The sequence below is a fragment of the Chamaea fasciata genome, unplaced genomic scaffold (genome assembly GCF_029207755.1).
Source record: "Chamaea fasciata isolate MVZ Bird 193981 ecotype frontalis unplaced genomic scaffold, bChaFas1.0.hap1 SCAF_4, whole genome shotgun sequence".
NCBI classification, from domain to species: domain Eukaryota; kingdom Metazoa; phylum Chordata; class Aves; order Passeriformes; family Sylviidae; genus Chamaea; species Chamaea fasciata.
In genome coordinates this window covers 51958982-52247339 of record NW_027094089.1, presented here as the reverse complement: position 1 = coordinate 52247339, position 288358 = coordinate 51958982, and the positions used below count along the sequence as shown (strand labels likewise).

At 42.1% G+C, this 288358-nt stretch overlaps 2 protein-coding genes across 6 annotated transcripts; one reads left to right on the top strand and one right to left on the bottom strand.

Annotated features, from left to right (window-relative positions):
• Positions 1 to 55352: 55352 nt before the first annotated feature.
• On the top strand, positions 55353 to 209512 carry TRABD2A (TraB domain containing 2A). Of its 5 annotated transcripts, none has more exons than XR_010720513.1 (8): positions 55353 to 55838; positions 72268 to 73101; positions 80767 to 81327; positions 123786 to 123932; positions 126087 to 126261; positions 140410 to 140500; positions 142123 to 142251; positions 142382 to 142542. XR_010720513.1 is itself a non-coding variant. In XM_066181556.1 (8 exons), the coding sequence occupies exons 2-8, from the start codon at positions 72985 to 72987 to the stop codon at positions 209357 to 209359; spliced, it is 1443 nt and encodes a 480-aa protein (XP_066037653.1). In that variant the 5' UTR covers positions 55355 to 55838; positions 72268 to 72984; the 3' UTR covers positions 209360 to 209512. The 5 variants fall into 5 exon arrangements, 4 of the variants coding, with proteins under 4 accessions (XP_066037654.1, XP_066037653.1, XP_066037651.1 ...); XM_066181556.1 differs by lacking the exons at positions 142123 to 142251; positions 142382 to 142542 and adding exons at positions 148115 to 148366; positions 209260 to 209512 and having other exon boundaries at positions 55355 to 55838; XM_066181554.1 differs by lacking the exons at positions 142123 to 142251; positions 142382 to 142542 and adding exons at positions 148115 to 148366; positions 157812 to 159320 and having other exon boundaries at positions 55355 to 55838.
• An 11675-nt stretch (positions 209513 to 221187) lies between these two features.
• On the bottom strand, positions 221188 to 279288 carry LOC136288921 (neuronal acetylcholine receptor subunit alpha-7-like). The gene is made up of 10 exons (XM_066182403.1): positions 279210 to 279288; positions 263360 to 263499; positions 250077 to 250121; positions 248296 to 248405; positions 245889 to 245968; positions 244550 to 244717; positions 242627 to 242821; positions 241248 to 241334; positions 227504 to 227613; positions 221188 to 222069 (listed from the first exon to the last, which is right to left on the bottom strand). Exons 1-10 carry the CDS (start codon positions 279286 to 279288, stop codon positions 221548 to 221550), a joined length of 1536 nt encoding a protein of 511 aa, XP_066038500.1. The 3' UTR covers positions 221188 to 221547.
• Positions 279289 to 288358: the final 9070 nt, after the last annotated feature.

Here is a 288358-nt window from a genome sequence, read left to right as displayed (position 1 = left end):
GCACTGGTTACAGCTTAGCAAAACACTGTAACTTTACAGCAAGAAGACAGTTTTTAAGAATTAGAACCAGATAGTTATCATAGTCCTGACAGGCAATTACAATGATGATCTCTGGTCTGGGTGGCAGTGATTGTCTCCAGGCTCTGGCATGGATTTTGACCTCATGCGAAAAGTCACAGAAGGGCAGGAAAAAAGTGCCTTTCACTGCCACTAGCAAATGCCTTGACTCTCCCAGAGCTGCAATGCTGAAGATATGTGAACTAGCCATCAGTAAAGAAAATCTGATGGCTGAGATACTGCCTCTCTATCATGTTAAATAGCCAATGGCAAGACACAAGCCAGGTGAGCTGGGAATTTATCAGTTTGCACACAGGTTATAATCAAGTGGAAGAAGCACTTTTGTTGTTTCATCTTTGAGGGTGAGTCCCTTGTAACCTCTGCTCTCCCTATAAAAAAAGTAAAGGAATTCCTGTGAGAATGACAAATATAATGTAGGAAGACAATATCTTGGCTGATTATGGTTATTTGTGCTTCTTTTTTTCCCCTTCCAGCCTGCAGTGTTATTTTGAGTAGCAGAGTTCAAGATAAACATTATATTGGAAAGTTTTAACATGGAATTCTTTGTTCTCAGCTTAGAGGGCCTTAGAGCCTTCATTTGCTTTCTCTTGCTCCAAATGAACAACAGTAAAAATACATGGTAGTTTGTTTCCCATTTGTTATTTAACATCCCCAGATGGAGGGTGTACTCTGGCATGGCAGCAACTCAGCTGGTTGAGATACTGACTCAGAAGGAGGACTCTGCCCCCATCATCTGACAGAGGTCACAGCTCCACTCCCTGGAGATCCCCAGCATTGTGTTACATGACAAATACAACAGAAAAAATACATACTTACCTCATCTTTTTCCTGCTTGCAAAGCAAGCTGTATTTAAAGCAAAAGAAAACAGAAGTGGTTAACATGGACAGGTATATTCAATTTCTGTTTTGATTCTGGAACTTGGCTCACATTGAGTGGTTTAATTCTTTTCTAGGAACACTGGTATTGTTGTTAGAAAGAACCTAAATCATCTGATGGTCAATTTATTAGTGATGTCTTCTCTTGGACTGAGCAGAAGAGGACCCATCCCAGATGTGGCACCTTCAGGAAGGATTTGACTAGTGAAAAGGAAGGAGGGGTATGTATGACATGGCTTCTTAGGTTTGGGTCTGAAAACTAAAAGAGGGATTCATATGGAGGAAGGCCAAGTAGCTATATCTCCTTGGAAGAATACACACACAGTCTAAACCTATTTGGCATATGTGATCTTGAATGGTACTCCTCAAAATGGAACAGCAGTCAAGATGAACATTTGTTGTCAAATTTTGCCAAATTCTGCCAGCAAGTTATACCTCAATCATGCTGATTTTCTAATAAAAAACTAGATTAATTTAACTACCAGTGCTACAAAACTAATCCCTTATCCAAAAAGAAAACTTTTCTAATGTGCTCCACACATAATCACCAACCATACCTGTTTTGGAGGAAGAGTTGTTATACCACCAATGACTGCAGCATCATCGCACCAAGGGGAGAAATGACAAGTGTGACTGCTGATCCCAAATAGGGGCCACTGCAACTAAAAAATGCCCAGCAGAACTTTCAAATCTGTAGTCTTCAGATACTTCCCCTAATTTCCATTCAGTTTCAAGAAACATTGGACCACACCATCTTCCTTTGCTGCTGGTGGAAGGACTGTAGGTGGCTGAAGACCTGCACTTCTTCATCAGTCTTTTAAGCAGAAAAGATTGCTGACGTTGAAGGACTATGTATCTTGCTCAGCATATCCTCAGCTCTTGCAGGCAGCACTGCTGAGGTCAGCAAGATGGCCTGTGTGACCAGCAATAGCAGAAAAGAGCAGAAATGGATCTCGGAGTATCCCCAGAGTAAGGCTTGTCTGAAGAGCCTTGCAGTGTGTGCCGTACTGTCCATCTGCAGACAGGCCTGTTCCGGAGCAGCAACCCTACTGTCCCTTAAGGCATGAGAATGTTGCTACAATGCAAATTCTCCCTGTATTACCTCTGGAAAATATCTCCTTTTCTTGCTAGCCTTTCACCCATTTGGAAGCATTCAAAGTCCTTTTCTGTTGTGTTTTGTTTTGTTTTGTTTTGTTTTGTTTCATTTTGGTTTGCTTTGATTCCTTCTGTGTGTGACACTCTGAGCAAGGAAGAGGTTTATAAAAACTTGAGCCTAAGATGCATTTTGTATGCTGCATTCATACCTTAAAGGGATTTAACTTGCATATTAGAGCTAGATCCTTGCTGTAGCTGAGCATTTTGCACAAGGTCATTGCAAAAGGAATTGCTTCATTTGTTTCTTAGCAAATGTATGCTGCTATCCTCAAATAAAATGTTCAAGAGAAAGGCATAGCAATTCTGTATTTAGACAGTATACAAATAATACAGTCATGATATACTGTACTTCTCTGCTCCCTGCTCATAAGTGACTTAATTTTTAAAAAGAGCTATAAAAGATAAATAGGTGAGGAGTTTTTTCTCAGCACCACCACAGTGAAGCAATTTTCCTTTTTCCTTCTCCTTTGGTCCATAACTGGATCAGTTATACAATGTAACTTTAATTATCTGAATACAAAATTTATTTCAGATTCTCATGACTCAGATAAACATGAACCTTCTGAGTCTGCAAATGCTACAAGGAAAACTCATATAGACTTAGAACTGCAGGGAAAACAGTTTTGCCTTGTTTGCTAGCATTTTTTTTTGTTTGGTTTGGTTTGTCTTTTTTTGTTTTTTGGAAGCATTACTATTGCTGTTGCCACTGTCATCACCATCATCATCATCATCATCATCATCATCATCATCATCATCATCATCATCATCATCATCATCGTCAGATTTCTCATCAGCCTGGGAGATGCAGTTAGCCAGGATTTGGATAACCAAGGTTTTCAAGTACACAGCAACTGGGAGACGGTATTTTTATTGTAGAGGATACAGCACTCTGCCTCACTTGCTCCTGCTGTAGCAGCTCTACAGAAATTTTCCACTGTGTTTAAAGGGTAACTGCCTCACATAAAAGATTTTTTTTAATGAAACTGTTTATTATTGGGTCCTCAGCCAGAATCAGCTGTGTAAGTAAAAAGTGCAAGCAGTTTTGTGCCTGGAAAACAGATAGGCTTTTACTTGTGTTCACCCATGCAGCCGTTTTTGTGCTACAGCCCAAAGCATTCAGCACCAGCAAGTGGCAAAATTTACTTTGCCCTGCTGCCTCTAAGAAAGTCCTTCCCAAAGGTTGCACTTTAGGATCAGAGGATACAAGGGCAGTTTATTCCAACATTTCTGAGGAAATTAAACACATACAGTTGATACTTCTGTTTTTACTGATGCTTACTTCATGAAATGAGACACAAAGTCAAGGTACTCTAGAAAGGCTTTGTATGAATATGTAGGAGTATCAAAGCCGAAGTTTCAAAGCCCTGTACCAGTCAGTCTGCCATAAGAAGCCTGGGAGACCTCCTGCTCAGAAACACTGTCCTTAAATTGCAGGGGTGTTGCAGGCAAGTGGTGTTACCTTCATCAGAAAAAGCCCACGCAAGTATAGATGCAGTTTTCAACTTAGTAGATACTACCTGTTTTATGCTTTTATTGTCCATAGAGCTATTACTGCCTCTGTGACTTAAAAGAAGTCCTTGCTTTGAAAAGTGTGGATGGAGGTGTTATATCGTCTTTGATTCTCTTTTCTGCAGGGCCCTTTTATTTTTATTTTAGTGTCTCAACCCTGTCCTAGTGTAACTTCTCCCACAGAGATGGATAGATTATGCTTACTGTCTAAAGAATTATTTGGCTCATGGATGAATTATCCAAGATTATGAGGAAATTTCCTGTTGTTTTTGCATTAATTTGCTTACAGCTGGCTTTGCAATATTCCTTAAAAACCACCCGTTGGCATGCACTTAATCTTGACCTTGTAATATGTAATGCTTGAATTTGAATGAATGATGAACAACAGTTTTCCTCCACAATAAAAAAGGGAAATAAAATTAAGGGTTCTGAATTAACTAACTTGGAAATATATTATTTAATTAATATTAAATTTTAATTAACAATATTTTGAAGTGTTGTAATTCAACACTTCAAAATATTAAACAACCATTTTTTCAGTTTTTTTAGTACAAGAAGAGGTACTTATCACAAATAAAGATATTTGGGAGAAAAACCTTATTAGTGAATCTTTTGATGATGTCAAAAACGATGATGATGATGATGATGATGATGATGATGATGATGATGATGATGATGATGAAGAAGCAGCATTATTGTCATTCTAGTTCCATTAAAGTGACTAGGAAACATAACTTAATACCACTTCAGAATGTCACGTACGTGTTTCACAGTAGAGCAATAATGTTGGTCTGTCATTTGCAATGACGAAGTCTTAGTAATTGCTTCTGAATATAGAATCTTAGTGTACATTTGAGACTGTTGATTACATCTCACTGCAATGCAGGACAAACAGATATAGACATGAGCATCCAGTACTTTGTAAGAAATGCATTAATGTTATTTAATATGTAATATATTAATGTCTTATCCCTCTCCTCTCTACCTAGTGAACAAATGAGTACCAGTGTTGTCCTTAAAACCAGTAATCACACCTTCCTTGGTTTATGTCAAGGTTAATGTTACACTCACACAGAATACAGTGATTTGAGGTGCATAAACACTCACATTATAGGTAGACTGTAACTAATAAAAATCCTGAAGTCGAAGTCATACGGTTCACTGATAATATCTGTTAATTTTTAGATAGCTTTCAGATTCTGTAATACTACAGCTTTTGCCAAGTGTGTTACGAGACTGTAAAGTGCTTGAGCCTGTTGAGCTTCCCTCTGAATTACCTTGTGGCTATTTAGTGCAGCAAGTATATGCCATGTTCTTCCAAACACAAGATGATGTGAAGCTGGGAAAGCAAACACCAAACTGCTTTATTCCCAATCACAGGGCAGAGAAAAATAGCTATTTACTATCTTCGATCTGAGTGATGGTTTCAAGCATTTTGTGATATATATGGTTGCCTTCTTACTGTGCAGACAACTAAACTGTTAATATTCAAAAATATTTACAGACACAAAGCATGTTCTTCCTTCACAGGAAGAATATATTCCTGTGGCTGTATTTCTTTGAGCACATAAAACATCCCTCCATTTCTTCCATGATAATATTTGGGCTGGAATTTGTCACTGTAAAGTCTGAGCTGAAGGGAAGGAATGGATAGCCAGCAAGGCACCCACTCCAACATCAAGCCCCAAACTGTGTAACATCAGGCCTCCGTCACTGCAACTGGGAATTGTCCTCAGCAAAGGTGCAGTGGGTCTGCTGTGGTGTTTGGTGTCATAGAGAGACAGAGTGAATGACAGTTGGTAATGGATCTGGATGCCAGGGTTTATTTAAAAACCACAAAGATTAGAGCTTTTACCCTTCTTTATGTCTTACATAGACATTATTTGCTCATTGGTATTACATTTGTGAGGTCTCAACTGCTCTTCCTGAAGTGAGATTTGTGCTAGTGCAGGATACTTGGGTAGAAAGTTGTGATGCTTTGTGCTGTCCCACTACCTAACCTAGAGCTACCTAACTTTGGCATCAGCAGCCGAGGACCATGTCATTTAACTTCATTTTTCTCCAACTGTCTCTCTTATCACTAGAGTCCTCCACCAGTTGCAGGATCTTTCCTCCAGCTAGGCGGTTCACTTTCCTCCTTTCTCATCCCGTTTTCTTTCCAAAACCAACTCTTTAAGGGAGTATTTCTCTTTTGGCAACAGGTCTCCTTTTTGGAGACTCTAGCACCTGATTTTCACAATTCAAGTTGTCTACCTGCAGAAACACAATGTATGATAAGCCTCCTAACTGGTGGTGCTGTCCAATGGCTCTCTGCTCATTGGGTGATTTGAAATGTGCCTTATTTCTTTAGTCCAGCCAAGTTTACAACCAGTCTGTCCTGATGGTGGGTAGTAACACTCAGGCTTCTGCCTGTGTGTTCAGGAGACCAATTAAAGTCTGTCTTGCAGACCCTTGCACATACTCAATTATTTGCCATCTGATACCATGATACTGCCTGTTCACTTCTCACCACAATGCAGCACAATGTATGACACTAGAATATTGGGCCACCATCTCCTCAAATGGCTTGCTATTGCTGTGGATGTGAAAAGGCTCTGTCGACCTCTGCTACTACCAGCTATCAGCATGCAATTAGATTCCAGCATCATCTGGACACCTCTCAAGGCACCACAGCCTCATTGCAGGGCTCCTTGGAGACAAATGCTGCTTTGCCACTTGCTACCTTCATGGAAATCCTGCTGAGGTGGAATTGCAGGTCATACACAGAAGAGCACTGTAGCACAGCAAGTATGAGAACAGCACAGTGCCACGTAACTCTGGCAGGTTTATGCTTTCTGTCATGAGACAACATGTGAAACAAGGTGGTACATTTTGTTTCCTCACACTGCCATGGTAATCATAACACTATTCTCTGGAGAGACATGGGGGTGAGTAGTGAGCAATAGCCAAAAAGATATTCCTTGGAGCTGAACCAAAGCCAAGTGCCTTTTCATGCTGTAGAACTAGAGGACTGGATGGGCCCTGAGAAGTTGCCTGGATTGCACCATGCAACACGTCAGGACAAATGCAGTTATATTTATACTGAAAAAAAGTGAGGATTCAAGTGTTCTCAAGGACCCTACATCGATTCCTATTAAGAATATTTTTTTCTATGGTCCAGTAAAAGTTCTGCTGAATTATTAAACCTGTGCCTTTTTGTTCTACCCAGCAAGGATAAGAACTCCTTTTCCTCTTTCACTTTGCAAATTACTCTTACGCTTCTTATGTGGCTTGCAGGTTGTTTCTGTTCCACTCTCTGCAGGGGTTGTCCAGTCCTACATTTATGCTGTTGAAGTTGCCATGAGTCACAGCGACATCCTGAAAATTTTACTGGTGTGAAGATTTTTGTTTCAATGCTTTTTCCAGGTAGTCATTTCTTTAGAAAACTATGCAAGAGATTAACTGTGCTATTTTCACAGAACTTACATTTTGGATAAATGTTAATATTAAGCTTGCATTGTCATTGTTCTTCAAAGCAATAAGTCTGTGCAATTCCTTTCAGGTATTTCAATCCCTCTACAACAATTGCTGAATATACCTTACTATAGCACAGTAATTCCCTGTAAAGACTCTGCTATTCCAGACAAAGGGCTTGGCTTTTCAGTAGGTGGAAACTGTTTTGCAGCAGGGTCTCCAATCCATTTCCTCCTGTGGTTGTTGTTTGTGCACAGGAAGTGCAGCTTTATCTTAGAGAGTTTGAAATTGAGATAGGTAGATAGATAGATAGATAGATAGATAGATAGATAGATAGATAGATATAGATAGATAGATAGATAGATAGATAGATAGATAGATAGATAGATAGATAGATGATAGATAACCCACTTTAAGAGAAGTATTAGGGATTTATGTTTCTGTAGGTCACCAAAGGTTTGCAACTTTATGTTTCTAAGCATCAACTTCTGCATGGAGGCAGCTCTGAAGATTAGTTTCTTCAGATTCAGATTAACTAACTTCTCAATATCTCCTTAAAAAAAAGTATAGGTAGTACCTGTTCAACAGTGGGCTTTCTTCTGCATTGCAGTTGAGTTTTGTCCCTGAGCCATTTCTTCTTATAAACCTCAGTTCAAATATTCAGTTTTCCCGCTGGTCTGAAAATAATTAAAGGAAGAAATCAAGTGTTGGATCTCTTTCTAGTTCAGAAATTGGAATTACATGTCAATGAAGTAACATGCAGGCTCACAGACCAATTTTTCACCATCCCTGAAAACTGCTACTAAGTTCTCAATGACTCTCAATCTTGGAAGTAACTAGGAAAGAACAAGGTATATCTCATGGTTAACCAAAGCATTAAATTTCTATAATGACATGACATCTGTGTAGCTCCATCAGTACTAGAACAACTGACCCTGATTTAGGAATTCTTGTTATTGTGCAAAATATGGTACTTGTTGCCATGCTAAGTAACACTTCATTCACCATTTGGCTATCTTAATTTCTAGGAAACAGATGAAAGGGGAAGTGTTACTCTGCAACAGCAGTACAAATATATTTCGGCTGCAGACTCTGATGGAGAATTCTAGTGCATTGGATGTGTCATCTAGCAAATAATTTGTCATGTGGTTGGTAATCCTCTAAAGATTTGTTACCATTTTGAATGTGTAGCTCTTCCAGGCCTCCGAAGAGAATGTGTAGCTCTCCTCTATTTGGTTTGAACAATCTCAGCTAAGATAACTTGGGAAGGAGTGAAATCATTACCCATCAGCAGAAGGACATTCACTTCTTGTTAAGTTACTCGGTAATGATTAGCTGAGAGCTGAGTGGGGTGGGGTGATCGATGGAGGAGTCTCTGCCTTCAAGGCAGAGGCAAGTGCATGGCAAGGACACGTTTCCTATGTCTAGGGCTGAGCTGCTTTCACAGGGTGGAGAGTCTTTCTCTCAGTACTTTGCTTTTATACATTCCTAATAGCAGCACTGTGATACAAAGGAGGACCAGTGTTTCCACAAATAGATAACCTCTGGGTCTTAGGCAGGACTATAGACAGGTCTTTAAGCATTACACACAGAAAAAAAATACACAGCAAGCAAATGTTCTTGAAGTAGTAACAAGCTCCTTGGCTAGTAATATTAGATGGATTATTGTGCATAATACAGAGGAGGCAGAATTGTCCTTTCTACTCAGTTTTAGCTGGATTATAATTTCTGTACATAGAATCTTAGAATAATAGAATGGCTTAAGTTGGAAGTGGCCTTAAAGATCATCTCATTCCAACTTCCCTGCCATGGGCAGGGACACCTTCCACCAGACTAGAATTCTCATAGCCCCATCTAACAAGGCCTTGAACACTTCCAGGGATGGAGTATCCACAGCTTCTCTAGGTAATCAATTTGAGTGCCTTACCATCCTCACAGCAAAGAACTTTAACCTCATATATAATCTAAAAATGCTCTTTTAAAAAGTCCCCATCTGTCTTTGCTGTAGGCTCCCTTCAGGTACCAAGAGGCCACAGGTAGGTCACCTCAAAGCTTTCTCTTCTCTAGGCTAAACAATCCCAATTGTCTCAGACTTTCTTTATATGAGAGGTGCTCCATCCCCCTGGTCATCCTGGTGTCCCTCCTCTGGACTCACTCCAGCAGTTCCATGTCCTCCCTGTGCTGGGGCCCCAGCGCTGGATGCAGGGCTCCAGCTGGGGCCTCACCAGAGCACAGCAGAGGGGCAGAATCCCCTCCCTCCCCTGCTGCCCACGGTGCTTTGGATGCAGCCCAGGACACGTTTGGCTTTCCGGCCTGGGAGTGCCCATGGCTGGGTCATGTCCAGCCTCTTACCCACCAGCACTGCCAAGTCCTTCTCACAGGGCTGCTCTCCAACCATTCATCTCCCAACCTGTGCACATTCTGGGGGTTGGCATAATGAAAGATAAATAATTGAGTCTACAGAAGAGGTACCAGGGAGATAAGTGATACATAAAACACAAGGGATTTGGGATTTTTAGTTTTGATGTGAGGCAAGTAAAACTTAAATTTAAAAAAAAAAAAAAAAAGAAAAAAAAAAGAAAAATCAATATCCATGAGGTTTCTAAAAAGGGGTTAGACAAATACATGTTGAAGTTGAATTGATATTCCCAGGATATGAATTATATTACCTCCAGAGAGATCCTCAAGCCTTAGATTCCTGCAGCACACTTTCGTTGAAAGTTCCATCCTTGAAGAGACTGTGTGGGAGCAGGTTACCTGGTTCAACATTAAAATTCAACTCCCAAAACCAGGCAGTACTGCCCCTGCACCCGCCTCTCCTCCTCATCACAGAAGGACAAACAGATTGAATGACAAAAGCTAATCTTCACATTGTCAACATCAAGGACACTGCTTTAATGAAAGCAAAAGATAAATACTAGATTTTGCTCTTATCCAGGTCTATGTCCTTCTCTGTATCTGCTTTCCTGCAGGCACAACAGTTGCTGCAACTGACAGTCCATCCAAACTCCTTGTTCAGGCAGAACTTTGGCCTGGGTGAGTGAGGCCATGCATCATAATCCCAAAGAGTCAGGTGGTACTGGGTCATGCATCCCCAACACAGGCATACTACACCTGCATCCGGGTACAGAGCACAGATCCCTCTGTAGAGGATGTGTTTGTGGTCAGGTAGTGAGGTATGGAGAGTTTTCTCCTTGTGTTGTCTCTTTCAGGAGTGTGTTTAGATGCTATTTTTCACTTGCCCAAATATCTCTTCTGAAAGGTTTCCTGAACAGGATGGTGCATCAGGAAGGTGCCAGAGATGTCACTCTAAATGTTGTGACTCCACAACATGAAAGCAGTGCTTTATGACAAGCACATGCCTTTCCCTTTGATCTTCATTGTGACTTCCATTTCAAAGCCTCAAGTCAAAAAGATAATTGAAATAGTAATTAAAAAGCAAGACCTGGTCCTTCTCATGTTCACAGCTGTGCAAATCTGGTGGAATTCTGGTGCAATTATTCCTATTTAGTTGCTGTGTAAATGAACTAAGAATTAAGTCTACTGTATCTATACCTTTTTACATTTTCAAAGAAAGAGTCTAACACTTTTAGAGGTTTTTACGGCTCTATGAAGTCTTTAACAAAACTACAAAATCGCAGAAAATGGAGACTGTGAACCCCACAGCAAAGTTTCAGAAACAGGAAACATGGCAAAAACGTCCAGTGATTCAATTGTAGTCTTCAAATGGCTTATAAAGGTGCCACCAATGTTTAAAATGGGAAGACCTGGAACCACTGCATATGTATTTTTATACACATACAAAGCCAGTCTTAAGCAAGTTTTGAGGTATAGGAGGGATAAGTAATTTTGCATTTCTGCATCAGATTTGCTCAAATTTCTAGGGTTTTAGTCTAATCATTTCTCAGGAGAAAACCTTTTTTGATTATTTGGCAATAGCAGCACATTTCTTCCATGTTTATTTTTTACCTTTCTGTCTGTACAGTGGCATGTACAAGCATTTCAAATTTTGCATTTCTGTGCAAGGAAAGATACACAGTTTCTACTATAAATAGACAATGACTGTGTTTATCCCTTGTGCAGAGGTGATAGTTCATAAACATACAGGTGTGCTATATTTGAACTGTGCAATAAGATTGTACAAGCACTTAAAAATGAGCAAATACTTCAGTTTTGGATTTTTTTCAATTCAGATTTTAACAACTACTACTACATTTAATCTCTAAGCATGGATTAAAAAGAAAAAAAAAACACAGGGGAAATAGAATGCTTTTGAAATATTTTCATTGACATTTAAATTCTGTTCACTTAAGCTAGAGATCAGTATTTTGAAAGGAAAATCCAACCAGCCTGTCTCCAAAGATACAGCAGTATCTGGGGATTGCAATGAAAGTAAGCAGCTAGGAAACAAGAAAAACAACATGAGTAAGAATGTTTAAAAAAATTAGATGTGTCACTGTCAACATCTTTGTGATCTTCTAAGAGTTTAATGTAGAATCATGGCACTTAGGGACATGGTATAGTGGTGAAGTTGGCAGGGTTGTGTTAATAGTTGAACTTGATGATCTGAAAGTTCTTCTCCAGTCTGAATGATCCCATGATTTTAGGATTTTATGGTCATGTTGAAGTTACATCAGCCTTTCAGCCAGATTGCTTGTGTGCTATATCCAAGCAAGAAAACAGTAAAGGTCTTCAGAATAACCATCAGTGATTTAATTCAAGGAAAATCTACTTTGTGCTTCAGTGGAAGGCTGGCATAAGGAGAAGGTCAAGGACTTCCCTCCTTTGGTTTCCTAACATTCAGTCATAGTAAGCTCTCATCAGCTCTGGTAAGTGTTGAAATTCAGACTGTAGTTCTGAAGTGCAGAGAAAACACAGTTTTCAAGAAAACTAGTGCATGAGGATGCCAAGAGCTCCCCAAGGCTGGAAGAGTGCCCCAGGGTCAGGATAAGCAAAGCTCCTATTCAACCATATTTGTTCACTTTGCTAACACACACATATTAAAGGTGACACACTTTCAATTTTCAAACAGAAGTTCTGAATCTGATCAACAGTACAATTCTTTGTACTGAAAGAGAAACCTCTAATGTGAGCTAAATACTAGATGTTAATGAATTATGAAAATAAAATGTTGTCATTTCAATCAACAGTCACAACAGACACAGCAATAGGTTTTCATGGTGATTTAAATGGTTTGCTTCAAAGAGGTGTTTGTGCATTTTAAGAGTAGGTAGGTCAGACCTACAGAGAGCAAGGGAATTGTAATCCTGAGTCAGAAATGGCTTTTCTTGAGAAGGAAGATTGATTTAAAGTCAAAGTAAATGCTGAAGAGAATCTAAATAATTGTGGCAACTTGGCTTATTCATCAGGAAAACTATAAAAAAAGAAAAGTCCTGGAACTTGCTAGAGCACATTGTACCTGACTGGGAGTTATTTGCCTGCAAACTTGCCATGGAACAGTTCCTACATAAACAAAAGCTCTCCTGTCAACGTGCATGTAGCAAAACCCATACCTATTAAGCAAATAACGTATGTTTCTAACTAGGTGTTGGTACTTGAAAGTAAAAACAAAGCTTACATATTTCTACAAGATTTCCATCAAGACACTCTTTTAAGCTGAAAGATACATCACAATTTATACTACATCTGCATTCACACAGGCATAAGAAAAGTTGGTGAGCATTGCAAGTAGTTACAGGACTTGGCATTCTGGTTGACTGACACATAGGAGTTATGTCTTTGGCTCTTACAAAGATACTATTTTGTTAAGTGATTACAGTTATTTCAAATGCCTCTCCAAATCTTTGATGCCTGTTGTGCCCATTACATATTTATACTCCACGCTGTTGAAAGACATGAAGAACATCATCCACTAACTACACATTCTCCCTGCTGACTGGATGATCTTCAGTGGCAGGTAGTTCAAGAAGGAGCTTGGTGCTTTGTGTGTTTACAGCCTTTCAATACACCCATGAATTAAGTTACATTATTTCAACCAGTTCAGCTAAGTGCACTGAATTGCCAGTTGTAGTCAAAGCTTTCCAAGAAATGCGAAGTACAGTTGCTAGTCCATTCAAATTCTTGATTTTGTAAAATGCTTTGAGGTGTGAGGATGGCAGACAAAGTGGTGCTCCTGCTGTTAATGAAATACCACCTGCAGAAAGCAGTAGTTCTCACACTCAGGAAGAACTTTTGGGCAGTTAGTTCTTTACCAGCTCTTAAAAAAACGAAACAGCTTTGATTAAGACAAAACTGGAGCAAAATACCTTAAGTAAGGTCTCATCCCAACTGAGAAATTTAAAATGGAAAGATGGAGTCAGAGGTCCACAAACTGCTTGTCGCAGTGCCTGCATTCACTGCCCGGGGCCTGCTAAATAAACATAATATACTTCACATACATGGGCAGCATTCTTGTTCAGGATCTCTCACAGACTGAGACATTTAGAGGAGGAGGGGATAGCATTTGTTCACCCTTCCTTATAAATAGTGTGCTGTCTCAGGACACAGCACAAATCATCTTTCTCTCCTTCTAAGAAAGGAAAGACACAAACACCCCCGTGACCCTTGTATCCTGCCCCCACTCTCCCCAAAAGGGAGGTACCACTCGACTTTTTTTGGAAAGACTAAGTAGTAGGGAGGCAACTTTCTGTCTGAGGGGGCAGTTGTTTAGGGAGGGGAAAATGCAGCAAAACTCTATCCTTAAGGTTGTGTGATCTAGTCCATGTCAAGGGATGCAGAAAAGTCAGTGAGTGTCAACACCATCCATGCCCAAATTGACCCTGCATGCAAATAACATAAGGTTATTGCCTTAAAACATCAACACCCCTTTGTCCAAGGTTTCATTCTCAAAGGACTCCAGGAGGTTGGTCCAACTTCCTGAAGGCCAGCACTTTCCAAGGTATAATAAAGGCTTTGCTTAAGGGGTAGGCAATCCTTCCAGGGATCAGAGATAGCAGCTGAGTGAAGCAGTGGGAGCTGGATGTCAACCCACCATGCAGAGAGCAAAACACAAAGTATTTTTGCTGGACCCAACTTTCCTACAGTTGTACACCACTGGTGAACAGGCATTATTCCTTTTCTATTTCTGCAACGTAGGCACCTCTGGGGCTTCCTGGAAGGGCTTCAGGCCCCTTGATAGGATGTGTCATCAGTTCTTGTTGCTGCTGGCGTTCCAGTGTAAGCATGGAGGTGTCCAGGAACCACCCCCGCTAATACCAGGTGACAGAATTTAAGGATGGTGCCTGTCTGAAATTACATGAATCACAATGTCTCTGCCTGGTGTTTGTTGCCATAGATGTCTGTTAGTTCAGAGATATTCCTACATTGTGATCTAGTATTTAACTGATGTCCCAATGTGGGCATTTCCCTGTGCCAGTCAGAGGGCAAAGACTGAGATCCCAAATTAACTCACAGCTCTTCTTCTATATAAGCAGGTGAAACGAATGAGGCAGTTTATTTTCTTTCATTTATATGCACTTACAAATTCCTGCAGGAAAACAAAGATGCATTTTTCTGAGGCCAGCACATTAGTTTTGTCTGGAAATACACTCTTTCTGCCTTGCTTTGCTGTTGTTAGCAGACTGATTTCAGGAAACAGCAGGAGTTCAACATGGGTCAGCTCTGGACATTACACTTCAAGTACTCACTGCAAACTATTCTTTCTAGGTCTCTTCAGTTTTTGAAATTCCTATGTAAGTAAGGGATAGACCAGCATTTTATCATATGGTAATAACTGGCTTATCCCAAGGGGGAGACCAAAAATCATATAGATGATGTAATGCATGATGGCACAAGAACACATAAGAATTATTTACCATCTTTTCCCTATCCATACTTCAGCTTTAGAGGATTCATCCTAATTATTTCACATATTCATAGGTTTTTCTAAATGAATATTTGGTAGTATTTCTGACTGATGAATGCTAAAAAAATCACTTTGAATGTGGGTGCAACGAGTCTATGAACTTCTGTAATTATATTAAACCAACTTGCTTATACTAGAAATAGTCCATTATGGGTGGGTATCTTTTTATGTGCACAGCTGGGAAAAAAATGGAAGGCTGATGTTTACAGAAGCGAAAGTTCAGCATTCACATATTCAAACTGAGTTTGGCATATCATTTCAAACCAGTTAAAATGGTGAGGGGCAGGAATTAAGATCGCATACAGTATCCCATGCAATTCCTTAAACTTCCTGCCTTGTTTTCAGAAGGGAATCTAGTGAATGGTTTGAATGACAGAAGACAAAAGGCTGGTCTCTCCAGAGGGCTACTTGGGTAAGCCACCCACGTGTGTTCCCCATGCAGATGGAAGCAGAAATCCAAAGGGACTTATGCCTGGGAACAGCAAGACATGCCCATCATACCCACAGCTTACCTTAGGATATGATAATTCATTCTGTGGGGAGACTGAATGTGCCATGGTGCACTCACAGGGTAGGGAAAACTGTGTTCTTCTTCCATTTGCACACACAGTGGCTTCAAAAGCTGCAGTTACGGGTGTGGCAGATGGCTGCTTTCTCAGCACTTTGTGCTGTGTACTGAGGAACAGTCATGTAACAGTGCTGCAGCTCACTGTCAGGGATCTGGAAAGCAAAAATTTCCAAGCTTACTGTCGACAGACAGTCCAGCTTGCCTTGGATTTTCATTGTGACAGTTGTCACTGCTATAAGATGTGAAGAAGAGTGTAGAGCTTTGCACTGTGACATTCTTGGATAGCCTGCCTAGCACAAGGTTCATCCTAGCCATTTGCAGTGAGATGGGTTTAAGTATAAAATCGTGGCATTTAGTATCCCTCTGCTCTCACCACTCATCACAGTCACTAGCTTCAACAACTACAGTAGATGATACTGTCACTGCTCAGGACCAGTAATGACATCTTCATGCTGTTACTCATTCAAATATTTTGAAATGTGCTATACATCACTGCTTTATAGAAATTTATCATTCAGAAATGAGTTTTTATGGTACAACTTTGTCTGCAGGTAGAGGAATGAATGCTCTGCAAACGTCTTCAAAAGAAAGCATTAAGCATTAAGTGTAAAGAAATCATCTTTAAATAGGTGACAAATGACGTTATGTATTTCAAATTATTCTTTCTTCACATTTTCCTAATATTTTATCATCCCAGATATATAGCTCACTACCTCGATACAGTACCAAATATCCTTGGGAGACTTTTCTGGAGGGTCTGCAGGACATTCAGGGTTCAGGGTGAGATACAAATCTTCCATCAATAGACAACTGTATTCAATTTGAAGATTTCTTTCTCATAGTGTTTGGCATGCACTTCTGAACAGGCAAAATGTGTCTTAATATTATTTAGGAAGCTGCTTTGCTCTATGGGGTTTGGTACTTACTGGTCTAGAGCAATGGCCGAGGATAACTACACGTAATCATCTAATCCATGCCAAAAAAAAAAAAAAAAAAAGGAAAAGAAAAAGAAAAATCACATCCTCAGGAGCTGACTGTTAATCAGAAGCTGTGCAAGATGACCTGGACATCTTCCTCTTTTTCTCCATGTCTCACATGAACTTATGTAATTGGAGCTGCCATTCACTGCATCATGTTTTTGAGCTATGATTCATTTCTCTGTATCCAGTGGTGGCTTTAATGTTGATCCAAACAAAATTGTCCATATCCGAAAGCTTTAGACTTTGGATATCTGGTATGAGGAACATTAAGTCAAGAACACCATTGGACATCTGTCTTTCCCTCTAGCTAAGAAAATTCAGAAGACATTGTACTCAATAGTCACAAAAGATTTTTAAAATACTGAAGACCAATTCTGTACCTCTTTGAGGAATGTTGGGGCAGAATGTTAACTGTCAGGTTAACAATGTTACTGCAGAGATAATACAGTAAAAGTGAAATAGCCTTCATGGCATTGACATTGAATTTAAAAAAAAAAATAAGAGTATAAAGAACATCAAAAACATCTTAGAAAACTCCTGAGGCATTTGACTTGTGGGATGGCTCCAAAGACAGGTGCAACAGCTGACCATTAATACTGCAGCCAGAAATCAAAATAGACTTAGTAAAAAGCTTTCTTTCTACTCAAGAAAATTCTAGAATTAAGTCATTCACCTGCAATGAAGAAGACTGCCATATGGTACAGGTAGCTCTGGCAAATCCTGGGAAGTTAATTCTCTGTGTGGAAAGGCCTGCTCCCAATGAGAGCCCCAGACAAGGGAGTTTTCACAGCACTGAGAATGTGACCACCAGTCAGTCTGTTGATAGCATAGCCATAGGTCAGCCCAGTTGGTTGGTTACCAGTGAAACAGCTAAGAAACACTGTCTGAAAGGACACATCAGTACAGCAACTAAAATCCTACTGCCAGCTGAGAAGTCAGAAGTCCCACAAGGGATATGATGAACAGTGCATGCCAGTAGGTTGTTGAAGCTGTTTGGACTGTAAAATCTATGAGTTCCAGAAAAGGTAAGTATAGGGTGGAGGCAAACTTCGGAAAAAGCCTTGGAAGGTCTGGCCTAGAGGAATCACAGGTAGCAAATGGTTTCCTCCTTGCAAGAGGGAAAGTGAAATTGCCATGACCAAGGAGTGAGGATGTAAAGTACCAACCATTAAGCAAAGAAGGGAGAAACACGGTCCTTTTTTCCTAGTCCCCACTCTGTGAGGCTGGAGAAGGGAGAAGAAATGCAATTTATCCTGTCTGGAGACAGATGACAGAGACTTGTCTGACAGGCTGAGTATCCTGACTCTGATTTAAATACAATTGTACGCCTCGTGCATGCTAAGCACAGCTCTCTCCTATTGCTAAAGTCCCACCACCCCCTACAGACACTAAGCACAAGCAACCGCTGCTGGGGAGGACGCAATCAGCAGCACAGATGGGAGATGGAGTCTGGATCCACATGAGAGGCTGGCATTTGCAAGCTGTCATTGAGCCCTGCTGTGAAACTGAAGTCTGCATCTCATTGAGCAGGTATGGCTCCCAGTGTGCATTTCTGAGAGCACAACTAAGATATCGTGCCAGCACAACGTTCAGCAGCAGTAGTCGCAGCAGCAGCAGCAGCAGGATGTTCTGGGGTAACCAGAACTCAGACTGTGAGCATCACAGTATCTCACTGGACTGTCTCTCCTGTTATGTAGCAGATAGTTATGCTATTACTGTGTACCGGTTCATTTTCTAATCCCATTCTCTGGAAATCTTAGACTTTCTGTGACTCTATGCCTGAAACAAGAGCATGATAAAGTTATGCGTCTTTTTCTTCCCAATCTGGACTGCCCCTGCAAGCTGCCTAAAGTGCTTATGGCTTGGAAAATCCTGGCCTATGGGTATGAAGAAGGAGGAGGCATTAAATGCAGAAAGGTTCAGAAGCATTTATCTCAGGTGACTTAAAGCAGAAATGTTGCAAATCTACCCTAATTTAGCCCATTCAGTTTGCTGTATTTGAGACCCACCCCCACAAGGTTTTTGTGGACATTGTCTATTTGTTGGAAATTGCTGAAAATGGTGATGTGGGATTCCTGAAAAAGAACTGCTTCTTTTTGCTAAGAAGACAGTATAGTAATGTTACACGGTGTTTTGCACAGTTACACAGTGTCAAGGTTTACTGCTTGAATGCCTCTCACTTCTGCTTAATCAGTAGTGACATTCACCAAGGACCTCTAGAAATTCATGCTGAGTCCAAACTTCAGTAATGTTAGTCAAATTGATAACACACTTCGGGTGTGATCCCATGGTCTTCATGTGGAATTTGAGACCACATCAGTTTGAGTTCAGCTCCTGGTCAGGTCTTATAAGATGAATGTGGGTGAAATCGTATTTTAACAGATGTATTATTTTTTAAAATTTTATCTGTCTCTCTGTTTAACCACACACAAATATGTGCTTACATCCCCAGATGAGGTACAGACTGGCAGAGACAATAAACTGTCTGACAAGGCTCTTTGCACTTCAGGGAGTTTCCTTAAGCAGTAAGCCATGCCCTCAGCTACTATTAATCAGTGCCAATCCCCTGAAGTCTAGCTGAGCAGCTCTGGAGAAAGAACAGGTTAAACCCTGCTTGAACCTAGTCCCAGACCCGTGATGGTGGTGCTGGGAGTGGACAGGACAGGACAGCTCTGCTGGAGAAGGTGTGTCAGTTTACACCAGGTGCTGGTGTAAACTGACACACCTTCTCCAGCAGGGCACACAGCCCAGGGCCTTCTCTCTTCATTGCCCGGGGAAACGCATCTCAGTGTGGAGATAAGCCAGAGACCAGGGGGCTTGTGACATGCAGAATACACTCTCAACATGAGAGTGTATCCTCTCCCTTTACTCTTTGAGGTAAAAAGCTGATAGCTGAAAAGCTTTGTTACTTTGCTACGAGTTCAGCATCCTCCTCTGCTCATCAGTGTCCCTTTAGGAGCAAGGGGAGTATCCAAAACTGTTTCTGTCTCTGGGAAGCACACAGAATTCATTTGATTTTTTTCTCTGCCATCTCCCTAATTGTGCTCCCACTGAAGCAGTCTGTCAGACTCTCTGTGCACAGAAGTGGGCAGGACTGCATCTGCTGAGGTGGTCCATCCACTGTATGCAGACAGTGGGAGAGTAACCTCACCATGCACCACACACTGTTTTGGGGGTCAAAAAGTGAGTGTTGCTTGCAAGCTGGTGGCATGATTTGTTCAAGGTCTCCATACTCTCACAATAAGATAGCAAATGTGTCTGGAGTTGAAAAGAGGAGTGCCTGGTCTAATCCAGCCCAGCAGAGCTCTTGTGCCCCTGGCTCTGAAGCATCTAAGACTGACAGACAATCAGAACTGCATCCCTGCTCTGACTGTGAAGCTGATTTTGAGCATCACATCGCTCAAAATGTACGGGAAGATCTTAGCCATGTAGAAGATGTTCCCTCTTCACTTGATTTCTTTTCTCTCTGTCTTTGTTTCTCTCTTTAACAAAAGACATGATCAATATTTAATTTTTCTCCTTATTATACTCTGCACTGCAGGTCAGGCTTTCCTACCAGTGTTATTCTCTGTTACACTTGGCCAAAAGTTAAGGGATATTTTACAAAAGGCATTTTTCAAAATATGCTTTCCTGTTTTCCACTTTTCCTTCCATGAATGTTTTAAAAAGCTCCTGCTCTTCCATTATAATCCTCTTCCCTGTACCTCAGTGAGATGAGCTGTTTTTTCTTGCAGCAAAGCCCAAACAATGAATACACAATGGTGAGAACTGGCTGAACAAAAACACTGATTTCAGTTTGTGTCAATTGCAGATAGAGTCTGATAAAAAGAAGGTGCTTCCCAGGGGAGGGGAGCAGGATGTAGAAACGTATGTTTGACATAAGCCAGGCAGCTATCTGCACGTTGAGCTAATCATCTGGGTTACTGCATGATGATCATTATTTATAAAAACAGCACAATACTGTGAAAAGAGAGGAGTCTGTCATAGTTTGTACATTTCCATGCGGCCTGCTGACTGTCAGGCTCTGCTTTCTGTTCTGGCAAAGTGTCCTGCTGCCTAAAGATAGTGCTGACTCACTTTTTTTCTTCTCTAAGTAACACAGGTGAGAGGTGAAGCTTTTTTCCCCCACCCACTTCTTTTGACCTCTCTGGCTCTTGCTATAGACCGTTTCTTGAGTTATGCTCTGCATATACATCTTCATAAATATGTGTAAAGCATATGCTTTCACTCCAGCATACACAGGTTATTTGCATACTGGGATTTCAGGGACTTCCACCTGCCAAGTGTTTTCCCATGGCTTACATTGGGATGAAATGAGCTATGGGAGATGAATAGTTTATTTTGATATAGCTTAAAAGAGTTCAGTTAATCTTCCTGTAGAGTTTTAAAAGCATTTTTGAATCAATGTAGTGATTTAACTATGCAGCTAATCCCCATGTAATTCTTTGTCAGTTCTGAAACGTATAAACTTCCTTTATTTAATACAGAAAAATTATATTAGCAATATGGGATAATGGATAAGGTATTTTGGTCTGCACGAAGTACAAATCAGAAAGCAGACTGATTTCCACCATCTAAATTACTTGCTCCATTGACTGAATCTTGGTAATAGGCTGAGCTGAAGGACTCAAGAAGCACAAACTGATGAAACTCAGAAAACAATAAGAAAATGGGAATGCAAAACCTGACTGGAGAGAAAAGGTTTAGGAAAAAATGGTTCTGGGACATTGAGAAAGATCTAAAGTAGAGAGAGTGTCACTATTTTCCAAGCAGCACAAAAGGGGTTGGAGGCAATGGTGATGACAGGACACAGGGCTAGTAGAGGAAATTACTGCAGCAGGGACCTGCAGACCACACCAGTGTCCTGGTTCTGGCCAGGATAGGGCTAATTTTTTGCAGTAGCTGGGAGGAGGCATGTCTGGGACATTGAGGCTATTCTGTACCACCTCACATAATTGCTGGCGTGAAAGGACTCTCTTCTGGGGAGAAGTGGTTCTGTCTGGAGGAGAAAATGTGGTGAAGAGAGCTGTCTGGATTTGTCTATTGTCAGGGGTTTTTTGTATATTTCCTTATACCTTTTGTTATTGATATTGTTGCTGTCACTGCTTGTTTTCTTATGTCATTACTATTTTCAGTAAATAGTTCTTATCTCAACATGGTCTTTAGTGGTATTACTAAATTGGAGCATACCATTCCTAAACTACAACGAATTGCGTACAAAGTTTTGTCTCAGCTCTCTCATGTTGCCCATGTGGACTTCACTTCCTAGTGCACTGCAAACAGAGAAAAGAAATGGGCGACAGACCTTTCCTTCTCCCTTGCTCCATGCAATATGGCCATGAAGAATGGGAAGAAAATTGTGAAATGTGTGATAGAAATATTTCAAAGGTGTGGGACAAACAGAGAAGATGTAAACACAAACTCCTTTGCCACCTTTCTCAGCAGTAAACCTCCTCTTAGCTTCTGCTCTCCATAGTTTTGGCATCATCTTCTAGTTGTCTCCCTTCTGGCAAAGATATCTCTCTTCACTTGTTTCAGGCTTATTAGTCACCCATTTTATTTTGTTGGACTCATTTGTCAGTTTATTCCTAAGTCTGCCTCAGTATATATTTATTTCTGTTGGAGTGAAATGTCAAAATCCTTTAAGTCACTTTTCTTCTTTTCCCTTTTGTTTCATTGGGCTCTCGCTTTCCAGTGAAAGTTAGCATTTTTTTAAACTTTCACATATTTCAACAAATTTATAGCGAACTTCAATCTCTTGATATATAAATTCCCAGTAATTATTCTGAATTTAAAATGTCTGATATTTTAGGATTTGGTTTGTCACTTCCAAAAAAATGGCTGATTGGTCTTCTGAAATTCCGAGTTGCCTTACAGATAGTTTCAGTCGCAGGTTGTCTCCAGGATCCAGAACAGGATTCTCCATTGAGATACTGCGGCTGAAAGTTAACATTCAGAGAAGCATGTGTGAATTATGAATTCAAGATTGAATCCTCCATCACTGGATCACTGAAACAATTGTTCAGCTGTCAGTTTGGAGCCAGAATTGTCATCTCCACTAATGGTTTTCATAGGTAGCCATTCCTGTTGCTTATTTCAGGAAAGTGCTTGTGAAGGTGACATTTGAGTTCTGACAGGCACCCCTTTATTTTTCTTGTTGCAAGCTTCAGGATCTGACAGCTCATTTTCAGCCATTAACTGGTCCTGGGCTTCCAGTGTGTCCAGATCTTTTATTACCTGAGAATCAGAGTTAGAGGGTGTTGAGGAAAGCCTCAGTTTTGACATGTTTGCTGGAAGCTGTTATGTTCATTCCAGACCATTAAGTAAGGCATGGTAAACCTAGGGAAAGAAATTTGTTCTGCACCTGCATTTCCAGGTGACACACAGTTTTTAGTGTCTGAGAAAACAAAACCAAGCTAAACCAAGTGACCCTGCTCAAAAACATTGTGATGGCAGTTGAGGAAAAAGGTAATTTCCCTGTTCCTCAGTAGGAATAAGCTCTCTTGGTTGCTCCATTTTTAATTGTCAAAAATATATGTGTCTACACTTGGTGTGCTTTAATTAAGTCATTAATTTACAAGGAATGTCTAAACAGTAAATCTTAATCATTTCTGCCTACAAGTACTACCAACATATTGAAGCCTTCTCTAAATCACTTCCTAATGAGCTTTGGAGCATTTTTCCCAGTTACACTAGCTGTGCAAATCTTGAACTGATTTGTATTGCCTTCCTGAAGGAAGCAATGCATTGAATATATAATAATTTGAATACCTTCTATTTTTTTCAATTCCAAAACGTGTGTTAGGTGAAGCTTTGTGAGTATTTTTTTTTTCTTTCAGTGTTACTGTTATTGTGATTCTCATTGCAGGAAGCAAAAGAATTTTGGCAGCTGGTGGAGGTTTTGCAGCCTTAGTAATTCTGTTGACTGCTCTGTAAGATGTTAGGGCTAGCATTCACATCATAAATGAATGGATGACTTTCACAATTGTGATTTACATATCAAACTTTAAAAGTTTTGTCTTTGAAGCAAGAGTTGTTTGATTTGGGATGGCAGGAAAGATTGGTTTCACTGATCTGTTGGTTATGCCTTTTTAACAAAACACAGGATGAGATGACTGGTGACACAGTTCCAGTGAACTGTTCTGTATGCCACACATGTTGTGCCTTTTTGCTTTCCTTTGAATTTGTGTACCACGGACCCAAGGACATTCTTTTGACACATGCAGCTGCTAACTGTAAATTCAAGTAATTTTTCTGACCTATTTTGAGATTGCTAAACCTCATAATCAACTGAACCCGAAACACCTCACAGTTACAAGTTCTAGCATCGTGCTCCTGCTTTTAGAAATCCTTGCACTAGATTGTAAACACTAGGAACACAGGGAGAAAAAGTAATTTAAAGACAAATTTGTTTTGAACAAGGGTGGATTGTGACTGGGATTACTTTAGAAAATGAGGAGGCCACTACAACAGCACAGCAGCAGTAATGTGGTATGAACTGCCAGACAGTCAGTGGTGGTGGCCAGGAAAGTCTGGGATGGCTTTGAATGTCCAACTCTGTTTCTGCACTTTGTACCTGCAAAGACCAGGAAAATGTTCCTGTTAGACAAGGTGGAAAGACAACCAAAGGAGGGGAAGAAGATGTAGCTACCTTAATGATGCTGGTTTTCGCTATAATGCTACCATTTGAGCACTTTTGCCTTCATGAGGGAGTACTTTGAATAGCAGAGATATTCAGGAGTGTGGGGTGCCATGAGACTTGTAAGTGTCAGACAAGGTTTCTATTAAAATAGGCATGAGGGCTTCCATGTACTTTGAGCAGCAAACATATGGATATGAGACACAGAATCTCCTGCAATTTGGGTTTTGTTACAAAGTTCGGCTTCTGGTTTCTGCTGGTTTTCCATGTTCTTCTAAAAATCCCCTGTGTTCTACAGCCTACGGCAGAATAAAGCTTCCATGTGGGTGAAGAACGTATTGCCTAAATTCTGTCTTTACTGCTCTGTGTCAGCAGAGGTGCACCTAGAGCAGCTTAGGCCTAGCCTTGATGCTGTAGACCAGAAGTTTTCTGATGGGATGGCTACCCTGCACAGGCTTTTCTGTGAAGAGTGCTGACTGCCATGGTTGACCCAGTGTTGGTATGGATTGGCTATGGGTTTCAAAGGTCTGAACTCATCTGCAATCTCTTCTTCCTCTTGCAAGAGCTTTCCAAATATCAGTGCCTTCTGCTACAGAGCGTGAGAATACTACTAACTGTCTCATGTTCCCATCTCTGTGGCTGACACCACGGCCCCTTCTCCATGTCCTATGGCCAGGTTATGCACATATTCACTGCTGTGCTTTGTGGAGTTTTTCAGGTACCTCTGACCTATTCAGTGATCTCAGCTTTTCCTTCCTCCTACCTCAGACTTCCTTTACATGTCTGTGTTTATCCACAAGCCTTTGCCCTCTCCAGCAGAGAACAGTGCAGTACTTCCATGTACATTATATTACCTAGCCAGCTGAGATACAAGTGCCTCTGCAATAGCAAAGCTGCGGATGAAATCTGTGTTTCTGCTAAAAGCAGGGTAGTTCATGTTTCCAGACGTCCACACAGTCCACTACAAAGGTTTCTACCTTTTTACTTCTAGATTTTTCTCCACTATATAATAGCACTGCCACCCTGAAAAGTTAGTTACCTTAGTACTGCAAATATGCTACAGATGTGTTTTAAATCTCACTACAGATTCATGGGGTATTTGTGTTCCTGTACCTGTTTTGGCATGGAAAAATGTGATCTTCACCCTATGGGAAACTCTCAGCAGAAGGGACTATAGTCATCCATAGACAACTGGGACAGGACAGAGGAGAAGCTCTGCTCTTACGCATGGATTTTCCAGGTTTGGGTTGGGCTGAATCCTTGGGGGAGCAGCCTGAGGATCCTTGCATTGCTAGAGCCTTTGCTGTTTCACTACTAATGAATAAAGACTTTTATCCCTTGAGTCTGCAATTTTTCCCCTGACCCAGTAACAGCAAGTGGGATTTCAAAAGTACAGGAAATTGTTTTACCCTCCTGCCACTGAAATCACTGAGTGTTTCACCCTTGGGATGAGTAGGAGGAGAATTAGGCCCATACTGAGCTCTTGTGAAAATCTTCTGAAAATCCCATTTTTTAATGAAAGATGTTGACAGCTGTGTTCTAAAACCTCTTCATGAAGACAGAATTTTAAAAGCAAGGACGAGAGCTGCAATTGCCTGTGTGACCTGCTATTTCATCCGCAGATGATAGTTTTTCCTTTGTGAATGATACTTTTAATAGCTTGTGAGATACTATGCCTCATCTAGTGAACACTAATGTGACAGAGCAGAGACTGTGGAAAAACTGGTAATCTACAGTAACAGAATTTGGCTATTCTGAAGTTGACTTTGTGTTGCAGCATGATAACAGAGGAAAAAGTAGGCTTATTTTATGACTAGCACTGAGACAGAATAATTGCCCTTTTTTTTTCCCTGTGTGGTCCAGTGAGCAGTCGTAGTTCCCATAACAACAGAAAACAATTTTGAAAGAGCATATGTTTCCTCTTAAAATATTCTCTAATGAAGTACATGTTATACATTAATTGAGAAAACATCTGTCTAGGTGAAACTATTTGGCTTCACTCTGCAGAAATATAGGCTAAGCAATTATACAAGTTGAAAAATTGATGTCCTATTCTTCTGTTATGACATGGAACAAAAGGAGTAATAATATAATAACGGAACAAAATGTATGACATCCAACCTTTGAGAACCCAGTACTCAAGACAGTCAAGGATAATACAACCTCCACACCCTGAAGTTTTGCTGAGAGTATCTGCAGACTGAAAGATACAAAGTCTCAAGTTTACACCAGTTCATTATTGTTTTGGGATCCTTCCTTCATGCTGAGTTGGAATTTTGCTCTTCTCCGCCTACCTAAGTGGACCTTTGCTCAGTATTGCAGCCACTTGTAGTTTTGTTCAGACTGCATCTCCCTTCTTCCCTCATCATCTTTGTTATCAGTACTGCACACTTTCTTCTGCAGACTGATCTGGATGTCAGAGCTCTGTAACACATGACTTAAGCACCAAGGCTGCATCTGGCACAAGTACAACCCCTCCAGTGGTTGTTTGATCACCTTTTATCATTTCCAACTAAAAAGCAATGAGAAGGAAGTTCCATCTCCATGGAGATAACCGCGAACTTCGTGGTATCTACACTATAGCATTCACTCTCAGTGAATAAAGAAAGAATTAAGAAAATCCTGTGCCTGACTTCTGATTCTTTTTCAGACAGGTGAGCAGCTGCCCTGGAGAAAGATTCATTAATGCTGGTAACGTTGAAACAATACTCCAAGTCTTAAGTACTCACCTTGGCCGATCGCTGCCTGATCCTGGACTCTATTTGGTAGAAGACAGCATGTGAATCATCTCTGCCTTCCAGCTGTGCTTTGAATGCATTATGGGTCAAGGCCAGCTCATTAATTTTTCCTGCATGTTCTACCTTACTCTTAGCCTGAGCTGTCATATGTCCCTCTCTTTTTGCTTGAAGACAACCAACTAAATCCCCACTGCACAGATATACAAATGCATGAGAGCTGTACAGTGTGGTTAAGATTCAGTATTTAAAAAAAAAAAAAAAAAGAAAAAAGAAAAAAAAGTATATAGAAACTTACATGGACTCCAACAATTTCTACTTAGCTCTCTTTAACTCTGCTGTGCCATACTGTCATTGCAAGCCAACATCAAAACAAAGAAACATTTTAACATTTTAAAATGCCTGGTCAGGGTGGTGTCTGCTTACCTCAAAGCGACAGACAATCCACCTTATGTGTAAACTCTGATGCCAGCCACCGGGAAGGCCAAGGCTTCTTCTGGGCTGAGTAAAATAAATATAGGCAGGAAGTAAAGTCTGTGACCATTTGTTTCTACATAGACATAGTATTGCAAAAACTTTGACCTCTGGGAAGAGACCACTGTGGTGGCAAGTTTTGACCAACACAAAATTAGCTTGTGAAGCACAGCCCTTCCCTTCCCTTCCCTTCCCTTCCCTTCCCTTCCCTTCCCTTCCCTTCCCTTCCCTTCCCTTCCCTTCCCTTCCCTTCCCTTCCCTTCCCTTCCCTTCCCTTCCCTTCCCTTCCCTTCCCTTCCCTTCCCTTCCCTTCCCTTCCCTTCCCTTCCCTTCCCTTCCCTTCCCTTCCCTTCCCTTCCCTTCCCTTCCCTTCCCTTCCCTTCCCTTCCCTTCCCTTCCCTTCCCTTCCCTTCCCTTCCCTTCCCTTCCCTGAACTTCCCTGAACTTCCTGAACTTCCCTGAACTTCCCTGAACTTCCCTGAACTTCCCTTCCCTGAACTTCCCTGAACTTCCCTGAACTTCCCTTCCCTGAACTTCCCTTCCCTGAACTTCCCTTCCCTGAACTTCCCTGAACTTCCCTTCCCTGAACTTCCCTGAACTTCCCTTCCCTGAACTTCCCTGAACTTCCCTTCCCTGAACTTCCCTGAACTTCCCTTCCCAGGGAGCCCCAGGTGGCACAAACGGCGCTGTCAGTGAGCTGTGGTTTTTCCCTCCCAGCACTCGAGGGCAGTGTTGGTTTATTTTTGCAGCAGCCGCGGTCCCCACACGCTTGCAAGCCCTTCTCTCCAAATCCCACCGGCAAGACCCCAGTCCACCCTAGGACGTGCAGTTTTTGATCTTTTCCAGAAAAGTCCCATTGCTGTGCTACTCGAGTCTGCCTCTTCAGTCTTGTCTCTTGACCCGTGTGGAGGTAAATGCGGAGATTGCATCAGGACGAACAAAAACTTCTCCATGTGTGGTGGGATGTCTTTGAGGACTTTATATGTTGGAAGGTTTGAAGAAGCTAGATTTGCACCATAACAAAGGCTATACTGTGGAGATCACTGCTGCAGGAGCAACAGTAGATTTTGAAAACAACGAAGTTTGTGTTGAACAGAGCAAACACTTAGGAGCAATTACTACACGTTTGGACAACTTAAACTAATTTAAACAGTCTTACTACATTTCCCTGGCTACCATATAATAAGGTAGACTATGTGCATCAGAATATGACAGCCTTAAAATCTTACAGGTCCTTGAAAAGACAGTCAGGACCTACGGGCACCCTGGATGTCTTCAGGAGCATACTGTGTTTTGTCTTAAACTTACCTCAGCACCTTAACAAGGTGTTAACTGCTGCAGACTCCCAACACTAGAAAGTGCCTGTTGCCCTCATTTCTTCTGGACCAGCCACTCTACAACCCTTCAGTCTGGCATGAGACATACATAGGCACAACCGGCCAGTGTTCTCCAGTTAGTACTGCACCATTTAGTGGGGTCTGAAGGAAAGCTGTGATACCAAATCTACCTTCACCTGTCAGAAGGCTAATTGAGATGCTGAATCACGCAGTTTTTTGGCTGAAATAGGAAGTCTCCAGGCAGATGTGCGCAATCTGACTTTACCCTCCTATCCATACCCTGTCACTTTCTCTGTGCTTGGATATTTGTGTCTATTCATGCACAGATGCAGGTGGTGATCTTAGCACTAAGTGGCAAAAACCATTATCTGGAACATGTTTGCTAGGCATCGGGGACTAGACAATTATTTCAGCCCTTTTCACTTTTCATGAGCCCTGATTTGTGTTTGAAACCATCCATGTAGCCTTATGTCATCACACCATATTGCTTAGTTTTATTCTTGGAGATGGAACAAAATATTTCCAACAGTCAAGGAGGCCTCCAACAAAAGTGGTAACTGGTGTATTTATTGATGACTTACGGGCAGAACCACAGGATCAGATATATGCATCTCTGCTACAGCTAAACTAGGCTAAATGGTCTAAGAGATGCCTGATCAGTCAGATGTTTACAGCATCAGATGAACAGCAACACAGACGTCAGATGAACAGCAACACACTAACAACTTAGCAGTATCAACAGCACTTTACACTGCACTCCTTTCTGAAGCTGTATTGAAAAATATGTAAAACTCCTAAAATTAAAGTGGAACTGGATGTCAAAATAAAAATTATAAGGTCAAGTGGACCTGCTGTGTTTTAAATCTCAAAGGGTGAATTTCCAGACATCCTAAAAGCTTGGGAATTTTCAACAGTGGGAAAAGAGTTAGGAATTATTTACTTTAGGTGCAAGTAGAAGCTCTGCTACCTTTTTAGGCAAAGACTAAACTTTTTTTTTTCTTTGAATAAATCAAATCCTCAGTCTTGACCATTTCTAAAACTAGATATGGACAATACCATCTCTTAGTCATGGGAAATGGAAGTGTGTTACTCTAGTGGCACCAGTAAAACAAAGCATGAATCCAAAATCTAGTGGTTTTTCACAAGTATACAGGAGCAAACAAGTATTTTTTTCTTCAAAAGAAATCAGGGCTCTGCTTTTTTGAACTTCTCAGAAGATTTTGGTTCAGACCTTGTGTATCTTACAGCCAATAGACTGACTCCTCGTGACTGCAAAGGTAGGGACAGGGAATGATTTTGTTGTCCTGCTTATCAAAGTCTTTTTGATTAGTCCTCAGCTGTGGGAATAGCACACAGTTTGGACTTGCTGGCACTTTTGAAGGAGCAGGGAGCTGAAGCAGCTTTGGCTGGTGCCTGGCTCAGTGAATAAGCCTTCCCCTGAGTGTCCATCACTTCATGCAGCCCACTCTGTGCAATGGTATCATTCCTCCTTTGAGGCACAAAGTCTTTTTGCACAAGTTCATGAGACTTTTACTGATAATATGACATTGCTTTTCAGACACTGGAATTAATATTATCAGCACTAAGCTATTCCATGGGCTGAAATGAGTAGCAATCTCCATCAGTTCCTAGTATCACAACACTCAGACTGAGTCCTCACTGTGAGTTTTCCTTCTTCCTCATTTTTGGGGAGCTTTGTCAGGCACTCTTTGTCTTCCAGGGGTTTGGGAAGATATGGTAGATTCAATGCCACTGAAGTCAGATGTACCTACGGGTAAGGGGTAGGAGGTCAGGGGTAGGGTAGGGGGAAGGAATAGCCTGATTTGTCTTTAGGGCTCTGGTCATGCTACAGCACAGAAAAACTTGCCTAATATCAGCTGAGGATGTAAAATATGGAGGTTAAGGTCTCCTAGGAGACATGACTCAGTAGACAATACCATGGAAACAGAAAAGCTTATCAACTCTCATATTTTTATGTCATGTGTGTCAGTATCCTCAATAACTCTGCTCAGTGTATTGTCCACCAGTAAAGCAACCTCCAGGCATCCAGTAGGAATACATATACTTTCATACACTGACAGGTGAAGCACTTTGCAGAAAAGTATATATAACTGTCAACATTTGGAAAAGTTGACTTTTCCTGCAGCAGTTTTTTGGAAGTATCTATCAAGGAATGCTTGGCTTGCCTTACCCACCAAAATGAAAGTGGGTTTCACAGTACACTTGCTGGGAAATATGCAGAGGAGAAAGTGCTGTTCAACCCAAATGACATAGGACAGTAAAAAATGTGTATATCATCCTAGGATAGAAAAACGGTGACACTGGAAAGGCTTCTGGTCTCAGATGAAAGAATGTAGTTGCAGGAGGGAGGATGAGACATTTCTGCACTGTTAAGATGGGACTTCATCCCTCCATAAGAAAGCATGCCACATGTCAGTCTGCAAAACAAGGTGCTGGAGTTCTATCCTAGATGTCCTGCTAATCTCCTTTCCTGTGCTGACCAAGTGATTCAGCACATGGAATGTCCTTGTTGTGCACAAGAATAGTGCCTGGAGCACTGAAAGCAATGAAAATCTACGGCTTGTCCAGTATGAGTAGCTTGAAGACACTTCTGCAGTCCATAGACCTGTGCAAATTTCCTGATGCAAACGTTATTTCATATCTCAAAAAAACTATCAAGTAGTGCTCAAGTGGCTTTGCAGCAGTGTGAAATATGGGGTGTTTTTTGTGAAAATCATTTTGTTACAGTGAAAATTGGAAAATTTCACTGGGCAGACCCAGTGCACTGATAGACTGTCAAATCTGTGATATCACTCAGCCTAGCTGGCTAAGACTGCTAAGGATCACAGAATCACACCAGGTTGCTCATCAGATTGCTGGTCCAGCTGTGTCCTGCAGACATGCACAGCACTCCTTCCCTCCACCTCTGCTCATGTGACTGAGAGCAGCTGATTCTCTGAGGGCAGGCCTACGACCTAATGCAGTCCATCAAGTACACCACAAGTCACACCTCCACAAGCACATACATACATCAGACATATCAGAAGATTCAGGTCTTCTAGGCCAAATACCTCATTTTCACACTCAAGTTTAAGTATGCATGTCTGGCCAACCCATAGTGATTTAAGTCTTGTCCTATGCCCTTCTGGAGTTTCCACTCTGCCTGAGGATATTTTGGTCCATTTCTTCTTCATTTATTAAGTCAATTTATCATGGCATACTGAGATGCAAGATATGCCTGAGAAAGTCTATGGACTGCTTCCATGGAAATGTCAACATTCTTCATGTTAGTTTGTGTGGTTTTTTGTCTTTCTGAATGGTGATGGCTGTATGTCACACAGTACATAGTGACAATACTCTGGAAATGAGAAAGACAACCCTGAGGACAAACAAGAAGCCTGGAGCCATCTCTCTTTGTTCTTTTTCCCTAGTCTTTGTAGCAGGTGCATTACAAAACTAATACACCACAGGAAAAGATCTTTCAGTAGGTCACTACAGGACTGCTGCAATCACTTCCTAAAACTCTGTTTCTGAATATCAGTCTGTTCTAGACAATTTGTCCCAAGCTGAACAGGGCTGGCCTGCAAGTTCACAAAACTGCAGAGAGTTCATGGACTTCGGAAGATGTCCTTGGACATCTGCTTCCCCACATTCTGAATTCCTGCTGGTAACACTGACTGGGGATACCTCCTTGCCTTTTCATCTTAGACTTTACCTTACATTATAGGTGAAAGGTCTTCAACAGACCTGTCTGCTCTACCTGAAAATTCCACTTCATCAGAACTAAGCAATTCTAATGAAGTTCACTGGGGAGAAAGGGAAGGCAAAAGAGATAAATTAAAAAAAAAACAAAAGTTAAAAATGTGATCTAGTGAAATGTTTCAAGAGGAAATCCGTATGCTCTAAAATTACTTTCCGTGCATCAAGGTTCATTAGGTATGTCTGTATAAGATTGGTTCTTCCAGAAACCGACATTCGAGAAACTACTTTCCCAGAGTTTAACTGAAAAACATAACCACTGTTACACTGTTACTTTCACCTGCAACTAAATAAGCAGTGTAAACCCAGTTCAATGTAAGGAGGGAAAAGTTAGCATTACTAGGAACCCCAGTGTTATCAGGGAACACTTGAACTGAAAAATTGTGGTCAGAATAGCAGCTTTACATCTCTAGTCTTATGGAAGAAAAAGAGCTGCAAATATATTTTCTCTTTTTTCACTCAGCAGTGAAAAGAGGTCACTTGGGGTTTTTTGCCATTCCAGGCCTTAGTATTTACCTGACTTCATTCCTGCCTGCAGTTCAGTATCTTTGCTTAAATAAGAACACACACTTTTCTGGGCCTTCTTAATGATGGTGATATCTGTTCTCTGTTGAAACTGCACCACATTTCTGGTTCAAATTTATCTCAATTCAGTTTTCACTGCCCAAGAGACCCCTATGTCTATGCTACTGCCAGCTCAGAGACCCGGTTATGATCAACTTTCCCATGGATGCATTTTGAGCCATTTGATCAATCTCTCCCTTCCTTTAAGAGACTCCCCAGGAGTCTCTTACGTTAACACTTCTCAATTTCTAATCGTTCCGAGATTTCTCACTAGAAGTCTCTGCAGCTAAATGCCATTCTTCTGGAAATGGTGCTTCCTGAATTTGTTCCCGTACTCTTTTCACTTGTACCCTTTTGCGTTTCTTAAGAGAGACTACAGGTTCTTCTTGCACAAGACTGGAAAAAAAAAAAATGAATATTATAATTGTTTCCCTGGGGAAGACTGCTTCTGGAAATCAAGATCTCTTCTTTTTTTAGCTACACTGCTAATTTTTTTTTTTTTTTTTGGGGGGGGGGCAGGCAGAGGAACACCTTTGGCAAATCTTATTTTATCTCTTCCTTTGACAGATGGGAAATAATCTTTCCCTCACAGCAGAGATTATACTGCATACACAAGTATTTCTTTTTCATTTAATCCCCCCTAAATGTGCAGACAAAGTAATATTTTCTAATCTGCAATTTCACTACAATGCACCTGTCATTGAGGATGGTGAAAACATCTGACTTGTAGTCATGTCTCCTTAGCAAAAATCATGCCTGTAGCTGTGGACCCGATATTTTCTGAGCCTGAGAATTGCTAGCCCTTCCCAAGGGAAACTTTTCAACAGTTTTTTCTTTCCCAAAACAACCTTGTGTAAACAATATTCCTTTCCCATAACAACAGGTGTTGTTTGCTATTTCTGTTACTTAGCCAATGGGAGAGGTGTCAGTCCTATGGACCAATAATGTGCCTTTCAGTGCAGCATGTTATGAAAGGGCTGAATGAATTGTAAATAAAGCCTTCTGATTTCTATTGCCTTCTGACTGGAGTCAAGCATTTTTATTTTGTGTCCTATTGCGACATGTAGTTGTAACTTTAATGGAAGTGCTTTCTCTTGGGACAGAAGTTGGAATAAATTCCAGAAGTTCGCAACTCCTACTTGTTGAATAACATTGGCTGAGTCTATGTGCCTCGAATTTGTAAGCTACACTACTCAGATTTGAGGATAAAATGTTTTTTACATCCCAGTCTTTTCCATGCAGCAGGTAACGTTTTTAGAGCATCCATGAACTATCAACTTTTTTTGACATGACTGATATTATAGAGAGTCACAGAGAAGTTGTGGATGTCCCATGTGGATGTCAGAATTCTTTGTCAGAGGCCAGATTGGGTGAGTCTTTGAGCAACCTGGTTTAGTGTAGGGTGTCTGTCTTGGTTTGGGAAGACAGGTATCTGCCAGGTAATTAAAAAAAAAAAAACAACTGCAGTTTCCTTTGGGATGGAGAGTGTAACCCCCCCCCCTCCTTTTTTTTCTTTTTCAATTATAAATTACAATCAGAGGCTCTTAGGAAAAGATTTGGGAAATAGGAATAGCAGTTCTTTACTAGTATGTATTACAAAGCAAACAAACACAAAAAAAACACCACCAAACAACTACAGCATTAATAACAAACAAAAACAGTACCAAGAACCTTGAGGGCTTTGTTTCACAAAACCCAGGGCAGTTAGGTTTCAGTGTCCCTGCAGGATCGTCAGAGCACCAAGCTGGAACAGTGGAAAAGTCCCGGGCTGGTAGCTGGGATCGCAGGGTATCCCAGCAGGCAGGGGCAGGATGTTCCGGCAGCGCAGGAGGTGCAGGGTCACACTGTAGCAAGAGGAGCAGCACCGAAGAAGCCGAAGGCGAGGCAGAACCGGCCCAGCTCCCGCGGGTGGCAGAGAAAACTCAGGATTCAGGCCGAACCGGTGATAGTAGATTTCCCAGGACTGGATCCCTTTGGCCACAGTGAAACTCTTCCAGCCAGCAACAGCCACTCTCTCTCTCCCTGAACACCGGAAAAAGAAGAGAAAAGAAGAGACCACAGCTGCCTCAAGCTCTGTCTTTTACCTGCATTATCTCCCCCTTCCACCTTTGTCCACCTCTTTGTTTCGGTTAAGTACTCTCAAGTATCCAACACTTGGTCTCCTTGGTAACTTGTGGGGAAAAAATTCTTTAGAGAAAGAAGGAACAAACCTAACCCCCAACAGTGTCCCTGCCCATGGTGGGGAAGATTGAATACTTCATATTGAGATGATCTTCATAATGTCTCTACCAAGCCAAGCTGTTCTATGATTCTGTGAAAATTCACTCTCTGCACCACAAAGGGAGTGAGTTGTCCCAGTTATTTGGAGCTCTACTCTTTCCTGCCTCAGGGCTATGCCTCTCATACCTGGCCCTTGTGACAAGCTGCCTTCACAAATAAACCTTTTTTCTGTCACTAGTTTCATGAACAAAATGGTTGTTTTGCAGATTAATTCCCAGCTTCAGAGTCCTTGCATATCTTGTACTTCTCTTTGTGCCAAGCCCTCTCACTGCATTACTGACACCAACAGAAACATACACACAGAAGTATTCAGCCACTCTGCTGTGGTGCCCAGTGACAGGACAAGAGACAACACTGAAACATGGGAGGTTCCTTATGAACATCAGGAAACCCTTTTCCACTGTGAGGGTGACCAAGCACTGCACAGGTTGCTCAGATAGGTGGTGGAGTTTCCCTCCTTGCAGGTAATCAAAAGCTGTCTAGACATTGTCCTGGGCAAGCTGCTCTTGACGGTCATGCTAGAGCAGAGGTATTGGACTGAATACCCTCCAGAGATCCCTTCAAATTCCAGCTGGACTGTGATTCTGGATGATTTAGTGTCACTGAAATCAGTGTTTCTCTTCTGGAAATATTTACCTTTTTGATAACTATGTTACAATTATGTTATGGCAAAATCCTACCTGAAAGGTTCAGACCGCTGTATTATGAGCACGCCACACATGTAACATATATATATTGCTTTGAAGTACATGCTGAATGTCATACCAAGTAGGGGACAGCACAGAAACCACTTTTGGTATTTCATGTTGTAAATATATTAACAAAGCAATACTGCTGTCCTGAAAACAGATAAAAAAGAACCCCCAGCCATTGCCAATGTCTCTCAAAAGTTATCTTTAGCAAAAAGTTACAATTTTCTAGTGTTAAATATATATAGGTAAATGGGAATACCAGTACTGCCCATCACGAAGACAGCCTTGAAAGAAGTTATTTGAGATGGCAAATCTATATGACACAACTCAGAAAAATGAAATAACTAAATGAAGTGAAGCACATTTAAAAGTGTAGACAGTTTACTGCAGTGTGTAACGGAGCTGTCAGGCAGACTAGATCCCTCACTTTTTGTTACTGTTGCTTCACTGCATTTTCATATGACAAGACTCTGCTTTCTCTAAGGAGACTGACTGCTGTTCTCTGACTGTGTCGGATTCTGTAGCAAACATCCTTCCCCCAACGCAAGAAACAGCTGGGTAGTGGCAGGAATAGTCTGCATCTCAGTTAACTTGAGAGACCTGACAGAAATGGATGCAGCTGTTTAAATGATCCTGTCAGTGTAAGTAGTCTCATCTACTGCAACAAGATGATGGAGCAGGCTCCTGGTGCAAATTGCAGGTTGAGCTCTTATTTCTTAAACGTGTGTCTTCAGGGTGTGGTGAGCTGTTGAGCTTTTTTAGCTGTCTAGGGCTGTTGGAATGGCTCAGCCATGATGCACAGAACATGAGATGTCAGTCACCAAATACCATCCAAATCACCATTTCTCCTTGTAGCCATTTGGGGCTAACCTACAAAGACTCCAGGACCACAGGGCATGGGAGAAGCAGAGATTCAGGCCAGGCAGCAGCTGTTGTAAATTAAATCAGTAAACTGTTGGGTTAGTAACCAAATTAAAGAGCCACAGTGGGCAGCCTTTCACAGTGCATAGACTTTGCTGGTTCTGCAGGACCTCATGATGGTACTGCTATCCCTTCTGGAGATTCATCTATCAGGATTAAGCACATGGAAGCAAAGTGTACTCCTGTAACAATGCCATTTTTCACTGTTGATAGATCTTGTCACAGAATGGACTATCTTGTCCAACTTTCTTGCAGTTGGATAAAATGGGGCTAAGCATAGTGTAAATGCCAAGACAGATTACAGCAAAACAGAAAATTCAGAAAGGGCTGGACCTTGGCCAGGCACTGCACAGCTGTGATAGGAAGCAGTGGGTGAGACCCATAGCTCCTGACTCTTTTCCCACTCATCAGTTCCCCAGGGTAGGGTGCAGCCAGCTAAGTGCACCCCGACCCAATGGAATTGCTGTGATTTGCTTTGCAGTGGTCTTCCACACCAGTGTACTGGCCCTGCTCCCCAGGGGCAATATTGCATGTAGCTTGTTGAGCTTTTCCCACACAATTCAGCATGGAGCCAAGCATTCCGCCCTGTCTCAGCAGAAACTGCCTGACAGTTGATGCAGGGAGCAAGGCAGCAGTCAGATTTTTCATTTCATTAAGAATTCACACTTTCTTCCCCTGTCTTGCTGTTGTTGTCTCTAAACATGACAGACAATAATCAGAAAACAAAAGCATTTACATTCTCTCCACTGGCAAAGCAGCACATTCACAACCAACATTAAAGGTGGGCTTAGCGATCATTAGTGCAATACCGCACTTCAACATGATCAAAGTAATCAGTGCCCAAACACAATAAAGAAAATAGAGCTCTGATTCAGCTCTTCCATAACAGGCAATGATAAAGTGATCTGGGGAGAAGGTGAAAGCACAGTAAGTACATGAGGGCATGCAGCTGAGATATTCTTTTACATCAAAACAATTTCTCATTTCATATCCAATTATACCTCTGAGCTGTTCAGACAAACATTTCTGTCATCTCTGGCTTTCAACTGACACTGCAAATTGAGGAATAGAGAATACTACAGAAAAGTCTGTCTCAGTTGAAATTCCTCCCTAGGTATGTCACTGCAGATGCATAACTGCTTGAGAGCTGGGATACTTGTGCTTGCCCTACTGATGCTGCCACCTAGCTTCCATCACGTTTTTGTGAGGAGCCTTGAAGTGGCAGGGGAACCCCGATAATGAAGGGAAGTCAGCAAAGCAAACACAGATACAACCAATATGATCAGGTTCTCCTTTCTTGTGTGAAAGATGGTAGATTTTATACACTCTACATAGTTTACAGTTACAGGTGAATTCTTATTGGCATACACAGCAGGGAAGAATGCAAACGCTCATTGTTTACCAACCCTTTAAGGTAGCTACTGCGTCCACAAAAATTACTATACTTGCTAACTACTATAAAACCTTCTGACCCTTGCTAACACCTGAAGTTATAATTCTAACTGCAACACACTCCTGGCACTGAATTTCTATCTGCACCACAACTCCTACAGGCCTCAATGCTGACGCCTAAAGGCCTCAGCAATGTGGCTCAGTCTGGATGATTCAACCGCAGCCTATATCTCCTACAAATCCCCCTTTTTCTTTCTGAATCAGCCAGACTGATATTACAGTGTAACTTAACTATCATTTACACGCTACAGTCCAAATAGAAATCATGCCCACCTTTTCTAAGAAATTCTGCTACAAATCCTTTTTCTTTTTGAACCATCCAAACTGAGGCAAAGGCACGACTTACTATTTTTTGTACACATGCTAACAAGCAAAGCACTATTATAAAAAGAACTATAATAACAACAAAAAGAAGAATACTAAAATGAATTAAATCTTTGATCCACGCAGTGAAACCCCACGAAGTGAGCCATTTATCAAAAGGGGTACTAACAATTACAGGTTCTCCCATATTGCTTTTGAGCTGTGCAAGCTGCTTGTAGATTGACTGAGAGTGGTCAGACAAGTTCATGCAACACATGCCTTCAAACTCTTCACATCCATGTCCTTGTGCAAGGAGAATGAAGTCGATGGCAGCTCTGTTTTGGAGAACAGTGTGGCAGATGTCTTTAATATCTGTGGCAAGTTCACTTAGTATATTAGATGTTATATTAATTTGCTTTGCTGTCCAGCAAGCTAGGGTTCTCAATTGTGTGAGAGCTTGCACTGAAGCAACTCCTGGGGCAAAAATTGAAGATACTATTACAGTTGGACGCCCCCATAATGACACTGAATCTTTGCAATTGGGGTCTAATTCAATAGCACTACATTTTGATCATCAGGGCGTTTGAGGTAATGTAGAAATTTGAAGAATGGTGGGAGCAAGCAGGGTTAATTTTCCAAAATAACATGGACCTCTTGCAGCTCTTTGAGGCATTGCAGACCAGGCTTGATTCCCACAGATGAGGAAGATTCTTGGTGGCAATTTTCTCAGAGTAGTTTTTGATGGTGTTATCAAATGAGTCCAATTGCTGCAGTATTCTGAATAATTATAATACAATGGGGATTTGGGAGACACCCAAGTATCGCCAGTCCTGGGTTGTTTCACATTTCCGAACATTAAACAATAATTTCCTGGTACTGAACCAAAGAGGTCAAATTCTTGTGGCTCAGTACTGATAACTAAGATTTTGTGCAACAGCAACACCTTGTGCTCCTAAACCATTTTCTGATATTTTGTGAGCTTCACACCAATTGTCAAACCCAGTGCTGGAGGCCTTGGTGGGCTTATTGCACCACACATTCCAGGCTTCAGTCAAATTGGTACATGTTTTGGCGTGAGCCCGGTTTTTGAACTCTGTCATGGACTGCAATGCGACTCCAATCAGACATGTACAAAAAGGACTGGATGGTGTAGCTAAAGACAGGCAAAATGAATCTTGTCCTGTTTGGTTGGCCCAAGTGACCCACATGTTTTGTCTCTTCTCAATGTCAAGCATTCCAGCTACTGTTGTCAGTAAAGTACTACTTAAAACAAACATTTCAATCCACAACATTTTTTCCCTAGCTACAAACGTTCAACCTTATAATACTTTAAAATAATAACTATAAAAACTATTTTTTTGTCCTGATGCCTCAGGCGAGTCACCGCCATCGGCTTCTGTACCACTGTCAGAAGACACCCTTGACTGTCAGACACACACAGGTGATTCAGCTTGGCACTCAAGCAGGACCGTTCTTTGAAACTTCTTTGTCCTGAGAAAGAATAAACCTCTTGAAAAAACCTAAAACAATGTAAAACCTCGACCAATTAAAACACCTTCATAAATCTTAACCTTAAATTCAACTTATACTTAACAATATCTAAACTTAAATCACACAAAAATTAGTCTTAATATTAACATAACACTAAAACTCAACCTAAAACACAACCCAACTTGGATCCAAGTACATAAAATCAAACATTCACTCATTCACTCCTGTTCCATGACACTAGATCTTTCTCCCATGATATGATGGGCTTCACTTTGCTTGTGTGTTTCATTCAGAGGAATCTGAAATCATCGGTGCATTCAGAGGAGTCTGAACTTGTTGGGTCTTGCATCTTGCTCTTGCATCTTGATGGAATGTTTCATGGCTTGGTGTGGAATCATGCTATCAAGCTTCTAGCCGATCCTGGCTCTCCCCCTTTTTCTTTTGCAATGGAAAAAACAACGAGAAAAAGAGAGCATTCTTGCTGGGTTTGTTTGTTTGTTTGTTTTGTTGGGTTTTTTTTAATAATAAAACAGTTGTGAATTGTCATTGGTGATTCTTACAATGGTGCAAACTCATTGCAAATGTCCAAATAGTTTTTGAGCATCATACAAGGTGATCTTCTGAGGGTAACTTTCTGAGGTTGAATTTGTGCATTTGGGATCAGCCAATTCCGATATTTTCAGATGGAAGAGGGCATCCCACTGCCGTTGTGGTGGGTCGCGCCTGCACTGCTGTGCTCAGCGGGGACAGCTCCCTCCGCTAAGCCGTCTACCCCCACGCCACCGGCTCCCCCCGTGCGGGTGAGAGATGGGAGGCAGGAGAGAGAGTGGGCTGCTCCACATCACTGCCATCTCCATCCTCAGCTCCGCCTCGGTGTTCTGCCCCTTGGCTCTGCTCTGTCCTGCCTTTGGCTCCGCCTGAGCTCATGTCATTCACCACGCCCCCCACAGGGGACCACGGAGTCCCTTCCTGTTCACGCGCAGTTGGTCTGGCAAGCAGAGAGGACACTTCCGCCACCTGTGTCACATGATCCAGGACATCCGGCGGACTTGACCGCACAGGCGCCATTGTATCTTTCACTGGACACATTGAGAAAGTCCTCAACATTTCACGATTTTTGAGCATGGCTGAGGATCTGGTTTTTCAGCCTCCGCCCCCTCAAGAGCCTGAATGGCAGCCTCGGCAGCCTTTCTCTTGACAGAGACAGTCTGCAAGGTATTTACGACTTCTTTCCAGACCACTGCCATTTCTGGCACGTGTTTCCTGTCTCTGCCGCCTGAAATCGCTTTTGTAAATTTCCCTCTTTTCTTGTCCCACAGAACCAACTGTTTTAAGTCACTTTCTTTTAGTTTTTCACCTCTCATTGAGAGGAAATTCAGCAAAAGCCACGTGGCCGCATTCAATCCTGTTTCCATGTTACCTTACTTACCTGTTGTTTCTCACCGCAGCTCTCTTTCACCCGCGACATGGCACCTCTGTCATGGACCAACTTCCCTGCTCTGTCCAACCTCGGGTGGGCTGAACATGGAGGCTTCATGGTGCTCCACTCTCTGTCGGAGGCTTCATGCACCGGAGCCCCTCCTGATGCCCGCGAGAGTAGGCTAACAATGTCATTAGGAATCCGGATTAAAAAATAAAAACAAACCATTAAAACTATCAAAACCCGCATAAAGCGCAGGGTCCTGCCGTTCAGGCGCCAGATGAAGTCACAGGGGAACCCCGATAATGAAGGGAAGTCAGCAAAGCAAACACAGATACAACCAATATGATCAGTGCTATGTTTCTCCTTTCTTGTGTGAAAGATGGTAGATTTTATACACTCTACATCGTTTACAGTTACAGGTGAATTCTTATTGGCATACACAGCAGGGAAGAAGGCAAACGCTCATTGTTTACCAACCCTTTAAGGTAGCTACTGCGTCCACAAAAATTACTATACTTGCTAACTACTATAAAACCTTCTGACCCTTGCTAACACCTGAAGTTATAATTCTAACTGCAACACACTCCTGGCACTGAATTTCTATCTGCGCCACAAGTCCTACAGGCCTCAGTGTTGAGGCCTAAAGGCCTCAGCAATGTGGCTCAGTCTGGATGATTCAACCACAGCCTATATCTCCAACAGAGCCCCTTAGTTACCACCTAGTCAATGAGAAAAGCCTTTTTGCTTTACTGTCTGGATCACAGAATCATAGAATGGTCTAGGTTGGAAGGGACGTTAAACATTGCCTTCTTCCAACCACCCTCCCACAGATAGCGACACCTTTCAATATACCACATTGCTCAGAGCCTCATCCAACCTGGCCTTACACACTTCCAGGGATGGGGCATCCTTAACTTCTCTGGGCAATCTCTTCCTGTGCCTCACTACTCTTACAGGAAAGAATTTCTTCCTGATATCTAATCTAAACCTACTATCTCTGAGTTTGAAGACATTCCCCTTTGTCCCCTTTGTCCCCTTTGTCCCTCTCCATCTTTCATGTAGGCACCTTTCATGTACTGGATGACTGCAAATAGGTCACCCCAGAACCCTCTCTTCTCCAGGGTGAACAAACCAAATTCTCTCAGCCTTTCCTCACAGGAGAGGAGCTCCAGCCCTCTAATCAACCTGGTGGCATCCTGATGTCCTTCCTGTGCTGGGGCCCCAGAACTGGATGCAGGGCTCCAGCTGGGGCCTCACCAGAGCAGAGCAGAGCAGAGCAGAGCAGAGCAGAGCAGAGCAGAGCAGAGCAGAGCAGAGCAGAGCAGAGCAGAGGGGCAGAATCCCCTCCCTCCCCTGCTGCCCACACTGCTTTGGATGCAGCCCAGGACATGTTTGTCTTTCTGGCCTGGGAGTGCCCAAGGCTGGGTCATGTCCAGCCTCTCACCGGCCAGCACTCCGAAGTCCTTCTCACAGGGCTGCTCTCCATCTGTTCATCCCCCAGCCTGTGCCAATAACAAGAGCTGCCCTGAACCAAGGTTCAAAATAGAAAGCTCTAAGTGCAAGGACAAAGGAATTTGTGATGTTGGGTATCCATAGCCAGAGTAAAAAATGTCATTGAAGGCTAAAATGTAGATATGACATTAATCAAGCCACTATTGGATTGATCTTTTTGTGTCTTGGACTTTTGCAGCTCAGGCCACAAAAGTGCATCTTGAAAATCCCATAGGAAGCTGTCATCTCCTGCCTAACTGGGTGCAACTCTGAAATTCTGAACTCAGCATTGTCTTAAAATCATTGAAACAGTCTCTCATATATGAGAGAGGCATTATTTTAATGCCTTGCCACAACATCTACGTATTTTCCCTGAATCCATGTTCAAAATTACTGAGGGGGGCTGGGTGAAGGGAGGCTGTGAGAACTTGTGGTTTGAAGTTTGGGGGTGGGAGAGACTTTGTAAGGGAGTGGGTTGGATTAACAAGACCTCCGATCCAGGAGTCTGGTCCCTAAGTATGTTGCCTGTGACTGCAACTGAGTCACTCTGTCTTCTCTAATGTAAGCTGAACCACAAAAGCTTCTTAAGCCTTTCTCTAGAAGAAGAATTTTCCACACTTGGAATGGCTTGTAAAGAAGATGCTTCAAGGACATATCTCAGGGGGAAGAATACAAACAAAAGACCCAGGAAAAAGAAAGGCATTCAGTGATACTTAGCAAAGCAGGGCAGTAGTTTGGAAGTGGCAAAGCATTAGGCAATACTGGCAGTGTTGTGTTGACAGCAATTTAACCCAGTAAGAAAGGGAATCAACTGAGTCATGTGTGTTCAAAGAAGAAGCCATGGCAAGTCACAGAGTATACAGGACACCTCAGTAACAGAGCAGGGATGTTCTGCAGGGGGAGGAGACTATTTTGCTTTGAAGGATGAGTAATAAAGTTTGAGGCAAAGAGGTGCTCAGCTGTGTTGGCAGTGAGTGTAAAACTGATGCTGTTGCACTCACTCTCACAAAGCTTCATCAGTATACACAAGTGAGCTCTTTGTATCACGAAATAGCTTCAACTGGATAGTGTTCCCACTTTTGCTCTATAAATACTCACTGTCTTCTAGGTAACAGCTGCATAAGCATAACTTCTACCTAGTGGAACATTTTTAAATTAGCCTACCTCCTCTTCCTGAAGTAAAATAAGTTTTCTTTACTAAAGCTTCAAGGTCACACAATGAGGGGGCATAGTGACCTCTGGCTCTTCAGCACTGAGTGAAACATGCATGTAATTCTTGAACAGAGCACAGTATGCAGGTATGGAAGCTTTTGGGGGCTGCCCTGCAGAGCAAGAGGGTGTAAACAAGCAAGTAGAGAGTGTAACCAGCACGCAGAGAGAGCAAACAGCAAGCAGAGAGCACTGGGAAGATTTACAATCTGACCTGAAAGATACCTGGGCACTTTTTGCTGCTCTGGATTTCCACTATGAGTGGAATCCTGGCCAAGCACTATCTTTGTCCATTACTTACTGCTCAGTCCTATTCCTGCTCTTCCCAAAAGAAGCTCATGTATTTGGTGTGGACTTCAGGGAGGGAAGTGAAGAATTTTGATCTATAAGAGTAAATAAAGGCATAGAATTGCTGGTTTAAGTTGTTCATGTTCTTCATTAAAGACAGTGTCTTCTTTCCAGACTTTCCTGTAAAAAAGTGACTCTGCCCTAGGAATCTTGCCTGCCAGTGTTGGGGAAGCAGCCTGCAGCTCAGGTAGTATGTCCTTCCAGAAAATACTCTGCTCACATTATTCATTAGAAACTGTCTACTTATTTCTGTTACCCTTTGCAGGAAATTCTCAGTTAATAATTTTAAAATTATCATGTATAATAGCCCCTCTGCAGTTGTGGCATGGTGGGATTGTGCCTAGGACTTGATTTCTGTGCAAAACAGTAATATGTCCCCACCTTGATCAGCCCCACCACCTTTTATGCTCAGATCCCGAATCCAGGCAAAGGCTATATGGGGAAGATTCCTGTCTCCTTGCTGCAACTGGGGAGGAAGAGATGAAACACTGGCACAGGGGGTGGCTTGGCTCCTCCTTCTCTTCCTGAACTGTTGGAGGAGCAGAGGCAAAGTGTATTGGACTTCTGCTGCAGAACAGTGAAGCAATACAACAGACAAAAAGGACCAGCAATTACCCATATTCCAAGAAGGGGCTGTTTACCAGCTGTTGTTTGTTTACGAATTTACCTAAAGCTACCTTCAAATTCAGACTTTCTGTGAGTAGCCTGTTCTGTGCCCAGAAGACATTTAGAAGTTTCACTTTCTGCCACCCATTTTTGTGAATCTAACCACCATATGAAAAGATCTGCAATAGCTATGGCACAGACCACCCTTGAGAAGTTCGTATATACTGAAGGAACATTCAGTATGGTTCTACAAATACAATAAAGGGGCATGTAGCTCAAGGCTTAGCTCACATATGACTCTATGTTTCCTCTGTCACAAATTAGTCCTGCCCCTCAACAGTGAGGGAATTTGAATAGTACAGGCAGTTTTACCTAGCAAGGGTGTGCAGAGCTTGGCTTCAGGCTTATATTTGTGTAATACCTGAGGTAGCGTGACTGCTGCTGTCAGAGGTCTGAGACAGAGTGAAGCCTTGAGGGAACCCATTCCAGCCTACACATTTTCCCAAGCAGATTTTCGCGCCCTCTGTGACCACCAGGTCACCTAAATATACTATTTCTTATTTACATTGACAGATAGAGGTATAATGCACCCAACACTATCTCACACAGGCTAAATCCCTGTCCTGAGAGCACCCTCATGAGCAGAGCTGACACAGAAACTAAGCTCTAAGTACGTGGCTGTATATACTGTGAGGAAAAAAGCAGGTCCCATGCCATCTCTGGATTTCCCATTTCCCTTTCTGATCTCCCTCAAGGTAGGGAGACTCCAATCTGGCAGTGGAAGTCCTCTGATGGAGAGCTGGAGGGCGCGGCCTGGCCTTTGCACACAGGGCTGGAGCGTGGATGTGTTCCTGTGTCACCTCTGTGCGGATGGTGAGAAGGGCACAGGGAAGTGTGTGTGGGTGGGGTGCAAAGCACACCCATGTGACAAGCAACCCCACGGTTGGGGGTTAGGTTTGTTCTTTTTTTTACTCTAAAGAGTTTTCGCCATAAGTTGCTAGGAGAATAAGTACTGGGTGCTTAAGGGTGCTTGACCAAAACAAAGAGGTGCCCAAAAGTCAGAAGGGGTAGATAAGGATTTGGGGGGGGAGCAGCTTCACTCTCTCGCTCTCAGCGTCGAATCGGAGAGGACACGGACACACACGGGCAGGCTGCTGCTTGCTGCGGGAGGAGTTTGCTTCCCAGCTGGGCCTGGTCTTGAGAAAATCAACCACCATCTACCCGTGTGCCCCGGAACGCTGAGCTCGTCTCCTCCCGCCCTGTTGTGCCAGTGCTCTCCCACCACCACGGGTTCTTCAGCACTGCCTTCAGGCTTTTTGCTACTCTATAGCCCTGCACCCTCTGCCAGGACATCCCTGACATTCCAGCTACCACCTGTGGAACTTATGAAATACCTCATCCACCTGCCCAAGATTTTCCACCTTTCCAGCCTGGTGCTCTCAGAGTCCCAAGAGACTGGACTGCCCTGGGCTTTGTGAAACAAAGCCCCTCGAGGTTCCTGGTTCTGTTTGTTATTAATGCTGTAGTTGTTGTTGTTTGTTTGCTTGCCTTTGTTATATATATTAGTAAAGAACTGCTATTCCTATCCCCATACCTCAGCCTGAAAGCCCCTTCAATTTTCTAAATTATAATAATTCGAAGGGAGGCCCTGCCCCTCCTCAGCAGATACCTGTCTTTCAAAACAAGACACCCACCACAAGGGGAAGATGTGCATGAGCAGCAGTGGTTCTGCTGGAGAAGGAGAGTGCTTTCCCCACAGAAGAAATGGGCACCACTTGGGAGTTCCCGGGAGGCAGATGCACTGTGATGGAAGGATGTGACACCACCAACAGCAATTGTCATTACCCTTCAGAGCAGTGGTTTATTTGAAACATGTTTCCAACTGACCTGACAAATTCATTTCCAAAAAAACAACGGATGGCAGCAGACAAATGGCTCAGGAATTTCAAAGCCTCTCCAGAGAAAGGAAGTGTCACTATAAGCCTACACTATCTTAACATAAAGAAAGAACGGGATCTTAACATCTGCATTAGCTTAAAATAGTGAAAGGACACATGTTGTAGCCTGGATTTTTGCAGTTATTCTCATGGTTTCCATTGGCATAGCTCCACAATTCTCAAACCTTCTCCTTATCTCAAAATGGCGTTTTGAGCCAAAATCTACATGATTTATTTAATGACTATAGATATTTTCCCTGCATCATCTTGGTCCAACCATACAGTTCCTAAATGCTTCAGTTTCTTGCCTGCAAAACACAGATTAAAATCCTGTACTGATCTTCTGCTTTTAGACAGCAGACTCCTTGACAGAGTATTTTTCCATATGTTCTTTCTTTTTCTTTTTTGATGGTGCTGGACTCTCCTTTGCTGGAACCTTATCCCTGCACAAAACAATGCTAAGAGGGCTGTATTCCTTCACTATCAACTGATGAGTAGCAGAGCCTCAGTTTTGACTGATTTTTTTTTTAAATTTATGCCAAGGTTTTGTTTTCCTTTGTTGCAATTTTACTGCTGCCTGTCCCATCCCAAAACCAAACTCTTTTGATAGTTTTTCTTTTTGCATTTTCCCCTTCCCTTACATATTTACTGCTGCAATTTTTGGAAAGAATTAAGTTTGTCTTCCCTTCTGCATCCTCATCACATGACAGAAGGCCCATTAAATGCTAGAACCAATAATTAAAACATAAGAACTGACCTTTTCTTTCTGAAGCTGATTTTCATACATTCTCTGCTCTGACCCGTCCTCCAGAGTAATGTCCTAATCTTCTGAGAAGGTAATCAAACATAAATGGAATCAAGGGGATGACTCTGTCTTGTCTTCTGATGCATACCCATCATGCAGAATCAGGAGACAGGAGGCTTGTGGTACAGCATAATTGATCTTTGGAGAGATGAAGTCATGGGCATGGGTAAGACTCTTATTTCTCTCACTTGAGACAATTGACAGCTCAACCCAGAGGAGTTATATCCTTATGAAGTTTGTATAACTGAAAGGAGCACCAGACTAGTTTTCCTTGTTCCGGGAAGCCCAGCCCCTCCGTACCATTGGGGCTGTACTTCAGGGGTTAACAAGGCTGTTTGCTATCCTGAATTTTCCTTCCTCCTCTGCTGCTAGTGAGAGCAGGTTTGGCCACTTAGACCTGCTGGAGTTACAGAGAAGGTAAGGCTTTGCCTGGTGGTGATGGGGCTACATCAAGCTCAAGCCCAGAACTCCATTAGGGTTTAAAAATCTGGAAGTGTAGAAGTGACAGCATGTGGGTACTGTACAGTCAGAAGGAACTATACAAGTGTATTGACTAAATGGACATGAAAAGATCCGCACTGTCATTAAGGAGAAGATGACCATGGATGCAGAAGGAGAAAGGTCTTGTAGGAAGATGTAAATGAGGAAGGAAAGAACCAATTCTTGTATCAATCCTATCAGTAGTCACATAATCTTAACAAAGCAAGGGATAAGCTGAGGAGCAAAAAATGGCAATGCCTGTTGAAACTAGCATGCAACAAATGAACTTCAGCAGCTACCACAGGGCTGTTCACTGCTGATTCTTTAGACAGCTCTTGGTTAGGTGTTGCAATACAGCCCTCCTGGAAACAAAAGGACACATCACTCCCAATGGAGCATGACTAGTCAAGATTGGTCTGGCACAGCTGTGACACAGAGGGGCAGAAGTGAATTTGGATGGAAATTATAGGCCACTGCATGCCTCCCATAATGTGGAAGGGATTATATCTGCCTCTTGAGATGCACAGGTCTGGGAAAACTCTGGTTCTGCTAGCAGCTGCAGAGAGGACATTCAAGCTTAGAAGACAGAAGATGCTCGGAACAATGTCATTTCATTCCCAGTTGTTACCAAAATGTTCTTACCCTCCTCTTGCCTCTCATTTTTTTCCTCATCAGAGCTGAGTCAGTAAGAGCTATCCTGTTTACAGAATGTACCCTAAGATCAAACAGGATCTGAGGACTGACTATGTTCCTCTAGCAGAGATCTGGACTCAGGCTTATCACAGCTCATCCAAGTAAAAATTTTGATGCTCAGTTGGTAGCTAGATCAGATGGGTGGGTTCCCACTAGAGAGCCATGGTGTCTCCTATACAAAGGACTGTGCCTTGCCAGTTGAAGGAAGGACATTTAAAAAAGCATATGAGTAACTGTGGGGATTGGCACCAGCTGCTGTTAATGGAAAAGACACCAGTCCCTGAGTGAACATAAATCCAAACCTAAAAGTACAAAGACTGAGTACAAGCACTGTTTCTGGACCAGGAGAAGGCAGGGGGAAAAGCACAGCAGTCTTACTTTCTATGAAGCCAGCACTGCATAAATTGCAGTCTCAGCTCCAGTAAATGTTCATCAGTCTCCAAACAAACTGTGAAAATAGAGAATTAACTGCTGTATCCATCAGAAGGATTCCGAGTAAAAGAGAGACATCTGCAAATATTCAATAAACCCAAATGTGGATTGTTGATACAAATATAGCTTCCACCATTACAAACAGGGGGGGGGGGGGGGGAGCCCAGTCACTGCTCCAAGGATTTCAGCAAAAATTATGCAAATGAAGCCAGGTTATTTTTCAGAAAATATGTTATTGATTTGTTTTCTGAAAATCACATTTCCACCAGAAGTCTTCGTTCAGTCAGGATCTTTTCCTCAGCAGACAGGAAGCAAGCACTGGTCTCAGCAGGCATCTGGCTCTGAGGGTAATTGAATAGTACAGCAGAGCAGTTTTGGGACTCATCAACTCTCATGGGCTTTAAAATGAGATTACACAGTTCTTTAAATACATCAGTTATATTTTAGCCTCTAAGAAAAATGTTATTGCTAGATGAAACTCTTCTGGGTTTTTTACAGCAATAAAATAGAGCAAACATGCTCTCTCTGCTGCCCATTCACCAGTTTTGACCATGTGCTTGGAGATCTTCTGATCACCCCAGGTGAGAAAGGTAATTAATTCATGTCCTGTGACAGTCACGTTCTCCTGTTAGAGCTTCCTAAGAGAGGCTTTGAAGTTTCCAGGTTTGACAAAGTCAGACAGAGCTGGACTTGACAAGATACTCTTCTGTACTTAGAGAAGTTATGAGTTGTTCTGCCCACAGCCAAATGAGACACAAGCTCTTTTCCAGTCAATAAAGGTGACTCATTGGTCATAAAATGTGTGCTCTGCATGTTTGTCCACAGCTTGCCATCAGTCTTGCTGCCTTCTATTTCTGATAAGCCAGGATTGCATAACTGGTTAGAAAAGGAATTAGCATGGCAGATGATGGGGAATTTTAAAGGTACATTTTAAGATAAATTAAACACACATTTTTATTTAAATATAAAAGAAACTCTTAATGAACTTAAAAACTTAAAACTTATTTAAACTTAATAAGTATGCTGAGCAGAGTCCTTCAGTAACAAGAGGTTCTACACAGGCTTTCCAAAGTTACATCACGAGTACAATTTTTATATATGCTTACAGCAGCATTGATCCCAAGACTGGATGCATGGGACATCTCAGCCCAGCTGTGAGTCTGTTCCCCAGTCCAGTTCTGCCATCCTATGATGCTTCCTGACCTTGGGCTCCTCTTGGATCCCATGCTAGGATGGCTACAAGACAGTGCTGAGGCTGTTGATTATCTCATCATAGAGGGAAAATTTACACCCTTCACAAAATCTTTTTGTTTCTGTCATTCCTGCTTCCAGTGAGATTAACACCTCCTTCCAGATGGGCCTTCTTGCCCTCCATGCCACATCATACTTTGGTCACAAATTTCCACTACTGAGCAGTTAGGATTAGATTTTCCCATTCATAGATCAAACTGGCTGATGAAGGGAGCTTTTTAGTCTCTTAAAAATAATTCTGAGGGGCATTTTAAGTAGGGGGACAGAGACTCTGACCTGGATTTTGTGTCAAGGGAAGAGCCAATCTATACTTACTTTGCTCAGTACTGTTAATGAGATGGTCTCCAGGCATTCACAATTCTAGGCCTGCTTAAATAAAAGGGAAGCTGGGGCCAGGGTGTTGGAATTACTTGGGAGGCACTGGACACAGCATATGGGAATCAGCTCACGCACAGACTGGCTGTGACATGCCATGTACACCCACCTCTGAGCCCTGTGGTGTAAAATGGCACTGACAGATGCCTCCGAGAGGCTGTGGTCACTGCCCAGGGTCACAAGTGTGTCTGAGCCGAAAACGGTGCCCTACTCCCCTGGGACACCACACCCTACAGTCCCAGCCTTCCTGCTATCCTTAGCATGGCCTTTCTCTGCTTAAACAGTAATGCATGTTCCCTTTCCCCTATAATTAATTAGCATGAAATAATTTATGTTGAGAAAAAAAAATCTTTCTCAGCCTGCTGTGTGTTTAGACAACTATAAATCTCTTGAATAAATTGATACAATAACTATGCTGAACTTCTAAATCCTCCTAGAAAATAACCACTACAGTTTCTATATGTGTGTCTGTTAACTCAACACCTCGTCAGAGAATATGAGAGATGTCAGCTCTGAATGGGCACTGGAGTTCCAGGAAGTGAGAAACACAGCTGCAAACGCTTGCTGGCATCACTCATTTGTCTGCCACCTTGCAGGAGAGATGATGTCCTGTGCCGCCTGGGGCTGTAGTCTCATCCCCTCATAGGTAGGGGTGAAGCAGTCCACCGTTGCCCCAGGCAGGGAACAGACCTGAAAAGCAGTGGGTTTAAGGGGCAAGGACAGAGCCCGGCCCATGCAGTGATCCCTGTGGTACACAGAGCACAGTGGCCATTACATGCTGGTATCTTGTTGGCTGTGCTGATTTCAAAGCTGCTGCACCTTCATTCTTTCATGGGTGTGTTGTCCCTGTGTTGACACTGGTGCGTTGTGCTCTCACGCTGGTTTCTGGGACCACTAAACTCTCGCTCTGCGGGCCCAGAGTTTGTGGCACGAAGCAGACGAAAAACATCAGTGAAACGGGTGGTGCCACCTACTGGGAACGGAGATTTTTACAGACAAGACCGCGGACTGATCTGATGCAATCAGTTAGACTCTCTTCAGGCCTTTTCTGACACTTTTGCATCAAGATGTTTATCGAGAGCCCACTGGCACTGCTGAAACTCAGCATCCAAGTCTGTCTGTTTAGAAATTTCTATGGGGCACCTCCCTCTCACAAAATACTAGTGTAAAAGCACGTGGAAGGGCCAATAAGATATGCTTCTGGATTTTGGACCTAAGAGGAGAATATGTTCATGCTGCTGTGGTAAAAGGGAGATTAAATGCCCTGCAGCTGTGGCAGACAGATTTGGGTTGTTTTTGGGGGTCTCATAGGAGAAGAGAGGTGTTGATCTTTCAAAAAAGTCTTGGAGAGATTCTCTCTTCTGCTTTTGCCAAAGTTGTTTCCCAAAACTTTTGACACACCACCCTTATGAAACAGGATACAATTTTATCACTAACCTTTGCCTCAGTACCTAAAGTATTCGTAAACTAGAGAGCTCTGGGGCCTGGGGAGAGACCTTTTTCAGCCCCCTTCTCTAGAAACCTGTATTACTGGATTTGGCCATAGTTCTGTTTATGAAACATAATCGGCTTCAGACTGCTCAGCAACTCCTGTGTCATTTGGAGCAGCAATTTCTCATTGCTGTTCAATAAAACTCCTTCTTGTTCATAGTACTCACAGCCAAACAGCAAGTCAGGTTTTGCTGCAGTGTGTGGTCATTTTGTCAGATCTCAAAGAAAAGAGAAACCATCAATAAGTCATTTGCTGCTGGCCAAAGACTGTCCACATTTGATTTAGTGGGCATTTCATCTATAATTTCTGTGGGGAAATTATCATGAATGTCTTAGAAAAATCCTTTTTGAACTGCAAATTTCTCTCCTTGTAATGTTTGGAATCTCCCTCCCTGCCTCCATTTATTGCTAACACATATTGTCTAACAAGCAAAACTCAATTAATTCCTAATATTTTAAATGCTGTCTCCAGCAGTTATTTTAGATGAGCTATTTGCTGTATTAGAGCTGCAGGGCCCTGTTTGGCTTTCAAAAAAAAAATAAATCACAAATTCATGAGGTTGGCCTAGTAACAGAAATTCATCAATGCTTTAGTGCCCTCAGAAACAGACTGGAGTCATTTTCAGAGCAACAGGTTAACACATGTTTTGGATCCTGATTTGGACTGCAAGGCAGATACAGCATGGATGCACGAAGGTTCACTCCAAATCCTAATCTAGCAAATTTCTCATTAAGTGAAACATACTTAGTGGAGGGACTTGAGAGTAGCCCATTCCAATGTGCTCTGTTGTGAGCTAGGATGGGCAGGCTTTGCCAGAACAGGACTTTGAAGCTGGCCTTCCTTGCTGATGGGCTTCTGTTTAGAGAGGGATCATTCACCCTTCTGTTTTGCAGGGTTTGCTAGGTGTTTTTTTTTTCTAGTTGTTGTTGTTACTTTGGTTTTTGGTTTTGTTTTAATCCAACTGCTCTATTCTTGATGCTCTAAAATGTGCCTAGAATAGGGGCTGTCTTATATTTGGGTAGGAAAAAAAAAAACCCCAAGTGTTGTGACTTTTAATGTGTGGGTGAGACAAAAGCCTTTTCAAAAGCTCTAACCTCAAAATCCCAGCCTGAAGTACTAGTGTTCCTGAGAAAAGCCAAAAGCATCTGTAGGGAAATTGCCTTTGGATCTCTTGTGTTACTGTTTGATGTGAATGGCAATATTCTCCAATTCCTGTGCTGCAAAGCTGTTCTGAGAGCTTCAAGGGTTTTTATACCTGAGACTGGTTTTCCTCAAACCCTGAAAAGGAGACTTGTAGCCTCCCTCTTAGAAGCACCCAAATGCATAGTCCCATGTGGAGAAACACCTTTAATGTTCTCCATTTCTTAATCCTTGACTTTGAGAGAGTTTCAGTGTATCCTTAAAAGGAAGAGCTGGGAAAAAATCGTTATTTGGGAAAGAAATACAATGCTACTGGCCTTAGGAAGTAGAAATATAATGCTTTTCTGAAAATCATATGTAAGAGGGAGAGGGAACAGGGGTGAGTGAAAGTGAATGAGAAGGCTGGGAAGGGCAAGTGGGAACAGGACACTTTAAATGATTTCCTGCTGAACCATGATGTTAATCTGTGTGTCACAAATCATCTTTAGATAGAATTTCAAGTGAAAACATGTCTGAATAATTTGTGTGCTTTCTTCCAAGAGGATAAGTAATCTTAGGAAAAAAAAAGTTGTTTTTGTTTTGTTGGGGTTTTTTTTGTCTGCTAGAAGTGGTTTATTTTCAAACTCTGAGGCCTGATGCCATTCTTGTTTATGCAGTTTTCACATTCATGAAAATTTTCCACTGGCTCTAACAACTTTGCTCCTGATTTACACCCATGATCAGCATTCCAGCCAAAGAAAAGTAAAAAGGTTTACAGGGTCTCCACAAGCTTCAGAGCTGGAGCTTAAAGCAGTGTAAAGCATATGTCACATCTCTTGCCTTGTAAGCCAGTGACCCCAGAAACTCCAGTTTATACACCTTCACCCTTCATTTACTAAAAGGAAAGGGAAAAGATTATCATGGTACATTAACATGAAGGCTATGCATGCAAGAGGCTCAAGGGAGATTTATAACCTTGAAGCTTTCTTTACAAATAGTCCTTGAAACAGTGGTTTGGGAGGGGGGAAGTCAAACTTTCCTCTAGTACAAGATGGAATAAACAGCTTAGATTTCTTTTTTCTGCCCTTTTTGTGATCCAAGGAGAATAGAGCTGATCTTGTCTGAGCTGCCTCATTGAGGCCGTGGTAATATTGACACTGATTTGTTCCTATATGTCCTTGGAGTATTTGCTAGGGAGCAGGGGGGATGTTGTCTCCTCCTCGCCTTCTGTGAGGAACGCCTTTTACTAAAAATTACTGGGGGGAGTGAATCTGTTCTGAAAAACATGGTACGGGGTATAAGAGCAAAGAAGAGACTTCTACCACTTTCAAGGTCTTTTGGGACAAGAACATAATCCAGCCCAGTTCAGGCTGAATTGTGCATGCATGCTGAAGCCCTGCCAGCACGGCTGGCAACCTACAGCCTGGTTATCAGTATGTGCTAACAAAGACCTTGTGCCTGACTCCAGTGAATGATTAACCCTGGGTCTCTAGTGGCCATGTGGACCATATGCCTTCACAGGTTAGTGCTGCCTGCTCTGGGAGCACAGTATTCATTTCCCTTACCTCTCCTGACTCTGCCTGAGATGTGGCTTTTGTGCTGCTTTCAAGAAGGCTTTTGCTAAAGGTGTCCTTGTTGAAGAGTAAGGTTTGCTCCAACATATGTGGGAGTCACCAAGAGCCACAGAAGCCTTCACATTTGGTGACACAAGTGTTATCAAGCAGAGAGCTGAGTGAGTGGATGACCCTTTATTTCCACAATGTGCTTTGTCATGGCAAATGATGTCACAGGTTGCCTACAATCCCTCCTGCTTATGACTTTGAGTGGCACCTGTACCCTCTTTGACAGACAAGGCTTTTCTGGGAACAGACTTACTGCTGGCAAAACTTTGGGGAACATGTGATGAAGAGAGAGTACAACAACAACAACAACAACAACAACAACATGAATGCTATATTTGAGTCACATAGAAAAGGACATGCAGGACTTGAATGATCACAGGAGCAGTAACATAATACACACCTCGGAAGTGATCCGCTTTCAGTGGGTGAGTAACTCTACTGGATATGGCACAACAGAGGGGAAGGGAGGCTGCTGACATATATCTGCTTTCCTTCTGCAAGAATGCTTTCCTGTAACCACAAATACCGTTCAACAAGCCTCTGTGAAGCTGTGTCAGACTAGCAACATTTCCATGCTGTACCTGAAAATTATGCTTTGACTTCCAGTACCTTTGCGCAATAAATATTTGCACAATGTAAAGGAAAGTGGGAAGATCCCAGCCTAAAGTCTTCCCTGCCTTTCTTCTGCATATGATATGTTTTGGTGTGGCCACACATAGTCCTGCCCATTCCCCAGATGTCCATGCTCAGAGTACTCTGGCAACCGTGGGATATGGTTTCTGGTAGGACTCAGTAAGTTAGCCACTTTGGAAACTGAAATTCAGGTTAGCAACATTGTAGGACACATTTGTGAATATTGCGTTTAAGTGACAAACAAGCCGTGTTTCAAATGCAGTGGCTTATAATCTCCTTCAGCTGTGAAGATGCCCAGTTATGAAACTCCCCCTTCGTGTGAAGCCTCTAATTTTCCACTGGATGCTTGGTCCTGGTAGCTCTCCCCATGCACAAATGTCTCTGCCACTTCCCCCATCTTCAGGGCAGCTGGTGGTCCTCCATGCCATCCATTGTCACTGGGGGCTAGGGAGAAGTAGACACAGCTGCAAGGATGAACTCTGTTTTGTAACTGTAAAATAACTCCCAAGGATCTTTGCTGTCCTCTTCCTTTGGAGGTGATAGCAGCCTGCCTGTCTCTGCACACCCAGATCTTGCCAATGTGTTGACTGCACTGTGAAGGGCCCAGGTCCCTGACATGTTCCATGCTTCCTTCCTGCAGCTATTACCACCTGCCTGCATCTCCTTTTTCTGGGAAACTGTTTCCCTGTGTGCAGCATGTCTTAAACATGGCAAAACAGGTTCTTGCCCTTGTTCCCTTGCTCTCCCTATGGGGTTTAGCAGCCTAGGTTGGTTATAGGAGTCCTGAGCGACCCAGTAATGTGAGACTGCAGTATCACAGGGCCAGGTTCACTGCTCTGTCTCAACAGAGCACTGGCACCCATGTCTAGATTTTCAGCATGTGAAAACTCTTGTTGGCTACTCTGCAGATTTAAGAACTGCAGGGAATGAGGGCCAAGGCCAGGTAAAGCCAAAAGGGTTATTATCTGTACTTTTCAGTATGATAAATAAAGAGTGTCCATTTCCCTTTCTGGGATGACAGTGCCATGCTTGCGGATTCATTCATGCCATCAACCTTTTGCTACCAGGTACAGCAACTTGGAAATGGGTCTATTTTAACTCTTACTGTGGAGGTAACACTGTTCAGACACAAAAACCCACCATGTGATTTCTGTAGAGGTCTGCAGAAGTGGCATAAGATGGAAGGAACTGGAGGGGATAATACTGTAGGGATGCATTGTGTCAAGAGGTTTGTCAAGCTAAGAGCACTGCCAGTACAGACATGGCTTTGGTGTTTTCATCTCCTGCTCTGACATCCTAGGTGTGTATGGAAACCACTGGAACTAAGAAATCTCTTATTTAAGTCCCTGTTTATTTCACTCTGGTCCCAGGTGCCTTCACTTCCTTATGTACTTTTTGTGATCTTTGTCTCTGTGGGTACATTGTCACAGCTAGGACTTGGAGAGCACGTCCAATGGGCTTTGTAGTGAAGGTGCAGCTACACTCAGGACTGAGATGTACCATCAGCCTGGCAGCACTGAAATCTTTAGCTTAGCACTAAAAATATTTGTGCCATCATTCTGGTTCCTGAAAAATCATGGAGTAGGCCTGAAAATATCAAATGGAAAATCAATACAGGTGGAATTTGTTTTCTATGTTTTTGAGTACTTGATGAATCAAGTTTTCACATTTTTCTTCATGATCACAGCTCATATCAAGAGCCTGCTCTATGAAAACTGGTTGTCATGAAGAATTCTAGGCTTCTTACCTATTACCTACTTACCTCCACAGGAGGTTACTGCACTTGTATACTTGTATACTGCAAATGGTCCAGGACAGTTGCTCTTTGGGGGGTCCTGAGGCAGTCAGTTGTAACTAGTATCACAGTTGCCTGCCACAGACAAGTAGTTTTGATAAGGTTTTTTCTGTCTTTAGAACACCCCAGATAGAGCCCTGACTGTAGCTGTAACTTGCCCACATAGCCCCACAGACATGCTCCTCAACAGGCTGGCTGAACCTCCCCACTGAAAGAAAAAGCCAGTTAAGCAGCTGTGACTTTGATTTCAAACACAGCTCTCAGTATTGGCTGATAGTCGAAAGCGCCTTTTGAACAGCTAAAACAGTTTCACATGCTTAAGCCATGGCTTTAGGGATCTTTCTTTCTTAGAAGCAACACCAAAAATGCAGCCAACTGCAAAATCCCACCATCCTAGCTGAAAGTCCCACTTTGGTTTTCATAAGTGACGGCTGCTCTGGCTGACCAAAAGTAAAACGCATAAATTTATAAATTTATTCACAGCGAATGGAGGAATTTCTTTCTTTTTTGCAACATCTGTGAATGATCAGCATCAGGATTCTGTCTGATTGCTGGATAGCTAGCAAATCCAAGTTGGAATATCTGTGCATCAGATATGCATCATTGCTGATCCATCTGCAAAAGACATCAGATGTCAATTGATTGATTTGAGCTTGATAGGGCTAGATAACCAAGCAGTAGGAAAAGAGAAACTACATGGCACAGTGAGAGTTTTTCCCCCTGCCCCTCCTTCTTTTCAGCTCTATGTAGTTCCACTGTTTATGCTTTTGCAGTTGTTTTTCTTACATGGTGCAGTTATTGGGTTGAATATGGATAGGAGAATGAAAGCCCACATCTCAAAAATGTGGGAACGCATCTGTCCTTGGCAAAACTAACTTTACCTGTGACTGCCATCACCAAAACCATAAATGAATTTTATCACAAAATTTTCCAGAAACTGCTTTGGGATCTCAGTGGGAATACTGAGGGTGGCATTCAGGTTCTGTAACAGGAATTTTAATATTTTTTGGTGTCTCCTCTTTCAGTTTTTAAATCATATTTATTCAAATGTTGTGACAGTAGAGATTTTTATTTGAAGGTGAAGTCTTGTTTCCTGTCTTCTTAATCACTGATTGCATTTACACTGGTCACCACCATTCTTCATTGATTCATGCTGCCCACTTCCTATTGCACATAAACGTAGTTATTGCTCTTCTGTCTGCTTCTTTATTGACTTCTGGAAGTGCGGACATGCATGATGATGATTAATAAGACTCTCATTTTTAGTTTTTTAATGTGGCGTGCAAGGGGATGTGACCTGGCTTATGACTGTGTATCTGTTGCAGCAACTACAGTATCCCTCAGTGCCACAAATCAGCCTAGACATGGGGCTTGTATTGTCCTTCCAGCAATTAGTGAATTAGCAATTATTACTTGAGTAGCAGGTCTCCAAACAGTGCCTGAGAGTAGAAAATGAAAATCTGTCTCACCCAGCCCTACACTGCAATCATCATGGGAAGCGATAGCAGCGTGTCGCTGTAAGGTTTTCAGGCAGATGTGACCACTCAGACATGATAAAGGCAACAAGTACAAAGTTAGAAAGTAACACCTTTACACAGGCATCCTTCTGATTCTAACTCCTGTTGATGTGCCACATCTAGATAGCCAGAAAGCAAATCCTCTGCTGAGATCATGTCGTGCTCCAGTTTTTTATGCTGCTCTGGGAGCAATGAGTGTAGAGTGTTTCTGTGCAGGCAGTACTGTTAAAACCCTGTTTCTGAAACAGGGAGAGATGAAGGCTTGCTTTAGCAGCCCTGTGGGACTCTGACTATTATAGCTGACAGACGGTATCCTGCCACACAGTTTAAAATCACAGCCATCAGCCAGCCTGTTAAATGATCTTCCCTCTGCAATTCAAGGGTAACTTGTTAGCACAGTACTTCAAACTTCCCAGTATGACTGTGATGTCTGGGTAAGTGCTTTGGAGACTTTGTATTTTGTTCCTGGTAGGAACAGAGCAGTCACTAAACAGCTGGCTAGCCTAGCAGATGAATCCCCTCTTCTGTAGGCATCCCCTGTGTGAGATTACAGCTGTCTACATGAGAAAGGAAATCTCCTTGAAGGCTGTGGCTCACGTATTATGCATGAGCTATTTTATTTGTATTGTGCCATCTGGAGGAAAGGTCTTTCTGCATCAAAAGAAACCAGCAGAAAATCAGAAATTAGGAGAAAAGTGTGGATCTCATAACTGTGTATAAATACCTGATGAAAGTGTGCAAATATGTTTGAGCTAGTTTCTTTTCAGTGATGCCAAGTAATGGGACCAGAGGCAATGGGCACAAATTGAAAGACAAAGGTTTTCTCTGAACACCAGGAAACATTTTTATACTGTGAGGATGACCAAGCAATGGTGCAGAATGGCCAGAAATGTGGTAGATCTCTGTCCTTGGAGATACTCAAAAGTCATCTGGACTCAGTCCTGGGCAACTGGCTCTAAGTGGCTTTGCTGGACCTTGGGAATGATTCTGTGACAGTGAGTGAGTGTACCTCTTCAGACCGGTCTAATGTGAGCATGGTCTTCACCCAGGTAATGGGAGTCCACCAGCTCAGTGGCACATGGCAGTGAAATGCCTTAGTTGTTAATAGCTTCCTCTTGGGCAGCTTCTCTCTGTTGTAGAAACAGAAGTACATTAACAAGGACACACATTTCACAGCCATGGGAAAATGAGGCCCTGGAAAGTTGATATGGGGTCGTTTAGGTGTAAGACAGTTCCAGAGGCCAATGCACTAGGCAATACCACTTAGTGTGTGTGAGTTGGTTAAACAATGTTGTCCTAGGGAATAAAAGAAGCAGCGCATTCCAGCTTTTTCTCCCACAAAAATTCTGTGACACTCCCTTTTGCTTCTGTCCTTTATGCCTGGGAGCAATTTAACTGATAACTGGCAAAACTGAGATTGCTGCAAGCGTGCCCTGCTCATATCTAATAAATCACATAAAAGTAGAAGAGGAACAGTACTGGAAATGTCTCTGAATAATCAGCAGATGAAAAACCTTTTACAATCTACTAAACTTGAAATGCAGGCAAAGATTTGGCCAGTTTTGTTTCAGAACTAAGTAATTCTGCAGTATAAATTCAATTAAAAACCAGAAAGAACATTTCTCTTCCACTGTGAGGGGGTAATATGCTCCAGATGCTTGCAGATTGTTGGCAACAAGCAGCAGCATGATGGACTGGATGGATTTTGAAATTATGCCTCTAACCGATCTAAAAAAAAAAATAGTGATAGAATGTTCAGCAACTGGCTGGGTGGAAATAACAAATGGAATGCTGTAACCTAGATCTCAGAGATACCTCTTACTGTGCTTCATTTGGGGCAATTTTCAGAGACAAGACCCAAAACCAGCCCTAGTGTTGAGTAATCTATTCTCTCAAGGTGCTGGTGGATATACAGAAAATTTTCCAGTGACTATCTGGTCTAAGACCTAAACCATGGTTCTGAGCATACAGCACTGGAAATACAGAAGAGCAATTTCTGCTGAGATAGTTTGCTGCCTGTGGAAATCAGTCTTGACCCTGAGAGCTTTAGGGAATCTTTGCCACAGCAATAATCTTCTCTCGAGGAAGAACACAGGAACTGGGAAAAACATTGCTGAGCATTTAAGACATTAAATTTCTGAAGCTGATACAAAAGGGAATTTTGTTTCAGAGCAACAGCTATGTGAGATATCAATGCCATTTTGCAGGAGTTTCACCATTCTGATGTTACAGCAGAGTTAGTTTGGAATTCTGGTGCCAGGATCAACCTAGCCTTGTGCATAATCGGTGGCATAGTAAGACCCCGAGATTCTATATTCTCACTGGTATTTACTTACAGAGTACCTTTAAGAGAACTGTGTCCAGAGTTAGCAGAGGATTTGTGGCTAGAAGACAAGCGAGTATGCACATGGATCAGTGTGGTGACTTCGAAGAAAAGCCTTCTTACTGCTCAGCAGACTACCGAAGCATGGATGTCCCATTTCTCCAATGGCTTCTGTGGCAATTGATTTCTGCTGAACTTACCTGTGCTATTCACACTTGCAAAGGTGCAGCCACAGTTTTTTGTGAGATTTAAAATTTTTTTGTTCTATAGTTATTGCATGTAACTATATGTTAGAGTTATATAGTTACATAATCAGCCATTTTTTCTATTAAAGATGTCATTTCTAAACTCTTGGTTTTGCTTACACCAGCACTAGATGATGATCATGACAGTAGTGGCTGCCACAGATCTATCAAGATGCTTGACTACAATGCTTCATTTTGGGAAACTTTTCATCCTCACTCAGGATGGCTCCAGGACCCTGTCCCCCACAACAGGTGGTGAACACACCTTACAATCTGGCCCCGGCTGTATGGAGGGGGGAAGCTCTACCAGCCTTTGAACTAGCTTTGTTATCTCTGCACCACACTACTTTTTTATTTGAGATTCATCCCACTGTCTATCAAGGACCTTTGATGCCTGTATACTTCCAAGCAAACTTGAACACCTGGCTGTCACACGGCATTCCTCAACTTTTCTGAAAACATAAGCTGTAAAAATATGATCCATTCTTTCACAAGGTGTCTTCTATTGGTTAGAGTGAGGTGACCAATCCCAAAAGCTGGTTAGACTCTTTTGACACAGCAGGCAGTTTGCAAGTATGAATTCTCCCAGATTTTCACTATATGAAACAAGATCTACCTATGGAGGTGAGAACAGACAGGCAAGAGAAATTGTGAAAATGTTTCTGGAGGCCAGGCCCTGTTCTGGGGTGACAAGCACTGCCTTAAAATCAGACGGCAAGGGGAAAACCCAGACTAAGTCTCCATCCCGCACTTGCAAATCTTCTTGAAGGGAACCAGAGAGAGCAGTCCTGTGGAAATCTGCTGGAGTCTGTCCTCTTGGATGGTGCTGGGGAGCAAAAAGGTTGCATTAAAGCCAGAAGGATTTGAATCCCAGGCAAGAAGTGACAAGGTTTCATTGTGTCCCCCTGGAGTGATGGGGAGAATCCCAGGAAGTGGGGCATAAATTACCTGGCTTCCTCTACTGGATTCTAGCCAAGAATTTAAAACCCTTGTTTGTGTAGGAGAGGTCCTGCAGTGCTTTTAGTGTCTGTAAGGGCTCCCACATTGCTACTGTCTCATGCAAATGTGCTGAAAGAGCACTTCTGAGCAAGTGTCATGAATCAACACTGGCCCAGGCTCCCCAGGAAAAAAATAGTCAGTCCTCCAGTCCTTACTGGGGTCTCTCTGTAATTTGTGAATGCCTGGAGGGATACTTCTTAAGGAAGTGCAATCTCCTCTTTCGTTTAGGGTTACAGCCTAAAGGCCATTTTTAGAACTACACAGGGACATGTCCTGTGCCAGCACAGGAAGAACGTGTCCTGGCACACGGCACCTCATCATGGTCTCCACTATAAGCATATTATGATCAGCTGGAAAGAGTTTTCTTGCAGGATGACATTTTGCACAGCCACAGAGGTCTATTCTTTAAGTGATGATGATTTTTTAAAGTGATTATCTTGGGTGGAAAGGCTGACTTGATGAGAGCTTACTGTAAGGAAAAATCCCTTTCATATATGATTGATGCTCTGGTAACCACTTCCATTTAGTCAGCCTGCAGCTAAGCCCTATCAGCGCATAGTCACTTCAGAGGGTCCCCATGCCTGGGACTAGTGATTTTGCTGTGTGTGCAAGGGACTGAGCCCAAAATCACAAGCCCTGCCAAGTCTGAGGTGCCATTTTGGCAGCAGCGCCAAACAGAATGGAGGAGCAAGAGGTTTGGAAAAAGAAATCCCAGAGCTAGCAGAGAACCTTGAGGATGTGCTAAGTGCAAACAGGCAGAAAACTACTCCTTTTCTAGACAGGGCCAGGAGAACAATCTTGTGGGTGATACAAAAGATAAAAAGGCAATGCAAAAACTGGAGGAGCAGCAGATGCAGGAAGGCTGCTGAGCTGGTGTGCAGAGGGTTCAGGGGGTAAAAGAGTTGGTGAACAAAGCCAAGCTCTGGCACCACAGGTTTTGTGACATGCAGAAGAATTCTTGTGCCCTAGTCCCAAAATACAGAATGAGTATGTTGACCTCTTTCCTCTTTCATCACCAGAGGAAATAGAGATTCTACGAGAATGCATTTGTCTGAATTCTCATCCAGCAAAAGCCAAATGCAAGCTGGAGTAGGGAACCATCCAAGCTAGTTTCCTACTCCAGCCTGTATATAGCTTTCAGAGGCCCAGCCTAGCAATAATGAAAAATTTGTTCAGTTTTAACAATTAATTCACTGTCAAACATTTGGAGAAATAACACAACCTCTTCCTCTGTTAACTTCCTCATCTAACTGTTCTTCTGACTAGTCAATGACCAGGATAGATCCTACAAGACTTGGTGGTCATTCGACAAATCTTTAATAAACTTTTAGGCAGGAAATTCTATTATCTTTGATACTACTTCTCCTCCAAATTTTCATATCTTTAGAACACAGTCTCTGTACTGTTGATATTAAAACATTTTCTGTCCACTTGAGTTGTATGACTGCCACTCCATCTCATTGCTGCATCTGTGCAGAGACAGACTGATTATTCTTGATTCTCAGATACTGATTATTCTTGATTTATTGTCCTATTGCTTGGTAATAGAAGGAGGCACAAACAATAAGACAGCAGAGGAAAGAAACATTCTTTAACTGGATTTAGAAATGTTAAATAGGACCAGGAAGTTAGAATCTAGAAAAAAATAGTGCCTCCCTTATTTCTTGTAGTAAAACCAGTAAAGATTGTTTCCTACGCCAAACCTAGATGATTTTATTTGAGCATATGGTCCTCTTGACTTTTTTGCAGAGCTGCAAGAGCTGGTTTGTGATGGCACTAGATCTTGGTACCAGTCTGCACTCTTTGTGTGATGTCTAGACATTGCCCTGCTATTGGGCTGTGATGTTGGCAGCTATTGTGCAGAAGAATCCCCAGGCAGATGGTTCATAATGTCTAAGAGACACCGAGGCCTGAAGCCTTCCACAGTGGGGAGAATCTCAGGAAGATGGATAAGGGGAAAGACAGCGTTCTAGGAAAAGTTTGGTGCTATGCTCTAGGATGAATCCACAGAAATCATAATGCCATCTTCTGGGCCTAATGTCTTTATGGATCAGAAGAGGAGAAAGCAAACAACAATACATCCCAAATCCCTTTATCTGCAGAGAAAGAAGACTGGAGTCAATGTTGAGTGCTGTTCAAAACCCCATCTGCACAGTATCTTGTGCAGATACCATCTGTACATAGGTGTGCACTTGGGCTGCAATCCTGTGCAGTCTGGGCTGGGAAAGCAGCCCTGGTCCTTTGTGTGCAGATTCAAGAAAGGAGATGAGATGAGCCTATGAGCTTCTGTTACTGATAAAAACTGACCCTATGGCCTGGGGAGAATAAAAGTGTAGCAGGTAGCTTGACTACTTCTTAGGTGTGGAGATGAAATGGCCTGAGAGATTCACAGAAGTCCTGCTTTGGATCTTGCATTTTCTAGAGATGGCTTAAGTGTCCCTGTCTGTCTGAAGGAAGGCTACAGGGCTCATGAAATGTCGAAGGCAATTCTAGCAGATGCCTCTGAAGATTAAAAATTGAGGCTTTGGTTTAAAATAGTTGCAGATAGGGTAATTAAGTAGGAGTGCTGTCCACCACCGGAAGGCAAATAAACAGGGTGAAATAGCTTCAGTGCATGTGCCTGCGATCAGGGGAAGAATGAGTTGTCTTGCTAATGATTTGGCACATATGGCTCAGTACGAGGTCTTTAATCTTCGCATGGTGAAGAGATATGCTTAGGAAAGAGCTCCCTACAAACTTCCCTCCTTAATGTTTTTACGTGTACTCAGTATCAAACACACAGACCAATGGAGGGTTCCATTTCCTTTGATTGATTGGTGATGGTTTGGGTTTGTTTTCGGCACAACAAAGCATTGGACCAGATTGAAGCTTCAAGTGGAGATCTGATTCAGCTGTGGTACTGCCCATATGCTTCAAGTTAAGTATGGTTCCAAGAACCTTACATATTTGGGGGAACATGGTCCTGGTGCTTTCATGTCCCTGGCAACTCACTGACTTGAAAGACACCACAATGATGAAAAAAAAAATGTTTTAAGTCCTCCTAGTGGGTGCAGAGGAGGTAATTTGGCCTGTTTATTTGCACATCTTTAACATAGGATTTAGGGAGTAATCCTGTGGTCACTGAAATCCTGGACAGAGCTGTCAGTGGAGAGAGTGCAAATCAGATCCAAACTGACTAAGAAAGTTACACAACATTTCCAGCACAAATGTTCACAGTGCCTGATAAGGTTTGGACAGTGTTTCAGCTCTTCAAGATCACCTGCTTGGCAAAATGAAGAGCAACAGCTGTGACTAAAGGCAATTATTAGTCACCTCTCCAAAAAATGCTGTTTCAGCAAATAAATTCAACATTTAGAACTGTCAAGCTAGAGTTGTGCCATTTTTTGGAATAAGTAGAAAGCACATTTATTGCCTCTTTTAAATTTATCTTCTTTAATCCTGATGAAGAAGTGTAGGCATTTTCTTCAGTATTTAGATGAGAGGAAGAAAATTCCCAGTTGACAGAAACCAAAGCAAGTGCTGCCTGAACGAAAATTACCCATGAAAATAGAGCTAGAATAAAAACTTAATTTCAGCTCTGCTCCACTTGATGGCCTGACAAGAAACAAGAATCTTAATCACTGACAGGCTCATATACAGCTATGTGGTCTCTTGAGAGAGCTCAAAGCTAATCCAGAATTGCATGAAACTTCCTCAGTACACTGTTTCTTTAATTTTCCTGGGACATTTTACAGTTAGTGAAGCAAACTGTCTATGTAACTTTTCATAAGATCTGAGCTTTAAATGCCTTGAGGCAGGGATGGCCATTAGCTGTGCAAGTCTGTATTTGAAATAACCCAGCAGGATAAGCTGCCGAGCAAGGACACTTTCAGCGGCTTTTCAGAAGGCAGGTTTGAAAGGGTTGGAAAATGCATGGCAATTCTGTGGTGCCACAAATGACTGATCTGACCTTTACCACCCCAAAGAAAAATTCCACCCCACTGAAGTCAGTATCCTGAAAAACACCATAAATGGTTTCCCTTGTGCTGGAGCTTCACTCCGATGATGCACACTGTGGCTCTGTTACTGCCTCAGTAAATGCAAGCAGTGTTCATAATGTATTTATCCGGTTTATTAAAAAAAAAAAAAGAAGAAAAAGAAAAGAAAAGAAAAAGGCACCTTACATACTGTTAAGACAACATTTTGTAACAGGTTACTGTTGCTTACATATTGTCCTCAACTCTCACATGCTTCCTCATGTTTTTTAGAGCAAGTTACAAAACCAGGAGAAAGTAAGTGTTATCTCTTGGAAAATTCCTCTCTACTTTGTGGAAAATCCTTAATTGCAGTTGCAAAAAAATGAGGATAGCTCTTCTCTCTCAAAGACATCCTGAAAAAAACCCAAAAAGCTACTTTAATGAATAAACTGAATTCAATGCATATCTAAGTGACTTAAATTCCCTTCAGTTGTTCCATAGCAAAGCTGTCCTGATATTTCCTAGAAGACATCAGAAATATACCTATGTAAACTAAAGATTTTACAAATTTTGGAGCTTTCCTGAGGGGTCCAGTCTTTCCAGCTGCTTCCCAGATGGATGCTTATGTGCACAGGACTAGGGTTCACCCGAGTTTTCAAGACTCCTTTCTCCTGCATCTTTCCTCCAGCCTAGGGAAGGGCTTGAGAAGGGAGTGCAAAGAGAAGAGGGACTGTTGCATCCTTCCTTTCCAAGGCCTAAGCCACTGCTTTTCTGACAGTAAGGCTGAGGGTTATATATAGGCTAGCAGTGGGGCTCCAGTTCCCCCACAGAGAGAGGGACTAAACCCCTATTTACTGAATTAAATAAAATTATGCATTGATCATGTTAATTTTTTCCAATCCTTTGCATTTTTTCCTTCCAACATTATGAACTACTAACTTACTAACTCTTACTTCTTTTTACTATTTTGCTTGCATTTTATTCTCAACTTTTAAATAGTTTGGGTTTTGATTTCACTCTTATAAAAATACTTTCAGATTGGGGAAAGCAGTTTGTAAACTGTTGTTTGACTCCTTCAAGTCTGGCTTCAAACGATCCTTTCTTTTATTTCAAAAGTGCTCAGGCCTAGCACAATTCAGAGCTCCCTGTTACGGTCATGTACCTTCACTTCACCTCCTTTCAATGTCAAAGAGATTTATTTTTGTTTCACTTTCTCTCTCCAATCAAATTGACATTACTATTATTAAGACATATTTGGAGAACAGAATTCCACTCTTTTCGGTTTATTTTTGGCTTTTGGCTAACTGTGCTTGATAATTACATGTAACCACTTCACTTTGTAATATATTCCCCATACTTCCCTTCCAGCTGACCTGACACTTTCATACAGTAACATACTGCAAAATCCACTAACCCTTTTTCATCTGGAGACATAACTGGGACTCTGTGTTCATGAATCTTTGAAGCCCACATCAATCCTTCTATGCAAACTTCTTTTCAAACACAGACAGAGTATTTTTTCTCAACTTGATGAAAAAACCTCCTTTGCTCCTAAGGTGCTTTATGATATGTGTTTCATAATTTTAAATGGTAAGAAATACTCATACTTAAAAATCATGGTCTTTAAAATCATGTTCAGCAGAGGGTGAATCAGAGCTGACCTGCCTGTTAATGGACAGTGAATATAATTCTGTCCTGAACTCTGTGCAAACCTATTTTGTGGCAGCCTCTCTCACTCAAGGTTTACTATGTTTGGCTGTATGAGGTGGCTTTCTTTCCTGCTGCAGGTTAATGTTAGGTAACAAGGGTACATACATAACCTGGAGGTCTCTCAGGCATGTGTGTGCTGTGTGGCATGCACACATGGATGCATGCCATCTCAATTAGCACGTGCAGGAGTTTTGGACTGTGGTGCTCTGCAGATCTGTCACCAGTAACACCCGCTTGAGGAGACTTGTGCCTCTGACAGCCTCTCAGCCATTTCCACATAAATGCTCTTATGGCCTGGGAAACTAATTGAAGTTAAGCATCAGCTGATGTACAAAAATCAACATCAGCAACAAAAAACACCAACCAAACAAAAAAAAATAGAAAAAAAACCCCAACCCCCCCCCCAAAAAAACCCACAACCCCCCACAAGTCCTGCCCCCACCTCCCCCCAAAAAAAACCCCCCCAAAACCCCAACTAAACCAAATGAAACAAAAGATGCAGCCGCTGTTTGCACACAGCCCAGGTCACCTCTTGGCCCCACCTGAAGGCATACCTAAAGCTTGGGATGTGAGTGTGAGCAACTGTTTGTGCATGACAGCTGCTTCTCCTAGCTGCTCAAATTGTGCTGCTGTAAGGGACACAGCTCATTCAGTTACCTTGAATTAAGTACTAGCTAGTGACAACTCAGGCCACAGACTCTCCGTGGTCTAAGGCCCTGATCCAGAAAAGCACTTAAGTGCATGCCTGTTTACCCTTTCTGGACAATGTTCACAAGCACATGCTTAGATTTATGGACATTTTGAAGTCCTACTGAAATAATTTTGGAATTTGTTTATCCCAATTATTTTGGGAAAATAAATCCTGGCCATGCTACACACAGAAATTTATTAAATAAAAATGTTGAGTTTATCTCTTAGGTTTCTGCTAATGGAGTTAAGGGTGTAGCTTTCTACTGAAATGTTGCAGTGCAAGTAAAAATTACTTTGGAAGTCTCTTTAAGACACTGTCTTTGTCTTTTCTTGTTCCCTATTTTTCATTAGCAATTTGGCACAAAGAATGCATTTCCCACCAGTTCAAAAATAAGGTCAAGCAGCATGTTAATCTGCATTACCTGTAGGCCTATGGGCTGTATTTCAGACAGCACTGTTACATATTTTGCTACTTTAAAACAGAAAGCAAACCAAATAGTCACACAGAAGGCACCTAATCAGTCTGCCAGCGCCGCTCTCTGCCATGAAAAATTGATTCTTATTTCTATAGATTGCTCAGGGTATTGTATGAATGCTATCTGGCTTTCATGCCCGGACATACACATGACCAAATGTGTGCCTGGCTTACAGCATTCCAGGGCAAAGGAAATGTTATGTTTTATACCGGGCTGGTAAGAGTGGTGTTCAGAAAAGTTGCTTGACTATCTGTGACTGGTGGGAAAACTCACTATTTGAAGCTCCAGTGTTGAATCAGAGTTCTTTTTTGGGGGCAGATTAAGAAAGAGGTACCATCTGCACTTCTTGCTCTGATTATTACAGGAGTACCTGAATGGCTGGGAAAATGCTAATAGTATTTACCCCTACTATTAAAAAAGTTTGGGACAACAAATACTATTCATTACATAAATTCCATATAATTGGTCATATAATGCTCTTTGCTCTAAATGGTTGGCATGAGCTAACAAAAGAAGATGCACTTCATGTATTACTCTGGCATAATTCTTATCAAAATCCACAAGATTCAGATACACAGTAATGTGCATAAAAGAAGGGGAAAACAATGAAGGGTTTTGGGTCTGCCTACTCTCTTCTGGAGGCAGCTAATTTGTGCCAAAAAAACCAGACAAAAGTAAAGAATGGCACCTTTTCCTTCTTTGAGCTGATGGAAAGTTTGCCATGGACTCTGAACCAGAATTTAACCTTGGGACAGATACCTGTTTCTCTGGAGTAGAAAAAGATGAATTTAGAAGGACAAATATGAGAAAGCTAAAGAGACAGTGACTACCTGAGTCTGCAAACAGCCAGACATGCTTCTCTTGTGTTACTTTGTGCATATTATTTTCACATACACAGGTTTGAAGGAATGGTCCACATTAATAAAGAAATTACACTGCTCTTTTAAGACCATCTTTGTTCATTCTGTGTACTAAGCCCAAGGGTAGGTCAGGACTACCAGCAATTTAAAGAAAAACAACCAACAAACACAAATTAGAAGAAACGTCCTTCAGCCCCCCAGGACAGTGAGCATTATGGTCACTACTAAGGTCGAAATTGTAAAATTACTATTACTGGAGAGTATATATGACTAATATATTATTATAATATATATTGCTAATATAATTAATATTTACTATATTAATAGATAACAGGCATTGTTATATATTAACATACTACGAAAAGGTGGGGAAAAATTAATCATAGAGAATGACCTGAATAAAAGCAACAGCTTATTCTTCTACATAAACAAAAAGATACTGCTTCGTAGAGTGGCATGCCTTTTACCTTTAATTTGACCTCGATTGTCTTTTTATTTAAGGCTTCGAGAGATTTTGGCTTTGTTGTTGGGAAATACTTGATTAAAACAAGTAGGATGGTGCAGGAAGAATTGTTCCATACAATAACGCCGTTACACCTTAGTGAGCCATAGATGGTTAGCATTTTAGCTTTAAAGGTTTACCCAGTTTAAGCATTAAAAATGCTAACAGTTCTCCTATATATCAATTATTTACACATGCCATAATAAAATTGTCAGGAGGAGATTATTGAATATTTTGAGAGCTATGAAAGCTTATTCCTATAATTTGCACTGGACTAAAACCTGGTGCATTTCTGGCTTTTCTCAATATTTTTAAGAATGTGCTTAACAGCAAGATGTACTTCTGTGAAGATTTAAACCCTAGGCTCCTTGGCGGGAACAGATGAATTTGACTGTTAGAGACTGATACATTATTTTTGATCATATAAGGATCACACTTACAGCATAGTACTAATAATGCCAAGGTCATAGGTTCCATCTCTGTACAGACCGTTCGCTGAAGAGTTGGACTCAACGGTCCTCGTGGGTCCTTCTGAAACATTAATTTTGAAGAATTAAAGATTTTAGTTTAACCAGATATTGCTGAAGTAAGACAGATAGACTTCCCTTTTGATAAGCAGAAGCCGGATTTAAGGAACTGATAAATCATGAGGCCTGTCAACTTATGTTTGTGTATTCTGACTAATCAACAGGCTTCAAGAAGGACAATGAATTCATAAATCAAATACTCCTAGGAAAACAGGATTTAGTTGTCACACAACACTAAAAGGTTAAAAAGTCAAAGCAAAGAAGACTCACTTACTTCATCATTTTGAGACCCTGCCCCATAAAAAAGACCACCGACCCATTTCAAAGAACAAACCACACATGCTTAATAGCTTTTGGCTAATTACCATACGAAGCGGGGAATGCGATGTACTAAAGTCATGAATATACATTTGTGTTTTGGGTATTCAATACTTCTGTACATAAAAAGACCCTGTGATCGCCTGTAGGGGCGCGTGTGTTTGGGAGCTATCCTGCACGCTGCCCGGCGTCGTAATTAAACATACACTTTCTAATTTTAAACTGTTAGAGAGTCCTTTGTCCGTCATAGTTGGATATCGGCATTAGGGCGATATTCATATTTTTTTAATAATTCACTTCCAGCTCAGAATATTCGGTGATGCTGTGAACAGTGCCTGCGCAAAGCACACTGGAAGCACAACTTTGGAACGGCCGCCCATGGAACAAGGAGGAGTGAAAGTAATTCAAGAGGACGGACAATAAAAGAGCTTGTGAATAATCACAACCTTCCATTTTACATTCACTTAAGGACAGCAGCAGGAAGGGCAGAGTCACGGCGGGCGGGCCCAGGGCGAACAGAGCCGAGGTGCTACGCTCCCTGCGGGCCCGGGCGCAGCGGGCTCGCCGAGGGCTGCGGGACGAGGAGCGCGGCCACCCCAGCACCTCGGAGCCAGCAGAGGTCCTGGCGTGGCACTGCCCGGCTGCGACACCCCTCCGTGCCGCCCCACCGCCCGGCCCCTCTGCGACGGGCCCCGCGCCCTCCCCTTCCTCCCCCCGCCCCGCAGGGGACCTTTAAAGGAGGAGGGGGCAGCGTTTCGAGTGCTTAGCCGGGGTACGGGGCTGCTCCTGCGGGGGCTCCGGGATTGAGTCGGATGGCCGAAGCCAAAGACTAATAGGGAGGAGGAAGATAAAAAAAAGGCAAAAGAAGTTAAAAAAGGAAAAAAAAAAAAAAAAAAAAAAAAAAAAAAAAAAAAAAAAAAGGAAAGAAAGTAAAAGGGGAGCTGCGGAAGCAGGGGAAGGTGGGGAGACAAAACAGAAGCCGCAGGGGGACGCGGTCCGCAGGCTGCGCGCAGCGCGACGATGGTGCATCCCGGCGGGCTGTGCTGCCTGATGCTGCTGCTGCTTCTGCAGGGTTCCCTCCTCCTGCTGGCCACAGCCCGGCACGGCCGCGCCGCCGCCTGCCCGCTCCGCAGAAAGGTAAGCGCTGCGCGTGGTGCCCTCCTGCCTTGGGGTTCCTCCTGCCCGGGGTGCGCTGCCGCCTGCCCCGCCCCGCGGCGGGGGACGCGGGCCTGGTCCCCACGGGGTGCTGTGACGGGAAGGGACGACGGGCGAGACTGGCTGCGGCTCAGTCCCCTCTGACAGGCGGGCGCGGTGCGCCGAGCTCGGGCGGCAAGCGCTTGGCAGCGGTACCACGGCTTCCCGGGACTATGCGGCAGGGTGCTGGGACCGTGCGCCCATCCCAGGGTGCTGACGGAAGAGCTTGACGGGGGAGGAGGACCTCGGCATGAACGCCAGCAGGATCTTTAGCGTGCGGTGAGTATGACGAGCCGCGCTGCTCGCCAGAAGACACTGACTGGCTGGGAGTGACTTGCTGCCGCCACACCACGCTGGGATACCGCCTAGTCCCACTTCAGAACGCCGAGAGTGCTGGAACAGGTTCGGACCCGCAAATGGCCATTTGGCGTGAAAACACGGTTGCACGTTATGTGAGGTTTTGCTTCTTTAGGTCTCCAAAAGTCATCAGCTTGACTGCTGTAGCCAGGAGCAGCATGCATTGACTTAGCTCCAGAGAGTGGTTAGCACAGCAGAGCATCCCTGCTGCAAGTTAAGGGTGATGTTAAGGCCAGTGTGAAGCTTGTGTAGACAGTGTCTGTCATTTCTGTGAAAAATCAGAAAAAGTCGCTCTGAGATAAAAGTACCAAAAAACATGTAGGAAAAGCCTTCTTGAACTTTGTGTTAACAGGCCATCTGTGCTCTCTGTTGGCATCTACTTGGACCTCATGTGCTTCTGGGATATGTGTACCACCACTTCACCTTCCCTCCCAGCCAGGGTTAACTCCATCAGCACAGATCTTAAGGAAACTGGACGCCCTTAGAAGTGCAGACCTGCTGCACTGGGGAGGTGCTAAAACCACAGCAGGCTCACTGCAGGGCAGTTGTGAGAGTTTTGCAACTGAAGGTGGTCCGCTCTGTGACTTCACTCTGCTCTCTCACCTGCTCTTGCACCTACATGTAGCCCTTGTTCTTGGGGCCTTCCTGCCTCTGTGAGCGTGCTGGTTCCCCAGAATATCTTCCAGGATTTAGGGCATTATGGAATCAGCCATATACCAAGTTACTTTTGCTTTCTGGAGGTGTCTGCCTGAGCTTGAGTTAAACAGAGCCTTGTGGGATGGCGTCTTTACAATTTGCTTGGAACCAGTTTGTCAGCTGGATTTGTAGGTGGCCATAAAGCCAGGTCAAGCCTTTGGAGTGGGTGTCCCCTTTTCCTTGAGGGCATAAGGTGCAAAAGCCTGTGGGCTGGTATGAAACTACTGCAAGGAGCTAGTGAGAGCAAGGACAAAAAGAATAGCTCCTGGGCAGAGGTCGTACTTGCGGAAATGGATAACTTCACAGATTGGGTGGGATATGCAGGAAGTTTTTCTCAGGAACAATTGACTGGACTTCTGCCAGTTGCTAGCTAGACTGGAAGTGAATGTGTTAATGGTAGGTAATTACCTGCTGATTACTGTGCCATTAAAATGTGTGACCACCTGTAGTTCTGGAATAGGCTGTTTCCAAATGTCATTAGGACAGTGGTAATAACCACACTGTCTAGGAATGGCAGCGTCTGCCTTATTTACAAAGCTGGTGAGTTTATCCTTATGAATATTTACATGAACTCCTTAGGAAAAAAATACTGTCTTGTTCCTGCATCACCACGGATAGCTTTTTAATTTACTTTAATTTTTTATAGGATTCCTTTTCTTACCTCTCTTAGGTCTAACTGTCTTCCATTTGTCAGGTTGCCTCAGTCTCTGGCATGAAAGAAGTATGTGTGTTGTTGCCTGAAAAACTGCTATTTTAAGGAATGAACCTGTAGTACTTCTGAGGGCTTTCTCAACATGATTACAAATTATAGGTAAAGCAATAACCAATAATGTGCCTTATCATTCTCAAAAAAAAAGGACATTGAAAACAGTTAATTTAAAATAAAAGTATGCTGGAACCTTTTTGTGTTGTATTCCAGATACTAAGTAGTGTGGTCTGGTACTGCTTTCTTTTTGCTTAATATTGGAGTGTATTGGAGAAATCAAAACCCAGAAATCAGGGATTAATTGTGGAATGCTTGTAGTTGTAGTTGGTTACTGTTTTATGATGTGTTGTTCCTGATGGAGGACAAATTAACATATAGGGCTACTTTTTCTCATATATGCCCTTCAGCAAAGCAAGTAATCTGTCTGTTCTTAACCTGCGACTTTTTAGTTAAAAACTTCATTTTTAATTTCTGGCACTTTGGCTGTGTTCTTTCAGTGTATGTAGCCAGTGCAGTGTTTATCCCCAAGTGAGTTCTGCTTTAAGTCTTAAGCTGAGTTTGACAGTGTCAGTGATGCAGGTGGGCAAACGCTCAAGATAAGTACTATTAAAAATGTGGCTAGCATTTTTGTGTGCATTACCATAGTTGCATGGGCATGTAACGTGGTGAGTAAAATCTTTGCCTCAATTAGGTATAAAGGAACATGACAAGATAGTATGCCAGGATAGATAAGAGAGAGGGAGAAAGCCAAATAGGGAGGATTATAGGGCTGCCTGCCTGTGTGAAATAATTGCGTGCCATGTATTTTGGCTTCTGTAGCAAGCAAGAAAAATAAGGCATGAGAATACTGTGGATTGAGAAACAGTGCAGTTCTGACCTGAGGTTTGGAAGGTGTGTCTGAGGTCAAATGATGAATATTAGGGGTCCTGAAAGACAATGAAGCCACAGAGGGTTTAATTGATTGTCCATGTCCGGAGTTCCCATCCATTTCTTCATACTCTAGACCGCAGTTTTCCTTTCCCTCTGAGCCTTCATTCCCCACCTCACTACACCCTTCTGTCTTTTCTGTTCAGTTTTTTATACTCCCATGCTCTTCTCAATGTTTGAAGTGCTGTCACTAGATGAATTCTTTGCTCCTCCTGGTGTTTTTCTGAATTGTTTTCTGGATGTTTGCCAGTTTTACTCTTGTTAGTATGCCATTCAGCCCAATTTGAGCTCGTTCCTCTGAAAAAAAATTACACTTTCTCTGATTTTGTGTGGCACTTTTCTTGCAGAAGATTCACTGCTGCCTCACTTCAAGTGATGTATGATATCTGATGAACACAGTAGTATTTGTGTATTTGAAGACTACAAGTTGCATCCTATAATAGATCTATAAATTGTGCTGAAAAAGCAAGCTGTTGGTGCTAGTTAAAATGAACAAAATCAGAGGCTTGGGGTTTTTTCGTAAAAAAGAAGGAACTTCAGCTCCCAAGGAAATACCCTTGATGTGCACCTTGCTTTTCCAGAATTTTTGCAGTGGCTGACACCATTGTCCTGTCATGTTGGGGAAATGTTGTCTGTCCCTATGTGTCCCTATTGCGCCCCAGTAGACAGTGAGTTTGTCCTGTGTAGCCTTGGTTGAGAAGGAGGCTTTCCAAGTCTTGTGGTAGGGAGGGGATCCCACAAGTTCCAGTGCATTCTTTGTAACGGTGTCAGCTTTTTCACCTGAGGAGGTAAGGCAAAGGAGGAGGCACCATGCTGTGGTGCTGAGCATTCAGAAGTACCTTGATCTGATGATTCCTCTGACGTTTGTGTGGCAGCAAGCTGGGGACCTGTGTTCTCTTGTGAGACTGCCACTCTTTCCCCTTGCTCAGGGTTTTTCCCGTGATGAGCAGTGCATTGAGTACCACCTGTAAACTGTAGAGTGGAGACAGAAATATGTATCTGTGCATCTTGATTTATGCTGCTGGAACTGAAATTCCTCAAGCTGTACAGCCCAACTGCTGTAAGCCTCCAGGACAACCCTTTGACTGGAATTTGTTTTAAAGCACCTTTTTATTGTTGTTGTTGCAACAATTGTGTTAAAGAATTTTACTGCAAAGGAAAACTGGGCTCCAGCATTATTATCTACTGCATGCTCTCAGAGAAGTGAGGTGCCACAATGATGGTGTATGGTGTGATGCTGAACAAGCCACAGCACTGCTCCTGTGCTATTTCATGGCAACCTAGAGCACTGTTTAACAGCTTTCCTTTTATGGTATTGAGGTGAGATTATATCCTTGCTTTTCCCTCTCTGAAGCTACATTGAGATATGTGGGAGCTCCAGGAGGTGGGCAGGGAGATGGGAGTGCCTGAAGATACAGCAGGGGAAGACAGACCTGCTCGGGTGCACCAAGAGTTTTGCCTCTTCCCCACACGCACAGAGCAGTTAACTGGAGGCTATTTGCAGAGGTCCGGCACAGAGGCAGTGCAGTGCTGGCATTCCAGTCTCCACTTCAGAAGGAGATACCAAAAGAGTGCGAGGCACTAGCATGTCCGGAGCAGCTGTAGTGCCACCTTTTGGAGGGAGAGTGAGCTTTGTGAGCTCCCCATGTACCATCACTCGCTGGTGCCCAGAAACTGATTCTGCAGGGTCCAGGGGGTTTCCCATCAGTGGTGGGAAACTGAGGTTTCTCTGTCCTCTTATGCTGGCTCCAAGCTTTCTGTGAGGGAAGGTCTGAGTGGTGCTTAGGGTGATTTTTCCAGTTCATGACTACTTCTTTTGACATGCAAGTGCCAGCTAGAGTGCTCAGCTGCTTTGCTTGGTAATGTCAGGGTCTTGAGAACCGTGTGAAAATTTTTGCTGTCTCAGCCTGCTTTCCTTCTGCCTGTGATTTCACATGTTTCATGTTAACCCATGACACTGTGCTAGAGGCTCTTTAAGACTTCATGTACTCTGTGATGAGTGCCTGATGGCCTGTTTTATTTCTTCAGAGGTACCACTGGTAGCTGGCGGTAGTACTCTGCTTTTAGTATATGACTGTGAAAGTTGTGGGGATAAGCAGAGAAAAAAAAAAAAAAAAGAGTATAATGGCAAAAGCCTTTTTGGCGGGGCTGTGTGTCCAGAGCAGTGCTAATGATCATGTCAAGTCTCGTACCAGTCATCTGGACTTGAGCCTTCTTTCTGGATTTATTGAGGAGCTAAAATATGGCTGTTGACCACTTGTTCCGTACAATTCCTTGCAGTCGTAGCTGGTTTTTTGTACTCCCACATACATGATCAGACTTGTGTGAAGAGGAGTGCTGACCTCCTAACCTCATGCTTATCCCAGGTCCCTCCTCTGTCTTTATACTTGTAATAGAAAGCAGCACTTCTGGTCCTTGCTCCTTGCTGCCTCACCACTGCTTCCAGTTCATGTGTCACTGCAGTGGCATGCCCTCTCTTTTCCCCTTCTGACTAATGTCGGGGGAGAACCCTGTCTCATTTTCCCTCTTGTTTTACTTAGCGTACTCATTCTCTTGTATTCTTTCCAGGTCTATGTTAGATTCTTATTCACCTGTTGCCTTGTATCTTTTGTACCCCCTGATGCTCTTTGTGTTTGTTGTCCCTTCTTCTTACGGTCTTCAGGAGAGTTTTTGTGCTCTGTAAATTCAGGTGTGCATTCCAGGACTGTCCTATAGCATTTCGAGTTGTAGAATGATGTTGATATGCTGCAGAACAGTTTGAAGAGCCCTTTGGAATATATTTGGTTTGTACTGTGCTCTTGGGCACATAGTGCAGTTCTTGGGGCTGCTCTGTGCAGCTCAAGGAGTTGGACTTCAGTGATCCCTGTGTGTCCCTTTCCACTCAGGATATTCTATATTCTATAGTCCACGCAGGTGAAGTGGACTGGTGGTAGCACTTTGCTGAAGTGCTGCCTGGTCTGTGGGCTGGTTTTTATATACAGAGCTGCTGGAGAAGGTTGTCTGGGATGAGCCATTGCAGAGCAGTCTTTAAGATCAACCTTTCTGACCCTGAGTCTTTAGTGTCAAAAATTTATAGGCAATGTGCTTCCAGTAAATTCCTCCAAGCAGCCTGTTCTGCTTTTGGCAGTCAGGAAGGCTTCTTAGATCAGCATGCATGCACAGTTAGCCCCAGTGCTGGAGGTTAGAGTTGTCTGTTTGCTCAAGACTGACCAGATGTTTGAGTGCATCTGGAAGCCTGTTCTCTTACTTAGACATGCAGAGGGTACCTCTTCCTGTCTGTGCAGACAGACACCACTTGTGTCCGCTGTTCCAGTAAGTACTGCTACACCAGTAGGGTGCTGTGGGTGATAAAGCTGTGCCTGCTTCTGGTGTAAAGTGTGTTGGAAGGATTCAAGCAGGATCCATGTTGTCCCATGTGCTCTTCTCTGCCATGGGAAGACTACAACCCTGTATTGAGATATCTCAGGTGATGCTGTGAGGTGTATTTTCCAGCATAACAAAATTAAATCTGATTCTGACATTCCTAAACTAATTTTTTAAAACAGATGCTTTTTTAATTCCTCTGTGTTTACAAGTGTATACCCTGAAACCACGGGCCAAGTTTGGCCTGTAGAAAAATCTTTTAACTTGTTTTCCAAGGTATTGCACACTCTTCTCTGCTACTCAAAAAAGAGTACTTGGCTGTGAGGGGTCTTTACTGGGTGTCTGTCTGCCATGTACAAAACTTTATTTCTGCCTGCTTCAGCAAGTCTGCCCGCCAGCTGTGTTTTGTGTTACTCCTTTTTGCAGTGTCTTGCTGTTGTGGTATAACCCCAGCTGTCAACCAAGCACTTCACTCATTAAATTCCCATTCCATGTCAGAGAGGTTGCAAGAGAGCACTGGAAGGGTAAAAGTGTTGGGTTCAGATAATGACAACTTAGTAGCTAAAGCAAAAGTCATGCACACAAACAAAGCAAAAAAGGAACTGACGCTTCCCGGGGCAGGCAGGCGTTCAGCCATCCCCAGGAAAGCAGGCTCCATCACGTATAGCAGTGATCTGAGAAGACAAATCCCATCAAGTCCCTTCTCATCTCCCCCCACCCTCCCAGGCTTTTTGTGCTGAGCATGATGTCAAAGCTATGGAATATTGCTTTGGTCAATTAGGGTCAGCTGTCCTGGATATATCCCCTCCCAATACCTTGTGCACCTTCAGCATGCGTGCTTGCATACATGAGCACTCCTCATACGACAGGGAGAAAAGGCCTTGGCTCTGTGCAAGCACTGCTCAGCAATAACAAAAACATCTCTGTATTGTCAGCACTCTTTTCAGCACAAATTCAACACTGAGCCCCATACCAGCCACTGTGAAGAAACTTCACCCCAACCAAAATAAGCATACTCAAAGTGGGAAGTTCACCCATGATGCTGCACCACCTTCTGACTGTCACAGCAGTTTCTTTGATGAAAAGTGCACTGCTGTGCTGAAGTGAAAGGTGAAAGTGATAGAAATCCTGCTGTTCTGCTTTGCTTTAGCAAAGTGATGCCAATTTTTGACTTGATGAAACGCAGAAGTTGTGTAAGTGTTGTGCTTGAATCATTGTGTGCTAGGGCTGTGCTCTGCTGCTGCTGTTGTAGATGTCCAGATGATGTATCAGGTGATATTACTGTTAAGAAGACGCAGTGTTACCTTTCAGGAGGAGAAAGCCCAAGTCAATATTTGTATGTTTTTATTTAATGAAAATGGAATTTTTGCCTCAGAACCTGAGAAAAACAATGGTCAAAGAGGACTTTATGTGAGCAGAGTCACTTTCAGAAAAGTCCATGCTGGCAAGCTGCTGAGCCAGGTGACCTGCTGGCTTGGCACTGTTTTCCTTAAGCCCCCTGCTGCAGTGGCCTGGCATAAATGTGTTTACTTACTCAGCTGTGTCTCCCTCTCTCCCAGCAAAATGAGCTGAACTCGTTCCTGTGGACAATCAAGAGAGATCCCCCATCTTATTTCTTTGGCACCATCCATGTCCCGTACATGCGTGTCTGGGATTTCATCCCAGAGAACGCCAAGAAAGCCTTCCAGCAGAGCCACATCGTGTACTTTGAGCTGGATCTCACTGATCCCTACACCATCTCAGCTCTCACCAGCTGCCAACTCCTGCCACAGGGGGAGAACCTCCAAGATGTGCTGCCCCGTGACATCTACCGCCGGCTGAAGCGGCATCTGGAGTATGTGAAGCTGATGATGCCGTCCTGGATGACGCCAGACCAGCGGGGCAAAGGGCTGTATGCAGACTACCTCTTCAATGCCATTGCTGGCAACTGGGAGCGGAAGAGGCCAGTCTGGGTGATGCTGATGGTGAACTCCTTGACAGAGGTAGACATCAAGTCACGAGGCGTGCCCGTCCTGGATCTGTTCCTGGCCCAGGAAGCAGAGCGGCTGAGGAAGCAAACGGGCGCTGTGGAGAAAGTAGAAGAGCAGTGCCACCCGCTCAATGGGCTGAACTTCTCCCAGGTGAGGTGGAGTGGTGTGCAGGGTGCCAGGCTAGCTGCTGAGCTGGATGTTGCAGCAGCAACAGCATGGGCTGGGGCGCGGGGTAAGTGCTTTCTACCCAGAGACTTGTGTCTGCACCCTGCAGCCTGTGCCTTGGCCTTCATCCTCAGGAGAATTTGCTAGCACAGGAGATCCAGCCACAGATGAATTCATCCAGGGCTGGCCCAGGAAAGCCCCTGTTCTCTTCTTTGGGCAGCCTTGGGCATGTTCCCCCCTCAGAGACACTGGACCTTTGGATGTATGCTCTCTGTCCGTGACTGGGCTGCCCTGCAGGAGCTCAGGACAGGCTGGGGCTCGGTGTCAAACTTGTTTTTGTCATAGCAAGTTAAAAAAAGAGAGGTGGTTACTTGGGGAAAGCAGGGGTTCTGTAGGTAGTGCTGAGAATAATTGCTGGTTGGAAGGACATCATAGTGAATATCTTGGTGCCCTCAGAAATAGGGGTGCAGTATCCACACTGGGAAAAGTATTTTTTGTTTGTTGGGGTTTTTTTTCCCCTTCCTTTGTTACCAAGTGAGGGTCAGCACAGCACAGCTTTCTTCAGGGAGTTTCACAGACTTTTACAGGCTCTTGTGCAAATGCCTTTGTGTTTGCAAACCTGTTGGAGTTCAGCATTGTTGTTCATGCAGCAGAATGACCTCTATGTTGTCCACGTGTTGGATGAGGTGCTCCTCCCTGAATGAAGTACACCAGACAGTAGTGTCTGTTGTTGTCTCTGCCCAGTGGGGTCACAGGAATAACGTTGCTCTCTGTCCTGTGGTACCTTTGCTGCGGGGTGATGCTGGTTTGGGGAGTGCAAGTGGCATTTGCACTCTTGAATAATCAAGACTTCCATTTTGCAGTATGGCCTAGCAGCACAAGATGGGAGGACTTTTAGTCATAGGGCTGGGGAGTTTTGACTGATGCGTGACCCTCTCCCCTGCATCCTGAAGCCTGTCCTATCACAGTTTGAAAGGGAAGGAGTATAGAAGGTGCATGCAGGGCAGCATGGGCAGGGACAGCAGCTCAGAACAAATGTCTGAAGTGCTTCTACCCCAGACAATGTTGCTGGGGGAGCCATGGTGCAAAGAATAACAAAACAGCCCGGGCATCACTTGAGTGGTCCTTAACTGCAGGCTGGGCTTTTTTTCTTCTTTTCCATTGTTTGGAGCTGAGCAACGTCATTTGCATCTCCAGTCATTTGCTTAATGCAGTGTTTTGAATCCTTAGGCTGTTGCTGTTCGCTTGCAGCTAACCCGGGAATAGGCTGGGAAGTCCCTTCTTTTCCATCTCTTACCTGGTTGAGGATTTGTAAACATTATTGCCCATGTTTTTCTTTTGTTGGCATTGCCTCTATGGTTTATCATGATAGAAGTGGAGCCATGGGCATTTTTCTCCACTGACTTGTAAGAAAGTGGTAGGGAGACTGAGAAATGTTGATTGCAGATCATGTCTCTGCTAAGCTTCAGGTAAAGGTTGACTCTTAGGCCTTCACAGCTTTCTTCAAAGAGCAGCTACGTTTGTGCTGTTTTGCAGGTGGGATAAATGCCAAGTGATACAAGAAGCTTCATGGGCAAGAGACACAGAGCTGCAGGTTCCAGAATTGCACAGCCTTCTGAGAAGGCCAGAGAGACAAAAACTGCACAAATAACTTGCCTCTAGTTGAGAAAATCATATCCCATGGTTGCCCCACGGTGAGTGGAGGTCTGTTATTTGCATCATGAAGGCTGCAGCTCCTCCCATGCCTCCTTGCCTCCCAGGGAAGGAGTGTACTGTCCCTTGAGGGAGCAGGTCTGGAGCAGCTGCTGCACTGCAAATTCACACCTCCACTGCTGCCTACTACTAGATTTCCAATACAGGCAGCTCAAGGAAAAGGAACAAAGAGGTAAATGGTTGTTGTGCTTCTAAGCTAATTTCATGGCTGTTTCAGAAACTGACTTGTGAACTCTCATGGTTGGCAATTGTGTAAGTCTTTGATTTAAGAGCTTTCTTGTCAGTTTGTTCAGGCAGTAGAGTTAATTACGTGTTTAACAGAAACCAAACAAAGAGTTTAAAATAGGCCCTTTGAAAATTACTCTTTTTGGCATGCTGCTGTTTGGAAACCCCCAGTATTGGGCCACTTCTGTGATTGCTTTTCAAACTAGCAAACACACAGGCATGACTTAGAAACTTCTGCTGGGGAAAGTGGAACAAAACCCATAAGGAATACTTTAAGAGGAAATACCATAGAATCACAGAATGGCCTAAATTGGAAGGGACCTTGAAGATCACTTAGTTCCATCCCCTCCACCATGGGCAGGGACACCTTTCACTAAGACCAGGTTGCTCAGAGTCCCACCCAACCTGGCCTCAAACACTTCCAGGGATGGGACATCCACAGCTTTTCTGAGTAACCTGTGCCAGTACCTTACCACTCTCACAGTAAAGAACTTCTTCCTAATATCTAATCTAAATCCACTCTATTTCACTCTGGAGCCATTCCCTTTTGTCCCTTGTAAAAAGTCTTTCTTGTCGGCTTCCTTCCCATACTGAAAGGTGCATTATAGGTCACCCCAAAGCCTTTTCTTTTCCAAGCTGAACAATCCCAGTTATGCATGTGCTTACGTGCTTGCTGTATTGGGGGCATTGGTGCTGCAGCTCAAAACAGCTTTGCTCTTATATTTGGTAGTGTCATGAATGTCAGGTTAGTACTGGCTCAGAAGACAAGCGTTAGCCCTTGTACTGTGCCAGGCACTTTGGTACACTAAGGTGGTGTTCAGGCTGAATTCCTCACAAACTGGTCTCAGCTTGAACATAAGAAGTTTAGACTCATGTCTACCCCTTTTGTGTGGACCCATGGTTAAGTGTGTAAACACTGTCCAGCCATCACTACTTCCTAGCCACAACCGTGGCCAGTTTGGCTTTTTCAGTACTGGGACACTTGGTAGAAGATTCTATTACCTGTTCTTGATTTCAGAATTGTTTCCCCACATGACTTTCCTGTGGTCATGCCTTGTCACAGCATTCTTCCCAACTGAGCATCTGAATACATTGCTGCATATTCAGATGTAGGCTTCAAAGCTGCTTGGGATGCAGTAGGAAGCCAAGAGCCACTAAGGGCTGACTGCTCATGAAATCCTGGCTCCAAATCTGGGACTGAGCACTTGCAGGTCTTGTCATTTCCATCTTTCAGCTAGTCCCTCATATAGCTCATTGCAGATTGGAAATGAAGCAAAATTTTCTACACTGATGATTTTGTATTAATTAGGACATTATTTGTTTATGTTTCTACTCAAAAAACAAGCTTTGCAAGCAACAAAGTGCTGAGAGATTCTTGCTTTTCCCAGCACTTCCAGGTTCTGGATCACTAACGTGGCCGTAAGAGCTGTAGACTCCTGCTTGGCAAATACAGCTCTTCTGACATTACAGCAACATCATTTTTGCTGCTTAATCTGTGTACCCACTTGGGTAAAAGGGCCACCCTTGTATAAAGTTACTGTTTAGGAAAAGCATGTATTTGTGGGGAAAGCAGGAAACAAAGACACCGTTGCTTTGTTACAAGTGTTACATGGTTTGTTGGTTGGTTTGGATTTTTTCCCTTTCTCAGGGGGTTAGAAGTGATGCCTTGAAATTAGGCACAGAAGATACAGTATGAAATTGGCGAGATTTGTGCTCGTCTTCTCATTTCAAGTAAAGGGGGGTTTTGCTGTACTTGGTTGATCAGTTATAATAGTTGTCTTTAATTTCTGGGATGATGAGGCCAGATCTGGCAGTGTTCTCATTCACAAGACTTTGGTTCAGGCTCATCTTTGACAATGACAGTAATGGAGAATCTCAGGAAAAGAAAAAGCAAGGAAAAAAGGGCACATAGTATACAATCTGCAAAGAGGAGGTTAAATTCTGTAGTTTAGGTCCAAATTTGAAGCACAGCAAGGCAAAGAGCAGTTCCTTGATGAAGGGGCTGACAGAGGACCAGAGCATTTTATTGCTAAACAAGTTGAATGGGACACTGCTTGCAGTAACGTGATTGCATCTGCTGCCCCACAGGTGTAACTTCAGGACTTATTTGTTAGAACCAGCCTTCTTTCTTCAGATGATCAAGAAACATCAGGGTTTCGTGCAGATGAACTGGAGCTGGAACAACTGAATTGATCCTATTAGCATCTTTGGCTGCTGGAGTCTGTGACCTAGATTTGTTTTTGTTTCCAGTTCATGTGTAAACAAACCTGCAGACTCCACATCTGGACATTAGGGGTGGGGAATGGGCTCGCTGGTGGGAAGTAAAAAATAACTAAGGCTTTGCATACCTATTGAAATAATTACAGTTTAATTAAGATCTTTTAAACTGTCTGGGGATTTCAGGTTCTTCCCTCAGTGAAAGTGGCACTCAGTGGTGATATGCTGCTTCTGCATTCAGAAGAGTGGGGAGTTGGTTTCAAACAGCCCGGACTCTGTGGTAGGGCTTTGAAATCCCTTGCACTTGCATTCTATTTATCTGTCAGCTAGCTGGATTTTCCCGTTAGAAATGCTCTTAGCTCAGCATGTTACAGCAGAAACAGAAGATGGTAGGTGACAAATGTGGCTTCTTCTGTCCTTGCAGCTCCTGAGGAGGTTCCTTGCAAGTGTATGGCTGCCAGTTTTACAGTGTGAGCATGCCCATGCCAGTGCACTTTCCTTTTCCACTCAGTGATCAAGGACTGGGCAATGAAATGTGTGCACTCCTCTGAGCTCTTTAAACTGGGTTATCCTGCTAACTTCTGGCAAGTGAAGCTTGCCACTGCAAGCTGCAGAGGAGCATAGCCCTGTCAGCAGGCTGAGGGGTGCCTGGCATCAGTGGTAGCACACAGAAGCTCTGAGCTGAATGCTTTTTGGAATAGCTCAGCCAAAAGTAAGGTGTGTGGATCAGGGCAGAGGTTTGGCCTTGACTTAGTTAGCTGTTCACGAGTTGGGTGCCCCTGTGTGAAGCTTTGCTATGCACATTCTCAAATTCTGACAGAATTACAGTGATGGATCATGGTGGTCTGATGCTGTGGCTCTGTCAGATGCCTGATCGCAAGAGCTCATTACTTATTGCCATTACAGAACCCAAAGCATGGGACTGCAGCTGGCAGCTTTTTCCTTGGACAAAAAGGTTGCAACTGGTATGGACACCTTACAGGCATGTGCTTGCAGAAGGTATAGAAAACAGCTTCCTTTCACACCTAAAAAGTGGGCTGCATTCCTATCACCCCCCTGTCCAGTACTGGTGAGATGGTACTTCTGGCCCAGACTGGATTGCAGGATCCATGGGGATCTATGTTGGCTCCTGCATCCCAAGTGACAGCATTTTTGACTCACGGCGGTGGTTCTGAAGACTGATTTTTAGTTTTCATCAACAAATTCAGATGAAAAATAAGGCCCAGCTTTAGTTTTCATCTATTTGATTTTGTCAGGGTTTGTATTCCACTGGAGAGCCTCTGCTGTACTTCTGCTCTGCTCTACTGTAGCAGAAGTGCACATTTTCTGTGTTCTAACTGTTGTCTTTTCCCAGGACTAGCAGCATCTGTCTTGTGACATGGCAGTTGTGTGTGTGCTTGGTGCAGTGGTATTGTCACTGTCCTCATCTTTCCTTGTTTATGCATCTGTGTTTGGCTGTGGTTCTTTCAGGCACAGCGGTTTGCTAAGCACTCATGCTTGGGGCTGTCAAATTTCTTTTTGCTGTTGTTGGTGCAATCCCTGTCTGCTCCCTGGTCAAGGTGAACTTGCAAGTCAACTTACATGTTCTTTTTCATCTGCATTTACATTTTTAGGTCTTCTAATTACTTCGTCTGTTCCCCAGGTCTTCAGTATATGAAGTGTTAGTTTTGTATTTCTCTAAATTCCTACTGCCATACAATCTCTTGAGAAAACTATTCATGGGTGCTGTTGTCATACTGCAGAAAACTTGCAAAACACTACCAAGGTTTTTGGAAAGGGTGTTGTTTCTATTATACTTGTTGACTTAAAATGTCTATATCCTATAATTTTTTGCAATAATTGAGTTCCTCAATAAAATTCTTGTAATCCAGCAAGCTTAGTAGCTATGTGCACATCCACACCTGACATCATCCATTTCCAGCATGCCTGGATGTAAGATGCTCAGACACCAAGGTGTGTGAACAGTTTCAAAGGGATTAGACAGATGGATGAAGGATAGCCACACCAGGGAATCTCATACATGTCCCAAGTGCCATCTCTGGCTCAGTACATCTCTCTGTACTGTCTCCCTGACAGCTTGAATTGAGGGTAGGTGTGAGTGGAGGAGTTGTTCTGTGGGTTGTGGGCTTCTGCTCCACTGGGCAGATGTGGAAAGCTTGTTCCCAAAATGTAACTGAGATGGGCTTGGAAGCTGAAATGTAATGGGTCAGCTGAAGTAAGCTTGGCAATGTCCGTGCTGGAGCATTCATATGCCCACATGTTCTCCCTTTTCACAGAATTTATCTTTCTTGAGCAGGCGGAGGTCACATGTGAATAGATGAGTACATGGGGAGCAGTTGGCTGTGCAGTCTTACACTAGGGAGAACTTTTGGAAGGTTTATCCATGGATCTTGAGAACAGTCCTGTCAGTTAAGACCAAATATGTAACAGGGTTTAGGCTGCAATTACTGTGATGTCAATCCCGTCCTATTAGTGTTTGAGGGAAGATTTAGGTAACTGACCCTGTTAATTTCTCAGTCTCTTTGTTCTTAACAAGATTAGCAGGATTGCTAGTTTCAGCCAGAACTCAGATTAATCTTTAACAAAACAGATTCACTTACATGACTTCCCTGAAGTCAAGTCTGGTAAATGCATTACAAGACTGTTATAGCAAATAAAATTTTGTTTTTCTGGTGGCAGTTCTTATGTGCTTTTGTGTGACCTGTTTTGCTTTTTGAGTGCGTTCATTAGCAACACACAGTGTTGGAAATTCATTTGCATCTTACTCCCTCAAACCCTTTGTTTCCATATGGATCAGTGTATCCCACTCCCTCCATATTCCCCATGTGAGAAAAATATTTATACATATTTTGGGACCATCAGGCTGTCAAACCTCAATATATCAAATGTCAAATTAACTGAGTTTGCAACTATGCATCAAAGCTGGCTGAATTCGCTGCAAATAAATGGGTGCTTCCAGGTGCTACTTGATGCAGACAGCAAGCATTATCCCATTCTCTCCAAGGTGAAAGCTGGCTGCCCTTGCTGACTATGTCTGGTGGAGAGGTATGGTCACACTGGCCACCTGTAATAGCTGTAGGGAGAGACTCCACTGAGACATGTTTTGTGGCAAGAACATCGTGCCTTGTTGCTGTCTTGAGAGCACCCCATGCAGAGTTAGCCCCTCTGCCTTTCAGCTGGCTCATTGGGATGTCACACAGGATGAGCCATCTTACAGCCACCAAGGACATGAGTTTCATGGTGTGCTTCACTTGGCTGAGTGGGGAGCCTGCACAAGGCTTTTTTCACTTCTGCTTGAGAGAAGTCAGCATAGGATGGCATCATACAGTTCGTTGTCTTTAGTCTTCCAGCATCTTTTGGCATTTTGAAGAGCTTCCTCCAAGCTCAGGACAAGTGTTTGTGTTTATCATGGGAACATATTGTATAAATAACACCAGATGCTCTACAGTCACAGAAGAGCTGGAGCCCTGCTCTGGTGTGCTGCTGGAGTTATGCCAGCACAAAGTGGTGTTGAGGACTCTGGTACTGACACTACAGTTGCCCTGATGCAGCATAGGTCAATTTTTCAGTTTTGTCAAGTAAAAGCTTTACCTGTGTTTGGGATAGTGGACTAGCTGCTTAAAGATTTTAACCACTGAGAAAATTTCATCTAGACATTGTCCTAAACATCTTCCTGCCTCTCCAACTGCAAACCTTTGAGTCCTGCCTCCTGCACACACCTAAAGAACCAGGGTGAAAAACAGGTTTTGGTGTTGGTTTGGACTTGTTTTGCAGGGGGGAGCTGGCTCAATCACTCAGATGCTCAAAATCTACTGGTTTGTTCCCACATTTTTACTTCTCTGCTGCCTGAAAGGTGGGTAAGTTATGTCAGAATCCATTGGTAAAGAAAACTGAAGCAGCTTAGCTTTCCATGGTTACACAGGATCAACACAAAGCCAGCTCTCCCTGGTGTTCTCTAGACATCTCACTCAGGGCTATGCAGCTTTGGGAACTCTGGTTGCTAGCCTATGCCAGAGCTGTCTCAGCAGGAAAGACATGCCCTTAGCCCCTGCTAGACAAACAGATATGCTACTGTTCTGAGCTCAGTTTTCAAGCTCCTGCCTTATGCTGGCCAAAACAGCCCATTCTGCTGGGAATGTACAGAAGTTTGATCACCTGACCACAGAACCGAAATCTCCAGATTACAGAATATTCAGAGTTGGAAGCAACCCACAAAGATTATCAAGTCCAGCTCTTAAGTGAATGGTCCCTTGCAGGGTTGAACCACAACCCTGGTATAATTAGCACCGTGCTCTAAGCTCTCAAGTAGGTCTGACAAGAACTCCCTCGACTTTCATGTATGCCTGAAGAGATTCCTGCCTCTGGAGTTTCAGGGTATCCCCCAAAGTGCAAACATACCAAACTCCTGGGTAGCTCTTTGTGAGAGGAACTAAAATCCTGTCACTCTTGGTATATTTGGCAAAATGGTCTCTGGAAGTTTTTAGGGCTGAAATGTTTGTACTTAAGTAGTTGCAGATATCCTGAGATGATGTGTTTCTATACTCTCCATGAGACCAGAGCGGGTAATATAGACCTTTCAGTCTTGTGTTGGCCACTGCATTTCCAGTTTCACAGCAGCTTGTATATGTGGCTTGACTCTGTAGAATGCAGACAAGTCAGGAGTGTTTGGAAGCTTCTAACAGAGGCATTTCTGATGAAGCAAATCACACTGTACCGCCTAAGTCTGAGCTCCTGTACAGTTTCTGCTGCTCAGCCAGTGTACAGTAACTTGTTATGCAATGGAAATCTGATCACAAGTTTCACCCCTGTGTGATTTTATACGGCCTGTTTAGAAAGATAAATGGACTGTTGTCGCAGCTGGAGTCCCATGGGATAAGCTGCATTTTTGTAATGTTCAAAAGCAAAGTAGCTACAGCCTTGTTTTCTAGGAAGGATGAAATGGAGAAGGAAGAGAAGGTGAAGCCACATATACTTTTATTTGCTTTGAAGCGGTTGGTAAGTCAAAAGAAGAAGACATGGAAAGCTCAAGGTTTTAGCTGATCATCAGGGGATGGAAGTACCTGTTATCAGTATTGTACAGTGCCTGGGTGAGCATCTCCTTGAAACTCTACCAGAGGAGAATAAGAGAAAAATTGTACTCAAACTTAGGTACTTCAGCACTCCAAAAAAGCTATTCACCTAAAACACATACGTGAATAACACTGTCTAGAAAGTATTGATGCTGTCTTGGACTAATGCAATTTCAGACATCATCTGGGTTAATAAAATATGAATGACTCACTGAACTGAAAAGGATGCTTGCTTAGGTACAAATTATAATGACTGAACTTTATTTTTATGTGGAAAGAGAATATATAGTCCCAGCCAATAAGATGTATGATTAGTGCTCTAAGGGAGATCAGGTTTTTGAAATGGAAAAGACTTACAGGCCAAATAAAGTAGAAGGCAGAATTTAAGCATAAACATGGGACTTGTAATTGGGACTTGTTCAAGAATTCTAATTAGATCCCCGAGAAACCACAATTCTGCATTTGCAGAGACAAATTTTTTAGTTTTAAAGAATGCTGGTTTGGTTAACAAAGGACATTAAAGCAGCAAAAACCCTCAAAATACAATTAACAGAAAAAGAGAGCAAGCTACATAAACAAGTAATGTGCAAGCAAAGGCAGACAATTGATGGGGAACTGAAGGGTACAAGTGAAGAGCTATTGGGCAGCAGATTTGAACAATAAGAAAGGATTCTTTAAATGTATCAGGGATTCCTGAAATCCTAGCAGTGGTTTACTCCGTACTGACCAGGAGTGAAAAAGCATACTGAAAAAGCAGTGGCAGAAAGAATCACTATTTATTTTATGGTGTTTGGAAAGGATAAGACTCTGTATTTGTAGCTTGTCAGAAGAGAATGTTTTCTGCATTGCTGATGAATTGCTTCCAGTAATTAGGAAAGATGTTAAGTGTCACTGTTTTTAGATATTCAAAACAATGGTTAAAAAAGTCCATAATTTTTAGAGACTAAGCCAAGGAGCTCTTTGAATCATTAATTGCACTTGAAAAAATTCAGGGGAGTGGAAAAAACCCTACTGTAAGAGCATTATTCTGGGACAATGAGGGAGTAGCCTGCCAGACTACCTGAAGTTCAGTTTTGTCAGAGCACAGAAAGTCTGATAAGGTCTGTGGCTGGTGAAGAATTGAGAGAAGACAGTATGGTACTAGCCAATTTTTCCTGAATGGTAAACTGGTTTTGTCAGAAAACTTCTTCATATGAGTATGATTTTTGGTAATAATTGGAGATACAATTGCACATTACTTGGGAAGCTTTTGACTTTGTTCCTGGTGATACTCTGATACAGGAGTACACACCAGACAAAATCATAGTGGCTTATTGTAAATAGTCCAGAGTATTTGTGCATTCTTATGAAACAGTTGCAGATGGGGAGTCATCGTCTACCAGTGAGTAGGGAAGCTAAAAAAAATCTCATAAAGAAGTACTATAGGTGTCTGTTCCTGGCCCTGCATTACCCAGTGGCTTTGTCAGTGATACAAATACTGCATAAGTGTTGGCACAAGCATGGAGATGCTTGGAGGGGATGTGAACAATCCCACAGGTCAGCTGTGGGAGCAGAGCTGAATCACCTGAAAAGCAGGGCTCATCTGGGGCTGTTCTATGCAAGGCTGTACATCTAGAGCAAAGCAGAGACGTCGAGCTAGCAAGACTGGAGGCCTTGTCTGGAATATCCTGGCGGTGCAATGGGCTTGGAAGATACCAATTAACATGACTGCCAAGCTCAGAATTCAGCTGAGAGGGAACTTGCAGTCCTCAGGTGAGTGATAGGAGTAGGGGAGAAATGTTCTGAGGACCCTAGTGCAGGAATGCTGCCTAGTCCTGGTGTCAGCACTTCAGAAAACATTGAAGAGCTCAATGTAGGCCGGCAAAGAGCTACACAATTATTCCAGGACTTGAAGACCAAGCTTTTGTAACACAAAAGTAAACAAACTTGATCTAAAATGTCGTGTCCAGAGAAACTGAAAATTGTTCTTTGAATTTTCTTGGGTATTTGAAGCAGCAGGACAGTATAACAAATGCTGTATGTCTAGTGGCCTAGAGGCTGAGGAAACATGCTATTATCAGATTCAATATAATTGGTCTCTAGTGAAGGCAATTAGCCAGTTTAACGCATTTCCTTGGGACCTAGTGGAACTGCCTTTATTTAGACTTCAAGTTGCCACCAGATATCTCTCTGAAACAGAAACTGTTTCTAGGTAGCTGCTGATTTGTGCATGGTATCAAGGTACATTTTGATCCATCTGGCCAGTGACTGTCTTCACACTAATGTGAAAGCAAAGTTTTTTCTTACAATGAGGCACAGGACAGTAAGGTTTTCTAAAACAGAGGTACTGGAACTTCAGCAGGCAAGAATGGGGTGGCAGCTGCAGGTCAAAGCTGTGTGCTCTTTGCTGCACATCCTCTGCAAATGGGCCGAGCTTTTAGGAATATTTAAATGAATGTCAAGAAGAGGGGATCTTGAGGTACTGGAGGCCCTTTTGCTGGGTTGTTCAAAATGCCCTCAGGCATCAGCTCTGTGTGTGTGTGTGTGAAAGGAACCAAAAGACCTGTAGGCCTGCATGCAGTGCTGTTGCGGTGCGCTGGTTTCCTCGCCCTGGCCTGCCCTGGCACCACGGCAAGAGAGGTACCGTCCAGTGATTCAGTCACCTTCGGGATCCTGTGGGACTTGGTTTGTCCTCAGGCTGGAGGCAATGATGGCAGGAGAAAAGAAGGAGGGATGCTGTTGAGGGTTCACCAATGCAGGTTTATTGCTCCACAGGGCAGGCAACTAGAGTCCAGGGTGTCTGCCTCAACAGAGCTGAGGAACACCCTTGTACAGTACCTTTTATTCAGAGGTCGCACAGGGGGATGGGTTCAGTAGAGATCCAATCAACAATAGCCTAGGAACGGCTCTGAACCTAACTGACATACAAAGCAACAAACCACAGGGAGGTGGGGGGGGGGGGGAGGGGGGTGGGATCCTGCCCAATCACTCGAGGCTCTACCTGGAATTTTCCAGACACAGGGAGAGGCTCCAAAGTGATAGGCAGGATCTTGGGACTACATAACACAAGATTCACATATCACTGTAACCAGAGAAACCAAGGGGAGGTAACTGAAGGGGTACATGGAACGAACCACTTGAAGAGAAACAGCACATGAATAAAACAAGAACATTTAGCAAACAGAACCAGAAAATGTACCGCCATGCAGTGCTGCTATGCTTGCAGAGAAAGATCCCAAAGTAGCAGGCACCACCTCTTCTGGACTCCGTTTACCTGCTTAGGGAGGAACAAAGTGGGACCTTAAGGCCATAATGCTGCCTGGAAGCCACATTCCTGCTCGGGTTAGTCAGCAATGAGCCACTAGAGTTCAACAGTGCCTTCATCTCACTAAGGCCCTGCCTTAACTTCAGTGGTTTATATCTGTTCCAGGACACTGTAAAGGGCCCAATTCTGTCTGGCACAGAGTAGGGGATGGCCCCCAGAGTGTGGCAGGTGCCGGGATGCCTGGCAGGTGGACAGAGTGCTCTGTGTACATGTGGTGTGACACCGGTCCGGTGTGACACCAGTCCCCTCCCATTCACAAAAGCCCTTGCCATACTCTGTGCTGTCAAACAGGGGCCTGGGATTTTGGGAAGTGATGACAGCCCCAGCTTTCACTGATGTGTGGCACTGAGCACAGGGGGCACCGGATAGATGAAGAGTGATTTAAAAAGCATCTGTGTTTCCACGTCCCCGTAATTCAAGGCTGTCCTGGAATACTAGACACTTTCCTGTGTACTCTTGTTAAGAAGGCTTGAGTTGACCCCCATAGCAGTGCTTTATGAAGGTTACTGGGACAGCAGCAGTGTCAGGGACCCTGTGATGCACAGAGGTTGGAAACTGTGGCAGCAGTGGTGATGGTAGGTAACTGAATTCACTCACTCCTCTTGTTTGTACTCTCAGTATTTCCTCCCCAGCTGAGGTTCACACTGTCTGAGGAAGCTGCAGCATGTCTATGTAGTGGCACTGTAATTAATTCTCTGGGAGTAAGCTGGTTTCTTTTGCCCAAAATTTTGGTTGACAACAGAAGTTAAAATTTCCAACTGACCAAAGGAATAGTTGGAGCTCATTACCACTATAGCAAATCTGCTTCTAAAATGTCGTTGTGTTGTCACTGTTAGAGATAGCATTGTAGTTACATGGGGTTTTCTCTTCTGTCCTCCCTATGCTCCGTGAGGATTTGAAACCTGGCCAAAGACATTGCCTTGCTCAGGTAATTTTCTAGCAGGTGGTGTTTCAAGGCTACCATAGTGCTTCGAAGACCTGTCTTGAGCATATCTGCTCCCTGTTTTGGTGGATTAGGGAACATGGGTTGCCTGTGTTGCTGGAGCATAATGTTTTTGGAATTTCCAGGGATCATGGGCTTGCAGGGGGGTGTCCATGGCACTGCTTTCATGTTCCATTTACCATGTATGGTTGTGCACATGCAGCTGAGCAGACATCTAAAATTTAGAGGAATTATGTCCTTAGCTCAGGAACCTAAGTGAATTAGGGTCTGGTTTAGTTGATGAGCTGGTGTCAGGTCGTAGGTTGGACCTGGTGATCTTGAAGGTCTTTTCCAGCCTAGTTCATTCTGTGATTCTGTGTTACTAAGAGACAGGAGAAGCAGATGTTTCCACATAGCATTGTTTTTAGGAGATGTATGTTCATCCATAATTGTTGCTTCTGTGTATCCTTCTACCATCAATACGTCTCTGGAAGGAACCACCCTGCAGGCTTTTAGCTGAACTCAGTGCTGGTGGCTGTGGTTTGTCAGGGAGTACAGGACTGGATGCTGGCATAAAACAAGTTTTCAGGCAATGCAGTGGAGTGATGGTGGTGACTCAGTAGTATCTGCCTAATTTACACAGTTGTAATCCCATGTGCTGCATGCTTTTCTGTTCTTGCTGTTAATATAGATGCTGGGGATCTCTTGAGAGCCTGTTGGTTCAAGCTAGTCTGTAGAACTGTTGCATGGCACTAGACCTCACCAAGTCAGGACATTTGCCGTATGATGTAGAGACAGGATGGTCAATAGCTTTGGACACAGTGTTAAAAGAAACACTCACGGTCAGTACTACTTTCCCTTGAGCTGGGTTTTCTTCTCTTCCCATCTAAACAGCAGTGTGGTTTAGGGCAGATGGTCACTGCTGATTGCAGAAGTTAAATGCAACGTTACTTTGTGCTCATGCCGTTGTACTCACTGCAACCACAAACCCCAAGGTGTGTGTGTAGCTGGAGAAGGAGAGAGATAAAAGTGTAGGGATTTGAGTTACTCCCATTTTCTGCTTCAAATGGTCATTCTTCCTTTTGTCCCACATCCGGGGCCTAGTTTTACAGAAACTCTCAAGTCAGGTCTGGTTTGCCTGGTACTGTGATGCTCCATATAATCCTACTGCTGTCACTTTCTCCACTGCCTCTGAACTCCACAGGCATCATAAATTCAGTCCTCTTTCTCTTCAGCATGATCTGAATTCTTTTTTCTTCCCCTCTGCCAAATTCTGGGCTTGTGCTATTTTCTGGAGTAAGTACAAAGGGGTAGAACTAGAACTGAGTTTTAACTGCATTCCTGCCTGGCTCCTTCTTACTATTTAACATCAACACTGGGCCAGAACTCTGTTGGTTTGGTTTGGTTTTTTCCTTTCCTGTATTTTTCCTGGAATACACACTGTTATTCACAGTTGGATAGGTGTAATGCAAACCAGTGGAGTGCCTGAGCTCTGACTGTAATCAAGCGAGCACTTTTGCTTCATGTTTAAAAACCATTAAGCAAACTTTCCTGACTGTTGCAGGACAGGCATCAGCCCTGCAAAAGCATTGCAGCTCGTTCCTGTAGTGGCAGCACCCTCTTAGGAGCTGGTATCTGCTGAAGGTTTCTTGCTCCAGCATCACATGCAGTATGAGTGATGTCCTGGCAAATGGGTGCAGGGCTTGGGGCAGCTGGCCTCAGTGTGCATGTACCAGGTGTTGTCCAGCCTGTCAGGAGATGACCAAGAAGGAAGTCCAGATTCCTGTCAGTCCAACTGCCAGGACTTTGCTACACACTGCTTTGAAAATGCCCTCTGGGCAGGACTGGATTCCTGGCTGGATTTGTACCTCTGCATGCTCTGCAGGTTGCACAGCCAGAGTTGCAGAGAGGGATGGGATAAGGCTTAGGTTTCCACCCACTGACAGCCTCTTGTGAAGTAAAAAAGAATGCTCTTCCCTCCAGCTGGGAAATGGAGGCCAGAGCCTGGGCTGGTGATATGGTTTCACCAGGGCATGTGCTGTACCTAGGTAGTGCCATTCCACTGAAGATTAAAGAGCTTCCCAGGGTCTGGTGGTCTGTGCAGACATTTGACATCTTCTACCTGGTAGAGGGAACAAAAATGTGACTTGTTTCAAGGCTGGCAGCAAGGCAGTTGCTCTAGTGCTGCTGCATTTTCTCAGTTATTTTCTCCCTAGCTGAGATTCCTGTTTTTACACGCTCGCCTGCCTTTCTCAAGGACTTTGAGTGAACTAGAGGTTCTCTATATTGCTGCACTGTCCCAGGGCACAATCCAGTGCTTCAGTTCAGAGGCTTTTTCTTCCCTCTCTTTCTCCCCATTTTTTTCCCAGTCACTCATGCCAGGCTGAGGTGCAGTACTGCTGAATTAGGAGGGATATCTGCTTTGAAGCTGGGATTTCTTACCAAATTGACCATCATCTTCTTCAGTCCTGGCATCTCGGCTTGCTCTACACTATCAGAGCTCTCTGTTCACACTGTTTTAGTCCAGTCTGGCACTCCTAGAAACTAGTCAGTTTATCATCCACGGTCTAGCTGTATGTCATAGAATGGAAACCTGGAGATTAACCAATGTGTGAGTATTCACATTAAGTATTTTAAGTATTACATGAGGTTTTCAAACATCCTGTTTGGAATAGCTTACTCTGGTTCTAATAACATTTGCCCTGGCCAAGATGCTTTCTTTTATCCCTTTCAGTCCCTAGAGGTGAGTGATTTCAGATTAGTCAGCTGATAGCAGGAACTTTATCCTGGCCACAGACGGTTCCAGCAGAGGATTTTATTGATGGACTTTCGTAGCTGAGAGTTAATATGGTTGGGAAAGCACTTTTCTGAAAGCTGTACTACTTTTAGTTTTGATGAAGACAGAAACTGTACTTGCCTCAGACTGATTTGAGGAGAAGCAGTCATCCCTTATCTCTGCTATGATCTCTAATAAAAGTGGCAAGAGAAAATTGAGGCATGATCTTGTTGCTAAGACTTACAGGAATGAAAATCTGATGAAGTGTCTAGGTCTCAGAGACTAGTGACCGAAGCCAGTCCATTTCTCAGCTTCAGCTCCTACCAGGAAGATGATCTTATTGTCAGTCACATGCCATCTTATTCATTTGTGGCAGAACCATGGCAGGAAACGACTCTGTCCCAGCATGAGTCAAACAGCTAAGGGATTGCTAATTTAGGCTTCAAAACTGCACAGCATGAGCAGCCGTGGGAAAATGGGTTGTTGAAATGGTTAGTGCAGGAGTGGAGAGGGCTCAAGTCAAATTCCTCAAGGACAGAGACTGTAAGTCTGAGAGATACTGCAGTCATTGAGTAAGTGACAGTGCATGATAAGTGGCACAACAGAACAGCTCCTAGTGTTGGCATCACTGCTTTCCTTACTGCTTCTTCAGGCTGTGTCAGTGGCAGGCACTTAGCATGTCCTGTGGAGGTCTGGTTGCTCTTAAGTGTTTACATTTCATGCGTATCTGCTCCTCCTCTTTTTATCTGATGTTCAAGCAATGTGTAACCTTGCAGAATTTGGCTCTGAGTTTTTTCAAGGTGGTCATTCTTGCAGCAGACTCTGCTACTGAGATGTAGGGGTGAGTCACTTGTGCTTTGCTTCATGTGGCAAATGGAGTGGCAGCTACATAAAGCAATGCTTAACTGCAGAATTAAAAGGCACAGGGTACAGCTTATGAGAGAGATGATTGATGTTCACCATCACTTTTCATATATCGCTTCAGGTTTTAGATGTCCAAGTCATTTGAGGTCACCTGTGGAGAGTCTCACAGCTTGTCCTGGTGAAACAGTAAGGGCACCAGATGGCTTTGCCGGTCATGAATCCCTTTGCTGATTCGTGGCTAGGCAGGGCTTTGCAGACTCACAAGGATGGCTTGTGTTGGGAAGAAGCAGACAAGTTGGGGTATTGAAAGACAGGTATGGGGCCCAATGGATTGTAGCCCTTTATGGTTTCTATTTGACTGCACTCTTATGATGCTGTACAGCAAGTTGTCTTGAGAAATGTACCAAAGATTGCCTAGTACTGCATCAGTAATTCTTAGTGGTGTAGCCTGATAGCAAAGAGCCCTCTTCCTGGGTGGTTGACAAAAGTATTTCTTACCTTTTCATCTTTCTGATTTGTGCTGAAACTACTAGTAAATCTGTCCCTGATGTGCAGTCTGCTATGTTGTAGACTCTACTGAATTTAATTTGCAGTTCTGTGCTCCATCTGATCAGACATTACAAGGGACGCTCCAGTTATGCTTTGTAGATCAGTTACCCTCTCCTGAGCTAGCAGTTTACAACTGAAAATTGCACAACAAGACAATTTTTATTCACTTACATTCTTTCCAGTGAGCAGTGAAACATAAAATTCCTGGACAGAGATTGAACATAGCAGTTCCCATTGTTGCAGCACAGCCTGACTCATCAATGTCAATTTTACATTCACTGTTTATCTGTAAAATCTAGGAATTATTATTCTAGCTTGCCATTCAAAAATCTAGGTATTGGATTACCCAGAAAACACAGAGGACATATACTTCAATGGTTTAAAAACCAGAGAAGGGTCCAGAGGTGACACAGTGGAAAATATGTCCAGAAAATTGCAGTTAGGAGCAAGAAAATTAGAAAGGATGAGAGGAGGAGCCGGATATTCTCTTAGCAGTGGTGTACTGTGAAAAAAGATCATTGTGTCTTCTGCAGGAGAATGAGACATGTTAACAGACTTATTTATCTGTTGTCTCCATTAATCTTTCAAAGTGGAAGTAGATAACTTCCCTAGAAATGGGAAGAGAGCGTGGGAAAAGGGACTGGTTTGGGACTGAATCTACAAGAGAAGTTTCCAGTCGAACATCTTCCTTGTAATGTGATTTTTGTGTCTGCTGATCTGAATCTTATGATAAACACGTTAATTTTTCCAACAGGTCATGTTAATCAGGTCAGCTGAATTGGTAAGTGTTGACCTCAGATGTTTTCCAGGTTTTGTATCCTCTGAGGTCACTCTTTCCTAGCTTTCCTACTTTGTCTTCTGGAGGCAAGCAGTGTCGTATTTCACTAGCTAGCTGGGATGCAGTGCAGCTACCAGCCAATGAGCTGGTACTACAGCTGGTGCATCCCTCCAAGGCCTGGACAGCTTCTTATCCACCTGTACCCAGGAGAGAGAGTTGAACAAGATGCAGTCCCGTAAAGGAGTGAATCAGAATGCGACAAATGCTATTGCATAATTAGCTTAGTGTAGTAGGTTCAGAGGATCAGCGGGCTGATGTATCCATGTTAACTGTTCACATGACATAATCTTAGGCTGGTCTGGACTCTGCATTGCAGGGTAGCATATTTTGCAAGTGCCCTACCTATGCACAGTGAATCTCCCCTTGAAAAGAGCTGAGTGTAGAACACTGATGCTGTTGTAAGACTGGGGTATGTGAAGTGGCAGAGCAGGGATTGGAAGCTCCAAACACATGCTCTTGATGTCAGAACACCTGGCTGCATAGTCTGTTCTCCCTTACCTCTGCTTCATGTTTGTCTCCAATGATTAGTTCAGACACATGCCAGAGACTTGCCATCCAGTGAAAATGAAAGAAAGCTGAGCCCAAAGGCTGTATTCAAGGACACCAGGCAAAGCTTGCAAGACAAGGTGTAGAGTAGGAACAGGATTTGGTGCTCAGGAGAAGAAGACAAAGAGTCTGACTCGCAAGCAAGTTTCTGCAAATGGGTCCTGTGTGTTACAGGGGAAGAGGATGCTGTTGCTGTTGTATTCCTGGAGACTTCCATATATCTTGTACAGAGTGTTTATGGGGTGTAGTGACCTCCATCTCTTACCTGTGTCCTGGGCCAGCTCAGTGTCAGCACTGCAATTCCTGATTGTCACTTCTGACTAGAGTTACTCTGAGGACCTGAGGTGAACTCTTCTACCAAAAGTTTTGTGAAAAGGCCAAAGAGGTCTCAGTTTGGAAGAAAACCATGAACATGTTAATGTAATCTTGATGATGGTTTGAAAAAGACTATACTGTGATTGTTACATGGGTTTGGGTTTTGTTTGGGATTGTTTTTGGCAAAAGCATTCTTTTCCATTGAAGGATGCTTGGGATAATATGTGATGGAAAAAGAACCTGATATATCCAGGCTGAGAAATTATAGTAGGAAGACCTGGCTTTAAATCCAAGACCTGCCATTGCCTTTCTGACTGTACTCTGCCTTCTGTTCCTTGTATAACAGCAGGATTAACAGTGCTGTGTGGAGGTGTCACAGAGATGTTGCAATGAATGTACTGTGCCAGTGCTTGCAAATAGCAGCACCAAAAGAGCTCACAGGAACAGAGGATGGTAGCATGCTGCTTCTGCTGTTGGCTTTCCTAAACAAATACAGCCTGGCCACATGCTCTAGGTTCATTGTTTTTTTGATCCTTTCCTGGCCTGAGAATGTAGGTCCCTTATTAGTAACAAGCCATTTCAGTAGCCTTTTAGGGAGGTAGAACTGGCTTGTTACTGCAAAGGAAGCTGAGGCAGCATGTGAGGTAGTCTGTCTGCTTTGAATGAAGGTGTATTTAGTTCCCAGGAAGTCTAGATTTTCACATGCAGTGAAGCTATGTTAATAAATTTGATTTCAAATATTTTCTTTCAAGAGCTAAGAGTGCCTTTTTGGTAAAAAAGTAGAAAGGATGCATCAAGATTACCACACATACACTTTCCTAGATGGGTACAAAATCTGTCCTGTAAGCAACAGACAAATAATTATCTAGGAGAAAAGCAAATACCAGAATAAGGTTGTTTTGCGTACTCTCTCCACTGATCTGTTAATATGTCTTCTAATTTCAGGTGATGCTGCTTTTGTTTATGATGTTTCCTGTTAAAAGGATTTAGTGAATGTTTTTTGTTAATTTTTGTTGGTTTAATTTTAGCAAAAATTTCATTAAGATTGACAGTGGCGCAGTATTGCAGAGACCCAGCTGTAGTTGGGCGTTTTGTGTTTTGCCTCTTAATAGACCTCTGTTTCTCCAGTGGGAATTAGATTGTCATGTTTGAGAAGATTATATTCTAAAACACAAGTGCTTCAGAGGATATTGTTGCACCAGTGACTTTACATACTTTTGTGGAGGGGAGGATAAGTGTTGTCTCTGGATTTCGTTATTTTCAGGGCTCTAGTGAGTGTAAATTGAATTATTTTGGAGACAGGAACAGTATTTCACACTTCTATCACCAATGGGCCTGTTTAAAAAACAGCAGGAGGGTAAGCGCCTTTAGACTGGGGGAGAGGTCGTGTTGGCAGATGCTGCTATGTGGCCTGTAGATAATGTTCTTGAGAGTTTTGTCTCGTGAGTGCTTTGTCTCATGGTTAAATGAGTTATACTAGGTCATGGGAAGTTTTAGTTCAAGTCTATGTGTGATGTTGATGGTTTGTGTTTAGTGCAGGGGGTGATGTACAATTTCCTGTAGGCTTCTTGCACTGTGAAGAGCATCCCTTTGCTTCTGGATGTGATGTTTGCCAGATAAGTAAACATGCATTAGCTGAAGCAGATTTTGAAAAGTGTCAGATAGGTTACAAGAACAAGTCTTCTCAATCTCCGTATTTTTTGGACTCTTATATTTCGGTCTTCATCTAAAATTCTTTGCTGGGATAACCCAAAATCTGCATAATTCTGAATTTTTTAAAAAGCTATTTAAAGGGTCCTATTTCTTTTCAGTGAGACTATTTGTTAGATGTTCGGTCTGAATGTCCTCACTGTTTCTTTGCCTGTGTTGTGACAGTGCCATCACCAATGTCACTGCAGAAGGAGTGTGAATAAGTGTTTTTTCCAGCTGTTAGTGCAATGCTACAGCTCAGACTGCTGGAGCAGAGAAGATTGTGTCTTACTGGTGTGGCTGTGCTCTTGGCTGTGTTGCTGTGTAATGGAGATGCCAAGGAAAAGCATTAGCATGCTTTCTGGCCTAAAGCAGAGTGAAGGTGGTGGCTTACTTTCCAAGTGCTTTGCTGAGTATCTTTTCCATGGATTATGCTTGCAGCCAAGATGGCGAGATAGACAAAGACAGGTAAGACAGGTGCAAACAATCATCTTCCTGTGATCGCTAGTGGTGGCTTTTTTGTCTTTTTGAAAATGTGTGCATGATGTAACTCAGGTCAAAGGAGATTTGAACCTTCTGCACATACAGCTCACGCTTTTTGTTATGATATAGCATTGTTATCACAGGAAATAAAACGGGAGGAAGACTGACTTGGGGAAGACAAGCCATGTCCTTGAGTTCTGGAGCTTAAAGGGTCTTTCATCACTGCCCTGGTAGCTGATGCTTATTCTCTCTTTCCACTGCATTGTTCATAGCTACAGGCTGAGGAATAATGTTTTCTCAGGTCTGGCTTTCAAAGGTGCAACTAGAAGTGTGTGGGAAAGGGTTTCTTTTTCCACTAGGATTTTCTAGGTTTCAGGAAGACATCTCTGTTTTGAATTGCAAAATTCACTTTAATTTCATGACAACAGGAAACCTAGAAGGACTCTGACATTTTTGTATGTTCAAATTTTTTAATTTTTAATCTCAATATATTTGTATGTAAAAGTTAAATATTGGTTTAGAGGTCTTGACTTCTAATGATTTTGAATTGGGCTGAAAGAGGCACAGGACTTTTGAAATGCAAAATGCTGTATACAGAAACTCAGTCATAGGTTGTTTTTTTTCGGACAGCCAGTTCTGAAAAACATCAGTCTGATTTTCAGAAAGCTGGATTGGATATGCATTATGCTGACCTTCTGGGCTTGTTCTGAAATTCGGATAGCTTTGTTTTCCTTCTGCCCAGCATTTCCAAGAGTGCCTGTTTGTTGGCACTCTTGGCAGTCATTACAAGATCCAGCTGTTCTGTGCAGATTTCTCATGGGCTTTCAAGCTTTTGGCAGTGTAAGGCAGAAGGGAAAGGCTGGAGCTCTCTACCTCTGAATTCTATTTGGCTGGAATTAGGGGAAGTTTTCTTCACAGAAAGGCTGAACAGACACTGGCTGCCTAGGGAGGTGGTGGAGTCACCATCCCTGTAAGTGTTGAAGAAAAGACTGGATGTGGCACTTAGTACTGTGGTTTGGTTGACAGGGTAGTGTTTGGTCATAGCTTGGATTTATGATCTCAAAGGCATTTTCCAACCTAGCTGATTCTGTGATTTCTGTGATTCTGTGATACACATTCCTGTTTGTGTGTGTGTGTGTGCATATGAGTGTGCTAAGCTGAAGCAGCAGTGTGATGGGAGGTGGCACATGTGAAGGGGATCTGAGAAATCAGAATCCCCATGGAGATTAGAGGTACTCATAGAGTTCGGCAGAGACGTGATTTGTCAAGAGGGATTGGAGTACTGGGAAATCAGAACTCTCTTTGTGAGACTTAATCAGTGGGATTTGGGGGTTTTTTTGCTTTCTGGCATAAAGACTTGTTGATGGGACTCATCTGTGGCAGAGATTAGTGCAATCTCACTTAAACCAACCTTTCCTGGTGTAGTGGTTTGAAAGCAAAACAAATGAGAGGCTCCAAGTCAGAGATACAATTTAAGAGGAAGAAAGGAAAGAAAGTAAAATAAAATAGATGCAATAATGCAAAAGACCACTGACAGAGTCAGAATACAACCTGAGCAGAGTGATGGAAGCAGTCCAGATGAGGTGGTCTTCCTGAAGCAGTGATTCCGTAGAAAGGTCTGGTAGCTCAGGTCTCTGGGAATCCAGTGGGTAAGGGCCCCCTGTACTGTCCCAAACCCCAGATTATATCCAGGTGAAAATGCTTGGTTCCTCCCCCTGGGCGGAGCATCTCACAATGGGATGATGAGTCATGCAGGGGGTCCTTGATGGCCCATTAAACAGAGATAGCTCCTGGAGGGAGTTATCTATGAGTCATGGGCAAGGCATCTGATGGGCCATTAACAGAAGATAATGGCCCAGAGGGAGGGTGTCTGGGAAAACATTGCCCCACCTGGATTCAACAGTTCATGAAGATGGTGATAGAATACTTTGTGCACATCCTATACTACAACCCAGTACTTCTGGTTACTAGAAATATCTTGAAAGTGTGTCTGTGCTACAAGAGCAAGTTGAGTGGCCTCTGAGCTCTGTGGTTATCCATGAATGATTTCTGTTCAGTAACTGAATTAAAACCTAATTCAACAATGGCACTTGGTATATTAAGTAGGTTTATAAGATACACTGACTGATTTAATTTAATAAAATTGAGACTGAAGGACCAATTAAGGGCCTGCAGATGGCAGTTATTAAAGTTCCTGACTGAGCTGATTTGCAGAAGGCTACTGAGGTCATATGATACAGATGATTTTATTATCACCAGATCTCATGGTTCCAAAAAATTATAACCACCACAATAAATAATCCCCAAGTTGAATTATTGTGTAATGCAACAAACAAAAACATTTCAGATCTTGTGGATTTGCTGAGTTTAACAAAATTACCTGGGAGCATATGCTTTTGTATAGTCTGTCTTCTCAGAAATTAATCTTTGGGAAGATTATCCTCTTATTTTGATCACTGACTTGCTCTCTGCATACATTTATTTTCACTGCTCTAGAGGGCTCTTAATTATTGTACATACCATATTTGGTTTTTTACCCAATTTCAGGTTTGTATTTGTTGTGATTTCATCTCCACCAGCAACCCAACAACCAAGCCCCAGGCAGCACTTCGCTTATTCCCACATGAGTAGGATCAAGGACAGAATTGGAAGGGAAAGAGGTAGAAAACTCATGGGTTGAGATAAAGATAGTTTAAAAGGAAAAGCAAAAGCCACACACACCTTCACCATTTCCCACAGGCAGGCAGGTGTTTCCCATCTCCAGGACAGCGGGACCCCCTTGCGCCTCACAGTGACTTGGGAAAACAAATGCCATCACTCCAAATGCCCCCTCCTTCCTCTTTCTTCTCCCCAGCCTGAAACACTGAGCAGGATGTCACATGGTCTTGTTATAAATGATCAATTGCCAATCCAATATCAAAGAATTTATTTAGCAATTTCCAAAATCAATCTAAAAAACAGCCACAATAAAATTGGACAACATTGATCAAATGTTGGGTGGACAGAGGAGCAGCAGCAACGGTGCTGTCCAACCTTGTCCATGAATGCTGGTTCTCGGAGCATGGATTTTATACAGTTTTTCTGCCCAGAGGCAATGTCCATTGAAAGTCCGAATATTCATGTATTTCTTTATTTCAGAGTTGGGTTTTGAAAGAATTTCCTGACAGTATGAAAGGTGTTCCGGGAATCTTGCATTGGGATGCTGATCTGCTCAATCTCCAGATGCCCTCCACCAAGACTGATATCAGATGTTGATCAGCCGTGAAGTGGAGGTCCACCCTTGATGAATGGACCATCTTCCCTACAGCCTTGCCATTTCTGTTGCAAATTCTGCCATTTCACAGTTGTACAATGGGCCTTGGAATTTCGGAGACACCTTGAGCAGCTTTTGGGCATCAAAATTCACAGTGACAATTTCAGATTTATCACACACACAAATCTGTCTTGGTTTAGATAGACAGGTATCTGCCAGGGAGGGTTGGAGTTTCTCTTGAAATGTAAGCCTCTCCTCCCTTTTCCAAATTATTATAAATTTGCAATTAAAAGGCTGTCTGGCAAAGATTTGGGGAATAGGTATAGCAGTTCTTTACTAGGGATATAAAAATACAGATGTTGTAGTACAGAAGAATAAGCAAACAAATAAACAAACAAGAAATCCTTGAAAACCCTGACAGAGTCAGAAATACAACCTGACACCCTGTTGGTCAGGGTGTTGGAAGCAGTCCAAAGTAAGCCCTCCTGGAGTGGCAGATGTGGTTCTGTTGGAGTAGAGATGGTCCCGTTGAAGAGAAAGGGTCCAGTAATGGTGAGATGGGTTTGGTCTTCTTCCAGGGATCCAGTGGAAAAACTGGATACCTAGTGGGACTGTGGCTCCTTTTTATCTAGGTTAAGATGGTTTGGCTCCTCCTCCCTGTGTGGAGCAGCTTACAATAGTACGATGTAATATGTCATGTAATTGGTGAGCTCTTAATGGTTCATTAGCAGAAGATATCCCCATGGGAGTAGTGAAACAATGAAGAGAGATAAGTAGCACTCCACCATCTGATAAGCGACACTGACCCATTTGGGCAAAGATAAGCAATTCTGCTCCACCCAGATGGAATAGAATAACATGTTCTTTACAAAACCCACAACAAATATTTTATATACGAATTTATACACTACTTCTGCTACAGTCTGGAATATCTCTTTGGTCACCTGCCCAGGCTGTGTCCCCTCCTATCCCTCCAGCCACCCCCAACTTCCTCCTCAGTGTGGCAGTTCAAAAAGCAGAAAAGGCCTTGGGTCTATGTAAGCCTTGTTCAGTAATAACAAAAACATCTCTATATTATCAACCCTGTGGCCAACACAGATCCAAAACACAGCCGCATACTTGACACTGTGAAGAAAGTTAACTCTACCCCAGCCAAAACCAGCACAGTGTTATAAGCAGCAGTTGAAACCTTTTTAGTCGAGAGACACACACAAATGTGCAAAAAAGACTAGAGGCTGGAGCAACCTATCAGTCAATAGAACTCTTGGTTTCATTCCAGCAATCGCTTTTTCAGGGCTGGTAAGATCTGGTATTCTGGTATCACTTGAAACAGGAAAATTCTGGACAAAATAACCTAGAAGATTAGGAGTGTTTCAGAGATAACTAGGAAAATAAGGAAATAATTTTTTTAGAATGCAAAAATGCCCAAGTATTATGTCAGTCCAAAATGGAGGTGATCCTGGGCAACTCAATTGATACTACTATTGTAGGAAATGAGTTTGAGACACCTTGCTTGGTTTTGTCCATGTGTTCTAGTGTGGCTTATAGAAACAGAACTTGTTTCCTTTTTGCCTTTTTTTTTTTTTTTTTTTTGTCTGAATACAGGTGAAGTACGCAGTATTCTACTTACTTCACTTTCTGAAATCAGTAATATTTTTTTTTTTGAGTGTCCTTTCCTTAAGAGTATAGCTTGACAAGAGTGGTTAGGCACCTGATGAGTTAGGCATCAAAGACTGAAAAACTACTGCATGTATGTTGCAACTCAGCCTTTCCCAATAATTTATCTGTCTAGACTTGCTGTCTTCATGCCTGAAGGAGCATGTACTTTTAGCATGGGAGCACTTGGTTATAAGCTAAAAAGACTTGCTGAGTCTGTGAAAATTAGTTTTTTTGTCGTTGTTGTTCCAAGGCAGAAGTAAACCAAAATGGTGCATTTTAATGAAGCTAATGGTGTCTTAAATGCAATGCTGGAGACTGTACAGTGACCTGGGGAAATCCATTCCTCTTCTTTGCTTCCCATCTTAGCTTCACCTCATACCCAACACACTTGCTGTTGCAAGCTGATGTCATCTTCTTGAATGGCATAACTTGCTGATCTTTTTGTTAGTTAACTATCTTCTGTAGGCAGGATGAATTGTGGTAATGCCAGTCTCTTTCCTCAGGCTTCTTTTGTCCTGAATTGATTAAGCCAGTAACTTCATCCTTTCCTGTAGCTTGTTTCCCAACCTCTGAACAGTCTTCCTTTTCTCCTCTGGACTCTGAGTTTGTTTCTGTCTCAGTAGTGTATGAAACTGAGGATGCAAGAGACTGGTGGAGGCCTTAACTGGACTCGATAGGACAGCTCAATTACTTCCCAGTTGTTATCTATTACAGTATTGGAAACTGCTTTCGCAAAAACATCATGTTGTTGATTCACAAATTTTCTAATGTCCTGCCATCCACAGATCCTATGATGGTATGGCTACCTTCCCAATAATTCCTCATGGTTTTTTTTTGTATCGATTCTGATTTTTGCTTCCCATATTTTGATTTGATCTACCTGAGATTATCCTTTAATTTTACCATAACTGTTGTGAAATATTGTGTGATCTCCAAAGAGGAAGTTCTGGTGACCTTTTCGACGTTGGAATTAAAAACAATGCTGTACAAAAAGGAAAAAAAATCCAAAACAAAACCCCACCAAAATTTGTCATAATAAATCTTCATGTACTGAGATAGAGACCCAGGAGTTGACAATCAGTTTTGTTATTTTTAGTTCCTTAGCCTGTTACAGAAAGGCACATTCAGTTTGCAGTGAGAGCCCGTCCTGGGAAGACCTCATAAATTAGCTTGACTAAACATACTGCCTGTTTCTAAGTCTAAAAAGTCCTTTGATTTCTGTGCCCTTTCCGTTTGGAAGCTCAAGAGATACAACAGTCTTGAAACCCCAAATTCGTCAGAAATCCTACAAATTAATTGTAAGTGTATATTTATTCCATTAATGTAGTAAGTCCCATAAGCATTTGCTGGATATGAGTACTTTTTAAATAATTTCAGAACATATGAAGAATAAAATATAATGTGGAAGGATTGTGGTGTTTTAGTTCATTCAGCTGCACAGGTTTGTGCAGTGATCCCGAAGGCTGTGTATTCCGCAGTGCTGCACAAGTCCCAAGCCATATGTGACTGCAGACTCCTGAGCCATGGTACAGCTGTACCCAGTAGCATGTGAGCTCCAGCTAAAGTCCATGTTTGGTGTGCATTGCTTGAAAAGAGAGGCAGCAAATGTTCTGGGAGCTCTAGCAGTGTGTCTGAGATTGTGATGATATTTCACATCTGCAGAGGAGGACTTTTGCACTTGGAAGCTTTAGTGCCAGCAGTGAGCCCTTGGTCCAAGTTTCTGGTAGTTCTTGGTGAGCTGTTTCAACAGGCTTGGTGCATCCATCTGGTCACTCAGTGAAAAGAGAACCTGGTGGTAGCACTTAGGCTGTTTTTTAGCTGTGGGTTTTTTTCCCCTCTCCAGACGTGTACTTTCTGCGAGGCTTCTTTTGTGTGTTAGCTGTAGTGCTTTCCAACACCTTTGAAAGACACCTCATGCTTGGCTTTTAATGAGAATGAGGCTGAGGATTAAGGCCCTCATGACAAAAGCAGAGATGTTTTCTTGTGTCAGCAGTTAAGAATTTAAAAGACTGTAAAAGACGTTTTACGGAAGACAACAATGGGACTCCCTTTCTACTGCCTCTCCCGCCCCCTCTAGTAACCTATAAATGTCTAGCTGCCATTCAAAACTAGGATAAAAGTTTCAGAAGGCTTTCTGGGTTTAGCCAAAACAATTACTGATGCAGCTGATGCTTTGTTACCTTCCTTCCAGATGAGGGAAATTGACTGTACAGACTGATGCTCATTTAACACTTTTTTCTTTGACTTGTTATATTAGGAATTTGCGTCTAGGGTAGATAAAGCCATGAAGTCTAATGAGGGTGATAAGAAAATAAAATGAACATGAGCAGGAAATGTATTAAATATTCTTTCTGGTGGCCAGGTTTTTTGAGGACTGTCCACCAGCAGGTCTGCCCTGGTGCAGAGTCCCTCATTATGCACAAATATTCATTGCACCATTTTGCAGCAGGGGAGCAGAAGCTGGAGGTAGGAGATGAGGATGAGAGAAGGACTTGAAAGAAAAGCCTTGGATTATCTGAGCATGGCAGAAAGGCTGAAGTAAACAAATATTTTTGTTAAAAAGCAGTACTGTTATGGACCATCAGGAAAAGAATAGAACTGATACTGGGTTAGTCAGAAATTTACTGATGAGGGGAGGATGAGAGGATACCTGGTAAAACTAACCATTTTAAAACCAGCAGAAGCAGGTACATGCAGCCAAGGCTTCTAAAGGAACTAGCACAGGATACTACAAACTCCTAGGCAGTGTGTTTGAACTATCATGGAAAACAAATGAGTTACAAGGAAATTGAACTAGGCAAATGTAGTAATGGTCTTTAACAAGATAAAAAGCATGTCCCTGGAAATTGTTAAGCAGAAAGTTGAATGAAAACAATTTTCAAATGTTACAAAGGTCAAACGTGTCAGCACTTATATCAAAAGCAGTTTTTCAGCTATTTTGAATTGAAACTGAATTAGGCCTTTCTGCTGGTAGAGAATTGAAGACCATTCTGTGCAGTGCTGTTGCAACAATTCCATCAGCACAGAAAAAGTTATGATAGGCTTAAAGCATGAATTAATTTTATTTCATGATTGCTTGACTTTGATTTTTGATGATGGTTTTCAAAGTGTGAAGTCATTTTATGTGTCCCTGGTATCCCTGGATGACTCCTCTGTCTGACCAAAATTTAAATCAACACTGTGCTACACCAAATCCATCTTTGACGCAATGTACTGAGATTGATCTAGTACAATGATTGGTCTAGTGGCTTCCCAAACAGGTTGGGAACACATTTATGATTTGGATTGACATTTATCTGACTGTTCTTCTTGCAAAAAGAAGACTTCAGGGAAATTCCATTGCTGGAATGGCTTGTTTCTCTAGCCAAGGATAGAAAATGAAGTAGTTACTTGCCAGGGTGTACAACCTTCAAGTTTTGTTTTACTTGATTTGGACTCTTGAGGAATGTGTATGCAGTTGGACATGCTAACTGAGAGTCTGCTGTATGACTCAGGTTTGTGCCTTTTGAGCAGTGCCGCTGCTATTTTTGTTTTTGTGAGCTTGCACTGTTCTGGTGTGAACAAGACAAGCAGGACTGTTCTCAGGTAGCAGTTCTGTCCACTTCATCTGAAAGGTCTCCTGGAAGGAATTGTCCAAGAGGATTGCAGTAGAGGCTGCAGAGCGTTGGGGTTCTGGGTTTGGTACTAAGCTTTGATGCTGACCAGAGGACATACCAAGGGAGTGAGTTGTTTCCCTGTGATCTCATTCTCACCATTTATGGATGCTTGTGCGAGCAGTTCCTTCCACAGTGCTTCTTGTCATCAGGCAGAGAACCAGTACTGCCATGTCAGGAGAATCTGATACATCACCCTGCAATTGGAATTTCATACTGAAATATTGGCACCTTTTGCATCCGGGAGGTATGGGGAGCCTCATTATAAAAAGCAAATGTGACAGCACTTAGCATGTGACCATCAGGAATGGACCCTACCCCTGTTCCCACCTTTGGAGCGGTGGAAAACTGGAACCATTGAATTGAGTGAGCTCTGACTGGACTTGCCAGGTCTCCAGCCAACCAGTGGCACTTTCATCAACTCAGTGGCTTATTTGGATAGTGGCACAGTCAAAGTGGATGCCAGCAGGTCACAAGCAAGCAGAAGGGAAAGACTGTGCCTGGAAGAGGCAGCTTGAAAAGGAAGAGAATTTTTAAAGAGCTCTGGTTTGTGCAGCAAAAAGAAAGGCTTCAGCCAATGTATCACGACCAGCTCAGTGTGCTCATATAGTTTGAAATCCTATTTTTGAGTGCAAGAAGGCAAGTAGAAGCAATGAAGTGAGACACTAGCAAGTGCTACACCTAATCTTCAGCACTGTTCAGCTGGAAGTATGTAGCTGGCTAGGGCTGAATTTTTGGAATGTGGTGTGCATGCACATGACAAAAGACTTTAATGTCTTTTATGCTTGAAATTCACACATGAACTCACTGTAGTTTGGGCTCACAAAGATCACAGTGAGGCTGATGTTCAAAGTGTCCACTGGCTTCTGAAATTTCTTCAAAAACTTAAATTTTATTAATTCCAAACCTCTCAGCAGGTTCTGGAAGTGTGACCATGTTTTAGAGTTTTTTTGGGATTTATGTAAGAGCTTGAAATGCAGTTCTGAGGGATGGTGATTTCTTTCCATGTTTGATCTGTCACAATCAGACATTATTCTATATAAAGTTTCCTATAAAGAAGTTTGATGTGAATTTACTGTTCAGAATCAAGTGCATTGAACAACACAATAAATATGACACGTTCTGAACACGAAATCTCTCTTGTCCTGTTAGGTTTCTGTTTAGTTTTATTAAATCGTGAATGGTGCAGAGCCTGAAAAACTGGCATGGGTGGTAGAAACACAAGTCTGGTTTGGTTGAGGAGTGGTTTTGAATGAGTGCTCTTAGGGCAAGGTCTAGGAAGATTCCTACATTAGCAGGATTCTTGTGGGCTTTTCTTCCCAGATGAAATACTGCTGCATCTGAAAAAATTAGACAAGAACTAATACTGACATTTCTCTGTTGTCAGTGAGTCTCTGTCATGCTTGTGTGTAAGGAGGCAAAAAAACCGCTCCCAAGTGTGGCTTGAGTGAAAAGCAAGCTAATGTATCTGAGAAAAGAGTAGCTGCTAGAAAGGAAGGGGAGTTTTGGAGTTAGGGTTGCTTTGGAGGGCAAACAAGCACACTCCTGACAGAATGCAGTGTAAGAGCATGGCAGCGTTAGGGTGCACTGTGTGTTGTGTCACATTGGTGTGTGCGGTGCTGGAGAAAGGCTGTATGGGGCTACTGGTAAGCCCTGACACAGCCTAGTCCATTGGGGCCCTCACTGTTAATGATTCTGGTGAAAGATTCCCTACCTGGGAATGACAACCTGCTGGCTCTCAGACACCAGGTCCTATTCTTCGGAAGCAACTTTGTGTCAGAAACTGTTTTTAGTTAGAAAGTTTACAGATGAGTCAAAAATACCAAGAGGCCAGTATTTTTCCTAAGATGATCAAATGAAGAATTTCTCATGTTTATGAGAGTTTCTTTTTTTGTGTGATGGATTTTGACACAAGTTTTTCAATCCCAGCTTTATCTTCCTTACATATGAGTTTGGGAGTAAGTTTTAAGAGTAGACTTTTTGTAGTACAAGTCTTGTACCCATGCTATACAGACCTTGAGGGTTTGTTGTTCAAAAAATGGAATTGAGTCACTTGGTAATGCCTGGGAAAGATCCCACTAGTCTGTAAGTACAGCTTGTTAGAATTTACCTAGCTTGGTCAGGGTGAATATTTCAGCCGCTTGTATTATTTTTCCCTGAATACCTGCCTGTTGTTTTGTTTTTGTCACAGTTTTAGCAACTATTCACTAAGCAACTGCTGTTGTAAATACTGTTTGTTATTTTCAAAATTGGGTTTGGAGAAAGATGATTCACATCCCATTATACCTTTACAATGTTCTGCACCAGGGCTTTTTTGCTTTGGTGCTGAATGCTGCAGGCCAGAAGTCAGTTTATTCTTGCATTTTTCCATACAGAGAGTTGCTGGTTTATTTGATACCAGTTGCACTGTGGCTTTTTCACATAACTTCTGAAAAGCCTTGCCTAGCCCAGGAAAACTACCCAGTTATTCACTTTGAGGCCAAAGTGTAACTAACATGCCCATAAGATAAATCATGACATCCTTTGTTCTTGTTTTTGTTCACTTCATCACACCCCAGAGCCTGCCTGCTTATCTTGGTCCATTTTAATCTTGACAGTCAGACTTACATAATCACGGTGATTTCGCAAAAATTCTGAGCTCTTGGCAGATAGCTCTGCTTTTCTCAGGGATCTTTGAGCGAATGTTTATCTAGGATACTTATCCTGACAGCAAGTGTGTGGGACCATGTGCTGGAACTGCTGTGGAGAAGGTGACCTTCCCTGGCCTTTAAAAAACATGATTTGACTATCCAGGGCTCAAAAGAGCTAAAGAAGACAGGGGTAGCTGTCGGAACAGTTGTCTACTTTGCTCATGGAGATGATTAAGAAATTTCTGTTCCGTTGGTCTAAAAGGTTTGAGTTTAGAGATATTCTCCTCGCTTTTTTGCCCCACAAAATCTTCAATAACCTTTTTTTCTTTTGTCCATTCCAAGTGGTAGTGATGGAGGAGACCTTTAATAAAGCTTTTGCTATCCAGTTTGAGCTAGCATCCTTCTGCCCTCATATCTTGATGGGCTGCAGTTATATTTTGATGATATAACCCTTTTATTTTTAAATGCAGGCAGCAGAAGAATTTGAATTATAAACATGTAATACAGTGGACAAGTCTCAGGGCTAGCAGAGGAAAATAAGAATCTTTTCTTCTGGCTTTGGGTGCATTGAAACTGCTCAGAAGTCCACAGGTTAAAATCTTCCATATTTTGCCAGCAACAGTTTACCTGATAAAAGATGTCTTACAAGTTAGTTGGATTTAGACAGCCACATAAAATTCCTGAGGGGTCCTTGTTGGCATGCAACAATCCTTTTCAAGAACAAAACAAAGAGAAAAACATAATGAAACCACCCAGATACTTTCTAGCCTTTTGCTCAGAAGTCCCAAACACTTTGCTGCTGCGTTGGCAGCAGATGGATTTTCCTGGGTCTGAAAATCAAAATATTTTCAGTTTTTTTCAAAAAGGCATCTTGGTGTATTGGCTGACTTGGGGCAACTGGTCGTCCTAATGTGGACAGCCAGAGAGGTGAGTGGAGGTGCTACCTGGCAGTGGATCCAGGTGACTCATTTCAAGAGTATCATCTTAGGAGGTTCTTACTGCTCAGCTAGTGGCTTGTAAATCCCTATCCTGCCTTGGAACATGCTATTTTTTCTGTGTGGCTGAGCTCACAGGGACTGTGAGGAACACAGATTTAGGCCTGTGTCTCACTATTTGAAAATTCTGTCAGCTATTCCTCTTGGAAAGCTTTTGCATTGAGAACTTCCAGCCCTTGATCTTGAAACCAGCTAGGGACCGTTCCAGCAGTTCTTGTTTGAAGTTTTTTGTTGCAAGTTTAACATTATATAACAACAAAGAAATATAATGTAAATTCTCAGTTTCTCCCCTGTACTCGTGGAAAGATCATCTGGTGATCTGCTGTGCTCCTTTGGGAAGCCAGAACCTTCTCTTAAAGGGGCTTCTAGTTGCCTACAACATAAACACTGGTTCAAAATTGTTGTTCTGTCTGGAACAGCAGCCAAAGTCCTGCCCTAATTGTTCTATTGAGTGGAAAAATGTTTTGTCAGTGCTGAATGTTTTATATGGAACATAACTAACATTATTGAGTGCTTAATGTTTTATATGCTTTCCTAGCTGGCAAAACTTCAAGAAAATCCAAGGATCTTGTTACATGGTTAGCAGAAGACATACGATAACTATCTGGGCCTGTTCATGGCATTGCACGGTTAGGTTGTTTACTCTATTAACCTTATAGTCTTGATTTGTTCACACTTACAGCAATCCCACAAGTGATGCACATCAGTTTTGCAGAAAGAGGGGGAAGCATTCCAGCCAATTAAAAATATGTGTTCTGAATTACTCCATTCCACCAAAGAAAAGGTGTACAAGTGCTGGTGAGAATGTGTTCAGTATTCTAAATTTCTAAGGCATGTTACCTTTGGAAGCAAACTTCCAAACTGTTGCTGAGTTCAGTCCTACGCAAAACAGGACTGGTGATATAGAGGACAAATAAAAATAATACTGAAGGCAAGTAGGGACTTGTAAGAATTTTTGTTTCATCCAGTAGCAAAGAACATCTGTGAGTACTGAATGAAAAAACATGGCCACTAAATCCTCGGTCATTACTACCAAGTTTGTTTAGTTTCTGTAACTGTGGGTCAGGAAGATGAAAAATGCTTCTAAATCATGTCCTTGAAGCTATGAAAGGTAGGTAGTTTCAGCAGTTTTACTAGCTCACTCTTTACAGTCACAAACGTAGTGAAGTGTCATTATTTCTACATTTTTTACATGCTTTCTCCAGTTTGAAAGCCAAATTGTTTCCTTTCTAAGAGAATTTTCCTGTACAAATGTTAAAAAGTGTAAAAAAAGTAAGTCTGTTTTATTTACGTCAGTATTTTAGTTTTGTTTCAATTATATTTAAGACTCTCCAGTGGAAAGAGAGGAGGAGGAAGTGGATCAAAGCGAGTATTTTAGCAGAAGAATATTTAAAACAAACAAACAAAATGCCAACTAAACCATGAGTTTTAAATGTTGAATTTTAAAAGTATAGCTAGTCTCAGCCCAGGAAACCCTAGTTTCAGGTTTTTTGCTTTGCAACTTGGTTATTCTTTTAATGCAATCTTAAGATGGTTCTGTTAAGTGTCTTGTGAGGTAAGTATTGGGCAAAAAATTGAAAAGATTGCTACTGGTGTACTGATGAGACAGTTCTGTAAATTGGAAAGTGAGTATATTCTAAGAGAAATCAGGAATAAGTTACTATTTCCTTTTCATTTGAGTCATTGTTGCCAATGATTTTGAAGCTGGACATTGCTAATTGAAGAAATGCTGAGTAGGAGACAGGCAGGTATTCTAAGTGTAGTAGATGTGTCTAAGTGTAAGTGTAATAGGTTGAAAATAGGGGTGGGGGGGTTTGCCTTCAACTTTGCTTTAGGACTGTAGAAACCTGACATTAGACAAAGGGCTAGTCCCTAGTCCCTTCACCTGAATTAAAAATTTATCTGGTGAAGATTTGATACGTGAAGGTTTTAGAAACAGACTTTGTTAGCATTTACAAAACCTTTAACAAAAATGGAATTAAAAAAACCCCAAAACCTTTAATCTGTCTCTAGTAATGTGCAAATATGGATCACCAGTTCAGGGACTTTCTGTATGAGAATGCATTTTGTGAAAGCTTGTGAGATTCCTGCAGGACAGGGGGGAATCCCAATAAGCTTAGATGGAGAGTTCTCAGGACAAGTGCAGCCGCAGGTTCATAACCACATAATTAACCCTATAGAAAGATGGGAGCAAGTTCCAGCAAGGTCTTGGAGGTATACAGATGTGAATTACAAGCCATCCTGAGAAATGGGAACAGTTTATACCACTGCTGGTCTTATTCCACATTCAGCACATAGTGGGGTGTTTATTTCTGCTGCAGTCAGTGAAACATAAAAATTACTTTTTACACTGTAAATCAGTGTAAATTACTCAGACAAAAGGCTATGTTTTAGTGCAGTCTATTACAAGTAAATGGGTTGCACTTCTTCCAGCAGTGTTGCAAGTAATATTCATTTGATTCAACATTATCAACCATCCTTCTGCAATAAGAAGAGAAGAAAAACTCATTAGTTGCTTTAAAAGCCTTGTATTTATTGCTACTATTTGGTTTGTGCATTCCCACTTAAGTTCCAGATAACAGCTGTAACCTTTCAGTGTCTTCTGTTTGGTCCTGCTAAAACTCACTGAAAGAATTTGGCATAAGATGTGTTAGTGTGAATTTGTTGTCAGCAGAAACAGAGATCAAATTTTCACTGCCTTTACCTGAGTCTGGATGAGGTAAACATCCAGAGGCAAACTCATTGTCATCTAAGTTACTTGGATGATCCTGCTACAGAAAAGGTGCTCCCTCTGCTTGCAGTGCTGGCCATGAGGAAAAAATCAAATATAAATAATACAAAGGCCATGAGGAATGTGTAACTCATAAGTAACCTAAAGTAGTTTCCATTTCCTTTTGTTTCATTGGCTCCTACTGTTCGTCTCCTGTCTGCTGAGCAGGTCCCTCTTATAACCTGTCTCTGCTAGTGGCTTCAATCCAATCTTTCTCACAGAAGTGGTCCAAGTTTGAGAATTTGCCTGATTTTTCTCTCTTCATTACTAAAGCAACAGTTCTGAAAGTGACTTAGACTGCCCTGAAGGCTGCAGATGGTGGGTTAAACCTCCTTTTGCCATTTTCAGCCAATGCCAAAATCAGACTTTTCCCGCCTGTGTGTGCAGGAGCTCCTCATGGTAGTAAGTGGGTTCGGGCTTCCAGGCTTTGGCACTGCCAGTCCCAACTTTCTGCTGAAGGCTCACCAGACTTCCAAGGAGCTGCATCACACTGGAGCAAGAAATCCTGCTTTCTTCTCAACCCTTGGCCTCCTGGATCATTACCATGACAAAGGAGATTATTGACTTTGATAGTCATGATGCTTTTGATTTAAGGCCCGCTTTGATTTGGGGCAATAGTGTTCATTGGCCCAGAGAAGCAATGGTCTCCTCCAGGTGAAGAGCAAGGAGAGAGACATGCTTTTGAGAAGGAGGAGAAAAAGGGAAAGAATTTGATGAAGAGGTTGAATGGAAGCAGTAATGGATGCAGTTAGTCTCTGGGAAGGACCCAAAAGCAGCCCATGATTCCTTAAGACAATTAAAAGCAAATTGTCTGGCTGAGTGACCCCAGAGCAAGGAAGATGCTTCCCGGACTATAATTCAAGGGGCTGAATGGCCCTCAAAACCTGAGAGCAGTATGAAAAAACAAACAAACAAACAAAAAAAAAACAAACAAAAAAACCCCCAAAAAACCAAACAAAAAAACAAACCAAAAAAACCCAAAAAAACTCCCAAAAAACCCCCCCCAAAAAACCCCACAAAACAAACCCAAAAACAAAACCAAAAAAACCCCAAAGATGAGGCAAATGATGGAACAGATGTGAGTGCTTTTGTTGGGAAGACTTGGAGGCTATCGGGATGGCAGTAGGCTAATTTGAGGCGAATAATGCCAGATTCCTTTCATATGCAGAACAGCACTTTGATCCAATGTGGATGAAAGTACTGAAAAGTGGAGAGGATGGCAGGGGGTCTTTTGTCTTTGACAAAAAAGGCATCTGCCAGGCTCTTAACTCCCTTTTCCCCACCCCCTTAGCCTAGCAGGCCACTCCAACAATGGTAGCAAAGGGGAAAAGTGTCTCCTGATAGCTGAAGAAATCTCCAGGAGGAGAATGAGGTTTGCAGCAATATGTATACTAGAGAGCTTAATCGATTTTTTCCACAGTACGAAAAGGGAGAGGGCTGGGGGAAAACAGAGATCACAGTGAAAATGGGAGGTGGAAGATAAAAAATCCCTTTCTGATAAACTTGTTACTTTTGTTCTCTGAATACATCTTTTCAAAAGATGCTTTGATGCTAGTATGAATACACTTAATGGAGCAGAGTAGGATAGAGTTGCTGGAGGGGGTGTGTGAAATAAGGAGGAATAGTTTGGCAAGGAGGACAGATGTAGAATGATTTCTGTGGATTCCAAGAGGGAAGATCTTGGAAACAGTAAAATAGTGTAATGCAAGACATACCTGCAAGACAGATGCATACTTTCTGTACCTCCGGCTGGAGAAGCTCAGATCTACCCAAATTCTTGGGTTTGATTTCAAACAAAATTAAAAATTTCTTTTTAACCTTTCCATATTTGCTGTTTTCCTAACTGTTTGGAATTACTAGGAAGGAAAGGACTGCAGGATCAAATGGGCATTTTGGAAGGGAAGCAGTATTTGTGCCTAGAAAGTATAGCAGTTTCAGACCGGCTGCTGATCTGGCCCCTGCTTCTCATGCTCTGTTGACTTTCTTCAGCTTTTCACATACGGTAAACAAGACCAGATCCAATTTGGAGAGTTTGATGGCTGGGGTCTTCTTTAAGCATCACTTTGGACCTAGCCTGATGTTTTCTTTGAGAAGTAATGACAAATAATGAGTTATCAACTTCTGAGCAAGACCCATCTCAGTAAATTAAATCCTTTAAGAACAGCAGGTTCAGGAATTTTCCCTTTTCTTGAGACCCTGACTATGTTTATCCATTACTATTTACTGAAGATCACCTTCTCACCAGGGCAGAGCTTTAAGCAGCATCTCTTATCACAAAAAGTTCTTGCCCTTTTACCCCCACATCCGCTTCTCTTTCTGCTGAGGAGTTTAAATTCCCCCAAGAAGGTAGGAGTGATAGAGGAATTGAGAGGAACATTGCTTTGAGAGGCTGTACACTCATGCTGATGGCCAATTGTAATCCTGTGTAGGTCTTCAGTAGATTTGCCATCATCCCCCCTTGCAGCAGATGCCATCGTGCTGTTCAGATCGGCTGATGTGGAGAGTATTTTTGACAATAGAATTTCCTGTACTCCAGCTGTGCAAAGCCTGATGCACGAATTACTGTAACTCATTAGGGAGGGCTAATTTTCAAGGGCATTGATGCTCTCTTGATTTCTGCCTCTTTGTTGCATCTTGACTTTTCTTGCTTCTGGTGCAGAAGGACTTAAGGAGCTGAGGAGCAGACACCACCTCTGTCCATCACAACACCGAAGTGGAGGTCCACTTTCTAGGTGGGGGACTTCAGGTGGTTCTTGTGTAACTTCTCCCTCATATCCTCTGTTCAGTGGTAGGATGCAAGTCTGGGTCTAAGTGGGGAAAGACATTGCTTGTGGGGAAGTCTGAGCTGTCAGGGAACAGTCTGTAGTTCTCCATGACAAAGAAAAACAGCTGATGCATTGCTACAAAAACCACCAATATGGCCATGGAGTCCTAGGCAAGCTGCTGGATGCTCTGTCCCCAGGCAGCTGGGGTTAGGATAGGATGTAGGAGTCTTAAGCAATGAGCTGGGACGCTGTGTTCTTTAAGATGAAACATGAACATCCTCATTGTAAAGGGTCTTTTGTGCTTTCCATTTGGGCAGGCACGCCATTCAGCTGCTGCCATCCTGAAGTTTCTTCATATGTCCAGTATCAACTCTCACATCTCCAACCAGAAAGGTGTACTTTTAGCAAAGGCCAAAGAGCTGCCAAAACTGGGGCAGTTTTTTGTCATCCCAGTAGTAAGATTAGAGATACAGAGAAAGAGGGGGTGAGTTGTCTCTATTCCTTTGAAATGTATGCAGTGATCCTCCATAACTGTTGGTCATTATTGAAATTTATGCTGTTATTTAGGGGCAGATTTATGTTGCTCTTTGCAGTTTACTATGTACTCAAGGGAAGGAAGATGCCTGTGTGGCTTGCCCTGGCTGCTGCAGTCCAGGCCCAGTCTCTCACAGTTTGGAGGCAAGACTGAATCTGTTTCACCTGAAGCATATTGCAAGGGAGGAGGGAAGAGATCTGTATGGACCTGAGGACCTCTTGCATGCAGAGCAAGTGACAGCAGGAGTACAGGCTGCAGGGGTACAGCGAGAGAGGAAAATTGGCTTTTTTCTCATGTCTCACCCAGCAGGCTGGTGTTTTCTCCCTAATAGTCAGTTACTCTCTGCTGGTTTGTGTTTGGATGAAAATCAAACAGTGAAGATTGCAAAGCCTTTTTGATGTGCTTAGTCTACATTGAGGCAGAGCTGCCTGACCAGCTCAGGAAGCTGTTACATTTCCTGACTGCTATCTGGACAGAGACTGTCTGGTTATTGTTTCAAAGTCTGAAAAAGGACATACTGCTTTAATGATAAATAATCAAGCAGATGGTGTCCAATAGCTTAAAGATAGACCATTCCCATGGAAGAACTTTTGGCTGGACTGGCTGATTGATTGTACATATGACATTTTCCTGGCATGACCTAGCAGTCATGGTTGTAGAAATCCCATGTTTTCAGCATGGATTTGGCTTGTCTCTCAGTGAATGTTCTCTGGTCATTAGCATCCACTAGGAGTTCTCTGAAGCCAAACAAATGGAAAATGATGACTTTGGAGTATGATAAACCCCAGCTCGCATGCAAACCTTTGTTTAGACATAAAGTGGTTTCAATTTGGTTTTGTTCCATTTACATTAAAATCTAACAGAGGTCCTTTGCAAGATAACCACTGCCTAGTTTGATGTAACTTGCCTGAGTTATTATGCGTGAAGTTATTATTTTAGTTGAGTGCAGTTTGTACCAACAAAGTGAACTTACAAACATGAGATGTGATTGAATGTTGCTATTCACCTTCCCAGAATCAATGCTATGTTATGTGCTTTTATACTGGGTTACATACACAGTGATTTGGATCCAAAGTGGTAAGTCTAGCTGTAGTGGGGACAGCATGATTTCAAGTCTGTTGGAATTTGTACTTTTCTGTAGAAGACAGATGGTTGTTCTGGGGGAGGGAAGTTGCACCTGTTTGTTTCCACATCTGCTCAATAATCCCAAAATTTGGTTCACTTAGTCTCAGTATATTGAGTATGCTTACTCATGTGTGAATTTCATAGTGTTGGCAAATACTTTCAGTTCTAGAGTGCCTTTGATGGTGTTTGCGGCAAATATACAGGAGGAGTTAATTACACTGAGAGTAACCAGAGCTTCGAAAATAACACTCGCATGAGTAATTTTTGAAAAAATTCAAAGCAGTGTATCTGAGCTTACTTCCTTTAAAAATAAAAAAATAACAAACCAATAGGTAGTTGGAAACCTTGTTACAGTTGTCCAGTTTTGATGTGAAAACCAATGGCAGCATGAATGTAAGCATGAAGAGATGTGCTCAGTGTGCTCAGATGGTAGTGTTTTACTTGCCAGGTGCTGACAGAGGACTGCTCCCTGCACAGGGGACTATGCAGCTCCATGCCTCACCAAAGGTGCCCACAGGCATCCCTTGTTCAGTCTGGGAAGTTTTCATCCCAAGTCTTTCTTGGCTTCTTGCCTTTCTGGGACTTGGTGGCCACTCTCTGCAGTGGCTGGAGCAGCTAACCAGAGGTACAGAAATTCTACAGAAAAGCTCTGTTTGGCTTCAGAGACACCTGTTAGTCCAAAGTACTCTCTTGTCCCTTTCAAGTGGCTGCCATCCTCATGGGCTGTGCACTACCCAAGGCACGGGGCTATTCAATCACAGCCAGTTTCTGGGGCAGGCCCTGAGACTACTGCCTTGGGAGAGCCCTGCTGAGCTGGAGGTGGGGAGGCAGTCACATCTGGATCTTCTCTCTTTATGGGCAACAGAAAGGTCCCTGAGGATAGGAGCTGTGGCAGCCAGATAGTTTTCCTTGAGGCAAAGGGGAAGGCTGAAGAGTAAGGAATGCTGGCAGCACCCTGCCTGTGGACGCTGAGTGCTGAGCAGCTGCACAGAGAGCAGCTTCCCATATCCCCCAACAGGCACCACTCTTCCTTGGCCTGCTCCAGAGAGCCATTCCTCCCTGACAAATGTGCAGTGTCCGAGAGGAGGCACAAAGCAGGAAACAACAGCCTGTGGCTGTTCTTGCAGATGAGGAAGGAAGAGCAAACAAGGAGAAGCCATGCTTAATTTAGGTAGGTGGCTGAGGAACTATGGGGATAGGAGACTGTCAGGCCCTAGGGCTTTGGTGGTCAGGCAAACTGTCATCTAAGGGAGCAAGATTGCTTCAGCCTACCCGTTTGTAACATCTATATTCATCAAGTCACAGCAAAACCCCGTTGAGTTAGTTAAATGTGGTGAGTCCATTCCCTCTGAGCAGCCAGGATCCAAGGTGTGAGTACCTGTGGAGCTGTAGGAGGCATGGGTTGATGATGTCTAGACAGGCAGGGTCAAAGCCTTCCGCAGCTTCAGAGAGCCTTCGCAGGTGGCTGTGTGTCTGTGACCTTCTCATGGGATGAAAAGAGAACTTACCAGGAACTCTGTCTTTTCCTCCCTTCTCCTCCTCCCTCAGGTGGTCTTTGCTTTGAATCAGACTCTCTTGCAGCAGGAGAGCCTCCGAGCAGGCAGTTTCCAGATCCCCTATACGACAGAAGACCTTATCAAGCATTACAACTGTGGGGACCTCAGCTCCATCATCTTCAACCATGACACTTCTCAAGTGAGTCTTGCCACTGCAGCCCTTGTACTACACACATCTCCCTGTAGTGCTAACCCCTGTAACATGAGTGCTTGTCCCTCCTCAGCAGGCCCTTTCTGGGTGAGGGCCAGGGGCATGTTGCTGGCTCCCTGGCACATTTGCTTTCCTGAGCCTTCTGTCCCAGAAGTCTGCAACGCTTCAACCCCTCTCCTGCACACAAGCAGCGAAGGTGCACCTGGCTTTCGCTTTTGGATGAGTGCCGTGTTCGCTTTAGCATCAAAGCTCTATGAGTTAATAATTTACTTTCTTAAGGATCCTGTGGAATTAAGCTAGCTTAGGTATGAGCAAACTTAATGCCAACAGAGAGCAACAGCAGGCAAATAGGAACAGGGAAATGCACTCCTAACTTGGATGCTTGTGTAAGGCTGGGCAAGTTACAAGCTTTTTGATGTCCCTATCAGTATGATTGTGTGCTGTGGACAAGGCCCAAAGAAGAGTAATGGGGTGAAAGAAAGAAAAGATAGATTTAGACTGAATGTGAAGGAAAAGCCACCTTCTGAGACCTCACAGACTTGGGTTTATGGAGATGGTTTCCTAAGCAGCACAATGGAATGCAACAGTGATCTTTAAACCATGAGAAAATGCCCAGCAGGGACCAATTTGGCCTGTTTGGACTGTTAGATTAACTAACCTCAGGCTGAGATGTCAGGCCTCTCAGTTCTTGTGAGGTATTGCCTGGCAATTTGTGCACGTCAGTGAAAGCACAGGCTCTCTCCTTAGAGTGCTGAAAAGGCAGGTGTTGATACCTGATCTTTCTGTGCTGAATAACCATTTTGCTGTGACCTTTTGATATATACAGTGCCATGCTGCAGAGCTGCAGTCAACCCTTGCTTCTCTGGTGCCAAGCTTTGCGTGTGTGCTGCTGCCTTCCTGTCCCACACACCCACCCTCTTGCAGGTGCAGGCATCCTGGTCATTAACACTGCCTGGCTTTTACACCTCGCCTTCCGTGCGTAGGTTTCAAAGGATTTCTCAGAGGACACCAGCATTTTGAGAGGATGCAGATGCTGCATCACTATCCTGGGGAGATGTTACAGACTGCTGACATTGCCCTGAGGTCCTTGGAGAGAGCAGCTCTTTCTGAGACATGCATGTTGCCAAGGGATTAACTGTCCGTTACTTAAGGTGAGGGGCTCCACCTCAGGGCGCTCTCCTTGGCAGCAGGGCTGAATACTGATAGTTTGCAACAATGTCACTTTTTGTTTTAAGCAGAACTCAGTAAGTTGTATTTGACTCCATGCTTGCCCAGTAGATGACTACTTGTGGGCTGGTTACCCTTTGGAAATACTCTGTAATAGTCTCTGAGTGGCTCCAAAGTCTCTTCATCTGCTGCAGCGTTGCAAGGGAAAGCACCTGGCTTATTAGTGGCTCTGCTCTCCAGAAACCACTGCTTGCAGGCCCTTTAGTTAACCATCCCCATAACTGAGTGCCTAAAGCTACTTGTCAGGAGGCCAGGATTGCTGCAACAATTGCAGACCCACGTTTTCTCTTCACTGGCAAGAGGTCAGGGTAGTGTGCAGCCACAGCTGTTCTTGGGGGCCCCAGGGGAGGAAGCCAGCATTTTAAAAGATACTGTCAGGACGGGGCAACTGGAGGTGGTAACATTCTTTTCTGACAAAATCTGGCCCTTTTAAATTCTAGGGATATTTTTTTATTAACTACTTCAAATTGCAGTTATTCTTTGGCAGCCTGAGGGCTCTGATACCAGTCAAATTCTCTTAGAAGAGCATAATTATCATTACAGTTATGTCATACCTCTGGCAGTTTAAGAAGGAGATATGTAGCTAGAGGCAGTTAGGGGAAAAGACTTACTTTCTTCAACTGAGCAATCAGGATTTAGGGTCTTCAGTGTTGCAAAATGAAAGTATTTGTTGACTTTGAATCAAAAAAAAGTCCATCTAGCTAGCTGATTAAATGATACATTGAGAGAAATGAAGCACCATGCATCATTAGAAATTTGCTATATATTTTTTTAGGTTGCTTTCGGTTTTGTCCTGGCTGTGCCTTGAGGGATGAGGAAGTTGCTATATTCTGTGTGGAGCAGAAAGGCCTGTGCATGATGTCTGGCTGTGAAATAAATTCCCCTTTCATGGAGACCTTTTTTTTTCTACCTTAGGTCCCAAATTTCATTAATGCTACACTTCCAGCCCATGAACGCATTACTGCCCAAGAAATAGACAGCTACTTTCGGCAGGAGCTCATCTACAAACGAAATGAGCGAATGGGCAGGAGGGTGAAGGACCTGCTGGAAGAGCACCCAGACAAGAGTTTCTTCTTTGCATTTGGAGCTGGTATGTGACTGTGGTGACGTTCAACTGAACTTGTCCTTCCTGTGTCCTTCAGCAGCATTTTGCAAATGCTTGCCTCAGTTTAAACAGGGGTCAGTATTTTTACCATGATGGACATGGAACTCAGCTTTTCCCCAATAGTTGTACCCTAGTAGGAAAATCTTCTCAGTGTAGGAGACTTTTTCCTCAGGATTCGAAGAGCTCACAGTGCATGTGCCTACTGCAATTACCTGTTAATTACAGACATATTTTTTGTATGCAGAGGCAAAGATAGTGAGTCAACTGCAGTGCATGCACAGGAGGAACAGGCCATAGACATGCACACGTGTTTATTGTCTGGGCAACCAGTGCAAGAGAAGAGGAGGAATAGGGAGCTGAGATAAAAGGCAGCACATCTGAGGCTGCAGCAGTGCTTGAATTAACCCTTCAAGGACATGTTCAAAAGAAGTGTATGCCAAATTTTGTGAATCTAAGGGGCTCAATAAATGCAAGGGAAGAAGCAAGTCACAGTTTTGGCTTTCTCTTCCTCCTGCAGCTCCTCACCTTTTTCACTGTGCTTCCACAAAAAAGTTGTGATGGCTACTATTTTGGAACAGCGCAGTGGGCTCAGCTGGGGTAAACCTACTCTATTTTCTGCCTCTTAGCAGTCAGCAGAACTCTACAGGCACATCCAGCAGTATATCCAACTCAGTAAGGTTAGCATCTACACTTCAGACTAGGGCTGGATGGAGGGGATGAACATGATTGTTTTGCTATGACTCCCATCCTTTGTTCTAGCTCCAGAGGAAGGAAGAAATTAGGATCAGTGTTAGAAAAGACAGGAGCTAATTCCCAGAGAAGTATCACATCCCCTCCTCCACAAGCCATATGGCCTTTGGGAAAAGGGGAGAACTGAGACTGGTGTCAGTCAGTATCCGTGTGTGGTTTTTCAGTCTCAGTGCATACTGATTTAGTGAGGATGAAAGATCTAGATAAGGCAAGGAAAATATTTACTTAAACACTAAAACAATTTGTATTCAGAGTCTGTGAGAATTTCTGTACTTGCAGCAGCGAGTTGTGGTTACAAACTTTGCTAACAAGGGGGCCAGTGTGTGAGCTGGGGCATTAGGAAAGGTGGCTGACCATGTTTGTTCAGATGTGTGTGAAGATTGTAACCTGCTGTCTTCCTGCAGGATCACTGCTCTGTGCAACTCCCTGTCACAAAGAATGGTGAAGCAGGCCCTGGTTGTGTAGATTTTGGTCATGTCCTTCCGTGGGCTAAGACCAGGGCATTGCTGCACTCCACTGCTGGAGTTCTGAGCACATTTGAACCGGCTGCACTGATGTTTCTGATGAAAGCATGAGCCAGCCCCAAGTCCAAGTTGTATGTATTGCAGGTAGCTACTCTTCTGTCGGGAGGCCAGTTGCAGATATTTGGGCTTAGGTTACTGCATCACAGCTGGAGTGATGAGCAGCCCGTGTAAACAGACATATATGTTGCTCTGACATCTCACAAGAGCATGATCCTTTGGGAGAAGAGAGCTTCTTCCCCTCCTTACACACACTCTGAATCCCAGTAGCTGCAAATCACATCTTTGGATGGTTTTGTGTAACTTGATTTCCCTCCCATCAATTTCTTTCTATTCTGCAGTATGGGGCAGTCCTTCTGCCCCAGACTGTCTTCATTGTCATTGGTGTGCACAGCACTGCCCCAGAGTCCAGAAGCACTGCAGGAGCAGGACAGATCCCTGTCCTTAATTTCTCAGCTTTCTTGTTCTTAGCTTTAGTGACAGTACTAAAATCCTTTCCCAGGCTTCCTTTTCTTTTTTTCCTATTATTTTCCCAGTTTCCCCTTTTCTGTGTTCTGATTGCCAACATTTCTATACTGCAGCAGTCTCAGGAGCCTTGTGCTTAAATGAACACCCTTGATCTTTGGCTTGTGTGTACATGACTTGATTTCCAAGCATCCAGTGTGCTCTTCTTGTGCTTTTCTATCATACTTTTGAACCCAGACAGCTTTCCTGTCTTTTCTGGGGACTTTGGGCTGATTTTGAAATTGTCTCTGATTACTATCTGGCTTTGATACCAGTCTGTTCTCTGTTCTCATCTGCTCTTCCAAATAGTTCTGTTCAAAGGATAGTGCCAGCCTCCCACTTTAGCAGCACAATTCTTGATTACGCCCTTGTTTGACTGCATGAGGGTTTTTATTGGGTTTTTGCTTGTTTATTTGTTTCATTTGTTTCTTATTAAGCATCTATTGTTTCTTATTAAGCATCTAAATGAGAAGTAGCATCACAGTATATATTGCAGAAAATGGATCAATTTCTACAGAATTTTGAGGTTTCCTGAGTGCATATTGTAATTATGAATGCAGTCTTTCATTGTTTTCCAGCAAGCTAATTCAGCCTTTTGCTTATGCAGATTGCTGTATGTGATAGATAATTATGTGGAAGAGTTATTTTTATGCCAGCAAACAGTGAAGATGAACAAGTATCTTGTGATCAGTTTTAAGCATTGCTTGGAATTGTACTGCTGTTAATTACTGTGAAAAGGTTCCAGGAAAGTGCTCATAACAAGGCAGGTTAGAATGAGTAGAAGGAAAAAAGAAGAAAAAGAAAAGGCTATAGGAATATAAATAAATCATGACTGTGTGGTGGTTTGCCCTCTTCTGACCACCAGAAGAAAGTATCTCCTAGCAGTAGCTTATAAACTTCAGGACAAGGTTGTTTAAAATGGTAGTAGGATATTTAAGGGTCTCCCAGTTAGAAGGGGAGAGAAGACTTTCAGTTGTTTTCTTTCCAGATTTTTCCACCTTGCATTTATTTTTAAAGCAGCTAGGCTTTTTGTAATAAAAGTTCAAAATTTCCATTAATGAAACACCATTGAAAAAACCCACTTTTATCATCAATTATATGCAGACACGATCATGGTTTGTGGGTGACTGTGGGATTACATACACCTTCTCTTGTTGTTTAAACTACTCGCAGTATTTTTATTTCAAATGGAGGAATCAGAAAATTCTGATTTATTTTATATTCTAACTGGATTGATGGGATTTAGAGATGTGTAATACATTCTGTGAAAGGAGTCTTCTCTTTGTTCAGGTCGTGATATAGCTGCATGGCTATAGATGTTGACTTCTTACATGGAATTACATGTGGTAATTTGGGCCATAATCAATTTGATCATTAGATTCAGCACACTTTATGCCTTTTTAAAAATCAATCAAGTATACTCTCCCTGTCTTCAAAAATGCTTCACAGTCAGAGCTCATTTCTGGAACTATTTTTGTTTGGAAGTAATTTGCACCAAATTGGAGAACTAAAAAATAACAATTTTTTCTGAAAAGATCCAGAACACTTTGCTTATGGCCAGAGTGCAAACAATGAAAGTTTCAAGCCAAAATAAGTCTCTTTGAGGGAATTAGAGGAAAGCATGGGAAGAGAGAATTGGCAATGCCGGCAGCATTCCAGTAGGTTCAGTAAAGGTTCATGTTAATTGTGGACAGGCCTTTATGTATGGCAGCACCAGGGTTTCAAGCCAGGCCTACTCCCTGTTGCCAGTAGTGGAACTTGTGAAGCAAAGCCAGCTATAAGCTTTCACCAGCAGTCTTCCTCTCATATGCATTTCTAATTTCTCTGAATTCTTGAGTGGTACATTCAAGATCTGGATGCTAAGCCAATGTAAGTGATGGCACATGATTCTGCAGCCAGCCAGCCAAGTAATGCCATAAGTTTTTGGTTTGTCCGGGAAGGGAACACTGACCTAGTGAGAACCGCATTGTCCTGCTGTTCTGTGGAGAGTTTTACCACTTGTCCAGGTTTTACAAGGTTTGCTGCATGCTGGCTAAACCTTCCCAGAGTCAAGGGATAGTTGACACTGGCCGAGAGCTCTGGAAATTCTCTAATTCGTCCCTCTGCTCAGAGCAGGATCATATAGAGAGGGCAGTTTTCCTAGGACTGGAGTATGGGCAAAGATGAAGACTCCAGAATCACTCTGGGTAATCTCTTCTAGTGTTTAATCACTAAAGATGCTTTTTCTTATGTTTAAGGGGACTTCCTGTATATCCATTTTTGTCCATTGCCTCTTGTCGTTTCATGGGACATCACTACTGGGAAAAGTTCTGCTCTGTCCATTTTGTAACCTCCTATCAGGTATTTATGCATAAGTTATGGCCTCCAAGCCGCCTCTTGTCCAGGTGGAATAGTCTCAGCCTCTCCTAGTATGACACATGTTCTCATTGTTTCATCACCTTTGTGGCCCTTTGCATCACTCTCTCCAGTATGTCCTCATCTCTTTTGAGCTGGGAAGCTCAGACCTACACACTGGATGGACCCAGATATATGTTACCAGGGCTGAGGACCGGGGAAGGATCACCCCCCTTGCACTGCTGGCAGCACTTCTCCTCACAGAGCCCAGGAGGCCAATGGCTGCCTTTGCCACAATGACACATGGCTGCCTTAAGGTCTACTTGATGACCACCAAGACGCCACATCGTTTTCTGCCAAACTAGTCTAGAGCCAGTTGGTGCTCAGCCTGTCGTGGTGCCTGGAGCTATTCCTGCCCAGGTGCAGATTTGCTGCACCTTTGATTTGCTGAGCTTTATGAACCAAGTTTCCTCTCATCATAAATCCATACTGACCACTCCCAACCATTTGCTTATCCCTGACACATTTGGAAATAATCTGCAAGCTAATTTTCCCCACCACCTCCCCCAGGAACAGAAATGTGGCTGAGCAGTTTGTAATTCCCCAGATCCTTCTTCATACCCTTCTTGAAGACAGGAGTTATACTTGCTTTCTTTCAGTTCTCAGGGACCTCCCTCACTTGCCATGATCTTTTGAAGGTAATTGAGAGTGACCCCTCGTGTCAATAAGCAAGCTCATACAGTTTCTCTGGATGTGTCCTGTAGGGACTTGAACATGGCTGGTCTATTTGAATATTCCTTGACCTGATCCTTCTCTCCCCATAGTGAACCTTCTTTGCCCTGGACGTTCCCCCTAGTTATAGGGACCTGAGATTCCTGAAGGTTGGTTTGACCACTAAATAAAGTAACAGACATTTTTTACTTGGCCTTTTCCACATTCTTTGTCATCAGGTCTTCTGCCCCCTTCAGTGCTTAGATTATATTTACCTAGTCTACATTTAACTGCTGATGTGCCAGTAGAGGCATTCCATATTCCTGTTGATGTTTCTAACCAGATTCAACTCTAGATAGGTTTTTTTCTTCAGCATGGTAATTTTATCCATTTTATTCCTTTAGCTTAATTACGGTTTCTGTTGAAGGGGCTGAAGAATAAGAGAGAAAAAAAAAAAAACCTGTTGGGGTTTTTATTACGTAGGAGGAAGCATACTTGGTGGCTTGAGATCTTGACTTTATTTTGATAGACAAGATCTCTGATGAAGCCAGGTTTCTAGGAGCCAAGTTTAAATTCCCTCTAGTCTCTCCTGCCTCTTTGAACAGTTGAGAAACTCCAAAGTGTCAGTTCATGAATAAGAAGTACAGAGGGATTCTAAGATTCCTTATATCCCTATGGAAGAAATTACTGATCAGTGAGAAAGGTTGGCTGATTTGACAACCTCAGAAGTTGCTTCTTTTAATCTTGAGAACACTGGAAAATTCCTTTTTCTCTTAGAGTTATTTTTCCCTGTTGCACCTGAGAAAAACTTCATTCTGAGGCTTTAAACTATGGTGGATTTGGTAAGCCACCATTAACACAAAGGATAAAAGGATGTTGGTGAGAACTTCTTCAGCAATCACTTTTTCTAATTACTAAAGGAAATAACATGTGTTTATTTGGCATTAGTCAGACTGTATGGAGTCTAACCTCCAGGGACTGACTGATTTTTTTCCCAGACAGAATGCATTACCACGAATGGGTACCCCAGTCTGCTGTAGTCTACCAAATGGCTTCCTTCAGCTTCCCTAGGTTTTGAAGCAATCCTTGTTATGTGAGAGGTCAGTTTTGTGTCAGCCTTAGGTGCCACATACATTGGATCCATAGGCATGTCAAAACCCTTATCCATCAATCCTTATGTCATAAAAAGACAAAAAAAAAAACCCAAAACAACAAAGCAAAACAAATAACAACTACAAAAAACTCAACAAACAAAATTCCAAGAGAAAGTGGAATTGTGCTGAATCTGAGTGGTGTGTTAGGTGGTACTATTTCCATGTAGAGCTCTTCAGTCTTACTTCTTGACATTTTCTGGAATCTGGAATCCTTAGATGCAAAATTATGCAAGAGGAACAAGGTTTATTGTCTCTGGGTAAGAAAAGATGGGAGAAAGGACCTGTCAGCAGTGTGTGTAAAAAAGTCAACAGTGCTAAGACCAGCTTGTATGGGTGTTTATACCCATAAAACAAAATGAAACAAAAACTTGCTATGGGAATAAGAAAGTTGCTCAGGGAAATGAGATATCACTTTGAAATTTGGTAGGAATTCAGAATCCACCGTGGAAAATTTGAAGCTGCTGTCAGTACATTTGGAATTGGAGATGTGGGCTGCACAGGGAATGTAGATTTACCTATGCCTTATGTAAAAGGTTTGAAATGTTTAATGAGTAAGTTCATGAAAAGTCCGTAAGAGGGTGAATATTTGTGGATCCTGGAAGAGGTAAAAAGAAAGCTGGGGGGAGGGGCAGGAAGACTCCGTAGTGATAAAAAAGATTTAAAAAACAGATTAAATGAGTCTTGTGGGGCCACCTCACTTCTCCCTAAGCTCAAAGAGTTTGCTGATTGCCTGCATGCTTCTGTCTCTGGAATGCAGCAGCATTTTAACTTCCTTTCGTGGGTGGAAAGGCTGAGTGCCTGAAGGTGTGCCTGTACCTCTGTAATCTGAGAATGCCAGATACAACCCAGCAGCTTAGAGACTGTTCTCCTTAGTAGCCTCTTTGAGTCTTCAGAATGCTAATGACAGGGTTTATTAGAACAACAACCCCTGAAGGGGAAAGATAATGTTGTGTGGAGGCAGGGCCCACATCCAGTGCCCCAGGGTTCACGTGAAGGGCACTACTCCTGACATCTCTGACACTGAAATGAAGAAAGCTTTGCATTTCTCCATCAGAGGTAGTAACCTCTGATGGAGAAATCGGCCAGGCCAAAAAACTGTGCTGTTTCTGCTCAGGTGCTGACAATCTTCTTATCAGTGCTGGGTTTACCATTACTCCTTTACTGGGCTGCTAAGTAGGAAAACTTCCATCATGTAATGTGTGTTTTGAGCTAGGGGAATTTTAAGTCCTTAGTAACTTTTTTTGCTGGAAAGGAAGGAGTGGTGTATAATGGGAGCAGACCCAGTGGCAGAGGTGGCTCTGAGTACTGTATCTCAGATATGGCACTGGTAATTCCTTCCCTTACTGGTAACATAGTGCTGGCTGCTACCATAGTTGCCTCCGTACAGGTCTTCTTGTCTCATACCCTAAGGCTTTTTCAGTGGAAAACCCTCAGTAAATGGATACCCAGTGGCTTAGGCTGCCTGAATGTAAGCTGTTTATCTTATTTTTTTACAAAACAAACAATATGAGCTTGTAAACTTTTCTTCTGTGTTGATTTAGTCGTAGATTCTGTCTTATACTCAAAGAGAAAGCTTTTCCTAGCTTCAGTTTTTGGAGATTGTCAGGATGTTTAACTTTTCCCAGGGGTAAAAATGGGAATCCCTGGGAATAAAAAGTACCTATGTCTTAAATTTAAGACGCTTAATTTTTGACAGAAGCAGGTAGATGAGTATCTTCTTATCTTTCACAAGAAAAATGCCTTCATTTTGGCTCATGCAAATTGTAACTCCACATGTTTCTTTTCCTTGGTATTAGGCCATTTTCCCCATGTTGTCCAAGGCTACTTGCACAACATCTACGACTCTGAGAAGTTACATAGGTGAGTTGATTATCATACCACACCACATCACTTTTCAAGAAATGGAAGGTTATATTTTTCCCTCCTGAGTAAAATCAAGTTTGAGGCACTTTGTTTAAGTCTTTTTATGTCTAGGGAAAGTACTTTCTTGGGCATAGAGAACACCACCGTTTTGGTGTTGTGACCACCAGATTTTTCCTGTTTGGTTTGAGAGTAGTGACATACGATTTACTAAGGTTTTGTACTAGTAAAAGATTTCCAGGAAATCATGTTTTTTGTGGATGAACACTTATCATGGTGTCAGTGGGATAAAACCTTGGGTTCAAAGTATATGGAGTAATATTTCATTAATATTTCATCTTGTAGGTAATCACAGGAAGGATTTTGTTCGGAGGTCTGCAGTCTGAAAAACACTGGAGGGTATGGGAGGGCATTTTTGGTGGGATTTGAACTGCAAGCCTGCAGAAGTATTTTAATGCAACATCCTTATACTCCTACACCTAATGTGAATTCAGGGATTCATTAAGCTGACTTACAACATCACTGGTGCCACCTCATCCCCTTCAATTTTTGTCATTTCCTTCTCCCTGCAGCATTAAATTTGTGACAGTACCATGCCCTTTGTCCTTGGTTTCTTTTCTGGTACCTGGACTTTTCTGGACTTGGAAATACTGTGAGAAGCAAGAATGTACTGGATTTAGTATTACACGTTTTGCATTTGATACACTTAAATGGCAGATTTGGAATGCCAGCCACTTATGACTGATTCCAGTTTTCCATATGTTGCTTGGATTATCTAAGGTAACTGTGCAAAATTTCCTCCTCCTGATTCTGAGAGAAGTGAAGTGCGAGCTTGCTACACCTGGGTGCATCGTACTCATGCTTGGAAACAGTCTCTTCCTCTTGAAAAGTGTGTGCAAAAAGCATGTGTATGAAGGAAACTTGTAATTTAATTGATCACATCAACTGCTTTCCTTCTTTTGCTTTGGAACATAATAAATATTTTGTCTAGCTTTTTTCCTCCACAATTGTACTAGCTGGGTTAAACTTACTCCAAGTTCTGCATCTAGGTGTGTACTTAAAAATATAACTGTGTTTATGTTAAAGGCAAAGTTATGAAGAATGAAAGCAGATGATAATTGCCATAGGCATTTCCAGCAAGTTTCTAAATAATTGTAAGATCCATACCTCTAAAATTTTCTTGAAAATATTCATTTTAGTGACCCGTACAGTCTCTGGCACCAAAAGTCTATTTGAGCACTTGCAGTCCAAATAAACATCCAGCTTTAGGATGTCCCCAGAGGCTGGACTAATTTGTGCTGTTTTGTGATTGCAGTGCTATAATTCTCTGCTTTAGTTGTTCCCACAACATCTTGGAAGTCCGCAGTCAGGATCAGGTTTCCTAAAAAACAGTTTGGTGTCTTTACATGTATGTCCAGTGGATTCATTGTCTTGGGATGTTTGTAAATCGTGAGGTCTTGACATGCTTTTGGGGCGGATGGGAAGTGCCATCTTTCTACTAAAGAAAACACAGAATTATGTATACTTGGGGGGTTTCCTTTTAAATGACTCTAAGAGGTCAAAGAACTTCATTTATCTGCTTGGAATAGTCAATTTTATTGAAATTCAGAGAGAAGTATAATTTTCATGAGTCTTTAAGACTTGGTTTCTGTGAAAAATTAAAATCTAGTAACAGAAACAGAACCTTTGTTTTGCAATATTTCCTAGTTCCTTTTGCTAGATGCAGAAATATTTCAGACTGACAATGGCTTAAATTTGGGTTCAACAGTCTCCGCTGAAACACACAGTCATCTAGATAAAAACTTGCCTAAACTGGCATGGTTATAGAAGCAGCTCTGCATGTGCTGACAGTAAAAGCTGCAAGCAGGGGACACAGGTTTCAGGGCAGCAATAGTAGCCCGTGTTCTGCAGGACTGGGTATGGCTACTAAGGAAGGTCAGAAGCACACAGTGCGTGGTCAAGTCTGCAAGTGCACCTTGGTCAAACTGCGTTGTTCTTTGAGCATATTGCCTGTTGTGGTCCCTGCATACCATCTCCTTTCATTGCAGATTAAAGGCCTGGGTCTTATTTACTCTCCAGTAGAGTGCATGGCTGAGCTGGTCCGCACAACAGCATCTTAGTTTCTCTTTGAGCTTGAACACAGAAGAATAAAGGTTCATGACTCCCCACCCCCTGCCAGAGTAAATTGACCTCTTGAAGGCATCTCTTCACCTAGTGGTGTGAGGATAATGCAGGGCTATGTACAAAAAGAAAAGAGCAGGCTTCCTGATGGGACAGGGCCCAGGCCCTTTCTTTTCAGGAGCATTCAAGTGTGTAAGGCTAAAATAGAAAACAGGTGAAAGAGGCCTGCACCCTGGCACATGACTTATCTAAGGCTCCCTTGCAGCAATAGCTGCTTGATCTTAAACCTTGGAGAGTGAATCTTTCCTGTGTTTCTTACCATTGTTTTGGCAATCTGAAATCTCATACACCACTGAGTGCTTTTTGTGGTGGTCCCCAGTAATGAGTCAAACATTTTGACTCTAGAGAGGCTTGTGGTGGGGTCCTGTACCTCAAACCCTCACCATTCTGCCTTTTTAAATTTTGCAACTCATTCAGTTGAACCTGTAGACCCTCTTGGCCAGAAACAAGCTCTGTCTCATGGAGCGTGAATGGCCCACCTTTTGGATAGTGAATACTGCATCACCTAACCTTTTATGTATCTAGCCTGAGTGGCTGCTGGTTTATCATGTCCTGTGAGCAATCTAATATCGCAGCGCCTGTTTGGATTTGTGTGCATCTGTTTTACACATATTTATTCATTTGGTCTGTTCTCTTTTGCACAATGTTAGGACATCATTTTTCTCTCACATACAGACATAACTTATTGCCTTGGCAACAATGAGCAAAGACACTCTGTGAAAGTATGTACAGATAACTGTGATTAAAAAGATATTCTTATCACTGCATTAAATTAAAAATAAAGAGCCCAGCTACAGAAAATTACTCAAGCAGGTTGACTGATTGAAATGGGATTCATCCGTGCTGCAGTGATTTCCTACATTCCACTCTAAATCACTGCTCTGAGCAAGGATGACTGAAGATAGATGGAGGAGTAGTGTGTTTAATGGTGTGGCATGAGCAGCTATTCAGTAGCTCACTCTTGAAATGCATGTGACTGTAAGCTCTTAAACTGCCTCGAGGAAAATTATTTTAAGACCATATACCAGTACCCTATGGATTGCTTATCTTTTTGCCTTGTTCCTTTCCTCCTGAAAGATTTGGATTAGGAAAATATGACTTCAGAGACTTGGCACTGCGTTTCACTTCTGAATATGGGATTTGGCTCATGCATCATTGCTTGCATGAGGCGAATGACTCAATTGAACTTGGAATATACACTGCCCCTATCCTTGTCAACTGAGAGCCACTTCTCTACAAGTCCAAGTTGTCCTACCTCCCTGTCATGTGCAAGGAATGGATCACCCTTTGGAAGCACCCCTTCCTCTGCTGTGTGGAAGTAAGGAAGCACCCCCTGTGGAAGTAAGGAAGCACCCCTTCCCTTTGCACATTCCTCTGTGTTAAAGGTGAGAGATAGAAACTAGGTCTGGTGTCTTATATACCTAGTGTTTGTTTTACAGTAGCTAATTTTACTCAATTACAATATTTCATCACAGTCATTCCTGTTCCCTGCTGCACCTGGTCTTTTTTGCTGACATGTGGGAATTCTCAGTTATCTGTACCTGGAGCTGGGCCACTGGGAAGCAGCAGATACGAACAGTATTAGGTTAGGTCAACATAATAGTACATAAGCTTTACTCCTTCTAAAGACAAAATTTAATCTGAGGAGGTGAGGCAAAATCCAATTACTGTGTGAGAAAATATGGTACCCAATGGGTGTGCATTGCAATGTTCAGTTAAAAGGTTTTATTAGAACTAGATTGGTTTGTGCCCTTGGGCTCTGGGATTCATGTTGTGCTCAAATGGTACCATCCAACTTATGACTTAAGCTGGTACATCATAAGCACTTTGCTATTGTGGTATAAGAAACTGGAATTTTTGTGCTCCAATTCATTCAACCCCTTTGGAACGTAAAGTCATTAATCCCTTATATTTAGTCTCCTGATATTCTCAGCACTGTTAGAATCTTCTTTATAGCTTCTTGCCTTCCCTGGTTACTAGAATAATTCTGTTGGTTCTATTGCCATGTATTTATGAACAGCGTTACCAGAAAACAGTTTTTCTGGGGTTAGTTATCAGTTCTAGCACTGTGTACATCTACAGAAGCGAGGGATCACACTAATGAGTAATTTGCAAAAGGCCAGTTTTAATTTAGATGGGTTGTTAAATGAAGAAATGTTTTATGAAAGCTGGATCTATGACGAAGTGTGCAAGGCCATTGTTCTCTCTTTGTTCTCTCTTTCTTCTGCTTCTCAGCAGCCTGGTCTGATGGCATGTTAGAGTAATGGTGGGAGACATTCTGTGAGCAGAGCATCCAGTCAGGAAAGCTCCTGCAGCCTTTGAGTCATCATGTATTCACTATTATGCCAAAATACAATCTTACCAGCTACCGTATCTGTCTGAGAATGGAGTGGAGGTGTAAATCACTGAAATAGGGCAGAACTATCTAACTCCTTCTAAAACGAACAATCAACATTGCCAAGGTCAAGTTTCTGGCCCCTGTGGCATATAATGAGAAATGAAATGAAATGAAATGAAATGAAATGAAATGAAATGAAATGAAATGAAATGAAATTAAATGAAATTAAATTAAATTAAATTAAATTAAATGAAATTAAATGAAATTAAATGAAATTAAATGAAAGAGGTTGATCTAAATTATTGGCTTTCAGAGTGATTTTCTGTCCTTTGCAGTTGGATGATTCTTAATAATTTAAAAATCTTTAGTGATGTTGAGCAACAGCTCTGTGTCTTTATGATGCTAGAGTTTATTAAAATGTGGCTGGATTCTGACCTTCTTTGCATCACCACCAGTGGTCGACTCATCGCTGCTCTTGAACAGGGGTGTCTGAACTTCATCTCTTATTCCCTCAAGTAATCTGCATTGGCCTGATAATCACAGAGTCAGTTAGGTTGAAAAAGACTTCTGAGATTATAAAGTCCAATCTTTGACCAGTCACCACCATGCCAACTAGACTATGGTGCTAAGTGACACATTCAGTCTTGTCTTGGCTTGGGAAGACAGGTATCCACCAGGTAATAAAAAAAAACCCTGGAGTTTCCTTTGGAATGGAGAGTGTAAACCCCCCCCCCTCCACCCCTTTTTTTCTTTTTCAATTATAAATTTACAATCAGAGGCTCTTAGGAAAAGATTTGGGAAATAGGAATAGCAGTTTTTTACTAGTATGTATTACAAAGCAAACAAACACAAAAAACCCCCCACCAAACAACTACAGCATTAATGACAAACGACAACAGTACCAAGAACCTTGAGGGCTTTGTTTCACAAAACCCAGGGCAGTTTGGTTTCGGTGCCCCTGCAGGATCCTCAGAGCACCAAGCTGAAACAGTGGAAAAGTCCCGGGCTGGTAGCTGGGATGGCAGGGTGTCCCGGCAGGCAGGGGCAGGATGTCCTGGCAACGCAGGAGGTGCAGGGTCACACTGTAGCAAGAGGAGCAGCGCCAAAGAAGCCGAAGGCGAGGCAGAGCCTGGCCCAGCTCCCACGGGTGGCAGAGAAAACTCAGGATTCAGGCCGAACCTGTGATAGTAGAGTTCCTAGGACTGGATCCCTTTGGCCACAGTGAAACTTCCAGCCAGCAACAGCCGTTCTGTCTCTCCCCGAACGCCGGAAAAAAAGAAGGAAAAAAGAAGAGCCTGCAGCTGCCTCAAGCTCTGTCTTTTACCTGCGTTACCTCCCCCTTCCAACTTTGTCCACCTTTTTGTTTTGGTAAAGTACTCTCAAGTATCCAACACTTGGTCTCCTTGGTAACTTATGGGGAAAAAATTCTTTAGAGAAAGAAGGAATAAACCTAACCCTCAACAAGTCTTTCCTTGAACACTTCCAGGGGTGACTCCACCACCTCCCAGGCAGCCCATTATGCAGCAACCTGTGAGACCAGAGTAATTGCCATCACATCTGCATTTTAGAAAGGCAGAATGCAGTAATTGAAGTGACCTTGGGAAAGTTCAGCAATCACTCATTAGAGATCCTGTGTTTCTGGTGCATGTTGATGGGGAGTGATACAGCCCTGGCTGCCATGAGTGTGGCACTCCTCCTGTGATGAGGAAGGACTTTGTTGTTCTTCTCACTCTTTCCATGTGGTTGGTGAGTTCTGATGTAATTTTTCTTTTAACTGCAGGTCACTTCATGGGCAACAACACACTGATTGATGTTTTGAGGAGAGAAGGGTATGAGGTAGAACACACTCCAGCTGGACAAGCAATCAACAAGTAATGCATGCTTTTACCTAGCTGAGCAGACATTGGGGGGTGGGGTTTGTAAATAATTATGAAGTAGGAATGGCTGCTGGAACTATAACTAAGAGTGACCTAGGCTTTTTCTCTCCTTCCCAACAGTTTGCTTCTCTTTCCCATGAGCTAGTTTGGAAAGGGGATTTTATTTGGTTTTACTTTGGGGTTTTTGTTTTGTTTTGTTTTGTTTGTTTGTTGGGTCTTGTTGTTGGGATTGGGGGTGGTTGATTTGTTGGTTTGTTGTTGTTCTTGGTTTCGTGGTGGTTTTTTGTGGTTTTGGGGTGGTTTTCTTGTGGTTTGGGGGTTGGTGGGGGTTTTTTGTTGTTTTTGTTTGAGGTGGGGTTTTTTGTTTGTTTGGGGTTTTGTTTTGTTTCTTTGTTGCCCTTGTTGTTGTTAATAAAATCTCCACCCTTGTAAATTTTTAACTCTTAAATGAACAGCTGTAGAGTATGCATGCTTGGTTCATCAGATCTGGAAGCTGTCTTGTACCACACGGGCTTCCAGGTTTCTTTTTCCTCTCTTTTATGTGTTTGACTGCCCTGCCTTTTAATAATCCTCTTCTTTTAAACTGCTGTATTTTATTCTTTCTGTTTACTCTCTCCCAGCCTGGAATCTGATAACCCAGAGTCTTTGCAAGCATCTCTATGACTGATTGCTCTCATGTCCCCTGCTTTCTTCTGCATTTTTAAGCCAAGTTACTTGTTGTTCTGGTTCATCCTGCAACTGCCCTTTGGGATATACCCTTCCTGCTTCCTTTTATCTCTCACTGGATGCTTTTGTCCACCTCCATAGTTTCAGTAACTACAGAATGCCAGATAATCTCCTCCTCCACTGTCTACCAAGAGTTACTTGTGCTTTGACTCACCTCTTCCTGGAATTCTTGCCAGCAGCTTAGGGTCTGCAATCTTTGCTTTCTTCTTCTCCAGACTCTTGCTGAACATGTAGCTGTCAGATATACTTGCTCTGCACTGCTAAAAAAAACACAACAGAGAAAATTGGAAATTGGTCCCAGTTATGGTACTGTTTCCATTTTATATCTTGTGCATGGCATAGTGTCCTTCTTTACATCTCTGCTCCTCCTCCCCCACGTTTCTGATATGGGACTCTCAGGCGGGACTACCACCTTTTGACAGGATTTGTGCAGAGGGCACAGTGTTGAGTCTTGGTCTGTGCCAAGGGCTCTACAGGTGTGGTGCAAATTAGTGACAGCTGTTTCTCTCACACTCTGCTTCATCTTTCTCTTTATACCACCTTTGCTGTTGTCTGAAAACATGAGATTGAAATTCTGGCACGTTGTGTTTCTGCAGTAATTCTTGACATGGATATACATCATTAACTCTACATACACTGAAAAAAAATTGACTTCCAAGACTTAGCCTATGATTATATGAATGCCAGCCCCTAACCCTGTTTCTACCAGTGGGCGGGTAGTCTGACAATGAGAAGTACCTGTGCTTAAGCATGAGACTTAATGATTCTGTAACACTTGAGTTGTGCCAGAAAATCCAGTGTATCAGTGTTTACAGGGATGATAAAAAAAAAACCCAACCAAACCCAAAACAGCCTGCACTGACATCTTCATGTTGTTTTTCTGTTCTTAGCTTAGATACTCCTAACAACACCTGCAGCAGCTTCTTAAAGCCTGAAAAATGATAGCTTAATAGATACTTGAGAATACACAAGGGCAGACAACTGAAAAAAGGAGGGATAGATTTTTACTAATCACGAAGGTTGGTATCAATGTTACTTCGAATACCTGGGCACCCAGTTCCATAGCCACATCATGGGAGTTCATTGTGCAGCCTCTTGTGACTTGAAAGCCCTCAGTTTGGCATCAGTTGCATCTTGAATCTCTTATAGGGACTATTGGACAGAACATCTTTCCTGGAGTCTTGATACTAAACCTGAGTAAGAAGATGGCGCTTCACTGTTAACATTTCTGGATGACATGGAAAGAGATTTAAAAATATGAAATACATTTTAAGAAAAAAAATGTGGATTCAAAGGAAAAGAGCATTTAAGGTGAGGGAAAGGACCTGTGGCAAGAGTGTGTCAGAATCCTAGAGCTTGGAAGGAAGATTTCACTTGATTGCTATCCTGGGCTTGTTCTAGGAGCAAATAGTAGAGCAGCCTGTGACAGTAAATCCATTGTTGATCACATAAATGTTGAACTGTATCCAGGTATTGTCGTACATAGTGCTGCACAGAGTTAAGTCAGTACCTGTGGACTATTTCACTGCTTTTAATTGAGACAGGATAAAAATATAAGTGGTTTGACTCTGACAGAGAATTTAAATGACTGCTCTGGTGTCAGACACAGTAGGTATGTTAGTTGAGAGGTCCCAAAATACAAGAAGGAGGAAGTCTGCAATCATCTTCTTTCCCTGCAACATGACGTTCTGCTGTAGCAGCACAGTCTGCTGCGTCCTGTGCTCTGGCTAAAGAAAATGTCCCTTGTAAGGTATGTTCCTATCAATGTGTAGGAACCAATGGATAGTTATGCTCATTTTCCTCTAGCAGGCAACGCTGCCTGAGGTGTCTTTTCCATCTGCAGAGCAAATGTGATGGATGCCCCTAGTTGGAGACAGAAAGGTTCCTTCTCCATGGTGTCTCCCAGGCAGGGAAGGCAAAAGAGGTCCTCCAAGCAGGCAGTATTGCAAAGGGCAGCTTATAAATAGTACCAGAACCTCAGTCAAGCTCCTTCTGACTCACTTTGATCTTTAACTGTTGTTCCTGATTTTAGAATGTAGTTATATATTGTAAAATATTGTACACAATCCTGCCATAATTAAGGTGCTTGCTGAATCTCCCTTAGCTTCTGTGACTGGAGAGGGAATTGGCTGGGGGGAAGAAGGGTGGCTTTTGAATCTCTGTTCCTTTTCAAGTGATCTCAAGGAGAATTGCCTGCAGGAAGCATTGCAAAGGAGGTTTGGTATATGTATGTGTCTGAGGCTGCATCTGTCAGAATAAATGTCTGGCCATGCAGGGTTGTCTTGGTTTAGGAAGACAGGTATCTGCTAGGTAAAATTACAATCAGAGGCTCTTTGGCAAAGATTTGGGAAATAGGAATAGCAGTTCTTTACTAGTATGTAATACAAAGCAAACAAACACAAAAAAAAACCTCCCCCCCCCCCCACCAAACAACTACAGCATTAATGACAAACGACAACAGTACCAAGAACCTTGAGGGCTTTGTTTCACAAAACCCAGGGCAGTTTGGTTTCGGTGTCCCTGCAGGATCCTCAGAGCACCAAGCTGGAACAGTGGAAAAGTCCCGGGCTGGTAGCTGGGATGGCAGGGTGTCCCGGCAGGCAGGGGCAGGATGTCCCGGCAGCGCAGGGGGTGCAGGGTCACGCTGCAGCAAGAGGAGCAGCGCCGAAGAAGCTCGAAGGCGAGGCAGAATAGCGGCGGCCCAGCTTCTGCTCGGCGTGCTTTGCGGCGGCTGAGATCCTCGAGGAGTGGCCGACACGCGTCTCCCGAACGCCGGAAGCAGAAAAGCACGCAGCTGCCTCAAGCTGTGTCTTTTACCTGCGTTATTTCTTCTTTCCACCTTTTGTCTATCTCTTTGTTTCAGCCAAGCACTCTCAAGTATCCAACACCCGGTCCCCTTGGCAACCCGTGGGGAAAAAATTCCCCAGAGAAAGAAGGAACAAACCCAACCCCCAACAAGGGTGCAGGTGATCTTCTACCTGTAGCAGTGCTGAGTTCCAGCATGGTATGGCTGTGGGTTCAGTAGGGAAGGCTGCAGGCAGCATAGCAATCTACAGGGGCAGGGGGTTGCCCGCTCTGTGACTTACTTAAGAAACAAAAACAGTGAAGAGAAATGGTGAAAAATGGAATCATAGGCAGAAGTCCATTACACAGATTAAATCAGGTTGCTGGAGTGAGCTGTTGAGGGTTCATCACTCTGCAAGGTGGAGTTAAAGAGTGGGTGATGTGAAGCAGCTGAGGAGGAGAGCTGAAGGGTCATGACAGTTCAGAGGTGATAAAGTGTGACAGAGTGTGAAACCACAATGATTTTGAATGAGATTGGTAACCCAAGGTCCATTCTGCAGCAGACTCTCTCATATAAACTTTGAATATGTGATCACTCTGATTTTCCTTGCAGCAAATAAGACCAATCTTTGTGTTCCATCTACTCTCTTGATGTTCTAGTCCACAACTTCATTTCTCCTTCTCCAGGAAGGAGATTGCTATCAAATAAATGTGCATATAGTGATGGGCTAGCTTGAAAACTGCACCCATGCTGGAATATGTCTCCTTCCAGACCATCTCCTTTTCATGACATTGGAAGCTGAAAAAGGAAAATGATTCTGGGAAAGTTTCATTGATTAAAGGCAGGTTTCTGTTTGGTGGTCTGTGGTTTTCTGTTACTTTTCTGAATTTCAGCCCAAGCCAGTCTGCACTTTCGTTACAGATGACTGTTACATCTCTTCTCTTTATGAAATAGCCATAAATATCAATCAGATATTCCTGCTAGGTTCTGTGTATACACAGAGTGGTTTGAGTTTGTGGTTTTGTCCAAGATTCTCCTAAGCAAATGAAGAGGGGAATTTGTTCAAACAATGAGAAATGTAGGCCAGCAAAGCCGTGAGTGAATAGGACACTGCAGACTGCCTCCCCTGGAGTATAGATGAGATGTTGCTTGTACTAAGAGTAAAGAAACAGAGCTTCAGTAATCAGAGTGGAACTGATTGTTGGTTTTTTTCAATTTATCACCTTCACAGGACGCTGAGTAGTCATAGTAGTCCTAAGAGCTTTTTCTGAGAGCTCAACTTTGGGTTTCCAAGATTTGTCTTGTAAGACAGTTTGTACATGCACATAATCTCAGTAACATACCTCACTTGCTGGAACTCCTTTGAAATTCCCAATAATGCTGCCAGCCTAATACAGGATCTGGGCAGCTGGAAGGCTAACACCTGACTCCCATTCCTTTGTTACTTGCTATAAATGCGTGCAATGCTCAGCTCTGCTTATGAGAGAGATGCAATTTCTTAGTTTCCTCCCCTTCATGTAGACCTCCATACTTGTCCATAAAACCCACTAAGACCACCATTTCATGCTCCTTGGTGTGCTTTATCTGAGTGACAGGATAGCATTAAAACCTTTTGCAGATCAACACTAGAAGCCAATGCCACAATGATGTGTTGAGCTATGGTCTCTTATGTGTCAGACATGTCCTCTGATGCGATGTTTTGTAAAGGCTGTGCATTTGCTGCTTTCTACCATCTGCCTTCATCAAAAAGAAAATTAGAAGAGAGTAAACCTAATGATGCCGAAACTAATCTGTTTTCAGTTGATGCAGACTAGATGGCCCAAATGATTCCTTAATCATGGAATCATAGAACATTAAGGGATTGGAAAGGACTTCAAAGATAATCTAGTCCTGATCCCCCTGCCATGGGCAGGGACACCTCCACTAGACCAGCTTGCTCAAGGTCTTATGCAACCTGGCTTTGAAAAGTGCCAGGGTTGGAGTGCCACAACCACCCTGGGCAACTTCTTCCGGTATTTCACCATCCTCACAGTAAAGAATTTCTTCCCAATACCTGGCCTAAATTCATCCCTTCTTCAGTTTATATCTGTTACTTCTGTCACTACAATTCCTGACAAAATGTTCCTTTCCTGCTTTCCTGTAGGACCCTTCAGATACTGGGAAGTTGCTATGAGTTCTCCATACAGTCTTCTCCAGAGTGAGCAGACCTAGCTTTCTTAGTCTGTCTTCACAGAAGAGGTTCTCCAGTGCTCTTAGTAATATTGTGGCCTCTCTGGACTTGCTCCAACAGTTCCATGTTCTTCTTACACTGAGGATCCCAAGGCTGGATGCAGGGTTCCAGGTGAGGTCTCACCAGAGCGCAACAGAGGGGCAGAATCCCTCCCCTGCTGCCCACACTGCTTTGGATGCAACCCAGGATCCCATTGACTTTCAGGGCAATGAGGGCACATTGCTGGATCATGTTAAGTTTTTCATCAACCATCACGCCCAAATCTTTCTCCTCAGGGCTGCTGTCAGTCAGTTCTCCACTGAACCTGTAGGTGTATCTGCGATTGCCACAACCCAGGTACAGGACCTTGCACTTGGCCTCGTTGAACTTCATGGGGTTTGCACAGCCCCACCTCTCCAGCCTGTCCTGGCCTCTCTGGATGGGCAGAGGGGCCTTCCCTCCAGCGTGTTGACTGCTCCACAGAGCTTGGTGTTGGTGGCCAACTTACTGAGACTGTCCTTGATCCCACTGTACGTGTCACTGACAAAGATCTTTAACAGCGACGGTGCCAGTAGTGACCCTGGAGGGAGACCATTCATCACTGGTTTTCATATGGACAAGGAGCTGTTGACCACAATTGTTTGTGTGCGGCCATCCAGCCAGTTCTTTATCCACCAAGCAATCCATCCATCAAATCTATGTCTATCTAGTTTGGAGACAAGAACGTAGTGTGGGACAGTGTCAAATGCTTTGCCCAAGTCCAGGCAGATGATGGCAGTTGCTCTGCCACATCCATCAATTCTCAGCCCCATCAGAGAAGATAATCAAATTTAACAGACATTGTTTGCCCTTGGTAAAACCAAGTTGGCTGTTACCAATCCCCTCTTTTTTCCATTTTTATTTGAGCATGGTTTTCAGGAGAATCTGCTCCATGATCTTGCCTGACACAGAGGTGAGACTTTTACTTTCTCCTTTTTAAAAATGAAGGTTGTATTTCCCTTTTTCCAGGTGTTGGGAATTTCACCTGGGTGCCAGAACTTTTCAAAAATTATTGATAGTAGCTTAGCAACTTATCTGCCAGCTCCCTTAGAACCCACAGATGAATCTCATCAGGCCCCATGCACTTGTGTACATTCAGGCTCCTTAGATGGTCTTGAACTTGATTCTCTCCTACATTGTACTTAGGGTCTTCATACTCCCCTTTGTCTTTCCTGACTTGGGTGGCTTCGCTGGAACACTTACCATTGGGTCATTGAAAACTCCAGCCGCCTCTGGGTCCAGCATACAATCAGGTTACTGTTAATGGTGTACTAAGCCTTTCCCTTCAAAGGCAATAATTTTCAAGCTGTGTTTCTGTAGCCATGACCACAGTCTGTGGGCTAGCTTGTTTCTTAGCTTCTCCACCAGTGAGAGTTGCTGATCCAGAACTGGTTTCATCAGCTAGTGTGCTTTAGTTGTTCTGTTTGTCCCTTCCTGTTGTCCCCCAAGTGAGTTTGCTCTGGGCAGGAATGTTGAAAGGAATAATCTGGTCTGTGTTCTGCAGCACATTAGACTAGATGAGTATGGTTTGACTCTGACTTAGAAGTGATTCCATTTTGTCTCTTTGTAGATATGCAGGCTTAATACCTAGAGTTACTCCACCCTTATCCAGACTGCATTCTTTCCTTTGATACAGACTGCCTCTTTTCCAAAGATTTTTTTGCTAAAGAGCACAATTTTGATCACAAAATCAGTACTGACTAAAGGAGAGGGAGCAAGTATACAAGGCAGAGAAATGAGCATCCAGGGAGAAACATCTATTTTATATGGATGTGCCTTGATACTATCTGTTACAGGATTTTGCTTCAAAGCCCTTTTAAACGTTATCTGTGCTCTCTCTTTCTTCCAGACGAAAATCTCCCAAAACCTTGTTAGCCTTTTCATCATCACACAGTCCCTATGTCATGTCCCATGAGCTTCCACTGCACCCCCAGAAGGAGAAGGAAGAGGAGGAGGAAGAGTTCCTGCCTCACCTACTATTCCCTGACAGCATTGATGTGCTCATGAAAGGAGACAAGAAGTACAAAAAGAAGAAGAAAAAGCAGCAGAAGAAGCAAAGACTGCGACAATTTAATGACCTCTGGGTTCGCCTTGGAGAAAGGTAGCTAATGGCTGGGGAGGGGGAGGATGGCTTGTCATGCAAACTGGACTTCAACTTAGATGGTTTAATACTGACCTTCAAACTTCTGCAGGGGTAGTTATATCTTGTGGACAGGATCTGACCTTCTCCAGTGCTGTGATTCTTTCTGAAGCATTTGCCCAAGGTTTCTTGTGCCTTAAGTGGCATAAAAAGCTTTATCATTTTTCTTTGCATAGTTAGATTTGTGGAAAACTAGGCAGAAGAAAAATGCAAGATCATTCTGCATTTGGGTTTGAGGGATTGTGAGCATGTGGCAGTCCTCTCTTTCATGGAAGGCTGGGTCCAGTGGTAGATGGTATAGATCAAAGCCTTTGACCATTATGCAAAAGCTGTTGCATATGAAGAAACTATCATTCCTGGCACATATTCTCCTTGCACTTGGGCAATATTCATGCTGTATTTTCAGTCTCTGTATTCTTTCAGCCTGAAAAAAAGCACAATGGATGGCAGAGTTTATGTAAAAGTTAGTGTGTTGTGGGGCAGATGTTCAGGAACATCCCTTTCTTTTCATCCAGAAAAGCTTACTTACCTAGAAGAAATAGAGCAACCCAGGGGGAAAAAAAAAAAGGAAAAAAAAAAAAAGAGAAAGAAAAGAAGTAGCCAATTTCTCTCTCACTACCTATACTTGGGCCTGTGGCTGAATGTATACCTTAATGTTTCCCTCCTGTGAGATAATATACAAGCCCAAATCTGCTTTCTTTTGTACTTTGTGTGTCTGTATCTCTGCCATACTCAGGTTGAAGGCATTAAATTTTTGTGATACCATAAACAACCAGACAGGCTGCGGTGATGGAGAAAAGTATGACAGTTCTTGAAATAGAGCCTGTACATTATTTGGATTTTTTTTCCTCTGAAGAATACTTCTTCCTGCTCCCCAAGTTACTGAGTATAGCAGGGTTCTCCTATGCCTTCCCTATCAGGTCCCTGGATCCTAATTGTACCACTGCTATGAGTGATGCGTGGCTCAGGCTGGCCATAAGTGACTGCAGCAGCTGTTCTGTTTGAGGCATTCAGCCACTGTCAGATTTTTTTGACCACATTCTCTTTTCTGCTCCTTCCTTCAACCTTATAAGTATTTGGGAGACAATGGGAAACAAATGCTCATGTAAGATGTCCTCTGACAGACCTACGTACAGTCCAAGATTCACCAATATAACAAATCCTAAACTGATTGCATTTGATTTTATCTCTTAGTGTACCATTTACTTTCTATTAATGTAGTTGATACTGGCTGATTATGAATGGATTTTTGGAGTTTCTGTTGATAGTATGTTTAGTTGAAATGCTAAGGAATGTCTGTCTTAATCCCCCACCCTGCATCCACAGTGCCATGTTCAGTGTTTCATATTCCGTTGCTCCCACAAAGCGCAGGAAGTCAGTGAGCAGTTGTCACAATCCGCTCACACAAGAGGGGTTCATGATGGTTCGTTTTAGGGATCTCAGAGTGCAAAAGACACAGCGGGGGACAAACTCAGTTTACTCAATCACAAATGCACCTTTATTTAGTGCCAACAAATGCAATAGTGGGGAGAGAAAAGAGAACAGTGAGAAAAACAGAAAAAGAGGGGAAGGAGATTATAGCTACCAATATGGAGGGTCGAGTCCTCGAGGCTTTTGAAGATGCCTATAGACGCGAGTTTCTCCAGTGGGGTGATCACAAAAGTGAGCGGGGGTCTCCAGGGTTTTTATAGTCCTCTCCGAAGCAACAGGCAGTTGGCCAAACAGGTGGGGGAAATCATTGCAGTGTGTTCATTTAGAGAACTCAGAACAAGTCGGTCGTCAGCAGGTACAGTGTCAACCAGTACAACTCAGCAGGCGCAGTCACTTCACCGTGACTTGCCCATTGTTTCTGCTCAGGTTCTGATGTTCTGATATGCATGCTGGGTTTTTCCATCGAACACACCTGCAGGCAGCACTTGGCCAACATCCCACCTCAGCCAGGCCAGAACTCCTGTGTTGAGATTTTAAATTCCATTTTAGGGGTTTCAGTCTCTGTCCTTGACGATGGTTGTGAGGCAGATGAGGGATCTTCGAACCGTCTCTCACACCACCCCGTGACTCACGATTGTTGTCAAGAGAGCTCCTTCAGCAGGGAGTCTTCTGTAGTCTTGTGAAGTCTTCAGGGCTCGTCCATGTTAGTAGCATATCCCGGAAAAAAAACAGAGACAGTAGAGAGTGTGTGTGAAAGAAAGAGAGAGAAAGAGGAAAAAATAGAAAAAGGAAATAAAAACAAAACAAAATCAATCAATATTGATTAAAACAATTTTTTCAAAATAATCAAAGCAAATCATAAAATTAACAATTTTCAAACAACAGCTTAATTTTGATTACAACATAACATAATTAAAACAACAATAATCAAAACAAGCAACCAACAATTTCAAATTAAATTGCTGTTGGAGGTCTAATTTTCGCTGTTAGGGTAGTATGTCTCGTGTCAATAACTTTAGGAGTGTCTCAAAAGGGGTCTTGACTCTTCATCATTTTCCAATTTAGGATGTATAAAATGACTGATAAGACAAAACCAATCAAAACCAAAATCAAAAGAACAACAGTGGGATGACACATTTTGTTCAGGATACCTGTAGCCGTAGGTGACCACCCAAAAAGGGTATCCCACCACCTGTATTCAGCATCCTTTTTGACTCTTTCCATGACACGATGTATTTTTCTCACATTGTGATGAATAGTTACCAGGGTTTTCTGTCTGTTTTTCTTGATCTTTTCCAAAATCTCAATTAAGTCCTGAGGAAGCAACAATTGCTTCACCAAAGTAAGATTCATCCCAATAGGGAGAGGCAATAATTTGTGCATCACTGTATAATCAGATTGTAAAAGGTGATAAGAGGTAACTGGGGCTATGTACGAAAAATCACATCCTGTAGTTTTGGTAAAGTTACAAACACAATAATTTGAGTGATTCTTAAGATTCACTACTATTTCTTCTACAAACACTACATCACAAGCAGTTTTAAAGCATGCACACCCATTGCCTATATATATTAGCACTGTTTCAGAAGTTTGGTTAGGGTGAATTTCAAAGTGGCAGATATTTTGTTCAGTGTCCAGAAATATGTCTTGAGCTATGATTGCATTAACAATATCAAGTGCACCAAGACATTACATATGGTTATTACAAAAGCTGTAACTGTGTTGGTATTGGGGTTATAGGTAAAGTTTACCAATTTCTACCAGGATTGGAATTCCTTTTCAAAATCATTTGCATTGTCCCAAATTATTTTCCGAATTTCAGTAGGAAAAGTGCCTTCTTCTCCTTCCCTTATGATTGAGGCAACAACTGTCTGCATCCAAAGCTATGTCTGGATGCAGCTAAGAGCCAAAGAAACATTGTTTTGTGTAGCATCAAGTGCATCAATTATCATTTTGTGATCATTCACATTTACCTTTTCCCAATTTGGTAATATGTTTGATAGCAACCACTGATGTGTCCCCAAAGCCAGTAAGGATAACTGCAATGGTTGTTGCAATTTGGTCAAATCCCTAGTTTTGGCAGCAAATTTTTTCATTAATACTTCTAAGAATTCCCAATTTAAAATATTTATTATGGTTTATATGGCCTTCATGTCCCTCGGAGTTCTCCTGTGAAAAGTAAGCACAACAGAATCTGCCACCAGAAGGCAGAAAGTTAGAATGATGGAAATTCTCCAGTGTGCATTTATTCAATACTCTTTCCCTAGAGCATCAAAGGTTACCCATGTGTATTTATTCAGAGGGGGTTTTAGCACTAGTGGTACCTCTCCCACTGTGGGGAGGTCCACCAAAACAGGTTGTCCAGGGTAATGTGCTGGATTCTTGGAATCACTTGGTCCCTGTAGTGAGGGGACTATGCTTGGAGCTGTTGGGCCAAAAGGAAAAGTATCAGTAAACCAAGGACTCGCTGACTGTTCAGGGGAAAAGGGAGGGGTAATGACTGAGGCAGGTTTGTCTTGGATGCTACCCAAGTTTTCTGCTTCTTGTACTGCCAGTTTTTTCACAGCTCCTTCAGTTATTGAGAAGATGTTACAATAATATTCAATCTGAGCACACCACTTTCTTACTGAGGCTGTCTGGGCCACCCCGTCAGGGGCGGAGTCCCAGTAGTGACTGACTTAAAAACTTGGAAAGGCCCTCTCCAAACAACTGGTTGTTGTTGTACAATCTTCTCTACTTCTATGAGAACTAGGCTAACCACAAACAAGCCTTTTTCCCAGGTAGTATACCTCTTTTCAGCATCTCTGAAACCACGGGAATAAAAACCAACAGGCCATGTCGGACCCTCAGGACCCCACTGCCATATGTGTACTGACAACCCTGAGGAAACAGATCCCCATTCCTCCTGGAAAGGATCTATAGGATGAATAGGGCCAAGGGCTTGGTGAGCAGTTGCTTCAAAAATCAGTAATTGCATTGCTTCTTCTTGAGAAGCAGTCCATTCCCATTTTACCCCTTTTCTCAGTAAGTTATAAAGAGGTCTGACAATTAAAGAAAAATCTGGAATGTGTTTTCTCCAAAACACTAATAATCCCAAGGCATGCTGTAAATCTTTCCTGGACTCAGGGACTTTAATTTGATCTAAGGAGGTTAGGGTGCCAGGTGGGATGCATGTCATACCTCCTTTCCACCAGACACCCAAAAATTTTACTTCTTGAGAAGGTTTTTGTATTTTCTCTGAGGGGATCTGCAAACCAAGGCTTTCTAAGTGGGAAGTTATTTTCTGTTGAACACCCCCCACTTGCTGTGTCTTGCTGTTTAAAACTTGTGTTAGGGAGTGCTGTGGCTTGTTGCCCAAGGTTTCTGGAAGAGGAGGTGCACTGGGTTGTTGGTTGGATGATTCCAACACAATGGGTTTGGGACAGGGCCAATTAGAAATCATTTTAGCCAATTTATCATAAGGCAATTTATCCATTATTTCTCGCGGCACTCCCCTTTTCAGTCCTAGTGACCACAGCTGCTGCTAGTTGGAAATTTGTTTTCCCTTTTCTGATTTTTCATTAGGAGAGGCAATGTGCCTGACTCCTCTGGGTTTTTCTTGTTTGTCCTCTGGGTACTTCACTGGTCCATATTTTCTACTGTAACTTATTAACTCCTCTGCTACCTCACTCCATGTCCAAAGTTTATAACTGCTGTTATATTGTGTGCTAGGAGTTGTAAAAGGTGAGGAGTCAGTGGAACCAGTTTGATCTCTTGTATGTCCGAGAAATCTTTCAAGTCTATCTACCGGAGTGATAGATGCTATTGTTTTTTGAAGAAAAATTGCTGTTGGTTTAAGAGACTCTGGCAAACCTCGAATTAAAGAGGTCATAATCTCAGATTTGACAAGCTGTTGCATTGATGACTCATAACCAGAGATTAATTTTCTTTCATGTATCATTTGCAAGCATGCAGCTTTGTGTATGTTTTCTAGGAGTTGGTCTGAGGTGCCGACTATTGCCAGAGGGTTGCCCCTTTCAAGGGGGTTTAGTCCCCCTTTCCAGTAAGCTGCACGCTGTGTCAGGGACCATGGAGCACGTGTATTTCCTGTTGTTAAGAAAACTCCAGGTCCCCAATAGCCACTTGTTTCTTGTTCACTTAATTTAATTTGGTCACCCCCCATGAGTGAGACTCTAAAAACATACTCCGTCTCTGATTCACTAGGGAGGCGGGAGTGTTCTTTCTTTAATTTAGCTAATTCAGTGGCTGTGTATGGTATTTCTTTGGTGGTTATGTGGGGATCATGATTCTCTTCATTTATATAATTATATTCTGTTTTAATGAGAGGTCTCAAGTTGAAGCAACAGTGTTCCCCACAATTTTGCATGTGTACTAATTCTTTCTGAGGGTATATTTGTTTAATGTTGTATGTCTCCTTTCCTTCTATTTCTGTGGGTGAATCTGCAGATTTTAAGTTTTTACTTCGCTCTTCTGCAAGGGAAATCTGCAGCAAATAATTCTGATTTCTTTCCTGTTCTAATTGTTTTTGCAAAGCTTCTACCAAATTTTGCAGGGTTTCTATTACTGCTTTTTCTTCACTTACCCCTTCAAAACGGGCTTCTGTGGCTGCCGAAAGGCAGGCCCCCAAAACTGAGCAAATAATGGTTTTATTTCTGCCCAGTTTAAATCTGGCATCACGTTGCAAAGAATATATTCTATCTACAATGTTTTCAAAGTTAAACCAGTTATTTTGTGCCCACCTTTCTCCGTCTGGAGAAGGTCTAGCACTACGTTTCGCTAGCAAAGCATAAAATGCATTCTTATCTTTTTCATTCATTTTGTGAAGGGACCAAAACCACTCTCAGGGAGGTACGCTTAAAGTTACACCAAAGACACAGCTAAAACTGTGTTTCCCTTTGCTTCCCTGGAATGGGCAAGGAGACCAAAACTGCCTGGGAGGTTCACCTTAGTTACAAATACTTGTCTCCTCAACTACACCAAGCAGCCCAAAACACACAAAAACTAACTACAGTCCCGTCTTTTGCACAATGAGATCTTTCTGTGAAATCCTGATGACAGGGAGTGCTATACGCCTGGGTGTATACAGTTTGCGGGAATTTTCCCTCACCCCCCTTGCTTTCTAACAGCGCTCACCGAAGTGGCGTGCTAGGTGCGGCTGAGATGAGGGTCCTTCCCCTCTTACAAACTATATAAAACCCACAACCCCTCTGTCCATCAAGATCCTGTCCATGACGCGAATTTAATGTCACGATCCGCTCACACAAGCGGGGTTCATGATGGTTCGTTTTAGGGATCTCAGAGTGCAAAAGACACAGCAGGGGACAAACTCAGTTTACTCAATCACAAATGCACCTTTATTTAGTGCCAACAAGTGCGATAGTGGGGAGAGAAAAGAGAATAGTGAGAAAAACAGAAAAAGAGGGGAAGGAGATTATAGCTACCAACATGGAGGGTCGAGTCCTCGAGGCTTTTGAAGATGCCTATAGACGCGAGTTTCTCCAGTGGGTTGATCACAAAAGTGAGCGGGGGTCTCCAGGGTTTTTATAGTCCTCTCCGAAGCGACAGGCAGTTGGCCAAACAGGTGGGGGAAATCATTGTAGTGTGTTCATTTAGAGAACCCAGAATAAGTCGGTCGTCAGCAGGTACAGTGTCAACCAGTACAACTCAGCAGGCGCAGTCACTTCACCGTGACTTGCCCATTGTTTCTGCTCAGGTTCTGATGTTCCGATATGCATGCTGGGTTTTTCCATCGAACACACCTGCAGGCAGCACTTGGCCAACATCCCACCTCAGCCAGGCCAGAACTCCTGTGTTGAGATTTTAAATTCCATTTTAGGGGTTTCAGTCTCTGTCCTTGACGATGGTTGTGAGGCAGATGAGGGATCTTTGGACCATCTCTTACAGCAGTGACTTTGAGATACCTGTGGTCTTGAAGTATCAAGCTTTCAAAAGAAGAGGGAAGATGGGAAGATGTGCTACTGCGACCAAATTGAAGGCACATTAGGGCTGCATACTAGATTTCAAGTACTGCCAGGCAGTATTGAGGCAAAAGCAAAGCGAATGATGGCAGCCTAGGAAACTGCTGCATAAATATCGGAGCAGCAAATGTTGCTTTTCTTTTCTTCTTTGTATGTTTCCTTTCTTCCCCTACTACTTAAGTCGTGTTTTGTGCTAGAAACCTACCCCAGGTGAGTGGTGTTAGGTGACAAATGCCTTGTAGGGGCGACTCCTTAGCAGCAGAGAAGAGCTTAAACGTGTGGAGATGGAGATGTTGCACGGCAGAACAGGGGAAGACAAACGATGCCTGGGAGATTGCTGTGCCCATAGTGCCGAGGGAAGGCAGATGTCCCTCAGGCAGGAGCCCCTCCCATGCTCTGGGCAAGCCCATGTTGTCTGCTGGGCTGGGCTGACAGCCCTACCTCGCGGCCCATCCCTTCCCAGGGAAATCCAGCGCCTCTGGGCTCCAGCTCGCCTGTGCAGGTCATGTCTGACTGGGAGTTTCATCCCTTGCTCTAAACATTCCTCAGGGTGTGCAGACACAGGTAAAGCTGTCGGGCTTCTTACGAATGGGCCATTCACAGCTTTCAGGTTTACAGATGGGCTTGATGGCCTTAAAGGTCTTTTACAAGCTGCATAATTCTGTGATTCCTCCTGTGAACCTGAAAATGTGAAAGGTGCAGCTCGAGTGATTTAATGGTGTTGTAGTGGGCTTGTCGGAATGGCCTTGGTTCGTGCCCCTGTATGCATCAGTTGCTGGCTGCATTTCCTTGATGTGCTGCCAGCTGGCTTCTCTTCGGCTTTTGTTCAGATCTTCTGGGGAGCCCTTTGGGTAAGGAAGAGTAAAGTGTTTTTAAAAAGTAATTGCCATCAATTTCCCAAAGCATTTTTGCTTAGTGGACTGAAATAAGGCAAGAATGGTGCACAGCAGCTGAGGATTGGGTGCAGAAGAAATTACTCAGTTTTTGTATTTGCCAGGTGGACTTCCTTTTAGTTTTGTAAAGATCTGTCTTCAGGTCCTACACAGCACCATTCAGTCCTGGGGTCTATGTCAGTCATACAGCTGTGGGGTGAGGTATTGCTTTCAGTCCATTGCAGAAGAGAACAACATCTTGTGTAGTATTTGATCCTTCTGACTCTTGGCCTGCTGTGGTGTGTGATCTTCCCCAGTTCAGGTCAGTTGACCTTAGCAGCCTGGAGCATACAAATTTCTTTCCTCCGTCATGTATTACCATTATGGGAGCTCAGCTCATGTGTGCTCTAATTCAGTTCTTGTTCATCACGATGTCAGAGTACTCTGTACCACTGGGAGATACTCTGGAATGTGGTGATCTAGGATATGTTTCTTCTGGAAGCCATTCTTCCTCTGCTTAAAGTAAGTCATGTAAATGTTTGTAATTCCTGATGTGTGGAAGAGATGATGCAGTATAGAAACAAGGTGGGTCCACTAAGATACGTGAAGCATGGCTGAGGAAGATGTACTCAGAAAACAGATGCCTCTCTCCAGCTGTGCTCATCAAGTGCACTTGCAGTGACACTCCTCTGCAACAACACTTGTTTTGTTCTTACTTATTTTCTGCTTAGCTGACAGGGGCTGGGAGTATGATCATCTTACCCATCTGACTGACTCTGTGGGAGCAATGGACAGGCTGGGTAAATTTGAGACGGGGCAGGTATTTCGGTGCTGTCATCATCCTCCTCAGTGTCTTTGCTGTTCCCCCTCAAGTCTACTTCATAGTTTGACTGGGTAGCACCTCATCCTTGAAGGCTGGTGTGGGAACTGTCCACATGTGTGAGGAAGGGACAAGACAGGACTGCCATTTAGGAGGCACAGAGTTTTGGGCAGTGTATAACTTGTCCAAGGGACCATTTGCATGGACCCAGAAAGCTGACAATGGATCATAGATGCTGACCACCTCCTGTGGTTGTTGGGCAGTTTGGGCTGGGTGAGGACTGATGTTCTTCTCTTGCCTTGCAGTGCTACTGATCCTCCTCCCCGGATCCGCATCATTAATGGCTACATTACAGTGGAGCCCCAGCCTCGGGGCCACGGACAGTCCAGTCACACTCGTGCAGACACCAGCAGTGCTCACCAGCTTTCCCATCCTCTCCTCCTTCCACTACTGACTTTGACTTTGCATAAGATAATGCTTCATTTAAACACAGGAGGACCCAAGCTGCAAGGCTCTTGCCTTAAAAATCAAAAAAAGAAACTTATGTAAAAGAAGAAATAGAAGACTAGGAGTGGGACAGCTATTCTTTGGAGTGTTCTTGAACTGCCTCCTTTTCCTGAGTCTGGATCATTAACTCTATTTTGGTTTGACCTGCCCAATACAGGAGAAGATATTTAAATGAAAGTGTTATTTATCCTTCTCTTGCAGAAGAATGATTTCATGTTATCCCATAATACTTTGGGGAGATTGTAATGCCACTATAACACGGCTGTTGTTTAGCTGTTTGAGCCTATCTAAAGTACACATTTTTCACCTTCAGTGCCTTGTAAAAAGATTTACACACCACTGACTTGTTTATTGGAACAGAATATTTTGATCATATGAGCACAGCTGGGAAAGAGAGTCGGTATTTACTGTATGTCTCTACCGGTAATGCTTTAAATTTTGCTTGTTAGGGCTCCAGATTACAGATGAAAGTTCATGACAACACCTACAATAGAATAAAACAGTGAAGACGTATAAACTGAATGTTTCTGCTGTCTGTTTGGTGCTATTCAAGATGGGTCTTCCTGAACCTCTAGTGGCCAGGCAAGTCTCATAAGTGCAAACTAATGTACATTTAAGAAGAAAAAATTCAGTGGGAACTTCACAAATCATAATGTTTGAGTCTTCCAAAAAAATATCTCAAGAGGTTATTTGCACAATCAAGACTTAATTCTAGAAAATCCTTTCAAGTTTTCTACTGAGTTCACTGCTCAGACTTTCCAAATTGCTTTAAGTCCTTTGTTTGTCTGTGTGAAGTAGATGTGTTGACTGTTGAATGTAAAGAAACTTGGTAGTGATGATATATTTTCTGTATTTGTAGAGGACAAATTGTGATCCTCTTGTGATCTCAATTTGTAACTCAATTTGTGAGCAATATTTCACCCTCATCTCTTAGCACTGGTTTCATGGCCTGGGAGAATCTCTTAAGTTTCACCCATGGGTTAACTTAGAGCCAATGTGTTGAGCTCAGGAACTTGGAAACATAGTAGTCACTTGCCCCAGGGAGACAACAAACCTTCAGGTTTCCTTTCCTATGCCTTTACACATACTTCAGTGCTTCCATTGCCTATAAAAAGTAGTTCTTTTTCATAGCCTTCTATAGCACATTAGAGGAGGAACAGTAAAGGTTCCAGGTTTCCTAACAGGCTTTTCATCTCTTGATCTGAAATTTCAGTCCACTTTCCCGAAGGGCTGAACCTGAAAACGGCCTCTGTTCGCGGAGGAAAACAGAGAAAGGAGAGGCTAAGTGTCACAGTTAGCAGCAGCATTGTAAGGAGAGAAATGTGTCTGGGCTGGAGTAGAAGACAACACCATCTTGTCGTATATTCCTTCTTACACATAATACTGGAGGACGTTGAGTACCTGAATGCATTCTGGCTTTCTTGGCTTTCACAGCAACCAGGCTGATGATGTGTTCTCCCTCTTCTCTCACTCACTGTTTGATCTTTCACTGATCATAGACCTGGTAGGGCTGGAGCTTGTTTTCCTTGACCTGAAGGTGACCTGAAGGGTGCAGATTGTATGAAGTGTAGGTTACTTTAAAAAATCCACTGCAGGCCTGTCAAACTGGGCACACAGGATCGTTGATTTGGTTTGGCTTGGAAGGGACCTTGAAAGTCCATCTCATTCCAACCCCATTGCTGTGGGTCAGGACAGCAACTACCTTCCACTAGACCAAGTTGCTCAAAGCCCCTCCTTGAATACTTCCAGGGCCATGTACAGGTTCTCTGAACAGCCTGTTCTGGTGTCTCATCATCCTCACATACATACTTGCCTATTGACCAGCGCATCTGGCCACCACAAATGTCACAGCAGAGTGTATACTGCACTTGCTAATCTCTGCCCTGGTATTCCTTCTCCTCCCACTGTCCTCTGTCCTTAAGAGCTGCATGATGGAAGTGTGGTGCAGATCCAAAGAGCACTGCAAGTACTGGGAGAGAATGGTTGAAGCAGTTTTTGTTTCTTTTCTTCATTACAAGACTGCTGTGTAAAATAGCCAAGGGCTGCCTTTTCTCTTTGTTTCCTCCTCCATGGTGGCTCCTGAGCTTCATCTTTGTGGGGGTGACTGGGTTGAGTGAAACAGCCATGGCTGTTTTTTCTTAGGTTGGCATGAGGAAAGAGTGGTTGTAAAATGCTCTGAAATAAGAAAGACCTGAAGTAGCACTGTGGATAATTCAGTTCTGGTGGTGTAACTCATTCTGTAGCCTGCTTTCAAGTGCCTGACTGTCAGAAAAATACAAATGTACTTAAACTCTGATGGATTGTGTGCCTACAGAAGCTGCATCCTGGGGGTCTTTCTGCAAAGTAATCGAATAAAGATGTTTTTGAGGGTCTCGTGGACTTGTGTTGATACCTGTGAACTAAACTAGTGGTTCCACTCCCTCACTTTTCCGTCCAGACCTGTTATTGCTGATTGTCCTCTCTGCTCCCCCCACCCGGTAGCAGCTGGGTAGTACCAGCAGGAAGTTAGAGAACCGGCTTTCTACACGTGGGCACCCAGTGGAGGAGCTGCTTCTGGAGTCCCAAGAAAAAATGGAGCAGAGCTTCTGCCTTTTTGCTCAAAGGTAGCACTGAGATTGAAATGTTGGCTCTGCTAGAGGGGATTTGTAACCAGAGCTCCTCCTGGTGGCCTCTTAACCCTCTCTGAAAAGTTGGTTCAGGAGACATTCTCTCTGTGGAGGTGGCCTTTTTAAAGAAATGGTAGTAGTCAGATATTTTGATTATGTTCAGATTAGCACTAGAATAAAATAAGACACTGTCTTTTCAAGTTGCATTGCAGTAGATATGCAGCTGCAAGCAGTCACATGTATTATTGTGATTTTCCACCTGGCTTTTCAGGTCATGCCAGGAAATGCATTTCATTTATCTGATTTTAATATAGTGGAATGTTACAAGTATAAACTAACTTGGCCCATTCCAGAGCTTGCTAGCAGGCAAAGCTGTTCTCTGATATCTTCCAATTGGTGGGTTTGGGTCTCAGTTTTATGTGGAAAGCACAGGAAGTTTTGTGGTGGACTTTTGTAGCAAACTGGATAATTATTTGCCAATATAGCTTCAAGCATATTAACCCACACATAAGTGGATAAAATGGACAAAGGCCATTAAAAGTACTGCAGCAGAAATGCTACAAGCCACAAGAATCCTGAATATCGGTCTCCTTTCCCTGGAATGGAAGACAAAAAGATGTGTAACACAAGTACAGCAGGACTCTCTCTGTCTTGGGGACTTAATGTTTCTGAGCACTTTGCTGCTGTGCAAGCATCCCAGCCATGCTGGGGAACTTCATTGTTATGTAGACATCCCGTATCCAGGCTCCTGTGGGATGTGCATGTACACAGGCTGAACAAGAGTTCCAGCTGCTTAAATGCCACACAGTGCTACTTGGGATTTTTTTTGCAGTGTTGTCAGCTGGCACTGCTACCTGTGGAACCAGAATATAGTAATCAAAATACCACTTGGCAAAGGAACTTACTCTCTAGAAGGTGACTTGGGACCAGTGTCACTCTGGTGAAGTTTGTTTGTATTAACAGCGATGCAAGAAATATGGAGTCTTTGTAATAAAAATCACCAAACATTGACTAGGATGCATTCGTATTTTGCCAAAGGATGTGTGAAAGCTTACACACTCTAAAAGTACTACACTCAGCAGAATTCACTGTGTTGTTTGTTTATTTATTATTGTGGGTATACTTGTCCATTATCTGTTTGGGAGGTAAAGCTATAATGTTGGAGTTATTTTCCATGGTAAGACTCAAATTTGGGGAAAATCATTTGTGTTTCAGAATTCTGAAAGTGCTTGCTGGTTTGTTGGGGTTTTTTTGTTGGTTTGTTTGTTTGCGGGTTTTTGGGGGGGGGGGTTGGGTTTTTGTTGTTGTTGTTGTTGTTGTTTTTTTAGCCCAAGAACTGAATAGCTATAAAGGATATTAGGCAAGTAGGGCAGTTTGCAGAAGAGCTGGCAAATACTGTCTCAACAGTTCATCCCCTAGTCAGCAGGAATGGAAACTGATTATCCATGAAGTGTTTAGGTGTACAACTGTGAATAAATACACAATAAATTGCCCACAAATTATGATGTCAATGATGAAGTACTGAGGTTGGTTTACAGCCTGAAAATTGACAAAAAAACTAAAAAAACAAAACACAACAACAACAAAAAAACCCTTTCCAAAATTTCAGTGGCAACTGCTAAAAAGAAGCTGAACATTCTTCAAATACCCAGTGCTTTACTGAGTTTATCTGTTTAGTCTAGTCTGTTTCCTCTAGTAGCATGTTCAGGCTTTACATGGAATTTCTTGCTCCTGAATTTCATTAAAACTCAAATTTGTTTTAAAAGCTCTTCATGTTTGCAGTTTGACAACTGTATTTCTTCATGTGTCAGTTCTGACTTTTTAATATTTTTTTAATGCAGAGTAAGTGTGCTGTACAACTGGAGGTGTTTATGTTTGTTCTGTGTGTGGAAAAACCTAAAGCATTCGAGGTCCCTGTAGCACCTCTGCCTTGCTGCACACAGTCAGCTTGTCCTGGCATGGCCCACTCCTCTGTCTATCCACCACTCCCACCATAATCCTGAATCCTTTTGCATGCTTCACAAGTCTACTACTCACACTTTCATACAGTTAACAGTTCCAGAACTCACACACTGATCCCACAGGTCCCATACAATCACAGGTCCAGTCTGTTACCAGCACTGCTCCTCTGCCTACTTGGTATCTCTGATCACACCTAGCACCTACTTGATGACAGGTACAACTTGAGGTTTGCCAGTGAGGTACACCCCACACCTGCCCACCATGGGCTGGCAGAAGATGCAGACCCTCTTTTGCCCCTGGCAAATGGTGCCATGCACATGTGCCTGTGACTTGAGGTCTCACTCCAGCAGCTGGAGCTGAGCCCCTCACCTGCTTTGTTCTCTCTCACAGTTACTGTTTTTCAGGATGCCCACTGTTCTTGTCATGGTGGCTGGTGGCAAAGACCACCACCCCCTATGTTTAAAGAAAGATTTAATAAATAGGTTAGGACCAACTTCATTGATCAGGTACAGGGTGTGTTCAGACAAGTGTACTGACCAGCAGACCAGTCCCTTTTGTATCACTTCCTGTCTACTCCCTTTCCTTGTTTCTCCCCAATACCCTTTCACTAAACGTTCTTGTGTAAATTTTTCTTAATCACTGTACCTCTTCCCTTGAATATTTCAAATCCTCACAATCCTCTTTTTCTCCCCCTTCCTATCAGTTATGAAGGTGGCCATCTTCAAAGCTGGGCCAGGGAGTTTCTTTCAATCACCCATCAATTAATAACTAGAAACTTTTAATCCTTAGCATCATCTCTCTTATCTGTTGTCTATCAGGTTTGTCTTTATGTGTTCTTATCACTTCCCCTTTCCTTTATTTTCCCTTTTGCACTGAATAGGTCTTTGATTAAGCTTAATTGTACAGATGCTCTTACCTTCACATACCAACAGCCCAAGACATTTTCCCAGTAGAATGGCAAAAAGACAAGTGATTTTTATTGTTGGCTACTTGGATTTGAGTCATAGGAAGAGTTCAGGCCAGGGCAAAAAGAGTATCAAACTCACCTTAAAGCTTTCTTTGCTGAAACCAGCTCTATGTTGCTAAAACCAAGAAACATAATTGTATTCCTGTCTTTGAAAGTCCAGCATGGAAGGAAAAACTGCAGGTGATGCAGTTAAGAGGTCTAGCATGACACCTGGATCTAATAGCTTGTCTGCCCTCATGATGCAGTAGTAGCCACCAGCCCCTTGCACTGAGGCCAGTGGAAGCAAATGACAGCACCTTTGTTTTTTTTTAGCTTACTCATAGCTTGAGAATAATCGGTAGCTTGCGAACAATCTGTAGCTTGCTGGAAGCATGGCTGTTGGATGACTTCCAGAGCAGATACAGGGATACCCATGTGGATTAGAAACTTTTTCGTCTAAAACACATCACTTCTGATACTGTATTTGATAGTGTACCTTTAACCTGCTTTCTTAAGGTTCCAAACTGTTTATTAGTAAGTTTTAAATGGACACCAACAGAACTGACCACTTAGAGTAGTCAGGCATTGAGAAAAGGGAAGCAAATACATGATGTGTGGCTTTTGTGGTAATGCCTGCCTGATGTCTGGGATACATCCTCCTGACCTGACCAAGAGTTTTCAAGGAAACTCTTGCATAGTCCATAATCCGGATGTTCAGCCATTCACGGAGATGCCAGAATATGCAGTACACCTCAGCTAACGCTAGATGTTGCTCATGTACTTCAGAAGCTGACACTCATCATGTGAAAGGAAAGGGGCTTGAGGCTTTAGAAAAACTTATGGGCTTTCTATTTCAGAATTATTTCAGTCAGCAGTACAAATATTTCTGCGTCACTTTAAGTGTTGGTTATATCTTCTTATTCTTCTCATCATTGTTCATACCTGGCTAGTACATCCTCACTGTTTTCTGTCTTTGTGCTGTGTGTCTTGTTTTGTTTGTCATCTTTTTCTCTGTTGAACAAAAATGTGGTTGGAACACTTGAAGTAGGATATTGGAGTACTTTGTTCACCCTGCTCATCCAGGCATCATTTACCTGATTTAGATTAATAGTTTTGCTCTATTTGGGCCTTGCTGTCTCTTTTCTTAAGAAGGGGCCTAGGGGTGCTTCCTCCCCACACAGGGGTGTTGCATTCTTAAATATATATCTAAGTGCTTGAATGGGACTGATAAAATTATGTGGGAGAAAAGTACTCTTAGAGATAAACTCATTAGAGTCATTACGTGTATTAAAGATGGAAGTCTGTCCCACAGTATTCAGCTCTCTAGAGTGCCATGTATTTGGAGGAATTAATGGCCAGCGTACGTATGGTCCTGGCAGCCAATTCCTCTGAACTCCAGCCAGACCACTGCTCTTGTTCTTTTGAGGCATACCTTGAAGTCTTAGCCATATGCAAATCCTTCAAAGTGCTTAATCATGACTCTTTCACAGAAAATAAAACCACAGGAGCCCTGAATTCCATCCAATGACCATAAGTAAACATCAGGCTGGCTGCATACTTACCACTCTGCTGAAGGAGACCCTGTGCTATTTCTGCCTCTTTACCTGTGAGAGAAAGCACTTTCACTCCCAGTCCTTCTGCCTTTCTTGAAGAAAATCCCATCCTTTCTGGTGTGCCGACAAAAAAGTATCATCTGTGTCTCTTTTGTTTTACTGCTCTTCTTCTTGGGATTTATATCACTCCTGGTTTTTATATCAGTTTTTCTCCCAAAGGAATCAAGGTGCTGCATCTTGATTCTTCATGTTATACAGCATTTCAAACACAGACTGTCTGGATGATAAATGCATGTACTATGTCAGACATGCTCAAGGCCTGAATGTCTGGCAATTAACAAGCAAAACATATCTACCTAGTGCATGTCCTCCTGCTTACTGTTTTGGCTCATCTTGCCCACAGAAAGAAGTCCTTACCAAGATAAACTCAACTGCCCATTTGACAAGGATCTCTGACTTTACAGAGGAATCTCACCAGGTCATTTTCTTTCTCTGGACTGGTTCTGGGAGTGGCTTCTCTGTAGTCAGCCTGAATTAGAATTATAGCACAGACTTCATCTCCTTGAAAAGAGAAAAGAGAAGATTTGTCTTTTAATTGTCACAAAGTTAGACAGCACAAGAGCATTTGAACTATTGTTGTGGGTTTGTCCTGGCAGGCAGGTCAGCCAGTCTTGCTCAGTCCCCCACAGTGGCATGGAGAGAGAGTTGAAAGGGTAAAAGTGACAAAACTTGTGGGTTGAGACGAAGACAATTTGGTAGGTAAAGCAAACACTGTGTGTGCAAACAAAGCTTCAGCAGGGAGATGGATATTCAATTGTCTCTGGGAAAGCAGGGTTTCATCACAGGTAATGATTTCTTGGGAAGACAAATACTGTAACTCCAAATGCCCATGCCCCTTTTCCTTTTTTCCCCCTCAGCTTTATATGTTGAGCATGATGCCATACAATATGGAATATTGTTTTGGTCAGTTGGGGTCAGCTGTTCAGCTGTGTCCCTTCCCAATCTTTTGTGTACTCACCTCCTGCTCATTGGCCAAGCACCATGAGAAACAGAAGAGTACTTTGTTCAAGCACTGTTCAGCAGTATCTAAAACATATGGATGTCATAAACTCTATTTCCAGCACCAATCCAAAACACAGAACCATACAAGCCACTAGGTAGAAAATTAGAGTTATTGGGCAAGACCCAGTACAACAATGGAGAAATTTGTTCTGTTTCTTTAATAGATAATATATGTTTCACTTTTAAGTAATGATGTCTAAGAAGCTCTCTCTGGCATCCTTTTGTTCGAATGGACAGCACATTTGACAGATATTCAAATGAAGGGTTATGAAATGCTGTCAATAATACCAGCAGTCCAGGAGAAAATCTGGTTTGTATGTTTCCCTAACACACAAACCCAAGTGCCTTGAGATTTGAGCATAACACAGAACTTCAAGAAAGAGCAAGGAAGGGAAAGTTGTGAGTGTGGAACCCTTGAATGTTGAAAGATTTAATAGTGCTTTAAAGATCTGGAGTAGAATCTGCTTCATTTATAGACCTAAAAACTTTGGGCAAATGTCTGAATGATTATTTCAAAACTGTGATTGTGACTCACTTGAGGAATATTCTCTATCATGGTCTGAGTGAGAGTGACCTGGTGCCACCTACTGGGAACTTTTCTGTACTTGCTAACACAGATTAGATGATAAAGGGGCTGGAGCATCCCTCTAATGAAGAAAGGCTGAGAGAGCTGGGCTTGTTCAGACTCAAGAAGAAATGGCTGAGAGGAGATCTACCAATGTCTATAAATATCTCAAGGGAGGGTGTCAGGAGCATGGATGAGACTATCTTCTCAGTGGTGCCCAGCAATAGAACAAGAGGCAATGGGCAGAAACTGATGCACAGGAATTTCCACCTGAATGAGGAGGAACTTTGTTCCAATGCTGGTGACTGTGCATGGAACAGATTGTCCAGGGAAGGTGCAGAATCTCCCTCACTGCAGATATTCAAGAACCACCCGGTCACAATCCTTTGCCAAGTGCTCTGGGATGATGGTGCTTGAGCAGGGAGGTCTCGGACCAGGTGATCCAAGGTGGTCCCTTCCAACCTGAACCATTCTGTGATTGTGCTTATAGTTACAGTGTTCAGAACTGGAAATCTCAGTTTCTGAAACAGCTCTCTCTGGAGTACAGGCCTGTACAATAATTGAGCATGTTATTTTTCTTGTAAAAGTTATTATGACTGAATAAATGTATCTCCAGTCTGTAATATTATAGACTCCTTCAAGGTCTGTTTCTTTCTATTCACAAGTTAGACTTTGTCATCTGTATTGAGGGGTTGAGGAGTGGGTAGAGAAGCCTGTTCAGAAATTTGTCGCACCTGCCTGTGTATAGAGTACTGAAGTGAAAACATCATCAAAGTGCTGTGTTAGAAGTAGAAATGACAGAGAACAGACTGTTCTGCTCTTAGCAGCCCTGTGTGGCACAGAAACCTGGAAATTTTTGGCAACTAGTCCCAAAACTGCTTTTATGGTAAGGACAATGTTATACACAGTGGTGTAGGACAGGCCTGAGTTTGTAAACTTTCTCAGCTGTCAACAGTTCTTGGCTTTGGCACTTCTTTTCTAAGCCAGATGTAATTTTTGTGTACTTAGTAACATCTTCTGGATTTCTCGTCCATAAGAGAAGTTCCATCTCTTTAGACCCTTGTAATAGTGTTTGCAGTGTGTTTTGTCAAATGTTTCCATGGATGCACTTGTTCCTATACAAAGAACTACATCCCTATTAATTTTTAACCAGACTCTTGGTAACTTTATATGTCCTTGAAAATAGCTGAACTGTTTGCAGATGAAAATGTCCACAAGTATTATCACCTTGGGCAAAGACATAATATAGGGTATCCTCTGACAGGAATATATTGTATAAGCTTTAGAAACATTTGAGCACAAGCTCCTTCATGCTATTCTAAAAAGCATGTGTTTCTAAAAATGTAGCTTTATCTTGGTAAATTATATTTACTGGCTGGCAGCCCTTGTAGGTAGCACTGCTTGACATTCAAAATATGTAACACAAGCTCAGTGACATGGGTCTTTGTCATATTGGAAAAGGTTACATGGCAGCCTGGAGGAACCTGGAGGTCCCCAGCTCAGACAGCTGGAGAAGGTAATTGGATGTCACTGGCTCAAAGCTCTGGCATCTTCTGTTAGTTCTGTTAGAGTTTTGATATCACAGCTCCTTTGTTGCACTACTGCTTTCACATCACAGTCTGTCTGCTGGAATCCAGAGACCTTGCAACAGACTTGTTGAAAGAGATCTGCCTACACCCTGAGAACTGCCGCAGGGCTGGTGGATGCCCAGAGGAGTCTGTGGTCCCTCGGGAAGCTCATGCTGAAGCAGGCTCCTGGCAGGACCTGTGGCCCTATGGAGAGAAGAGCCCATGCTGGAGCACGTTTGTTAATGGACTTGTGGCTCCATGAGAGTCTCACCCTGGAGCAGCCTTTTCCTGAAGGACTGCACCACAGGGAACGCTCCAACATTGGAAAAGTTGTAGAAAACTACAGCTTTTGGAAAGGACCCACATTGGAGAAGTTAATGGAGGACTGTTTTCCATGGAAGACACCCCATAGTGAAGCAGGTGAAGAGTGTGAGTAGTTCTTCCCTTAGGAGGTAGAAGCAACAGAAACAACATGTGATGAACAGACCACAACTTCCAGTCCCTCTTCCCCTGTACCACCAGAGAGCTGTGGAGGAGCTGGAGAATTTGTGAGTGAAGTTGAGCCGGGGAAAAAGAGAAATGTGAAGTGAATGCATTTTAAGATTTTGATTTTATTTCTCATTACCCTACTCTGATTTAAATGGTAATCCATTAAGCTAATTTCCCCAAGTCAAGCCTGTTCCTTTCATGATGGTAATAGCTGAGAGATCTCTCCCTGTCCTTCTCTCAACCCATGAGCTTTTTGTTACATTTTTTTCTCCCTTGTCCATAGAGGAGTGGAAGTGATAGAGAAGCTATGATGGGCATCTGGCATCCAGCCAGGGTCCACCCACCACAGCCTAGCGCAGATTTTAGAAAGGTAGGTCTACAGCAACTCTTCAAATATTTGACCTTCTTTTTCAGGAGAATCAGAACTACCTAATCTTCTGTGTTGCATTAAAGACTATGACATAAATGCTTTAAAAATAAATTCTTTCTCTAGTTGCATTTACTCCACTGAAACTCACAGACTTTTACTCCCTTATTTGGTCTTCCAAGAAAAGCTAGATAATAACAAACCTGAGATTGTGATTAATGCCACTAATGCCCAGCATTGTTCAAAAACATCATTGCAAGCTTCATGTAGGCCACACCTATGGAGATGTAATTGTATATAAGCTGTTCTAGGGAAGGGCTAATAAAATTATGTTCATAAAGGAAGTTAGATGTGCTCAGATGTTCAAGGTTATTTGTTCTTGTGCATGTCTGCATAATATTTAATTCCAAATAAGGAAGGTATTATGGAACTGTCCTCTGACTAGTAATAGCCTGTTTGGTTTTCTTCTATTTCTTAGAGTGCTAATAGACTTCATAGGACTGTATTTAAAATGTAGGGTTTACTTTTCTGTACTTTAAAGCAATCAAATAAATGAAAATTAAAAGCAGGTTTGTTTTACTATTTTTGGAAGCTTTACTACTATCACTAGAATTGTTTAAGTTTTATTTTTTAGTCATTAACTGAACAAATGGTTCTTGCTCCCTGCATCTGTTGAAACTTGTATAATCCTAAGAAAGCTGTATTATACACTCTGTAAGAAAATGGCCTTATAATGTATTTCTTCATTTCAACAGGTGTACTGGATGCATTAATTCCTAGTAATCTTCCTAAATTACACAGCGATATTCCTGAATTAAACAGCACTGATAAATACTGAGAGGCATGTCAGAGGCATTGTTCCTGGGGTGTTGACCAAAGAGGTGCAGAGTTTCTTTATGTACAAACCTGCCCAAGACAACAGTGTGTTTCATTTCTGCAGGTGCCAACTCTGGCAACAATTCTGAATGGCAAAAACAGGGACATTACTAGTAAGTCTTAGGTCTGAATAACCATGCCATGGGAATGGGTTTACCCCAGTGTACATTTGTTTATGATTACGTGGGTGCATGTCCAAGTTTTCTTATAACCCCCAAAATTATGCGGATTTATTTATATTTTTCTTGTTGTTCACTTAATGCATTGTTGTATTTTTATTGGATGCAGCTGTAGAAAGCTTGTATTTATAGTTTTTAACCACTTGTATCCATTTAGGTTGATAGTTTGTACCCATGAGTATGACATTGACTTGCAGCATGAAAAAAATGAGATTGGTGCAGGGTAATCAATGATTGCAAGCTTGCAGCTGTTAACTTTTACTAGTTGTACCTTTAAATAGATAATTTAAAATATTCTAACCTAACATAGAGGTATGTCCTTATCCAGACTTCAATACCTGCATCATTGTCATCACATAGATGAACAGTTTGAAATACCTTCAGCTTATCACTTCATTCAGACTGAATTTACTAAATTATAACTGTAAAAACTAATCTCACATATTAGTAAGAAACATCATACAGGTAAATATGAGCATTTAAATGCAGGCTTAGGATGTTTTTGGGTATAGAACTCTTCTTAGATCTATCTTGCTTTGTACTGTGTTAATATCTGTGTGTCCCATTCTCATGGCTTATTATGCTCAACACCAGTTTCCTTTTTGCTGAATTTTAATGATGCTCAGATCAATGCAATTCTTAACCTCTTCAATCACACAAAAGGATAGAAATAGGGATTGTACTTAACTTTTTAGGCATCACTTAATTGATAGATTGGGACCTACTTAAGTGTAATGTATTTTTGTTTGTTTGTTTTATATTTTCCCAGAAAATGGCAGTACTGAGTACACTGCAAATACACACACCTGTCTATAGGTTTCACAAGTTTGCCACTCTATCATAAAGTTAGTCTATTTTTAAAAATAATTTTGTGACAATGGAAATAATGGCATTCACTCAGTGCAATAACTTTTTTCTGCATATAATACATCTAATATATTACCTATAATGATAAAATATCTATCCATAGAACTTTCCTCCCAGATACTCCATGTATGGTAATTATTCTCAGGAGCAATCTCTATGGCTAGACATCACATTTTTAATATCAGCCGTTGAAAAACCAATGTTTTGTTTTGGCTATTCTGCTTACTTCTGCTTTTTCTGAAATTGAATGAGTTCCTACTGTAAAACAATTGAAAAACCTAACAATTTAGTTCCTAAAAACCCCATTAATTTCCTTCTTCTCATATGAAGGGATGTTTGTTCAATGGTTTGGCTCATTCTGGGACATAGTGCTGCTTTGATGAATTTATTTCTATTGATATTGAAATTATTTCTCTGGTTTTGCAGTAGGTAATAAATTTCAAGAAAGCTATGGTTACAAAGATGGATTCTTTTGAACTTACACACATCATAAATTTATGTTGTATTTAGAATCAAATTATCATAGAATATCTTGAGGTGGAAGGGAAGCACAAGGATTATTGAGTTCAACTCAAACCCTATGCAGGACACCCCAAGAGTCACATCATGTGTCCTGGAGCATTGTCCAAATTCTTCTTGAACAAGACAGGCTTGGTGCTGTGACCACTTTTCTGGGGAGCCTGTTCCAGTGCCCAGTCACCCTGAAGAACCTTTTCTTAATCCCAACCTAAATCTCCCCTGACACAACTTCAGATCATTCCCTTGGGTTCTGTCACTGGGCACCACAGAGAAGAGGTCAGTGCCTGCCCCTTCTCTTCCCCCCATGCGGAAGTTGTAACTGCAATGAGGTCTCCCCTCAGTCTCCTCCAGGCTGTACAGACCAAGTGACCTCAGCCACGCTGTATGGCTTCCCCTCAAGGCCCTTCACCATTTCTGCAGCCCCTCTTCAGATGCTTTCTAACAGCTTAATGTCTTCATATATATATATATATATATATATATATATATATATATATATATATATATATGTAATTTATATACCCAGAACTGCCCCCAGCACTTGACTGCAGAGCAGAGCAGGACAATCCTCTCCCTCGCCCAGCAGTGATGCTGTGCTTGATGCCCCTAGGACACAGGTGGCCCTGCTGGCAGCCAGGGCACTGCTGACTCATGTTCAACTTGCCCTCCACTCCCTCAGATCCCTTTCTGCAGTGCTGCTCTCCAGTATCTCATTCCCCAGGCTGTCTGCACATCCAGGAGTGCTCCATTTTGGATACAGAATCTGGTACTTTCTCTGGTTAGACTTCATATGATTGGTGATTGCGCAGCCCTATAAATTTGGTCCAGGCCTCCCTTTGGGCTCTCTGCTTCTGACGGAGTCAACAGCTCCTCCCAATGCAGTAGCATCAACAAACTTAGTATAACTTCAAGACCTTCTTCAAATGTCACTCTGCAGAAAAATACTGTACAAACCACTTTTAAACCAGTATTTATTTCTCACTCAAAATTACCATTATCTGCCTGCTTTTGCTTTCTGTTTTTCATGGTCAGTGGGTGGAAATTAAACTGATTACTACTGATTACTACAATTTTGCTGCATTTGTAAGACAACTGTTTGAAGAAAACCTTGATGCCAAAATGAAGAAACCCAGTAACTGTGAAGTGAAATTCTGAGAGGTCAAAGTAGTAATTTTAAATGCAGAAATAAAAAACAATACTATTTTCTTGCTGAAATACCATGTCTTCAGATACCTATGGTCTTTGGAGGTCTTTGTTATTTTTTTAAGCTTCATAACCTTATGCTTGATTTGCTGTATGTTGTATATTCACTTTCACTTATACAGTTGTCACTTTATAAAGGCATAGTGTGTGTCAACTTTTGTAACTTCCTGTTTCACAAATTGAGTGATTAATTAAAATGTAGAGCAGTAGCATATCAAGGTACTGTTGTGCTCATCATGGAATTTTTCTTTTTGGGAATATTCACCTGCTGCACAATCACTTGATTCAGCCACGTGACTCTGTGATTCTCTGGTGCTGAGCCTTCTTCACTCCCTGTGGTCCAGCACACAGAGTTGGAAAGTTTCTTCTTGGCACAGGGAGTTCCATCTGATGTTAGTTACAGAGCTGTTAATCTGTTAGGTGATATATGTATATATCTGTGTTGGGTGAAAACTTGCAGTTGGACAAAGTAAGTGTATATTTATGCATACTGTGGCGTCTTTCAAAATTATTAGACATTGATTCCTAAAATATTAATTAGAAATATTATAAGCTGAAGAGAAGAGAGTTGTCTGTATTTGTGGATAGTAAAAATAGGGAGAACAGAATAAGAAAAGTGTGACAGCATTGTAATCAGGAGTTTGCATCTGTTTAAAAATCTTAGGAAAATATAACTCCATAGTATAGGAAATTCAGTGTTGGCATATGCAAAGCAGTGCACCATTGGACAATGATTATCTTTGTTTGCAAATCTTACTTTACTCTGACTGTTTTTCATTACTTACTTACATTTGTCTGACTGGTTAAGATAAAGGCCTGGGCATCTTGTGCCCAAATATGGTTTTAGGATACATCAAAAGTGAAAAAAAATCATGAAGTAGAAATAGCAACCAAACTCAATTTAATTTTAAGAAGAAAATATACCTGGACCAAGTGTACTAGTTTGAAGTCAAACTAGTGGGAGATCGTAGGTCAAAATTATATTTTTATAGGGAAAAAAAATTAAAATAAATAAATAAATGCAGTAGTACAAGTACACTGACAAAGACAGAATACAACCTGACACCCTGTGGTGGTAGCAGTTCAAGCAGAGTGGTTCTGTTGAAGTGGTGATCCTGAAGAAATAATGGGTCTGAAGATCCAGCAGTAGCTCTTGTCCTCTGGGAGTCCAGTAAGTAAGCGCTGCTCTGGTGTTCAGAGTCTCAGCTTATATCCAGGTGAGAATGCTTGGTTCCTCCCTCTGGGCGAAGCATTTCACAATGGGATGGTGAGTCATGTGACACGGCCTGATGGGCCCATTAACAGGAGATAGCCCAGAAGGGAGTTATCTGTGAGTCATGTGGCAAGGTGCTGATGGGCCCATTAACAGAAGATAATTCAGAGTGGGGGAGGCAGGGAACACTGCCTCACCTGGTTTCAACAGTTCATGAAGATGGTGATAGAATATACTTCAATCCAGGACACCAAGTTATTCTGTAGACCTATTCTCAGCATCATTTATAGAAACATAGAATCAACATGATTTGAAAAAACCTCTAAGATCATCAAATTCATCTGTTAACCCAGCACTGCCATGTTCACTACTCAGCCATGTCCTTAGGCACCATGTCTAAATCACCTCAAGAGATGATGATTTCACCACTTCTACGAGCAACCTGTTCTTATACCTGAGAACCCTTTCAGTGAACAAGTTTTTCCTTATATGAAATTGTAGTGGTTTGAAAGCAAAACAAATGAAAGGCTCCAAGTCAGAGATACAATTTAATAGGAAGAAATGAAAGAAAGTAAAATAAAACAGGTGCAATAATGCAAAAGACCACTGACAGAGTCAGAATACAACCTGAGCAGAGTGATGGAAGCAGTCCAGATGAGGTGGTCTTCCTGAAGCAGTGATCCTGTAGAAAGGTCTGGTAGCTCTGTTCCTCTGGGAATCCAGTGGGTGAGGGCCCCCTTTACTGTCCCAAATCCCAGATTATATCCAGGTGAGAATGCTTGGTTCCTCCCCCTGGGCGGAGCATCTCACAGTGGGATGATGGGTCATGCAGGGGGTCCTTGATGGCCCATTAAACAGAGATAGCTCCTGGGGGGAGTTATCTGTGAGTCATGGGCAAGGCATCTGATGGGCCATTAACAGAAGATAATGGCCCAGAGGGAGAGGGTCTGGGAAAACACTGCCCCACCTGGATTCAACAGTTCATAAAGATGGTGATAGATTGTGCACATCCTATACTACAACCCAGGAGAGAAATCCAAACCTCACCTGGCACAACTTGAGGCTGTTTTCTCTTATCCTATTGCTTGCTGCCTGGAAAAAGAGGCCAAACCTCCCCTGGCTACAATCTCCTTTTGAGCAGTTGTAGAGAGCAATGAGGTCTCTCTTGAGTCTCCTCTCCAGGCTAAACAATCCCAGCTGCTTCAGCGGCTCCTCATTAAAGTTGTGCTCCAGACCCTTCACCAGCTCTGTTGCCCTTCTCTAGACACACTTCAGCACCTCAATGTCCTTCTTGTCATGACGGGCCTAGAACTGGACACAGGACTTGTGGTGTGGCCTCACAGTGCTGAGTACTGGGGGAGAACTGGGAGAATTGCCACTCTGGTCCTTCTGGCCAGGAGGTAGGCCAGGAGTGGATTCACCTGCCACCCCAAGTAGCAATCTGATTACATCTTCCCCCCATCTATTAGGTCCTCTCAATCTGCAGTGGGGTTGAGAGGGTAAAGGATCCTTCCCTTCCTGTGATGCAGCTAGCTGGTGCCCTTATCTCGGGGGTGGCAGAGCATGGCTCCACCAGTCAATCTCCTCTTCAGAAGAACATCCAAGTCTTGATTCCTCTTAGCCTTCCTGCCTCCTCTCTGAGTTAGAGGCTGAGCAGCTTGTCTACTGGCTGAGCTAGGGTGACCTCACAGAAGGGTTGTCCCTAGTGCCATCTAACACCAGTGACAGACTCTGGGCCTCCCCACAGCCTGAAATCCATATGGATGCATAGGTTTGTGGGAGCTCTGTCTAGGTTCTCCACATCCTTTCTGGTGCATGCAGACGGATCTGTGCCGCCACTCCCAGTCCTGCCTGCTTGGTATTGGAGCTGCCTCTCATCACAATCCCAGCAGTCCTTACTTAAGGACTTCTGTCTGTACTGAGGTTGAATTTTTGCCAGTTTAGGAAAACTCCCTATGATGTTTGATGCAATCCACTGCTCTAGAGCTTGACTGCCAGAGCAGTTCACCTCACAGATTGCAGATTTCATCTGCAATATCTAATTTTGGTAGAAAAAAGCTTCTCGGTTAATAAGGTACTTCATTGTTCCTGAGCAGCAGACATTGCAGGTCTCATGTGAAATATCCTGAGTACATTGTTTTGTGCTGCTGTGTGTCTCTGGAAGTGGAGGGGAGTAGTGTAGCAGCCTGTTGCAAGGTGAACTGGAAAACTGTATGAAGGACTTGTATCTGTTTCACATCTTCCATTATTTTGAATTATATCATAGAAATGGGTGAAATATTCTGTAATTAAGCATAAAATGGAGGCATCCAACTATACTCTTGAATTTACTGTACCTGTAGCTGGAAATGTGCTATGGTTGTTACTGAAACTTTGTTTTTCTTTCTGATGTCTATAGCCTCAACTAATACAAGATAAAGATGCTATGTGCAAATTTATATAAATTTCTCTGCTCGGACAGCATCAAGTACACAAGAGGTTATTGAATACAAATTGGAAAAAACAAAGAAATATATTTGAGGTAATTATTCTCCTAATTATTTCTTTATTTGAATATCAACATTTTAAAATACTTTCTGTTGCAGGTTTTGATATCCTAGAGTTAGTGCTACTGGAAAGCCACCAAGGTAGTCAGGGGGTTGTAACATCTGCTATATTAATAATAGCTGAGAGAACAGGGTTTGTTTATTTGCCTAGAGAAGACTCCAAGGATATAAAGTTGCTTGGGCTTGGGTTTTTTTTGTTTTGTCCTTTTTTTTTTTTTTTACCATGTGGGCAAGAAAAGACTGGGATGGTTTGCTCACAGAGATTTTTAAATCTGCATCCTGGGAGATATTCAACACTCTGCTGGACAAGTAGAAACCAGTGCTCTACTGGACAAGAGAACTAACTTGATTAGTCTTGTTTTGAGCAGGAGGTTATATAAGATTCTGGAGATTTCTTTTGGCCTAAAATATTTTATGATTCTATTGTTCATGATTCTAATGATATATTAAGGAACACAGTGAGTTTGCTTTTAACAAATGTGGTTCTTAAATTTTCACAGCTGATCACAAAACTGAAGTATCTCATAGTTCATGGGTTTTTTACCTTGTAGCCTGTAATATGGCAAAGTATTAAAAATTATTGCCATTATCTTTTCTAATGTGATGTTCAATCACACCCATATAGTCTGGCATTAAATTTTATTTTAGATTATATTTGTAGTACATTACCACTCAGGCAACTTACTAGCAGCAATTGAAAGAATACCTATCCACATTTATTTCACATCTAGCCCTATTTACCCCTGACAGTTCAACTGAACTACTCCAGGCTCTTCTGCTGAGCTGTAAACTGTCTTTCATTATCAGTGTTTTTGTCTGCAATGCAACCATCCTTTTCCTCACAAAGTATACTCACCCCATAATCTAAACAGAAAATACCTACCCATAAAAACATGTTGGTATAAAATAAACAAAAAAATGACATTTTGAGGAACCCAAAGAACACAGCTAAAAGGAAATGGCAGTGCACAACAACTGCCTTTATGGAACTAATAAAATTATTCATTGGGGAGCTTCTCAAAATTTAGCAATTCCTCTTGCCCCATGTACTTTTTCTCTTTTGTCAACCCTGATGGCAAATAAATTTATGGGAAACACCCCAAAGCTGCTTTTCATAGAGAAGAGTTCTCAGTTTGTAAGGTAATGTTAAAAAAGGAACTCAAGAAAATGATCTCTGCCTAATAAACATAAAGGGTCAATCTGTAAATCTAAAACGTATTTCTTAATTTTCTGAACATAAAATGCTTTATTTTAGAAAAGAAAACATATGATGGGGAACTAATGAGAATCCGGCAGAGCTTAAGACTGTTTCTGGAAACTGTCTTGGTGGAAGAGCATTAATTTTAAGGCAATATAGCAATGCTGTTTGATTTTAATTACTGATGGCAACCCCCACAGACAAGACTACAGTGAGAGAAAAAGGTGACAAAGATTCTTGATACCTTCTGAGAAGGACAAAGAGGCGGCGGAGGAGAAACTACAGAAGCCAGATCTATGAAAGCCAAAGAAAGAAAAGCTTTGGAAGAAGCAGTAAGTGTACTGACATATCTGGCACCCCTTTCCTGGTGTTATCTCCTGGACAGGCTACAGGGAATTCACACTCTTTCCCTGCCTACCCAGCAGGTGGCATCCGGAAGATACAAATCACATCAAATTTCTAGTTTCTTCCTGTAAACCATAACTAAGGAACTTCTTCTTCAATGTTTTGTCTTCACCTTCTTCCCTGGGGAGAGAAGAAAACAGTTTTGTGACCAGAACTTTTGACTGCCTAATGTGTGACCTTTCACTGTATCACAGCAGTCAGCAAAAAGAAAAAAAAAAATCCACTCTGAACTAAGACTAACATTGTCTAAATGAGATTTCTAATCTAATAATTTGAACACATAGTAGTATAGAAAAAACGTGCTTCCTCCCAAAGAGTTGTTTGGATCAAAAATGTCGAGTATTTCCCAGAGGCTTCAAAACTATAAATTGTGTAGGATACAAGAAGACTTTGTTATGGTTACCCAGGGTAGTTTGCCTTTACTATCAAAGTAGTCTTCAGAAGAATAATTTCTGCTCTTTTGGAAACATGAAAAAGGGTTCTAAGTCAACCATGCTAAAACGTTTGATTAGGTAATTTCAATACTTGAGTGCCATTATCCCCTATTTATTCCATTAAATCTATTTTATTTAGAAAATTAAAATCTACTGGGAGGCAGTTTCTATCATGAGGTTTACTGTCTGAAATCCATTCTATGTGAAGATTTTACAGTCCATTTATGCCAAACTCTAGTCCATAAGCCATTTCTTAATGTTAAACTCTGAAAAATATTGCTTGTTAGTTATTTCTATGCCATTGCTATGATTGATTCTCAATGCTGTGTATTTCTAATTTTTTGAATGAAATTGTGACTGCTTTTACATTTTATTGTTAATGTGTGTCATTTTTAGCACAACTGGCACAAATTTTATATGTATATGATGTAATTCACAGAATTGCTGGTTGCCAGGCTGTTCTTTAGTTGAGGTACTTTGGTAAGGGGCCAGCTAACAGAGGAAGAGCTCAGAGGCAGCCAACAAACGCGGCAGCTTGCAGGGCAGGCTGCACAGAGTGGGGCTCAGCAGCTTGGCTTAGAAAGTCACGTGTGTCCTCAGCAGTGGTGTCACTGTGTCACCACAGAGCAGGCCTCAACAGCTGCTGGGGTACCTGTCCCACTTGAGCTGTTATCCAGTCACTGCTCTGGCGGGTGGATGCTGCCTTCCAGTAGAGCCTAAGGGCTCTTGCTGGGAATGGAGTGGTGGGAAAAGGCTTCCTATGCTGCAGGAAGTGTGCCTGTGTTGAGAAATGGTGTTGCCAAATGAAGAACATGTGGAGAAAGGTCCACAGACTGTGCAGCAGCAGAGATGTCGAAGAAAAGATTAGGCATCTCTTTTCCAAGATTCTGGCTTCAAGGAACTTGAACTTAAAAGTGTTCTGAAGGCAGCACAGGTAGGGTCTGGTTTGGGAGATAGACACTCCCATTCATGGCAAGTGTTGGCAGTTTGTGAGTTCAGGCATTAGGAGAATGGCTTCTGTTCTGTCTGTAGAATTGCTAATAAGGAGTAGGTGCAGTGCTTCTGTAGCTATCAGGAGTTGACAGCTCTGTCAAATGGAACCTCTAATTGGGTTGAGCTTGAGCCCTGCAACAGCATCAGGATGAAACAGCAAGCTACGGAAGTGTGAGACTCTCTGTGGTGATCCCTTTATGACACTTAAGAGGTGAAAAAACAGAAAAGGATCTGGTTTGGTTTTGCTGGAGTAAAGTGAGACTTGCTGAAGTCCTTGAAGCAAAGGAAATTGAAGAAAAGGAAAACAAGGATCACAAGCGTCAGGGCAACCAAGAGAAATACACATCTTCCCTAATGATGATCTGCATCTGTGGAAATCAGAGCTTGAACATCAAAGGATTCAAATCACTGGGGGCACCCATGCTGACAAAAAAAAAGTACAAAAATCTGGGCCATTGAAGACAAAATTCTCAGAAAGATTCTCAGGGAAACACTCTGGACAATGAAGAACTCATTGATCTACTGCAGCAATCAAATGTGGGAGACATGCTTGCAGTTCCTAGGCAGAAATCAGAATAAATGACAGATGATTTCGTGTTTCTCCTGGATGGGATTATTTCAACAGAGGAAGTGTTGCTCCCTGTTCCATGTCAAGGATTTGCAGGATTGGATAGAGCTCTGCCTGGGGATAGATGAGGACCCAACTGAGATTATGGATCTGGGTTGAAGGCAGGGCAGGCAGGGACAGATGACATTACAGCACGGGCCTGCTACAGGCTGCCTGACCAGGAACACTGAGCAGATGAATCCATCTGTAGACAGATAGGAGCAGCCTCATGGTCACAAGTCAGGTCCACAAAGGGGACTTGAGCCACCTTGACAGCTGTTCAAGGGAGAACACAGTAGGACATAATCAATCTGCAAGGTTTCTGAAATGCAGTGATGACAACTCCCTTCTCCAAGTGACAGAGAAGCCAACAAGGAAAGGTGCTATCCTGGACCTTGTTCTCACCAACAAGTAGAGGCTGGTGGAGAATGGGAAGCCCAAGGGCAGCGTGGGCAACAGTGACCATGAAATAGTGGCATCTGAGATTTTTGGGGCAGTGAGGAGGGTGACAGCAAGCTTACAACCCTGGATTTCAGAGGAGCACACTTCAGCCTCCTCAGGGATTTGCTTAGTTGAGTACCATGAGATAACTCCCTGAAGGGATGAGAGGCTGAAGAAAGCTGGTTGATATTCGAGGATCACCTTCTTCAAGCTCCAGAGTGATGCATCCCAATAAAGAAGAAGTAAGGCAAAAATATCAAGAAACCTATGTGGATGAAGGAAGAGCTCCTGAACAAACTCAGACACAAAAAGGAAGCTCACAGAGGATGGAAGCAAGGACAGCAACCTGGGAAAAATACAAAGATACTGTCTGAGCAGCCTGGGATAAGATGAGAAAGCTAAAGCTCTGATAGAATGAAAACTTGCCAAGGACATCAAGGGCAAGAAGAAAATTTACTATAGGTACATATCAATGTACTATGGATACATATAGGTGATTAAAGGAAGACTAGGGACAATATAGGCCCTCTCTGGAAGGAAACAGGAGACCTGGTTAGCAGAAACATGGAGAAGACTGAGGTACTCCATGAATTTTTTTTTACTCAGTCTCCCCTGGTGAGTGCTTCAGCCACACTATCCAAATTGCAGAAATCACAGAAAGTAAAGGGACTGGAGAACCACCTACTGTAGGAGAAGATCAGTTTTGGGACCATCTAAGAAACCTGAAGGTGCACAAGTCCATGGGACTTGATGAGATAACATCCATGGATCCTGAAGGAACTGGCAGAGGGAGTAACTAAGACACTGTCCACCATATTTGAGAAGCTGTGGCAATCTGGTGATGTCCCCTTTACCTGGAAAAGGGAAAAAATAACCCACATTTTAAAAAGGGCATGTAAGGATGGAATGGGGAACTACAGGCTAGTAAGTCTCACCCATGTGTCTGGACCCGCACATATGTTAGATGATCCTGAAAAATACGGAAGTGTACAAGAAAATAATAAGGTAATTGCTGATGACTAATGTGCCTTCACTAAGTAGATAATGCCTGACAAAATTGGTGGCCTACAGTGGGGTTACAGCAGTGACAGGATATGGGGAAATGGCTTTAAGCTGAGAGAGAGTAGGTTTAGATTAGATATTAGTGAGAAATTCTTTATTGTGAGGGTGGTGAGTCACTGGCACAGGTTGCCCAAAGAAGCTGTGGATACCTGGAAGTTGCCCTCTCAAGGCCAGGTTGGATGGAGCTTTGATGGGTCTGATGTAGCAAAAGGCATTCCTGGCTGTGGCAGGGGGGTTGGATCTAGGTGATCTTTAAGGTCCCTTCCAACCCAGGCCATTCTATTTTTTAAATACGGGAACCTTATTTAATTTTTTAAATAAGGGAACCTTAAGGAATTGAGTACCTTTCCCTTTCTTGGAAAACAACTTACATTTGCACGTATTCCATGTAGGTTTCTTCATAAAAGGCATTCCTCAACTTCCATGGTGTGGCATAATTTAATTGACAGTTTGAGTAGGCTGTCCCTCTGTAGCTGAATATAACTTTGATATCTCCACCCTGCCCAAAAGGCAGAACTGAGAAGTTGCTTCATTTAAGTCAAGGTCATAAACTGATTACTTTTAAAATCTCCAGAAGATGTTACATAATTTTTTCTTCCCCAGAAAAGAATTCTTCAGAATTTTTGATCAGAAAGTCAGTTTACATGATCTGCTGGCACAGTGCCTATGGAATAAATATTAGCTACTACCTTTTCTTGGCAACTTCTGCAGCTCTAAAGCCATAAAATGCTGCAGAGTCCTCTGGGTTTTAAGTTTACTTCATTAGTTTAGACATGCATGGTACCCAAGAGAGAAATAATCCTTTGTTTTGAGTTTCTGCCTTTGGTGAACAGGAGAGAGAGAGAGAAATTTAAGTGAAGTCAGGTCTCCTTCAGCATGACCTAACATTTACATACCAAACGTGCTCTGATGAGCTGTCCCTATAACTGCTTCAGCGTTGGGGGAACAAAGTTTCCTCCAGTGTTCAGTTTCCTCAGTGTCACAGAAAACATGCAAAAATATTGTGGGAAAATATACTTCTTTTACATTACTACAAGGCTAAAAGAGGTAGAAGAAATGTTACAGAAAATGGGCGTTACTCATGAGAAGTACTCAGTTGTCACCACTCAAGTATCTGTCTGCATTTTGCAATGGCAAGTCTGCCAGAGACAGATCCTGTGTATCAATTTTTCTTTGATGTATTTTTAGCAGGTTTATTTAGTATATCTTCTAAGAAAATAGCATTTTCCATTACCCATGCTTTAAATGCCCCAACATAGCATCTCATTAAATTGTACTAAAATCTCCACCCTTACAAGCTAGAATATCTGTAGAAAAAAAATAAAATGTTAAAAATATTTCCTAGAAGATGTGATTAATATAGATTTTATGAATTTATCCTACAATGTAATCTAAACTTCTTTGTTCTATACCTTACGTAGAAGTACATGTATAATGTACCTTCATTTTATTTGTATGTACATTATGAGAAACTAATGAAGTCATTGAAGTTGTAAAAATGTTCATGCTTTACTTCCAGTGCATATTCTGTGTTAAGTCTTGGCTTAGGTGAGAAATAAAATTTCTTTCTCTTTCAAAGCATATGCATACATGCGTATTTATACATATATACATAAATGTAAATTTCTTTTTAAGATGTTTAAATAAACCTTGCAAAAGGCTCTTGGACCTAGAGTGCCCATCCCCTTCTATTCCAAAACTAGATCTCTCTCTACAAGCATTTGCTTAAGATGTTATTAGCAAATTTCACTGACAGAAATTGTGCAAGTTCCTCTTACCATCTTTTGCTATGACTGATTGCTATTAATCATCTTTTGAAATCAGGTCGTTTTTACTGTGAGGTGGATCAATTTAAGCTAAGTATCAAGCAACAATTGACTAAATAAACTTTCTTCAAGGCCACATAAGAAGTCTCTAAAGGAACCAGGTTCTTCTACTCTTCCCTAATATTTCACTTCTTTCCTCTCTGGTTTATCACCATCAAAACAAAAATATGAATATGTAGCCTTGCATATTCTTATTCTTGTGTCCCCTTTTAAAAAAAAAAACAAAAAACAACAAACTCATTTTCTTGTCATCTTGCCTCCCTGGTGCTCTTGTATGTGTTTGGCATCTAATACACTGCTACTTCTAGAGAAAACATAGGGGAGTCACTAGTGAGAACTGAGGGCCTATGACATCTTTAGTTTAAACTCTGATCTAGCACATGAAATCAAGAGAAATGGTTTCAGATAGTCTAGTGAATTACTCTAGGATTTGGCTGTAATTAAGTTACTGAGCTCATCTGAAACTAATCTGTTCTTCTTTCAACTATTTAGTGAAACTACTAAGACTTTTGAAGAGAATGATAGTCTGGAGGAGCTCTTCCTAATACAGCTTAGTCAGACTCTCCACACAATATGAACCAATGTTTGTTGAAGTCTTTCTGAGCTTCTGACAAAGTCCTGTCTAGCTTTACGCTGTGCCTTGAAACCCTACAGCAAAGAGAAGGATTTAGAGATATGGAACGGAATTCTGCCTCCAGGAGCCTTCTGACTGGGGTTTAGGTACCTTTCAACAGGCTTGGATTAAAGACACCTGTCAAAAATTAGACATCTGAGGTTTACAGTGTTATCTATAGACAAGGGAGAAAGATCATTTTCTAGAGTTTAGACTTAAAAATATTGATATGCAGGACCACAATCAATATTTTTCCAAGATGGAGTATCCACTAAACCATACATGATTTGAAGTTACTTGCCATTTGCTGGCCTGAATCCAGGAAAGTATGCTAAATACTTCAGCATAAGAGTGGAACTTAAGAACATATTTCTCAGCATGCTTGAATGCAACTTCTCCTTCAGTTGAAAAGTTGACTTAAAGAATGTGTTCAAATTCCTTTCGGAAATAGAATATTATTCACAATGCTGTTTGTTTTATAGGCCTGTATTTTGCCTACTGAAAGTCATACACTTTCAGTGTATTTTATTTTTACAACTTTTATTTGTAATTCTCTTTATTTGATTTTCACTGACTATTTTCTCTACTCAAGAGCAATGCCTTGTTAAATTTGATATGCCATGGCTGGAAGACACCGTGTCATTTATGTGGCATGATGGAGATGAAGTGCACAGAAAGAAATTCAAAATGATGGGATTGGTAGTCCTATCTTCTTTAAATTAGGTAACACAAGAAACTGGATATACTCGTGTTTTGGTTTAGGAAGACAGGTATCTGCTAGGTAAAATTACAATCAGAGGCTCTTTGGCAAAGATTTGGGAAATAGGAATAGCAGTTCTTTACTAGTATGTAATACAAAGCAAACAAACACAAAAAAAACTCCTCCCCCCCCCCACCAAACAACTACAGCATTAATGACAAACGACAACAGTACCAAGAACCTTGAGGGCTTTGTTTTACAAAACCCAGGGCAGTTTGGTTTCGGTGTCCCTGCAGGATCCTCAGAGCACCAAGCTGGAACAGTGGAAAAGTCCCGGGCTGGTAGCTGGGATGGCAGGGTGTCTCGGCAGGCAGGGGCAGGATGTCCCGGCAGCGCAGGGGGTGCAGGGTCACGCTGCAGCAAGAGGAGCAGCGCCGAAGAAGCTCGAAGGCGAGGCAGAATAGCGGCCCAGCTTCTGCTCGGCGTGCTTTGCGGCGGCTGAGATCCTCGAGGAGCGGCCGACACGCGTCTCCCGAACGCCGGAAGCAAAAAAGCACGCAGCTGCCTCAAGCTGTGTCTTTTACCTGCGTTATCTCCCCCTTCCACCTTTTGTCCATCTCTTTGTTTCAGCCAAGCACTCTCAAGTATCCAACACCCGGTCCCCTTGGCAACCCGTGGGGAAAAAATTCCCCAGAGAAAGAAGGAACAAACCCAACCCCCAACAACTTGAAAGATCCTTCTGTGATTTTCAACCCATTGTTTTAAAAGTAGATTTTTCATAAGTGACAGTGTCTCATTTCATTGGATGTAATTTTGAACAATTTCAAAGACACCAGCTCAGCTCTGTCTGTAAGTAGTTTCCTAAAGCCCATTTCTCTTTTTCCTCTGCCTGCAAGAAAAAGGATCTTGTCACACACTCAATGGGACAGTTCAAAATTCCTTTTCCACCTCCACAGAAACAATGAGGAAGAGTATGTGGAGTACTTCTCCCTTCTTTCCACACTTACCTGTTCCTTGTCCCAAAACCAGACCATGTCTGTGTTTGTGCCCTTGTTTGATGAGACAATCTATAGTAACCTCTGCACACACAAAAACTTTCTCTAGCAGTAAGATAGTCATGGCTGTCAGTCTGAAAATTATCTATTTGTTACTACAGATTAACTGATGCTAGACTAGATGCAAGAGATTACCTAGATCAATCCTCCCACTCAGAGAAGGTTCAAAGATGTATTTACTGATTTTTGCACAGTATATGTCTTCTGATTACTGTTTTAATCCTTGTAGTGTGTTCCTAGTGTATGTAATAAAATGTATGTTCACTTTGAAGTTCCAAGGACTTTTATCTTAGAAGCGTAAAAAAATCTGTTTCTTTTAGCTGTTTCATATTTATGACCTAGTTGTGGGATTATTGATATGGTATGGACTATATATTCATAGCGTAGAGAATGGTAGTTTCATATGTAAAGTTCTTTGGAATTCATGTTCATCCAGAATGGGGACACATTAGGATTAGGAGCCCTTTCCTATGGAGCAGCATGAGGAAGAAAGAAATAAAAATACGACAAAAGCTTCTTGAGAGTCGAGACTGACCAAATTTCAGAATTTAATTGTGGTAAAGTTTTTTATTACAGAAAAATTATGGTTCCTTTTGAATTCTACCTGTTCCAAAACTCCAATACTTCTCTGTGAAAGGAATCTTGAAATACGAGTCCTGAAGGAGTGAGGGCATGTGTCTCCATGAGCCAGTTCAAGCTGGGTTTAAAGTAGACCCAGACTAGCTTGTAGATTCATAGCTGTTATGGAGGAACATAGATCTGAAAAGAAGTTTTTGACTGTTCTTTGTGCTTTTTAGAGGCATTTTAGAGCTGTACAGTGCCATTTACAGTCTATATTTGTGAACACAGTAGGAACAGTGGCTTCAGTGAGACTACTTGGAAAGACTGATCTTTTGTAGTTCCTCCCTGTGATACAGAGCAGGTCCAGCTTCTAGAAGATGGCCTCAATTTTTTGAAGCATTGACAATTACAGATAATATTCTATGAATTGGTAGATTAAAGAGAGTTCTTTCTTTTGCTTGTGGATATACTGAGGCAGCTGTTTCTAGACATGATAAATTGTCACATAAAGATGTGATTGATGCTTAATTTTTAAAAAAATTCTTGATTATTTTTCTCTATGTATAATGATGAAAAAATAGAGTACATCTGATTTTGTCATGTATTGTTCAAGAAGCTATGGATTTTCTGCTAAGGTACAGTTCATTTTCCTAATCTTTTCTGCATTTATATAAGCTGCATCATTATTTCCTCTGATCACCTCGGCACTTGCTGAATTTGGAATAGAAAATCTTGGAAAACAATTAATAGAGAATCTCCAGGCTGGATTTGGACCTCTGCATAAAGACAAATCTTCCTCAGATGCATTAGTGCTTGTCTTGAGCACAGGTCAGGATCCAATTGAAACTTCTGAGCAATTTCACAAAAAACAGAGATCTTCAGAAAGGTATTGATTACACTGTTTTGTTTGCACATGCTGTCAGGTAGATTTTTACACATGTCAATATCAAATATTGAAATATTTATTGATATTTAGGAAATTATTTCTTTAGGCTTATTTGGAAAAGAGTTCTACTTGGTCCCTTTAAAATGCCAGTCTCTTTTAAACATGTCCGTATTGTGTCAAAGTACTTGATGCTACATTGCCATGCATCAAATCTTAGCTGTGTAACAAGTGACAAGATTTTACTGGTGGCTCAGTAGAAGCTGAGATTTCGTCTGCATAGTGTAAGTGTAGATACGTATTTCTACACATTTTATGTATGTTATATAGTGCTTCACCTTTATAAGAACAGTAGCAGGTTTTTTGTGTCTAAAGTAATATGCAACAACTAAATTCCTAATTATGCCTTGATTTCTGGTTTTTAAGCCACCACCACCAAATTGATGTGCTTACGGATTTGGTGGTATTTAGTTCTTCAGAAAACAAAATCATTTTCATTTTAGGTCTAAATATTAGACTTAAACCTCTGATTTTAACACTTAAGCCCCAGAGTTTTCAAAATGGCAAATTCCAAGGCTTTGGCTATTTCAAAAGTGACCAGATACTTACTTACTACAAACACTCATAAAAATTTTGCTTTATTGCAGACTGAAGTCAGTTTCACTGGGATAAAGCCAAGGCTCTATTGCAGAAAAAAGATGATATAGGATGTAATAAAACAGGGAAATGGAATGCTTCCGGTAAACTGCCAAGTCAACTTTACATGGGAGTTTGCTCTATAAGAGCGTGTAATATGTTTAACCCAGCCAAGTATGTAATTTTCATGCTGCATTAGAGCACATTTTCACAAAGTTAGTGTCAGATCAGAATTGTGTTCTTATAATTCTCACAGTTTAGGATAAATGGAAAGATGCTTTAAGATTTAAAAGTTGCTATTTGCTGTATTGTTATACAAAATGTAACCTACACTATTGTGGCCTTCTGGCCATTCCCATTTTTATGGATCTTTAAGGTGTACCACATTACTTACATGTGGTTCTTTTATGAAAGAATGGATGACAGTCCACTGGAAAACTGTACACTTGTCCAGTTTTAAAACCTGAGAGCCAAACCATAGAAATCTCTATGTGACATATGGCAAGCCATCATTTTTGCTAAATCCACTCTTCTACCAGTACTTGCTTTCAATAATGCATCAGGTGCTCATTTTTACATGACTTCACTTCTCACAACTTCACTTTGCTTAGACATCCATAATCTCTGATTTCTTTGTTATAAATTTCATTAGTTTTCTACTTTTTTTAATAGGTAACAGTGATTCCAAAAGGGATGTCAGTATTGAAGCCAAGGTGATAAAATTATACGCAAAAAAGAGATGGTTTTGCTATTATATGGTTGCGCAAACAACCCATAATTACTGCCTTTGCAATTTTCAATGATTATCTTTTGCCTTTAGTTTCAGTTGTAAATTGTTATCTCCCGTAAGTTTTCTGTGGCTTTTGTGTTTTTATTCATTCTTCTAGAACTTCAACCAATTCCAAACTCCCCAGTTCCAAGTAGGTTTCTTAAGTGCAATTAGAAAATTGTTTATTCTGTCTCCCAAAACACACATATAGGAATTAGCAAATATTACTGAAGTACTCATTTTGGTTTTGTGACACCCTGTTGGTTAAAATTGAGTTAGTGCATTAAGCCAAAGTTAACAAGAGAACAAGCTGTTCACATGTGCTGGTTTTGGTTGGAATACATTTAATTTTCATCACAGTAGCTAGTATCATCACAGCTAGGGACTGTGTTTTGGGTTTGTGTTGGAAACAGTGCTGACAACAGGGATGTTTTCACTGTTGCTGAGCAGTCTCTACACAGAAGCAAGGCCTTTTTTGTCTCTCCCATCACCCCACTGTACATGAGCTGGGGGTGCATGAGGAATCAGCCAGGACAGCTGATCCCAGTTAACCAAAGAGATGTCCCAAAACATATGGCCTCATGCTCAGCCAATAACAACTGGGGGAAGAGCAAGGAAGGGGAAGGACATTTGTCATGTTGGCGTTTGTCTATCCAAGTCACCATTACATGTGATGGGGCCCTGCTGGCCTGGAGATGGCTGAACACCTGCCTGCCCATGGGAAGTGGTGAATGAATTCCTTGTTTTTTCTTGATGTAGCTTGTGTATAGCTTTTGTTTACCCTATTAAACTGTCTTTATCTCAACCCACAAGTTGTCCATCTTTTACCCTTCTGATTCTCAAAACCCACCAAGGGGACAGCGATGAGTGGCTGTGTGTGGTGCTTAGTTAACAGCTGGGATGAAACTACAACAGCTATTTGCTTTTCAGGTATTTCAGTTCATGGGAACTACCATCTCCATTTAAACTCTCTGCGTTGTAAAACCTGTCTTGTCCCTGTGCTGCCAATGAAATATGTTCAGAAAATACAAAACAAAATATTAATAAAAATATTTCCTTATAGAATCTCTCAGATAAAATATTGTTTTCTAAAAATGTATTTGTGGATGTTGGTTTTACACACTGATGTATTTGTCTGTAGTTAGTTTCCTTTATGTTTTAAGACACACCTTGTTTATGGCTACATGAATTAGGATGAACTGTCATCACTGGAGGTACTGCAGACCTAAAGAGTATCAAGTTCCAACAAGTCATGATATTTTGCAATTTTAGTCTTAGTGTGGTGAGTGTAAATATAACTATTAAGCAAGTACCTATATCAAATCTCAGGAATGGAAATGTAGGTTCTGAGGAAACACAGAAAACTCCTATCCTCCCTTGCTTTTCAAAAACATGTGATGTGTTTGACTCAAAATTCCAGAGAGGCAGTTGTTAAAAAAAAAAAAAAAAAAAAATAAAAAATAGATCTTTTCCAGATAGCAGAAGCCAGAAGTGGAAGTGCCCAGTTAAATAAATGATCAAAGAACAGAATGATTATGACAGAAAGCATAAATTTCAGTTTGCATTTTTAATTCTGGTGGATGAACTTTAAGTAATTCCCAACCAGAACCTCTCTGTTCTGTCATAAATTTTAGTATTGGCAGAAGTGATGTGGATACAGCACCTGATATATTTGAGAGTTGCAAGTAACAAGAGCAGAGTAGTATTGGCGCCCAAAATTTAGACTGTTGCAAGGATGAAATAAGTGTATTACTTATTTCAGTGTAAATAAACTAGTTCAAATTGCCTTGGTATCTGCAGTTTGCTTTGTGGCACATGTGACTGCAATTTTTAAAAAGGATTCAAGAGACATTCTTGGAAGCTATGTAACACTCTTTGTTGAGACTGAAAGAATTTGAAAAAACTACAAATCATAGAATTTACTACTCATTCTATGATTCATTCTTTAAGTCAATTTATTCTAAGGAATATTATTACGCATTTTTCCTAAAAATGGATAAACAGGTACACTTGGAAGCATCACAGAGTAAGGGAATTCCATTTTGTAAAGTTAAGTCAGGCCTCACAGATCTGTTGCATGTCTTTGAAAGAATTAAAGGTGCAAACCAGTTGTAATACTGGTAATACTCTTGGCATTCAAAGTACTCAGCAAAGTCTCCAGTGAAAGAATAGTAAACCACTGAATGAGAAGGAGTGTCTGTACTTGTTTAAATACAAAAACCAAAACCAGAATAGACAGTATTCACAGAGGTGCAACTACTTAGTAAAAACCCATGAATCTCCTTGCTAAGATCACTTGTGTTCATTACAACTGTAACTGCCCTGTAAAAGGGGATGACCAATGAAGTGGCATTATTGAAGATATACAGAGAAGTAAAAACAAAAGCAAACTGAAGAACTGCTGAAGAATCTCATGCAGTAAAATGAATAATAAAGTGGCAGATGCATAGATAAACTTAAAATAATACATGTGGGGAAAAGTCCTAATTCTTCCTATGTGGTGGTGCGGGTTTTTGGTTCCCTGTTTGTTCTCATGTACATTTTGGTTTGTTATGCTGTAATGGTTCGTTCCTTGTACCTCCTCCTATTCATTTCTTTTGGTTCACTCCAAGTTGCTTGTCCAGCCCCTATTCCTGTCAGTCATAGGTTATGTAACCTACTGCTCCTGTCCATCACTCTGGGGGCCTCTCCCTACGTCCAGAAGGTTCCAGAAGAGGCGTTGAGTGATTGGGCAGGATTCAGGCTTCCCCCTCCCTCTGTACTATGATTTGTTGTTGTACCTGTATGTTATGTCTTGAGCCACTCCCTGACTGTTCCTCATTGGTCCCATGCTGTACCCATCCCTCTGCAACACCCCCCCTTATAAGCCGGGTCCTTTAGGTGCTCCAGGTCTCTCCTGAGGCTGAGCCTTGAGGTACAGATTCAGTGTCCATTAAATTCAGTCTGCTTCACCTCTGTGGAGTCCCTCCTTTTGTGCTTCCTGCCTTTGCCATATCCCTGCTCCTGGTAACAAGATCCCCGGTGTTGCCGTGGCGCCAGGGCTGGCCGAGCCGAGTGACACAGGGCACCGCGACATTTCCTACAAGGCCATCTGAGAAGTTGTGACACACAGTTCTTTGAAAACCTAAGAGCCGCAGTCAGGAAAAGGCAAAAAGTCAGAAGGAAAGTAATGAAGAGGAGCACAATTCTATACCACGCCTCTGTATAAATCAATGTTGGTCCCACTGAATCCTGTGCACTATTCTGGTTGTCCCCTGTCAAAAGCTGCATCATTGGAGAAGGTTAGAAAAGAGCAATAAGCATTATCACAGGTGTAAAACTTTTGTGAGGAACAATTAAATAGACTAGAAACCTTCATCCTGGAAAAGGAGTGAATGAGAAAAAAACCCAGAGCTTTATATTGACAAGATCACAAGAATGTAGAAGAGAAATAACCATGTACTTTAAAAAAGGAGGACGGGCATCAAATTAAGTCATTAGTTAGCAAGTTGAGAAAAAAAAAAAAAAAAAAAAAAAAAAAAAAAAAAAAAAAAAAAAAAAAAACCCACAACCTACTATATAAAATCTAAAAAGAAAACACCCCTAGATTAGAAAAGCATAAGCCACAAATCAAGGGTACCTAGAAGACGTTCTGAGAATGGAATAAATATTGCGTGGTCTCTCTGATTTTACACTCTCTCTTCAACTTACTGAACTTGCTTACCTTTGCAACCCTTATCTTTTGAATCAAGTTGCTGGATCTCCTGTTTTGGGCTTTCTTTCTGCCCAATAGGTAACTGCTGCTTGAAAATGGGATGTTATAATACCTAAATAAGACCATAAAATTACAATAGGACATAGTCAACTTTCAGCTAATTTATAGCATGGTTATGCCCATCTCTGCAAGACCGTTTATTTTACATCATTTTCTGCTCCAAATCGCTTCTTTCCCACATTCAAATGTTACAAAATTTTAATGCCGCCTGTTATATAATCAGCATGCTCATCTGACTAAAGCTAAAATCTCTTGTAGATAAATCTGTTCCATTCAGAAAATGGAAATCCAGTTTCCATCTTGCTAGAGCCCATCTGTTAACTTCACAGCATCATAAAAAATGGAAAGAAAATTTAAATTTGTAGTTAATGTTTTTTTCTTTTAATTCATGTAGCTAATGAACCTGCAAAAGGACTTCATGCAGACATATGGCCAACATTCACAGAAATGACAGCTACATTTTTAAAGAATATATCTTTGGCAAAACACAGAGAAAAAGTGGAGGTTTTTTGGGGGGGTTTTTTGTGGGTTTTTTTTTTTTTTTTGTGCTTTTAGCCAGGTATGTCTGAAGGTACTGAAGCACATAGGAGGGGACAGTCACTCTTCCTGTCTGACATATCTAGCATTTTTCTTTAAGGAGAGTTTCACAATTGTAATAGTATTTTCTGCAGATCTTATTTAGTGACTAGTTAAAAAGGAATCAGTACAGTATTTATTTTGGTACTATGAAGCCTCTCATCAATCATATTAATTATGATTCTGCAGAAAGGTCCACACAAAGTTACTACTTAAAACTAACTTATAAAATTACAAGACAAAGAAAAAAACCATAAAAAGAAAAAGTAATCTCTGAGTTTCCAAGCAGTTCAATTAATAAACTACATATCGGAAGTATAAATCATAGACTGGGAGTTGACACATAGATATATATGACTCAATTGTTAGTCTCTTTTCATCCTGATTTTTGAAAGTGTTTTTTAATAAAAATACTACTATTGCCTTTACTGACTATGCAGTAAGTCATTATTTATCCCATTTTCCACTACCGCCAGCAGTAGTTTACTTGTTACCAATGTTATAAGTTTTATTTGGCTTCATCCCAAAGTGACAGGAATTTCTCTTTTATCAATTCTCATCATGTTTCTTCAGTCATGCAATGAAAACTTGCCAAGTCATGTGTTTGACAACAAATGCATATTAAAGAGCCATTGGTTTCTGCTTAAATCCTGTTCTCACAACATTTCCCATTGTTTATCTCACTGTGCAGTAAAGACTTCAAAAGCTCAGAGCAAAAATCTGCTTTCTTTTTAGATTTTTATAGTATTTCCTTGAGAAAATTTCTGCTGTAACTTAAGAAGTGCTTGCATTACCATTTTCATTCATTCCACTTAGGAAAAAGTCAGTAAGAATCTGTGTTTAAAGAAATTATGTATATGTATCTGTAGAGAACATTTCTAACAAAGGGTGATTAGAAAGTTCGAGGAAAAAAATACTAAAAATCATGAAAACCTGTTTTAGAGTCCAAGCCGAGGGATCATCATTCAAGTAAAAATCAGAATTCAATGGGCCATTTAAGCAATTTTTCTGGTGCTGAATTGACTGAATTGAAAACTTTTCCAAGAATTAATATAGTGGCAATTAAGAGTATTTTTTCTGAGCATTTCTGAGTGTTTTCAGCCTTAGCACACAGAGATATCACATATATGTGTATCTATCTATCTATCTATCTATCTATCTATCTATCTATCTATATCTATATATCTATATCTATATCTATCTATCTATCGATCTATCTATATATATTTATTTATACACACACACCTCTTTGTGCCATAGGGGACAAGGTGTGATCTATACTTTGGTCATTATGTGTTTTCAGACTTGCACAAAACTCACTGCATGCCATGAGGTACTGCTACATTTTACTTTAAATGCAGATGGAGAGGAAAAACATTTGAAAACATTTGTGCCTCCTGTTTGGAACATCTGGTGTGAATTTAATGATGGTGATACTTTCCTGGAGCCTTTGTTGTCAGGGCAGGCGGAGGCCATGGGCTGGCCTGAACTCAGACAACGAGTGCAATGTCTGCTGTGGGCATTTGTTGGAAAACAAGAGCTCTGCAAGACGGCAGGTTATGTAACATGGCCAAAACTGACATCACCAACTGGCTGCCAGATGAAGCTGGCACAACCCAAAGATGTTTTTCTCATTAACACAGCTTGTTACGGCAAACCAAAGATAGTGTGAATGCTAGTTACTGATAGGCAGAAGTATTTTGCTTAATTGCGGTGTATAAACTAATAGGTCTGTTCCCTGAGCTGTCTCTAGTATCCCTTACAAAAGCAAGGAGAAGGACGTGAAGGAGGAAAAACATGTACTGTGTAGACGCGGCATATGCCATCTGTTTAACATGTTTATTCCATCTGTTTTAGATATTCTTCCTGATTTATTGTGACCTTAATGAGGTGCCCTTCTCATTCCATTGACTGGGAAGGGTTCAAGATAGCAGGCTAACAGAACAGCACTGTTCTTTCTGAAGGCTAAAATTCGGTGGGCCGAATTCCACATGCTGTCTAAAACTGAAGCACTCAGTGAAACAAAGGATATAGTAACTGAAGTCCAGGATCTGTGATCACTACTGATCTCAGACTCATAGAGTCAAGATTGAGTGCCTTTGAAATATTCTTAGTGTAACTCAAAGGTTTTGATTTTTTAAACCTCTTCTTTTTTTTTCTCAGATGAAGAAATTTCTAACTTTAAAACTCCATGTATAGTTCTCATGTACGGGGTAGTTAAATATTCTTACATGCTGCCTATCGAGTCTTGGTAATCTTCTTGAAGTCTCCTATCCAAAAATAAGTATATAAAAAACACCTAAATTTCTCATATTAAAAGAGGCCGTTTGCCCCATACATCCCTTTTCCAAGATGAAAAGCAAATTTCCAATTTTTATCCTCTAACACAAAATGCAATGTCTTTTTCTTACAGTAAGGAGCTTTCACAGCTCACCATTTTCAGTCACAGTCGCAGTCTTTGGCTTATGCAACTGCTTTACTGTTGTCCTCTTTGAACTCTACCATCATTTTGTCTACTGAGTGTGTTAGCCATTACCCAGCTGATTATCTCCTTCTTGTTTCAGGAGCAAGAAAGAGCATCAGTAGAGAGAATTTTCATGTCTCTGGAGAGCAGACAGCAGCTGTATGCTCTCACCTTCTGCAACCGGAGCAATTCATGATATTGCTTGACTTCATACCTTCATGACATTTGAAAAGAAATACTGTCTGCTTATTTTTATGCTTGAAGTTTTCCCTCCAAGACTGACCAGGCATCTGTTCAATGTATTGAGGGAATCAGTGAACAGATTTAGACAATTTATTTCTGGCACCACAGGTTACTGAACAGTGCATTGACAATACTTCAGGTCGTCTGCAAGGTTATTACAGTTTTTCACTCTTACAAACACCTCTCTTAAATTCTGCTCTAGAACGGGTGATGTATTAGTCATTAGTCTTCATACCTCTCAACACTGGTAGCTGCTCAAGACTGCTGGAACAGTCACATACTATCACCTATGATAGTGATGGTAAGGGAACCAAGGTAACTGTGTGAAGTATAACAGAGAAAAATGGCTGCAGAGATGAGGCAGAGCTTCTATTCAAATGTCTCCTTTCTGTTGAAATATGAAAGTGCTTTCTTTGCCCAATATTATGTACTGTATATAGTCACCTTTCCCATACACTTGAAGATACAAACCAAACCTGAACATAATGTTCTGAGCTCTCTTGCCAAGCTTAAGATAAAGACACTTAATATTTGTCGAAGTAAGTGTTTCCAAGCATCTCTCTGAAACAAAATCCATTTTGATCTTCAGAATGGAGCCCACTATGAGTTTCCAAAGATTTGTTCTTTGGCATAAGGTCGCAAATGCTTTTTTAGATGACAGATTTTGTTTGGACTACAATCATATAATCACAGAAAGGTTTGGATTGGAATGGTCCTTAAAGATCATCTGTTTCCAATGCCTCCCACCATGGGAAAGGACGCCTTTCACAAGACCAGGATACTCAAAGCCTCACCCAACTTGGCCTTAAACACTTCCAGTAATGGGCCATCCACTGCTTCTCTGGACCTGCCCAGTGCCTCACCACTCTCCCAGTAAATATTTCTGTCATCTTTATACCATAAAACTGACTCTCTTTCAGTTCAAAGCCATTCTCCCTAGCCCTGCCACTACATGCCCTTTTAAAATGTGCCAGTACAGATCTCTTGTAGCCCCCTCCAGGTACTGGAATGTGCCCTAAGGTTCCCTGGAGTCTTCTCTTTTCCAGACTGAACAACCCCAACTCTCTCAGCCTGTCTCTGTAGGAAAGGTGCTCCAGCCCACTGATCAACTTTTTGGACCTCCAATGGACTCACTCCAACAGGTCCATGTCCTTCCTGTGTTGGGATCTCAGGACAGCTGGACACAGCTCTCTGGGTAGGATCACGCATGAATAGAGAGGCAGATTAATCTCCCTCACACTGCTGGCCACTTCTTTGGATGCAGCCCAGGATGCACTTGGCTTTCTGTGCTGCAAGTGCATATCACTGGGTCATGTCAAGCTCCTTGTCCAACAATACTCCTGAGTATTTCTCCTCAAGATTTCTTTCTATTCATTCCCCATCCAGAGTGATTTTATGCTTGGGATTTCCCCAGCCCAGGTGTACGACCTTGCACTTCACTGAGTTTCATGAGGTTTGCACAGACCCACCTGCCAAGAGTGTCAAGGTCTCACTGTGTGACATCCCTTCCCTCCAGTGGGTTGACTGCCCCACACAGCTCAGTTTCAGTGGCAAACTTGCCCTTGATCCCACTGTCCATGGGGGAAAAAAGGTGTTGAACAGTGCTAGTCCCAGTACTGAACCCTGAGGTTACCACTGATCACTGGTCTCTGCTTGGACATTGAGCCATTGAACACAACCCTTTGAGTGTGGCATCTAGCCAATTCCTCATCCACCAAGTGCTCTGTCTGGCAAATCCACATCTCTTCAGTTCAGACAAGGATGTTGTGTGGGACAGTGTCAAAGGCCTTGCACAAGTCCAGATAATGTCAGTTACTCTTTCATCCACCAGCTTTGTAACACTGTCATAAGAGGCCATCATATTGCTGTTGAAGCTGTTTTACTAAATTAGAGAGAGCATATACCTTAATATTTGATTATTCTAATGATACTTGTGCATAATTATTTGTCTCCGTTCTAATCTTTTTTCTTTGTTTCCTTTTATTTTGTTCCTTTCCCTTATGAAGCATGAAAATACAACAGTATTGCTTTGGTATTCTGTGGCCCTGACTCCTAAACTATTCTAGAGAAAAAAGGTGGCTTTCATTCCTAGATTTTACCCAAGGATTTCAAAGAAATGTGACATCCATGAGAATATCAACTCTGATGATCTAGTTTGCCATTAATTGCCAGACCCTTAAAAATGAAAAGCTACCAATGATGGGGGGGGGGGGGGGGGTGGAGTAAAACCACTAGGTAACACAGAATTAGATTCTCAGAAATAGATATATCAACCCTTAAAGACAAGCTCTGCAAAAAACATCTCCATGGCTGTTCAGCATAGCCCATATAAAGATTTTTTATTCTTATTCTACCAGTTGTCTTGAAACAAATTAATTCAATTAAATTTAAGAGACACAGCATTTCTTTAGCCTTCTCATATTCACTTTATTACCCTTTATTTCTTTTTTACTGTATCACAAATATTTGCCCTTTGAGATAAAAGTCAGAGCGCATATTAATACCTGACATATTTTTTCTTGTTCCCTTGAGAATGTTTCCACTTTTCATTTGACAAGCCAAATGAAAATGCATTTTGTGTCTTTCAGAGTCTCTTTGTGTGCACATGTGTAATTAAACACTGCTGATACAAGTTCGTTTTAGAAGGTTTGCATGTCTAGGAAGTTTCATTTATCTCTTATTAAGAAACTAATATTTCCATATAGAATTTGAAACCCTTTCAATAATTATCGGAAATTAAGATGAAAATAGTTCATGTATATTTATGATCCGATTAAAGATCATAATTTGAAGTTGCAAGTGAAGAAAGTGAAAGTAAGTGTTTGTTTTGCACATGGATCGATTCTGTTTATATAGAAATTGGGCCCATATAGTAGTAGTTGTAGTAGTAGATAACCCAACTTAGTTGTTTGTTCACAAGGGTGATGAAGCAAATAAAGGCTATAAAACATAAATATGCAGCTGCACCCATGACCATGCTCAAATCAGGTATGCAATTGCTAATGTATGATGTCCAACATTTAACATTTACATAATTTTTACTGCTTGACAAAGATATTTTATAGTACTACCAGTTTTGTTTGATACTTTGACAACTGAAAAGAACTGATTCTGCTATGAAGGCACTTCCATTTTTGTGTACATTACAATAAAAAAAAACCTAGATCAATCAGAATACTCAGAATATTTAGAAATAAGAAATATTTCTTTGTGCATTTTATGTTCAGTACAGCCTGTCAATACTGCATCTGAAATTGCCTTGGCCTTTGTAAAGTCTTAAAGATACCTTTTTCCTGTGTCCTTGGTTGTAGTGTAGGATGTGCACAAAGTATTCTATCACCATCTTCATGAAGGTGGGGCAGGTTTTCCCAGACCCCCTCCCTCTGGGCCATTATCTTCTATTAATGGCCCATCAAATGCCTTGCCCATGACTCATAGATAATTCCCTCCAGGAGCTGTCTCTGTTTAATGGGCCATCAAGGACCCCCTGCATGACCCATCATCCCATTGTGAGATGCTCTGCCCAGCGGGAGGAACCAAGCATTCCCACCTGGATATAATCTGGGATTTGAGACAGTACAAGCAGCCCTTATCCACTGGATTCCCAGAAGACCAGAGCTACCAGACCTTTCTACGAGATCACTGCTTCAGGAAGACCACCTCAAAAGGGCTGCTTCCATCACCCTGCTCAGGTTGTATTCTGACTCTGTCAGTGGTCTTTTGTATTACTGCATCTATTTTATTTTACTTTTTTTTTTTTTTTTTCTTCCTATTCAATTGTATCTCTGACTTGGAGCCTCTCCTTTGTTTTGCTTTCAAACCACTACATATTTTTTGATGCCCAACGTGGGAAACGAGGCACTGAGAAAAGTCAGAATTACAATTTTGTGTTGAAAAAGACACCTGTTCGCTGTGATGCTCAACATGCTTACATGTGTCTTATCTCTCTATATTTTTATATTTTATATATCTCTCTATATTTTTCCACACATGGGGTACTATCTGCCAGTCTTAATGCTCCTGCATAGACCAGGGTATGGTACTAAAATTGCTTTATTGGTCTATTATGTCCATTGCTTGATAAACTCCGAGGCAATGAACATCATTCGGAATATATACCCAGTTTTGTTTTCTTGTTCTAGTCTAGGGTGCTACATCTGGGGCCCCAACAATCTCACCCAGCCCCTGTGGGGAGGGGTAAAGAAAGATTTTTTTCCAGCTTTTCAGGCATGATACAGCAGTTTTTGAAAATTTGGAGTACCCTCTGGATGCCAAGGACAGCATGATGTTCTTGTTAGTCCTGCTTTGTCTTCTCTGCACGGCCCAGACCATGCTTAAAATCAAAACGCTACCTAGTGTGATACAGCATGTTCCGAAGGAACAGGAAGAGAGAAAAAAAAGCAAAGCAACAGCATCAGCATCTACACAGACTGTCACAGAGGAGAAAGGAACCAAAGGCAAGGCAACAGTGTCCTCATCTACACAGATCATCACGGAGGAGAAAGAAGCCAAAAGTGAGGCAACAGTGTCCACATCTATGCAGACTGTCACAGAGGAGAAAGGGACCAAAGGTGCCATCAGCATCTCCACACAAACCATCACTGAACCGGAACAGCCTAAACCAGTAGCAGTTGCCCCCGTTCAGAAGAAGAAATCAAGGACCAAATCAGTCCGCATAGTGACTGATGAGGGTGCAGCAGGACCTTCACACCCAGCAGAAGAGACAGAGCCAGAAATCATCACTCTATCTCTGGGTGAGCTGCGTGACCTGCGAAGGGAATTCACCCACCAGACCAACGAGTCCATCCTGACCTGGCTGCTCCGCATCTGGGATGCTGCATCCAATGACACCATTCTGGATGGAAGTGAGGCCAGGCAACTGGGATCACTGTCCCGGGATGTGGTCATTGATCAGAGTATCAGGAAAACCCAAGAACCTCTCAGCCTCTGGCAGCAACTGCTGACAAGTGTGAAGGATAGATACCTTTGTAAAGAAGACCTCCAAGTGCACCAAGGAAAATGGAACACAATAGAACAAGGTATCCGATGCCTGAGGGAATTGGCTGTGTTGGAGATCATTTTTTCAGAAGACGAGAGATTTCCTAAAAGCCCAGATGGTGTCCAGTGCACATCACGGATGTAGTTGAGATTTGCACGGCTTGGACCCGAGATATACTCACGTTACCTGGCAACACTGCAATGGAGGGAAGGTGAGGACAGGGTAGGTGTCTTGGCTAATAAACTAAAAATTTACAAGGACACTGTCACTGCCCCAGTTAGTACCCATGTCTCATCTGTGGAAACAAGACTGGCTGAGCAGGTCCGGAGCTTGACTGAAGAAGGCCATCAGAAACTGAAAAAAGAACTTAAGGAAGAAATTTACCATATCTCACCAGAGCTGATGAGAGTCTCTGCCATTAGGAGCAGGCACTCCCCAGCCAGGGAGAGAGGATACACACCATGAGGTAGCCTCTGGTCTTTTCTTCGGGAGCATGGAGAAGACATGAGGAAGTGGGATGGGAAACCCACCTCTTCCTTAGCAGCCCGGGTACGTGAACTGAAAAGAGAAACACCTACCACAAAGAGCCCATCTAGAATCAATGTTGCTCCAGTCTCTCGTGCACAGAACTCCAGACGGTACAGGAATGATGATATGACTGATCCTCTTGAAGGGACCTCAGAAACATATTTACAGAAAGAAAGCAATGTATGCCATGACCAGGAATAGGGGGGCCCTGCCTCTAGCCAGGTAGAAGAAAGGGACAATCAGATCTACTAGACTGTGTGGATCCAATGGCCTGGAACATCTGACCCACAAAAATATAGGGCGTTGGTTGACACTAGGGCCCAATGTACCATGATGCCATCAAGGTATGCAAGAACAAAATCCATTTCTATTTCTGGGGTGACAAGAAGTTGCCAGCAACTGGCTGTATTAGAAGTTGAAATGAGTTTAACTAGGAACGGGTGGCAAAAACACCCCATCGTGACTGGCCCAGAGGCCCCATGCATCCTCGGCATAGACTATCTCAGGAATGGATATTTCAAAGACCCAAAAGAATATCCTTGGGCTTTTGGGATAGCCGCAGTGGAGAAAGAAGACCTCAGACAGTTGAATACTTTGCCTGATCTCTCAGATGACCCCTCTGCTGTGGGACTGCTGAGAGTCGAAGAACAACAGGTATCAACTGCCACAGCAACAGTTCACCGTCAGCAACACCGGACTGTCAGAGACTCTGTGAATCCCTTACATGAGATGATTTGTAAACTGGAGAGCCAAGGGGTGGTCAGTAAGGCTCATTCACCTTTCAACAGCCCTATATGGCCCGTGCGTAAGTCCAGTGGAGAATGGAGACTGACAGTGGATTACAGTAGTCGGAATGAAGTCAACGCCACCACTGAGCGCTGCTGTGCCAAACATGTTAGAGCTTCAGTATGAGCTGGAGTCCAAAGCGGCAAAGTGGTATGCGACCATCGATATTGCCAATGCACTCTTCTCCATTCCTTTGGCAGCAGAGTGCAGGCCTCAGTTCGCTTTCACCTGGAGGGGCGTGCAGTACACCTGGAACCAACTGCCCCAGGAGTAGAAACACAGCCCCACCATCTGCCATGGACTAATCCAGGCTGCACTGGAGAAGGATGAGGCTCCGGAACATCTGCAGTACATCGATGAATCATCGTGTGGGGGAACACCCCAGAGGAGGTCTTCGAGAAAGGAAAGAAGATTATCCAAATTCTGCTGAAAGTGGGTTTTGCCATTAAACGAAGTAAAGTTAAGAGACTGGCTCAAGAAATCCAGTTCCTGAGAGTCAATTGGCAAGATGGACGTCGCCAAATCCACACAGAGATAATCAACAACATCACTGCCATGTCCCCACCTACCAACAAGAAGGAAACACAAGCTTTCCTAGGTGCCTTAAGCTTTTAGAGGATGCACATTCCTGAGTACAGTCAGATCATAAGCCCTCTCTACCTGGTTACCTGCAAGAAGAACAATATCCACTGGGGCCCTGAACACCAACAAGCTTTTCTTCAGATCAAGCAAGAGATTGCTCATGCAGTAGCCCTTGGCCCAGTCAGGACAAGACCAAATATGAAGAATATGCTTTACTCCACAGCCAAGAACAATGGTTTGTCCTGGAACCTTCGGCAGAAAGTACCTGGGGAGACTCGAGGCCAAGCACTGAGATTCTGGAGCAGAAGTTACAAAGGGTCTGAAGCCAGCTACACTCCCACAGAGAAGATCTTGGCCGCCTACGAAGAAGTTCAAGCCATCTCAGAAGTGATTGGCACTGAAACACAGCTGCTTTTGGCACCCTGACTACCGGTGCTGGGGTGGATGTTCAAAAGAAAAGTTCCTTCCACGCATCACGCCACTGACACCACATGGAGCAAATAGATTGCCCTCATTACACGGTGCGCCCATATTGGAAACACAAATCGCCCTGGAATTCTAGAAATTATAACAAGCTGGCTGGAAGGTGAGACTTTTAGATTATCGTCTGAAGAAGAAAAAGAGAAAGTAATATGTGCCGAGGAAGCCCCACCATATAATGAGCTACCAGAGACTGAAAGATGATATGCTCTGTTCACTAATGGCTCCTGCTTGAATTGTAGGCACTAACCAGAAGTAGAAAGCTACAGTGTGGAGCCCCACATGATGAGTTGCACAAGCTACCAAGGGACAAGGTAGATTGAGTCAGGTTGCAGAGCTTAAAGCCATCCAGCTGGCTTTGGATATTGCTTAACAAGAGAAGTGGCTGAGGCTCTATCTCTACACTGACTCATGGATGGTAACTAATGCTCTGTGGAGATGGCTGAATCAATAGAAAAAAGTCAACTGACAGTGCAGAAGAAAACCCATCTGGACCGCTGAGATTTGGCAAAACATCGCCGCCCAAGTAGAGAGGCTGACCATGAAAGTTCGACATGTGGATGCGCATTTACCTAAGAGCCAGGCTAATGAAGAGCATTGCAACAATGAGCAAGTAGACAAAGCTGCCAAAGTAAAAGTATCACAAGTGAATCTAGACTGGCAGTACAACGGAGAATTCCTAGCTCATTGGGCACATGATGCCTCTGGTCATCAGGGAAGAGATGCGACATACTGATGAGCCCATGATTGAGGGGTGGACCTTACTATGGACAGCATCTCACAGGTCATCCACAACTGTGAGACCTGCGCTGCAATCAAGCAGGCCAAGCATGTCCAACATGGTGGACGATGACTGAAGTACAGGTATGGGGAAGCCTGGCAAATGGACTACATCACCCTTCCCCAAACCCACCAAGAAAAGCGCTACGTGCTGACCATGGCGGAAGCAACCACTGAATGGTTAGAGACCTACCCTGTGCCTCATATCACTTCCCAGAACACCATCTTGGGCCTTGAAAAACAAGTCCTGTGGAGACACGGAACCCCTGAAAGAATTGAGTCAGACAATGAGACCCATTTCAAGAATGGCCTTATAAACATCTGGGCAAAAGAACATGGTATTGAATGGATATATCACAATCCTTATCACGCACCAGCTGCCGGGAAAGTTGAACGGTGCAATGGACTAATAAAGACTGCCCTGAAGGCACTTGGCAGAAAGACCTTCAAGAATTAGGAAATAAACTTAGCCAAAGCCACCTTGTTGGTCAACACCCAAGAGTCTATCAATCAAAGTAGTCCTGCCCAGTCTGAACCCTTTCACACAGTGGATGGAGACAAAGTCCCTGTGGTACGCATGAAGGGCATTTTAAGAAAGACTGTTTAGATTAATCCCACCTCAGACCTCAGACAAAGGCAGACCCATCCATGGGATTGTCTTTGCTCAAAGACCTGGTCACACTTGGTGGGTAATGCAGAAAGATGAAGAAACCCGTTGTGTACCACAGGGGGACCTAATTTTAAGTGAGAACTGTGTGTAAGGATTCATTCTGTATGTTTATATGTAGATCTATGTATGTATATGTATATCTCTGTAAGAATGTATTAATTTGGGTATGATGTAGATAGTAATAGAATAAGGAGTGGATTATGTCCTGAGTTGTAGTATAGGATGTGCATAAAGTATTCTATCACCATCTTCATGAACTGTTGAATCCAGGTGGGGCAGTGTTTTCCCAGGCCCCCTCTCTCTGGGCCATTATCTTCTGTTAATGGCCCATCAAATGCTTTGCCCATGACTCATAGATAACTCCCTCCAGGAGCTATCTCTGTTTAATGGGCCATCAAGGACCCCCTGCATGACTCATCATCCCATTGTGAGATGCTCTGCCCAGCGGGAGGAACCAAGCATTCCCACCCGGATATAATCTGGGATTTGAGACAGTACAAGCAGCCCTTACCCACTAGATTCTCAGAGAATCAGAGCTACCAGACCTTTCTACGAGATCACTGCTTCAGGAAGACCACCTCAAAAGGGCTGCTTCCATCACCCTGCTCAGGTTGTATTCTGGCTCTGTCAGTGGTCTTTTGTATTATTGCATCTATTTTATTTGACTTTTTTTTCTTTCTTTCTTCCTATTAAATTGTATCTCTGACTTAGAGCCTCTCATTTGTTTTGCTTTCAAACCACTACATCCTGGCACATTGAAACATGACAAATATACAGAATCAGGTACATATATTTCAAGGACAGGATGAAAATATTTCAGTTATCCGACAATCTGAGTAAAAATTTATTAACTCTCAGGTATTAAGTTTGTACTCCGTGAATGTGAGTAGTTGTTTTATTTGATACAGAGAAGCAATAATCTTCATCTAGGATCAAGCTCACTCAATGCATCTAAGCAATATACTAAAATTCAGTTCTAGTCTTTACAGGTGTTTATATAGAAAACTGTTATTTTCTATGGTGAATTATTGCTGATGTCCCTCCTTTCCAACATGCAAAGCTTTCTGATGAGAAGGCAGAGTTGCAGGGAGGCATTCTTGACCCAGGTTTGGCATTACCTAGCAATATTCTATCATGAATCTTGCTTGTAGATTATTTGAACAATATTAAGTATTATCTGCAAATAGATAAACTGACCTAATGGTTTTATTTAATTCATTCTTCATGTCAGAGAGAAGAAGAGCAATAAATAAACCCTCTCCCTTTCAGTGATTGCTTTTCATGTGATTCATTTGGCTCACTTTAGCTGTGGGATTTAATTTTCAGTGCTCAAACTTGAAATGCACCTTGGGATTTTTAAATATTTTTTGTTGTCTGTGTGTTGTCAGCAAAACGGTTGGGGGATGTGTGTGATGGATTGTCAAACTTCTTATTGTCTTCCATAGCCGAGACCGAGTATTCCAGGATCACGTCTGGGTTGTTAAACGGGAACAAACCCCTCAATTTCAGGGTTCAGCTTGAGGATATCAAAAGCTGATACTGATGTGTCACCACCTATGAAAAAGTTTGCCATCCATGTCTTCCCACAGATATTTTCTTATTGTGAACATGTATATCTTCAGATACTTCATGCAAAATACTTGGTTTATTTTGATGACATACATAGGCTAGCACTTAATTTTACCGATTTGATTCACAAGTAAATGTTTTAATATAGATGTCATATATATATAGATATATGTGTTTCTACAACAGGAATGTACTTTGCTCATGTACACAGCAGTTGCCAAGACTTTAAAGAATACACTGAAGCCTTCTTTTGACTGTAGATGCAGAATTCCTTAGAATGCACAGAAATGCCAGCCTAATGTTTCAGGTTTGTAGGTTTTTCTTAAACACATTTCTAAAATAGTTTTTTAAAATTAATTATACTTTTTAAATTGAAGGGCAAATTTGATTTAACAATTACAATTTGTTAATCATAAATTATGAGAAATGGCTGTGCTACTTGTTAGATCTGGCTTCTCTTGCCTAACAGAGGATTCTTGGATTCTTCAGCCCATTTCCTATCAACTCAAGTTTTAATAAATAACTCCTTAATATCTATATATTTTATGTTCTATGCTGGCATATATGTTATCCATGGCTTTGTACACATCAATCACTTCTTGTGGGATAGTGGTTTTACGGTTTCTGATTTCATGAAGGAACACTTTGAAGGAATACTAAGAAGCTGTTCATATCCAAGTTCTCAATGTTATATTTGTTAAATCTTGTTCATTTTTCCTACGGGGACCCTAGTAATCCTCTAAAATCTTCTTAAGCAAGACATTTATAGCAGCTGAATCAAAGTAATATTATATGCTTAGAAACACACAGGATAAGAATTTTGAGACCTTAAATACAAACTAATGGATGCATAAACAAGAAGGAAAAAAATGTTAGTTAATGCTTAAGGTTTTTGGGTAGTATTGCTGTGATCATGTATAATTCTTGATTGTACCACAGACCCCCTGGGTAAATAATTTCATCTCTTTGTTTCTGCTCATCATCATAGATTATATGCTTTCTTCCTATACCTGTTGTATTTAATAATGACCACTCTTCACTTTAGATACACTGTTACATTCACCTTGTATCATTCTGAATAACCTGACGTGTACATCATAATTCTATCCTTTATCTAACACTTTCTACTGGGTTTGTAATTATTTAAATTCCTATTCTAAATCCATTAGGCAGCAAAACACATTCCGCTCCTTTTGGGAAGATGGTATCAACTTCAGCTTTTAGAAGCATTTTTTGAACCAAATCAATGTATGGGTCTCATAGTACTCTGTTTGGGGAAAAAAGCTCCAGTGTTTGTCCAAAAATTAAAATTAGTTATACAAACTAGGCTTCTATAGCAATAAGGTGAAGTACTAGCAAAATAAAGGAGAACCCTTCCCATAGAAAATAGGGAATATAAATAACACAATATTTAATAAACTTTATTCCTCTGGGCTTGCAACAAGGATTTAATAACATCTAGAACTACGATAGTAAAGTAAAATCATTAAAATTTTAACTCATTTCCTCATGTTTAAGGTCTCGTTTAGTAATATATATATATGGTCAAATTAGAAACATACTGAGAAGAATAAGCTTCTTTATGTAAAAATCAGTGAAAATTGTCTTTAGAACGATCAGCTTGAAGTATTAATAAGCACTTTAATCTGATTATAAGTATCTATTGTGAATTTCAATAGCATTGGTAGTCTGCAATTCAATGGACTAGAATGGTGCACAGTTTAAAAATATATACAGTATATTTCTGAGAATGAAATTTAGGAAATGCATTTTTTCCTGTGTAGCTAGTCTTTTACTAAACAGCTGAGGAAGCTGGTGCATGACTGGAAAGTTGGTTCAGAATACCATAACTAAATTCTGGAGTGAGCATGTAAATAGGATCACAATCCCAAATATTCCGTAGAAAATTTTCCTATGAACAAAGAAAAAGGAAGAAAAGACAGGATGAAGATTCTGAAAAGTTCTCTGAAGGATGCCTATGTTTTCTTTTTTCTCTTCTCTCCGCAGCATAAAGAGATAAAGACCCTAATTATAATAATCCTTGTGTTACAGCCATGTACAAAAGCACAGGGGTCAGGAAAAAACAAAGATTAAATTGTGCAAGTACTTTGTTAGAACCATCTTGTCCAAACCTCCTGGTATGGCAGGTTCATTTTCATCCTTCTTGGTGCTGCAGTTCTATATTGTGAAGATTATTGATTGAAAAGATTGAAAATGGCTTTTCTCTTCAATAAACTTACTCCTAACAAAAGTGCACTTGTGGTGATCCTGAGCTTACTTAATGAAATAGTACCTAAACTTATAGTATAAAAAGTCGAAGCTTCTAATACTCAAGATTTTTTTAAAAAATTTATTTATTTATTTATTTATTTATTTTTGTATTTTGAGTGTTTAAAAGAGAAAAAAACCTGGACATAAATCATGGTTAATCAATGGAAGTTGTTGTATAAGGCATCACTGAGCAATGATTTTTTTTTTTTTTGTGCTTTGAATACCTTCACAAAGACATTTTGACTAGTGAATGTAAAACATGTATTATTAAGCAAAACACTATTTTTTTTTTCCTTTTAAGGTAAAATGTTCTTTTGCCAAGTATAGACAAGTGCAACACAGCATAGATATTTGCGAGTTACAACTCCAGTACTTAAAGAAATAAGACCCCCAAACATCTGAATCATTGTTAAGACTGATGCTAAAAAACATTCTGCTGGGACAAATTGCAGCATTAGCAGCCTCTTGCCAGGTGCCCCACGCTGCCCATGTTGCAAAACACATATCCGGAGAGATGTCAGAGCAGGCTGATGGGATAAACCATCTAAACCATTGTGTGGTCTCCTGCTGCCTTGCTGCCCTTGCAGGCACAGCAGGAAACACTTTGTCACCAACAGATCACAACTCAGAAAAGCAGCAGGACAGAATCCCAGGTTGTGGTAAATTCCCCTGGTTAAGCACCTACTTTCAGGATTTCCTCAGTTTCCCTAATCAGAAAATAAAAAAAAGGTCTTGCACTTGAGAAAATGTTTCTTAGAAAAATGAAGTGGATGAAGATTGAGTTTAACCTCGGTTCAACTCCTTCTCTAGTTGAGCTCTTCCCATTTCTTCCATTTGCAGAAGCTACTGTTTGATGGGTCCACCAACTGTATTGGAACAAGGAAGGGGCACCAGGATCCTGGGGCAGAGCAATCACTGGACATTTTGTGGTAAATACTGAAAATCTCAGAACTGGATTCAGACAAGCAGGGGGAACTATTCTCACCAAGTTCACGGAGACTGGATGGCGACAAACACCAGCCCTCTTCAAACATCAGTGTAAATCAAGGCAAGCAAATCTCTTCACTGGCCCCTATTATGGGTGAACATATAATCCGCTGTGAGATTTATTCATCTTAGGTTATGTGTTAAAATTTTCTCTCACAAAATAAAATATGGTAAGATGTAAGGAATGTGAAATATAAGCTGTTCACCAGAAATATTGTATTTTCCCTAGTGGAATAAAAATTGCATATTGTTGCTATGATACCTCATCAGGAAAATTTATTTGAGCAGTAGAGATGATTTTCTAATCACTTAAGACTTCCAAATCCTTTTAGAAATACTGCTTTGTGTTTCCAAATAGGCATTGCAGTTAATATTGTGCACTTGATACATAAGGAAGACCAATACACTCACTCTTGTGTAATGTTTTTCTCAAAAATGCTTGCCCCTGATTGCCTATAGGAATACTATACTGGTTAGACCATAATTCTGAGGGTATTTAATTTGTTTCTGTTCTGTAGTATGTTTGAAAAGATGTAATCTAAACAGTTTATTGTTTTCTGCTTAGAACATGATGAAAAGCCTTGTGAATAGTAATTATTAGATTGCATTATTCTCAGCTACCCTTAATCACACAGTTAATAATTTTCATTAAATCCTTATGTTAGAAATGTTTATTACATTGTAGTGAAAATCTAAATTGCCCTGAAGTGTATTGTTTTGGGTTTGTTGGGTTTTTTTCCTTTAAGAGATGTCTCTGAATATTTAGGACATCTCTTATGATGGCTCTGAAATAGCTGGAAAGCAAAACAGAAAGTGGAAGTTATTTTTTTATTACCCTGCTATTACACAAATCTTTCTGCTGCTTATAATTTGAAATAATTGTCTTAGCAACTTATATGTCCATCATGCACCAAGAGTTCTTTCACCCAGTCCATAAAACAAGTGCAGGAAGTGTTCACTCTACTGCTTTCATATTACACAAATCCTTTAACTTCTACTTTGCAGTGAATCACCAAATGTTCCAAGTTAATTTTAGAAAGGTGAGTTTGCATGGTGTCCATAAGTTGAAAATGCAGGATGAGTATTTCTGTACAAAACTATAAATGGGTCCTAGCGTATTTTATGGAAGTCAAAGCGCTTGAACTATTGGTTTATGTCTGTGGAAAAGCAAAGGTTTTGAAGACGACTCAAAACAATGACAATATGCATTTAGATGCTGAGGTGTTAACTGCAGACACCTGACTCAAAGCTGTCAATCACCCTCCAGATGCCCTTGATGAAGGAAAGGAGTCCACATTTCACTCAAAATATGATTGTGCTTTGGTATCTAGACCTCCTCAGTCTCAAAGCTACTTTAGCAAATCTGCTTGTAAGCAATAAAACTATCAGTATTTCATTACATCCATGCTGTTGGTAATCGGTGTAGAGCAAATGTGCTGTTAAGTGTTTCTTAAAATAGTGCAGATCAGGAACAAATTAACTGGTATTCCAGTAAGCATTTCTTCAGTCAGTAAACAAAAGTAACTTGACAGTTGTAGCCTTTTCACTAAAGTAAAATCTAACTAATTCTGCTTTGAGTATAGGCAGAACGATTTTGGGGGTTTTTTTGGTCAGTCAGTTTGTATCAGGCAGCTCTGGATCCATCCATCAGGAGCGATCAATCCCCAATAGCGTTTTACCATGTGTCACTATGGCAGCCTCTTTCTGAGTTACCTGCTCCATGCTAAGTACAAATAGAGCAGTGCACAAGTCCTACACTGCAGTCAGAAAAGAATATATGTGTTCTACTTCTCTGTAGGTGGTGGAGAGAATAATCCCCTGACATCTACCACTAGTATTCACTAGCCTTACTTCTGAGACAATTTCATAAACTCAAGAGAACATCTATAAACGATGGCTGAAGTGAAAAACAGATTTAACTTCAGATCATCACTTTCTAAACATTTTTTTTTCTTACTGGATTTTCAAATCAGGACACTTTCATCTTTATTCCTTGGAAGTTTTACAGATACTTGGTGATATTGGTGTTGAGCTTGGTTACAAACAAACTCTGATGTTAGACAAGGGTGCTTGTCCCTCCTTTGATGGGTGCAATGTTTTATAAGCACAGTGAACCACTGCTAAATATTCAGGATGTGCCCTGCACTTAAAATATTCACTGTGCAATGGTTAAGTACTCCTGTGTCAGGTATCTGCCATAACTTTATATCCAGCCTCAAGATACTACGGGGCTCTGCTGGGATTTCCTTCTGATGCAGAGGAAAACAGTAGGAGGACACCAGGGATTCTTACTGTAAAGATTTTAATATGTTTCACTTCTGGGAAGGGGCAATAAAATATTTGTCTTGTCTGTTAAAAGTGGTGAAGACTGTGGCAAAATTCTGTGTTGAAGACTAAATCCTGAATGGCTGTTTCTGCCACCAGACAAATTCCCTGTTTCCTTTGTCACATTTTTCTGTTAGGGAACTCCATGAGACAGACTTCAGTTGTGTCACCTGGAAAACCCTATCTCAGTGGAGAAGAACTCCACAGCCTGTCTGAGAGCAAAAATCTTGCTAAGAAGATGCAGCTAGAATATGGTGGAAAATGTGATCCCTGAGCTACAAAAGGCTGGAACTATTCCTTGATGGTTGATCAATGAGATAAAAGCCAAGCTGTTTTGTTGTGTTCATGGGAATGACAAAAAATACTATACAGTATTTTTACATCAAAATCTGTCTAAAATGACACACCTTTTGCTCTTTCACCATAAACAGTGCCTCTATTTCCATGTTTTCACAGCCGTGGAAGAAGAGCATGAACCACGTGTATGGTTTATTTTTTGCCTTATCCAGATTTGAAAAATCAGTTGGTCTTTATGTCAGTTGGTCTTTATGCATCCCCAGGAACTGTGAAAAATACACTTCCCCTTACAAACACCTTTCTCTCTCTCTCACCACTTAATTCTGACAATAGGAATCTTTAGTTTTTTGCAGATGTTTGTCATCGACCCTTAGTTTTCCAAAAGCCCAAATTTTTACTTGGCCATCTTGCCCATGGTATAAAGCTGACTGCTTTTTGGTATTGAAAGCTCCCTCAAATAGCAAAATATCAAAAGCTGAGGTTGTTATATTGTTGTATAAAAGCATATTATTCAGTGGGAGCAACCATTACAAAAAACCAGCTATGAAAAAGGGAGAAGTGATCCAATTCTGATTTTGTGACAATGCTTTTAAGTCTTGTTTTTAAAACTCTAGAGAACTCTCAGAAAAGCTAATGCTGGTTTTTGTGGGGGGTTTTTTGAGTATGTCAGAAGAGATGGAGAACATCTATAGTGGTTTTCTAAACAATCAGGTTTCTGCTCTGTTGGCCAATGCAGCATATCCTCTGAAGCCTTTAGGAATCCTTGTACAAGATTCACCTCAGGATAGCCTAGATGGTACATGCTGAACCTGATCTTTCACAGCTTTAAGTAGGAGACCTGTACAGAGATATTAAAGAAAAGGCTGGCCTAAATTTGCTGTGTATTCCTTTCTCCAAAAGTAATTTGGACTTAAAATCTAAAATTCACACAGCTGGCTGGAAAGTCTGCTAGTTAAGTCTTTTTCCTGGACACCTGGCTGCAATCTGCTGCAATTCTTCAAGACAAAGACTTCTGGGCTGTGGGGCGAATATGCTGAAGCATAGTTCTTGTGGAACTTGTGGTAGTCAGCACCTCCACAGCTTGAGCCTTCCAGGTCATTGCACTGCATCAGTCTCTGAGATAGGGTCATTCCCTTATCTGTCTGATCTCTCTGGAGCTATTGTTTCCCATTCCACTTAAAATATCATATGCTTAATGCCATTTTCTCAGGTGTGTGGTCTAGAATGTTTCTGGCAGCAGCATTCCAATTTAGGCCAAGGACATCTGGACATCATTAGACAGAACTGAGTCTCTAGGTGTCCCCCTCATTACCACAAATGCTACTTCCTTTAAAAAAACTCCTCTTGAGAACCTGAATCTCTGGCAGTTTTTTCTGCTGACCTTAGATCTCTTTTTGGGGAGTCTGCTCGGACACTTAATCCCAGAGCATGTTCATTTTCAATTCAGCAGCAGCAGGAATTTAGTGGAGAGGTTTGCTAGAGTGGTAGTATTCAGTGGACACATCTTCAAAGAATACCCAAGGGACTTTAACAAACAGGGCATGTCAAATGTTGTGTTTGGAGTTGAGGTACTGCTTGAGATTATGTATTTAGCACAGTCCTAACCTTCAATTGCACCCAATAACTAATGTAGATGATTCTATTTTGTCACTTCCACTTCCTTCTGCTCATTATTGTATGCCTGTGCTATGTAAGAATCACATAATTTTGCAATGGAATTTTGACATTTGGTTGCACAGAATTATAAAATTGTAAACTTTCTGAACTGGCAAAAAAACCTGTGCTTCAACTCTGACTTCCTTGTGAAGTCGAGGTATCTTGGCATTCAGAGCGCTGAGAAAATGCATTGTTTAAATACTCAGGTCATATGTGGAGATGTTCACATGAACATGTTAACCATAAACATGTTTTCTCAATACATAGTATGTGGCCTGTTAATTCCTCAACTACTGTTAGCTGCAAAGCTGTAGAAATGAATTTCTATTTAGGAGGGCATAATCAGGTCATAGAAATTGTTGGTCCTCTGAGTTGCACACTGTACTAGAAGGACCTGTCATCACCACACTGTGGATAATTTAAGTGTGCTTCAAATAGGCTGGACTCAGCTATGAACTTCCAAGTTCAGTTTTAAAACTGGGAAATTATATTTAGTAAAATACTCAGTTTGAAGCGTCATGGTCAAAAAAGTCACCAATAGTCTTTCTGTTCCCTGTTTTTTTCTTGGGAAAAACCACAAGGATTTTCAGCAGGTTATAAAAACCCCACCAAAAATCCAAAACTAAAACCAAACCAAAACAGCAGTAAAAACCAATGCAACAGCCAAACAAAACCCCAACCATGACAACAACAAAAAAACACCCAAACCAACTGAAGAAAACCCAATGCCCTAAGTGGGAATACATTTGTTTGCTACAGTTCCAAAACATGGATGCTGGTTGTTCATATTTCAGGATGTCTTCTTTTCATTTCCCCAAGATAAAAGGAGAAAGGGGCCCTCACCTGTGATTTTGGATAGTCCTCATGGCCTGAAAGACTCTATGGAGATGTAAAGGTTAATTATGCATCAGTCTTCTATTGATTATAAAATTTAAAATCTTGGCTTTTGCTTAGGAGTAATTATTCTTTATAAAATCAAACTGACAGTGCTACCCAAATAAAAATGAATTACTGAGTAATCATATGCCTTCTCAAAAGATCATAAAAACTAAAGAAAGTTTTTCATCATAATAATTTCTAACTAAAATGAAATTCAGAATAATATTGGTTCATTTATTTTTAGAGTTCTCTGTGGCTTTGATCTTATCTCTTCCTTCATGAACTTCAATATTTTATGCTGAGTGGATTCTATGCTTCTGGTTGGTTTTTCCTGTCTGTGACATTTTAATGATTGTTTTCACTTTTTGATGTTCTTTTCGGTGTCTGTGTCCTGAGGATATTCTATTGGTTCATGGGATGTTTTTGACTACAAGTCCTTGGGATAATGACAGCACTATATGCTATTTTTGGATGGGCTAGGGTTGGTTTTTTTCATGGTGTCAGGTATGGTGCTGTGTTTTGGATTTGTGCTGAACACAGGGTTGATAACATAGAGATATTTTTGTTACTGATGAGCAGGGCTGACACAAAGCCTGCTTCATCCTACTGCCAAGCTGGTGACGAAGTTGAGGCTACATGGGAGGCCAGGGAGAGACTCAAGATGGCCAAGGGAATATTCCAGACCATGTGTGATCCTGCTGAGTATTTCAAGCTGCATGCAAGAAGGAGGAGGGAGGGGACATTTGGAGTGATGGCATTTGTCTTCCCAAGTCACTGTGAGGCACGAGGGGGTCCTGCTGTCCTGGAGATGGTAAACAGCTGCCCGTCCCATGGGAAATGCTGAATGAGTTCTTCGGGGTTTTTTGCTTGTGTGTGTGGCTTCGGCATTCTCTGTGCACATGAATTGTCCTCCACCTGTGAGTTTTCCAGCTTTTACCCTCCAGCTGTCTGCCCAGTCCATCCTACTGGTGGGACATTGACCGAGAATGGCTGTGTGTGGTGCTTGATTGCAGGCTGGAGTTAAAACACAACACACAGCCACAGGAAATCCTCATCTATGCAAATTATTGCATTGGTCCCAGAGACTTATTTGGAACTGCAGAGAACTGTGAAGCTGATCTGCAAGTGAAACATTCAGCTCTCCATAACCAGAGCAGGTACCTGCCATTGACAGATAAGGATTTCTTTGAAATGCCATTTTTCTGTTCAGAACCTTCATTTGTTTTAGCTGGAAAGTGAACATTTGAATGCACAAAAGATGAAATCTAAACCTTTGCTAGGATGCTGAGTGAAAGGTTACATCAGTATGTATTGACATAGGATCATTGAACCATAGAATCATAGAATCACAGAATGGTTTGGGTTGGATGGGACCTAAAAGATCATCTAGTTCCAACACCCCTGCACTAGGCCAGGTTGCTCAGAGCACCATCCAAAGAGGCCTTGAACACCTTCAGGGATAGAGCATCCACAACTTTTCTAGGAAACCTGTTCCAGTGTCTCACCACCTGCACAGTAAATAATTTATTTCCAACATCTAATTTTACTCTCCTTTTGTAGTTTAAACCCCTTCCCCCTTTTTCTCACAATCTGACCTACTACAATGCTTCATAGATTTCAGAAATCTCTACCTGAAACACCATCAAGACTATTTTTTCTCCCCCACAATTTCACAAAGCATTATAAGGAAACTTTTTTTCCCTTTTTCTTTCACTTTTAATACCTTTTTCTCAGTGAAAAAGGTCTTTTCATTCCTTTTTTTGACATAAAAATTCTGTGGAAAGAAAACTCCAGTGCTATTTGTTGACAAAAATAGCTAAACATATAGCTTTAACCTTGAGGGATGTAGACAGTTAAAAGGTTATTGAGATTTCTAAGGATGCCTTCCCATTTTTATGTTCTATCATTGAATGTTAATAATGAATATGGCTTGAAAATTTTGGAATGCAATGTCATGTGCCTGAAAGCTAAGTGTCACAGATATTATCTTTAAATTTATTTTGATTAGAACTCACTGTACCATGTGATGTATACTTCCTGTTTCTGGATGTTGTATATGTTGTATAACCATGCAAATTAATTCAACAACAAAAAAAATCAATATAAGGAAATAGATACTCTTAAAGGCACAGTACCATATTCCTGTCCTTGGCCTGGAATTAAGATCCTGTTTTCTCTCATAAATGGATTTAAAAATCCAAGAAGACGTAATGTCTGTATCAGTTAAGCTTATTCTGAAAATCAAACACATTGTATTTTCTCCTTTTTTCAAAAATATCTCTTTTTAGATCTTGCCATGAGAATATGCATGAACGCATGGTTTTTCACTAGCATTCAGGTGTTGGTTTTTTTTTTTTTTCTTGCATTCTAATTGTATTTGCTTATTCTTTTTTTAAGTTCAACACATTTTTTCTATCAGTCAGACAGGTCTACCTGGTCTGTGTCAAAACTATGTTTTATTTGGGAAGGCCTTAATCGCTTTCTTCCATTTAGTGAAAATCTACAGGGGGAGTGTGCTTGACAGCCTGTGTCACAACTGAGAGGCTTCTGTTCACAAAATAAATTCTCCATGTGCTGAAGAACTAATAAACTTTCTTTTCCAAAACTGTGTCTGTGATGTGATCAAGGTATTCCCAGTATTAAAATAACTGTGCCACGATTAGGACTTTGATTGCTAATTATGATCATGATTATCACCATAAAGATTTTTTTTTTACTCATACTTAATCAGCTAACAATCCTGATATTTTGCTTTGTCACGTGAAAAGTGGGTTTTTCAAGTGATTGAGACTACTAGATTCATTTATATGCTAGATATTAACAAGGAGTAATAAATATGCCAGTAATTTATTGGGGACACTGAATTCTCTGTTACTGAAAGTTAAGATTAAGCACCTTTTGAAAGTACTTGAGACACAGTGACTCTTGCTCCCGTACTGGGACAGGAGAAAAATGGTGTAAATTATCTGTATGATTCAACAGACTTGAAAAGGAGTCAGAGATCTGAAGGCCATCTGAAATGAAAGCAGTTGCGATGGAGTTTAGCTTTAACAGCTGCAGTATCAAACATAAACCCAAGATGCAATTCTACTCTTGCCAGTGCAGAGCCCTTTGTATTCTCTAACTTCTTCAACAAGAAAAGGAGGCAGAATCCTGAGCACATGCTTTCTTACCTATATTGAAACTTGGAGTTTTGTGTGTTTCATGTCCTTTCCCCCTCAGTCTCTTTGTCATCAAGCAAAGAAAGAAAGAAAAAGGTCCTAGAAACCATTTTTCAGCATCTAATTCCAATCTGGGTATACAATTCTGGAAAGCCTTTCAGCCAAAGGATCACTGCTCAGCCCAGTCTGTTAACCCAGATGTAACCTCACCAAGTGTTGAACAGAGTATTAAATTTTTGTTCCAAAATCTGCCAAGAGGAGCCTCACAAAAGAGAAGGCATTTCAGCCTTCAAACCCTAAATGTTCTGCCTTTATTTATTTCTGTGGGGATTTCACAGTATTTGGGGATTTCTCAGCATTTGACATTCTTATTGTCTAAAATCCCAGATTAGTCCTGTTCTTCATTAACTTTCTTCTGATTTATAGCATCCTTTTTTCCTAGGCACTTGGCAGTTCAGAATAATGGGTTTAGACCATGATCCCCTACTTCTTTATTGTTATCAATACTGTAAAGTTAATTTCAAGTGAAAGAATTACGCAGTCATACTCTTGATATTCACTGTTGGACGTTATACAGCTGTATTTCTCATGGTGGCAGATAAATTAGAAAACTTGCAAGACAAAAATGTTCTACCAACCAAAAAAACCACAGATTTTCATGTGTATATCTAGAAATGTTGAGATAACTCATGAGTCAAAGTAAAGATTATGTTTGATTATATGAACAGTTCTTTATGTTCGATGAGTAAACCAGCATATTCACTTGTTATGCTGAATAGCTTCATAGCAGAAACCTCGTGTGCCTTCTGGGAAATAAAGTGCTCTTCAGCAAGGTAAAGTGCAGAAGGACCTTTACTATCATGTCCTGTGTTAGCAGAGGACAATAGGTCACCACTCCTTGTGTAACATTTCTGTAAGTGCTTGGATTTTGGAAAGGATATTATGGGTTAGTTTCTTGTTGCCATTTAACTTTTGCAATCAATTTGGGATTTTTTCCTTCTTTTGGAATTAAATACACCATGACACTAACTGGTGATGTCATGAAGAGCTGTGAATCAGTATGTATCAATCTTTCCAAGTGCACTGTAATTCTCAGGAAAATCTTAGATTGGTTCACACTTTATTCTGCAATGTTCTTTATGTACAGTAACAATTTTTCTGTGCTATTTTACAGTTTGTTCTACAAACTTTGTGTAACAATATTATTACCTTTCAGAAGGCCAAGTCGTAAGTGGATAGCAAAAGGATCTGCCTCATATGTGACCTGAAAATGTAATCAGCAAGTAATTTCAGTCCAATGTAAAGAGTTGTAAATTGCATACCACTAATATAATTTGAGTTTTAGGACATTTCTATAGGAGACAATCCAGCCTTGGCAATCTAACAGTATAAAGTCGTGGCCTATAAATCGATGGTTTTATATATGAAAAAAAAGTTATTTATACAAATTTTTCACTGTTGTTTGCAGATAGTTTCCATCCTTCTTCTGATTCTAAGGTCTATGCATCCAGTTAAAAATACTCTTATACTACAACTCATTTCATGTAAGGGAACATACTTTGCATTAGGAGGCTAAGTTATTGTGACTGTGTGCTTTAACATTAGCTTTTACCTTTTTTATCCTGTCACTGAAAATTACTTCCAAAAATGCTCTTCAAGCAAAAATATTAGTGGTTCTTGAACAAGTGCTACAAAGTTCATTTAGCATCTTTCATCATAAATTGCAGAAATAGTTGGATATTTAGACTTTTGACTAAGAGGTAAGTGAAATGACTATTTCAGCTTCTGTCCAAGGAAGAGCCTGGTATAACTAATCCAAACCCCCAAAATAATTCTGTTCTTCACTGAGGTTTTTCTATTAGGAAAAACCCTCCTGAATCACATTCTGTACCTCAGCAAGGACAATTTTGAGAAATAACCAGGTATTGGGAGTTTTCTCCTTCAGGCTTGGAATGAGTTACTTGGAGCATTAGTGCTCCTATGAAGAAGAGATCTCTCTGAATTACGATAGAAATTTCAGCAGGGGATTTTACCATTAGTCATTGTTACCACTGGGAACTGTACCTAAAGCCAGTAACCAGGATACCTATGTGAAATATAAAACAGGTCACTGTAGTCAGGACTGTCTTAGGTTGATCTCCTTAGGTGCTTTTTTGAAGATAACTCCAAGAAGTAGGATAAACCCATGGTTCTGAAGATCTAATCTTACTGCTACAGAGGTTTAACATTCAAAGCAGTGAAGTCTCTGTTCAAAGCCAATTATCACCACCTAATAAAGGCCATAGTGGCAAATCTGAGGGATCTTTCCCTAAAGAAATAGTAGTATATTGCTTCAATCTGTAGAACTACTAACTTCATCATCCATTTTAAATAGAAGTATTTTCTGTTGAGTAAAATCATGACTATTTTCTTTCTCTCCAACGGTGATGGTGGGAAGGATCGCATCATGCAGATAAGGGAAATGTTAATTTTTTACTAACCCTGGAAGAGCAGATAGTTGAAAGCCAGAGAAGAATAATAGATTGTTATTTCTTCTGTTGAACATTCAGGGAAGTGTTGTGTTACTCCGAAGAGAAAAGGTGTCTACATCAGACCACATTCTTTTGTAGCTCTGCTGTGATCAGTAGGGAAAAGAAAATCATGCAACAGAGGTGTCATTCCCACCCACAGTACTGGGTAGAAAAAAAAAGCTGGTATTAAGAATAGTGGGGGTTTTCCCCTTATATTCCAGGAAGTGGCATAATTTAATTATGTTTTATTAATATACAGACGTTATATTAGAGAATATTTAGGGACAGAAATTTGGTAATAAACATTGATACATTAAAGTTTAGAAAAATAAAAATAGTCTTTTATATACTCCTTTTAACAAAGCTTAGTGACTACACAGAAAGAAGACTCTACTAATAGAGTTTTCAAGAAATACAATATTGGTGGTGTAGACTAGATAGGAAATCTGAGCCAAATTAAATCTGTGGAACATTTCCTAGATATTATGGAGACACAGGATTCTGCCCTAATTGCTGAGTTACTCAGTATTTGGCTGGCAACTGTGTTCCAAGAGAGCAGTGATATTTTAACTTAAGTAGACCTTCAAGGCAACAGAAACGGTTGAACAAGCATTGTAAATTATATATACGATTGTCAGCAAGGAGAAAGAAGTTTCTTTCCAATGTCACAACAAATATTTCCTAATTAAAAGAAAAAAAAAAAGAAAAAACAAAGTGATTTTCTTGGAAAGATACATTCTTAACAAATTTACCAAGAAAACATTCCAGTCATTATGCTAGCTTGAGCTAATATGATGATGGTTTATTTTCATAAATACAAAATACAGCATCATGAGACTGTGGAGATGTATGTTTCAAATCTGAGAAGTGCATGTCACAGCCACACCAAACAGTAATTAAAAAACACAGACATACTGAAAACAACAAAATTATGCAAAACTTATACTCTTCAATGATTATTTAAATTAACAATATCCAAAAGTTCACAAATTCAAAGTAACACATTGATACTAGTGTTAACTTTTAATAAATATATTGTAGTATTGTAATGTATTGAATTCTTGTCTATCACTTATCACATATTATGACAGTTACATGTGGCACTAGCCTATGAAATAAGTAACAGAGTTCAACATATTTACTATGCAGTAACTACAATCACTAACATCAGGAATAATTATGTCCTGAAATTATTTTAATCCCCTTCTGTGTATGTTAGCACATATAAGTACACTTTTCTATTTGAGTTAAATTATCTAGCAAAATTAGTGGCAATGCTCACTTTTTGATTATCATGCTCATCTTTGAAAACCTTATGCAAAATCTTTTGAAACAGCTTCTATAAAATTTGGAGCAGACATGAGTATTGTAAATGTGCAAATGATGGCAAAAAGGGTAAATGCAACCAGACATAATCTGTCTATGACAGCAGCTGCAAACTTCCATTCACTGCAGATCTCTTCACCCTCATCTTTCTTCCTGAACCGCATTGCTATGAACTGGACTTCCTCCAAGATCTTCACAATCACTGGAAGAGTATCCATTAAAGCTTTCTTTTGCACAAGCTCGATATCTTCTGCTAAGGGGCAAGTCACCTTTCCACCCTTGCTGCCCAGGTCGTTCTTCTGTGGGCAACATGGGTTCTCCATGGCATGGTAACTGTAGATGGTGTTACCATTGCTGGACTGGTGCCCAGGAAGGACGTTCATCTCCATGCTGTTTACGCTCAGCTGATGCTTGGAATAACTGTATTTGCAAGAGAGGGGCTTTATGTTTTCCCCAGGTTTTTTCATTCGTAAAAACCAAGCACACCAATTCAGCAGGATGACACGGACCTGAAAGAGAGTTACAATGGCAGAAATACAGGAGACTCTGTCATTTTAAATGTTTTTGAAACATTTTGTGACTATTATAGTTAGTCTGCACAGTCTCTTCGAAATACTGATGGATTTCCGTGTTTTCCAGCTATGTGCTTTCAAAATGCTTCTTTGAGGGTCTAACTTTTTACCTAAGGATAGCCTTTTTTTTGGATCTGTCTTGAACATAGGGGTGTCCAATGCCCACTTAGCTTATAGAGCAAAAGATATGTAAAATCTTACTTTACAAAAGGGTCTTTGGAGACCCATCTTTATCAAACACTCCCTGATCTCTGCAATTGAGCAGATAGCACAAAATTGGCTGTATGGTTTTTGAACACTTCTCAGATTGTAAGGAAAGAGATACAGTTAAATACTTTGGGGGGCCAATGTTTAGATTTTGCTAGAAAAAATCCCTATATGACAGATTCTATAACATTTCCCATCCCCATTGCTGCTGTTTACATCTATATAAAAGACCTTGGTTGGGTTTTTGTGGTCTTTTTGAAAGCTATTTTATACCTCTTTTTTTTGAGAAGCTCAACCACATAATACAGCAGGCTTTTTTTTTCCAAAAGAGTAGATCAATTACATTTAGCAGTTCAAAATCTGAGTGCCACTATTAACTGCTGTCATTTCCCTGTGTGCTGGTGCATCACAAGATGCTCTAACGTACACATGGCAGATTGTGCTTCATATGTTTCTTGTCAAGGTCACCAAGTGAGCTAACTCTGGAGAGTGCATCCAGAATTTTTTTCCAGTGAACTGATCTTCAGATGTTTGGTCTGAAATCTGAGTCTGCTAGAATTCCTACTGGTAACATTGTTAACTGCAAAATGCAGGAAGAAGGCTGTGGATTTAGTAATTGTCTTGTGTGAAGAGCGGCTAACTAAATTAGCAAATCTTGAAATTTTAAGATACTCTGGGTATTATGCATACAAAATGGGCATTTATAATGTGCTTGAGAGGGACCCTCCATGCAGACAGGCCTCTTTGATAACTTTATCATCCTGGCTGCAAGCCAAATAATCTGACATCAAGGATAGAACAGACGTGGCCTCTGGTTTCCCTTCTGTGCCTTGACTCACAAGGACTCCCTGTGTAATCCTGCTCCTGTTACTTTGGTCATGTTTGACTTGGGACCACACTTTCCATCCAAAGCTGTTTTAGATGCAGGAAAAGCTGACTCCTGTGTTTACACATTACAGATACAGGAACAGGGAAATTACAGCTAGCACTTTGAGTTCCTGCTGTAATTATAGGCATAATTTCAGAAACGAGGAAGCATTAATAACCACAGATAGGAATAATATTAATATTAATATTAATAATAATAATAGCCAAAACCAGTGACAAGTGAAAGGCAGTTACACAATTTTTTAATTCTGCAGTATGAGCTCTTCTAGTTCGCTGCCCTGTACCATTTTTTGTGAGCCATTTTGCTTGTTTCCCACTAGTGAATTTTTGGTTCTTCATCATTATCAGAGTTTTGGCTGGAATAGAGTTTTCTTTTCTCCTAGTAGCTGGTACAGGGTGGCATTTTAGATTCAGTGTGAGAATAATGTTGATAAAACACTGATGTTTTGGATGTTGGAAAGTAGTGCTTACCCTGAATCAAGGACTTTTTGGTTTCCTGGGCTCTGCCACTGAGCAGGTGCACACAATGCCATGGGGAAGCATGACCAAGACAGCTGACCTGAACTAGGGAGAGGGATATTCCAAAAGGATATAAAGTATGGGGAGTTGGTTGGAGGCTGTCATTTGCTGCTCAAAGCCATGCTGTGCATCAGTCAGCAGGTCATGAGCAATTGTATTGTGCACCACTTTCTTCTCTTGCCTTTTATTACTCTCTCTCTCTCTCATCCTTGCTGTTATTATTTTTATTCATTACTATAATTAATATTATTCATATTATTATATTGTATTCTGTTTCAATTATTAAAGTGTTCTTCTCTCAGCCCACAAAGTGTTGGAGTTTTTTTCTGATTCTCATCCTCACAAGGGAAGGGAGCTGGGATGTGAGCAAATGGCTGTCTGGTACTTAGGTGCCGGCTGGGTTTAAACTATGAAAGTCCTGAAGGACTGTTTTCCATTATTCATATTATTTTCCTTTAAATATTTCATTATTTCCTCCATAGTCACCACAAACAAATAGTAATCCATAGTGTTGCAGCCTAAAAAACTGATCCTGCTTTTAATTGAACTTACTTAATTATATTATACTCATTCTCCTCATGGACACAAAATGAGACAACATGGAACAAAATAAAGGTCTTAATTGCTAGCAATGTGTCAACAGTGTGGGTTGCAAAGGGGAGAGAGAAGTTAACTCTCTAGGTCTGTGAAATTCCAAAACACTAAGTCAGACAAACTTTCTCACTAGAAAATGTCAGTATGTCTGCCTTAACTCTGAAAGGAGATGTGAGGTGAAAAGGCACTTTTATATAGGAATGCTCCTTTTTCTTTCAAGACAGAGTTTTTATTCCTTGAGGATATTATATTTATAACTACAGTCAAACCCATTTCCCATAGAAAAATAAACACCCAGAAGATAGTAACACAGATTTTAATTAGCTTGGATTTCAAATGCCCTATTTCCTTGAAAACACAGACACTTGGGCATCAATCTGTTCTTGTCATATCAATTAATTCAAGAGACAGCTGCAGCATACAGGTTTTTGGAAAACAGCTGAGTATGATAATATGAATCTGTACTCTCACCTGCATTGTCATATATGGATTTCTATGAAGGAAGTATACAGGTACAGCTGTCTTCAGAGGCCAACAACACTTCTGTGAGCCGCTCCTAGCTATAATGCAGCTTTACTGCTAGCTTTTCAGCCACCTGCCTGGCCTAGTCCAGAGCAGACAGTCTCCAACTAAAGCTCCCTTGGTAAAGGACATCTGCACCTGAGCAGAACTGTGTATGTCCAGGTTTGAAGCATATCAGAAGAGGAGCCTGAAACATAAAAACCTGCAACAAAGAGCCAGAGTTCTCTTGGCTTTTCCCACAAAACCCCTTCTTCCCTCAGTGCTTGGTCTCTCCATATCTCTCTCCCATGCAACAGTCTTGACTGTCAGTAGAGAAAGGTCAGTTGAGCTGTAGTCCATACCTGAAGTTTCCCACTCCCAAATAGCTCCTTAGCTGGGCCTTCTTTAATGTTCTTTTCCATGCTATCTCAGCAGGTATTATCAAAAGTGTCAATCATACAGCAGCTCTCATTTCTCAACCAAGTAGCCAACAAATGCCCTGACTGAACCCCCTGGATTTAAATTCCTCTCTTGGCAAAAGCTTTGTAAGTCATCAAAGATTAATAGAAAGGAAGGCACAGTTCTAAGCAGTGGAATAAGGGAACACCTACAGGGAGGAAAAATACTAACAGGCACTCTCCTCCCTCTTCTGTTGCAAAGTGCAAGCACAGACCCCTTGAGAAACAGGCAGGAAAAATAAACTGCTCAACTGTAAATGTTTTAGAAAGCAGGTGTGTTTAGGAAATGCATCCATTCAAATCTTCTGGGTCTGTAGAAACTCCCACACATGGCCAATAGTCCAATGCCTGCCCCTGCAACTGACTCCAGCAGACAAATCCATTTAAGCAGGAGGTGATAACAATCCTGTAACAATATTCCATTAATCAAGGTTAGAGTTTGCAAAAAACTGATGCCAGTCTCTGACAGGAAGAGGACATTGCAGGAAGTAAGTAAATGGTAAGGGCAGAAACTGGTACTGGAAATGAAAAAAAAATGTAATGTAAAAAATTTCTTCTTTCTTAAGTTACTTCTTCACTTCAGTTTGTTTGTTTTTGGTTTTTTGTTTTGTTTTTTTTTTTTACTGAGCAAAAATCATTCAAGGTGTCTCTGTAAGAAAGACCTGACATAGGTGGACAGGGAAAATGGAAAAAAAAACCCAAACAAACAAACCAAAACAACAGCAAAAACAATAGAGACAGACTTGAATTTTAATAACTGAGCCTTGGCCATGTCTTGCAGTGTAAAAGTGCCAACTTTTGTGAGGTCAGCCTCTTCCCTACACACTTGGCATTCACTCTTTTCCTCTTGAGATCCCTCAGTCCTGTCAGCTTGTGTGGTCTACGACTTTTACAGTCTATCATCCGCACTCCCCAGTAATGCTTTCCACAGTTTTTGCTTCTTGATGGCATGTTTTGTAATGTATGCCAGTTCAGTTGTCAGGCCACTGAACAAAGTTCCTCCTGAATGAGAATTTGCCTGACATTGTGTTTCCAGCCAAGGAAACAAGAGACTGGTAGAGAGCAAGAGCTGACTTGCAGGGCCTGTGAGCAGGTCTAACATGAACCATTGTGTCTGGGCTCCTCAAAAAGCAATCAAGTGGGTTCTGTTACACTGCTGCAGACTCTGTCCATGTAAACATCTGAAGCATGTTTCCCAGATTTGTGCCTGCAGGTTTTGGCTCTGGGCAGGTTCATCCAGAATTCACATTCTCTGCTGTCTCAAAAGGAAGAGGTTTTTAAATCATTTAGCACTTCAGGAAATTATTGTAAGTAGGCTTAATTGATATTTGACTTTAAAAAAATGTATTGAAGCAGCAGTTTATTTTAAGAGAGGAATTAGAAAGCAGTTCTGAACTTGGACTGACATTGGTAACCATGTGATACTCAATTATCCAGCATGTCAGGATAATTGTGCAGTATGACAGATGTGGTGAACACGATATCAGAGGATGTTGTACAACTGGACTTCTACAAATAGGGTGGTAGATTTTTGACTGTGACTATCTGTATCTGCTTCTGCTTTTGTTCTTTTTCATTCTGTAAACACAAGCATACCTTGCCTATTATAAAATCTATTAGGAAAAGGAGAGAGGGGGAAACCCCACAATTTTCTTTTAACTTGAAAATCTAAAGGAAACATTCCATTTGAAAGCCAGCTGGCATTGGTGCCAGACCTCACTGGGCTGACAAAGTCTGCTGCTGCAGAGAAAAGAGGGTCCACGTGCTAATGCACTTGGAATAGATCAGATGGCAGCAGAAAAACTGCCCAGTAGAGACTAGTGTTTGTTTAGCACATTCTGGCAGTACTGGTGTCTGCTGGATAAGGAATTCAAGGTTTGCACTTGCAAAGTGAGTGCTGAATGAGATAACTTTGTCATGACCCAACCACTCCATCATAAGGTTGAAAAGAAAGGCCAAATAGGAGGAACTATTTTCAATGGAGAATAAGAGAAACTGGTTTTAGTGGAAAAGCATGTTTAGTATACTTGTTCTTTCCCTTCAATTGCAAATATAAGAGTCAACTATGCTGCTTGTAACTGACTATTCAGATTAATAGAGAACAACTTCTGCCCCTCACCTGTAACAAATTTACTGCAGCTTTTAGACAATTTTCTTTTCTTTCAGTAGTAACCTCCTGAATGTTTATCACCAAAGCTACTTACCCATTTGGGCATCTTTCCTGCTTGGGGGTCATGATGGTGGAACTGCAGAACCAGCACTGTTACCACCACAGACAGACCAACGATGACCATGATGCTAGCAAAATACTGAGCTGCAAGCAAAAGGAGGACTTGGTTAAGGGTGGAGGGGATACAAAGAGCACATAATATTCCTTGGTCATGACTTAAGATCTACATTTGAGAAGCACTGCACCACATCTGAACACCCTCCTCCCTGGTCTGCTGAACTGGAGCATTTGAGGCGTGTATCTGCTCAGCTCCCTCCTCTCCTGTGAGGGAAAGCCTAGAGCACGTGAAAGGTGAAAACTGTTTGGTTTTTGTCTCTGGAGTGTAGGGTTTCACAGTAAGAGCACCCTTGTGCCAGCTGCCAGGACAGTGAGAAGTTGAGCTGACAACACCCACTGAACACCAGCATTCCCAGACCCAGGCCTTCCGTGGTACCAGCAGAAGTGCTGGAGGGACATGCTGTCCTCATGGTGCCTCTGGATCGCTTCAAAAAGTGTCACCAGTTCCCCACCTTTGCCGCACTTCTGCTCCCAGGTGGTTAGGCATATTTCTCATTACTGTTCTTAGCCCTCAAGACCACTTCTTCTAGTTCCTATGAAAGTACACTACAGCCTCCTTGAATGCTAAATTTAAATCTGCTCTGCAGGGAAGAAACCAAGATCTTGAAAGCCAGAACTGAGGCTTGAAGCCATATCTCCAAAGTGGCTGTACAGCTCCCTCATGCCAGGAGCGAGGTTGATGCGCTGGAGTGTAAAGCAGAATTACCCACACGGGTAATGACATTTGAAGGTTTCAGTGGCAAAATACCAGGGAGCATTACTGTTGGCTGACATAATGGTGCAATGTGGGAGAGGATATCACACTGCCCCAGACTGCAGCCTCTTGCAAACCCCAGGCCTCCCTCCAGCAGCTTGAAGGAAAAGTAAAAAAATTCAATCCAAGCTCCAAAGTGAGTTTTGTTCTGCCTGTATTTCCTCATACCAAATCCCACTGCTTCAGAAACAGAAACAGCTTGCCTAACAATAATGAGGTTCTAAGGCCTTCCTGAAAACAAGGCTGCAATTGCTTCAAGAGGTATGGTTTTTCATGACAAAATGAGTTATGTATCTAGATTAGAAGAACAGTCTCAAGGGTGGGATGAATTTAAAGGTCTTTATTGCACTTATTCATAGAGAGGAGCGTCAACAAGCAGGCAGAAGTAGAGCAAAAAAAGTTTCAGCGAAGCTGTTATATGCCCCATGTAAAAGAAACAGCAATGTTGATATTGTTGGTCTAATTACAACCATGAGTCACTAAATAACTTCCTTAAACTCTATACATTTTGATGCCCCCAGACTTCAAAGGCCTGAAATGGTCCATTTAAAATGGCTGTAGCTAAGATTTTTCACATATCTTTGGAAAATTAGTCACCTGATTAAACTTGGAAACAACCAAGTTAATATCTGATAACTCAAGATCCTAGCCAAGGATTAGCAGAGGAATTGACGCTCCCAGTTTTTTTTATGCTGTAAACCTAGGAACAGATGTCAGGAAACTGCTATGTAAACTTGCTAGTATACAGAAAACAGTCCTCTCCAGAACAGGCTGGGAACCAGAGGAGAGCCAGGGACCCATAAACAAAGATACTTTATAGTTTTGCCTGGTGGTAGGCAAGGAAGAGGCTGTAGATGTGTCATCTGCATTTTGAGGGGATGAGTGGGGTGCTCCTGTTCAAAGAACACTTAAGTCTTCAGTTGGAAAGTAAGGATGGAGGACATAGTACATGATACTTGCACCCTATGTGTTAGTATGAGGCAGTCAAATGTTTACAAGATATCTGTGCAATCTGGCAGGTAGATCTATGCCCACCAGCTAGGGGCAGGTGCGGTATTCAGAGAGAAAGTCGCAAAGTCGTGGAAATGCCCAGAACTGCTCTAAGGCTGGATTTTGCCAGTCCTGAAGAGACAACAGTGAAAGTGAAAGAAAAACATAGCAATGACTGTCACAGCTGCTGGTCTTTCACATGTCTATCTGGAGATATGATGAAAGCTGTTGCCTCCTTTTGTGTGACAGGAGAAGGTAGAACTGACAGCCATTCACAAAGGAATTGCTAGATCACATGCCTATGCATCTCCTTGATTGAAAACCTGACTGTCCTTACAATCTGGAACCAGGCAGGGATGGCCAAGATCCTGAGTCTAGACTCAGCAACCATTCCCCTGTATGGGAAGGAAAGGCCTCAGAACTCAGTAAGTGTGTCCGCAAGGCAAAACATTCCTGGCTCTGAAATGATATCGTTACTTACTCAGCATTTTCTGAGCTTTTCTTCTAGGGCTTAATCCTACATCCTCTCTTTTCTGGCAGCAGAAAAGCATTGTCTTACTGAAGCAGGAGAAGTGATGAGGAAAACTTCTGTCCTCCATGCACGTCCTTAAAAGCATGGCCATCTTCCAGTCTGCTCATTTCTGCTCCTGACAGTCTGCCCTCACACCAGCAAGGTCAAACCCATCACCTGGTGACAGCTACAAGGGCTGCTATTCCTGTTCACCTATGAGGTGCCAATTCAGTTTTGAATTGCCTCAACAATGGTTGTCAGAGACATGTGGAGGTGGGGTTGCGCATGTGCCATGTCCAGGAGGCAGCCAGGTGAAGATGGAGCGAAGCCTTGTCTGTGGGGAGACTTTGCCTGGCCACCAGTCCATGTCTGACATGGGACAGGCAGTCAGCAGGGGAACACTGAAGACACTGTACCCCAGAAACACTCTCCAGTCAGACGGTAAAAGGTCTCCAGCAATGGCCTGCACTGGGACATTGGTCTGGGCCAAAGGTCTCCTGACAGCAGGCGGACTTGGGGAGGAGCCAGGGACATAAGTAACTGCACCAGAAGCTCTGGAGCCTCTTCAGGGCTGTTCTGTCCCTTGCCTTTTGTCGTTTTGGAGGCTTCTTGAGTCTTATGCTTTTGGCCTGGCCCCAGCCTGCCTTTTGGCTCTCCGGCCCTTGCTGGCTCCTGCTCGCCCTCCCATCTGTCCTGCCTCCCTGTGTCCCTGACCAGCATTCTGCCTGCCTGGTCTCTGTGTCCCTGCCTGAGCCAGCTGCGTCCAACCCTCCCCGCCTCCGAGCCTGCCCACCACCGTGATCCTCACCATGACCCTGTCCAGGCTCCTGGAGCTCCTGTCCGATCCCCCCCCTCACCTGGTGTCCGGCCGCCCGTGGCCGCAGGAGCCGCGCCCAGGCGGGCAGCGGGCACAGCCCCGCCCCGGGACACCGACGGCGCTCCCCGACCCCCGGGGGCAAAGCACTGTTTGCCTTCAGTTTCCTCTCTCTCTTCCTCACTCCCATTTTTCTTCCTCTTCCTCTGTCTTCTCTAGCCTTCTTTAGTGGGGTCACTCCTTTTTGTCTTTTCCTTACCAATAAATGGTTCTCAGATACAATGTTTGCCTCACTTGGCTTAATTTTGTTCTTGGCCATCCATCATTAAAAGAACTCTTCGCAGTTCTGCACAGTGGAACACAACATCACCTTTAGCATCCTCTCTGATTTTAACTATGACTCGGCTTTCTCCAGCAACCATGTGTGGGCAGAGAAGCCTTGCTGCTGAAAGGATCAAGCTGCAATGCTCATGGATAATATTTCCTTGGAGTCACAGGACTTCAATCTTCCCTCATTCTACCCTAGTCCCCCACTGCCCTGAATTAGCAAACTCTGTTTCTGGGTCTCACTGATGTTACTGAGGAGAGAAATAGGATGCTCTTCTGTGACATGGGGCATAGGGGAGACAAGTATTAAGCTTTGGTCTCCCAAGCAACAGCATTGACCTAGCCACCAGGCCTTTTCTGGCAGTATTTTAGGAACTATCCTAAATCCTATTTATTCATTTAGTGCTTTGAAGCTGTTGCTCCTACAAAGTCCTATGCTCATGTGTCTGTTGGCAGAAGTAAAAGCAAATCTGATTTTAAAAAGAAGCTCAGCCACTTTTACTTAAATTGCAGGAGGAAAATGCTTAACATCTCCCACTAAACATCCATCTGTGTCCTACTTGTAACTCCTAGTTACTACATCAGCTTGGAATCTTTAACAATTCCCTTCACTGTGGGAAGTGTCAGGAGCAGCAGTCCCAGATCAGGGTGCATGTGAAAGACTAGGGGTCTGGTTGCTGATAATTCACCTGTTCTGAGGCAGAGCTCAGAAGTGACTGACACATTGTGGAGAGGAAGTTGTTCATTTTCACTCTGCCATGGGGAGCTGCCACAGGCCAGAAAAATGCACCAGACGATCTGTGTTTGGAACTCCTCAATATCCCTGACTTACATAGCAACATTCCTCAGGGATACTGAGGTCTGTACCTGTCACTTCTAAATACTCTTCATATGTTTTAAAATCTATATGATGCTTTCTTCATCAGAGGTGAATGAACAAAAACAGTTGGTTTGGATGCTTGGCTGAACTTCAAGAAGTACAAAATATTTGCTCTTGTATGAGTGATTTTCTTCCTTTTCTTTGCAGAGACATTATGTAACATACTATCAGGACAGCAGTTTTAACATCCAGGAATTGTCATCATCTGTCCCAGAACAATCAGAAGATGATCATGTGCTCTTGTCATAACAAATATGGATTTAATAAAACCACAGATAGTCAGAAGGTCTTCTAAAAAGTCAGCGAGAACAGCTATTTGTTCTTTGCAGGCATACTCTGATGTCACCTATATCAAAAGGAAAGCAATGATTCGCAATTCATAATTTGAAGTGCATTCAGTACCACTTTTGGATGTTTTGTGTCATTATCTGATGTTAGAAAACATCTTAGGATTATTTTAGAGATGTTTCGGAAGACATACATCTGAAGTGGAACTGGATTAACTTCAAGGACTGATTAGGGACAGAGTAAACAAAACAGAATCCCTAAGATAGATGTTTGATTTTGTCACTGAACAGTGATACCATATCATATCATATCAATCATATCATATCGTATCATGCCAGCAGTTGTCATATGACCCAGATTTATTAACATAGTCAATCACAAGAATGACAGAGCATCTTCACTGTGACCAGTTACAGTCTTGTTGTTCCTGTGAAATACTAGGGGAGGGAGGAAAGTCTTGTGCTCAGGTATTCATATTGATCAAGTTGGGTGTTGGATGCCTCCCACTGGTGTTCCTGTTTCTATTCTATCTTTTCAGAAAACATCAGGTTTTGCATGTGAAATGAATAAGTGGGTTAGAGGCACTCAAAGTCCAGTAATTTCAGTCATTCAGGGCTGAATGCTTTGTGCTTCTTATGAGCTCAGAATGAGATATTCACTGCTCCTTCTGGAAATGCTCCAGGTGAGAGCATTAAAGCCTGTGGAGGTTGATGAAAACCTCAGATACCAGCAGAGGGGCTTCCAACCACATTTCTTTTCTCCTATGGCAGGGACCAGGCCCGGTGCTGTGCAGATGCTGTGACAGTCTACAAAGGGCAATGGCAGAGTTGCTCAGAAATGAAGAAAATCAAAAGATAGAGGAGAAAGTCTCTTTATGACTTACTGTTGAACACAGACAACAGAGAAATACAGAAGTGGATACACAGTTATGGTACTTGTGTTTTGAAAGTCTTCTCCTTCCACATGCTTTTGAAGAAAGAAGTGGGAGTTTAAAAAGTAAATCTCTTCTCTTATTTTGTTTGATTGTATTTTTCTGTTAAAAAAGCATCCAAGAATTTAGCTTTGGGAAAAGCATCACTGATCATGGGGAACGAAACTGTAAGAGCTGCCATAAATGAGAATTTCTGTTTCATGAAAGAGATTGAGCAGGGTCCTGATTCTGGCAAGGTACCACGCAGGACCATGAAAGGATAGGAGGAAAAGCACTCCAAAAACTCAAAAAGGGCCAGAGTAAAGTGAGATGGCATCAGTTGAGAACATACTGGAGGTGACAGAAAATGTAATAGGGATTTATCTAATTTTCTCTCTAGTCAGAACAACTAATGCCTTATGTTCATAACTTAGAACAATCTGTAACTCCTCAAGGCGACAAACCACCACATTGCTTCCCTGTCCTAGTAATTTTCAGTCTTATTTGCTGTATGACTAACTGCAAGAAATCACCCCAAGCATCTGCTGCAAAAGTACTGAACTACAGTGCAAAGTGTTTGTGCCTACTGAAATGGCATAGGTATGGTAAGGAACAGCAAGAAGGGAACACAGCTGGAAAATATTATCATAATGGAGCCCTAAGCAGCAACTAAGTTGTGATTTTTAAGAAAGCAGAGAAGCTTAGCAAAACAAGACAGAGAAATGCAGTTTTGCTAACTGGAGATGGAGCAGATAACTTTATTTTTATTGTGCTTTATTTGATACATTCAGCCAAAATGTCAAGCATCATGTTAATCATAGGAAGTGCCAGTTCCTCATATTTATGAACCTCATGTTCCCCTTTCAAATACTGTCTACATACCAGCTTTCTGGTGCTCCCCACTTTCTGCTATAAACTGCTTTTAAAGCAAAATATAGACTCTTGATCCAAAATCAGTGGTGTTATTTTGGAGAGAGATGGTAGAAAATAAGGATTTGCAGCATTTTGGAATTATTTTGGCATGGAAAACAATCAGAAATTATTAACCACTTCTCCTGTGCAAGAGGAAGCCTCGAATTGCAAGGTGCAAAATGTGTTTACAGAAGAAACAAATCATCTGAGACGTCTGAACATCTCCTTTCAAGATTTGGCTTTTGGGCGGAAGCATGCTTTATCTGGTTTGACAAAGTACTATGAAAGTGATGCTTCCTCAGAGCACGGGCTAGGATGGACAGAGAGCTGCTAAGTCAGAGCTTATTGCAACTTTGTTCTAAAGCTGAAAGAGTCCAGCCATAGGTGCTGCTGACTGCTCTTCTGTGTGACTGTAGCTTCTGTGCAACCTGGGCCTGAACTCAAAGCCTGCAGAGCTTCAAGTCAATACAAGTGCAAAGAGCTGTGTATGGTTTTCAAAGCAGGCAGTTTAGGGTCTACCTCTGCACAGTATCACCCGGTCCTCATGGTGGTGGGACTGCAGCACAGGAAAACAGAAGTGAATATAAGATGGGTGAGTGAATTAAGTTCTGCACAGCCTGTCTCACTGCAGAATGGAACAAGAGGTAAACCTGTTGCTTACTAGGGCTGGGGACTGGTGTTTTCTTGAAAACAAAGCATCTGGTGCTGGAAGCAGACAGGATCAAAGCAGGAGGAGAGAAGTGCAGACAGTGCCATGTGGCAAAAGTTTTGTCCCTCTGGAGGTGATATTGCAGGCAGGGGAAAAGAAGAGTCAGAGTGATGTGCTGTTTAGGCTCCTCACTGGCTTGGCCTAAATTTTCCAGAGCAATGGCTTGCTCCGAAGGCCATGTCTGACTTAACGTGGGCTGTGGATTTATCTGTCTTTCTGAAACACTGGCTGATTTTGGTGGGAACTAAATATTACATTAGGAGATGAAGTTTTTTAAGTCTATGAGCCCAAACTAGCAACTTAACCTGAGGCATTATTGAAGACTGTCCTACAGCAGTGCATGATAAATTTGATTCTGGTCTCTGCTTTATTTGGTACCACTGGATGTGAGACCACATGACCACCAACTGTGTAATCTTAAGGAGGCTTCAGCCAAAGGATATTAATAAAAGGTAAGAGTTGTAGTTGGGAATATATATTGGCTTCAAGGAATTTGTTCTTTAGTGACTTCTTAATGCATGATTTCCTAGTCTTAATTATGAAGTTGCTTTTGGGTAGAAAACACAGTTTAATGAAATAGATCAGGGATATGAAGACTTTAAAGGAATCCAGGCAGATGTCCATTGCCTAAGGATCTCACCCTTTCCTGAGAAATGGCCATATAACTATTACCAAAACCAGATCCTTGTCCACTATTATTTACCTAGAATAACAGAATCATTTAAGTTTGAAAATACCTCTAATATAATTGAGTTCAACCATTTACCTAACATGGATCACAATGTCTTTTAAAAAATAAAATAGTTCTTACAGTGTAGAGCAAAATACCTCAAATGTAGTTTTCAGATGAATTACCTAGTCCTTTAATTTTGAAAAGGCAGACTGTGAGCTTGTACAAGGGCTCTAATTAAAATAACAGTAGTTGTTAATAACAGTATTTGTTTAATTTTGATTTATTTGCTGAACCAGGAAATCAACACTGTGGGACAAGGTTATGTCTTCCTATGTAATGCACTGGATGAGTGCAATAGTAGGGACTGGAAGGTACATGAAATTACTGGCATTTATAGTGCAAAACAAATCTGCATAATTATATAGGTTTTTAGAAAGAGAGAAAAGCATTTATCTTATACCTGAGTTGTATCACACAGGTTTTATGATTTTACCCAGTGATTAATGCAGTCAGACCAGTAATTTAGTTGTGTAGCATATCTGGAGTTCTCTGCATTTCTGCATATACTTTCCTCAAGTAATGAACTCCAGTTTCCTACTTACATGGACTCTTGGTAAAAGTAACTTGAAAGAGTAAAATTACCAGTAAAATTACAACTGAAGCAAGACACACTTCCTGCAAGGCATGGTTAAGCTACAGTAGGAAGGGTAAGTTTAGGACACAGTTGCTGCTGTATAGCCATGGTCTGAAAATATTTTAGAAGCTACACTCTAGAGGTTTTAAGTGCCAGGATGGACTTCCAGTACCCTGGAGAGAAAAAATCCTTGTTCATAAAGTTGACTTGTGCTGGATTCTAGCCAAACTGTTGTGTTTTTAGATGTCATGGGACTTAAACTCTTTTGATTTAAATGGTTGAGCTTACTGCTGTGCTATGGGTGATTAATGTTTTAAACAGAAACAGAGGCATTGTTCCCTGGTTCAGCCTTCTTTCACTAGCATCTCTGTGGAAGGGCAGGATTCAACTTTTGAAGTATTGTGGTGCCTTTCTTTTCATAGATGTGTGCTGTTGAAAACTGGGCTTTTAAAATAAATATTTTCCCCGAAAGGGAGGGTGTGCTAGAGAAGGATGGAAGCTGACCTGCTGCTGGGCAAGGAGCAGCTAGCTACTGATGTGAATGCAAACCCCAAGAAAGCTGAATGAGAGCACAGGGCCAGCCTGTCCAACTGGAACATTTCTTGGCACAGAAAGTGGATTGCTCACTGTGGAAAGGAAAGCTCTTCCCATAACCCTGCAGCAGAAGCAGCAGGGTCCTGGTGCTCAAAGGTGCTGAGCAGCCTGCTACTGATTCCTAGGCCAAGTCTCATCATTTCCTCTTTACAGAAAAAGAAGTTGGCCTGTTTTAACATATATTAACATGATAATTGGTAGGCTACTGAGAAATGGGAGTCTCTCATCTGGAGAAGTTAAGATGTGTGGAGTGAGAGAGTCTCTCCTTTAGGCAGCTTTATAAACAGACACATAATGCAGAGCATGTACCAAGGAAGGGGTGACCTTTGCAAAGGTACAAAAAAGCAACTGTATTGTCCCACTGGCATCCTTCTGATTATTTAATCTTAGAAGTGCTTTCTTTGTGATTAATGTAATTTGAGGCTCTCCTTAACTAAGAGGAAATAAGGTATGATTTCCACATTAATCTGTATGTATGCTCCAGATCACAAAAGCTAGTACTTTTCTAGGTGTCATATTAGACCAGTTCTCCTTTGCTACTTCAATAAAGACACTCCAACAGCAGCTGTGATATTTTCCCATATTATTAGAGTTCAGTAGTTAAAGCTGAGGTCAGAAAAAGAAAGTGCAGTGTGTTAGGCTTATCAGGAATAGTGTGGCCAGCAGGAGCAGGGAGGTCATTCTTCCCCTGTACTCAGCACTGGTGAGGCCACACCTTGAGTGCTGTGTCCATCTCTGGGCCCCTCAGTTTAGGAAGGACGGTGAGATGCTTGAGCACATCCAGAGGAGGCAACAAGGCTGGTGAGGGGCTTGGAGCACAAGCCCTGTGAAGAACCACTGAGAGAGTTGGGGTTGTTTAGCCTGGAGAAAAGGAGACTCAGAGGTGACCTTATCACTCTCTACAACTCCCTGAAATGTGGCTGTAGTCAGGTGGGGGCTGGTCACTTTCTCCCGGCAGCAACTGACAGAACGAGAGGACACAGTCTTAAGCTGCACCAAGAGAAATATAGGTTGGATATTACGAAAACGTTTTTTACAGAAAGGGTGATAAAATATTGGAATGGTCTGCCTGGGGCGGTGGTGGAGTCGCCATCCCTGGATGTGTTTAAAAAAAGATTGGACGTGGCACCCAGTGCCATGGTTTAGTTGAGGTGTTAGGGCTGGGTTGGACTCAATTATCTTGGAGGTCTCTTCCAGCCTTGTGATTCTGTGATTCTGTTTGATTCTGTGATTAGTGTCTTTGAAATAGCAAAGGCTGTGAGGGTGCATGCAGATCCAGAGAGGTATGGATGCATGTTTGTTTTTAAAAAGTCAGGCCCTAAGAATATAATGCAGACTTCTAAAGCATGTGGAGTTTTCAAAGTATCTCTGCACCCATATGCATGAAGACCAGTAACAGTGACTCTTCAGCAGATCAGCAAGGGATCTTTCTACTTCCAGATCAAATTATCTGCATGCTTCACAAACCACATGCTTTAGAAGATTTGTTTATTCATGCAACCTGATGGTAACCATGCTGATTCTTCTTTCAAAACTTGAATGAAATTTCCAAATGTACTTTTTTCTTCACATTAATTCTGAGGATTTTAACTGAACCAGAGATCACACTGAAAAACTGTGATCATGACCTGGCATATTCTGTTCAGCAGCTAAAATATCCCATTTGAGTTCACCTGTAAGACCACTGTGAGGAAAAGATGTGTTACTTTGTTAGAGGAAGGATAAGGTTTTCAGAACTTGAGATCATGTAAAAGCACACGTCTTCAGCTTTGAGCACTTGCTGAACAGGGGCTGCTTGGTTACAGAAGCCAAATGGATAAGGAGTTTCCCCGTAAATTTGGAGTGGAGCAAGGAGTTTGGGGCAGGGTTTTAAATTAGAAGTACTGTGGAAGGGAGATAACAACCCAAATGTAAATGCAGAAGTAGCAGACAAGGGTGGAAAAAAATGGTATTGGGTAGTCAGAGCAAGAAAGACCTCAAGAATGGTGAAACAAGGTGGAGGAGCTCACCTCCAGAATGAGAAAATGCATCAAGTCTGGGGAATATGCAGGACCAGCTGAAATTCTGCACATAGTCACGATAAAATAATGTTGCTAGAAAACTGAGATGTTGAGGGACATTTCTCACTACTTCAGGAGAAGAAGTACCTGAAGGAGCCACTTGGATGTGAGGGGGATCTTGTCTGGATGGACAAGAGCTGCTGGAGAGTTGGTGGATCAGCTTCAATGAAGAGGTAAACAGGAGTGATTCTGTGGTGAGAGTGCATAACAGACCATCCAAAGACAGTGGACAAGGGGACTTCTTAGAACTCAGGGAAACCTCTGTATCACAAACCGTCATTGCCACTTGATCTACCCTGATGATTGCTGAAAAGGCAGCACATATATAATGTATAACAAGGCGTGGTGCACAGTGTGTTTCACTAACAAGGAAGAGCTGTTGGGAATATGATAATCAGTGGCAACCTAGGCTGGAGTTGTTGTGAAATAGTGAAGCTCAGGACCATGAACTGAGTGAGGACTAGGAACAGCAGAGCACAGACCTTTGGCTTCAGGTGAACAGAATTGTCATTTCTGGGGGGAATTAGTAGCTGGGATCCCACCAGGGAATGCTCTGAAAGATAAAGCAGCACAGGAAAACTGCATGGTCTTAAAGCACACCAGTAGATGAGTGTGGTTAAACTGTGAACTCATGTTAAGGCTTCAGTGTAGAAGAGAGGGGGTTGTGGGAAGAAGAGACAAGCTACAAAACAAAAATTTGGAAGCATTGTCTGGTCATTAAGGCTGGTTATGGTCATTATGGTCAGAAATGTTAAAACTCATTAACTGAGACTGGCAAGGGAATCAAGGGCAACTGGAAGAGCTTCTGTCACTACACAAACACCACACAAGTAGCTGAACAAGGCAAACACAGACTTGCTGCTGAAAGGAGGGGATGATTTAGTGTCAGTGGACAGTAATAAGGTCAAGACAGTGTGTACTTGGCCTCAGTTTGCACCACCAAGGTCTCTGACATCTCTGTGTTTACAGATGGTTCAAGGATAAGGAACACAACAAGAAATAGGTAGGGAAGGACTCATGGATTGATTGTGAGATCTGAACCTGTCCAAATCCATGGGATCATTGAGAATCCTAAAGGGATCATTGCAAGATGAAGGAGAAGGAGAAAGACAGATGTTGCATCCACTTCTAAAAAGTTCAAAAGGACAATCCAGAGAACAACAACTTTGTCATTCTGACTCTGCCCCTGAGTAAATCAGTCCTCAGGGAACATTTCTGGACAGCTGAGGAAGAGGGTGGCAACTGGGAACAGCCATCCAACATTTAATAAGAATAAATCATGTCTGACCAACATGATTGTCTTCAAAACCAAAATATTTGCAGAGAATGGGAGAGTAGTGGATATCATTTACAGCAACTTCAGGGAATTCTCTGATAAGCAGAAATTGGCTGTTCTTGCATCATCAAAGTATCTAAAAATACATAATTATTCATAGCTTTTCTTGGTACAAATCCTACCTTCTATGATAGAAGACTGTATTAGTATGAACTACTCAGGTTAAAGCTTGTGGACTGGCCATAGGCAAGTGTACCCCTTTACAAACTCTAAATGGGACTTTTTTACGTATTATATGCAGCAAAGTTATGTCAACAGTGGTTCAAGACAGCTTGTGTCTCCTCCCTACACACAAGTTTCTCTTAGAATTGTGTCTGTCTCTATTGTGTCCTAGGTATATGTTCAGAAAGATGCTTTGTAAGTTTTTTGGAAGCTCCTGTATGACACAAAGCTTAGAGTCCTGCCAACTTTCAGTAAGATGTGTATGTTTTTTGGAGGCTTCCAGAAACTCTTGGCTATGGGTACTATTGTCCTTACTCTTGAATGCTCATCATCCTTCCCCAGAGTCAGGCCTAGTTTTAAAGCCTTGAAGAGAGATAATGAAGCTGTCTGAGTAAATGGGGTTTTTTTGTCCTAATCCCTATATAACATTTTTCAGGCTTTCATTTTACAGTTGTGACATATACCTTCCACCAGCACCTAGATATATTGTTGACTATTTTGTTAATTTCTAGAATGTGTACTTTAGTCATGATTTGTACTCACAGATCTTTCAGATAGTGTTCATTCTTTTTTATTTTGTAAAATAGAACAGGTTTATTTTCTCTACCCTGCAATAAGGCCCCATGAGACCAAGATAAAGGGGTGGTCCTATTAAAACAGAGGCTGTAACAATGTCTGTCTGGCCCACAATCCCAAGATGATGATCTGTCCCATAGTTTTCAGTACATATTAAAAATGCTCCAGTGTTATACTTGAATTTTGACTGTTGTATCCTGAATTGCTCTTCAAACAAAAGAGAGAAGGTCGGAAGGATTTGTGTAATAGCAGGGAGGGGGGGTCATTCAGAAGAGGAAAGATGAATTTTCGGCAGTGTTGACACTGTGTCCTCACAATCCTTGCAGTTACATGCTTATCTAATATTTCCAGTGCCTTTTTGTAACCTCATGTGTGTCCCTTTCATGCATGCATGTGGTGAAGCCCAGACTGACATTCCTGCACTGCTGAATGCAAAACTGGAGTAACAAAAAGAGTCAGTCCTCAAATTGGCTTTAAACAGCTCTTGAGAGGCATCATACATGGTGCACAATGCAGTGAAAATCAACGTACCTATTAGTGGGACGGAGTCAGAAGTTGCAGGCATGATCTCAGCCACAAGCAGCATGAATACAGTCAGGGAAAGAAGGACAGTGATACCTGGAGGGAGTGAACATATTTAGGAAGAGTGAAGAAAATGGACTCTGCAGCTGCTCCTCCAATGCCTTTGCTGTTAAATATAGCTTTGTCCTGATATACAGCTAAGCCAAACCCATGACTTCATGTCTGTCAATGAAGATTAGAACTTCCACAAAGTGCAAGTGTTTTTAGATGGAACTCTATCTGCTCTCTTTTCATTTTTATCTAGTACACACAAACCCTTGCTTCTCTCAAAATAATGGAAAAATCTTTTTGCTAAGTGAAATGAAGCTTGCAAAACTGGTGAACTGCAGTGCTTTTCCAAAACATTGCACAAAGCACAAGTTGTTGTTAAGGGCTAGGAGTGACTTGCACAGACAGCAGCCTAGGTTTTGCTGTCGCGTATTATATAACATCCCTCAAAGACATGCAGTCTGTTTTAAAAGAAGGTCTTTGTTCTATCTGGAAAGGCTATGACTAAACCTAACCATCCTGATATTGAGAAATCGAAAGGTCTGTGCATGGACATTAGCTCTTATTTTTGTGTCAATGCTGTACTTCAACTCAAATAATTATTTTCCTTATTCCCATCCTATATTTCATAGACAGCAACTGTACCCCTGATAGCCTGTGTTTTAGCTCTTGTGAAGCAGGCTGTTCAGATACCTTTTATTTTTTAACCAAAAAACCCCACTGAGGACACTTCAGATGATTTAGAAGTCTCTGTCCTGCGACAGAATCATGCACAATTAACTCTTAAGATCTCATCTGGACCAGTCTGGTGTATTTACAATTCTCCTCTATATTCTCTTAGAAGAACCCTTCCCATTTTTATCAACACATAGAGCAGTAAATCTCATTTAGCCCTTCCATGCCTGTGTTCATAGGGGACTCATGGCTAGGTGTTTTGGGAGCTGAATTTTGAAACTGAAAATCTGGTGCTCAGCTGCTGCTGTTCACAGCCCTTCACTCTCTGCTTCCTAGTATGTTCTCTCTGAAAAAGACAGCCAATGAGCTGTGAAAGGCATTGAGGTGTACTAAAGAACATAACAGGCATGACAGAAAACTATCACTGCTGCCTGTGCCAGCAACAAGTTTAGCTTCCTCCCAGTCCAAAAGATGTTATATGTGTAGCACAGGATGTGTGAATGCCAAACAGAAAGCTGTTATCCTTATTCCTGCAACAACAAAAAAAAAGTACTTCTGTTGCTCTTCTAGTGAAATCTTTATTCATGGAGCACCATGGCACCATGAGATATTTATTTTCCTATTTTATAGGATGCTTATAGAACAATGAATATTTTAGCACTTACCTAAAGAAATCTTCTCCCCTGAGTCAGCGGGCAAAAGAAATACAAGCAGTGCTAAGCCAGAGATGAGAACACAGGGAATGAGTAAGTTCAAGCCATAGTAGAGGGTGCGTCGACGCATGGTAATGGTGTACGTCACATCTGGATATGGTTCTTTGCAGCATTCATAGTACATCTCATTCCTCTTCCCTGGGACACCTAAGGAAAGGGCAGTCAGAGGAGTGGGGAGAGGTGCAGTTACTTCCCTGGACTGGACCAAAAAGTGATCGTTTATAAGCCAGTGTGTGTCACCTCTGCTGTTCTTAGTCCATGTTCTGTGTTTTCTAGGATTTACTTTCATGCCTTCTGAGTCACTTGAACCTAGCTTAGCTAATAAAGCTCATCTGGGCCAGAAATAAACAGTCCTGGGCATCACAACCTCAACAAGAAAAATAGGCATTCTGCCTTCCTGCACTCTGTGAATGGTCTCATACTGTTGATGTGATATTCACTAGCACATGCAGTAGATTTTCTGTGTGACAAGTGCCACTGCTTCTTAGTTTTCTGTGATCCTCTATACATATTTGCCTTTTTTTTTGGTCAGGAAAAACAGACAGGGTATGGCTTACATTTCAAAAAGGACGTCAAGTTAAGCTTAAAGTCTGTCAGATCTGAAGAGGCATAGCTGTCCCATACAGATGTACTGCAGGGCTGTCTATGGTGATCCTGCTACAGCAGATTGCCTGACATGCTGCATTATGGGGACTGCTAGAGCACTGGAAATGTCAGGAGAGCTGGAAGAACTCAGCACCTTGTATCCTTCATGCCAAAATTGTTCACTTCTTTTTTGTTTCTGTGGACATGACAGATGATGTGACAATGTGTGCATTTTGGCAGAGGCTTAGCAAAGTTTTGTTAAAGGATATAGCCACGGCTTGCCTAAGGTGGTACTTAATGCTTTTGCTGTATGAGCCAAATAAGTCCCTGTTTTGTTCTCCCCTGGTCAGGGTTGAAGGCAGATAAACCACAAACTCTTAATCAGATATGCAGATAACTATTGGGCAGATACACAATAATAACTTAATCAGATATGCCCAATAACTATTGGGCAAAAATACCCACTATAAAGGAACACTGGACAGGGAGGATTGCTCTGAAATAGCTGGACTTTAGGAGGACTTCACTATGGAGTCTTCTGGCTTCTCATAAAACTGAATATAATTTCTCAGATGTCCTGAATGGTAAAAATACTGCATGCAGCTGGTCAGGGCACTTATTTCCTCATCTGTATGTCCAGACAAAGATAAAATATCCTTTTTTGTAACCTCTCCTTGCAGTTGTCCAAGTTCCATCAATTTCCGTAACCTTGCTTGTGACTTACAGCTACATAAATTAGTTCAAAATAACTCACTAGAGGCTCACTCTGAATAACTAGTTCTGGGCATAAGGTCTTTTGAAAATATAGGTATCTTCCAAAACGCAGAAGAGAGACATACTAATCAGTGGGTTCTATGAATTAGTAGACACATCGATGCTTTTCTGAGTGAGAAAGATCCAGTTATGTAAAAGTTTTGCTGAAATACTTTTTACACCAATCAATTTTTCTGATGTATTAGAATAAATGTGACAGTAGTGTTCCATGCACCTACATGAGACACATCCAAGTTTAATACTGACAAACTGCTCAGATGTGTCAGGACTAGTAGCTTTCATTTATGTACTCAGTGGCAGGCAATTGCTTCTGAACGCAGTGTTTTCAGACACAGTTCAATGAATGTTGCTGAAAGGCTGTCTCTGATATGTGATTTTTTTCCTCTTTTTTTGCTGCTTCTTAGATCTATATTTTTAATATATGTATTCCATGTCCAATTGATTGATTATTTCTATATATTTGAGGTTTGCTCTTGAAAATTAGACTATTGAAAAATTGTAGGTTGGCCAATTTACCCACTAAATCCCATTCTCCATTTGAGATGTAGTTGGAAATATCAGCCTCGAGCATCTGCAGGTCAATCAACCAGCCACTGTGAGTCCAGGAGCCAAACTTCAAATCACACTTCTGCACATCAAAGGGGAACCAGCGGACATCAATGTAACATGTGCTCTTCAAAATGCCTGTAGACAGAAATCAGTCACGATCAAGCATGTGCAGATGCATTTCATCTTACCCTTATCTATCTCTGATTGTGAGGAAATTCTGTGACACAGTCATGGGGTTACCAAACAAGTACTGCAGGGGGAAGATGCTGCCATGAGTGCAATAATCCCCCTTCCTCCACCAGCAAAGATCTCTTTCACTGCATCCTTGAGGTAGGTTGCCTGGGAGGACACTGTGGCCACCCAGGAGCAGCCCAGCCTGTCTCTCAGTGCCAGCTGGCCCTAGCAGATTACAGGCAGTGTTGCTTGGTCTGACAGGAGCAAAGAGTACACCCCAGCGACTTAATGTACTGTGACCAGCTCTTTGAAAGGAGTTCCTGGTCAGGCCCTGCCTCAGACCCACAGTCCTTTGAAAATACATTGTTGTGCTGAACCTTGCTCAATGCTGGCCTTTATCATCTGTGTGGTAACCAAGCCTTGAATTCAACTGGATGTGTCTAGTTCGTGTTCTGGGATGCTTTAAGGGGTCTAATGGGCAGGGAACAGCAGTGGAGCAGCCATCAGGGAAGTCATTTCTGATTCCCCCTGGGCCCTGTGGACCTGCTTGGGAACAATGCTATGCTATGACACAAAGCTTTGGACTTTTTTGTCCACCACAGTGAGGAGCTGTGGGATAGCCTGTGTGTTTGCTGGTGAGTCCTGGCTGCTGGACCATGCATTCAAGGAATCAGCAACACAGGTGAAAAGAGACTGAGACATGGGCCCAACTGGCTGAGACAAATCCCACTTGGTCTTTTCACATGGATTTTAACTCTCAGCCTGGCAGGAAGGGCTTCAATGCTGAGCGAGTGCTGCTCTTGGGGTCTCCTCTGCTCACACACCTCTCAACACAACAGAGACCTATCTGGACTGCACAGGAAACATGATGATGTGGTGCACACCACCTTACTTTGGATGACACCTTAGGTGGGCCTGTGGATGTTCTGAGCAAACTGCTCAGGAGAACATTTTACTGATTCATAAAATGTACATACCACTGATAATGGACTTAAATTTTCTTAGTGGATCTGTCCTGATATCAGGTTGCAAAATTTCCACAGAGGGCTTCTAAACACCTTAATTTCATCCATGAAGAAAACCTGCTTGAAATTTTTTGATTAAAAGTAAACAAATACTCCCTGTTCCCTACCTGGAGGAATATATTGGCAGGATCCAGAGTAGTTCACCAGCACATTTGTGTGAAATGTTGCATCAAATCTTTCATCTGCACTGTAACACAGTATAAACAGAACAAAACAAAACAAAGGAAAAGCAAGCTGATGTGCAAGTAAAGACGTAACTGTCAACATAAAAATAATCTTTTGGCTGAATTAAGTTCCTACATCTAGGTGAAGTGTCTACCCTTGACTAATATTTCCGTTCCTCGTAGTTACTGTCAGCCTGCACCTGGGCAGGCTGCTTGCATGATACAATGTCCTCAGAGAAGTGAGAGGCAGAGTGTTGCATGTCTCAGAACAAAGGCAGAAGGAAAAGAAGCAAAAGTGTCACATTAGCTGTATCCAAAATCTGGACAGTCGGGACAATGAGACTTTTCTAGGGCACCTGTCAAAATGAGGCAGCTCACCACATAAATCAAGTTATCTGTTACCTTGCTCAGCTCTCTGCTGTAACAGCAATGGTGGCCTGACATAACAATTCTGCTGTCTCTGGAGATGCAGAGATGACATGGATTTGCTTCTAGCATTGGAAGAAACCACTGGAGAGAAGTTATTTTAGGGGCTTGTAGGAGGAGATTCATTGAAACTCCAAGAGCAAAAGGGACCAAGCAAGGAGAATTTCTTTACTATTCCAACAATTCTGAGAAAATTAAAGGACTAATGAGCCAGACAAGGACACAATTCTTCAAAGCAACAGGTCTGGGGGCAATTTTCAGAGGGTCTCTTGGGAAGAGATTCCACAGAAGGCTCCCCTGGCTTGTAGGGCTTTGTCTGTAGTGGCTATGAGCAGGTCTATGCTGCATGACTACACCATCCTACATACCCTGTCTTTCAACCAGATTTAAAAAATTCAGAACCTCCATTACACTTCTGATCTGTTCTTTATCCATGTCTTGAGTCCTCAGTCCTCAGTATTGTCCCCAGCACAGAACAAAGGGGATGACACTGAAAAGCCTAAGTGATAATTATCAAAGACATAAAAGACAACTAAAAGGGGTTTTATAAATACAAGGGGCCAAGAAAAAGACAAAGGATGAGACTGATCCATCACTTGCTGTGGAAGGGAAAAAACAACAGGGTGCAGAGAGCTGCAGTATTTTGCACCCTCTGTGCCTCTGTCTCTTTGCAACTCATTCTCACACAGTGGTAGGACTCCATGGCAGAACAGGGGACAAACAGGTTAGGGAAATGTACATAAGATAGATTCTACTCAGCAGAGCTGATGAAATTTACTCTCGAGAACTGAAAGGACTGGCTGAAACACCCTCTGAAGCATTAACAATTTTCTGTGAGAGCTTGTGGAGAAGAGAGAAGGGCATGGTGAATTAGGGGAGATCAAAGAGAATTCTGACTTCATTTACAGGTGAAATTATAGACACATCAGCCTGACTTCAAAGAAAATGGGGTGAAACATCTGGCACAGATGTGAAGGGCCAACTGCATCAAATCAATCTATTTTTCTTACTAAGAGGAGGCTGGTGATCTATCTGAATTTCAGCACTTTCTTATAAACTACAGTAATATGGACCAAGCTGTATGCCTCCTTTTTAGAGACTGGAAAGGAACAGTCAGTAAGAAGCAAAGCTGAAGTAAAGAAGAACACTTAAACAATCTAGGCCTCTCCAGGCCTCCTCTGGATATCTTATAGTGAGGGTTTGAATGGAAGATGGATCATGATGAACTCTGGAAACTAATAAAATGAAATTCTATCTGGGTAATTAGAAAGTATTACCCTGAAAACTGTCAGAGAAAGACATAACATGGAAAATCTAGTAAGAGAGCAGAGCTGAACAACAACATCTGGGGTTTACAACAGATCAAAAAATAAGTCCAGAATTAAGATATTATTAGAGACTACCCCAAATCCCCTCCTCCTGGAAAGCATTAAGGGAACAGCTGTCTAGAGAGTTTCCACTTCATTCAACAGTCCAGAAATGCTGTCTAGAGAGCTAGATTAATCTCTGGAGAAGGAAAAATAGATTAGAGAATGTTCAGAGTAGAAGAAGAATGATGGAGTGATTTATAAAATATGTGATAACGAAAGTGAGATGAAAATCCACTTGTTTACTTCAATCAGAAACACTATGACAGATACAGGACAACAGTTCTCCTGCAGATATAGTAATTTTGAAGAGACTATAGATGGTTTTCCTTCTGTGTTCACTGAGAAAAAGTTAAAGAAGACATCTGCAGAACTGCGGCAAGGAAGAGTTAGACTGGCTATTAGAAAAACCTGTTAGCTGACGCTTGCTTGGTTTTGTTACTCTTTAAGGGTAAAAGATAGATCCTTAGAGGGCAAAAGGCCCATAGTATCAGTGAAGCTTGGCTGATTTTCAGCTTAGTTCTAGTCTCCTAACAGCCATTTCACATCTTGCTTACCTGTTATACAGAAGAATGTCTGGTACCCAAATCTGGTCAGCAGGAAATCGCAAGTTCTGCACTCCTGGGTATTTATTCTGATCCCAAGACAGGTAAACATCAACCCAGGACTGTTGGCAAACACATACATCAGATTATATGAGCTTGTAAAAGTCTTCTAAGTTTTCTGGAATATTATGGGAACAGAATAGATTTTTGCCAATAGCAATAGCAGCAGTATAATAAGAGTTTAATGCTTGGCTTTAATTATTAAGAAAGGCTGGCATATGCAGAGGAAATAACAGTGTGACTACTGAAGACAGTGTCTAGCTCTTCATCTTGTACCCTGAAGTCAGGCATCCCAAACCTTTCGTGGTGGGCTGGCAGAACCACTGGCAGTAGGCACCTCCATGAGCTCTGCTGCTTCTGAAGTGAAGTGAGGTGGTTAGTTGTAGGTGGATCATGGTCTGAGAGTCCCCGTTGGGTGGAAATAATTTAATCTGTTACAAGGGTTGGGTGACTCTTTTACTAACCACCTTGTTATGAGAGGTAGGCAAGTGAACTTTGTATGCCAAAGGGTGTTTCTGATCCCATCTCCTCCACTTCAACACAGTTAATTCAAGAAAGGTGCAGGAACAGATTTGAGAAGAACCTTCCGACTTCTGACTTACAATGAAGCTCAGTGGGAGGTTTGCAAGGGAAACCTTTATCAGTGCTATACCTTTAGAACATCTCTGCAAGGGACAGGACACCCATAGCCTCTGACCTAACAATTTTATACTCATATAGGTTTGTCTGGATTAGTTGTTGCGACATAAAAATGCTCATTTCTGCTGCAAATCCAGCAGGTACCTGAGGAAGAAACAGCCTGCTCAGTTGAACATATTAATAAGAGATAGTGTTTGCCTGTGAAAATCAAAGCAGAATTAGTTTAATCATTCAAGTCTACCACTGGTTTTTCCTTCAAGAACTGCTCCTTTCCTGAGCACAAGCCCTTAAGGACATCTGTTTATGCAGCATAAGAAAACACTGTATCCCTCACCACAGGCAGCCAGGCAGACCTGATGGGAAACTCCCTCTGGCAAAGGAGGTTCCTTCTCTTAATGAAGTTCAGTTTTGCTTATTCTGCATAAGCAGTGCAGGTGAATCCTCAGCTGGAGCAGGTTGCAGAAGAGGGAGGAGGAATGTTTACGGAAGAGGTTTGTAAAGCACGAGACAAGGAAATATCCCAGGGAGGTGCCTGGGTGCCGCCAGCAGAAATGCAGCATCGGGCCCTCTGTGGTCCCTGAACTACCCACCAGCCCCAATGAGTAGTCTGCATGTGGCCCAGTGACCACTTCTGTGTTCACTGGTACCCTGGCTCCCCATTCAGGTAGAGGTGGGATTTTCCCAGAAGTGGCAAGTGCAGGTTGCCTAGGTCTTACTGGGTATCTGGCTCATAAGTCCCCATCACTGGTTATGGAGAGGGCCTTGAGCCCCTTGAAGATTCTTTTCTTAGCTGTGATGGGACCCTGACTCTGGGATCTTTGTTACTAGATCCCTACATCCACTGGCAAAACAATGTGGTTGGTTTCATGCTCCAATGGCCAACAGGTCTGTCCAAAGACAGTGTATTGTATTCTCCTGAATTTAATTTTCAATTCTAAAAGGAGCACTAGGGAAATTTTAAAGGACTCAGAATGCCTGCTTGTATTGCATTATACACGAGCTATAAGATAACAGTCTTGCTTTTCAGCTAAGAAATCACATTCAGTAGTTTTCAATTAGGCAGTTTCTTGACTTTACTGACAGAGGCTACTCACCATCTGCAGCCAAGCATTGGTGATCAACACCTGATTCTTCTCATCCTTTGAACAAAATGGGGAAGGAAAGAAAAGATAGGAGAAAAAGGGATGAAACAGTTTGATTAGAGATGGAAGAGTTTTAGAGAATCCAGACTCTTGGGGTACATAAATCAAACTCCATGAAGTAGATTGTGAGCTCACTGGAACACCACTATTTGGCCCAGACAATAGTGACTCTTTTTCTTATCCTTTAAACCTATAGACTCCCTGTGTTTAACTGATCAACAATAGAAAGGAAAGTAATAGATGATTTCTCTTATTTTTCTGGGGACAAACTCCTTACCAAGTTTTACCTTCTAGCTACTTGCTCAAAACAAGATGTTTTCCAGTATCACACTGCGTGTCATAATTTGAGAGATTTTATATTGTATTTGCTGCCACTGCAAAGCAATGGTGAAATAATGCCAGAAGTGCTCTTCTTTTTGAGTGTCAGTGCTGTGTAACGCAGCTCTGGCTAAAAGAAAGAAAGAGCTGGCCTTGGGAAGAAGGTATCACTTGGCGAAAAGGGCACAAATGCTGTGTGAGAGGGAACTCACACAACACCTGCATAGAGCAGGAGTCTGCAGGTTCATTCCTGAACGCAGAGGCCATGGAGAAGAATTTCTTATAATGGAAACAACAATACTCTCGCCACCCAGTTGGTGCCCAAGTTCTTTGGGGAGTCACAAGGTGCCCAGTTTTTGGCAATTACCCTGTGGCTGCAGGATTCTGCACTGTGGGGATGGAGAAGCAGGGCTGCAGAGTCACTGTGGTGTGATACACAGGTACCCAAACACCACCAATAGTCATGCCCTGCACTTCTCAGAAGGTAAGGCTGTGCTTCTCAGGGGGACTGGTGCACTGTATGCCCAGCTGTCCCTGTGTGTGTCCATGCCCTAGGAAGCTTGGTTGTCTGCAGTGTTTGGGGTGGGAGACATTGCAATTGCAAGCTGCTTGGCAGGCATTTAAACCATAGAGAGAGCTCCCTGGACATGCATGCCTTCTCTGGTCATGTCCTTATTGCAGTACTTACTCTCTAACAAGAGAGTAAACCTAAACTGCCTTATTCACTTTGGAAAAATACCAGTCTGCTCACCTCAGGCTACATTCATTCTGGCTTTCCTCCCTTTCTCCCCTCCTGAGCTACCCTCGCAGTACATGCCCAAAGAAACTACCACGGAAGTCTCAGGGAAGATCTGCTCAAAATCAAATTGCAACCCTAGGTGTGTGTGGTCATTTGAGAGTCCTCTGGAATTACTTCTGTGTCCCATGCTGGAACTGCAGATTCCTAGGCTAAGGCATGAAGGAAAATTGCCCAGAGAAGTCTCCTAATTACTGATTCCCCAGCACACCAGACACTAGACCAGTGGTACTGCTAAACTCTTAGCATGAACCTTGTCTGTAGCATGATCTCTTCTTTTTACATTTGGGCTATTGGAGCTCCAGAAATACCACAACCTAGAAAGGGAGACATCATTGACCTAGAAGATTCCTGATGGTTTTGGCACTGTGGCCTGAGTTAGGCTCTGCAGCCAGGGTCCTGTCCCCAGGAAAGGTCAATTTCAGACAGGAAAAAGGTCTTTGGTATAGTGATCCACACAAAACTGTCTATCACACTACCTCCTCTTGAGTCCCCTTGAAACCTGACTGCACTGCTTCTGATGCTGTGAGATGCCACACAAAAATCAGATGTGAACATTATATTGTTATACTGTTAATATAACAGTAATATTGTAACAGTGTTAATTACCCTTTCTCCTCTCTGCCACTCCAGCAAATGTACTCCTCTCTATGCAAACTACAACCCACCTCCAGAGGCCTGGTCCTTCTGCACCCCCTTTTGTTCCCTTGGTTGCTGTAGTTGAAGCAATTGTAAGAAAATCTGCAGAAAAATAAGAGAAGGACTGGGCTTGTTGAGACAAGTTTTTTAGATGCTGAAGGATTCAAACACCATCTTGAAAAATAAAATAAAGAATAACCCCAGAGTTGGTAATTGATGGAGTCATCAAAACTTTCTGTGTCCACTGACCTGGGAAATGGAAGCAACCCAGAAACACAGAGGTTGTGTCCCAGGGATCCTCAGAGGCCAGTCACCAGCCTATCTGACTGATGCATTCCTGGCCACCAATGACTCCTGAGGTGGCCTGTAGGACAGCAAGCATGATGGTCATCTGAATTGCACATCAAATACTAACAATATGTTGTGTTGTTAGCCAAATAATGCTTTATACCTGTAAGCTGCACATGTCCTCCTAAAAAGACTTTCTGTGTACTGTTAAAGAAGCTTGAACACCATGATTAAAAACATGGTCAGCAACAGTCAGCCAATGCCTTAGCTGTACAAAACAAAGGATTTTTCCCATCTACACTGAAACCTACAGGGAAGGGAAAGAGGGGACATTCCTCATTTTGTCATCTACCTACATAAACCACATGGGAATGCATTAAAGACCAAAGTACATCTGTGAGGCTGGGAGTTTCCAGCATATGCACATGCCTTCCATCAGGAGCCTTTCATATGTGGCTCTGATTTACACAGAAACTCACATTTTTTCTGGCACAGTAAGTTTATACTTTGACAGCTTGCAAAGGAAGATATCTTGGGCTGACTTCTGTATCTCACAAAAGAGGTTGTTGTCCTTACCTGTTTATCTATGTGTCAGATACTAATGGATAATCAGCTTTAACTCCAAACAATTCCTCGGGCAGGTATTTCATGTAGCATTAAGATTATTGTCTTGGGTCTGCTTTGCCTCCTTTTCACAGGGCTACTGTGCTTAGATATGTTTGGTAGACAATGGAAAACCTATCTTTTCAAGTTCTCAAATACTTATCTAGAGAGTAACAGTGGTCCTCCTTGTCTTGTGTTTAGATAGCAGCAAAACCACAAAGTCTAGCTAGGGCTTTGCTTATGTCTTTCTTGGGTAAAAAAAAAAAGTCACTTCAGGATGTTTTCTTGGCCATTCAGAGACTGTTCCTATTCTTGCCTTCAGGCTGCTGAGCCCTTAAATGGCATTTGACATTTTTGGCAAAAAAGAAAATGCTTCCATATGCAGTGCTGGTCCACAGATGCAGTCTGATGGGTCCTTCTTATTGCATGACAGAACAAAATATTTTTCAAACAAGGATCTGAGTTTTCCAGAAATGCCTGGTTTGCAGAAGCAGCAAAGCTGACTTTACACTGGGCAGGCATTTGTCCAGGTCTAGCTCTCCGGCTAAGTCCTTTCTAGAGGACCCTGAGGAAAAAAGGAAAAAGGTGTCTACTGCAGCTGCTGAGGAGATGAGGGCCATTGGAACCTCGAGTCTGAATCCACGCCCTGTTAGAGAGAGAGGCATTTCAGAGCTGAGGTGTTTATGGAGCTTTCCATCTTTGTGGTGGTCTACTGAGCCATGAAGCTTTGCATTCTGTAAGGAAATGCTTTGGGCTTTGCAATGGGCTGGTTGCCTTGCCTTTCCAGAGCTGCAGAAGAATTACATCTCCTGCCATCTTCATCATGACCTGTGTGCTGTATGCACCTCTAAAATACCTTGGCACAGAAGGTGTATTTTTCCCTTAGATGGACACTCACAAACAACCTGGATTATGTGTATGCTTTACTCTGTCTCAGGAGGTCACTGGTCACTTAGCTTTGCCTAAGTAAAAGCTAATTATTGAGCATGGGAAATGCTGGAGGCAGTTCCCTCCTTCTGTATCACTGGTTTATGCAGAGGGGTTTAAAGGTTAGTTGGGAGGATTCCTTTCCTCCCAGGAGAAAACTTGAATAATCTATCACACTGCTTTTTCTGTTCAAGATTCCTGTCTTGGCACTGTCAGCCTTGGGGATGACCTTCCCTCTGCATTGGGCTGGCTCTCAGCTCCTATCTCTCTATGTGCAAAGCATTGAAAGCAGCCCTACAAAGATTCTAGGTGAGGCTGAAAATGATCAGTTCCCCGAGGTGCTTTTCCATCACTCTCCTGACAGTTCTCCTGGTTTGCAAACGTTCAGCTCAGACAAATCATTTCGCTCCTCGTATTTAAAAATGCTGGAAAAGCTGTGATCACTAGTGAGTGCAATACTTGTTGTCTAAATCCTTCCTGTATTTATCTGGGTCATTTTCTCCCCTTTCTATCTCTAGCCTGACTCCAGTTAATCCTCTGCCCTGAATATCTGCTTATTCCTACAGCCACCTTTGACCCACAGAAACTGACAGTTTGGTTTGTTCTGGTGCACATGCTGTGACATGTGAATGTTTTAGTTTGGTTTTCCCTGTCCTCAATTCAAAGTTTACAATGTATCTACATCTGCTTGCCTTGTGCACCACTGCCTGTCAGTAGATTTTCCCTTGCCAGGTCAACATCTAAATAAAATATAACTGCCCTTAGCCACATAACTACCTGAGTCAGCACCTGGACAAAAAAACCCAAAGCCCTTCCAGGTTCAGTAGTCACATCATATGATTACACATCATCTCTGTAGCAAGGCATTTGTTACAGGTGACCAGCAGGAGTCATTAATTCTTGCCCTCTCACAGAGCCATAGAAATGGGAGTTCAATCAGTCACTGAATTATTTCAAGACAATGATCAGAAAAGTCCCTAATTGAACAGATAACTCTCAGTGGTCATGTGCAACTACTTTGAGTAATTTTAATTTTTTTCCCACTGTCTTTGTACCTGAAGATCTGAAGATGAGGAGGGAAGCAATTAAGTGCCATGAAGACATTGACATGAAGACATTGACATGGAGACTTGGAAAGTTTTTTTTAGCAGAGACACTGATCTTTGAGTGGGATCGTACTTAAAATATCCAAAGCAATTGATCAAACTTTCAAATACTTGTATGCTCGGTCTACAACTACATAGGCACTCCTTTCCATTGATGAACTCCCAATTTGCCCACAGTCTTCAGCTGATTATCTAAAACTCAGCTCAAATGCATTGAATGGTCGAAGGCTCACAGAACCAGTAATTTTGAGGAGTGCCCAGGTTGCCCTGGCAACATTCAAGTAAGTATCACTGGACAACCTTTGTATTTCAGGGGTCTCATTAAAAAGCTTGAATAAACCTTGCCTTGTAACACCAAGTACATAGGGATAACTTAAGTTTTTCATCTCAATCTCTTTAAGAAAGCACCCTCAGAAGGAAGATGGAAATCAGACAGGAGGGCCCAGAGTTAAGGTGAAAGACTGGGGAGAAATACAAAAATACAAAGGAATAATAAAAGAACAAACACCAGATGAGTATTTTGTCGTCCACCACGATGAAGATAAATCTAGGCAAGTGCTCACAGCTGAACACCTTTGTTGCTGAAGATTTCCTCCTATGAATATTTGGAGGTGATGTCTCATGAGTATTTTTCATCTAGGTTTGAATCACACTTCCATCTGATGCCACTGGCTTCTCTTTGAGGTCATGCCTTTCTTGGTCCCCTCCTGTCTTTGTAGAGGTTTGCATTCTTTCACTGTGGGCAAGAAATGCAACCTGCCTTTGGTCTTTTAACTGTGTAGCAGCTACCATAAAGGCAGTGTAGTACGCTGTGTAGGCTGTGTGGTCTCACTCTCTTTAACCACCCACATTCTTCTCTCCCCAGAAGAGCAGCTTGGACAAGTACCATTGCATCTGCATCTGCCAGTTTCAACAGAGTCTATTCACTTGCTTTTGAGACAGGAACTTTATATATTGGAGTGTTTGGCCCCTATTAGAAAACACTCTTTCCGATGCAAGCCCCTGAACCCAGGGCAATCACTTGTGGTGAGTGTGGAGACTTCAAGAGAACCTTGTACTGGGAGAAGCGCAGCATTTAAAGAGGGACTATGCCAGAGAAGCCTGCAAGCCAGGAATGCCAGCCATGTTCATTAGGCTATGTAATGCATGGTTATCAAACCCCTCAAGAGGTATTCTTTGTGAAAATCTTGGCTTCCTGTATGTCAGAGACCATCCAGATATGGATGCTAAATGCAAAGGCCTGGATACAAAAGCTGGTGCAGCAAGTACTGAACCCATGCATTCCACTAAAGTGAGAGTGGGAGTAAGATATAAGGGAAGAAATGCCAGTTTCTGTTGCCAGTTGGGGCTTCAGACTAGGCAGCCCTCCCCCTCACTGGCACAACTGGTGACTGAGAGCAACCCTACTTGATTTGTGTCTTTCTTGCCTTACCCCCCAGTATCTTTCAATTTCCACTGTAGTGAAAAAAAGCAGTCTTGTTTTTGCCCTGCTCGTGCAACATGACTTTCAGCTACTGCCTGGGGCTGTGGGTACTTGACTTAGGAAACTAATTTTATTTTTCTAGGTTGTCGCTTTGCACTAGTCCCTGAAAGTCAGGACTTCTGTGAACTGTGACACAATGCAGACTCACTGGTCTTGAGATTGACTTCAAGTTCCTCCACTAAGACCTGCAAGTTGCAGGACTCCCTGCCCCCACAGTTCTCTGGGATCCTGGAAGGAGTGAAGCCACCAGCTTTGTTCTGCTATTTCAAAGATACTTCTCATGGAAACCCCAGAAGCTGGGTCAGAGGGCCTCACATGGCCTTCCAGCACAGTGCTGCTCTCTGACTGCTTGGATGAACTGACACACATGCTTAGTTCCTGGGGGAAAGGGTGTTATGTCACCATACAAAAACTGTCAGTCTTCCATTAAAATCAAAAAGCATCCACACTTGGCATGTAGGTGGCTTTTATATTCTCCAGGGTAGATATCTCCTCCTGAAACAGCCCTCCATGTATTTTGTGCACGGTTGGCAGGTGCTTCTAACAAACAGGACTAGACACAAATCTTTATCCTAGGATAATAATTATTAATTGTATTTTTCAGCATTTGAAATCACAGGTAAAACAGCAGAAGGATGGTTGAGACAGCCAATTCTGAGCACTTATCCAAGACTCACACTCAGTCTATCTGCAAGGTTGCCTTTGCTTTTTCTTCCTATATTTGCATGCTGCTGTGATAGCACAGCAAAAAATAAGGGGACGTAGGTATGTTCTGTAACTTAAGTGAGCTCTTAAAGCCTGTGATCAGAGATAAAAAATGGGAGGAAAGGTTTTTACTCAGGAACTGAACTCACTGTGTCTCAGGACTTATCCTCAGAGAACCAAGAGAAACTAAGGAAATTCTAGGTTCAAGGCCACCCCAACAGCTTTGGCTTAACTCTTTTATTGAAAATCTTTGATGCCTCAGATTAGTTACCCAAAATTAAGGAACATACATGAGCTCAAGACCTAAATTCTCCTATCTACAAACAACAGAGTACAGTCTTTTCACCAGTCAGACAGAAAATTGTTTAATTATCATGAAATGCCCAAGCCGTATGACCACAACTAAAAACCTCAGAAGAAAATCAGCCTTTCTTTTGTTAGAGCCACTGCCAGTAAGTACAGCTTGGGGGACCAGGCTGAAAGAAAACAAACCATGGAATTGCTTCTCACTAAGTGAGCTGCCTCCACTCTGAGCTGAGTAGGGCAGAAATCACACCAAATAAAAATATGCTGTTAAGGTTCAGGCAGTTAAAACTCTGTCATAATGTTTCATGCAAGCATGTGCATGTGCTTATCTTCACTGTGGTACCAAATTCAGATGTTGCATGTTTAATTGGTTTAGTGAAACTGGCATTTTGATAATGTCTGGCACATAGGAGACAGCCAAAATAATAATTCATGGCTCAATTAGCCTTAAATTTCCCAATTCTCAATATCCTCCCCATGCTAATGGAGAGGTATTTTATTTTTTCTTCCTATTTTTATTCTTTCTTCTTTTCGACCTTGAAAATTGGTCACACTAAGTGAGTTCTGTGACCAAAAGAGAGATTTTGGGATTTAACTCAAATGAATCTGTTGGTCTAGAAACATTTCTGTAATTTTTCTGTCTGGAATTTTAATGATTATGATCACTAATTGATTTTCAGGTTTATAACAGTGTCCAGTCTGTTTTTCTTCTCAGTTGCACTGTTTTGCATCAGCCTTGCTACTCTGGTCTCATCAAATAGGCTCTTGTAAGATGAGAGTGAAAAAAAACCTTTCCATAAAGATACAGGGTTTGGTAGAGTAGGTCTTTCAAGGAGAAACAGAGTAAACATTGCTCACAAAAGCTATGCAAGAAGCCCACAGATAAATGCAAAGCATTAGTAGAAAAGGGGAAAAAAAGATACTTTAATCTAAAATGGCTGGAAGAATCAGTTGAATGGTCATGCTTACATAGTTGAAGATATCTATCTGTAAAAGATTTGTACGGGATGTACTATAGGGATTATGGTTTAATCTAGTAAATACTGATACTATATTGGGAATAACAAATGAATAGGTGCTTATGTGCACTGCATATTTTTGTTTCCTTGAATCACTTGTCTGTTGATCTGGGTTTACGTAACACCCAACATAGATTTCTGTATGTGTGAGAATGCTGGAATGAAAGGTGGGAGGGAATGACCTGGATGTTGTAAAGTCAGTTTAAGAAGGAAGAGGTGCATTAGAGCTAGAAAATAAACATTGAACTTTCTGGCCTTTCAATACACCTGGAGAACCAGCCCTAGAAAGCTTATGCAACAAAATCATTTAAAAACAAGGATATCAACTGCTAAAGGCATTCAGATCTGACAGAGATTTTGTGAAAAACCCAAGAGTAGGAGGGCTGTGTCAGACAGGATATACCCCATGGCCAGACATAGCTTCCCCTCCTGCCTTCTTACCTTTAACTTCTGGCACAGTATACTGACAGGCAGCCTCTAGCTTTGGCAACTCTCACGCAAATAGAGAACTCCCCAGCAAAAAGATCTGAGCTCCTGAGGACTGAGTTCAACAGTCCTATTATTTGATGAGCAGATCACCTGAGAAATGAGCAGGCTGGTGAAGGCAGCTTCAATGTCAACAGATTCCTGCATTTAAAAGTTGTTCTTTTACCAAACACTTCCTAAAAAAAACCCCACAAACCAACCCAAAATAACAAAAAAAACCAACTCCTTCAGGGTTGCATTCTTTGATTTAGGGGAAACTAGTGGAAGCTTAAGTTTGCATCCAGTATTTTGATAAGTTCTGGGTACACAGAAAGCAAAATATCTATGCTGCTAAGATAATATGCTGCTCATAGTGATAGTGACTGCACCTGAGTGCTCAGTGAAAGTATGTGAGGATCTTTTTTCTTGTCTTCTCTGAGTAGTAAGGCTCAGACCCAGTTTTCAGAAAAAAAAAAACAAAGTGAATCTTTGTTTTATTGTCCTGTTAGACTCTTATATTACCTCATCTTGCTGCTTTCCAAAAATGTGAAGAGCTTTGACACACTGTAGCAACAACATCTGTGGTTTAAAAGTGAGATTGTTTAAAACCTTGTGATACCCCAACCATAAGGTTTTGGATAATCCTGCAGTCCCTAGCATGTACAATCATTTTACACACTATGCAGTTGAATCAAAACAGTCCATAATAAATTTTTCCAGACACAGCATTTGTTTTGGGTTTGCAGCCCAAAATACAGGAAGATTATGTATTTTCTAGTTTCTGGAAGGGCATAATGACCTATGGATTGTTGCGGCAGGACTCCACCATATGCAGGGACCTCAACAACTGTTGTTTTTGAGTTTTTGAATAACTTAACAGTGCAACCACATATACACCCCTTCAGATAAGGTCTCCTGCAAATGCCAAGATAAATGAAAACAACAATTCACAATGACAAATAGTTTTCACTTAGCAGCTTCCTTTCACATTGTGCCAAAGAAAAATGCTTGCATTTCTTCTGCTGCAGAAAATGCCATGCCTCATTTCTTAATTTCTTTAGCCTCACCAGCTGACTGGGCTCTTAGACAAAATAAGAAGAGAATTTTTGTTCCAAGTACTCTTGGATGTCTACCCTTGCTTGGGTTGGCAGGGCTTAGCAGTATTCTGTGGAAGAGATCACCAGTCAATGCCCTTCTGATGCACAGGGGGTGCCTGGGGGTCAGGCTTCAAGCAAAAGTTACCCTCAGAAATGGCATATACGTGAGACAGCTCAGCATGAAGTTGCCCTTGCACACAGAGGACAAGGCAAACTGAACTGAACTCTGCTGTTAAACGGGGGCTGTAAGTGTCCCTCTTTCTGCTCTTTTGTTTCCTGAATGTAATGGGCCTGTCATGGCTGTAGTTGTGGATTAATATAATTTTGGGAAAAGCCCAAACCCTAAAGTCCTTCATTTGCATTTGTCTACCAGAACAATGACAAGTAGAGAACACGTTCTTCTCAGCTTTGGGTATGATGGCTGGCTTTGAATCCTAAAAACCATACATACCCTGTGTAGGCAAATACATGCACATAGAGGCAGAAAACATAATCCAAAGCAGCCATGCTTTGAAATTTTCTTTGAATGGTTTTAAGAAGAGGAGGTGAGATTTTAAGTGGTTACTTCTACTACTGCTTGGAAAACCACAGCAATCTCAGAGCAATCTTTTCTCTCTAGGTAGCAGAGTGCAACTAGATTGTCAGCAATGCTGTTCTCAGCAGCCAGTCTGCAGAGGATGAATTTAGAATTCATTACATTTTAATACAGTATATGCAGGAAACAGACTTATGGAGGCATGTGATGGAACCTGTCCCAGATGCTTTAGATGTGATGTCAGGTCTTGGCATGGGTAAGGCACAGGATTTTTTGAGTATCAGTGGCAGACCCCTTCTCACTTCCATGCAACAATAAAACAGGAGATTTGTTTTAATCTTCTTCACATTGTTTTCTCCTGCAGGGACACCAGAACAGGGTCCACTGTCTCAGACCCATTGCAGTGACTACTTGCAAAGTATCTCAGTGAGTCCAGCAATGCTGTAGTATGCCTTGGCACATGACACTACTTGAGTGTTTGTTTCCTCTCCAGGGAGCATGGTGTTAAAAATGCCCTCATGCTGGGACTCTGCCTAGCACCCTGCTCTTTTATGGTAATGGACCATGCTGGACACACAAATCCTCAGAAAGAGCAGCTTTTCATTTTGTTAATGCATACACCATTGCCAAGATTGTGATGCTGTCTATTCTCTTCCTCAGGTGAAGAACTGTGTGCCAGCTGCTTTGTCTTCTGCCAGGCAGGCCAGCTGAGGAGGCAGAGTCTACTCACCCCCAGACTCCCATCTGACTGAGCAGAGATGGCCACTTGGTTTGCCTCATGGTGTCCCAGCTGACAGAGGTTACCTCTTCCTTTTAGCTCAACTACATCTCTTTACGTCATTATGACTATAATGAGCCTCCTTTTAAACAGACATTTACTTCAGCAGCTGAAGCAGACAGATGCTGCCATCTGTCCAGCCAGCAATGGAGGATGAGGGACTCACAAGTACAGTGCTTGTTGCTGGCATATTTTCTGCATTGATTCCTGATCTAAGGACCCGGGGGATCAGTGTTTTGTGCATTTTCAGGCTGGTTGGTTTAGCCACTTGATGCCACAATGACATTTTTACTACAGAGATTCAACTGCCAAGTGATTTTCTGTCCTCCACTGAGGAAACAGGCACCTTTTCACATCATCCAAGAGAAACATTGGATGTTTTTTAAAACACCTTGAGTGCAGTTTGCAAGACCACAAGGCTGGGACAGGTCATTAATTCTGATTATAACACATCAGCATCTAGCATCTGTACTGGGTGCAAAGATGTAGGGAAGAAAACCTTCATTTCTGAAACGTATACCTACTTCCTATTACAGACAACCAAAAGGGAACACTGGAACTACATTTCTTATAATAGACATTTCTTATAATGACCTACTATAGATAAAGTACTTTTAAAAAATACCAATTTCCTGAAAGGCTGAGTTTCATATATCAATGTGAAACACAGTTGAAAAATTGTTTTATATAACTTCTCCTGACTTTGAAAATGTACAGTTACAGCCCTATGGCTGAAGAGTCCCCTTGAGTACCCCCAACCTTCAAATTAGTTTCAAAGAAAATACCACAGATAAAGAAGGACTGAAGGAAGATTTTTGGAGCTGAAACACCTCTGCTAAACCTAGAATTTCTTGCTGAAATTTATTTGAAAATAGCTGCGGGAAATCTTTGCTCTTTCATTCATGTAGAGGCCTTTGGTTGACAGTACTGATTTCCTCTCTCTTACAGTTCAATGCAGTTGGTAACATTTCAAAACAGAAAGATGCATATCCTATATGAGTGGCTCCTGCCTGCCTCCAGGAATACCACAGCTGACTGGAGCTGCCACTTGCACGTTGTGTCGCTGGGGGGCTACACCTTCAGGGTCCTGTTTACCTCTCCAGAAAGAGCACCACGTGTACTATACATTTTCAAAAAGATTGTGAGAGCTTTAAAAAGTTTAAATATTTGAGACTCCCATTAAATTGCTTTGCTACTGCACAAATGCTTCCACATCTCTCTCTCTCTCTCTATTCCTCATGCCTTCCATGACAGTGACAGTGTATCAAAAACTAGCTCCAAATACTGTTTATGGAAATAAACAGTAGTAAAAATATAGGATGTAGTTAAGAGCGCTACTGTGTTCACCTGTTTGCACTGCTGACAGGATGAAGATGGTCAAAATTGTTCTCCTGGCTTGTTTTTCTCATGTAAATGAAAGAAATCCTTTCTATATATATCATGGTTTGTCATACAGAATCCTCTTCATGATGAAAAAAAGGATTTGGATTATCATGTTAAAATTTTCCATGGGTCAAATCTCCAATTCTGTAAAAGCATGTTGTAGTCAAGACAATTAGAGGGTTGTGGCTCCAGGTTTTACTTTTATGTATTTCTAAGCTCATCTCAGGGCAGACTCATTCAGCTGCAGTGCATGGTAAAAATATGATGGGAGAAAAGGCCAATGCCATTATAATATCTAATGAAAAAGTGTAAGTGCAGTGATGGTAGCTTTGAATTCTGCACATGGTCTTCAGTTATTGCATCCCACATAGCTCTGAGAAGAATGTATCACTAATAATTTGTAGTAACGCATGGCTTCTAATTGATTGAATTCCTTTTTCTGTTAAAAAAATGTGAAAAAATGCATAATTAATCTCCTTGCAGCTCAAGTTGTGTCAGAAATGGCTGTGCTTTTAGGATGATATTCACTCCTCAAAAGTGTCAAAGTGTGTTCTCCAGCATTTAGGGAGGATGCTTAGCAAAACACAGACTGCTTTCATCTCTGATAGCCTGATAAAGAGAAAAAGTATGTCTGCTAGATGAGAGATCAGGTTTGTTATGCTGAATGGGTGCTGAAGAGAAGAGAAGAGAAGAGAAGAGAAGAGAAGAGAAGAGAAGAGAAGAGAAGAGAAGAGAAGAGAAGAGAAGAGAAGAGCAAGTTCCACGTCAATTATCTGCAGCAACTTACCACGTCAATTATCTGCAGCAAGGAAAGCTGGAGTTCAACTACGATCGGCTGGGAGTCATTCACTACAGGTCGTTCCAGACGATTGTAGTTCCTCAGCAGCTCTCTGTACAAGCGTCTCTGGCCTTCCCCCTGCTGAGAGACTAGAGGAAAAGAAAGAAGGTGTCTGTCATTTTCACACTGTCACACAGTCACCATTGTTCATCTGTTTTGTTGAAAACTCCTTCTTATTAGATTTGTAATTAGAAAGCAGTTCCTAAAAACACCATCCAAATTCTGCACATAAATGTGAAAAACACAGCTTTTTTGCATATATGAATGCTGAACTCTCAAAAAAATTAGCTACTAACACTAACTCATTACTAACATTCAGAAATTACTGAACAGGATTTGGGGCTCTGACTGAATTGTCCCCATTCCTTGGAGTCCCTCCTGCTGATGGACAGTAGAGCTGTGGTTCCAAAACCACCAGACAGCTTCCTGGGAGGCAAACAAATTTGCTTGTTCTTATTTCCTAGACACGGGCTACTGTTAGCCAGCACTGGTATTACTTAGCCATATTGTGTTTTTACCAAGAATGGATAACAGGTATCCTTATTTCTTGGAACTGATGTATCTGGCCTTTTTCTATGCTCAAGAAACAGTAACAACCTTTCTTCCTACCTTATTCAGTTTTGTGTAGCAGTCTTTCTAGGCTTAGAGTTACTTCCTTTGACTTTTTTCCATCTGATGGCAACACACTTTGTTAACACCTACTGAGATGGTGGTATGAAGATTAGAGTATTTAACAGGTATTAACTACAATGATATTAAATTTCTGATATTACACACTTATCTCAGTTTTCACTGGGGACAGACTCCACACAAACCTGTCATGCAAACAGCTGACAATGTTAAAGATTAGCAGAACTTCAGCCTATGCTCAATTTCCAAAATTCCCAAGTTCCCACCTTTGGGCTGGGTGTGGAGAGCATCTGTCTAACATGTATGACCAGGTTTCTTTGCCACGACAACTGTAGATGGTGAAGGTTTGGGTATCTTCCTTTAGCAAAGCAAGAAGTTTGCTGGGATACACTGCTCAGCACCCTGGTTCCCCCTAAACTGAGTAGATCTTGGTGCTGTGGCTAGTGGCAGCCTGAGCTCTACTTAAGAGCTGCACCTAAGAGAAGGAACATCAGGGACCACAGGTTCCCTGAGGTCAAACCAGTCCTTTCAACATGAGTGTGTACTCTCTGAACTGTATAAATTCAATCCCTGTCACAGAATCTGCACTCTAAATCATTATTACTTTGGACTGAAGCATTTTTTTTATCCACTGCAACTCCCACTCTCTGTATATGATGGTTTTTACTTCTTGATCAGAGCTCTGCAAATTGAGATCAAAACTCCTTTCTCAGAGCTTGTGATGAATATTTTCTTGACAGTGCAAAAAAATGTAACAACCCATTCTGCCTTACCAGTCTCTTACTACACTTAGCAAACCCTTCAAGCCTGACACAAGCTGCCCTACTACAAAGCAGCCATGTCTTTTAAAACTAATAATAGATTCAGTTTATAAACACTTCATGGATCTGTTTAACTTGTGTTCTTTTCATTTTTGCTGGTACTCAAGGAAGCTTTGTGACCTTCTAGCATGACAGTGCCTGATAAACAAGGAAGAAGAGTATTTTGGTTCACTTTGGTAAATTACACCATCACATCAATTTCATAAGCCCTTTCTCCTCTTGTGTAATATTCTACATGATTACAGGCACCCAGAGGAGCAAATGCTGTAAGCACACCTTCAATAGCCCTTACTGACATCTCAGCATTGGATGCTATGTTTTCACCAATGGCAAAGACAAACTCTGACCACAGTATCTCTCCTTCAGCACGTTAAGTAATTTTCCCTGCTTACTTAAGCAGAGATTTAAGTCCTTTGTAATGGCCTTAGTACTTTTTAGTGCCTCAGCTGGACCAGACTCCATTATGAAAGCCTCGTGTGTGAAGGAAACCCGTGAAAATCACCACACATTTTCCTGTGGAAAGAGGTTTGGAGTTTGAAGCAAATTTGCTGTCGTTTCACTCACCTACCCACCCACATTCCTGTGCTTTAGGGAAGAAACGACTTCCTGAACTATTGCCCTCATCTTGAGTACTCACATAATACTTGCCCTTCACCTTTCTTCTAAACTGGCTGTCTCAGCTTTTACAAAGGGAAAAGCGTCCTTCACCAGTCTCTGGACCCAACTAGGCTGCTAGACTGCCCTGGTACCTCCATTGTCAGGGTGCACTGAAGCATTTCCCCACGGGAGGTCTGACTTGCAGAAATCTAAGCATAACCCTTTGCTGCAGGCTTTGGAAAGCTGTCCTTGCACAGTGTGCTTCATCCATGCTGAAGTCAAGCCTCTTTCCCTGTTAAACTTTGTGAGGTGAAGTAGTCGAGAACAGCACCTTCTTTTCCATCCTTTCTTCAACTCACCTCTCTGTAATGTGATCCTGATACTTTGCAACCTCTGGTATTTAAAACTGAATAGTTGTAGCTGATCTATTCTGAGTCTGCTGAGTTGGCATTGGCGACCATGTATTTGTGTGCTGCATGGTTTTGCTTACAAAATGACAAAGATTCAGAAGCAATGGAGCCTTGGGATGTCCTGGCAAACAGCTACAGCAGCTGTTGGTACCATAAAGAGCTGGCTAGCTTAATCACACTACCATCTCTGCTACAGCTGCTTTGGAGAAGGGCACTAAGGTGGATGTCTAGTCTGACTTTCATGTTCACAGACTTTTTCTTTAAATTGTAATTTTCAAATATTTAATGTTTCATACTCCAGAGAGATTTCTGCTTTTTTCTCCTATAACATTTGTGCTAATGCATTGTGACACTACAACTCTGTGTGCTAAATGGAGTGTTTGCTGGTGATGGGGAAACGTGAATCTCTCAGGAGCAGTGGTAGAATACGCTTTACCACTGACTATCCCTCAGTCACAGAAGTTTAACCAAAAACTGTGGCACTGTTTATCTTTTAAACTAGGCTAGATGATGGATGTCAATATTTAAAGTTGCCAAGTCAGTCTCTCAAACCCACTGCCAGACTTGCTTGGCTATGTATGTTACTGGTAAGTAAAAGTAACTGGCAAAGGGCATGATGTTTTCTAGGTAAAGAATCTGAGAGTTTTTATGACCCACTGCCTCTGATAGTGTCTCACTTATCTCTGAAATATCTTTGAAGCAGTCAGAAAACATACAAAGTCATTAAAATTTGAGGGAAGAGCAGTGTAGGATGTTTACCTCAACTTTAGCAAGACTTTCAGCAGACCATCTCTGAAAAATTCTCATACACATTTGTCTATGCCTTACAGGCTAGATAAGAGAACAGTGGACAGAAAAGTGGCTGAACTGTCAGGTTCAGAGGGTTGTAGTCAGCAGCAAAAAGTTCAGCTGAAGGCCAGCCAGTGGTAGACTACTCCAGGGATGGATACTGGGAGCAATGCTATTTAACATTGTTATGAATGCTGGGACAGAGTGCACCCTTAGAAAGTTGGGGTTTTTTTCAGATGGTACAAAACTAGGAGGAGTGGCTGATACAGCACAAAGTTTTCTGCCACTCAGAAGGACCTTAAAAAACTTGAGAAATAACTGACAGGAACCCCATGAAGTTCAATGAAATAGAGTATAAAGTCGTCCTGCACCTGAGGAGTAACTCCAGCGACCAGAACAGGCTGGGGGCTCGTGGGCTGGTGAGCAGGATAGCCAAAAAGCCCCAAGGGGCCTTTACAGGTATCAGACTGACTATACGCCAGCAATGCACCCTTGTAGCAAAGGTCACCAGCATCCTTAGCTGCAACAGGAAGAACCACACATGTAAATCAAGAAAGGTGATCCTTTCTCTCTACTTAGCACTGGTGATACACACCTGGAATGCTGTATCCAGTGTAGAAAGGAGACATGGAATTACTAGATCAAGGGCTGGATTGTTCTTCAAGATTTACTCTTGAATAATCCAAAAATGTTCCCTAAATTGCTCCTACAGTTTGCAGACAACTGGGAAGCGCAAGGCAACCAATCCCCAGATTAGTCGTAAAGAGTTCTATGGAAAGCAATTACTCATGCACTACATTAAACTTTTAAACACTTCTCTGAATTCCCTCCGTACTTCTGCATGTGCGAAGAAGTCTGCAAGAAGCCCACTGATTGAATGATATGACCAATAAAATGCTATCAATCTCTTGAGAATAGATGCTATAGTTGCATTTCATGTTTCTTTCCAGGATGTAATTGATGAGAATTGCACAGCAAGGGAACCTGCACCTAGGTCTGGCCAGATTATCCCTAAGGCATCCTCAGGAAGGACAGATGCTCTATCCTTTCCAGGAGCTGTGCTGTCATGTCTGGTCTTGGCTGATTGATTTTCCTGCTCTGCTTTGCATGCCAAGGTCCCCAGGCTATAAGGCAAGGGTCCAGCCGTTCTAGTTCCCCATGTTTGTTCACAAAGTAGTCAGCTTCTTAAATGAGAATCCTGGTGTGAGACACATTCTGGCTGGTTGTGCCTGGTAAAGAATATATAATGAAATATTAACAAGATGATAGGTAGCAGAACATGGATTTTCACTAGTTTTTCAGCAATGGTACCTGTATTATCAACAATTCTACCTCTGTCTCATAGTGTTCCCTGGCTTTGTTTTCATAATCTCTCAACTCTTTGAGAGGGGGAGCTTCTAGCTGTTTTCGAGCCATTGTTCATTTCTTTAAGCAGAGATTGAGACCACATACACAAGTTATTACTTTATTGATACAAGATTATTGGTACCTAAAATGGTGGTTTTCAGACAAAATATCATATTCTTTCCATATCACTTTATATTAACATATATGCTTGCTAACATGCCTCTGAATTAGAAAATATGTCTTTGTTTTCTTTTTCTGTTTTCAAAGACAGTTCCTAGAATCACTTTCACATATAATCTTTTTGAAGAACATGGTAAGTTACAACCAACAGCATATTTCTTATCCGTCATATTGTTGCTTTTATATATTTTGCCCCTCCCCAGTACTTCATAAAAGGTCTCAAAATGCAGTGATACTGTGATTGTGACATTTTTGCACTCCCCTTGTACCTTCTGCAGGTATTTCACCACATCTATGTCACTTTTTTCTCTCTGTACTGTTACTTTGACATGTACCTTTTGTTTTGGTTTATTTGCTTGTTTCACTGCTTCATAAAAGAAAATGAGTGAAGTTCTGGCATTTATCAAAAACAAACATAACAGTGCCATTATCCTATGAGGTATTATTAAGTTTAGTTGTGTAATGATTGTATTTAATTTTCTTATAAGTGGAATATTTACAGAGGAAAAATCAATTTAAAAACTATAGTTATCAGAGCTAAATCCTAGAACTTAAAACTATTTTCCTAAAACCCTCCTGCCACAGCTCATCTTCTATTATTTATTTTCATTTTAGTTTATCCCTGTACTCTTGCAGGGATTTTTACCTATTTCTTCCACATTCCAAATAGAATGATCATAGGAAACGTACACACACACACACACACACACACAAACACTGCATGCAATAATGAATTATGGGGGCAGTAACATTAGAAGTATCAGGAAAGAAGCAGATTGTTTCACAGACAATTTCATTCGCATAGAGAACTGCAATGGCAAGAGCATTTACGAAATGAGGCATGTTCTAATGATTTGGTAGCTATAGAAAGCAACTTATTTTGAATATTTTGCAGATTTTTGAGAATGTAAAGCATGTCACTGCATATGTCACTTAATCTCTAGAGACACAGATGTATCCCATCTGCTTTTGTTCTTATGTGCAGTATTGTTACTTTTATCTATGGCTGGAAATGCATTATTTCTTTCAATGCCCTTTGATTTAAAATGCATGCCATCATGCCTTCAGGGAAGAGGATTCACATAAGAAACAATGGAATAACATCAGCTACCTCTACCCTGTGTGAGTGTCTCTGTGTGTGTATTTATGTGTTGTGTATTTGAATATATCTCTCACTTAAAACCTCTTTTTAATCTACTTCCCTTCTGGATAATCTTTGACTCTAATCTTTGTCTCTTGCAATGCAGATTGTTTCTGCATCTTACACACAAAATTCATCAGATACCCAGAGGAATGTGAGAAATTACATGATTTCCTAGCCAAAAAGGACCTGATATTCCTGAAACTGGTCATTTCCGCTCATTCATAGCAGATAAAGAGTTCCCAGCAGAGATGGGTATAAAAAAGGTATTCTAGGAAAGGTTTCTTCTTTACATGACAACATGCTAAAACTATATAATGAAAGGATGGGGTTATATTTTTGCTCCCACTGGGTTGGTTGTGGGTGTTTTAAAGGCTGAGTTACATGTGTAAGGTAGAGAGACACACTTTGAGGTATTAACAGTAGGATACCTCTCATTCACAGTTATCACAGTTATCTAAATGGCCTCATTACTCCAGGTCAGAGACCTAACTAGCTATAGCCAGTAAAGGCAAAAAATGTACTTTTACTGTATTGCTAGTTTACATTAGCTCTATGCAATGTAAGTGTCATACTAGACGCTCAGCAAGCACAGTGGGAGGAATCTGGAACAGTGATGAAGAGAGGGACTCCCCTTGCCGCACATTAGAGACTGGTGTGGCTGTCTGGAGGCAACTCTTGCCAGCCATCCTGGGATTTGTGGAGAGGAGAAGTAATGGCAGCCAAAGGAAAGAAACAAAACCCTAAGATAAAAGCAAGATACCAGTGATATGGTCATCAGTGTATTGGACTAGGCTTCTGCACTCCCTGCTCCCACTGGCTTGCAGAGCATCTTGTCACATCTCTATGTGTTTCAGCACCCAAACCAGTTAACCCAAACAAAGCTCTTCTTGTGAAAGCACCATGAGCTTCACCCTCCAAGTGCCATCAATAAGGCAGCCGTGGCAATATGCACAGCATTCACAGACAGCTATGAAAAGGGTCGAGTCTGTCTGCACCTCCCCATCAAAAGCCCACTCTACACTATGCCAGGCACATGTGGAGAGTTCAGATCTGGGAAAGTCATAAGTGAACTGACAGAATAGGCAAGTCTTATTAGGCTGAGAAAACAACAGGTAGGAGAGTTATTTTTCCTAAACCCCAGATAATAGCAGTGATAGAGCCTGCAATGATGTTGTGGTTTAACCCCACACTGGAACTGAGTACCAAGCAGTCACTCACTCACAATCTCCCTGCTCCCAACGGGATGAAGAAAAGAATTAGAAAAAATTACAATAATAACATTAATGAAATGTATTAATAATAAAACATAATGAAACATAATAATAATAGTAATAATGATAGTAATAATAATAGTAATAATAATAACAATAATAATGAAAAGGGAGACAACAAAAAGAGAGACAGAAATAAAACCCAAAGAAGAGAAATTATGCCCAATACTATTGCTCACCACCCACTGAACAGCAACTGGCTTCTTCTAGTCAGTTTCCCCCATTTTATACACTGAGACCACTAACTCCCCAGGAAGAGAAAAGCAGATAGTTTTGTCCCAAGATTTGAAGAGAGCAAAGATACCGAGAGCTATTCCTTAGTCAGAGGCAGGTGCTTAATAGGAAAAAAGCTTGTTCCCTTATTTAATAATTCAAGGGTGAGGGAGAGACCTTGCCTCTCAAACACTGCCTCAGTGTGTTATTGATGAAGCACTGGTAATACGGTTTAACTTCTCTGGGCAATGCAGAGGACAGGCTGGATTGGAAATTATATAGACAATAATAGTGGGAAAATTAACTGCCCAGTGTCTTCAGAGATGTCACAGTGCTTCTCTCTCTTTCCTTCTGCAGTCCTCATCAGCTGGTTATGATCCCAGAGAAGGCTAGTTTCCCAGACTATGAACTTTTGCCTTGCCAGCCTGCCACCTGTATTTACATAGCAAAGCTACTACACAGCAAAGGCATTGAGGATGCAATAAGCAAGGCTAGAGACAGCTTCTCCTGCCTTTTTCCCTCATCATTCAAGTTGCAGCTGTTACCCATGAACAAAGGGATAGCTCCACTGGCTGCAAGGCACAGGCTAGGCATAGATGTCCAGAGTGAACATGGATCTGAGAATGCAAAGAAAGTTTCAAGTTTGTCTTTACAATATCAAAAGTCAAATGCTGGATAATGAGAAATATAATATAAGAGCCCTCTGAAAGGGATGGGAGTAAGTCTGATAAAAATTTTGACTGCACCTTGAATGACTGCTACTTTGTTCAGTGCTTAGTATGTGAAATGGGAAATACAGACATACATTTTCCTAAACATGAAACAGTTTCACACTAGGGGAGCAAAACTTTCATAACACCTATAGATAAGACTCAGCCCTGTTTTAGGCAGCACCAATGAGCTTTCACTAAGTCAGGTCAAACTTGCTGTTAGTCTGTGTGAGATGTGCTGCCAGTCAGCTGGTGATAGTTTGGAGGTCTTGGCAGCAGAAGTGCCTGCTATCAAGGGATTTTTTCTAAGGGAAAGAAAGGCTGGGGATTTGGTGGCCTAGGTCTTCAAAGACAAAGGGAACTGTAAATAAGGGCACAAAAATTCATAGCAAGGAGATCGAATTTATTTCACATTGAAGAGAAAAGCTGCTTCTAATACTATCTAGATGAAGTAAATTACTGGCTCTGAGCAAATTGGACTTGTGACCAATCAAACAAGGTTTGTGGAGATCTGACCTGAGATATTTGAAACTGTATGTACTATGCTTTGGCTGATTCAGTCCAGCTTTGTTTATATGCAGAAAAAGTGGCTTAAAAGCTTAGATCTGTTTTGTTGTTGGACTTTTTTCCCAGACTTTAAAGGTATAAAGATCTCAGTGAGAGATGAGTGTTGGTTAGCTTTGATCTGTTTTCAGAACACTAGATGCTATGGTCTTTCCCTCGGGTTCATGGCTCAGGTCCTGGTTTTGTTGGGATGAGTGGTTATATGAAGTATTGGTCTCTCCCTGGTGCACCCTGCCAGCCAAACCTGCACTGGCTGAGTCACTCATCCTGAGTAAGAGCAGAAATGAAACACAGTGAAATTGAGGTAATTCTACAGAATGACAGTCTGGGAAGCCTGATTTTGTCCTATCTTTACTCTGTTGCATTTAAGCTTTGGTAACTTCAGTCTGCAGAATTATGTTGGTGCAGACAAAACAAAATTAAAATAAAACTGGTGCCCCATGTGTCCAGGAGGAGCATGATTGTCATCTTGTAATATAGTAGCAATGCCAAAGATGTGGGATGCTTGCTCTCTGAGTGAGAACAGAACGAGCCTGAAAGTCAGGAAGTGATCCGGTATTGTCTGGGCTGCCCTCTTGTATTCCCCAGAAAAGAATTCCTGAGTCTGATGGAGCATTTTGACCCAAAGGCAAAATAATTTGCCCATTTGACAGAGGCCTTTTCTGGAGGATGTCTCTTCTTACCCACAGACCTGTTTCTCCTAGATCTACCTTCTCTTTACCCTGTTGCCCCTCTTTGACATCATCAGGCAGCACATAATTAGATCTGATGGTACCAGGAGTGCTGAAGTTGAGCTGAGATACCAGTGCAATAAATTTAAATTATAGTTGGTGACCCTAATATCTTTAAAAATTACATTAAATTTGAACGAAATGCTACTGCAGAGAGTATGCTTCAGGATACCTGTTTGGTTATAATAGAAAGGCAAATATTTTGCTTGGAGCTCTTGGATCTGCCCAGTTGCCATTTATGGATTGTGTGTGAAGCCTGAACATGAACAGGTTTAATTCAAAGTTGCTGCCCACTTGCCACTTGAAACAGTGGGAACAGCAAATTATCTAGCAACTTTTGATTTAAGTTTTGATCTCTTCTTCCCATTGTTACAATTGCTCAAGCTGGATTTCAGTTTCCTGACCTTTCTAAAATGACACAATATTAAAGGGAAAGCATGCCATGACTCCTCTATCACTTCTGCAAGATCTTCAAAAAAAGTTCTATGTAATGTATTATCAGCATCATTACATGACTTCCTACTTTTTGTTTTTCCCAAATGCACTGAATCAGACATAATGACTCAGACATTCTCTACAGCCAGCCTGCACTTAATGAGACCCACTGCATGACACACAGTTAAGCCTGTGTCATGAAGCCTTCATAGGGCAACACTGATCCTTTGGAGTGAGTGGAGTGGAGGCCACGGAGACAGCAGGCTGCTGTAACAAAGCAGACGAATTAAAGAAATATGACTTTGATCCACTTGGAGATGAGAAAACAAGGGGGAGTTCTTTTGGCTGCCCTCAGCTTCCATGAGAGGGCCCTGCCATGAAGAAGCCAGGCACTCCTGGGAGGTGCACAGGAACAGCACCAGTAAGATAAAGCTGCATGATGGGGCATTCCCACAGAACTAAGAGAGCCTCTATTTTCTCAAGGGTACTCTGCATAAGGGACACCACTGTCCTCAGAGATGTTGGCAGCTTCACTCCTCAGACAGCAACCCAACAGAGAAGAAGGGTTGGACTGGACAACCTCTGGAGGTCCCTTCCAGCCAAATTGTTCTACCACTATATGAATCTGTATAGATCAGACCCTCTCTCACCTCAGCTGTCACAGACACATCTTTTCCAATTTACAACTTAATTTTCTCCCTTAGCAAGGTGAAGATCTAAATGACCACTTACGCTTTTCCACATAACCTCAGCTGACCTTCTGGGAACATAGTGTACTGTCTTAGTCCAGTCTGCAAACTGACTTCAGCCTCTTTGAGTTCTCAGTGAGAAATGAGACCTCCTCAAGCCTGCCTCTTTCTTCTAAGCAATTTTACTGCCCAAATATATGTTGCATTAAGAATAGGAATGAGGACTGTGGTTTTCTCTCCAACCTTGTGGAATGCACAACTGTTGAAAATATCAATTTCTGAATGGTGACAAGGTTTGCAGACATCTGTTTCAGCACTCCATTAACCACAGAATTTCTAATTAAGCAAAGCCAATTGATAGCAAGGCAAGGTGGAGACACCTGCATCTCACTGTTTACATGCGTAAGTACTTATGTTGACTACAGGTTCCACTTCCATAGCAATTTACTGACTTAATTGCAAGTCCTGGGTGGGGAGATTCTTACTTCCAAACACCCCATCTGGTTCTGGTCTCAGGCTTATCATCAGCTGTTTTGCTCAATACAGAAAGTATTTGATAAGCAAAACTCTTTCTTCAAGCTGTATTTTCTCAGAAGTGTGTTCTAAAACACCAATAAACTCCTGTCTACCTTTCTCATTTCCTGGGTTGCCAGTGCTAAACCTACCTGTCTCAGTCAGATTTGATCTCTTTCTTAACTAGATTATGTAGGATCTCTAGGCAGTGGACATCTTCCAACAACCAAGTAAGGACTCATGCAAAGGGGTTTGATCTACTTTAATCACACCCTAGAGCTGAAGAGACCATAGCTCCCTCCTTGCTTGTCACATGAAATAAAATTGCATGTGCTACCACCATCACTAACTCATGTTCTTTTGCACATGCCTTAGGAAAATAAACCAGAATGAAAAAAAAAGAGTTCTGAAGTTGTCTTTAAGAGATGAATTCTCTGCCTGGAATGGGAACTTCTTCTCTGAGACATCATCAGACAACTTTTTTTCTGAGCTGGAGCAAGGCTGAAGGCTCCCAAGGCACCACCTAGCATCATCCCAAAGACTAGATGGGTGCTACTTTTTCATGCATTGTATCTGTTTCTGGATCCCTCCCTACATGCAAGAGTGCTATACCAATAGGTGCATACAACAATAGGCACTGGTGATGTCATGACACGCTTTTTCTGGACCTTCCCACTTTTTCCAGTGGTATTTGAGAAGCGTTAACACAAGATGTAGCTCAGATCGCTACCAGCAAATGCGCATAGAAATACCTCCAACTCTCCTGGAATCTGGCAACTTCTCAGAAGCTTGGGCCAGCTCCACAGTCGCAGCTGTGCCTATGATAATACAGATCAGCCTTAGAGCTGTGCCAGTCAAGGCACATAGAAGATTAGGGACTGAACACAAGGTCTGGTTCATTGGACTGAAAAGTCAACCTCAAGAAGCAAGTATGTACAGCAAGTTACTGTAGCAGACAACAATTCAGAGGAAATAGGGGTTTGCTTAGGACCCTGCCGGCCCATCTTAGATGTATTGACACGTATCAATGGCACTGCTGCTCTTGATCACAGAGCATATGTGCATGTGCCGTGGACAAGTACATTTACTCCCCTGGCTCCATGCATATGCAATACCTTATCATGCTCTCAGCATTCAGAGTGATCAGCCCTGCTGTCTGTGCTATTAGATATTAAAGTAATGACAGGAATCTGACAGCAGTTTTCCATGTCTGCAAGTTGCACATGTGGCATCTTTCTATGCCATCGAAAGAAAAGGCCTACCAGTACAAGCTAAGGCCCAGCTGTATCTTTTCTATTTTAAATGTGTATCAGCTGCAGTGTTATCTTTGAAACTGTATCATTCCACGAATCAACACAGAGAATGTGGAGAGATGAGGTGAATACAACCTTCAGACCTCTAATTAAGGGTATGAAAGACTCCAAATTATCCAACTTTCACACCTGGTTCTACACTGATAACAGTTAAAAGATGTTACAGCTACTTCACCAATCACCTATATTATCAATGACATTACACTGTACTCTGTTAAGGCACAGGGATCCTTTTATCTGTTCAACCGTGTCTCTTTGGAGTAAATGACTTTGGTTAAAACACATCATTGCAGATCTACCAGGCCTACACAGCCAAGGCCTGAAGTTTAGACTCCATACATAGGTATTTAAGTAACATTATTTGTTCTTCCTACAACACAGATCTCTAAACTCATGTCTAATTAGCTCACATTAGAGAAATTGTAGCTTGGCAGTGGAATCTGGCCTTCTGAGGCTATCTTGCCAATGCTTCTGCTGTTGCAGAAACAGCACCTGCTTTCATGGAAGTGAACCAAGAAATTTGTGAGGATTTGCTCCAAGAGATCATCAGTTCTATTCTGATGTGATCACTAGACCTCACCAAAATAAGCAAAGGTGTGAAAAAGCATGAAGTTGGTGTAGCACAGCAATTCAATTCTGTATTGTGAGTGAGCCAAAGAAAAGCTTCTTTGCACCAGCTGGGTACACCAAGTCAGGCTGAATTACTTCATCATTTACATCTTTGAGCTCACTTGCAGCATCTCCTGCCATAGGATTTGTCCCATACAGCTGAGCATTTATATTCCCACCAGACTGCAGAGGAAGGTTACTGTCCTCAGCTTCCCTTTGCCTTTGTTGAGCTTTTCAAAACCACTTTGCCAGATATGACCCTGATGGCAGTCTGTATAGAGCAAAGAACCAAGAGGTCTCACTCTGCTCTGTGCAGCATGAGGGCACTGTAATGGTCTCACTCGAGAAATAAAAAAGGATATAAAGGCACAGTAATTAGAATACATGGTTTGACTGGAGACTAGCCAAGTGCGTGTTTAACTTTCTTGGCTGTTCAAACCCTGTAGGTGCCTGTGTCTTGAGCTGAAGGTAACTCCTCAGAAAGGCTGTGTGTCTTTGTGGTCACTGCGGCGTGTTTCTCAGAATGTCCTTGCAGGGTTGTCTGCACCTTCTCTCCCAGACTGCACCACATTCAAAAAAAGGAGCAGGAATGTGTCTGATCCCTCCTTTCCAATCACTGCCTGGACAAGGTTTTCAAGTCCCTCCACCCAAGTTTGTTAGGTAGCTGCTGAGACTCACTGGGTCCTTTTACATTCTAGGCACTCTTTCAAGGATTGCCCCTGGCCTAGAAGGGATGTCTGACCCTAAGAGTATTCACCTGGGATATAGGAAGGTTAAAAAGTTTCCTGATTTTTCCTTTGACCCATGTCTCAAAAAAAGCATCATCAGCTTTTCAAGGAGGGCTGCAGTGACCTAGATTAAATTACATAACTACTGGGGCTCCTAGCATTATTGCAAGAAAAGTCAGGTTGAAGCAGACAGTTGAGGAAAGAACTGGAAAAAAAACTGAGTTCTAAATGTGTTGTTTTGCTTGTTTTTTATCCAGTTCTTGTCACAACTTTCCTGTCAAATAGCCTGACAGAAGTGTTCAGTACTTGAGAAATTGCTATGAACAACATTGGAACAACTCAGCGCTATGTGAGAGTGACATTAGTTATGATTTGAATTTGCTGTGACTTCCCTGTGGGTGAACTAAGGAACCCAGGGGGAGTTAATCTGGATTTACTGTTTAAAAACTCTGCTACTGATAACATGCTAAGAACATTTTGACTTTTTTATCTTCTGACCCAACTGCTCAATTTCCAGGTCTTTCTGCATTTTTTCCAACCCCTTTTTCTTTAAGTTAAAAAAATCTGTAAAGCGGAGGTCAGTTAGAGACCAACTTTATCAGAGATTCATTTTATTCAACTTTAGTATTTTTCTGTAAAAGTGAGTACTTGTAGGCTGTTAGTAAAAGCACCTAACAAAAAATCCTCTGAATTATTTATACAGTTTGCCTTTATGTAAGCAGTTTGTCTTCATGTGCTGCTGAGAGGCACTAGGCATCCCCCAATGAATTAGACATTACTTGTTATTTAAAAGGCAGGATTTACATGACACAGAACTCAAAATGGGAATGTCTACAAAATGACTTATCTCATAACTAGATGCTAAAACCTGGCTGTTAGTTCAGCTCTTAAAGGAGCACATAAATGCCTTTAAAATAGCAAGGTCTCTAATTTAGCAAGGTGGAGAAACATTTATCTGCAGTACCATTGCTACATTAGGCAGATGAAATGTGGATCTATAATAATGAAATGTCCAGACGTTATACAGTTTCAGATGAATTAATGAGTAATTATCTGTGTGGCATGAATAGTCCAGTACAACATCACATATAGCAAGTTTTCAGTGCCCCTGCACTTCTGAAATAGCTGGACCACTTTCTCTGCTTTAAAAAGACAATACTGCTTTATATGTAAATTGTGAGAAACAAGACATGGTCCTTTACACTTAGAATACTCAGTTTTAGAATTTCTGTTTGCTGCAGGCATGTATGTTTCAGATGAAAGGGAGCCGTAGAAGCACATTTTGTGTAGAATACAGAACATCTTTCATGACTGTGGCTATTTCAACATTCTCACTTAAAAACACTTTATTGTCAGTCTTGCAATCCTGAATATTTTGAAATAATCACACAGCTCCTATTTTTGTTTGCACCATGCTGAAACTCCTAAGGATAGCTTAGGCAGAGCTGACACCCTAGACTACAGAAGCCCAATATTACTTTTATTAGATGTTTCCAACTATATATCCATTTCTTGACTATTTCCTATTAAGCATACTAAGAGTATGCTTAACAAAAACAAACCAGAAATAGTATATTTATGTATTTATACAGATTTAATCCTCCTAAATGATGCACAGAAAATAAACAGTTATGAAATCTCTTCTGCTCATATTTCTCTGTAGAATACCATTGCACTCACAAACCTAAAGGGTTCTCAAAGTCATTCTGCCCAGCCTGAAGTTATAATTTCCTATTCTCAAAAACACATGAGAATGTTACATTTTTAAAGAGAGCAAGAAAATATTTCCTTTGAAACACGACCATTTCAATTAATTTATGGAAGTTAAAATTACTCACCCTTAACTGAAAAAAAACCCCCACAAAATAAACTCACACACTTCTTCCTTGTTGAAATAGTGTGGCCAGCACTGTAAGATCCACAAACTTACCCAAACTGGTTACAAAAGTCAGTTAAACCAGCATGAGACTCTAACGAAGTTCAAAATACAAGCAGACTTTCCAAAAATAAAAGTTGGGGTTGGATGTAACTAACATTTAGAAGAAAAAAACCCCAAACCACAACAACAAAAAAGGAAAGCCCTGGATAAACACAGATGAGCTTACCTTTGAAGAGTGAAAGGAACAAGGATGACCAGAGACACAGTGCAGAATAAACAAATGCCAAGCACTTTTCTGTGAGCATTGTCAAAATAAGCTGGCTCTCCTTCTTGAGCAGAGGGTGAAAGAGGATGAAGTCTTGAAGACAGCCTGCAAAGACTGATGGATTTGGCAATTACGATAATAAGGCATCAAACCAGCTTCCCACCAGGGGAGAAAAGTGCATTTGTTCAGTGCTTCTCCAGTCCCCAGTAGCCAAATCAGCTCAGTGCTTGGTCAGTAAATCCAAACACAAAGGAACAGGTTACATTCCGTTGGACTCACATTGCTCGACACACTGAGCCTTTCCCTGGTCAGGAGCAAATGCAAGTGATCCTTGCACACTTGCATTTGCTCCTGACCTGTCTGTGTACTGCAGGAAGGGGGAGTATGCTGCCTCGGAGATGCTTTCCACATCTCCACATATTGTACCTAACTCGAGACAGCACGGCTGCAGTGTTTCCAGTCTTTGCGCTCGAGTGCCTCTAGAGCTGTGTCCCGGTGAAATGAATTTGTGTGTATCCCCCTTTGCTCTCTCCCAGCTGCCAGGGCAACTTGCAGCAAGCACCTGGTGGCACACACCTGCATTTTCTCCCAGCAGAGGTGGCAGGGGAGATTCAATAGTGCAAAAGTTTGGCAAAATGAAAATAGCCAGTCTCCTGGGGTTTTTTTATGCACCCCTGTCTGTAATCACTTCCACCAGATACAAGGAGCTGCCCTTAGTGCCCTCTTCCCCAGCTCCCTTTCCTCCCCTCAATTTTATTCACTAGCCAAAGAAAGGCAAGGTGAGGCAAAGTCTTGAATGAATTACATTCACCACTTGGGCCTTTCTTTTCTCATTTGCCTGTTCTGAACACTCACCCACTTCTCTTTCACTGGAAGCAGGGACAGGAATTTACACTTCCCTTTGCTGAATTTCTTGGGGCTCCTATCTTGGCAGGGTACAAACCTGGGCTGACGCAGAGAGCAGCAGCAAGTCGTGACTCCAGGCAGGAGGAGGGATTTGGATGCTGCCGTAGTGAGGCTGCAGCGGGCAGTGCAGGCTGGTAGGGGAGAGCAGAGCCCCGGGATGTGGGGCACAGGGTGAGCTGAGGAGTAGGACTTGCGAGGTTGAGCGGTGGGGCACGGGCTGCCCATGGAGTCCCCCTGGCTGGAAACATCTGCCCTGGGATCAACTGCAGAAATGCAAACTTGTAATGATCAGGAAAAAGCGGGAGAAATCAGTGGTCAAAGCACCAGGAAAGGGGAGAACCGTTCAAGTGGAGAGAGCAACACCGCCAGCATTAGTTAGTAATACTCAAATGTCTTCTGCAGTTTTCATGCTTTCATTTTCTTTTAATAAATGTTAAATAGATTTGGAAGGCTGGGACCACAACGGACTGGTGTATACCCCAGCTTCAGCCTGGAGTGATTTAGCTGGATCATGATGCACTCTCACTGGGGAGGTCAGGCTAGGGCCCATAGAGGGGCCGTCCTCCCATTGTTCATCTGCACTGTTGACCTCCAGACCCATTTGATGTTAGGCCTCCCCCTTGTGTGATGGTGTCAATAAGCTGGTGGGCAAAGCTCCTTGAGTGCCTGTGCAGGGAGAACAGGATGTAGAAGTTGGAACAAAGCCTCATTTGGGCCAAAGTAGTGCAGGCTGGATGGGACAAGGCGTTGCACTGTTGCTGTTTCCTACCATCCTCAAAGAGCTACCCCAGGTCCTGATGCAACCATGACAGTGGGTGGTGGAGAACAGCAAGGTAGAGGAGGGAGGCTGAGATGCAGTGTGGGAGACGGTCACTGACCCCAGGGCAGAGCCACATGGCTGATGGCAGGACTATTGCGGTGATATGGGGGCGGAGGGCAGCATGAGCTCCCACTCTCAGGTGGAACCTGTCTGACAGTGCTGCAGGACCATGGAGACTCGGGGCAGTTAAGTGCTCAGGAGACCATGAATCAAACTTTCTGTGAGCTTGATACAGGATCACAGCTCCCTGCAGGGAGATCATTTGAGTAGAGTCCATAGCAGGGGTGCATGTTCCTGCAGCCAGTTCTGCTGACTGGGGAGCACCTGTACCAAAACTTCTCTGTTTTCTCCTTCTCTACTCCCCTTACATACCCACAGCAGAACAGGGACCATAGTTTTGTCCGTTATTTCTGGTTTAGTTTGGGTTTTTCTTATATTTATTTAAAAATTAAAACTTTCATCAGTGAATGCAACTTAATAAATATTGCAGTTCTGATCACTGTACTCACCTTCAGCCACTGAATGTGGCTGTGGAGACTGGGAGTTGCTGGACACCTTGGACCTCCTCCTCTCAGGTAAAACATGTTTAGTGGTACCCTGTGGGGTGGAATGACATGATCCTCAAAGCTGTCATCCCCCCACACCAAGTACAGGATGGAGGTCACCCTCCTCTTGCAGAGGAGGCACTCAGGCTTGTTCCCATCCCACTACAGGAGGTACACGTAGAAGAAGCAGAGCAGCCATGGCAGTGCATAGCTGGCCTCTTCCCAGCTGTCCAGGTGGATGGGACAGCAGTCGTCCAGCTCCCTGGCCATGCTTGCCATGTGCTGTGGGGTCTGGAGACAGCTAGGGATGACAAAACATTTCACTGCCTCTCAGTGACACTGCAGCAGTGAACATTGAGCTAGAAAAGTGAGGCCACAATTATCTGGCCCTAGAATGGATGGAAGTAATACCCTAAAGTAATGTCCCTTAGGAAGGAAAACTTCCCTGCTCCCCAGGTGGAGTTTTCCCCTCCCAGATCATTTCTGCTGCTCCAAGAATGATTCCTGAGTGCCCCAGCTGCCTCAGCAGAAAGCTGTATTTTTCAAATGACTCACAGGGGCACAGGCTGAAGGTCAATGATCTCAACAAGGATAGCAAATCCACCTATATTACTGCTCTCTGCAAGTAGGAGACTTGGTGCTGCAATATACCATTTTGAGCCTGCAAATGCAGACAGGCAGAATCCAGGGGCTTTGCAGTCCAGCTCCTTTTCTGCCTCCTCAGCTCTTAATCACATTTCAAAATTAGGCTACAAGTGAATTCTTTGAAATGCTTGGATAGCTTTGTTCCACAGACAGCCATTTAACCATGTCATCTGGCAAAAATGAGCATGTCTGACAACCAAATACACACTGTGAAGTCTAGAAAACATAACTTACTGCATTACTGAGCTGCAGCCAGGTTCTTTGTTGGAATTGCTGCTCACATAGGCTTTATCATCAGTGGAAGGGCCTGAAGGTGTGTTTCTCTCACAGGCTTTTATGTTGGAAGGATACAGGGAGAACAAGATTATTGTGCAAGTCTGTTGTGCTCCTCCTCTCTCATGTCCACCTGAACTGTGCTGCCACTGCAAAAGGCTTCCCCAGAGAAGACAAAACCAGGCCCTTCTGGCTGAGCTCCTCTAGTAAGGATGCACACTTGTCCCTCAGCTCTGCATGTTTTCATGGCTCAGTCCCTGTCTTCTACAGAAGCAGATGACATGAATAGAGAAACCACAATTTTTCACCGAAGAGCTGGGAGGCAGGTATTTTCTTTCACTGCCATTTGCCTGTGAAACCTGGGATGAACTGTTGCAGACCGGAGCTTATAGACAAGGTTCACGTCAAAGCTCTACCTAGTGGTTCAGACTGTGAATTTATGTGACCTTGTGAAGTTATGTGACTTGTTCCTCTTCTTCTTGAGGTTGTGTCTCCTCTGGGTCACATTGGTACAACTCAGTAAGTGTGGAGCTGGACATCTTTCATCTGTGGATGGGTTTGTCTGCAGGTGAGACAGCTCTTCTTCCATCACCTTTCAACATGCTTACTGCTGTGTTTGCCCAGTCAGTCCTTCTAGCCCTGACCTGACTTCCAAGCCAAACCTCAGCACCTCATGCTGTGAGCCAACAGAGATAAAGGACAATTGGCCAGAGTCACACTTTAACAGCTGAGCAAGAAGAAAGAAGGATGAAGAAAGCCCTTATAATGCCGGAAGTGCTGCAAAGTGCTTTATCCCGGGAGTGGTTTGGGTGAGTTATGAGTGATTTGGGGAAGTCTGGCAAAGGTGTCAAGTGCTGGAGTGGATATAATGCATTGTTCAGAAGTTATGTCACGAGGGTTTCACCATGCATGTCAAGCTGCATCCTTTTTGTATGCTTTCTTAGCCCTTCATTTCCCGGTCCCCAGACGTCTTTCTTTATTCCTGTCTCCCTTTTGCACTCTCCACCTTCTTATCTTCCTCCTCCTCCCTTCCTTCTCCCTATTTCATTCTGTCTATCCCCGCTTCTTGTCTCACCATCCCTTTTCCTCTCGCAGTCCCTCCCTTCCATTCTCGGACACATACCCACTCCTCGCCTTCCACCCTTCTCCCTCCCTCCCTCTCGTCCCGGGACAGCGTCCTTTCCCCTTCCCTGCCTCTCTCGGGGGCCGGCACATTCGCGCTCTCCCCTGGAAGCACACCGGGACCATCTGCGCGGCCGTGCTGGCCTGCGGAGCCGCGGCCTCGTGGCCGCGCCTGCCCCTGGGTGCTGCCCTCCCGCAGCAGGTGCCTGCGCCTCCTCCGCCTCGGCAGCGCGAACCCCCGCGCTGTTCCCGGGACGGCCTCGCCGCACCGCTGCGCCTCCGCGGCGACCGCACGGCCAGGGGTGGGGAGCGCCCCCGCCTGAGACTGCCGCGGGAAGAGCCGGCGCTGCGGCGGCTGAGGGACGGCGGCGGGATGTCCTCTGCTGGCGGGAGCCGGCGCGGCGGCAAAGACGTTCCCGGAGCATGTCCCTGCGGCGTTGACTCAGTTTAAAAAGGCTCCCCCACATTAACTGGCGGTTTTTGGTTATCGATGGGCACACAGAAACCGGCTCTGGTGCCCCCAGAAAAGCCCGAACCATCCCCACAGCCTCACACACCCAGGGCTCTGTATGAGGCCCCACAGATTCGCCTCACATAATCACAGAATGTTCTGAGATGGAAAGGACCCGCAAGGATCACCCAGCCGAATTCTTGGCCCTGCACAGCACAATCCCTAACAATCACACCATGTGCTTGAGACTGTTGTCCAAATGCTTCTTGAACTCCGTCAGCCTTGGTGCTGTGACCACTGCCCTGGGTAGCCTGTTCCAGTGCCCAACTACCCTCTGGGTGAAGAACCTTTTCCTAATATCCAACCTAAACCTCCCCTGACACAAGTTCACCCCATTCCCTCAGGTCCTGTCACTGGTCACCAGGGACATCAGTGCCTGCACTTCTGCCTTCTCTCATAAGGAAGTTGAACAATAGGATGAGGTTTTGTCTCGGTCTCTTCCAAGCTGAACAGGTCAAGTGACTTCAGCCACTCCTCATACGGCCTCTCCTCCAGGCCCTTCAGCCATCTTCGTAGCCTTCCTTTGGATGCAAGAGCTTCAGGACCCCAAACCCCTGCCTGACTAAAACCTGATTTTCCCAGGGTCCCAAAACATCCCCAACCCTACTCCAGTTCCCTCCCTCTTAACCTTACTCAGCAACTTCCCCCCACTCTACCTAAATGTCCCCAAACACTCACATCCCCATGCCGGCAGCTCAAAACCCTCCTAAGTCCAGCTCAGGGGTACCTCCACTTATCCCCACAGCCTACTTGAATATCTCCAGTATTCTCCAATCCTATCAGTGTACACTCCTGTCTTGGTTTGGGAAGACAGGTATCTGCCAGGTAAAATTACAATTAGAGGCTCTTTGGCAAAGATTTGGTAAATAGGAATAGCAGTTCTTTACTAGTATGTAATACAAAGCAAATAAACACAAAAAAACCTCTTCCCCCCACCAAATAACTACAGCATTAATGACAAACGACAACAGTACCAAGAACTTTGAGGGCTTTGTTTCATAAAATTCAGGGCAGTTTGGTTTCGGTATCTCTGCAGGATCTTTAGAGCACCAAGCTGAAACAGTGGAAAAGTCCCGGGCTGGTAGCTGGGATGGCAGGGTGTCCCGGCAGGCAGGGGCAGGATGTCCCAGCAGCGCAGGGGGTGCAGGGTCACACTGTAGCAAGAGGAGCAGCGCCGAAGGAGCCGAAGGCGAGGTAGGGCTTGGACTAGCTCCCGCAGGTGGCAGGGAAAACTTAGGATTCAGGCCGAACCGGTGATAGTAGATTTTTTAGGACGGGATTTTTTTGGTTACAGTGAAATTCTTTTAGCTAGCAACAACCGTTCTCTGCTTGGCGTGCTTTGTGGCGGCTGAGATTTTTGAGCAGCGGCAGACATGCGTCTGCTCAGCGTGCTTTGTAGCAGCTGAGATCTTCGAGGAGCGGCAGACACGCGTCTCCCCGAACGCTGGAAAAAGAAAAGCACGCAGCTGCCTTAAGCTTTGTCTTTTACTTGCGTTTTTTTTTTCACTTTTGTCTACTTTTTTGTTTTGGTTAAGTACTTTTAAGTATTTAACACTTGGTCTCCTTGGCAACTTGTGGGGAAAAAATTCTTTAGAGAAAGAAGGAACAAATTTAACTTTTAACATTATCTACCCCGAATTTTTTTCTCATACTAATATATTACATTGAGTTTTAGCTGTTAAAAAAATATATATGCAAATATGGATACAGCCACATTGTCATGGGTAGTTTATCTTAAAACAAGGTTTTTTTGAGGTATGCATTGGGTCTCTCTATTTTTTTGCATCACTTACTAGGTGCAATTTGGTTTCTGAGCGAAGACAACTCCACGGATGGAATTGTCTTTGCTGGAGGCAGGATTAATTTAAATAGTTTTTCTCAGCATATTTCTCATGTGTACTACTGGAACTTTATTTTCGTCTGTCGTTTGCAAGGGCTTAGATTGGGCAGGACCTGCTCGATTGGTGGAACTTTGAGTGTTAACTAACTAGGTGGCTTTTGCTAAATTAATATCTCAATTCTTGAAGGTTTTTCTACTCAGTGCCTTTAAGGTAGTTTTAAGCAGGCTATTGCATCGTTTAACTTTCTCGGCCGCTGGGTCATGATAAGGAATATGGTACACCCACTTAATGCTATGTTTTGTAGCTTAGGTGCTTATAAGACTATTCTTGAAATGGGTCTTATTGTCCGACTCGATTCTCTCAGGGGTGCCATGTTTTTACAGGACTTGTTTTTCTAGGCTCAGGATGGTGTTCCAGGCAGTAGCATGAGGCACAGGGTAGGTCTTTAACTAACTAGTGGTGGCTTCCACTATGGTTAGCACATAGCGCTTGCCCTGGCGGGTTTGGGGAAGGGTGATGTAGTCAATTTGCTAGGCTTTCTCATATTCATATTTGGATGACTGCTCACTATATCATAAGGACTTCACCCACTTGGCTTGCTTGATTGCAGCACATGTCTTACAGTCATGGATAACTTGAGAAATATTGTCCATGGCTAAATCCACTTTTCGGTTTCGGGCTTACTTATAGGTGGCATTTTTGCTTTGATGACTCAAGGCATCATGGGCCTATTGAGCTAGGAACAACTTTCCCTTGTGTTGCCAATCTAAATCTATTTTTGACACTTTTATTTTGGCAGCTTGATTTACTTGTTTGTTGTTTAGGTGTTCTTTATTAGCCCGACTTTTGGGAAAATGGGCATCTACATGGCGGACTTTCACAGGCAGCTTCTTTACACGAGTCGCAACGTCCTTTTATTTATTAGCAGCCTAGATTGGTTTTCTTCTACGCTGCCAGTTGGTCTTTTTTCACTTTTCCAGCCAGCCCCACAGAGCATTGGCTACTATCTATGAATTAGCGTAGAGGTAGAGCTTTGGCTACTTCTTTCTTTCAGCAATGTCAAGGGCTAATTGAACAGCTTTGAGTTTAGCAAGCTGACTTGATCCCCCTTCTCCTTCAGTGGCTTCTGCAACTTGTTGTGTGGGGCTTCATACGGCTGCTTTTTACTTATGGTTCATTCTTACGATGCGACAGGAACTGTCAGTGAAAAGAGCGTAGTGTGGTTTTTTTGCTGGCAGTTGGTTGTACGGAGGAGCTTTTTCAGCTCGTGTCACTTGTTCTTGCTCTTCTTCATCCATGAGACCGAAGTTTTTTCCTTCCGGCCAGTTTGTAATTATCTCCAAAATCCCAGGGCGATTTGGGTTTCCAATACGGGCACGCTGTGAGATGAGGGCAGTCTATTTGTTCTATGTGGCATTGGTGGCATGGTGCGTGGAGGGAGCCTTTCCTTTAAACATCCACCCCAGCACTGGTAGTCGGGGTGCCAAGAGGAGTTGTGCTTCTGTGCCAATCACTTCTGAGGCGGCTTGAACTTTTTTATAGGCGGCCAAGATCTCTTTCTCTGTGGGAGTGCAGTTGGCTTTAGATCTTCTGTAACTTTGACTCCAGAATTTCAGTGGTCGGCTTCGGGTTTCTTTTGGCACTTTCTGCCAAAGGCTCCAGGACAAACCGTTGTTTTTGGCTGCAGAATAAAGCACATTCTTTACATCTGGTCTCGTTTTGACTGGGCCAAGGGCTACTGCATGAGCAATCTTTTGCTTGATCTGGGCAAAGGCGTGTTGCTGTTCAGGGCTTTAGTGGAAATTGTTCTTTTTGCGGGTAACTAGGTAGAGAGGGCTCACGATCTGACTGTACTCAGGAATGTGCATCCTCCAAAAACCTATGGCTCCTAGGAAAGCTTGTGTTTCCTTTTTGCTGGTCGGTGGAGACATTGCTGTGATCTTATCAATGACTTCAGTGGGGATCTGCCGCCGTCTATTTTGCCACTTTACTTTTAGGAACTGGATTTCTCTGGCAGGTCCTTTGACTTTGCTCTTTTTGATGGCAAACTTGGCTTTCAGCAGAATTTGGATGATTCTCTTTCTTTTCTCGAACACTTCAGCTGCAGTCTTTTTTCACACAATGATGTTATCGATGTACTGTAGATGTTTTGGAGCTTCACTCTTCTCCAGTGCAGCCTGAATTAGCTCATGGCAGATGGTGGGGCTGTGTTTCTATCCTTGGGGCAGCTGGTTCTAGGTGTACTGCACACCCCTTTAGGTGAAAGCAAACTGAGGTCTGCATTCTGCAGCCAGAGGAATGGAGAAAAATGCATTGGCAATGTCAATAGTGGCATACTACTTTGCTGCCTTGGACTCCAGCTCGTACTGAAGTTCTAGCCTGTTTGGCACAGCAGCGCTCAGCGGTGGAGTTACTTCATTCAATGCACGATAGTCTACAATCAGTTT

Bases quoted from the DNA above. Each gene is read 5' to 3' on its own strand.
- TRABD2A (XM_066181554.1), top strand. From the start codon at position 72,985: ATGGTGCATCCCGGCGGGCTGTGCTGCCTGATGCTGCTGCTGCTTCTG. The intron at 81,328-123,785 runs GTGAGGTGGAGT...CTCCTCCCTCAG, and splicing joins ATGGGCTGAACTTCTCCCAG to GTGGTCTTTGCTTTGAATCA. The intron at 148,367-157,811 runs GTAGCTAATGGC...CTTGCCTTGCAG, and splicing joins TGGGTTCGCCTTGGAGAAAG to TGCTACTGATCCTCCTCCCC.
- LOC136288921 (XM_066182403.1), bottom strand. From the start codon at position 279,288: ATGCTCACAGAAAAGTGCTTGGCATTTGTTTATTCTGCACTGTGTCTC. The intron at 242,822-244,549 runs GTAAATTGGCCA...CCCTTTCCTTAG, and splicing joins TGGAGAATGGGATTTAGTGG to GTGTCCCAGGGAAGAGGAAT. The intron at 222,070-227,503 runs GTAAGTAGCTTT...ACTCTCTTTCAG, and splicing joins CAGGAAAGATGCCCAAATGG to GTCCGTGTCATCCTGCTGAA.